The 288,358-nt window shown below is 39.9% G+C and overlaps 1 protein-coding gene across 1 annotated transcript; it reads left to right on the top strand.

Annotated features, from left to right (window-relative positions):
• The first annotated feature begins 64,726 nt into the window (after positions 1-64,726).
• FAM171A1 (family with sequence similarity 171 member A1) lies at positions 64,727-260,452 on the top strand. Its single transcript, XM_020987503.2, is given in 10 exon segments — positions 64,727-64,826; positions 169,779-170,006; positions 180,386-180,478; positions 198,910-199,068; positions 204,968-205,144; positions 252,629-252,745; positions 256,532-256,646; positions 257,470-258,325; positions 258,327-258,920; positions 258,922-260,452. Coding segments are annotated over 10 exon segments (2,694 nt in total). The 5' UTR covers positions 64,727-64,729; the 3' UTR covers positions 259,180-260,452.
• Positions 260,453-288,358: the final 27,906 nt, after the last annotated feature.

Here is a 288,358-nt window from a genome sequence, read left to right as displayed (position 1 = left end):
TCTCCCCCTACAGTTACTCCTCAAATCTACAATCTGATGACTTTCTCCATTCAACTCAAAGGAAATTAATCCTTTCTCTCCCACTACCCCGTGACCTGGGCATTAAGCAATTTGTTCTTTCCCTAGCTCTCTCTCTCTCTCATGTTGAGAAATCCTTGGCCACATGAGGTCCTTCCCCCCAACCCTAAGGAATCCTACAGAGGTACTTGGATATACTCGGCAAATCTGCCGTGCACATAGGATGTCCTACAAGCTGGAAGGCTTAAGGCAAGGCAAATGGTCTCTGAATACTTGGAATCTAGGAATCTTGGGGCAGGGAAAGGGAGGGAAATCTGACAGCAAAGCCAACTTTAGATCCAGTATTTAGAATAATTCCAGCTGTATGAATGGAATGCCAGTGGCAAGAGTCCTGGATCTAAGATCAGAGGACCTGGGTTCAAATCCTGACTCTGTTGCTATTTGTGTGGTCATGGGCAAGTCAGTATTTTACCTCTCTGGGTCTCAATTCCTACACCTATGAAATGAAAGGGGTAGACTAAATAATATTTAAGATTCCTTCCAATTCTAAATCTACAATAATTTGTTTAAATATTTTTCTATTACATGTAAGATCTGACATAGTTTTTCTGTAAGAGACGGAATGGTGTAGTCTGAAAAACCTTAGATTAGTGATTAGAACCCATATTCAACATCCAACAGAATCATTGAATTTCAGAATTGGAAGCGAACTTAGTACCATAAAGTCCCACCCACAACTGAATAAGAATATCTCATAATGTACCAAGCATATGGTCATCTAGCCTCTGTTCCAAAGAGGGGCACTCTACTACTTGCCAAGAAAACCCATTCCGGTTTTTGGTTATTTCTCATTGTCCCCTCAAATCAACCCTCCATCTGCCTCTTTGTAATTTCTCTGCATGGCTCCAGATTCTGCTCTCTGGCTCTAAGCAGAACATGTTTAATCTCTCTCTCATGCGACAGTGTCTCAAATACTTGAAGACAGTGTGGCACAATGGAAAGTGTCATTTTAGGTCACGTAGTGAGTCCATAGGACAGCTAGGACTTACTTAGCCACACCGGAAGCCTTTCTAGCTGGGGAACCTCTGACAGAGCTTGTGTTCCACTAGCATTGCTCTCAAGAAGCCCAGGTCACTCAAGCCATTGGAGGAGGTCTTTAATGAAGCCGCAAGAGTCTTAAAGAAGAAGCATCAAGAATCAATTCAATTCCATCAGCATTTATTAAGTGCTTACTATATGCTAGGCACTGTAATAAGTGCTGGGGATAGATAATACGAAAAACAGTCACTGCCCTCAAGGAGCTTACAATCTAATGGGGAAACACAATTCATAAAAGGAAGATGGAAAGTGTTGGAGGAGGGTGACTCACACAGGGGCATGATGTTCTGTGGAGTCAAAACCAAGCAAAGTTGCTGGTGGAAAATGAAAGTTAGCATGCCTTTCAGATAGTGTAGTCCAAAGGTCATCATTCTAGGCATTAGCTCATTTTGATGGCATGACCAGGGATGGCACTAGGAAAAACTGTCAGGATGTAGAGGTTTGTCTTGGGTGTTTTCTCAATCCTTAAGTCACTCTATGAATGCTCCTGAATGGGTATTTATCCTCCCACAAGCATTGTCCCTTTATCCCATCCCCCATGGTCTATCCTGTTGTCTTCCATTCTTGCCCTCAGTGAGCATTCAGCTATTCTCTGCTAAGACATAAATGGATGGTTTAGGGTGTGACCCCTCCCCACGATGTAACTATGGAGCACTTCCTAGAATTACAGGGTCATAGGCTTACAGCAGCAAGATACAGACCTCAGAAATCATCTAATCCAATATTTTTTCAGTGAGCACCCTGAGTCACAGAAAGGTTAAGTTTCTTAAGCCATATGCAGAGATCTGTGAACATGTTTATGTAGGGAAACTTGTGACTGAATATGTTAACATGAAAATCAGGTATGTGCACACAAAGCCAGTCCTAAACTATTACTGAACACAAAAACATTTTATTTTCATCAAACTTTCCTCTCTCCTGAATCGGTTACCTTTAAAAATGACTGGCAAGGCTTAAGAAGCATGAAAAAGGGAAATAAAGAAAAAGAGCAAGAGAACAAAGATGTTCACTGTAATATGACTAACACGTGGAAATCCTGTCCTTGTGTGAAGATCTCCAATAAGGAGAAAGTCATGACTTCTTAAGGTATACTACTCCTGCTTAGTGCTTGTAAATGTTTAACAACTGACTCTGTAGGGGGAAAATGTACGCAGGATACACTTTTAGGTTAAATCTGAATAATTAACTTTTTCTCCACCTCTTCCTTAAGTCTGGACAATCAGCAAACAGCCAAGCCCTGGTTTGTAGCTTTTGCTGATTTCTAAGGTGTAAATGCTGACACTAACCCTGGAAAGACTTGGATGGTCTGATGCTGAGTGAAGTGAGCAGAACCAGGAGAACGTTGTACACAGCAACAGATTGTGCGATGACTAATATTGATAGACTTAACCCTTCTCAGCAATACAAGGATCTAAGACAGCTCCAAAGGCCTCATGATGGAAAATGCTCTCCACATCCAAAGAAAGAACTATGGAGTTTGAATGCAGATCGAAGCATACTATTTGCTACTTTTTTTCTTCTGTTGTGTTCTGTTTCTTCTTTCTGGTGGTTCCTCCTATTGGTTCTAATTTTTACTGACAACATCACTAATGTGAAAATATGTTTAATGGGAATGTAAATGTATAACCTATATCAGATTGTGTGCTTGCCTTGGGGAGGAAGGTGGGGAGGGAGGGGGAGAAAAATTAAAAACTCAAAAGCTTATGGAAGTGATTGCTGATAATTCAAAATAAATTAATTTTTTTAAAAAGTAACACTTGACTTTCAGTCCACTTTTGTGTGGCATTATTTGTTAAGAGGTTTTTCTTAGAATCAAATCAAAATTGACCTCTTTGAGCCTCTACCCATTGTTCCTGACTCTGGCCTGTGAAACCAAAGAAAACAAAATAATTCCTTTTCATGAGATAACCCTTCAACTGCCTGAAGACAACAGTCATATTCCACCCTCTTCTTCCAAGGCTTCTCTTCAAGCTAACCATCCCCAGTTCCTTCCACCCCTTGCAATTATTCTCTGAATTCAAACAACTAATTATTTTGACAACAAGCAATTGCCATCCAATTGTGGGAAGGGTCATTAACTCCCACATCACTGCTTTGCCATTGCCACACAATGGAAGCTCATCCCATAACAGCTCATTAAGACACAGATTAGGGTAGACTGTGAATCAAATCTTGTTCCTGAAACATAATTATGTGCATAAAAAGTATGCCATAAATCGTAGTTAGCCAATGAAGAGGGCATGCATCTTTCCTCTTAACTGCACCAGACTTATCAAACAGTCCTGCTATGTTACACACCACATAAGTGCTTTGCTCCACAGGTATGTGGGAGCCAGCCCAAAATGGCTTGAGAAAGCCAAGTGTTAAATTTTCAGTGTGAACATTTTACCCCTCAGAAATAGCAAATGCTACAAATCAGAGCTTGATTTCATTGTTTTGTTGACTGTCTAGACCAAGGGTGGGGAATTTGTGGCCTTGAGGCCACATGTGGCCTTCTAGGTCCTTGGGTGTGGCCTTTTGACTGAGATCAAGTTTTACAGGACAAATCCTTTTTATTAAGAGGATTTGTTCTGTGAAGTTTGGATTTAGTCAATAGGCTGAACTTGAGGATCTAGAGGGCCCCATGTGGCCTCGAGGCCACAGGTTCAGACTTCAGAAAGTGATGGAGAAAATGTTAATAAATGCAGCTTAAATTTTTTTTCTGGATTTTTTCTGGTTATTAAACATTTACCAATATACCACTGGCTATTCCCCAACTCAAGGCTAAGAATTAATTAGAAACAGAAAGGTGGTGAGGGTCCCTTTATTACTTTACCATTTACAGTATAATTTAAAAGTAAGTTCTATATACAGCCATTCTTAAGTTCTTAAGCCAACCAGTAAGACACAAGTCTTCCCCACATCCCCAACTTCATGGTTTTTGTTTCAAACCAATATATGACCTTCCTTTCCTTCTCTGAGATACCCAAACAGCCAGCTTTAGCTATTTTATACAATTCTTTCATTTAACAAACATTTAATAAACCCCTAGTATTTGCAGAGAGCCGTTCTAGGCAGAAAATTCAACCAAAACTGAAGGAAGAAAGTAGCTACTAGCTGGGAAAACTGGCCCCAGTCTCAATGGTTTTTGGTAAATGCATTTTATTACTCTCAATAGGATATTTAGAAAGCGGCATTGCTCTGAGGAAGGTTTGGTCCAAACCACTCACTTCTGGAGGTTTCTTTAAGACAGTTTATTTTTGTTGTATTTATTCTTCAGTCTCCAAACTCAGCCAAATAGCCTGGAAAATCAAAAGAATATCTGGTTTATTTTTCATTAATTAAAGAGAACAATAAAGGAGAAATTCAATTTTCTTGGCCTCCAATCTGAATATACTGAAGGGGACCAAAAGTGAAATTAATTATAAATGGGGCAGTTAGGGGAGAGGGGGAGGCCAAGAATCAGCCAATCCAAAGCAAATGGAAAGTTATTTTTGACTTACATGTTACTAAATGCTTCAATCTGAAAACTCCCATCCAAGATTACAACTGGATATCAGTAAAAAAAAAAAAGTGGGGGGATGGAAGAGGGAAAAAATAGAACATTCATAGTAATAATCTAGGGTGCAATAGAGAAGTTCTCTGCACTGATCATCTTCAATTATCTAGTTTCATTCTACCTCAGTTAAAGCTCTGTCTTCTACAAGAGACCTTTTTTGAAACTCCTAGCTGTTAGTTGCTTCCTTCCCTCCTCCCCCGTAAAAGTTACCTTGATTTTATTTTGCATAGATCTTGCATATACTTTTGTTTATACATATTGTCTCTCCCAGTAGAATGTAAACTCCATCAGGGCAAGGGCTGTTCCATCATTGTATTATTCTTATCGTCCTTAGCATCTAGCACAGGGTCTGGTGCTCTGCTAGGTGCTTGATAAATGCTTTTTGATTGATTAATTAATTTAACTGGCAAATAAAATAAAGTAAAAGACAGGATAATCTGGAAAAAACAACTTGATTCACTCACGAAATAGAATTTTGAAATTCTCAGAGTGGTGATAAACACTATCTGAGAATGAGTTGGGGCCCCTCTGGGTCTCACCAGTTTGTTGTTTGAACTTGGACCGAAAATAAAGCATTCTGGGACCCAGTTTTCCATGGGGAGACTGGAATCAAAATGACCTACTTCGTGGAGAAGGAAAAAATGATAATTAAAGAGACATGGGAAAACACCTGGAGATTTTCAAATAAAACATGCCTCTCAAACACCTTTGAAGAAAGTCAGTGGAGAAAACTCTGATTTACATAAGGTGCAGCATTTTAGAAGGTTTTGGAATATAAAGCTTAGAAAGATAGGCATAGCCCTGCCGAGAAGTGGGCAAATGGTCAGGCTTCTCCCCACATCCTCCAGGAAACCATGATTGTTACTAAGTTTTGGAGAGAGGTTGAAAAATCGTGGACTGCGAAAGTGAAATAGAACAAAGTATAGCAGCTCCACCTACTGACCACTGTGTGATTTTTTTTTTTTTACTTCAAGATAATTCATTCAACAGTCTTCTGAAACTTATAGATTCATAGCCTTAAAACTGGAAGGAATCCTTAGAGGTCATCTAACTTCCTCATTTTATGGATGAGGAAACTGAGGAAGAAGGTGGTTGTACTTTGCCCAGTGTCACATAGGCAGTGAGTGGCAGAGATGGGAATGGATCCCTTTGTCTTCAAATCCAATGCCTTTCCATTGCATGTAGCTGTCCAACCCCATCCTGGGCCATCTCTAATTGTCCTGATCTACATCTTGCCACTGGATCCAGATGGCTCTGGAGGGAAAGTGAGACTGGTGACCTTGCACAGCCCTCCCAAGTAATAAGTGGCAAGGTCATCATGTGATTACAGGACCCCTTATTCCAGATCCAACATTCTTATATATAGAATTATGACTAAAAGAACCTTTAGGGGTCTATTAGTCTGTGTGTTTTAAAAGGGTTTTGACATTAATCATAAAATAAAAACAATACACCTTAGGAGAAACTGCAAAATTAACTGATTTTCTTCTTTTTAAAACTGGTAAAAGGAAAATATTTTATACTTTGCCTCTCCTGTGAAAATCAAATGTTAATATCCAAATTACTTAAGCCACACATCCTTTACAAATAACCTAGTCATTTTAATATTGTGCGCAAGCCAATTCTTAAATTGCCATGTTTCGCTATGTGTGCAAATGTTGGAGTTTAACAAGTTAAAGCTGAAACATGCTACTTTAGGAAAAGAAAGGGAAAAAAAATAGACAGGCTGAAAGAAAAAAGGCTTATTTGGTGTCAAAGAATTGTGGACTCTTAAATGTTTAGATTTGGAAGTAACTTTCTAGTCTCTAAGTGTCTATGATTACAAATTTGTGGAATAAATATCCCAACCTCCTGATCAGTGCAGGAATCTCCTTAGCAATTTTTTACTGAAAGGCATTATTTGTCCAGTCTCTCTTTGAATAGTTCCAATGATGGTAACCTTACCCATTTTTAATGCGGCCGTTTTATTTCTGGCCAACTTTAATTTTGAAAAGTTCTTACTTGGAAAAAAAAGAAATTTACAGGATAACTTTATTATATATTTTGAAGGAATAGCAAGTTGAACATAATAGATTTGTGGTTTCACTTTTTGTTATACTATCTTACGTAAATGTGTGTTTTATTCCATAAATTAAAAATTAAATAAATAAATAATGTTCTTGCTTGAATTAAGGCAATATCAGCCTCCTATAACATCCACCTCATTGTCCTCCAAGTGCTACCCTCTGGAGTCCTTCAAATGGATGGAGATAATTTTCACACATCATGTGCCTCTTCCCTTTTCTAGGCTAAGCATCCCCAATTCTGTAAATAATTCTACATTGATATCGTCTCTAGCAACTTTTACCATTCTGGATATCTCCTCTTTACAGAATCATGGACTTTATAGGCAGAGAAAAGCTCAGAGGCCATTTAGTCCAAGGACAACTTGCCCAGATTCTGCTTGAAGACCACCATGGAAGACGCCACCACTTCTCAGAGAAGCACCTTCCATTATCAGGCAGCTCTAAGTGTTAGGAAGTTTTTCCTAGATTGAGTCTACATTTGCATCTCTGGAACTTCCACTTCTGCTTAGCACAGGGCCTGGCACCTATTAGGCACTTAATAAATGCTAGTTGACTGATAAACTGACCACAGCTCCCATTGTTCCTGATTTTGTCCTCAGGGGCCAAATGGAATAAGTCTAATTGCTCATCCACCTTCATCAGCCCTTCAAAACACAGTTAGCACATGTCCCTTGTGGCTTCTTTTCTCCAGGTTAAAACCCAAAGTTCCTTCAACTGATCCTCATATTATATGGACTCAAAGCCTTTCACCATGCTAGTTACTCTTTCCTAAATAGTCTCCATTTTATCAGTTTCTTTCTTGAACCATTACAATTCCCAGATCTTTTTCAGACAAGCTGTACCCTTGTGTCAAATTTGTGTTGTTTTCCCGTCATGTCCAATTCTCCGTGATCCCATTTGGGTTTTCTTAGCAAGGATACTAGAACGGTTTGCCATTTCCTTCTCCAGCTCTTTTCACCGATGAGGAACTGAGACAAACAGGGTTAAGTGACACAAAGCTAGTAAGTGTCTAAAGGCAGATTTGAACTCACGAAGATGACTCCAAGCCCAGGGCCCTATCCATTTGCCACCCTGTTCTGCCAAATGCTTTCATATAAATATGAAAAGTCCAGGCACAATCAGGTAGTTCTCAATTCCTTACCTCACTGACATCCCTCAGACAATCTAGGGATCTCCCTATCTGACTGCAGCAAGGATGCTGTTGTTAACTTCCTTTGCAAGCCCATGGTTACAAGGTACAAAGAATGAACAGGCTAAATTGTGGATCAAAGAAAACAAATCAAGTTCACAACAGAACTCATGAAAAAATAATGGCACCTCCCTATGAACCTTCCTGGCTAGGTCTATCTAGCTTCAGTCACTTACAGCAATCATCTCAAATTCAAATAAAAATGGGCCACTAAACTATGCATAAAGGTCCGTGCCAGCCACCTTTTGACCTAGAAAACCACTTGTTAACATTATCTATGCTCTATTTTATTTTATTATTGTATTTTTATTAAAAACACAATTTTGCTAAAATTACATTTTAATACAGTTCTGGCTACACTGGTGTTATGGCAGCAATGTGGCCCATGAGTCTTTTGTTTAACATTTCTTGCCTACATTCATGCCCTAGGTATTAATTAGCATCTCTTTGAATATTTCCATTACTACGAAAACTAAGGATGGCCTCTACTAGGTTGGCTCTCCCATATATATATACATATACATATACATATATATATACATAATATACATATATATATACATGTACATTATATATATATATATGGCTCCTACTAAGGATTTACACAGCACTGGTTTGACACTCATAGTTATAACTCCTCTGGATGTCTACACGGAGTAATATCTTTGCTCATCCCTCAATTCTCTGCAGCTTCCAGAAAGCGAGGGTTGTCATTCTGGGTCTCATCTCAGATTCTATCTGAGTTCCTCTGACTTCCTGTGCAATGTCACTCTGCCTGCAATCCTCCAAAATATGGAATCAAGCCTTTGGGTGATTGTTGCCGCCATTTATCCTGCAGTTCTACATAATGTACAGCAGATGGCACCCAACACTCTCTTTTGCAATTCTCAACCGCCAGCCTCCTAAGTTATCAGGGGCCATTCGGGTGGCTGTGGACGAATCTGAGGTCCCTTGTCATAGCTAGAGAGACCTGATACAAAATCAACAAACATTTCTTGAGCTTTCACTATGTGCAAAGTAGAGAGACATAGAACGCATACAGAGACAAAGAGACTCGAGCTGACCTTTTCATGGGGATGCAACTTTTAAACAGATAAGTGAAATATGAAGTGTTTTTGAGAGGGAGAGAACACTAATGAAGGTGATTAGCAAAAGCTTGCTTTATAGAGGAGGTGGTCCCTGAGCTATGCTTTTTGTTGTTAAATTTTGAATCCCGAGTTGTCACCCTCCCACCCAACCCCAGATTGGAGAAATCCAACATGTATACATATACACATACATATACACACACACACACATGTATACGTATACGCATACATATATGTATACATATACACATATGCATACACATACATGTGTGCGCATGTATTGTGTGTACATATATGTATACATGTATGGAATCATGCAATACATACTTCCATGTATCGATTCTTTCTCTGGAGGTGGATAGCATTTTCATTTATAAGTCCTTTATAGTTGATTTCAACAATCACATTACTCAGAATAACTTAGTCATTCACAGTTACTCTTTGTACAATACTGTTATCACCATATACAACATTCTCTTGGTTCTGCTCATTTCACTCTCCATCATTTCATGCAAGTCTTTCTAAAACTTTCTAAACTAAACTAAAACTTTCTAAAACTTGCATTTCATGCAAGTTTTTTCTAAAATCAACCTGCTAGTCATTTCTTATAGCTCAGTAGTATTAAATCACAACCTGAGCTGTACTTTAAAGGAAATGAAGTCTACCAAGATATAGTAAGCTCTTACTATGTGCCAGGTATTGTGCTAAGCATTGAAAATACAGAGAAAGGAAAAAACTTGGTCCTTGCCCTCAGGGAGCTTACATTCTAATGGAGGAGACAACATATAAACAATTAGCTAGTTACAAAATATATACAGAATAGACAGTATTTATAGGGGGGATGATATTAGCAACTATGGGGACCCAGAAAGGCCTGGAGAAGGTAGCATTTCAGTCATGGAAACTGAGAGGTCAAGTTGACTGGGTGAAGTATTCCAGGCATTAGGAACAGCTAGTGGAAAAGCAGACAAATGGGACATGGAATGTTCAAAGAAAGTAGGCCAGTGTTGCTGGAACATGGAACACATAGAGAAGACTAAAGTTTAAGAAGACTGGAAAGGTAGAAAAGTGTTAGTAATAACAACAGCTAGCACTTCTATAGCACTTAAAGGTTTGAAAAGTACTTTACATATATGATCTCATTTTACATTCACAATAACCAATTCACGCTATTATTATCTCTATTTTACCAGCTGGGAAACTGAGGCAAAGAGCAGTTAAGTGACTTGACCAGAATCACACAGCTAGTAAATGTGCAAGGCTGGAGTCTTCCTGACTCCAGGCTCAGTACTGTATCCACTGCACCACCTAGCTGCCCTGATGAAGTCTAGAGGATTTGGATAAAGGTATAGTCTTGTATCCTCATCAAATTTGCAGATGATGGAAAGCTAAGAGGTTTAACTAACAAAATTGCCTGATGGGCCAGGACACTGGGCTGGATCCAACAAGATGAAATTCAAGAAGGATAAACGTAAAGTCTTACCCTTGCTTCAAAAATTCAACATCATAAGTACAAGATGACAAAGGTGTACTTAGAAAGAGAAGTAGGTCTGGAAAAGGTCTACGGGTTTTAGTGGACTGCAAACTCATGACAAGTGAACAGTGTAATGTTGTTGCCAAAACGAGCTAATGGTGACTTTGGCCATGTTGAGAAGCATAGCTTCCAGAAAAAAGGAAGTGAGAGTCCTGCAGGACTCTGCTCTGGTCAGACCACATCTGGAGTATTGTGTCCTCTTCTGGGCTCTGCAATTTAGGAAGAAAACAGATAAAATGGCACGCATCCAGATAGGAGGGCAACTAGAATGATGAAGGGCTGAGAGGCCCTTGTTGAAGGAACTGGGAATGTTTAGCCTAGAGAACAGAATACTCAGTTTGAGGGAAGGGGAGGAAATGGTAACTTATGTTGTTTGTATCTCAATGAATATTGTATGGCTGAGGAATTAGACTTAGTCTGTTTGGCCTCAGAATGCTGACTAGAAGCAATGGGTAGATACTGCAAAGGCTTGATCTAAGAGAAAACTTCCTTAAAAATAGGGCAATCCAAAAGCCGAATGGATTAGCTTAGGTCACAGGGGTGGGGAACCTGCAGCCTCAAAGATATATGTGGCCCTCTAGGTCCTCAAGTGCAGCCCTTTGACTGAATCCAAACTTCACAGAGCAAAAGGATTTGGATTCAGTCCAAAGGCCACACTTGAGGACCTAGAGAGCTACATGTGGCCTCGAGGCCGTAGGTTCCCCACTCCTGGCTTAGGAGGTAATGGAATTTTCCCTCATCAGCCATCTTCAAAGAAGAGCTGGATGACTTTTTGATTGGGTGTCTTTTCATGGGAATATTTTTTGGAGGTCTGAACTGCAGTGGATGAACACTGAGATCCCTTCCAACCTGGAAATTCTGTGAGTCTATAATTATTCATTCGAGCCCCAGGAATGTCTCTGGGGCCAACTGGGTGAGGTTATACAAATTATACAGAGCATTGGAAGATAGGGGTGGTGGGGCAGGGAGCCCAGCACTTCTCCGGGATTGACTTGCACCAGGGAGAGCAAACTTTGTAGTTACTACACATTGTTTTTGGCTTTAAGGTAAACTATTTGCTCTAGATCATGTGACTATGCTCTAACAGCTCAATATTTTGTAACAAAATTATTCAGTGTGACAATAACTTTGTCTAGAAAAAGTCCAAGCTTTAATTTGGAAATCACCAAACTTCCTGTGATGTTGGTATTATTTGGAGGGACAAGTTAAGGCTTGATGACATCAGAAGAAATATTTAAGAGTTCTTCTGTTCTACAAAGACTTAAACTCACTTTGAAGATAGGCTGTGCTGTCTTTCTCAAACCTTTTAAGCAGAAAAACAGCAAAGAGTCAGCAGAAAGTTCCTTTAAAATGAAATGGGAAGGGGCAGCTAGGTAGTGAAGTGGATAGAGCACCAGCCCTGGAGTCAGGAGGAGCTGAGTTCAAATCCGGCCTCACACACTTGACACGTACTAGCTGTGTGACCCTGAGCAAGTCACTTAACCTCATTGCCTAGTCAAAAAAAAATGAAATCAGAAGATTATTCTAATAGCAGCAAAGGTTGGGACTTCTAAAATCGTGTAGCTAGGTAGCACACTGGCCTTAGAGTCAGAATAGATGTGGTTTCAAATCCTGCCTCAAACACATTTTAGCTGGGAAAAACATTTAGGTTTTGTCTCAATTTTCTTATCTATAAAACAGAGAAAATAGCGCCTATTTTCCAAGGTTTTTGTGAGGACCAAATGACATTACATCATAAAGCACTTTGCAAACCTTGTAATGACAATACAAATGTTGGGTATTATTATACAGGCTCCCAAAAGTAGACACAGGAAGCCAGCTTCTCTCTCCTCATATAAATAAAAAAGAAAAAGAAGAAAAAAGAAAAAAGAAACAGCATAAATATGAAGAGCTAATGACAGGACCAGCAAACTACCAGCTGAATCCAGTTTAAGGAGTTAGGTCTTTCTGTTCCAGACAAACACAATATGTATGATAACATCCCAATTATAAATTGAGGTTGATGGTGTCCTGGCAACCGTTTATAAGTATAAAAGAAAGGGGAGTGCCAGGGGAACTCCAGGGAGAAACTTGGCCAAATAGGCAAGTGAGAACAGTTCCAGCCTGGATACATTTAGGCATTCTCTGACATGACATATATTAATTGGGCTGATAGGATGATGAAAGGCTGACAGACCACTGACTCTGAAACATGAAAAAAATAGATGAAAGTAAAGACATTGAATCTATCACTATGTCTTAAAGGAGTTTGGTTTATTGTAATGAAAGAAAGAAAAAAAGAAAGAGAGGGAAAGAGAGAGAAGGAAGGAAGGAAAGAAGGAAGAAAGGAAAGGAAGGAAGGAAGACAAAAGGATTGAACAAAAATTTAGTAGCAAATATGTCAAGAAGGGATCAGAAACAATTCTAAAGAGGTTTAAGTGGGGGGAAAGAACGAAAACCAATGAAAATGCAATATTTTCTGTTGTAGAATACAAACATCTTGAGGGTAGGAATTTTGATTTTTGTCTTTTGAATCTCAGATACCTGCTATATGATAAGCACCTAATAAATGCTGAATTGTATTGAATGCTTATATAATATCCAAGACCATAGATCTAGAGGGAAATGGACTTCCACCATCTAAGAGCCCAGCTCCTACTCACATGTGCTGTTGGGGGGCTCAAATGAAATAACCTACCAAAAGCACTCTGCAACCTTAAAGTGCTTTATAAAAGTTTATTATTATTATTATTATTATTATTTACTATTGCTATTACGATTGTTGTTGATATTGTTGTTACATGTGAGGAAACTAAAACCCAGAGAGGCTGTGACTTTTCCAAGGACACTCAGGTAGTGACAAGATTCAAACCCAGGCCCTCACAACCTAGTCCAGAGTACCTCCCAAGCTAGCCTCCCAACTGAACAACAATTCAGTGAAATAAAGAAAAAAAGAACACAGAGGAAGAGTCAGATCCCTCAATGACCAAGGACACAGCCATCCTTTTACAAAGTTAAAATGTCATTTAAGAAAACAACAAATTTTAAATGGTAGAGATTTTTCCCCCTTATCATTCAATCCTAATCATTCTCCCTTTGCCCACTGGAAAAATAAGCCACTTAAGGGTAGAGACTGTCTTGCTTGCTTATATTTGTATACCCAATCCAAGTCAAGTCAATAAGCATTCATTAAGCACTTACCATATGGAAGGCATGACGCTAAGCTCTGGGGATACAAAGAAATATTAAAAAACAAAACAAAATGAAAATTTCTGCTTCAAGGAGCTCACAGTCTAATAGGAGAGACAACCTGCTAACAACTATGTACAAATAAGATAAAGATGGTGTGAACTAGAGGTAATTTCAGGACGGATAGAACTGAAATTAAGGATGAAGACTTCTTACAGAAGGTAGGACTTTAGCTGAAACTTGAAAGAAGCTTAGAGTCAAAGATGAGAAGGTAGAAAGTTCCAGGCACACATAGTGACAGGGGATAGGACAAGGGACAGCCAGTGAAAGGGGCCATCACCAACCATCTTGACACTGTTTTACCACTGGACTTTGAAGACTGGAGGAGAGAGAGAGGCTGATGACTTTGCTCAGCTCTGCCTCACTTAAATCCAACTCACAAGTCAAGGCACCATCTTTTTGATGTCCTCAGCCCTCTTCTAGAATGAGGGGCAAATAGCAACCGGTGAAAATACATACAGGCCTAGAACAGTGCCTGGCACATAATTAGCACTTAACATATTCATACTCTATCTACCCTAATTCATACAATCACAGAATTTGCATTGGAAGGGACCTCAGCAGTCATCTTGTCCTACCCAATTTATATCTGATTATTTTTCATCCTTCCCACTCCATCCCTACCACCATGTCCCCTCTCTCTTCAATTTTTATAATATCATTTACTGAAAACTGCTATTTCCACAGAGAGTCTGGACAAGACTGCTAGCCCTCTTTAGCACTGATAAAAGCCCCTCGTGGCATAAGTAGATGGATGGTTCTCCAACCAGCTTCCCTGCATATCACGTGCCATAATACTGGTGGGTTTTGGCCAACAGTTTTTTCCCTAATTACCAGTCATAATCTGCACCAAAAAAGCATTTATTAAGTATCTAATTCTGTTGGGCACAAAGAAATGATCAAAGGGAGCTATATATTAAAATCAAAGACAGAGACACTTATTTTAAGAATAATGTTACTAACAATATGCCATTGAAAGCAGATCTGGAACACATGTTTAATGGATATAACTGCATGTCAAAGAGGAAATTAAACTAACCAAAACCAAATCCAGTTGAGACTCTAGCTATGTAAAGTGTGTCATCTTCAAATAAATAAGCAAAATGGAGTATATTTGGGAAATGAAATGAGAAAGTAGAGATTTAGATGGTTAGAACTGATTTTCTAAGCTTTCTGGGATAGATCATTCATTAAAACATATATAATTGACACATTATTCTTTCTAATAAGCCATCAGAAATAAGTCTGCTGCAGCCTCAATTAACTGTGGATTCAGAGGAGATGGGTTCAAATGCTGGTTCTACTACATCCTAGTTGTGTGACCACAGGCAAATCACTTAACCTTTGGGGGTCTCAGTTTCCTCATCTGTAAAATAAGGATCAGGGGTGATCTCTAAGGCTGATTCCAATTCTAAATCTATGATTACAGATGATTCTCTGATTCTTGTTTTTTAAAGCAGAGAGAGGTTAACCAGGAATGAGAAACCATGTCACCTAAAAGAATTAGGAGTGTTTATTCTGGAAAATAACAGTGATAGTGTTTAGATACTCTTTATGCTTTGTGAAGTGCTTGAGATATTTCATCTAATCTAAACCTTGCAATAACTCTGCAAGGCAAGTGCAAAGTGGGAGTATGAACTCAGGTCTTTCTGACTCTAAATCCCAACACACTGTCCACTGGGCCACATAGCAACCCCTGGGAGGAAAGAGGCTTTGGGAGAGAAGGATATTGAGAGTGGTAGGGAAAGCAGCATGGCAACTCTTTCAAGTATTCAAAGGACTCAGATTCGGAAAAGGGATTAGATCGATTCTGCTTGGCCAAAGAAAGCAGAACTAGAGGCAATGGATAGAGGGGCTGAAAGGCAAACTTTGTCTCTAGGTAAAAGGAAATTCTTTCCTTTAATTAGAGCTATGCAAATGTGGAATGCACTACCTTGGAAAGAAGTGACTTCTCTGCCACTGAAACGAGTGTGGTACACTGGAAAGAACACTGTGTTTGGAATCAGAGACTGTGGATTCAAATCCTGCCTCAGTTCCTTACTAGATGTGTAACCTCACAATGGATAGAGTGTTAGGCCTGAAGTCAGGAAGACTCTCTTCATGAGTTCAAATCCAGCCTCAGACATTTACTAGCCATGTGACCTTGGGCAAGTCACTTACCTTTGTTTGCTTCTGTTTCCTCATCTACAAAATAAGCTGGAGAAGGAAAAGACAAAGCACTCCAGTGTCTCTGCCAAGAAAACCCCAAATGGAGCCATGAAGAGTGGGACATAATTGAAAAACAACATGAGATCTCAAGCAAATCTCTTCACACCTCCATGGGCTTCACTTCCCTGTCTACTGTAAGAGGGGTTGGGCTAGCTGACTTCTGAGGGCTCTCCTGGCTCTAAATCTGACTCAAGCAGAATCCATGAGATGACCTAACAGGAAGAAGTAGGAGAGATTCTTAGTCCAAATCAATGGCCTCTGGGGATCTTCCAGCTCAAAGATTCTGTGAACAAACATAGTTATGTGGTACGAGTAGACCAAGAACATTAATAAATTTTTAAAAAATGGATCAGTGAACAGTAACCTATTTACAAGTCTAGCCTAAGTGCCTCCTCAATGGAGGACAGGGATAAAGTCCTAACTGGGTTAGTGGCTGTGGGGATTTTATTTCTGTACTGATCAAGACAAAGGGAGACAGTTGAGGCTTCTACAAGTAGAGTTGGTACCAATTTGGGGAAAATCTCTGATCTCTGATCCTGAATTTTATCCTGAATCTCCCTCTATGTAGGAGACCCTGAGCAAAATGTCTTGTGGCCATCTCAAGCTCCGATGACCCAAAACTAGTGAGAGGAACTCCAGGCATAGAGTCAGGAGATGGATCCCTGGCTCTAATTCTGGTGCTGACATTAACTCCCTGTGTAATTGTAAATAAGTCACTTATGCTCAATGCAATGATTGAGACATGATTCCAGAGGATGAATAATGAGGCATACTACCCTTCTCCTGACTGAGGTGATGAACTAGCTATGCAGAACAAAGGTACACTTTTTCTGAGATGGCCCATACGGGAATGTTGCTGTGCACATATCTTACAAAGATTTTCTTTTTCTTTCTTTTTCAGCAGAGAAGAGGGAAGGCGAAAGGGAGAGAAAATAAATGTTTGTTATTTTTAATACAATTTAATTTTTAAAAATAAGTCCCAACTTCTCTGTATCTCAGTTAGTTCAGCCATAAAATGGACATACCTCACAGCGTTTTTGGCGAGATGATATGAGTTAATGTCTATGAATCCCCCAACCAAACAGCATTTGGTGAGAATGCCCTCAGCCCTATAACAGTAATAATTGGAATATTGTGCTTTTAAGGTTTACAAAATGTTCTCGTTCTCTCTCTCTCTCTCTCTCTCTCTCTCTCTCTCTCTCTCTCTCTCTCTCTCTCTCTCTCTTTCTCTGTAAAATCTTTTGTCCTTAAAATAACCCTGTGAAGTAAATGCTATTATTAACCCTCATTTTACAGGTTAGGATTCTAAGGCTCATGGATGTTAAGTGACTTACTTAGGGTCACTTAGCTATTAAGGAATTAAGGCAGGACTCCAACCCAAGTCTTTCTGACCCTTCACTCTGTCTATTCCTACACACTCCCTAGCCAGTGTACTACAAAGCATGGTGGGGAGCAGAGGTCCAGGGCCTGGCTGTAGTTTAACTAGGGATCCAAAACTAATATACATGAAATAGAAGGCAAACAAAGAGTTCAGTGTCTACAAGGAGCTAAATCATGTCGTAGGTAAAGGCCAAGGGCTGCCCCAGCCCAGGGTAGAGAAGATCAATGCAGGCTTGAAAAGTAAATAATGCTATAGTGATGTAAGTCGTTGCTACTTTGTTTTTGGAACTCAGCTGGATTTGCTATGAATTCATCATAAAACTAGGGGATTAATCATGTTGTTTTTATATTATTTCCATCACCTCATCTTACCCTACGGGCCAAAGTTATTGACTGCTACCTGAAGAATGCCTTTGTCTCATCCTTGCATAACAAAAAAGAAATAACATGGTTACCTTCTCCTACCCCCTGTCCTCCTGCCTGCCCTATCCACTTTCACAAATGTATCCTAAGTGTTCAGTATGCGGAATGCACTGTGCTAGAAGATCAAAGAAGGAGAGGGAAAAGGGGTAAAGGGGAGGGATGTTATGGTTGTTCTACTCTTTGTGACCCCATTTGGGGTTTTCTTAGCAAGGCTACTGGATTGGTTTGCCATTTCCTTTTCCAACTCATTTTACAGATAGGGAAACTGAGGCAAATAGAGTTAAGTGACTTACCCAGAGTCGCCCAGCTAGTAATTGTCTGAGGCTGGATTTGAACTCAGGTCTTCCCGACTCCAGGCCCACTACTCCATCCACTGCTCCACCTAGCTGGAGGAGGGATTGCAAAGATGAAAACAGTTCCTTCAAAGAGATTACAGTCTAAAATGCGGGATGTGACAATCACAGAGATTAATAATGCCAACTCACATTAACAAAGCATGTCCCCCAAAAAACCTGTGGAGATAGAATGACATGAGCAACAAAGGAAGAAAGGGAAATAGGATGGTTTGGGTGGAGCACAGAATCCATGAAACAGAATAACGTGAAACAAATCTGAAGAAGAAGACCAGAGTCATACTGAGGACATCTTTAAGGGCCAAACTGAGGAGCCTGTAATTTAGCAAGGAGTGTATTATAGTGCACTGCTAGGATTGGAGTGAGGAGAACATGGGGTTGAATCCATCCTCTGACACTTCTTAAAATATGTGACCCTTAACGTCTCTGAGCTTCAATTTCCTCATCTGTAAAATAGGAAGAATAAAAACACCTCCTTCACAATCAAATAAGATAATGTATATAAAGCTCTTTGCAAAACTTAAAGCGCTATAGAAATGTCCACCGTTATTTAGCCTAGAGGCCACCCATGCCCAGCACAATGACCAATTATGATTCCAGAAACTCATAATGAGGCATCCTATGCTCCTCCTGACAGAGAGGGGAACTAAACATGCAGAAAGAGAGTTATTAGAGGGTCAAAAGCAGGGAAAATCAATGGTTTGACCTGTTCTTTAGGCAGCTGCATGGAAGATGGATTTGAAAAGGGAGAGTCTGGAAGCAGGGAGACCACGTAGAAGATCATTACTGTAATCTTGATGAGAATGAAGGCCTGCCCTAGGATGCTGGCCATGTGAATGGAAAGAAGGAAATGTGGAGGGTGGGGAGGTTGACAGGGCCTGATCATTGTTAGGGCAAGGGAGCTCCAGCAGTGGAGGATAATAAATAGTAAACTGGCTAACTACAGAATCAAGCCTGAGAAAGGGAATTTGGAAGCAGGCAGACTTGCTAGGGGCAGGTAAGACTTGCCCAGGGTCACACAGCTAGTACAAGTGTCTGAAACTAGATTTGAACTCAGGACCATGAGTCTTCCTGACTCCAGGCTCAGCACTCTATGTACTACACCACCTAGCTGCCCCTGTTATGTTAGCTATCATTATCATAAATACTATGTGACTGGTATTCTCTACTTCAAGGATCCTGTGATGATGGGAAAGAGTCTCTTAAAAACCACGGAAGAAAGAATATTGGGAAAGGACATATCTATGTTAGTAAATACCTCGTGACTGGGTATCCAGGAGCCTAAGTGAACTGTTAGTCACATCCAGCTCCTTTCCCTCATCCTCAAAATAGTAGGAGATGAGGTTGAGTCAGCAAATAACCAGCACACGGAAAGTACCTTGGCCTCCTCATCGGGCCTCGTATCTGAGGTCCTATTGCTGGAGAAAGAGGACTCAGATGATCCTGGGTAGATTCCTAGTGACAAGAGACCTGGTGGGTGGACAATTGGTGGCTCAGGCCTTACTGTTTTTCTGATAAAGAGCAGAAAGAATAATGCCTCTACGCTTGCTGTAAGGTCCAATGTCAATCCCCTGATGTTCAAGCATCTCCTGCCCCCCCTAAATAGTAGCGCCTACTCTCCAGTTGACCCTGTCCATGTCTTCTTTGTATATAATGGTTTTCATGTTGTGTACCCCATTAGAGTGCCAGCTTTTTGAGGATGGGGGCTACTTTTGCTTTTCCTTATTTCCCCGGCATTTAGCACATAGTTTGCATTTAATGAGTGTTTGTTGACGACAGCTGACTATTCAGCAGGATGGAGGGCCACTAAAGGGTCCTGTAGGGCTGTTGCCATAAGTGACAGAATAGCTGTTGACTCCAGGGCAGTAGGTTCCTGGAGATGGGGGTGAGGAAGGATGGGGTCCACCCTGGAACAGGGCTGAGACATCCACTCTCTGGTTGAAGATGAGAGAGGCAATAATGTCAAATGGCTACAAAAAGTTCAAGGAGTATGAAGACTGGGGGTAGGCCATTAGCTTTGGCATAAGAGGCTATTGCTAAGAGGGGGGAGGGGGGGTAGATGAAGGGAGGAGGGAGGGAAAAAGAGAGAGGAAGAGAGAGACACAGAGGCAGAGACAGATAGAGAGAGAGACAGAGAGGGGGAAAGAGAGTCAGACAGAGAGAAAGAGACAGAGAGAGAGGGAGACACAAAGGGGGGGAGGGAAGGAAGGATGGAGAGGGAGAGGCAGAGAAAGAGAGACAGAGAGGAGGAGGAGGAAGAGAGGAGAGGGAGAAAAGAGAGGAAAGAGAGGAGAGGTAGAAGAAAGGAGGGAGAGGAGAGAGGGGAAGATTAGAACATGAAGAAATGATCAACAGAGAAAAGTACTGAAAGGGATGGGAGGAGATGAACTCCAGGGTGCTAAGGTGGGGGGAGGGGGTGTTGTTAGCCTCCACCTTTTATCATTTTCTTCTACTAGTTTATTCATTTTCCCCTTTTGTGACACCTAGATATTAAGGAGTCCTTGATGCCTGTAATTTTCTAGGCCTCAGAATGCTAAAAATAATAACCAAGGAATTAAACATCAGAAACCTACAAGGTCTAAATTCCTTAGTTTGGCATTTTAAGGCCCTACAAAAATCATTTCTTCTAACCTGATCTCACACTACTTCTACTTCACTCACTCTTTGCTTCAGTCAAATTTGCATGTTTCCTGTTCCCCAAAAACTCCACATTCTCCCCCCTCTGTGCCTTTGTCTGTGCTTGTATTCATGCCTGGAATGCCCATCCTCCCAGCATCCCCATCTCTACCTGTGGCAATGCTATCCATCTACCACTGAGGGACACCCTTCCCCAATCCTTGGCCCTGGCCATCCCAAAACCCACCTTGGGTGCCCAGGAAGAGGAGCTCACTCTTGTTACCTTCCCCTCTCCCCGTTTCTCCAGCAGAACCATCCTGGGGTGTTCTGCAGCAAGAAAACCTGCCACCATCACCCTGTTGGTGCTTGCTTACTCAGATATCTTGAATGATAAGAGAGTCAATAATTGGACTCCTATTGACAAGGACACTAAGCTTTATCATCTGCCCTGCCAGTGCCTCTGAAATTCCTCCAGGCCTCACCAGCCTCTATGTCCTCCAGACCTCCAACACTGTTATCTGACCTACAAGTGTGACCTAGAGAAGCTAGGTGGTACAGTGGATAAAGCACTGGGCCTGCAGTTATGAAGACTTGAGTTCAAATCCAACCTCAGCCTCTTACTAGCTATGCGACCCTGGGCAAGTCACTTAATCCTGTTTTGCCTCAGTTTCTTCATCTGTAAAATGAAGTGGCAAACCACTCTACTATCTTTCCCAAGAAAACCCCAAATGGGGTCATGAAGAATTAGACATGACTGAAAAATGACTGAACAACAACAGTGTGACCTTAGGACCCCTGGGCTCTGGCATCTATCCTGCTACTGAACCCTTAGGATTTCTAGGGCTTTCCATCCACCCTGAAGGTGAACTGTTATTTCATGAGCTTTCTCCCTCAATTAAAGTGTGAACTCCTTGAGAACAGAGACTATATCTTACCTAAGTCTGTATTTCCTGCCAGTTCTTTGCAGATAGTAAAAGACTCATTCAAGTTCATTGAATCATAAATGGAGAGAAAAAAAGAAAAGAAAAGAAAAAGTGCACAGCAAAGAATAAAAGAAAGACTGGAAGGAAGCACAGAAAAGCTGGGCTGCTTTGAAAACAACATATAGGATTTATTACATAAGTTCTCATGAAATGGAAATTTGTTGTTTATATTGAGTCTTCTTCTATGTTCTGTGTCCATGGAAATGTTCTTTTTTTTCCTTTTTTTGTTTGGTATGTAAGTTTAAAATGAATTTTTAAAAAAATTATAAATGGATGCATGACAGTCACTAATCCTGGAATAATAAAATGAATAATACCTAGTTTAAAAAATCCCTAACAAACTGAAAACAAGTAAATGAAGAAAAAAAAAAGCTCTTGCTCAAAGCTTATGCCCACTCTGAGATAATTGTTATTGATTTTATTCCCTTCCCTGGGAGTTCAAATAGAGACATTTGTTGAATTCTGCTATGGGCAAAAGTGGAATAACGAAGACACAGTCACTTGTGGGAAAACTTTATCTTAAATAATCCTTGCAAGTACAGAATCTTCATGCTATTCATCCTAAAACAGAGAGGAGAATTCAGTTGCCAGATGTCATACAAAGAGCCTCAGATTAATAAGGACAAAAAAAGATGAAGCAACAGTCATCCTAGTCCAGTTCCCCATTCCCCAGTGGAGGCCCTTGGGAACTTTACTTCCTCCCTATCTTCTTTAAAGATGTCCCCCTGTTCATTCAGAAGACACTGGAGTGAGAGAGTGAAAAATGACATTCTAGTCCTATCCCATATATCTCAGGAAATGAGGGTGCAGGATCATCAGGGGCAGGGCCAGTCAACAATTGCTAAGCATCCCTGTATCTTGTCTTACCAACTTCGCTGAGCTTGATTTGGTGGCTTTCTAATGATAATCTTCCTACCTCCCTATTGCCTTATTAGCTCTCTGGCTCTCTGATTCTGACCTGACCAGGTCTTTACCATTTCCATGGACTGTTATCTACAGTTTCTGGACCAAATAACCATTTACTGAGACTTAGAGAGATCTATGGCCTCTTCTGCTTTCACATCATTATGCCCTCCACCAGCACTGCCTAGACGCATTTTCTCATCCCATATGACTCTTGGACATACCTTTTTTTTTTTTTAAGGCAATTGGGACTAAGTAACTTGCCCAGGATAACTCAGGGCCTCCTGACTCCAGGGCTGGTGGTCTATCCACTGCACCACCTAGCTGCCTTGACTTGGGCATATCCTTTTGTAAATATGCCATGGAAGAGCTATTCCATGCACATGGAAGAGTGTGAAAGAGGCCTTCCTCTAGCTTTCTTCATATAGTGGGCATATGATTTAGCAATCAGACTGTCTATCCATTGTCTCATGTTCTTGCTACATGATTACTCCCATTTCTGGTCATACATGTCCTCAGTGAAACACTTTATGTCATTTCTCACAATTATGTCACCGTTGAGAGCATGCTTCAGCCTACTTATATCCACCTAGTATGCGTGTTTTTCCATTCCCTTTTGGTTACTTGGAATTTTGCTCAGTTCAATTCAATTAACATTTATTAAATACCTACTATGTGCCAGGTACTGTGCTAAGCTCTGGAAATGTAAATAAGAAAATGATAGTCCCTGCCCTCAAGGAGCTTACAGTCTAACAGGATAAGATAACACACAAAAAGAAGCTGAAAGGTGGGGGGTGAGGAGGAACACCAGGGAGTACTGGTCTGGGGGCATGGTGTTCCATGATGGTACAGTCCAAACCAAACAGAGCTACTGATGGAAAACAGAGAGTTACCTATTCCTTTCAAGACCATCATTTTAGAATTACCAGGAAATTACTGGTGTTAAGAACATGAGCTTTTGTGGTATCAAGCTGTTTGGAATCATGGGAAGCACCATTCAGTTTCCTAAAGGCAACCTATCCCAATATCATGTTCCTCCTCAACTATATGGGTCCAGCTTATTGTCCATATGCAAAATCTGTCCATGATATACTGATGGGCTAGCTTAAGAGGCTACCCCTAGTCAGGTGCATGCAAGAACCTGGGCCATATACATATTTCTTTCACTTTGAATGTAGAGCAGCTAAATACCAAGATTTATAGTGAGGAAGACCTGAATTTTAATCCTACATAAGTCATTAACTAACTAGTCGATCTTGGGCATTTAACTTTCCTCAGTCTCAGTTTCTTCATCTATAAAATGGGAATAATAATGATATCCATCTCTCAAGGTTGTTATGAGAATCAAATAAGACAGTACATGTAAAGCATTTTGCAAGTCTTAAAGCTCTATATCAAGTTAGCTTTTATTATTATTATTATTTTCCTAGTGTAGATGGTTTGAAAGTTCTCTGTTCAGTTGCTATACATTTCACCAAGGAGCTTTCATGATGTTTCAGAGCTTGATGCAATGAATACAATGTCATCCATGAAAGCAAGCAATTGGAGAACTCTTGTCATGAGCTACGAATCTTTTAGTTTGGCTCTGTGAAGGATATCTTCCAGGACGCTAAGGTCTGCCATTAAGAGCAGCTGCCTCCCCAGTGATGAGCCATCCCCTCTGGACCCTTCCTCCTTGCTGCACTCCACCCCCCACCCCTCCCAAGTCACCTTGCTCCCCTACTGAACAGCTAGCTGCAGCACCACAAATCTGCAAAAATGCAAATCTATCACAACCATCCAATTGCAGGTTATGGCATTAGTTGTGAAATTTGATGGTCAACACAATGGAGCAGATGCAGAAAAGGATATCACACCACACAACAAGCAAAGCTTTCTTGATGGATTTCTAGTGGGGAAAGCAATATTCAGTCATAATTTCAACTGCTCAGAAAGTATTGACTTTGGTAATAATAATGATGGTGCCATTCTACTTGGCACTAGCTCTCCAAACAGATCTCTCAGCGTGACTCTCATTCTCCCTTCTGCCCCGCCATTAATATTTCATCCATCGAGCTCTTTATCCCATGTGTTACTGTAGTTCTTTTCTTCCCAGAAGACTTTTAATGAGCACGTAACTGCCTGCATAACCACTCCCTAATTTCCAGTTCCCTCCATTACTCCCCTCTTCAATGATAAACACCCCCTATACACACACACACACACACACACACACACACACACACACACAGAACTTCTGAAATTTTTGCTTTTTGCTTTTGCCCACTTTTTGAAAATAATCAAAGCCTTAAGATAATCTCAAAGAACCAATTTCAAAGTAAATTCCAAAGTCATCACCCTCACATTGTATTACACAGTTTAAACCAAGCATAGATTGAGCCAAACATCAGGCAGAATGGTATCAGTTCTTGGGATTGCCCAAAACATGTCTCCACCAAAGAGGCCAGATGTCAAGACTGATTAGTGGTTCCTAGCCTGCAATTTGTCATGCTGCAGCTGATCAAGGGTGCCACACACCACAAACTGGTAAAACATACTGCAATCCCCAAGGCAAACATATCTGGGCAAACCTAAATACCTTGAGGAAATTCAAGGATGATAAGGAACAGGAAGGTAGTAGTAATTGTGATTCAAGCTCTTTGAATTCCTCATGAACTTTTAAAAATATGTTCCAGGAAATATGCCCAAAATGATCCTAAAATGACACACTAATAAAACAAAACATGCCGGTACTGTGTAGAGACATGGCGTTAGATGTTGGTTCAGCAGCTGGTAGAAGAACAGCATGTGGTATATGGATATATAAACCAAGTTCTAAACCTTGCATAAGCCCTCTTTGGGCTAAATGATGATGATGATGATGATAAAATAATAAATAAATTACTAGCATATCTGATATAGTACATTAAGGTTTATAAGGTGCTTTACTTACGTTATCTCATTTTGTTATGTATTTTGTTACTAGTTACTTGTCTTTCATGGGTTGCTACGGTGACTCATTGGACAGCACATTGTCCTTTCTGCACCTATCTAGACTGGTCCTGGGAAAGCAGACACAGTTTATCACTGGAATTATGTATGAAGCCTTTCTACCACGACTGAACCTCCCAGAGCTTAAACTGTACCATCATAACATTTAAAAACCCAGAGTTTGTCAATGTACCATGCTCCTGCCAAGCTAAGTTTGGAGGACTTCTTCACTAGCAGGTTGACCACAGATGGGGAATTTTTTTTATTTTTTGGCTACAATTACTCACTGAAGCATCTGCTAAGGAGAGGAAGAAGCACCCACACTGAGGGAAATCGTGGTTCTTTAAAGTATCTAACCATTTTTTTACTTGATAATTTGTTGGGATCTGTGACATCATCATCATTATCACCAAACCATAATCATTATTAAAATTAAAGTTGAGCTTCAAACCCTAACACTGGTCCAGGGACCACCAGTGGCAGCCAAGATTTGGTATGCAAGGCACTACCTTTAAAGAGCTGTATCATTATCTAATATGGACACACACACACATCCAAGCACACATGTACATATACACATGAGATCTTTAAAAATAGGCTCCTTAAATCCCATAGCACATTGAGGTGCACCTTTCTTCCAAAATGGCACCATTTGGAAGACGTTTAGGTTTAACCATGGCCCATATAGGCAAAATGAAACAAAACAAAACACAGGACAAACCTACAGGAGATACAGCAGCCAGTCTATGAAAAATGTAAATACTCCATCTCACCACTTCAGGCTCCTTGTTTTTCCAAAGAACATATATTGGTAAAGAAATTGAATAGGAAATCGTAACCCAGGCCCCGCCCCAACAAAGGCTCACACAGCTTGGGCCCCATCCTGGGGTTTAACCCCCAAGGAGTCATTTCTTCCCTCTAGGCCCTGGCCCCGAACTGAAGTTTAGTATACTTGATGTCCAGGTTTTCTCACTTTTTATTGAAGGTAACAATTCTTTATCAAGTAGGACAGCATTTATTTTACCCCACAAAAAAGTATAAGATTCAGAGAGCTCACAAGAGCCCATTATCAGACATAGAAAATATGTAAGTACATGAATAATTCTTAAAAGCCAATAAACAGATACAGAAAACATGGAAAGCATTCAAATAGCTCATAAGCTGCCCATGGGAAGGTAATTATATCTGGGATTTGTGGAATAAGTCATGTCCTTCCCATCAGCCCTACATTGTCCAAATAACTCACTATAGAAGCTTAGGAGGGCAAGGTCCTGGTAGGTTCTTTGCCTTCCTAAGTCAAAGGTCCCCTTCCCTTCCCCTTCAGCCACCAGGGATGATCCATTTCTTTTCCTCCAAAAGCAGCACTGTTCAGGCAGTCTCCCTTCTCTCTCTAGAACAGGGTGTGACTCCCTTTGGCAGCCTAATGAATCTTATTGGCCTCTTAGAAAAAAATGTCCATAAAATATATATTAGTAGGATTATAAAGGAAAACAATTGAAATACAATTATCAAAATGGTTTTTTTTTAAAAATCCATGAGGCTCTGAAGTCAGGAGAATCTGAGTTTAAATCCAGCCTCAGACACTTACTAGCTATGTATAGACCCTGGGCAAGTCACTTAACCTCAACTGCCTCCCCCAAAAATCCATGAAATTCCTAACATCTAGCCACAGACACCTTTGGGAGTACTTGGGCCATAGGTTAAGAATTCTGGTTCCACTCCTCCCTTTAGACTGGTGCTGCCCAGAAAATCTCCCTTGTCTGGGCAAACAAAGAAAGGAAGGAAGGAAGGAAGGAAGGAAGGAAGGAAGGAAGGAAGGAAGGATTTAATAAGCACTTACTATATGCCAGGCACTACACTAAGGACTTTACAAACGGTATCTCATTTGATCTTCATAACCACCCTGGGAGGTAGTTGCTGTGATGATCCCCAATTTACAGTTGAGGAAACAGAGGCAGATGTGACTTACCTAGGGTCGCACAGCTAGTAAATATCTGAAACAGGATTTGAACTCAAGTCTTCCTGACTTTAGGCCCAGTCCTCCATCCACATCTTGACCTATACTAGAGACTGGAATTCAGGAACATTGTCCATAAACTTCCCACTCTGGCCATGTAAGAATCACATGGCTGTTGCTTTCCAAGATGATTGGACCAGTTTACAGATCCACCAACAGTGCATTAAAGTATCTGTTTTCCCACATCCTCTCTAGCATTTAAAATTTTCCTTTTCTGTCATCTTAGCCAATTTGATAGGTGTAACGTGGTACCCCAGAGTTTTTTTAAGTTGCATTTCTTTATTAGCAAGTTAGAGAATTTTTTTCATGATTCTTGTTGTCTTTGATTTCTTCTTCTGAAAAATGTCTGTTCATGTCCTTTGATGATTTTATCAATTAAAAATGACTTTTTATTCTATTATTTCATTTTTCTATCCTATTCTATTTATAAATTTGACTCAATTCTCTATATATTTGAGAAATGAGACCTTTATCAGAATAACTTACTGCAAAGATTTTTTTTTCCAGTTTCCTGCTTTTCTTCTAATTTTGGCCACATTGGTTTTGTTTGTGTAAAAGCTTTTTTAATTTGATGTAATCAAAATTATCCATTTTACCTCCTGTGACCATCTCTGTCTCTCGTTTGGTTGTGAACTCTTCCCTTATCTATAAATCTGACAGGCAATTTCTTCCACACTCCTCTGATTTGTTTTTGATGTCACCCTTCATGTCTAAAGCATGTACCCATTTGAAGCTTACCATAGTATTGTCAATTGTCTTCTTAAAAAGGTGCCAATTCACACATTCATACTTTATAAGAGGAGAGCTACGCACATGTTGGTCTGAGGGAATCTCTCTTACAAATAAATATTATAGAATCATAACAACTAACACTTAGGGGAGGAGAATATTTATATAGCATCTACTCACAACCCTGAGAGACAAGTACTATTATTATCCCCATTTTACAGTTGTGGAAACTGAGGCAGACAGAGGCTAAGTGACTCACCAAGGGGTCACACAGTTAGGAAGCCAAATCTGAACTCAGATCTTCCTGATTCCAGGCCAAGCACTCTATCATATTACCAGCCACCGCTACTTATATAGCACTTGCAATGTTGTAGAATTATAAAGAATCAGTGTTGTCCTAAAAATCAGATGTGAGAAAACACCTTCCTAGAATTCCTTTGTAGAGGTGGGAGGGAGGGAGAACGGGGAGTGGCACGTGGGTGCAGAGTATTACATATATCAATTTTATTCAATGTATTGATTAGTTTTTCTGATTTTTTAAAAAATTTCTTTTCTTCTTATTTCTTTTATGAGGGATTGCTCTCAGAGGGGTGATGGGGGAAGAATACAGGGAAATCTAAATAACGCAAAAAACAAAAGACATGAGGCAATAATATCTACTTTTTATAAATAGCATTTTCAATTTTGCAAAGTGCTGTATACACATGATCTCCCTAGCGCTTCCCAACAGCTCTGTGAGGTCAGTAAGTGCTTCCTTTCTATAGCAGGAGGAGACAGAGGCTCAGAGGGGCTGACTTGCCCAAGGTCACTCAGCTAGTATGCCTCTGAAGAAGAACTAGAACCCAGGTCTTCCTGGTTCTTATGCCAGCTCTCTTTCTCTCTCCCATATACCATATCACCTCTGCCTTAGATTCCATTCTCTTCTCCCCAGTTTTTTCTCTTTCCATGATGAAATGACTATCAAAACCTTAAGAAATTGACTAACAATGTTGCTTTAAAAATAACATTCTACCTTTGACAAAAGGCTTTGTTAGGAAAGCTGATTCAATCAGGCTAAAAGTATATAAGGGGCAGTTAGGTAATGCAGTGGATAGAGCATTAGTTTGGGTACCTAGAAGATTCATCTTCATACGTTCAAATCCAGCCTCAGACATTTACCAGCTGTGTGACCCTGGCCAAGTCACTTAATCCTGTTTGCCTCAGTTTCCTCAACTGTAATATAAGCTCTGGAGAAGGAAATGGTAAATCACTCCCAGTATCTTTACCAAGAAAACCCCAAATGGAGTCACAAAGAGTGGCAACAAGGAGGATTCAGATCCAACACTGGGTTTGTTGATGCCTAGGGCATTGATTTAAAGGGTAACTGGAATAAGGGACCATACATTACCTGGGATGAAAGTTGGCTTCATCTCAAGAACTATATTATTAGGTACTGTGTATATACATACACACACACACACACAGAGGAGCCTTGAGGCTGCGATTGTTAATGTTTTTATTATTTTTTTCCTAGCAATTAAAAAAAACGCAATTTCAAAAACCCAATTAGAAAGTCTCATTAGGCAAGAAACATGCCTACAGATTGTCTGCGTTCTTGTAGTGGCCACACAGTAGGAAGCCTCAATAAGAAGAGTCCACTACGGGTCTCTTTCATTTACAAATTTGCTAATGTGTTAATCTGGTTTAAAATTGTGACAGCTTGATCAAATTAATTTCATTAGCATCTTCTCTCTTCTCACTTTTTCTGCCACTGTGGGTATAGCCCATCAGAAATCACAGCATATCAGCATTGCAACCCTGAAATCCTCTTTCTTGAAAAACCCTTTCATGTTTGTTAAAAGGGTCCCCTTAGGAGACTGTTTGTCTGCTAGGCAAAAATGCAGTTTCCTCTTCTTCATCTATACTTCTGACTTTCCCAGAATGAGAAACCTAGGGGTCAGCATTCAAAGCCATGGAAATTAGCCATGACCCTCTCCTGTTGCTAGGAAGGAAGGGATTGGGTTCACTGAGTACAGCGAGGTAGAGGAAGTAGCCTGACTTTCCCCCATGAATTCAGTTCAAAAGAGGCAGAGAACACCAGCTCAGTGTGTGAAATCTTAGCACTGGGAGATCAGGGAACTGGCAAGCAAAGGAGATTGACATCTGGGTTCAGATGGTATGGAGCTCTCTGCCGACAATTAACTGAGTTATTGGGAAGTGAGCATCTGAGGAAGAGGATGGTATCTGAGAGTGGCTTTGGGGTGACGAGTCATGGTTTAAAATGAAGGAATGATTGATTCATGGCCAGGGACAGAGTATCCCTAATGAGAGCTGGTAAAAAATACATTTGCCCCAAGTCTTTCATACCTAATCAAATGGGCTTTAAATTGAAAAAGAAGAAGGAGAGAGAAAACTATCTCCATATATTTACTAAGCTAAGTACCTTAAGATGAGGTTCTTAACCTCAGGTCCATAAGCTTGGCATGGCAATACGTGTGTGTGTGTGTGTGTGTGTGTGTGTGTGTGTGTGTGTGTGTGTGTATAGAGAGAGAGACACAGACACACACACATATACATATATGTATATGTGTATGTATGTATATATATATATACACACACACACATACACACACTATATATATACACACACATACACACACAAATACACACAAACATATGCTATATACACATGTCTATATTTATACTTAAATTGGTATATTCATGCATGTGTGTATATAATATATAAATATGTGTATACATACTTTTATTTCAATATAATTTGTTTCCTTTATAATCTTATGTGATTTGTTTTATGCATTTAAAGACATTACTCTGAGAAGGGACATACAGGTTTCACCAGGCTGCCCCAGGGGTCCATGTCCTAAAAAGTGTTAAGAATTCCTACTCTGGAGAGTAACTACAACTAGGAAGAATGACAATAGTGGTAATAGCTAGCATGTATAGAACACTTTACAAACATGACTACATTTTATCACCACAACCCAAAAATTCACAGGAGACAATATCCATAAAATGGAGTCCTGTGTTAAAAAACTCATGGTCTCAGATGTTGCAACCTGGAAAATCTGCTTTATGTCACATCAATATAGTTTTCTTCTTCCAGTTTGACCTAGAAGCACTCTCAGGATGATCTGGCTTAGCTGGGTCTCATAGATTTACTGGGAGCCAGAAGGAAGCCTAAAGGGTATCTGATCCAATGCCCCCATTTTATAGATGAGGGAACTAAAGCCCTGAGAAGTTCAATAAACATTTTGCAGATCATAGATTTGGGTCTATGGACCAGTAATGGAAGTCATATCAGTTCATTTCAACTAAGCAAACATGTATTAAGCATCAACTGTATAAAACAATGTGCTCGTGCTAAAGATACAAAGATGCTAAAACAGCATTGTATCTGTATTCAAGGGAACTTACAGTCTCACAGAAAGGAAATTTCTCTCTCTCTATCTCTCTCTCTCTCACACACACACACACACACACACACACACACACACACACACACACAAATAATTATAATACAACAAAGAACATGATAGCATGAAAGACAGCCAAACAAAGTGTTGTTAGAGATATGAGATGGGAGCATAAAGACCATGGCCCAGAGAAAGAGCAATAAAATTGAGATACCCTTTGCATGGAGTGAGGAGGGGGGGGAAGGGGAGGAGAAACTAGGTAATGCAGAGGGTTAGAGCACCAGGCCTGAAGTCAGGAAGACTCATCTTCCTGAGTTCAAATCAGGCCTCAGACACTTACTAGCTGTGTGACCCTGGGCAAGTTACTTAATCTTGTTTGCCTCAGTTTCTTCATCTGTAAAATGAACTGGAGAAGGAAGGGGCAAATCACTCCAGTATCTTTGCCCAAAAATCCTAAATGGGGTCAGGAAGAGTCAGACATGACTGAAAAACGATTGAACAACAACGACTCTTTGGAAGTGGTCACAGGTTGGATTTCCCCACCTTCCCCCCCCCCAAAAAAAAAACCCACTGGAGACAAAAAAAAAATAGCAACTAATACACTGATGATGGCCAAGTAAGCTTCCAGGGTTTCATAAGGGAACTTCCTCTCCCTTTGGGGAGATTAATCTCTTGGCTTTAATTGTCCTGTACCTTAGCAGCTGGGTATCCTTCCCTGAAGCACGAGTTCAATGACCCTCCTTCCAGTCTCTCTCCTCTGCTTTGTGGAGCAAAGTGTGTGATGGAATGGAATGAGCCCTGGAATTGGAATGAGGGGACCTATCTCTAGATTCCTGCTCCTCAAATCCCAAAGCACCCTATGTGTCCTATGTCTCAGGACTCTAGTGGGGTTTGGAGTGTAAAAACAAGCATGGGTTTACCTCTTATCTATAAATCAGATCCCAAAGGGGCAAGTATGGGGCATTTCTCCACTTTGCTTCTTAGCCTGATATTAAATTAGTTTATTTTCTTTTTTCATCTTTTTAATTAGCCACAATGAAAGGTGAACCTTTGCTTTTCCAGTGGTAAGTCAGATATAGGATTAGGATAAATTATTCCTCCCTCAAGGACTAGTCTCTAGGTTCTAGATTCTTTTCCTTTCCTTCTTTTTGTCCTGTTTTAACAGCGAACTAGCTGTTTCATGGAATTTCAAGAGAAAGAATACTGTCCTCTAGAATCCAACAAGGAAAGAGAAAGAAAAGAAAGGCTGCCATTGTGCCATTTTTGTGTTAAGATACACACGAAATCAGCTTGGTTTGGAGTCAGGAAGACCTGAGTTCAAATCCTGCTTCAGATACTTGTACCCAGTGACCTTGGACAAATCACCTAATCTCTATAAGCCTCATTTTCCTCATCTATAAAAAGATGCAGTTGGGTCTGATGGCTTCTGAGCTTTCTCCCAGATCTATGATCCTATGACAATGAGAGGTCCCTACATCTTGATTAAGCTTCCTCAGTAGCCAGAAATGCATGGGAAAAATCTGCTACCAATCTTGGCACCATGTGGTAAAAACAAACAAAGATTGTATTGTTGGTATTTTTAAATTTACTTTCTTCTGTGCTCCCCACTGCCCACAACCAAAGCCATCCCAGAGTACCACAAATCAAGGTAATATCTGTGTTCCAAAGTCAGAGGTATGGGGAAGATGATTAGGGTGTAGGCAGCATCATTTGGAAGTGAAGTCGATCTGGAATGACTTGTTCTTGACAAAGTCATAATGGTTCATTATAAACACTTCTCATTCTTTTCATTGGGCAGTGAGATGGTACATGACTGGAGCTAGAAAGATCCGAGTTCAAATCTGGTCTCAGACACTTACTAGCTGTGTGACCATGGGCAAGTCACTTAACCCCTGCCTAACTCCGTTTCCTCATCTATAAAATGGGAATAGTAATAATACGTACCTCCCAGAGTTGCTGTGAAGATCAAAAGAGATTATAATTGTAAAGTGTTTGGCACAGTGCCTATTTACACATAGTAAATGCTATATAAATGTTAGCTATTACTGTTATTATCAATGTTCACAAATCATTTTTTAAAGATCCATTCTAGAAAGTCTCTAAGAGCAGAAATCCAGTTAACTGGCCTATAGTTTTCAGGTTCTGTTCCCTTCCTTTTTTAAAAACTCAGGGCATTTGTCCTTCTCCAATCTCATAGTACTTCTCCCATTCTTCATGATCTTTCTAGTTAATATCACTGACTCAGTCAATCAGTCAACAAAAATTCATTAAGCACTTTGCATTTTTTTGCTTTTACTGTAGGTAAATGCATAAAAGCTATATCAAGAAATACAGTGGTCACTGGCCTTACTTTGTTCCAAGATAGTTTTTTTATTTCCCTCTCTTCAGGATCACTGTGTTCCAGCCCAAGTTTCTATGCTCCAATCCATCCAACTGGGACCATCTTTGAAGTACAAGGTGCTTTTCCAGTCTCAATGCCCAAGTGTAAACATTCACATTGAGGGTGATGATGACAACAAAGATTTCCCCTCTCCTCTTTTCACCCCACTGATCACAGGAATGAACATTGTCGACTAAGGAGTTTTTCCAGAGTTTCCTTGCAATAGCCTGGAACCCAGAGCCTCTTGTCTGGCTTTGCTCAAGAGGGAACTCCTTAAACATGATGCTGCAATTCTCTTTCACAGGAAACAGATGGGATGCTCAGTGGGGGAGTAACTGAGCAGATGTAGGAAGCTATCTTCAGGTTGTGAAGGAGAAACTCAAGGCAGCCTGGTGCTCTAGTCTAGGGAAACATAAAGCTACCTGTTTTCCTTACTTCCTCTTCTTCCCCCACTTCCCAACTCCCAGCAAAAAGAAATTATTTTCTCAGTGTAGCAAGAGTTCCCCACAATTCTGGAATCCCTCATTATCCCAGGCTCATTGTTGAATGTCTTGATTAAATATAATCATGCAAATACAACTCAAGCCCCCATCTAGTGTATTATCTGCCAACAGACCAGACAGAGACCATAAATAAACTAGAAACACATTTAATTGGATCAGAATACTCAAATAAATAATGGGGAAAATAAAGCACTACAACCATCCTCAAATATTTTCCCCATACACAAATGGGAGGATGAACTCTTATGGACTCCCACGCTGCTTGGAGCAAGGTAATATATCCTACAAGCCCTGAGTGCTAGCTGCCAGGGGCGTAACAGGCATAGAAAGGTATTTATTTTTCCTAACCCAGATGGCAATTATGGCCAAGTGACTTTATATTGTTAGGGGTTGGGAGAGTGGGGGAGTGGATTGAAGAAGAGAGAGGGCAAATGACACTTCGAAGGGTTTACATCATTGCTGGAAAACTATGCATGACTCCATCTTGGGGCAACCTGCTCTATCTCGGTGGTCCTTGGCTCTGTCTTTTACAGTTCCCTTGGTGTGGTCCTAGAACTCACTTTAGGGCTGCCATGCTTCTTCACCTCCATAACCGTGATTCAGTGAAGGGCCTCCCCATTCCCTTCCAAAAAGCCTCTCTGCTACTTTCTGTACCAAACCACTGCTGCCATCTGCTATCTGATGCTGTGGTTTTCTTATGGGATTGGCAGAAGAGGGAAGAGTGCCATCATTCTTATGTGAGACTGGCCAACATATTTCTATAATTTGTTAGAAAGACCTCACCTTATCTGGCTGACATACAAAAGGGTTGCTCAGATATCAATCCTAGACTTTTTCTTTTCCTCTTCTTCAACTTACTATCTCACCCCCAATCCCCTGACAATATAAAGTCCCTTAGTTATCATTCTCAGTTGGACTGTTGTTTCAGTCAAGTCTGACTCTTCATTTCCCCATTTAGGGTTTTCTTGGCAAAGATACTAGAGTGATTTGCCATTTCCTTCTCCAGCTCTTTTGACAGATGAGGAAACTGAGGCAAACAGGGTTAAGTGACTTGCCCAGGGTCACACAGCTAGTAACTGTCTGAGACCAGATTTGAACTCATGAAGATAAGTCTTCTTGCCTCCAGGCCTAGCACTCTATCCACTGTACCACCTCAGTGCCTCTTACCTAGGTTAGGGCAAATAAAACTTTTCTATGCCTGTCATGTCCCTGGCATCTAGCACTCAGTTAAATTTGACATGCCTCAAGGAGATCCTTAACAACAATATAGGGGGAACAATGGAGATGGTGACCTTTGCCCTGCATCTCTGCCATTATGGAAAAGGTCCCTACCTTCTTTATCTTAATATTTCAACAATCATGCTGTCTTCTCACCAAATATATATGAGAAAATATCATTCCCTCTCTCTTCATACTACACTGTTCCTCATAAGTTTTCTGAGTATCTGTCTCTTGGGAGCATAACAGATCTTGTTTAAATTTCATGAAATTTTCTATTTTTGTCCTAAGTCTTAGAATGATTACTTCTTCAAAAGCCAAATCACATTTAACATCTTCGATGTTGGAATTTATTTTCCTTTTGACTCCTCCTACTTTATTAATAACAATGATAGGTCTTTTTGACTACCAGATTCAAGTCATATGGAGAATCTGGCCCATGTACTGTTCTTCCTCACCTTCCTCATCACCACTGTTATCATTACCATCACCACTACCACCCTCCCTTACTTTAAATTTTCACAACCAGTACACAACTACTATATGATGATCATCTCCACTAAATATGATTTAGCACACACTTAACTGCATATTTTATTAGGATGTATACAATTTAATCAACCTTCCATGAATCTTGCCATTTCACATATAACATAAACAATAGTGACTAGAAATGCTGACTCACACAGATGCATCTTTCCTTTATTTCTGCCCCTTCCACTACAGATGAACTGTAACCAGCATTGAGGATTTTTTGTGACTTTGCCCTTCTTGAATAGCAACGTGCTTTTTGGCCATTATTAGAGTCGAAGCGGCATCCCCTGTTTTCCTTGTGCCTTCTGCTCTGTGCTGATTAGCCCTTCCTTCCTTTGTAATAAGAACTTTATAGACAGGAAGATGGTGGCTTCCTGTTCCTGTTGAACTGTTTATTATATTTAATTAACTCCTCAGAGTGGTGATTTCTCTGTTTTTATTAGCTAAAGCAATATATGGTCAAACTCAGCTGTGGTCTTCCTTTAGCAGCAGCGAAGTTTGGAAAGCCTTGCCAGATCTATGCTGAGGTTTGTGATATAGGCTTCTGTCCAAGAAAAAAAAAATGAAGGGAGACCACCGACATATTTCCCACAAACCACCACAGGTGTTTGTGGCTTATGAATGATCAAATATTGAAAAGAGAGTCATTCAAATCCCCATGATAGAAGTAGAAATCAAGGTAGGTAGGCTTCTGCCAGTTTCTTTGCTGTCTTTAAAGATTTGGTACATAAAAAGAAGACGGCTGTGTTTGCTCTGGAGGCAACAAGTGCAACGTAAAAGTGCTCTGGATTTGGAGTCAGAAGACCTGGTTCAAATCCCAACTATGCCTCTTGCTACATGTCTGATCGTAGGTAAATCATTGCCCCTCTCTGCGCTCCAGTTTCCATCTTGGCAAAATGAAAGGCTTGGATTAGATGCTCTCCAAGACCTCTTCTAGATGTAACTCTATGTTCCTGTAAATGGTTAAAAAAAATTAACTACGATGTCATAGCTGCTAATACTAAGCCCAGAAAGGGCATGATCTTCGTATTTGGGGAACATCTACTCCATGTTGCTGTAGTACAATTTTATGAGAAGATAAGTAGGCAGCTCCCAATGGCCCACTTCCATCTCCTTGTGTCTCTCGAGTGCTCCTCCACACGCAGAATATGCCCAAAGTGCTCTCACTGAATCTCATCCAATCTAGCAAATACTTAAGTGCCTACTACATGCATGGTGCTATGTTGGGTTTTGTCGATAGAAAGACAAAATGAAAAGCATATCCTGCCCTCAAGAAGGCATTCTCCTGACTGTTGGCCTGTTTTGCAATAGGCAAAATAAAATATTATTAGGAAATGAGATCCACTCCCAAGGTGTGCTGGTAAACGTTTAATAGCTGGCTCTACAGAAAAAATAAATGTATTCATGAAAGACTTTTAAGTTTAACCTGCAATATTAACATTTTCTCCGTTTCTTAAGTCTGGACAACCAATCAGGCCCCGATTTGTAGCATTTGTGGATTTTTGAGCTATAAATGCTCACAATGAAAATTTAACAATCAGCTCTCCTGAGCCAGTATGGGCTGACTCTGGCATATCCCTAGGACCACTCTCCTTCATTCTGTACCTTGACGATTTACATGAGCATCCCCAGCCATCCTTCTCCCTCAGACGCTGGAGACCATTCTTAAACATCTGAGTGACTTCTCTGGGGCTAGGGGGTTCTGCCTGGAAAGAATAAAACCTGTATGACCTTTTTTTCATTTGAAGGATAGAAAAGATGGGAAAGAGAAGTACTTCCACCCCACTCCCATCCTACTGAGCTTCCCCAGACTTTGGGACTGTCTCCTAACCTAGATTTGACTCTCTCCTCTTTCTTCAAAGTGTCCATGAACTGGAACAGCTAGGTGGCACAGTGGATAGAGCACCGGCCCTGAAGTCAGGAGGACCTGAGTTCAAATTCAGCCTCAGACCAAACACTTGACAAATAAATAAATGAATGAATGAATGAATGAATGGATAAGTGAATAAATAAATAAATAAATGAATAAATAAACGAAATGAAATAAGTAAATAAATAAATAAAGTAAACAAAGTGTCCATGAACCAGAAAATTCCTTAAGTCCAACCTGATACAACTTGCCTCAGGTCATATCTCAACTTAGCAATTTCACAACTCCATGTATGACTTCTATGCATCTGAGTGGGATCTCTCATTTCTATCTCAACTCCTTTTCTCCTGATTTTTTTTTTCTAATTTCAGTGATGATTTTTGTTATTTTTATAACTGGGTTAGTTTATTCCAATGAATGCCATGTTTAAGCATTTCTTTTCATTACGGCCTCTCCATTATGTGGCGGAGATATTAGAAATGCTATGTGAAGTCTAGGGTTAAGACCTAAGGGTCAAGATGTTTTTGTTTTCCTGATTAATTATCCCTCTCAATTTAGTCCAATAATAGTTTGGCTCTCACTTTAAGAACAAGCTACCAAATCTCTCTGTAAACAAAGCCTTGCAAAACACAGGTTTCTTTTTTCTTTTCAAAGAAAACATAATTTTTGTATCTCAAGATCCAAATCCCTTGATTCTTTTGGCATGAACAAGTATTTGCATATCAGTTCACATATTAACAAGTATTTGCATATCAGTTCACATATTAACAAGTATTTGCATATCAGTTCACATGTTAACAAGTATTTGCATATCAGTTCACATGTTAACAATCATTTGCATATAAGTTCACATATTAACAAGTATTTGCATATAAGTTCACATATTAACAAGTATTTATATATGTTTACATATTAACAAGTATTTACATATATTTTCATCTCCATGAAAGCCTCCTCTGAGTATCATGAAAAGAGTAAAAAGTTGATTGTATACATACATATGGATTTGTTTTATGAATCCAGGAATCCAGGCTTTTCTCAACAGCTTATCATTCTAGAGTTATGAAGCAATTTGCACCAATCGATAAATTGACTAGTACTAGAATACCATCTGTATGTGCAAGAAACATAATGGCACTGCCTTCAAGGAGTTTAAAAACTCGGCTTACAGCATTTAGAGTTAAAAGTCGTATTTGAAATCATCTAGTCCATATACACATGAGGAAATGAAAGCCTAGAGAAAATGTCACTTGCCCAAGGTTGTACAAGTAGCTGGGATTTGAACTCAGGCCTTCTGAGTCCAGAGCCAATGTTCTTGCTATTATAATAGACTATCGCTATATATACATATGTATGTATGTATGTATGTATGTATGTATGTATGTATGTATGTATGTATGCATGTATGAATACACACATGTTTGTATATGTGCACACATATATGCACATTAATACACAATATATGTATGCGCACACACACACACACACAAACACTGAGGAGCACATACAGCAATGGTGTATGTCATATCTACTTAACACATATTTATTGAATTGTTGAATGGGAAGAAACCATTGTAAAATGAATTGTGGTCAAGGAAAGAGGCTTTGGGGAGGAGATGGGATTTGAGCTGGGCCTTGAAGTACAGCTAACATTTAGAGAATAAGGGAAGAGAGAAAGAAGGCATTCTTGGCAGGATATCAGTACTACCAAAGATGTAAAGGCAGTAGGATACAGAGGAGACAGTGGGTAGACCAGTCTGTTTAAAGAATGGTATTCCTGAGTAAGGATACTGCACATCTGGGTCGTCTGATGTAAACAAAGAAAACAGGAATTTTTTATCGTTGGTCAACGTGTATGTTAAATAAAGGAATTTGGACCAAATGCTTTGAAGACCTGGCCCTTTGATTCTTGTCCTAAATTCATTTGTATATCAAGCAAAATGGATCATGGAATTGAGGTAGGTATTATACCACTCATCTTTTTTTTTTTGAGCAGAGCTCTAAAAATAGATTTTGGATACAAAATGTGGTTAGGGAATCACAATTTAAATAGGAGTTGCAAGGACCTTCTAACTTTAAGTCAAATAGTTATTTGGGACTAAGGGATCTCAATCAGCATCAGAAATAGGGTCATTAAAAAGAATAGATTTAATGTTAGCCTGGGCATTCTATTGGCCTTTCCTGTTGATTTCCTAGATTAGATATCTTAAGTTTTCAACTATGCACTAAAGTATGATCAGCTTGCCTTTGTAAGGCACCTTTGAAGATGAAAGCAACAACCCAGAAGATGGTAGCAGAGAGTAGCTCAATGACCACAAAACCAACAGAGATTCCCAGCAGAGGCAGCAAAGTCATCAGCAGAGGTGAGGAATCAGCATATGATATTACCAGAGAACAGTGACATCTTTGTGTTGCTGGAGGCTTGGGCTGTCTAAGTCACATGTACAAGCAAATTAATGGAAGATTTTAACTCAAAACAAAAAATCTCCAGAGGAAAAATGAAAGAAAGTCTTACCTCAATGGAAAACTATGTTAAAGAACTAATCATCAGAAGGAGGAAAATAAAAATTAAAAAAAAAAGACTTAGCGGAAGAAAAGAACAACAGATGGTGAAAACAAATTTGAAAAATAAATTTAGTTCAGAATGTTACTGAAGTAAAAAAAAAATAGAAGGTAAAATGGGAAAAATTCATCTACCTCAAAGATAGATTCTCAAAATAGTTACTTCCCTCAAAGACAAAAGAAAAATATAGAAACAATAAACAGTGCCAGAGACTCTTGAAAAGATAAAGGACCTAGATACTTTATTTCAAGAAATAATTGAGACAGGAGCCAAGATGGCACGGGGAGTTGCTGGAGCTCTCCCAAATTCTCCTTTAAACAACTTTAAAATTATGCCTCAAAATTAATCCTGGAGTGGCAGAACCAACAAAAGGTCGAGGTGAAACAATTTTCCAGGGCAAGACAATTTAGAAGGTTGGTGAGGAAGATCTGTCTCACAGTAGTAAGACTGGAACACAGCGCAGTACAGGACCCAACTCAGCAAACCAGCAGCAGGTCTTGAGGGCATTTGTGCATCAGAGTTTGTGGCTCCAGGAGTTCTCAGCTCTCCCATGGTAAAGGGGCTGGACTACTGGTCAGAGGGAGATTAAAGGGGACTCTTTGTTGGCAGTGGGTGCAAGACTCTGTTGCATTGCCCGCATACTGCGAGGAGGAGCACTAGCACCTGTAGCCACAGGCTCTATAGCACAGGCCAGGAGAGCAGTGATCACATCTCTCCTTGGATTATACCACCTTGGAACAATTTAAAAATTTATAGGCCCACAGGAGTGGCTCTGAAAAACAACAGCACAAAATACCTGAATGTGGCACAGTGCACTCCAGCCCCTGGAGCAGAGCCCAACTTGAATGTAAAGTTAAAAGTCAAGAAAAGGGCTGGAAAACTGAGTAAACCACAACAACAAAAAGAACCTGACCATAGAAAGTAATGGAGACAAGGAAGGTCAAGACAGAAACCCAGAAGGAGAAAATAAAAATCAAAGCAGCTACATGCAAAGCCTCAGAGAAAAAAATGTAAATTGGTCACAATCACACACACACAAAAAAAAATCCTGAAAGAGCTCAAAAAATATTTTAAAAATCAAATAACAGAGGTAAAGGAAAAAAAGGGAAAAGAAATGACAGTGATGCAAAAAAAATTATAAAAAAATAGTCAATAGCTTGGTAAAAAAAAAAAAGCTACAAGAATCCAGTAAAGAGAAAAATTCCTTAAAAAATAAATTTGGCCAAATGGAAAAGAGGATACAAAAGCTCACTGAAGAAATTGATTCTTTAAAAATTAGAACTGAGCAAGTGGAAGCTAATGACTCCATGAGCCATTAAGAAACAATAAAACAAAGTTAAAAGAATGAAAAAATAGAAGAAAATATTAAATATCTTATTGGAAAAACAACTTACCTAGAAAATAGATTAAGGAGAGATAATTTAAGAATTATTGGACTTTCTGAAAGCCATGATAAAAAAATTTTTTTAATGACCCTAGACTTCATCTTTCAAGAAATCACCTAATGTCCTAGAAACGGAAGGTAAAATAGAAGTTGAAAGAATCTACAAATCACCTTCTGAAAGAGATCCCAAAATGAAAATTTACAGAAATAGTACAGACAAATTCTAGAGCTCTTAGGTCAAGGAGAAGATATTGCAAGCAGCCAGAAAGAAACATTCCAAATATTATGGAACCACGGTCAATTTAACACAAGATTTAGCAGCTTCTACGTTAAAGGATAGAAGGGCTGGGAATGTGATATTCTGGAGGACAAAGGAACTAAAGTTACAACTAAGAATCACCTACCCATAAAAACTGAGTATAATCCTTCAAGGGAAAAAGTGGATATTTAATGAAATAGAGACTTTCTAGCATGCCTGATGTAAAGACCAGAGCTGAAAAGAAACTTTTACTTTCAAATATAAGACTCAAGAGAAGCATAAGAAGTAAACATGAAAGAGAAATCATAAGGGATTTAAAAAGGTCAAACTGTTTACATTCCTATATGGGAAGATGATACTTGTAACTCCTAAAATCTTTATCATTATTAGGGCAGTCATAAAGAGTATACATAGACAGAGGGCATGGGTATAAGTTGACTATGGTGGGATGATTTTAAAAAAATAAAATGAAGGGGTGAGAAAGAGGGATACACTGGGAGAAGGGAGAGGTAGAATGGAGTAAAGTATCTCATATAAAAGAAGCACAAAAGGAAGAGCTTTTACAGTGGACAATAAGATGGGTGGGGTGAGCAATGCTTGAACCTTACTCTTATTGGAATCGGCTCAAAGAGGGAATAACATACATACTCAATTGGGCATAGAAATCTATCTTGCCCTATACTGAAGGAGGAGGGGAAGGGTATGAGAGAAGGGGGATGGTGCTGAGAAAATAAAGAGTGGATGGTGGGGGGTAGTAGACAGAAACAAAACACTTTTGAGGAGGGATAGGGTGGAGAGAGAGAGGGAGAGAGAGAGAGAGAGAGAGAGAGAGAGAGAGAGAGAGAGAGAGAGAGAGAGAGAGAGAGAGAGAGAGAGAGAGAAGGATAAACAAGGGGGAAATAGGATGGAGGAAAATACACAGTTAGTAATCATAACTGTAAATGTGAATTGGATGAACTAACCCATAAAATGGAAGCAGATAGGAGGGTGTTGTTTATAAGAAATATCAGCATATAAGAAACATGTTGTTTATAAGAAATACACTTGAAACAGAGAGACATACAGAGTAAATGTAAGAGGCTAGAGCAGAATCTATTATGCTTCAGCTAAAGTAAAAAAAAAAGCAGGGGTAGTAATTATGACTTCACACAAAGCAAAAGCAAAAATAGGTCTAATTAAAAGACATAAGCAGAGAAACTACATTTCACTAAAAGGTACCATGAACAATGAAGTAATATCCATACTAAACATATATGCACCAAATTGTATAGCATCCAGATTCTGAAAGGAAAAGTTAAATGAATTTCATATCAATACCTCTATAGACGCATAAAAAGCTTCTTTTTTTTTAAATAGAACACTCATTCCTATTGAACAACATTAGAAAGTCTAGGAATAAAAGGAACTTTTCTTAAAATGATAAATAACATTTATCTAAAACCATCAGCAAGCATTATCTGTAATGGGAATAAGCCTGAAGCCTTCCTAATAAGATCAGAGTGAAGCAAGGATGCCCATTATCACCACTATCATTCAATATTACACTAGAAATACTAGCCATAGCAATGAGAGAAGAAAAGAAGCTGAAGGAATTAGAATAGGCAATGAGAAACAAAACTATCACTCTTTACAGATGATATAATAGTATACTTGGAGAATCCTAGAAAATCGACTAAAAAACTAGTTGAAACAATTAACAACTTAAGCAAAGTTGCAGGATGTAAAATGAGCCTGCGTAATTCATCAGCATTTTTACATATTACCAACAAAGTCCAGCAGCAAGAAATAGAAAGAGAAATTCCTTTTAAAATAACTGTAGACAATATAAAATACATGGGAGTCTATCTGCCAAAACAAACCCACAAAGTATATGAAGACAATTACAAAACACTTTTCACACAAATAAAGTCACATCTAAACAATTGGAAAAATATTCATCATTCATGGGTAGGCCAAGCCAATAATAAAAATGACAATTCTACCTAAATTAATTTACTTATTCAATGCCATGCTAATCAAACTACCAAAAATTATTTTATATAGCTAGAAAAAATATAGTAACAAAAATTACCTGGAAGAACAAAAGGTCAAGAGTATCAAGGGAATCGATGAAGAAAAAATGTGAATCAAAAAGTCCCAACAGTAACAGATTTTAAACTATATATATTACAAAGCAGTCATCATGAAAACAAATCTGGTGCTGGCTAAGAAATAGGGTGGTAGACCAGTGGAATAGATTAAGCACACAATACACAGAAATAAGTGACCATAGTAATCTAGAGTTTGATAAACCCAAAGATTCAAACTTTTGGGACAGGAACTCTCTGTATGACAAAAATTGCTAGGAAAATTGAAAGCAGTTTGGCAGAAACTAGGTATAGACCAAGATCTCACATTGTATATCAAGATAAGGTCAAAATGGGTACATGATTTACATATAAAGGATGATAGTATAAACAAATTAGGGGTATATGGAATGCTTTACCTGTCATATTCAGGGAGAAGGGAAGAATTTATGGCCAAAGAGATAAAGAGTATTATCAGATGTAAAATGGATAATTTTAATTTTAAAAGGTTTTGCAGAAACAAAACCAATGTAGTCAAAATTAGAAGGAAAGATGAAAACTGGGAGAATTTTTAACAGCAAGTTTCTCTGATGAAGGCCTCATTTCTCAAATATATGGAGAACTGAGTCAAATTTATAAAAATACAATTCATTCCCCAATTGACAAATGGTCAAAGGATATGAACAGACAGTTTTCAGTTGAAGAAATCAAAGCTATTTGTAGTCATATGAAAAAATGCTCTAAATCACTATTGATTAGAGAAATGCAAATTTAGACAACTTAGACAAAGTTAGACAACTAACTTTGTTAGACAGCAAAGTTTAGACAACATAGATTGGCTAACATGACAGAAAATAAAAATGATAAATGTTAGAGGGGATGTGGAAAAAAGGGACAGTAACTGCACGGTTGGTGGAGTTGTGGACTGATCTAACCATTCTGGAGAGCAATTTGGAACTATGCCAAAAGAGCTATAAAACTGTGCACACGCCTTGACCTAGCAATACCATCACTAAATCTGTATTTGAAAAAGATCAAAGAAAAGGGAAAAGGATGACCTGAACAAAAATATTTATAGTAGCTCTTTTTGTAGTGGCAAAGATTTGGAAATCAAAAGGACGCTTATCAACTGAGAAATGGTTGGACAAGTGGTGATCTATGATTGTGATTAAATACTACTGTGCTATAAGAAATAACAAGCAGGATACTTTCAGAAAAACCTGCAAAGACTAACAAGAACTGATGCAAAGTGAAGTGAGCAGAACCAGGAGAACATTGTACATAATAACAGCAATATTGTATAATGATCAGCTTCAAATGACTTAGCTATTCTCAGCAGTAAAATGATCCAAGATAATGATTATGATTATGATTATGATCTTATGATAAAAAAAAATGCTATCCACCTCCAGAGAAAGAACTGATAGATTCTGAATACAGGTCAAAGTATACTTTTTTTTACTTTATTTTTCTTGGAGGGGGGTTGTCTATGTTTTCTTTTGCAACGTGGTTAATATGGAAATATGTTTTACATGACTGCATATATATAATCTATATCTAATTGCTTGCCTTCTCAGGGAGGAGGTAAGGGAGAGAAGGAGAGAAAGAGAGAATTTGAAACTCAAATTTTATTTAAAAAAATAAAAGTTAAAAATTGTTTTACACGTAATTTGAAAAAAATTCAAATTTTCAACAAAAGAAGAAATAATTGAAAAAACCAGACATGAATAAATGGACGGATAGTTAGACAGGTGGACAGAAAAGCATTTATTAAACACTATATGTCAAGGTAGGCAGCTAAGTGGCATAGTGGATAGAGTGCTAGCCTTGGAGTCCAGAGGACCTGAGTTGAAATCTTGGTACTCGATACTTAATACATGATCCTGAAGTTGATACTGACTAGCTATGTGGCCCTGGAGAAGTCACTTAACCCTTTTTGCCTTGGTTTCTCATCCGTAAAATGAGCTGGAGAAGAAAATGGCAAGCTACTCAAGTATCTTTTCCAAGAAAACCCCAAATGGGGTCACGAAAAGTGGGACACGACTGAAAATGACTGAACATGCACACAGATATGTTAAGGCATTGTTCTAAGTGCTGAGAATAAAAATGCAAAAGGTAATAGTTCCTCCTTTCAAGGGGCTTACATGCTAATATGAAGACACATGAAGAATAAGGAGCTTCCTGGAAACACAGAATCTATGGACTCACAAGCAAAAAACATGAAAAACTGAATTCCCCAAAGCATATTATCACCAAACTTGAAAACCAGAGAGAAAAAGGAAGTTGGATGAAAAAACATTTATAAGCTTGAAGCAATCAAATCAAACAATACGGGCTGACTTAGGAGCACCCAGTGTTTCAACAATCCGAACATAGAAAGAATAGCGCGGGTTATGTGCCTACGAGGATTTCCTTTTTCCTTTTATTCTCTTTCAGGATAATGAAGAAAATCGCCTTCTCAGGCAAGTAAAGACAGCTGCATTATGCAAATGTACTCTCTGTGTCTTGAACAAATATATAGAAGAATTTACTGTATGCAGATGTAAAGAGTCAACTAATTGCTGGTATCAGGAGTATCTCCATCTCCCCCTTAGTCTTCCCCATGTCACTGCCAAGGGAACTGTCAAATGTTGGACAAGCTTCAGGAGCAAGGGAAATTTCCTAAGTTGGGACTTGGCTTCCATTCTCCTTTGAAATCCTGTTTTAAATGGTGGGTGATTCAATTTAGTTGTCAGTGTCAGTGAGACCCATCAGATCATTACTCTCTGAGAGAGAGACCAAGTTTAGTCTCAGGGACTTCTCCTTGAAAAGAAATGAAGTCAGGAAAATCTGCATTCAAATCCAGCCCCAAACACTTGCTATCTGTGTAAACCTGGGCAAGTCACTTAACTTTTGTATGCTTCAGTTTTCTCATTGTAAAATGGGACACCTACCTCCCAGGATTATGTGAGGATTGGCACATAATACGTGCTATTTAAATGATAGTTATCATCATCATCATCTATGTTGCTTATTGCCCCTGGCAACAACAGAATCTTATTCGTGTCTCTCAAAAGGCCCCAAAAGTCTCTGCAGTTAGCAAAATAATAGAGAGCAGGTTTATTGATGACTTGTTGGGGAGAGAGTGAGAGAGAGAGAGAGACAGAGAGAGACAGAGAGAGAGAGAGAGAGAGAGAGAGAGAGAGAGAGAGAGAGAGAGAGAGAGAGAGAGAGAGAGAGAAAGAGAGAGAGAGAGAGTTAGTCATACCCAAGCCCATTTTGCAAAGACCCACTCCCTGCCAGTGAGCTCATTTTTCCTTCACGCTGAAGTAGTCACCATCTCCATAAACTCCCACTAGCACATTTAGAAAGGTCACACTCAACGCAGGTGAAATTGAGGGTCCACATGCAGTTCTAGGGTCTTGGCTTCCTTTTCCCTTCCTTCCTTAGCTTTCAGTTGCTCCACGCAGACCTGGTGTTTAGCTGAAGCTCCGTTGTTCTTCTCCCCCCCCCCCAGCTCTCAGCTTGGCACCAGTGGTGTATGCAACCCTCTACCTCCAGTCTGTGCCCTGTCTCTGCTCCTAGCCTGGTTTTGGAACTTCTTGGCATTTGCTCATTGGTTGTTTCCTCTGGCTCTGCCAGATCCACACTTCTGTCTATGGCAGGGTCTTCCTTGTGCTGGCTCCCTGCTCGGAACTTTTCACAGGCATGAAACTCTTCAAGCCTGTGCGAGAAGCAGGGCTAGCCTAATGTCCTCTGGAAATGTTCGGATCCTTTCAGCACGAATACTCACTCTTAGTTGCAGTTGCAATATTACTATGCTTCACTGAAGCTGAAATATTACTATACTTCAAAAACATTATAGCTTTTTAAAGACTGACCTGGGTAGTAAACCAGCATCTACATCATCATTTCTATGGGCAAATGGATTCCTTGTTCAAAATAATCCACTTGCAAAAATTTGCAGATCACAAGTTGATCATAAGTTGTTGGAGACATATTTGGGCATATGCCACTATTTTTTCTATTCTCTTTTTATTAGAAAGTGTCCAGTTTTACAAATTAATTTTACTTCAACACAACATTTATTACAATATGATTATAATGTGCTGCCAAATGGGGATACAAACTCCCAGTGAAACAGTTCTTGTCCTCAATGAGTTTACATTCTATGTAAGAATTCAACATGACCCAAAGGCAAGCAAATATAAAGTAAAAAATTTAATAATAATTCAAATAAGAAATAATTCCAATTTAATAATAATTCAAATAATTCAAATTTAATAAGTTGGTGGTTGAGGGAAGGCTTTTTGTAGGAGGTGATATCTGAATTGTGCTTTGTAAGAAGCCAGGGATTCTATAAGGGAGAAAAAAGTGAAAAGGGAGTAAATTCTAGAGGTGAGAGATGAAAGACGTGTATGAGAAATAGAGAGAAGACCAATTTGACTGGGAGAAATTATGTGCAAAAGGGAATAAGATCAAAAGTTCATAGCAGCATAGATTTAGAGCTTGGCAGGTTCTTAGAGATTATTTAGTCTAATCATCTCACTTTGCAGATGAGGAAACTGAGGACCAGATAGATGTAGTGTCACATAGTAAATGGCAATTCCAGGATTTGAACCCAGGTCCTCTGAATCCAAATTTAGCAGTCCTTCTATTGTGAAAGTAGGGGGGTAGTAAAATTTTAGAAGACTTTAATGCCAGTCTAAGGACTTTATGCATAATGAGCAACCAGCCAATGAATGCCAAGTTCTTATAAGCAATATGCTAATATGAGCATGCACAGCGGTGAGCAAAATCTTTTCAACTGGCTTTTAAGCCAGAACTGAGAATGCATGTAAGTGACCCCAGCTATGTTCCTGCAGGGTTGCATTTAAGTGAGGAGAGAAGGAATGTTGCAAGCCTCTGGATGAGGTGAGGAAGCCACTGTGCCTCCCCCACATCACCTGAATGGGAGGTCAGTGTTACATAGGTTTTATTTCCGATGCAATAGGGGCCCATTGAAAATGTTTATTTAGAGGGAGCTACATGGCATGGTCAGATCTATATTCCAGGAATATTAATTTGGCAGTTACATGGAGGATAGATTGGAGAAGGAAGAAACGAGATAAGGAGAATGATTAGTAGTCTTTGTTATAGCCAAGGAAAAAGGTGATGAAGGTTTGATCTTGAGTGGAGGCTATATGAGAAGAGAGAAGTGGATTGATGCAAGAGAAGTTGTGGAAATTAGGTTGATAAAACTTGGCAATGATTGGAAATCAATAAGGGGAGAGGACAGGGAGGGAAGAGTCAAGGATGACTCTGAGTTTGAGAACTTAGATTACTGGAAGGATGATGGGTAGCATCAAAAGAATTGGAGAAGTTTGAAAAAGGATGGATTTAGACAGGATAAAATGAAATTCAGTGAGTCTGAAATGCCCTTGGGACACCCAGGTAGGGATACGCTGCACACGGTCAGTAATATGGAAATGGAGTTAAGGAGAGAAACTAGGACGTGATATATAGATTTAGCAGTCACTTATATGAAAAAGATCATTGAACCATGGCAGCTTGTGAAGTCAGCAAAGGAAAAAGTATAAAGAAAGAAAAGAACAGAGCTTAGCATAGAGCTTAAGGGAGGTAGACATCCTTAGAAGACATGAGCAAGATGCAAAGGAGCTTGGGGATGAGCGGTTGGATGGGTAGAGGAAGAAACAAGAGAAAGCAATACTTGTAAAGTGTTCAAAGGAAAGGAAGCCAAGGATAAAGAGGTAATGAAATGGAAGCAAGTAGTAGAGCTAACATTTATCTAGTACTTGCTACATGCCAGACACTGTTCCAGACACTTTATAATTATAATAGCATTTGATACGCAAAAAACCCTGTGAGGCAGGTGCCACCTTTTGGGGAGTTTGATTGTGAAACAGAGAAGAATCAACAGACAATAGTTTTAGGTGATGGCAGGGCAACAGGAGGTTCTTAAAGGATCTGGAGACTGGGGCGTGACTATAGGTGTCAGAGAAGGAGTCAGTGGATGGGAATAAATAGAATATAAGACAGAAGATTTTATTAAAGGGGCAAACTTCTGAAGGAGATAGGAAGAATGAGAGAAAGACCCAACTGGGGAGATGAATCTTTGCAAGGAGAGAGAGAGAGAGAGAGAGAGAGAGAGAGAGAGAGAGAGAGAGAGGAGAGAGAGAGAGAGAAAGTGGGAACATGGTAGGCAGTTAATATCCCCTCAACAGAAAGTGCTTCAGGGGAAGGTTTGAGGGGTTTTTTTTTGGTTTGGTGGTTTTTTTCCCTCTGTTATTTGAACATCTGGAGATTTTGGAAGTTTCCATAAAAGGTATCACTAAAACTTTCTTTTTCCTGCTAGTTTTCAAAGCTCAGCAATGATTTAAACATTCATTCCTCTTTTCCCCAAAGAAGTTTTAGTCTCTTCAGAAGAAAAATGTTCACTTTTCTTTCCTGAAAACCCTCAGGTCTATACAAGGCAAGTGTATCCAAGTATACTATTTTCTGACCAAAGAAATATTTTTTCCATTTCATTTGGATTGTCTCCATGGCCTGTACTGAAATGGAACATGAGCAGAAGTTTGGAGGCGGGATGGGTTTGAAGGGAATATAATGAGTTCCATTATGGAAATATTGAGCCTGAGATGCCTCTTGACCTAGCTGACTTAGAGAATGAGTTTTGCTGGAAGGAGAGATAAGAAATAGATGGGATAATTTTGCAGCATGGAATATTACCACTTTACCAAGTTGTACTCAGATGTATCATCCTGATGGAGAAGTTAATTGGGTACTTGAGTATACATATTAACCCTCCCTCAAACACCCCAACCATTCAGTTCTTCAACCTACTTTCTTCTCATAACCTACACTTCCACCCCACCTCAGCCACACCCAAGGATGGTCATCCCTTTGATCTGGCCATCATCCACAAATATACCACTTCCAAGTTCAAGAATTTTTAAAACCCCTTATCTGAACTTACTAGCTTTCCACCTCTCTTTCTGCCTTCCCTTACCTAAACCTACTCCTCATGCATACCATGACATCCAGCCCCTCAACCCCTCGGTTTTCTCCTAGGCCATCACCCCTGCACTAACCACTCTCTTTTCCTTTTCTTATACTTAACCTTGGTGAACCAATTCAACTCTACACTGTCCTCTTCTGAGTCCCTGGCCTCCTCATATCATCAATTACAACCCCCAGACTGAGATCACTCATACCATTCACTGCCTTCTGTCTTTGTTCCAACACATGCACTGCTAAATGAAGGTGAAGAAAATCATGCAACCATTCTGATTGGGTCTATCACTAATTTTCCTCTATTAATGATTTCCTATTTATCCTGTATACAGTTTGTTAATACATATTTATTTGCTCATTGTCTCACCCACTAGATTGTGAATTCCTTAAGGGCAGTGACCGCCTTTTGCCTCTTTTTGTATCCTCAGCACTTAGCACAGTGCCTGGCACATAGTAGATGCTTAAATGATTACTGCTTAAATGCTTACTTAATAAATACAACAAGCATGCTGCATATGCTGTTAAATGTGGCATCTTTGTTGACTGGTTTTCCTTAAGTGTTTTTCTTTGTTACAAGGCTGGATTCAATCATAGAGGGGCATAGGGGAAAAAATGGTGTAAAGAAAAAAAAAGGAATCAATTAAGCAAAAAATAAATAAATAAAAGGAGGGGGTAATATAGAAAAAGCACTCCTCTGCAGCTAGAAACAGCCCAAGGCAACTCTAAGTCATGATGCTAACACTTTTACTGCTATTTCCTTTCCTTATCCTCAATCTTCTCTTAGCCTTGAGTCTTTTTAAAAATGCTCTGGTCTCCCCATACTTGTTGCTCTGTCTTAGCTCTCAAGGAGAATTGAAATCATCACAAAAGCCATTCCCAGTATCCACAAAGAGTCTTCATTGTTGTTGTTGTTGTTGTTGTTATCTTGTTCAGTTGTTCAGTTGTGTTTGACTCTTTGTGACTCCATGGACCATAATACGCCAGGCCTTTCCATCCTCCACCATCTCTCAAAATCTGTCCACGCTCCCATTTGTTGCTTTCATGACACTATCTGTCCATCTCTTCTCTGCTGTCCCCTTCTTTTTTGCCTTCAATCTTTCCCAATATCAGGATCTTTTCCAGTGAGTCCTGTCTTCTCACTAAGTGGCCAAAGTATTTAAGCTTCAGCTTCAGTATTTGTCCACAACGAGTCTTTGCTTATATAGTAAGTAGAAAGCTACAGTTCTGTTCCCTTAATGTCTTTCTATCATTCATATGGTGATAGTCCAGTGGATAAACCAAGGGTTCTCTGACACAGAAGCTATCTCTTCACTCTGATAGAGTAGGCTGTCTCAAAATGAAATTTATCTAAAAGGTATTGCCAGGCTAAACTCAGATTAAATGCAATGATCAATCATGGTCCCAGGGGACAGATGATGAAACTCCTTTCTCAGTAGAGAATAGGGAAACTTACAGGTATGGAATGTAGCATACATTGTCAGACACAGAGTCTGTGTTAGTAGGTTTTACTTAACTTTTTAATTATTATTCTTATAAGGGAGGGTTCTATGGAGCAAATAAGTATATCAGGAAATGACCGTGATTAAAATAAAAATAACTCATCAACAAAACTTTGAAAATAAAATGTATTGGAGGCCATTTCATGGCACATAATTGGGAATGGACCTGTGGTCTGGTTCCTTCTGGTGGAATAAATGTACTGGCTCCTTGATAAAAAGGACATGCTGGGGCTGTATTCCAACAAAGAAATTTACTCTAAAGAGATTATTTCTCTTCCCTTATTGCATAGTCCACAAAGTGATGGGCATTTCTTGTTCAGTAGCTAATAATTTTTTATACAGCCCAACCCCATAGGGACCAAAGGAACAGCCAAGATCTTCTGCTCATACATGCCCTTGCTTAAGCAAAGGTCTAGACCAGCGTTCTTAACTTGGTGTCCATGAACTCTATTTTAAAATATTTTGATAACTGTATTTGACAGGTGAACTTGATTTTCAATATTTTCATAGCTTTTAATGCAATTTTATCCCTTTATAACCCTACGTATTTTATTTTGTGTATTTAAAAACATTGAGAGAAGGGGATCTATAACATTAAAAATATTAAGGAATCCTAATCTAGGTCATCTTTCCTCCAAGAAGAGACCCATCCTCAGTCATGTTCCACGGGATAGCCTCTCTGCCACCAAAATGAATGAATGGATGAATGAAAAAACATTTATTAAGTGCTTGCTGGGTGCTAAGCACAAGGATACAAATTCAAAAGCAAAGCCTTCTCTGTTTCCCAAGGAACTTCTATTCTGATGAAGGAGATAATGCATGCAAGCAAATGGTGGTCAAGGAGGGGCTCTGTAGTTTGGAAAGTTAAGGGCATGATGAGAAGGGCCATAAGAGAGTAAAATGAAAGGCATTTCCAGGCTGTCTGATTCTGCTGGGCTCACTGGACTGAGTTCATTCTCCTTAATTGCAATCAATTAATAAAGAGGTATTTACTGAGCATCTATTATGTCACTAGACTGGGCACTGCAGGAGATACAAAGTATTGTAAAATATCTCCTAACACTGTTTGAAACATTATCATTATACATGCATTCATTTGGCTTAAAAGCATAGTCTATAAAAAATTATGTGATCCATGTCAGAGAAACATATTAAACCATCAGTCATTTAGACCATAATGTGCGTTCAGATATCTTCCCTCCTTGTCTTGACCTAGCTTAGACTAGGACACCTAGAAAATAAATATCGGTGAGAGAAGAGAGGAGAGAAAGTATGGAACATAAATTTTCTACAAAGTGGTATTCAGATGCCTCATCTTGATGCAGAATTGACCCTGAATTCTAAAAGGCTATGCTGGTGGAGGGCAAGCTCCGGTATTTTCCAACAGTCTGGAAAGAGCTGGAATATAGGTCTAAGAACAGATTACATGTTGGTTATCTCACCTAAGAACTCATTTCAGTCATTTTAGTCATGTCCAACTCTTCATGACCCCATTTGGGGTTTTCTTGGCAAAGAGACTGGAGTGGTTTGCCATTTCCTTCTCCGGCTCATTTTACAGATGAGAAACCTGAAGCAGAAAACCTCATCAACACACAAGCAAGCATTTATGTAACCACTACTATGTGCTGAGTACTGTACAAAGACAGAAAGAAACAGGCCCTGCCCTCAAGAAGCTTACAATCTACTAGAGGGAAATAACATGCACACAAATGAATGAATATAAAATATACAGAAAAGAAATGGAAAGTTAGCACTGGCCCTGGAGTCAGGAGTTCAAATCCGGCCTCAGACACATGATACTCACTAGCTGTGTGACCCTGGGTAAGTCATTTAACCTAGACTGCCTGGCAAAAAAAAAAAAAGAAAAGAAAAGAAAAAGAAAGAAATAGAAAGGTATGTGGGAGTTGGAGGGAGGACAGACTGCTAACAACTGGAATAATCAGGCAGGGCCTTTTGTAAGAGGTTATACTTGAGTTTAGCCTGGAAGGAAGCAGCTACAGATTCCAAGAAATGGGAGTGAGCAAAGAGTATTACAGGCTTGGGAGATAGCTTGTGCAAAAAGCATGAAGGTGAGCAGGAATTTCATGCTTAGGTAACAATCAGATCGGTCAGCTTGGCTAGGATGAAAAATGCAAGTGAGTACTGGGTTGGGGGAAGGGGGAAGGTAACCAGAGAAGTAATGAGCTATCATTCTGAAAGGATAGTTTAGTGCCAGACTACGAAGGGCTTTATTATTTGATCCTAGAGGTGGTAGGATATCTTAAGGGTGGTCCCTTTTTAGCCATACCACTCACCAAGGCCATCAACTTTATGATATGTGTGGGCTGAAGAAACACATATGCCAACTAAATCACAGTTTCTTCAAGTATTTTAAAAGGCTCTATTTTGTCCAGTGGGCAATATAAGGCTCCTGATATGACTGGTGCCAGGGGAGGGGAGAGAATGTGGAATGGGAGATGATCACAAGTTGGGGGAGAAGGCCCTTAAAGGGGAAATGTAAAAATGGTGAAGACTTAGTTTGCCAACTTCAGAGTTTTGCCCAAGGTGGGTAGTAGGTAGGCTTTTGGTTATCAGTGAGCGTCAGAATTACAACTATTAGCAGGAATCTTTTACATGGGAGGGTGGGGGACACAGTGGTGCAAAGGAAAGCCTGAGAGCAGGGTTACGACAGCCATACAGAACACAGCCAGACTCCAGGTACAGTTGCACTAAGAAAGGGGGCGGCCTGTCCTCTTGAACACCTTGTCTAAGTACAGATTGAAGAAGAAGGTGGGCCTAGAAGGGGGGCCCTAGGGGATGGCACCATGGCACTCAGTGAAGAACCATAAGACAAGATACAGGAATGAAGATTGCTATGGAAAGAAAACCCTCCCCCTTCCACGTTGGCAGCCTGAGGTAAAATTCTTTCTTCCTTGGGCTGGTTACAGTTCTTATGAGCACTGCATACAAACCTCAAACTTTGGCTTTTAATTTTAAGAAAACTTTTCCAATTCTATTAGAAAATACCTACATGTAACCAGTTGTGTACGTGGTTTGTCCTTCCTTTTGAAGAGGACCATGACATTAGGGAGATGATGACACAATTTGCAATTGACTTTGATTTGAGTGAAGGAAGACTATGCAAAGTCACCAGGCTCGGTTTTTCCTCCAGAGCCATCTGGATCTCTATACCTGAAATGCCTACCTCCTTAGCCCTGCTTCGTAGAATCACCTTCTTCCTTCAAGGTACAGTTCAAGCGCTTCCATCTACATAAAGCCTTTCCTGACACCACCCCGCAGCAGCTGCTGGTCACGCTCCCAAAATAGTTTGTATTTATTCGTATTTATTGTCTTCATATTTATTCTGTATGTATTTATTTCTGTATTTCTTCATATTTCTTCTGTATTGTTTCATTGTGTTTGCATGGTATCTGATGCATAGTAGGTGCTTAATAGATACTTATTGATCCAGTGACTTTAAGATGCTAAGCTAAGCTCTTACATTCTTCCAATGGTGATGATTTTATCTAAACTTCAGCAAAGTCTCCTGAACAAACAAATCCAGAAATACCCATGACACATTTCCTTAACTGTAAAAGTCCTTTTTTAAACAAAGTACATGTTTACTACTAGGCACTTAAACGGGCAAGCAGGGTCTCCAGAGGTTACTCCAAGACAATTAAAATTCCACCATGTTGGCATCAGCCTCAGGAAAGATTTTAATAGAGGAAATAATCTTTGGCTGATAAATTATGACCTGGAGCCTCTGAAATCAAGGTCTCTGGAAAACTGCAGGCAGGAAAGTTCTTGTATGGCATCCCCCCTCTTGGCAAGGCCCTCTGAAATTAAAATCAAATGCTGCCTCATCAGGCAAGTTCCAAGCCATTTCATAAAAGTACAGTCATAACTCAACTTCAGTCAAACAATGTAAGTTTTAATGGGGCCCCGGGAAGAGCTCTAGAAAGAATGAGAAATTCCCCCTCCCCTTGTTCCTCAGAACACCCCCTCTCAAGCACAGATTATTATTTTTTTTCCTCCTTTAGTTACTGAGTAGGAGTTGAATATCTGAGCATGAGGACAGGTACAGGATAATTTTGTGTTCCAGAAAAGGAATAAAAGCAATGATGTAACCTATGTATAGTTCTGAGTACATGATATGCAACTGTATTTATTTCTGTGATTTCATTCCTTAGTAATGGGGGTGTGGGGGAGTGAGGAGAAAATCCATACAGTGAGGAAATACGGGACAATGGAAAGAATGCTGGATTTAGATCCCAAGACCTGGCCTCAAATCTCAGCTGTACTTCTTATTATCTGTGTGACTTTGGGTATCTCACGAAGTCTCAGTTTCCTCTTCTGTAAAAATGAGGTTGGACCAGATGACCTCTAAAGCTCTAAAATCTATGAATGCTATGATAAATAAAATAAAGACAGGCTTCTTTTTCTTTTTTTTTACTATGTATATGCAAATGTCCATTTTACTTGGTGTTTTAGTTCAGAATAAAAATTTGGTATGGAAATATGCTTTACATGATTGCACATATATAAGCTACATCAAAATGTTTACCATTTTAGGGAGGAGGGAGGAAAGAGAAAAATTTGGAACTCAAAAAAAATTTTAAATGAATATTAAAAATTGTCTTTTGTGTAATTGGAAGAAATAAGATATTTAAAATAAAAAGAACATCGTTTGGAGACAGCATGGCACAATGAAGAGATTAAAAAATTAAATAATAAACATACAAAATAAACAGAAATAATTTGGAGGCAGCATGATATAATAAAGAGATAAAAAAATTAAAACAATAAAAATTAAAAATAAACAGATATAGTTCAGAGGGAACCTGGTACACTAAAGAGTGTCTGACCTCACTACTAACTTATTGTGGATCTAGATAATAAGTCATTTCTCTCTCTCTCTCTCTCTCTCTCTTCTCTCTCTCTCTCTCTCTCTCTGTCAGGGTTTCCAGTTGCAAAATGGGACCATATTTTTTGACACTAAGTCTCATCGCTGCCATGGAGAGAGGGGAGTGATTGACCTTAAAACTGCTCAGAGATCCACAAAAGCAGGTCGCCGCATAAATAGATACACAGTAATGGGCATCTCTGTAAACTCTCCGTTTGAGGGTATGTGACTGGGGACAGGACCCGTGACCAAAACATACCCAGGTTACTGAATGCTCTTCACCTAGGAAGGCTGTTCTCAGCCTTCAAGGCTATAAATTCTCAGCAGATATCACCTGCCTGTCTTTCATAGGCAAGTGTCCCTACTTGTAGTATAGGCTAAATTGTAGTGTAATGTAATGTAGTGTAGTGTAGATTAAATTATAGTGTAATTAGATATATAGTATATCATATATATAATCTAATTATAGCATAGATTTTTTAAAAAGCCTTACCACAATGTCTTTGAAAACCTTAGTTAGAAATAACTTGGATTGTTTTAATGAAGATTAAATGTTTGGGTAGCTGAAAGTGGCCAGGAGGAAAGAGGCTTTGGTTGTATCAGTCATGTCTAACTCTCTGTGACCAGCACCTGGGCCGTGAGGGTTTGCAGAGCCCTTTTCAGGGCTCCTCATCCACCTTTGGTGTCCACCTTCACCCAACTCTCACCTGTGGCTCCAAGAAGCTGTAGCATGTGAAGAGGCCACACTATGGTAACCTCTTGGCAGATGGGCTGAACTCCGCTGAGGGTAACCAATGGGCCTGAAACCTGTTTGTAAGTTAGGATATCTAGTCCAAGCTTGTGGTGACTTCTCGCAGTAGATTAGGCAGATGAGAACAATTTGTTCCAAAGGCCATGAAGGTGGCTGAAGCGGACAATGTGGAGCGCTTAGAGCTTACTCGGACACAGAAGACTCCAGGGTCATCCACTGCATCCCAGACCATCACTGGTCATCTTGACTTTTGTCTTGCCCCTGGACTTTGAAGACTCAGGAAGAGAGAATGAGACTAATGGCGTCGTGCAGCTCTGCCTCACTCATAACCAATTCATGCACAAAGCAAGACATCACCCCATAATGTCACTGGTCGTCCACAAAAACGAAAGGCAAACAATAGCAAGACAATGGAATGTTCAATGGTATGCTGGAAATCAGTATTTTCCCCACTGGTAGAATGTGGAGTAAATCATGAGAACAAGACCCGGAAGGGACCTGAGGGATCCTCTAATCCATCCTGCCCCTATGTACAAACAGATGAGGAAACTAAAACACAGAGAAGTGGATGCTCTGAGGAGGCTGACCGTGTAGTCATAGGTCGCAATTAACAGAGGTAGGTTTTGAATCCAATTCCCTGATTCCAAAAACAGTGTTCTTTCCAAGATAAAACACTGCCTGAAAAAAATAATTAATGCCATGAGCATCAAGATATCGCTATCCTAGGTCTAGCTCTTCCACTAGTTAGTTGCCTGGCCTGGGATGATTCACAAACATTTGTGCATTTTCAGTTCCCTCATAAGCAACCCAGTGAGTTTTACTGTCTAAACCAGGGGTGGGAAACCTGTGGCATCTAAGTCCTTGGGCATGGCCTTTTAACTGAGTCCAAATTTTACAGAACAAATCCTTTTATTAAGGGGATTTATTCTATGGAGTTTGGATGCAAAGGGCCTCATCTGAAGACCTGGAGGGCCATATGTGGCCTCAAGGCCACAGATTCCCTACCCCTGGGCTAAACTCTAGGATGTTTTATTAAAGGGATGGTTAGTGAATGACTAGAATGGGAAGCAACAGTCATAAGTAGTCAGCATAACTTCATCGAGCACAGGTCATGTCAGATTAATTCTATTTCATTTTTGTTTTGTTTTGTTCTGTTTTTTTAGAATATGGATAAGCCAATTGATCAAAATGTCTTACCTGGTACATTTTTTTAAAGGGAAGGGACTTTTCTGTCTATAATAATGTGGAATGAGAAAAACTTGAGTAGTAACTAATGTTGATTCTGGAGAAGAGATGAGGAAAAAGTTCCTTTCTTTTTCGGAGAGAGGCTGGAGATCACTGGATGCAGAGTGTTGTATATACACTATCAGATACATTAATCGTGTTGGTTGGTTTCGCTTAATCATTTTTCTTTGTTACAAAGAGGGGCTGATTCGGATGGGGGAGGTATATCTGGAAAAGACTGTGATGTAAAAACAAGAGACATCAATAACATTCTTAAAATGTTTCTTAAGATTTTAACTACCAGTGATATTTTCTAATGTGTTATTTGCCATCTTTCCTGTTAGCTCGCTTATTGAAACTTGCGGATGCCAGTTTTTAGTTTATGGTATATTTCATGGTTGGACCCATCTCATTCAAGGCAGCCCACTGTAGTGTGTGAGGGTGGGAGGAATCCTATATGTGAACTCAGGGAATCTAGCTTTAGATTCCAGTTCTAACATTTACTAGCTGTGTGACAATAGGCAAGTCTCTGAGCCTCAGTCTCCTTCCTCACGTGGAAAAAGTGATTAATATTTACACTACCTATATCACAAGTTTGTTGTGAAGAAAGCACAATCAGTACTTATATTTGTTTTCTATCCTTTACAGATGTGAGATTCTTTGCCAGCTTACAAAAATAAAAATGTATTAATTGGTTTGTTCATAAAATTATGTTAGGCATATATTAAATTGCAGCAAGGGCCAATTTTTTTTAAAGCACCACTTTCATAAATTGTCTATGTCCTTTTTGAAGTGTGTGTTGGGGAGCAGGGTAGGGCTTTAATAATAGACTAAGAAATTTTTGAAATTTACTCTGTTGGCAATAGGGAGCCACTGAGGAGTTTTGAGTAAGAGTAATGTGACCAGTACATGATAATGAAGATTTAGACTGACAGAGCTGAGAATGATTGATTGGACCTGGCAGAGACTGGGTGGCAAAACCAGTTGGGAGATTGTTGCAACAGATCCAGATGGATCCTAGTGAAATCCTGTGTTAGGGCGATGGCAGTGGGGATGGAGAAGAAAGGATAAATTCTAAAGAGAGATTACAGAGGTAAGAACTAATTAGAGATTAAACAACCTAATCTTAAAGAATAAGTGGCTTAAAGAACAAATCATAGAAACAATCAATAATTTCATTAAAGAGAATGACAATGAGACATATCAAAACCTATGGGATACACCAAAAGCAGCAATCAGAGGAAAATCTCTAAATGCTTACATCAATGAAATAGAGAAAAGAGCGGACTAATGAACTGGGCATGCAATTTAAAAAACTAGAAAAAGAACAAACTAAAAATCCCCAATTAAACACTACATCCTTCCTCTCTTAGCCAAAGAGTACATTTCCAGACATCTGTGGCCTAGAGTTCTCAATGAGAGCCATTTCAGGATATCCACATACAAAGGAAGGAGAAAATCTCAAGAAGGGAGAGAGATAGATTGTAAAATGCTACAAAGAGATCTTTTCTCTAGTGGAGAGAGAGTTTTAGGTTAGTCACTAGTGAGTGAGTAGGGAATTGGAAAGAGTTATTAGACTTTTCCTTGAATGACGGATGCTAGAAAAATCAAATAATCAATTGTGTTGTAAAATGGACTATAAATCAAAAGTTATATTTTTAGCATGTAGCAGGACCTTAAATGTTTAAGTGAATGAAATAAACCTTTGATTTTCAGTAAATACACATGTACTTGAGGTAATAAAACATCAATCTTGAATATTAGTGCCTAAATCTATGCTCTTTGTAAGGATGGGCAGGCAAGGATGGTGAAGAAGTTAGTGCAAAGTAACCTGTTCTGCAGCATGGATGAGAGTAGGTGAGATCATTACATTCTACGAATTTTATCTACATCAATTTGTTTATCAATTACCTTTGGAAACAGTTGCTTAAATGCTCAAAAATCCATTTATTGCATAGTCATTCTGTCTGCATTTTTCCATTTCTTCTTTCAGGTCTAAATCTAAGATCCTAAGTAATAAGTATTTCATACAATTAAACCAATTTATAGATGAGGAAATTGAAGCTTGGAGGGGTTATGTGACTTGCTTGCATAATAAGCTGCAAGTTGTGTATGTTGGGGGAGGGGATTTTAACCTGGATCTCTCCTAGCTCCAGATTTGGCCCTCTTTTCATCATATTCTTGCCCCCAAGTTTTCCTTCTTCATTCCTGTCTGAGGAGTGTAAAATGAAAGGAGGCCATCTTGAAAATATCTCACTCCTTTTGGGTCTTTTTCACTTCAACATTTCTACTGGATCTTAAAAAATGAGAGAGATGCTCAAGGGTTTAATCTTCTCTCAAGAATAGAATTTCACTAGCTGTATGACCCTGGCCAAGTCACTTAACCCCATTGCCTAGCCAAAAAAAAAGAAAAAAGAAAGAAAGAAAGAAAGAAAGAAAGAAAGAAAGAAAGAAAGAAAGAAAGAAAGAAAGAAAGAAAGAAAGAAAGAAAGAAAAGAAAAACAATAACAAAAAAAACCCTGAAACTAAAGAATAGAATTTCACTTCAACCAGAGCTGTCAACATTCATGTCTCTCATGAAGATTTCCAGAAACCAAGAAGCATACAAGGTAGTGATGACCATATATGGGAATTTGGGGGATTTGTCCTATAAAAATTCTGTGTCAGTTGACTATGACAGTCTAGTGGATACAGTGCTAGACTATGGAGTGCCAGGACTTGGTTTCAAACCCTACCTCTATATTTAACTCCGATGAGCCTTAGCTTCCTCATCTGTAAAATAGGGTTAGCAGGACCTGTAGCACCTGCCTCATAGGCTTTGTGTGAAGGATCAAATGAGACAATGTACATAAATAATGCCTTTTCAAATGCTAAGTGCCAGTTATTACATTGTTCTTTCCTCAAGTCTCACTTTGATAATGACATAAGCAGTAGTTAAGTACACTGTGCTTAAGTTAGGTAGGTAAGGGATCAAGGAAATATCCACTTCTTGCTTTTATTTCACCATCTAGATAATACCGCCCCTACCGCCATTGATACAGGTGCACAATTTGCAATCCTTATATCTCTGGTGCAAAGAGTAACTAGTGTTAGGGCATCGTGGGTCTCTCTGCTGCCTAGTTTTATTGCATTGTGGCTGCCTTTATAATTTCTCTATTGTAAGTCAGCTGGAGAGGGTCATACTCCATCCTGTGCCTGGTAGGGGACTACCGTGAGTGCTGGTCCTTAGTTAATAAAATGATGATAATAATTGGCCCCTTCCGGCTCTTGACGTTCTTGGAACAAGGTTGGCTATTTGTAGGGCTGTGTGGGGCATCTTCCCTAGTTTGTAATAAATTGTTACTACTTTAAATGCTGTGTATTGTCCCAAAAGCTTAGAAATGTGAAGTCAGAGGAACTGGTTTCATACCCTACCTCCTCCAGTTATTATTTGTATAACCTTGGGTAAGTCATTAACCTTCCTGGGCCTCAGTTTCCTTATTCGTAAAACCAAATGGGTGGAGTAGATAACCTTCAAGTTCCATTCCCAAATCTCAATCTGTGAGTTTATATCTAGAAACTGTTAGTTCCGGAAATGCCTTTTAACAACTCCATCAAGAAACATTCACTGATGCGTTTAATGGCAGGTGGGAAAAGGACTAGAATTAGAATTCCATTGCCTGCTTTAATTTAACTTCAAGTCTCTAATCTCGCCGGGAGACTGTATAAAGGTGCCTAAGGAAACGCAAAACAATACCTAGGTCTCCCCTCCAGCGCTTAGTATCTAGATTAGGGATCTTTAACTGTGTGTGTGTGTGTGTGTGTGTGTGTGTGTGTGTGTGTGTGTGTGTGTGTGTGTGTCCATCTGTCCGTCCTCCACTCCTATGGAAATCCGGTGAATCCTGTGGACTTCTCAGAATAATGGTTTCAAATGCATAAAATGAAAACAAAACACCACAAGGGAAACTAGTTATATTGAATATTACAAAAAAAAAAAAAGGATCCCAGGTTATAGCCTCCTGATGAGGAGGCAGCAAACTGGATAATAGACTGGATAAGGACTTAGAATCAGGAAGACCGGGGATTCAAATCCAACCTCCAACCTTTTCTAGCTGCTTGACTCTGGACAAGTCGTTTAACCTATCTGTGTCTCATCTGACTTAAATGAGGGAGGATGGACTTTATCACCTCCAAGACCCCTTTCAGGTCTCAGTCTTTGATGCCCGTCTTTCTAAGCATACCGGCTAGATCAGAGAGCAAGGGGGGAATGCCAAATGTGTCCTCGCCACCTGTGGCCCAGGGGTCGAAGTCTGGGGCAGATGGGGCGGGGGCAGGGGCTCTGGTCGTCCCGGATCCCCCCTCCACGCCGCTGGCCGGCAGGTGGCATCACGAGTCCGGCTCGTGGGCCGCGCCAGGGACTGGGGGCGAGCCAGCCCGCGTGCGCGCCTGTGTGCACAGGCTAGGGGGAGACGATGGGGCCAGGAAGGGGTTAAATAGTTGGTGGAGCCTCCGCCGCCGCCGCCGCCGCCGCCGCAGCGACTCTTCAGAGAAACCCAGCAGTGTGTGGAGGCGAGGGGGCGAGCTAGCGAGCGGGCGGGCGAACCCGTGGGATGCGGAGCCCGGGGGCCCGCGGCGGCGGCGGGAGGAGGAGGAGGAGGGCGCACAATACCGCCGCGGGGAGCCGGGGCAGCAGCAGCAGCAGCAGCAATCGCCGAGGCAGCGGCCGCAGCATCCCGGGCCGGAGCCGCCTGATGCGGGCGGCGGGAGGAGCCGCAGCCGCAGCCGGAGCCGCAGCCCGAGCCCGAGCCGCCTCCACCCCCGCCGCCGCCTTTCCCCGGCCCCGTGCCTGCGGCTGCGGCGGGCGGCAATGAGCAGGTCCGCGGCGCTGCTGCTGCTGCTCTGCCTGCTGGGCTGCAACGTGTGGAAAGCGGTGACCAAGACCTTGCGGGAGCCACGGGCTCAAGGTCGGTGCGGGGCCGGGGGCCGGGGCCCGGGGCCGGGGGGGGGCGCTTTGTGCTGGCGGAGAGACTGCGGAGGCGAGGCGGCTGCGGCCCAGAAGGGGGAGGTTCTGGGGGCTTCATTGTGTTCGCTGCGGCGAGGGCCGGGGTGCCCCTGGGGCAGATGCTCCCGGCGGGGGAGGGGAGGGGAGGAGAGCTGGGGGCGTGGGGGGGGCGACCAGCTGCTGCTGTTGGCTGAATGGAGGGCTAGTTGCATGGATGCACGCACACAGAACACACACAAGCACACCCATCCATCCCTTCCTTTGGCTTATTGAGAGGAGAAGGAATATCTCACCTCCTTCTCCGGCCTCTCTCCCACCCCCCTCCGTGGTAGGCTTCGTTCCAGAAAGGTGGCCGGGGTGCTGGTGGGGGGCGGGGTGTAGCAGGACGCCGGCCTTGGGCTCTTTTGTTGGGTGCAGGCGACTGGAAGACTGTTGGGATTGGAAGGATCGGTGCCTTCCTGCCCCAATTCCTCCAGGGCTTCCCCTTTTCTATTTCCTGGGGAGTGCCAGGGCGCACCCTTCGGCCCCAGCTCCTACGAGGATCAGCTCTGTTCCAGTCCCACACACCCCCCTCCCTCCCACCCCCGGTTGCTGCTGCTGCTGTTGCTGTAGGTTCCCCTGCTCTGTTGCAAAGAATAGAGCGATCTGGCAGCTCTGGAAAGTTTCTAGGGCTTTTCCTTCCCCTGCTCCTTATCTGGCATCTTTTCTGGACCCTTCGCGACTCCCTGGGAGATGCAGGAATCAATACCCTTCCCCCTCCTCATCCCTCCCCTCCTCAGGGGTTTTGAGGGGAAAAAAAGGAAAGACTTAACCAACTTTTAAAAATTTGTCCCCTTTAAATTCTCTGCTTGCCTGCTTCTGGGTTCAAGTGGTAGCCTCAGACAAATGACAAGCCCATGTACTGTTTTTAAGGGTGGATTTATTTTGGGGGAATCTGGATGCCTTTTTTTGCATGCCCTCTTTTGGAGGAGAGTAACCCAGCTCTCCTGGGGCTGCCCTTTGAAAAGAAAATGTGGTTGGTGGCTCGGGCTGGAGTGTCTGACTCTTTCCCCAGCCCTCAGGACTGCTCGGCCTTGGCCCCCAGATCTCACTTTTAGAGCAACAGAGAGGAGTTAGTGTGCAGCAGAAACTCCTGGTGTCCTTTCAGCCTAGAGTAGCACCTATACTGGACAGGCAGACCAGCCACCCCTCATTGTGAGGTGAGAGATGCCCCCTCCGAGATTATCCAGCTGGGAGATTGCGTTTTCTCTGTCTTCCGTGTGTGACAGGTCTTGGGGGCAGGGGAACGAGGGGGGCAAGGAGGGAAGAGAGAGAGAGAGAGAGAGAGAGAGAGAGAGCGAGAGAGCGCGCCCTGCTTTATTCAGTATTGCCTAGACTTAACGTCCGGGAGCTTGTCTCTCCGATTTGTCACAGTGAGGCCCTGGGTACAGTCTGCTGGTGTTATGTTGTTACCTAAAGTGTGCAATAGAGGCTGGCAGTCTGAGCATGCTCTGTGCTACTTGGAGCAGTCTCTTGCTTTGATTCTTATCCACAGGTTATCAATTAGGCTTCCAGTATAAATAGGTTAGGAATGTATGGGTGCAAGTAATTTGTTGGCAGATCAGAGGATCATTTAGAGCCGAAAGGGGCGTCAGAGGTTATCTAGTTGGCCCTGTTCAGCTTACAGCTGAGAAAATTGAGTCCAAGAAACACTAACTGACTGGGCCAAGGTTACCCCGATAATCACAGAGCACTTTGGCTTCAGGTCCTCCAAGCTCAGTGACCCTTCACCTACACTTGTAATGACAGAACATGATTTGATCTATCAAGGATTCTGCTAACTGTAGCTGTCTTTCATTGTGACTTCATTATATTTTTTTAAGGACTTTAGATGTATTTGTACTAATTGGTCTTTTAAATTACCCAAGGTCCTCCATCTTAAAGGACAAAGGAAATGTTCTCTTTGACATCTGAAACAAGTGGGTGTAGAGAAAAAAGTAGGTATACAATTTGTAACAGCTGATTAAAGAATGGCTGTTTTCTGTCTTTTTTTTTTAATGAAGAATCCATTGTGAATTTCACACTGAATGGGCTCTGCCCCACTCAAACTGAGACCTGTTAAAGACCTAGCTTGAAAAAGCCAGCGTCCCTCACTGCATCCTGGGCCATCTTCATTTGTTCTGATCTGTATCTGGCCACTGAACCCAGAAAGTGAGGCTGATGACTTTGCACAGCCCTCCTTAACTTAAATGCAGTTCACTTGCCTATCATGGCATCACCTCCCTGATGTCATGGTCCTCTTCAAGAACAAAGGACAAACAGCAAGTCTAAAGCACATTTCAAAATTCTGCTTCCTAGTAATCAAATTCCATATGTAACCAAGTGCTTGAAGGTGACGTAATGATGTAAAGTTCCTGAGATGGTCTTTATATAATAACTTTGTAAATCTTCTGATGTGATATATGAGTAGGGTGCATGTCACAGATATCTTGGAATCCCAATGACTGAAATGGGTCATGTGTGAGATAGGAGCTAGTAACTTGGCATGGTTTTATTTCTCTGTTTCCCTACCCTTCCTTATTTGGGATAAATTCTTAAAGAGGTGGTTGAACACCACAATTACACGAGGAGCTACTGTCAAGAACAACGTGTTGACAGACGTTAAGCCATGGTGTCATTTTTTAAGGAATAGGAAATTTCCAGGTTCACATCTTTTAGCTTATCCTTAACCTACCAACCAAGAAATGCTGTGATGGTAGTGGTCATATGGAAGACTGGATTTGGAGTCAGGAAGACTAGGGTTCAAATCCTAGCTCTTCCCATGACTACCTGCCTCATCTTGGCTGCCACTCGACCTTTGTTCCATAGTTCTTCATCAGAAAAGGAGGGAATTAGATCAGAGAAATTCCAGCGCTAAATCAGTGATCTTTGAAAATTGTTTTTGAACTTATTTTTTAAAAAAAGAAACAAAATTTCTTTTTAAAAAGGAAAATGGAACCTAGGTCTTTTTGTAACCTAGTTAGAGACAGAGAGATAGATTGATGAATGGATGAGTACGTGGGTGGATGGATGTCTGGGTTCTTAAGGTATAATACTACTTTATAATAGTGGGTCAGCATACAGTACACTGATTCTGATTTGACAAAACTGCCCCTCAGCCTCAAGAAATTTTTTGGCAGAAGCCATTTTAGACAATTATTTATCTGTTTTCACGGTGATAATTCAGTTTGTTAATCTCAGGGATGATATTGCTGCGGGTTTTCTCTGTTCAGAAATGGAGTCCAACTTTGTTCTGCTTTGTGTTGCATCATAGATTTAGAGCTGGGAAGGAACCTTAGTAGTGATTTAGTCTGACCTCATTTCACAAATCCGGGAACTGAGGGTCAGAGAAATAAAGTGACTTGCCACAGTTAGTAAGTAGCAGAGCAGGGATTCAAAGCCAGGTGCTCTGGCTCCATACTCAGCACTCTTTCCACTTCATTACACTCCCTGTAAGTTACTGTGAAGCTGGGGCGTGCCTTACCTTTTGTTTTAGAAGTTTGATCAGGTGCTTTGTGAGAAGCACTCAAGAGATTTACTTGGGACCACTCAACTTTCAAATTCTGTAAGCTTAGCTTCTGTAACTTTTTAAAAAGAGGAGTCAGTACTCATTGGCCTCTGAGGTCCCTGCCAGCCCTGTGTCTAAGACCCTGTGAAACTTTAATAAAACAGTACCTCATTCGTTCTTCATTCTCGAGGAGAACAAAAATGACATCAGGATGGTTGGGGTTAAGGTACAGTGTGTTGGACTGTGACTATGGGCTGGGAAGGCTTTACCATAGGTCAGACACAAATAGTCCGTATGAACATTTGGGGTAGATTCTCTACATTTGTGCATCTCACTTTAGAACTACAATTCTGCTTTGCTCCTAAGGCATAGCTTCTTCTTTGTTTCGGACGTACCATGCTGGGCAGTTCTGTGCGAGTGTCTTCCGCGTCTCACAATTGATACCAAAGTTCTCCAGAGACACCTTGAGAGTATCCTTGTATCGCTTCTTCTGACCTCCATGTGAGTGCTTGCCTTGTGTGAGTTCTCAGTAAAATAGTCTTTTAGGCAAATACAAGTTTAGCATTCAAACTAGGTGGCCCACTCATCAGAGTTACCACTCCTGTTCCATCTACAGCTTTTATCTAGAACTTGGCACTTAGGCTTTCTGTGCTGCAGCATGCTGGGCATGTGTGAATGGATTTGGGTGTGGAATGGAATACCTTTGTGTATTTGTTCCTGCAAATAGTCATATCCTCTGAAGGCCACAGAAGTAGACACCTACAGAAGAGAGACTGATAGACTGTGTAAATAGATGCCGTGTGATTTTGAAGCCAATTTGTTCATTTGTCAACAGAAGGGTCAGAACTGGGTCTTAAGAACTAGCACCAAGACCTGTGTGATCTGTGACTTACTGTTGGTTATCTGATGGTGATGTAATTGTAGATAGAGTATACTGACTGCTTTGTCATCTCAGTAAAGTGAGAGGATTAGACAAATCTTGGCATTTGGGGCTGCATTTTGGGTGTTTTTCAAGAAGATCATTTTTTCTTAAGCTCGGTTTGGGCTGTCCCAGTGAGCATTGTGGAATCACTTTATAAACAACTTGCCAAGTAGCATAGCATGCTGTGAGAATTACCCAGCCCGCTTTATTTATGTTGAAGCTGTGTTAGAAATAACTAGCTAAATAAAACACTTGGTGTCACACTGTAGGAAGGTGCAAGATTTGGAATTATAGAGGTCTGCTGGAATTCCTTGCCAGCCAGGTGAAAGAATTCCTCCCAGAGATAGTCAAAGTGTCTGTAAATTTGAGAGCAAAGTCTACTGCATGGTTTTAGGTATTAATTTTGTGTACTGTTTCCTATTTTTAAATTTTGGTTTTATGTAATTTTATGTAATCAAATTAAACTAAAATCATTACTAAATGGAAGGTCGTGTCTTCTAAGGAATAATCTCTAAAAACACAGATGTTCAGAGGCATCATTTATGACCTTGAACTTGTCTTGTGATAACTCCCTGCTTCTAAGTTTTTGTTACCATTAGTGAATAAGTGTTCTTTCCCCAGATGGTGGTAGTTATCAATCAAAGGGCAGAAGTGGATGACAGTGATAAGCTTTGGGTTGCCAGAGTACGGGGAGACACACACACACACACACACACACACACACACACACACACTTTCCAAGGAAAATTGGTTCATTAGCATAATCCAGAGTTTAAACTGGAATCTAGACTTGACACCAATCCAGAGGTTCAGAGATCTAGAAGGGACCTTCTGGGATAGGATCATAGATTCAGAACTGGAAGGGACTTTAGAAGGCCATCTAATCAGAACTGTTCATTTCACACCTGAGGAAACTGAGGCCCAGAGAAGTCAATCCCTTTATTGGTTTATCCTCCATATTGTGGTCCTTAACTGTAGCAGTTTCCTTAGATTCTGTTTCAGGCCCTGTATTCTTCTCCCTCTGCAATCGTGATTGGTATCCTCATCATCTTCCATGGGTTTAACTCTCATCTCTGCGCAGATGACTCTCAGATCTATTCGTCAGCTCCAGTTTCTCCCCTCAGCTTGAATCCCTACATCACTAATTGCCTACTGGATCTTTCAGAATGGATTTCCCAGAGACATCTTAAACTCATATGTCCAAAACCAAAGCCATTATCTTTCCCCCTTAACTTGGCTTTCTTCCAGACTTACCACCACCATCCTTCCAGTCTTTGAGCGTTTTCCTTGTTTCCACATTTTCCTACAAGCATCAAATATTGTCATTTTTACCTTTGTAGCTTCTCACATCTGATCCCTTACCCTGTTTGCACAGTTACCTTCAGTGAAGCCCTCATCAAGTCTCCACTAGATTATTAAGGTAGTGTGCTAAGTGATTTTTTTGCCTCATCTTTCCCTATTCCAGTCCTTCCTATACTTTGTTGTTGTTCAGTTGTGTCTTACTCTTCATGACCCTATGGACCCTACTGTCCGTGGGTTTTTCTTGACAAAGATATACTGCTGCCTTATTTTCCTTAAGCTCAGATCTGACCATGTAACGCCCCGTCCCTCAACTCAGTCAAATCAAGTGGCTTCCTCTTGCGTCTATGAAAACTTTTTTCTTTAGCTTTTAAAGAGTTAGACAATCTGGCTCCAGCCCATATTTCCAGCCTCATCGGACATTACTCTTCCTCTTGCACTCTGTTATCCATCTACTGGCCTTCTCTTTGTTCCTCCTGTTACACTCCCATCTCCTGTCTCTAGGCCTTGGCACTGGCCATCCTGTATGCCTGAATGCCCTTATCCCTTATATCCACCTCATTGAGAAGAAAACCCCTTTTTTCACTTAAGATACAGCTTAATAAACCCCATCTTCTGCATGAAATGTTTCTCAGCTCCAAAGCGACTTTGTATAATTTGTGTTCATTCACTTTGTATTTATACTGCATATTTGTGTATTTATTTATATATTGTGCTTATCATGCAAATATGTACATGTTTATAATTTGTATATGTATATAAAATAAAAGCTTAAAAACACATATGTTCCATTTTAGAAATGGAGTCTCCTCCACATTTCTCTGAAATAGCTGACTCATCTTTTGCCTTTAAAATTGTTCTGTCTTCTTCTCTGCTAGTCTTTGTTTCTTCTGCCTACTTCTCTTCCTTCTACTTACTGAGAGTGTTGCCCAAGATTCAGGCCTCTTGTTCATTTTCTTGACTTGTAATGCCTCTTAGAACTCAAAAGTTTCTCTCAGTTCCATCTTTTCTCTGGGTGAATGCCATTTCTATATAGTATCATGGCATTTCTGGTTTGGAAGAGGCTTTTAAGATCATGGAGACCCAGAAAAGGAGGGAGGCAGTGACTCATCCAAGGTCAATAAGTTAGCAACTGACCCCAAACTAGAGTTTAGATTTCTTGATACCAACCAAAATCAGTATTCTTTTTCTGTTATCTGAGTTTTCAGCCAGAGCTAACATATAGGTGAGTCTTGCCATCCAGGCCAGAATTCTTTTCATATTTATCTGAGTTTCCAGGCGTGATCTGTTTGCTGAACTCTGGTATCTTCTCTCTGTATATCAGTGGAATATTTCACAAAGGTCCCCAGGGATCACCTCAAACTTAATCTGTACAGAACTGAACTCTGCCATCTCTAATCACTGTACCCCATCTGATGAGGTCCTATTCTTGACTTCCCTCTTTTTTGTCAGGGATTTTTTCACTCTACCAGGCTTGCAAGACTCACATCTGAGTCATCTGCACTGGGAGGCAGGAGGCTTGGTTTTCATCTTACCTCTGCCATGAGCTAGATTTGAGACCTTGAGCAATCAGTAAGTAACTTGACAAGCATTTATTAAATGCCTACTATGTACTTGGCACTGGGGATAAAAGTGAAACAACTTCTGCCATCCAGAAGATTCCATCCTATAGAGCAAATTTCTAAGTTTCCTCATTTGTAAAATGAAGGGGGTAGGCTAGAAAAAATTTGGGGTCTCTCCAAACTCCAAATGACATGATTCTGTGTTCCTGCTATTATAGTTCAGTCATTCCAGTCTTGTCTGACTCTCTGGGACCCCATTTGGGGTTTTCTTGGCAAAGATACTGGAATGGTTTGCCATTTCCTTTTCCAGCTCATTTAACAGATGAGAAGACTGAGGCAAACAGTGACTTGCCCAAGGTCACACAGCTAAAGTGTCTGAGGCCAGATTTGAACTCATGAAAATGTCTTCCCGACTCTAGGCTTGGCCCTTTATCCACTGTGCCACCGTGATCTTGAAATATTCTTATTTTTGTCTAGCCTAGTCAAAGATCTTCCTTGACTTTCCCTTCCCTTCCCAAATATATATGTGTGTTTATGTATATATGAGTGTGTATAAGTATGTATGTATATGGGGGGGCAGTGTATACAACCTCTCCCCCTTCTCCCCCCCACCATGCACACCCTTTATCGGTGAGAGAAATATCTACATCTTCAGACCTTTTAAACTTTCCTAACTAGATATTCTTTGGGCATTTCAAACTCAGCATGTCCAAAGCAGAACTCCTTTCTCCTCCCAAATCCACTCCTCTTCTGAACTTTCTTTCCTTTGGACGGTCCCACCATTTTTCTAGTCGCTTATGTTTGCAACCTCAGGGTCATTCCAGACTCCTCTCTTCCTCCCTCCATGTATCAGATCAGTGGATGTCTCCTGCCACAGCGTTCCCTCATCTCTCTCCATCTGTCCACTTACATGGACATCACCCTAGTTCAGGCCCCCATCTCTTTTTGCCTGGACTTCTTCAATAGCCTCATAAAAGATGTTGCAGTGGATGGAGCACGGGACCTGGAGTTGGCAAGACCTGACATCACCTCCTGCCACGTTATATTCGCTAGCTACCTGTCCCTGGACAATTCACTTAACTTCTGTTGCCTCAATTCTTCATCTGTAAAATGTAACTAATAGTAGCACCTAACCCTCAGGTTTGTTGTGAAGATAAAATGGGATATTTGTGAAGCATCATGCAAACCTTAAATGCTATGTAAATATTATTATTAATTATTCTATTTGGGACATCTAGTTGGCACAGTGGCTAGAGTACTGGACCTGAAGTCAGAAAGACTTATCTTCCTAAGTTCATATCTGGCCTCTGTGACCCTGGGCAAGTCGTATAAGCCTGTGTGCCTCAATTTCCTCATCTGTAAAATGGGCTGGAGAAGGAAATGGCAAGCTAATCCAGTATCTTTGCCAAGAAAACCCCCAGTGGAGTCCCAAAGAGTCAGACACGACTGAAATGACTGAGCAGATAGCCGTTTAAAGTGGATTTGGGTAGCTTGAGTTAGTTTCTACCTCTATCATTCTCAGTCAGAAAACCAGCTTCTTTTCAAACCTCATTAGCATTTGGCAAATGTGCTTATTTTCATTGTGGAAAAACTTGCTAGAACCCAGTAAAGGGAAGGAAAAATCAGATGTGGTCTTATTTCAAAGATATAGAATGTCATAAAAATAGAGATTAAAAAGTCATAATTGGAAATAATTTGTTGGGATCCCCTTGTCTCTCCATGGGAGGATTTTGTACTAAACAAAGTTGCTTTTGTTCTTATCTAATAGGATATGTGTATTTGATCTTTATATTCAAAAACTCATCTTTTGTTTTTCTCTTCTCCCTTTTTCTCTTTGTCTGCCTCACCTCTCTGTCTCTCTCTGTCTCTCTCTCTCTCTCTGTCTCTCTCTCTCTCTCTCTCTCTCTCTCTCTCTCTCTCTCTCTCTCTCTCTCTCTCTCAACCTAGGCTGCTTTACTCCTCCTTAGGCTGCCAAGTGTCTGGCATAACCTACTGCAGCTTAGAGCCCCAGAGCCCAAGAGATTTCTCGTTCTCAGCCTCCCTGGTAGCTGGGATTACAGGTGTGGACCACCCCACCCTGCTGCCATCTTTTGTTTCTTAACAGTAGCCAAGAATTGTGGTTGTGTGTTTAGGGCAGTGATCAAGAAAATGTGTATGTTTAAAAAATATGAGGTCATACTTTTAAAAAAAAGATTATGAAAACAGAGAAAATGTTTTCCAATAAAATGACAAATCATCAATCTGTGCTTTTATTCTCTGAAATATAAATAGGAACTATTGCTTTAAAACAATATTGACATTAAAACAAAGCAAGCTCCCCAAAACTTTGTTGTCAAAACAAGTTGCTGGTGTTTTCAGAAAAGATGTTTCATTTGTTAGTAACTTACTAAACTCTTTCCCCATATTATTTAGGAGTTAGGCTAGAAACAGTTCTCATAAAGCATTGTCCTTTTACAGAAACAGACATCTCCCAGGCATCTCCCAGAAGTGCTGGCTTTAGAAAGATAATCATTTTACTTGTAGAATGGGAAGGAATTTGGTCCATCTGTGGAAAGGATAGATATAACAGGATGATATAGTCTAGATACTGGGGAGCTTCATTTGGTGACTCAACTGTTCTCTGAAGGTTTGTCACTATCCAAGAAGACCCATCTTGCCCTGGTGTGCTTTCCCTAGGAACACCTTGTCAGATTTTTGACCTATCTCAAGAAACATCATGTAACATAAACCATATTAGTGGCTATGTTATTTTAACTGTATTAACCCAGCTGTAATTATAAGTAACTTCAAGTAATAGTAGATCTCGATCTAGTATTTACATGGCCACATTCATCATTAATTGCCAGATTTATGTTATCTGGAGCCTGCCATGAAGTATAGGAAAGAAAAAGCATATTGAGGCAGCTAGGTGGTATGGTGGCCTCAGATACCCACCAGCCATGTGCCCCCAGGAAAATAACTTAACCTTTATCAGCCTCGTTTTCCGTGATTACAAAGCATTAAGTCTTTTAAAAATGTTATCTAAATTTTAGTCTTCTTGAGAGGTTTTACTCAGAGTCCAATGATTCTGCCATTTATTTATGATAGTTTCAGGACTTCAAGCATTGTCTTCTGAGACCATGTTATGGTTTTTTTTAATAGCCTTAATGGTAGCAAGCTGTTCTTCCTTGAGGGAGGGTTTGATGTTAGCAATCGCTAAAAGTAATTCAGAATCTCTCTTAGTAAATAAGATAGTGATCAAGAAGAATGATTTTATTTTGGGTCAACCCCCCCCCCTAAGTTTATGCCAGTGTGTTGTCCCAAAAAGGCAGTTGGTATTTGTTTAGTCATTTCAGTCATGTCTGACTCTTTGTGACCCCATTTGGGGTTTTCTTGGCAAAGATGCCAGAGTGGTTCACCATTTCCTTCTCCAGCTCATTTGACAGATGAGGAAACTGAGGCAAACAGGGTGAAGTGACTTACCCAGGGTCACATAGCTAGTAAATATCTGAGGCTGGATTTGAACTCAGGTTTTCCTGACTCTGGGGCAGCTAGGTGGTGCGGTGTATAGAGCACTGAACAGCATCAGTTTCCTGATTCCAGGCCTGCTGCTCTATCCACTTTGCCACCCAGCTGGTATTTGGTTCCTCATTCTTTAGTTTTCATTACATAGAAATTCTGCAGTTCTTTAGAATGGCTACCTAATAACAAAGGACTATTTGATCTTATGGGATGAGTTCTCAGCAAGCCATGTGTATGATGTCAAAGAAACAAATTGGTATTGTCTCCACTTGAGATTGTCATTTGTGCTTTTGAGGGCTGTAGGACTTCACAGTTTTTCATAATGGACTTTGACATGCAGTTTTGATGAAAACGGGAAACATAAGTTTTCTTCATCATTTACAGTTTTCCTCGGAAAGAAGTCATTTTGGCCAACTTCCCTCCAAAAACCTAAATGATTGAAGACTTCACTGTTTTCATTCATTGCTCAAAGTTTATGATCTGGACTTCACAAAGATGCAATTGTTGCTTGAATTTCCTTTCAGGATTAGCTTTATTTTCTTCACCTAAATTTAATTCTTGTCATTATTATGATAGACAATTTTCTCTTGGTGTAAGGCAAATCATTGCATCAAGCTTTGTTGGTCCTTTGCTGTGGATGGTTAGAGTTTGTACATCATCATTATGGACTTCTCTTTAAATCTTTTGTGCTGGTTGGAAATTCTATATGGATAATACACAAGGTGACCTTGGGCAAGTCACTTCAAAACTCTATTGATCCTTAATGGTAGCCATGGGGGAAATGAGCAGGGGAGGGAAGAAAAAAAAGGAAAAAAAGAAATGCACATTATTAGTTTATTCTGTATTTAAAAGAAATAGCAGGTTGTATGTAATAGATTTGCAGTTTCATGTGCAATCATCTTTTTTTATTATACTGTTATGGAGATGCTTTTTTCCATAAATTTATTTTATTCCATAAATTAAAAATGAAATGAAAATAATAATTCTTTGACCCTTAGATTCCTCATTTCTGAGATGGAGATAATACCTGTATTATGTACCAACTCTTACAGTGTGTTGTGAGGATCAGATTAGATAATTTTGTAAATCACAGCTCTTTTGTTTTATATTGAAGCAAAACAATGGGTGTTCCATATTACAGCAGCTACCAGTACAAGTCTGATTGGCTTATCTTTATTATTTTTTCTTCATCGTTCATTCTTGCCTTTCATTTTTATACCACTCTTGTCCCTTCAGACCTTTTTTCTTTACCCAGTCCCCTCCCCAATTGAACTTTCACTTGTAACAAAGAAAAACATTTAAGCAAAACCCATAGTGTTTCTGACCACTGATATACCCCATACATATACTCCTACATCTGTAGAAGCCCCCTGCTCTCCTGAGATAATATAAGTGTATTTTACCATCATTTCTCTAGGACTGAGATTGGTCATTATAATGAGGCAGAATTTGACTACTTTCTAGGGGTGTATTTATTTATATTATCCTAGGACTTGTGTATCTTGTTCTTACTGGCCCTGTAGTCAGTGTGTTCAAATCCTCCTTGATACTAACTGTAACCTTCTTCGGCCTCAAGGGGGTGGGGTGGTGGACTCGATGCCCTCTGAGAGGCCTTCTCCCTCCAAATCTGTTCTCCTGGTTCTGCTTATTTCAGCCTGCATCTGTTCATGTTCCTTTGAATTTCTCATGTTTTTTATTTCTTACTAAACACTAACATTTCATTACTTTTGTATGCTTTAGCCATTCTTCAGCCAGTGATTGTCTACTTTTGTCCGGTTTTTGCTAGAAGCACAACCCCCCCCCCCGCTGTGAATATTTTTGCTTGTAGTATGAGATCTTTCTCTCCTTGATCTCCTTAGGTAGATGCCCAGTAAGGGTAAAAGGGTGTGATCCGTTTAGTAACTTTTTTTTCCAGATAGTTCCAAATTGTTTTCTGAAATCACTGGATCAGTTTGCTACTCTACCCACAGAGAACGAGTGGTCTGTCTTCCCATAGCCCCGCTGACATTGCCGATTTCTATCTTTTTTCTTCTTTGCCTCTTTGAGGGGTGTGTGAGGAAACGTCAGAGGCTAATCTTCAAAGTACCAGGCAGGCTGAAAATGTTGTAACTTGTCCCTGTTCCCGTCAATCCTTATTTGCTTCCAAGGGCCGCAGGAGAAAAAAGCTTGTCTCACTGCTTTTTAGTCAAAGCCCTCCTCCAATTATTACTGCTCCAATTTCTACTTCAAGATACTGCAATTTTTAATTATAATAATGAGGCAGAGACTATGGCCCAGAGCAGAGGAAGATGGACGTAGTCCAGGGCAAGAACCTTCTTTGGAGGTCTTAGGTAGTCATCTGTCTCTGATACTCAGGCCAAGATAGAGATCAAAATTGCTCTTCTGTATTTTTTTCAATGTATCACTTAACTGTACACAAAAATGTAAAGCAGAGATTATCTCAGGCTTTAAGCAGAATAAACCTAGAGCGGAAAATTAATTATAATTTCACCTAATAATAGCTCATAGCTAGCATTTATATAGCACTTAAGAGTTTGCAAAGTGACGTCTCATTTGATGTAGGCAGAAAGCTTCAGAAGATGAGATAGTCATGCAATTTCTAAATGGCTTTCTTTATGAATAACAATGATATATAAATAGAGCTTTAAGGTTTGTAAGGCAGTTTATCTACTTATCTTATTTAAGCCTATTATTAACCCTTGGAGTTACAGTAATTAGCATTATCCCCATTTTATAGATGAGGAAGTTGAGGCTGTGTGAGTTTAAGTGACTTGCCAAAGGTCACACAGTTAGTAAATGCCAGAGGCAGGATTGAAGCCAGGGTCTCTAAAGATGTCAAGCCTAGCATCATTTCACTAGCTAGCACTACCTCCTGTTTCTACCTAGTGGAGGGAAAGGAAAGAGAAGGGAAGAGCATCTAGAAGTCATCTTGAAAATGTTATAAGGAATTTGCTTTTTTCCCCCTTTTTTTCAATTTTTAAAAAAATAGAGGTGGGAGGATCTATGTACATGGAATGGTGCATTCACTTTTAGATGAGGTCATTGTATTATTCATTTTAATTGTTTTACTTTGTTACCAGAGACCTCTCAGTAATATGTAAATGTTGGTTAAGTAAAAACAAATTCATCCATAATTTTTAAATGGTTATTTTTAAAAAAAGAAAACAAATAGGACCAGAATGCTTTCTCTAAATTGATTCATGATTTCAAAAAGTAAGATAGTTTTCCTGCAAACAGTAAAGTGAATTGTAAAAAAGACTTCAGACAGCTAGCTTTTTTTTTTTTGAAGACTGAGCTAGCTCGGATGCTTGGATTTGTCCCAGGACACTAGGGGGTAGCAGGTTCACTCAGGTCTGTCCAGAATTGAAACATTGGTCCAAATGAGTGTTGGGAATTCTCTGTGGCTTTTTTTGTTGATTCCTCTTATCTTTGCCCATCTGATAGAGCGATAATGGTTGAGTTGGCTGTGTGAAAATTCTCATACCTGTGGTTGCACAGAATTGGCTTCTTGGAGTCAATTATTAATTATTAACGCATCAGGCTCTAGTCACTAGCTTCTTTGGGTGCTTAGAGCTGAAAAGAACCTAACCTTCTTTACCGCTTTCCTATCATTTGATAATAATTTATGAAGGGAATGTTGTTTCCAAAGTAGTAAGTAGTATATATATATTTTTTAAATTGCCTCCCCTCCAGTTCTGGTTGTGCTTCCTTATACCGGCTACACAGCTCAGGACTGATATTTTGTTGTTTTAACGCAGTATAAAGCTTAGCCACATAAAGAAGGAATTAAGTGGTCCTAAATATATGGAAGGGTACAGTAATCCAGGTAATAGAGATTTCTGGAAAATTTGGTGTAAGTTGTATTTTTGTGGATCAATTTAATGGCACAAAGTTTTAGTCCAAGTTTTTAGTATGCCTGTGCTAGATATACTTGTGATGTGTTATTATATAATTGTGATTATGATTTATATTAATTTGATATATTATAAGTAAAAAACAAAATATATATTTACATACATCATAGGCCTTTGACCATGTGTATACCACATTCCTTATCCATAGTACATAACATGTATGTATTTGCGTATACATAAACACATGTATTTGTGTATGTGCACAGATACACATACATAAAATACACACTTAAAAGGTTGTGTATATATTCGCACATACACATGCATATATAGAGATACACACGTGTATATATACAAATACACACACTTAGCTTAGAGTACACTCTCTCTCTCTCTCTCTCTCTCTCTCTCTCTCTCTCTCTCTCTCTCTCTCTCTCTCTCAGACGGCTGGCCTTAGATTCTGAAAAACCTGGATTTAATTCCTACCTCTGTTGACCTGCTTTTCTGGGTTTAGACTGAATTAATGCTGACCTGGGGACAAAGGTAGGGTGGGTCTGGGTGTTTGCCTTTTCCGTGTGTCCAGGTCCATACCTCAGGAAGGGCTCTGTGCCTGTTGATCATTTTAAAGTCTTAGCTGGAGGCCAGTGACATCTGGTTTCACAGTCTAGATTACCACTCTTCAGTCCTAGTTTTGAGTAAACCTGTTCTTGTCGGCGTGGTTCAGTCTCCCCACTGACTGCAGTTTTCGCTGGGTGTCCCCTTTGCCTGAATCACTCTCCCTACTCACCTCCTGGCTTTCCTGACCTCCTTAAGGACTCAGATCCTTTCCCCAGGCTGCCAGCCCCTTCACCTCCACCTCCAGCCTACCCCAGTACCTTCTGTCTGAGATCACTTCCCACTTATCCTGAGTTTCTCTTGTAGGCACGTACTTACTTTACATGTGGCCCCACCGTTGGAATCTAAGCTCTTTGAGGGCAAGGGCTATGTTTTTGCTTTTCTTTGTATCCTCATTGCTTTTCACGGTGCCTGGCACATAGTAAACACTTAATAAATACTTATTGATGAAGATAATGATGATTCTATCTGATAACTTGCAGTAACCCCAAGACCATGCTTGGAGGACATTTTCACTGAGATTGGTTGTAATTTCCTCAGGCTTAACTTGCTTAATACCCAAGTCATCTCCTCTCCCTCCCTTCACTAAAAGACTCAGATTGCTGACCAAGTGATTTCTGTTAATGGTATCACTGACTATTCTGCTAGTGCTAGAAGGACCAGAATTTAACTATATCCTGAATATGAATTGAATATCAATTGATGCAGTGCATTTTTTAATCCCTTAGGCAAAGAAAATAGAGATAGTAGGATGAAAATTTTATCTCAAACTAAAATGATACTATCTGCTTGTAATTATTTGTATTTAAAGTGCCTCTGCACAGGTAGGAGAAGTTATAGTACAGTATAGCAAAAATGATTTTTAAAATGGTGCTCCTGGTCCTTCTAATGTTAGTCAACCAAGTTCAAAACCTCCGCATGATCTTTGATTCATTCTTTTCTCCCCACCTTCATATTTAATTAAACAAATGTTGAATAAATGGCTGCTGTGTCAGAATACTGTTCTAGGCACTGGCAGACACAGATGGTTTATAGCTATAGCCAATTAGTCATTAAGACCTTCATGATTTCAGCCGTATGAGGTGTTTCATCTGTCCCTTTGCTGCCACCACCCAGTTGAGGCCTTTATTTTTTGTCTAGTTTCTCTAATATCTTAGTAACTGGTCTCTTGCCTCCCATCTTTTCCTCTCCATCCATGCTGCAACAAACCTGCCAACAAATCTTAAAAGGTTTCACTTTGATCATGTTGTTCTACTTCTCATAAAGCCTTTGGTCATCCCCCATTGGCTTCAGGAAAACGTCCAAATTCTTTAACTTGGTGCTCAAGGCCCTTTACAGCCTGCCCTTACCTGCCACTATTCCCCTACAAGAAACTCCCCCCTCCCCCGCCCCCACCTGACTCCAGCTGACCAAAACCAAAAAAAAAAAAAAGAAAACACAAACACAAAAATGGTATTCTTCCCACTGCTTTCGATTCAATAAACATTTATTAAGAGCCTGCCATACCTTGGCACTGTGCTAAGTGCTGGGGATACAAAAAGAGGCCAAAGACAGTCGCTGCCCTCAAGGAGCTCACAGTCTTAATGGGGGAGATGACATGCCAACGACTATATGCTAACAGTGCATTGTATACAAACATCTAGTACACCCTCATCATTTAGATATATACATAGAAGTGTAAGAGCCTGAGACCATCTCTTAGTCATACTGTATTCTTTTAAAAGGCTTACTGGAGTCCAGTCCAACCCAGCCTTAGGCTCCAGAACTAATGATGTGGAGGTCTTGGCAAGAGTTCAGAGAAGACCCACAAAGATGATTAAAGGGCTTGAAAATAGGAGCCAGGAGGAAAATTAAAGGGAGCTCAAGAGTCTAGAAAAGAAAAGAATAAGGAGAATTTTCATCTCATATCCACAGTAATCTGTTCTTTGTACCATTCTCTAAAGAAATGAAATTTCAATTCGTAATATGAAAATTTTTGATGGACAGTTACAGAATATCTGTAGCTTCAAAAGTTTATTTTTTTTCTGAAATTTTGCCTGAACAGTTACATTATCTACAGTGAAAAATGGAATTGGAACAATTATGTAAGTATAATGCGTATCATAAGATTGCTTTTTAAATTGACCAAAAAGACAAAAGATAGAAAAAGTCCAAGTTGGAAGGGCTACGAAAAGATATAGAAAATAGTAGTTGATTTAATTGTGATTTAGTTCATTCTGCACAATAATTTTGGAATTATGTTTTAAAACAGTAATGGAACTAAAATATCTATAGCCTTTGGTCCAAAGATCTCAACACTATGCATATACCTCAAGAAAGTCAAGGACAGAAAGATGGCTCATTTTTCTACTGCTTCCTCCTCTTCCCTTCCCTCTACCCTTTCGCCCCACCTCCCAACATATATCACGTATATACACATACATTTAAGGTTACAAAGTGCTTTGCATATATAATCTCATTTGGTCCTTATGATAACCCTGTGAGGTAGGTACCATTATTATCCCCATTAAACTGAGACCAGGGGAATATCTGAAACAGAATTTGAAGCCAAGGTCTTCCTGACTTTGTCCAGCATTCTATCCAGTGTGCCATCTCACCACCTGAATATAGCAAAATAATCCAAGCAGCATGTTTTGTAGTCGCAAGGAACTAGAAACAACGTGGATGCTCATAGATTGGGGAATAGCTTTAAAAAAAAAAAACATGGTACATGAATGTTATCAGAAGTGTGCTGGCAACAACAGCAAAAAAAAAAGTATGTACAACACACTTAGAAGTTTCACTTGCATTGTTAACATTTTCTCTGCCACTTTCTTAAGTCTAGATAATCAGAATAATTAATCAAATCCTAATTTGTGGCATTTGCTCATTTCCAGATTATAGACGATCATAATGAAAATTTAACAATAGGCTCTTGCTAGCCTGTAGGTGCTGGCTTCAGCAGACTCCTGAGTATAATGCAGTATTACTCTTCCTTAAGAAGTGATAGCAAGATTACAGAGAATTAGGGGAAGACTCAAATGGACTGATGCAGAATGAAGTGAGTTGGACCAGAAAAACAGTACAGCCTGGTCCCATTAGTGTGAATAATGAATCCCAGAAAACGGCTGCATTATTCTAATTAGACCATAATTTACATAATTATAATTTAAACTAATTTGAATTCAGTTATATGTCACCATTAAAGGGGATTCATTGTCTGCACTAATTGGGACCTAGTTGTGTATACACAAGAGCTACAACAATGCAAAAGAAAATAACAAAAGCAACAACAAAAAAACCTGAAAACCGCATAATTATAATAACCAAACATGACTCTGGAGAAGAATCGAGAAACTGTGTGTTCTTGGAAAAGGAAAGGGGGGAACGTAGTGTGGCATGTGGCATATGAATTCGTTACTGGTGCTTTCCTTAGCTACTTTTTCCTTTCCTTTTTTAATCTTTGTTACTATGGGTGGCTTGCAGGGCAGGGATGCATATATCTGGAAATGAATATGATGTAAACACAAAAGAGCATCAATAGAAATAAGAATTTTTTAAAATAAAAAAGAGAACCCAAAATGAGGCATTATTATCTTTTTAGAGATAGTTCAGATAATTTTCCACTTATATAATTGAAAGCTTTTTAAAAAATTAGGGCTGTGTTCAATTATATTTTGACCTGTTGTATAAACTATTGTAGATATGCCTTTTCTAATTTACCATTTTAATGAAGATCTTTTAAAAAGAACTTCTTATTGAATATCTCCAGTGTTAAATGTTGACCTTCACCCCTTTTTAAAGAAATCTTAAATGTATGTAGTGTTAGGGAGAATAAGTGTTGATGGACTCTTTGGACTTAAGCCAGATTTTTCTAATATGTAAGCTATTTCTTTCCAAGGCTTCATTAACCCTTCATGTATACCATTGAGAATGCTGAGATAAGTACCTGAAGCAGTGTAATTTATGAAATGGAAAGGGTTCATGACACTTGAGAATTGCTTATTTATGGCAGTCAAAAAATCAGAATCTGTATGAGAATTTTAAATTTTTAAATTTTTTAAATTAAAAAAATAAAAAAATTTAAGACCATGATTTCAGAGGTTGAGTGATTGAATGCTACCCACTTTTTGACAGGGTGATGCAGAACTCAAGATCAAGAAGACATGCATTTTTGGACACAGTGAATTAGACTTACTTCACTGTGCATGTTTGTGATAAGAGATTTTCTTTCAAATGGGAGGGATAGGGAGAGAAAATAAATACTTGTTAATTAAAGAAAATTTAAAGAGAAAATAAAAGATTTTTTTGAGCTCTAAAAGAAATTCTGAAACATTGTTAAGGAATTGGGGTCTTACCTCTTTATTCCCTCCACATATTTTGCGGGTGATTAATTGATTCAGTACTTGAAAAGACCCAAGATCTCTGGTGAATGTGTTGTCTCTCCTGATGGGAACCACAGCCCCTCCATGCCAAGCTCTGTGAAGGGAAAGATACATTCCTTAGGTAAAATTTATGTCTCTCCTAGAGATGGTTATTGAATTGGAAGTTGAACCTTTTTTTTACACTCTCCCCCACTTCCACACACGTTCACATGTATTTGAATATATAGATATATGCTGTATGGGGGGGGGTGTAGATAGATTGGTAGTCTAGACTTCTGATTTTACCTATCCATATGGCCCTGGATAACTTACTTGAAACTCAATTTCCTCGGGGCAGCTAGGTGGCGCAGTGGATAGAGTACCAGCCCTGGATTCAGGAGGACCTGAGTTCAAATGTGGCCTCAGACACATAACACTTACTAGCTGTGTGACCCTGGGCAAGTCACTTAACCCCATTACCTAGCCAAAAACAAAACAAAACAAAAAACAAACTCAATTTCCTCATCTATAAAATGGAGACAATAATAACACCTACCTAATACAGTTGTTATGAGATCAAATGAGATTGTGTGTGTATGTACATATGTGTATATATGTATATACACACATATAAAGAGATGTGTCTATATATGTGTGTTTAAACACTACCTAAATCTGAGCAGTTATTATTATTGGTCTGGGGAGCTCTTGGTGTAGAATCTTTCTGCATCAAATACAAAACATAAGTTATTTTCTTTGAGAGGTCAACTGGGGCATTAAGAAGTTCAATGACTCGCGAATCCATGGTCACACTGAACAGATAATTCCAAGGCTAGCTGCCTGTCCATAGTACCATATGGAGCTGTCTGTGGATCCAAGAGACAGGGATTTTTGTTCTGCATAGTAGAATTTGTACATATATAAATTTGTACATAATAAAATTATCACTTCTGCCTTAAGGTGTTAGTCCTATGGCCTTTGTTTAGAATATGTAAGATTCTAATTAGAAGCATTTAAAATCACTCCCTTGAATGTCCTTTCTGCTGCCTGTCTCTTTCTTGTTTTTTATATCTGAATGGATTTTAAAATTTCTTTAGTAAGAATCTTCTCTTACCTGACTGCTCTCAAGGTCCATGTATATCAGTTTTGTCTAATTTTAACAAGAGAATGTTGGATATACAAGCAGTATTTTGTTTCATTTTTCCAAATCCTGGGAATTATGTGCCATAGGGAATATTGGTTCATTAAGAATCTTATTTCATGACCCATTAGAAAATCATTTTCCTGTCTAAAGGAAACTAGAGCAGTTAGATGAATGCATTTATATAGTCCTAAGTATCTCTTTCCCTTTGTGTTTGTATATATGTGTGTGTGTGTGTGCGTGTGTGTGTATGTATGTATGTATGTATGTATGTGTCCTAAGTTCTGATTTCGTGTGTCCCTATGACTATGGACAACTTTCTTGAAGCTCAGTTTTTAAGCGTCTGATGTAAGGAGCTTTGCTTTGTTCTGTATCCCTGGTCACTATTTAAAATATTCCCATCTCGTCAGAAGGGGGCAGGTCATTGGTTGATGATAGCCATGTTTCCGGAGGTGTTTTCTTGGTCTTCGCATGGCTGACAGATCTCTCTTCTCTCTTTGTTACCATCTGCTATAATTCTTTTATGCCTGTGTGGTAAGGCATATGGGGAAAGGGTTAGAATAGTTAGAATATTCAACTGGTGGGGGGTGGAGAACACAGTGTTTTAGCAGTCTGGTCCAGTTTGCCTCCCATCTGGTAGAACACGGAAAGCCCTTTCCGAATGTGGCTTTGATGTGCCATGCTTCACAAGAAGAGGCCTTTCCATCATTCTGTGGTTTAAATGTTACTGTTATCAGGCTAGTAAAATCCTGCCCCGAAGATTTGCCCCCAGGTTACAGTCTCAGTTGGCACTCCACTCACATTTGAAAAAATCATCAGGTGTTTGGGTTTAAAATATCGGGGGTATGGGACATATCGGTGCTGGAGAAATTACAAACACCATTCTTCTTCCCTCCCCACCCCCAACAGTATCCTTTCCAGGCTATCCACCCTTTTTGACAAAAAGCAAGCTGTTAAAGTACCGTCTAAACAAATATACATTAGTGCCATCTTTGAAAATCCACTCTAATGCTCTTAGAGGGTATTTGGATTTTCAAATCAATAGAAAGCTCTTATTATACATTTTCCACTTTTTTTGGTAGCAGAAGTTCCTTTCACTGTTCCTCACCCTTTTCACTTTAAAAATTTCTATGCTAAATGGATACATAGACTATGATACTATTTTTCCATGACTGGATTGAAATCAAGTTTACTCCAAATGAAATATGAAACTGATGTGAATTCTAAATCAATACACATTTAAGGGCTTCCTGAGTGTTAAGTGATTTTGAAATAGAAGCTTGCTTGCCTCTTAGATACCAGAAAAAATTACTTTCTGTATTCATTAGTGAATATTTTTTAATTTAGGTAATAATGCCAGCTCATTCATACAGCACTTTTAGGTTAACAGGCTTTAGTCACAACTCTTCTGTGAGGAAAGGCTGGCAAGCATTAGCTAATTTTTTTTTTTCCAGGTGAGGTTCTGAGGTTGAATGTTGAGATGAATTGTTTGGGGTCCCACAGGTAGTGCGTGTCCGAGGTTGGATGGGAACCCAGGTCTGGGGATTCCAACTGAGAACCTTTTCCTCCCCAGTCTGTCTTGGAGAGATTTATGCTGCTGAAGCTTTCTGGTGGCTTAATTTGTGTATTTAAGTCCTTAGGGAAGAGATTTGATTGCAGTGGCTTTTCAAAGCAGATTACTTCTAACTTTACCTTTTTTATTTTCCCTTTTTCCTTTTCCTCATACCAAGAGAAAGGAAAGGGAAAAAACGGGGCTAAATTTCCCTTTTCGTTTTATTTCCATTAGTAAGATTGATGTGCTTATATGAAATAAAACCTTTTGAGGATTCATTTCTGTAAATGTAGGATCATAAATTCAAAGTTGGAAGGCAATTAGAAGGCCATCTGGTCCAAAGCCCCATTTTATAGAAGATGAAACTGAGGTCCCATTTGGTTAAGTGATTCACCCAGGGTCACTGAAGTGGTAGAATTCCTGTACAGGCAGGATTTGAATCAAGGTCCTCTGAGTTCTTTTCAGTAGGATAGTCATATTCATAGTCACCTATGTGGCAGCTGATGAGGCATCTTAGTGGATAGAGCACTGGACTTGGAGACAGGAAGACCTGAGTTCAAATCCAGCTTCAGGCATGTATTAGCATTGTTACCCTGGGTAAGTCTCTTAAACTCTGTCTGCCTCAGTTTCCTTATCTGTAAAATGAGGATAGTAACAGCACAAGCTTCCCGGGATTGTTTAAGAGACAGAAGGGAGGCATGAGATAATATAGTTATAATAAAGCACTCTCCACACCTCCAAACCGTGTATAAATGCTAGTTCCTAATTATTTGGTACTATGACTTTGGGTCTGTGCAAGTATTTATTGACTGTTACTGTCCTTGACATTGGGCAATCTATTGTTCTAGTAGGAAATATTTTAAAATTTCTGTTTACATGAGAATCATGCTTTAGAGCTGAGGGGACTGGGCTCTAATGGTCTTTCCAGTTCTAACTCTTATCATCCTATTGTCAAAAACACAGTGTTTGTGATTATTGTAATTCAGAGAAGAACATCTAATCCTTGGGGTTGGGTTGTTAAGTTCCTGACCACTTGGGTAACTGAATTTAGAGGAACCATAAGTTGCTGGATATTGACTACAAAATATAGAATGCCATATGTAGTCTCCCTGCAGAGTATAAGCTAGGACCAGTGGGTGGGGTTACAAGCAGGGAGATTGTATCTGAATTTAAACAACTTCTAACCAATCAAGCTGCCGCAGAAGAGTGGGGACAGCTCCTTTTCTCTCTGGACCAGTGAGCAAGCAAAGACTGGGGTGGGTGACCCTTTGTAAGGGATACTGTGAAACAGGATTCATGCCTCAGGGAAGAAGTTAGGTTTGCTGACCTCTGAAATTCCTTCCAACTGAGATCCTCCAATTCTGGTCGTTCCATCATGCTAGTTAGGAACTGTCAGAGGCAGCAAATGAACCCATGTCTTTTAGCATCCAAATGCAATATTCTTTCTACCACAAAGCCCAACATGGGAACCTAACCAACATCTCCCCCAAACTGAGTATTTGGCAGTAGCATTTATGAAATCTCACCATTAGGGCCAAAGTGGAATATCTTAGTTCGTAAAGTGAACCCCCATCCCTATGGAGACTTAAGTGATCTCCCCATCTGCCAGTTCTTCTTCCCCTTCACCCCCCCCCAAATGCCTTGTGGCAGTTTTGTAGACCTTAAAGTTCTATATAAACATTAGCTATTGTCGTCATCATCATCATCATCATCATCATCATCATCATCACTTTGGTACATACTGTCTCCCCAGATAGAATGTAAGTTTCTTGAGGGCATGGACTATTTCATTTTGTCTTTGTGTCAATAGCACCTAGCACGGGCACAGTGTAAGCACTTAATAAATGCTTGTCCATTAAATGATGGAAAGAAGGGAGTGAAGAGAAGTTGTCTACAGCCAAGCACCTAGAGAGAAATCCATCTATACCAGTGGAATTTCCTATTAGAGCAAGGACCGCCTACGATGGGAGGAGGTGGGTGCATAATGTGTTGTCCATATGGAAATATCTGAGAGTTGTTCTCTCACAGTGGGGTTGCTGTGGAGGTATCCATTAATGGTGACTAGAGTGGGGTACCCCTACTGAGTTTAAATACTTATAGAAAAAAAAATCAGCTTCTTTTTAAATGGAATTTGGAGAGGAAAACGGAATCATGCTAGGGCAGTATCCTCCTGTCTAGTACAAAACATCATTGATTTTTACTGATGTTGGACAGTTTTGTCGCATTTTCCCCAACCTCATTTCCTATTTTCCTTGTTATATTCTGTGTTTTATTGGCCAGGGAAATAACTCAGCCATAAGTTAGCTAAGAATGCTGAATACAGTAATAAGGCTCTTGAAAAAAGTCCAGAGCAAAATCACCAGTGGTGTTTCTAAGTTTCATAATAAATCTCTTTCTCACACTGACAGGTAGGATGGGCAGGAGGGGGCTTTCATTCCTAACCTGTGACCTGAGTTCCTGTGTCTGATTTGTCATCCTGTTCCAACTAATTTCAAAGCCTATTTTGCTTTATTATCCTTCTTGCTTGGTTAATTTTCAACCACCTACTCCCTAACGTCAAAGAAACCTTGTTATATCCAACATAGCTTTCTCTCTTCTTCTGTTTCTTTCCCCCTCTTCAGCTAATAGCTTGCATACCTTGTTTTAAAGTGTGATTTGTTGTCTTTTATTTTTCTTTACTACCCTTATCTGTGAAACAAGTAGGCCAAGTGAGCTTAACTCCCCACCATGGAAAAGGAGACAGGAAATTCAACCTCCGTAAAGATTTTTTTTCAGGGGGAGAAGGGAGGAGGGAAGGGACTGGGAAAAAAGTTAGAAATACTCCCTAATTCCTAGAGCTTACTTATATATTTATCAATTTATTTGGGGATATAAGTGAATGTGCTATTTTAGAAACTGAAAGGGGAGATGGGCAAAGAGGAAGATGCTTTATGTTAGAATACTTAGTCAAAGAAGCCATTCAAAAAAAAGAAAACCATGCAGAATGGATCCTCACGAAATCGTCATTCAAGAAGATACGTGTCAGTTCCATGAATGATTCCTTGAAAATAAGGAAATGACTGGAGGCCGCTTGATTCTATGGAACACTTTCCAGAACTGAAAAGGTGACATTGTAGGAAAGAACCCTTGATGAAGGAAGAGAATGTAAACATCCCAAGGGCAGGCTTCACTTTGGTCTTTGTGTGAATGGTGAATGGTGTAGTTCTTTGTTCGTAGTCCTTCATTGATGCTTTGTTCAATTTAAAATGACATCATTCATCCCTCGGAACAGAAAAGATATTCCAGAGCTAGTTTGAGATTCTTGAGGAGCGAGTCTATACCATACTTATACTGTGAATACTCTTCTCTGCCCCTCCTCCATCCCCCCACCCCCATTTTTCATATTTATCTAATATAGGCCCTTGAATTCTAGGCCATTTATAGCTTTTGCTCTTAACATCTTCTAGATGACTCTAAGTCCCTGTCCTTCTGTGCAATAGGTTAAGAGTCTTCTCACTTTTTTTAGTAGCCGGGATTTGCTAATGAATCATTAAATTTCTGGACGTGAGGGCAAGGAGGATATTTATTACCTAGTTCTTTCCAGAGCCAAATATGATAATTTGCTGGCCTCCTCCCACCCAATTAGTAAGGGTAATTGAGAGCACTTCAGAGTGGCATGAAGCCCAACTACCTTTTAAAGCTAAAACATATATGAATACAGAGGGAAATAATTAATTTTGTCAGCGAGGGGACCTTATTGTTAATTTGGAGTATCAGGAATTCATGGGAGTCCTCTAGAGTATAACCTCACAGACGCTTTCCATTGATAGCCTCCTGAAGGTTCATGCAGTGTCATTTAATTCAGGAAGCATTCATTGAGCACCTACTGGGTGCCAGATATTGCGAATACAGTGACAAAACCCGGTGTCCCTGCCTTCAAAGAGCTGATAGTCTTTCTTTTCTAAGATTGACTCACTTATCTCTTATCTACATACACATCACTCAGCTACCAAAAATAAAGACCATAGTGTCTTATGATCCCATATTTAATTTTCAAGCCTGGAAGGAGAGGACATACAGGGAGAATCCAGGAAGTGGATAGATAACTATCAATATGGGGGCAACTAGGTGGCGAAGTGGATAGAGCACTGGCCCTGAAGTCAGGAGGACCTGAGTTCAAATCCGACCTCAGACCAAATACTTGACACTTACTAGCTATGTGACCCTAGGCCAGTCACTTAACCCCAATTGCCTAACAAAAAAACAAACAAACAAACAAAAAGCAAATGCAGTGATACTATCAATATGGGCCTTTTACCTAGTCTCCAGCTTACTGCTGCCACCACCAGTTTCATGATCCTCTTTAATATGTGGGGGGGGCATCTGTGATCCTACCCTTCCCCCTTCCCTTACTCCATGCCCCAGAAGACTCCCAGTAACATTTCATTTTAAAAAAATAATCTTGAGAATGTGGTCAATCCTTAATCAAAGTCTACCTTTTAGAGAGAAATAGTTTTTAATAGCAACTAAGTGCTAGGTAACACAAACATACACACACAGCCATCAGAGTTTCATTGGAATAGGGGGAATGGTAGCTCAGCAGAGAGCTTAGCATCATTTCCTTGAGGACAACACTGATTCAGCACTATTTATTGGGCACATAATATGTGAAATGGCACCCATCCCCCAAAGTAATGATTTGTGGGACACGGATGGGGCAAGCGAGCATCTAACCAGTCACATTTGTTTCTGATCTAATGGAAATTCTTTTCCAGGGTAACAGGACCTCTCTAGTTCTGGTTGACATGTCTTGGTTCTTATCATAGAGCATGACTGTTACTAGCCCTGAAGTGTTACAGTGATTTGTTTTACTATTCTTTTGGTAAAAATTCATGCCAGACAGTATTCTGAACAAATCACTGTAATGGTGATTGTTGGTTTGATATTGTGAAAGGAGATGTTCGTGCTTCAAGGGGCCCATTTCATCACCTTCGAACACATTCTGGAGCTTGGCAGCCCTGTCAGTGACTGACTGACTCCTCCTCTTCCTGTTTAGGTTTTCTTTGTGAGTAGATGGCAGAACGGGAGTGACCTTTGATTGAGACTTCTCCAGTGAACATCTTAGCTCTCACGTAGGTTCCCTAAAGAACCCTCCACTTGTCACTGAACAAAGAAGAATATTCTTTTCTTTCTCATTCACATTTCTTCAAAGATTAGCTTCAGAATCTTTTGTATGTTGCCCTTGACTCTTTCAGCCCCCTGTTTCTTCCTTTCTTCCCACTCCCCTTGACATATGAGCGTCAAGACAGACTAGGGGAGGGTTTGAAGTTTAGCTGGGGAGTGGGGTGTGCTTTTAGGAAGCCTCCGCTTCTGGGTTGAGAGGAGATTCAGGGCTTAGCCTGGTGAACCAGGGGGAATGGATGCTGGGAAGGAGCCTCAGCTCTTGGCTTATTCAATCCAAATCCTTGCTTAAGATCAAATTATTTTACTTACATTCTTTATCCATTTCTTATTCTCTCCACACTAGCCCTTTTACTTATAGAGGAGCAGGGAGAGAGGATTGATTTCTTAGTTCCAAGGTTGGGTGAAAAAAATATTCATAGAATCATTTCTTTTGACTCACTTTTTTCAAAGTTATGAAGCAAAGTAAGTATTAAATATGAGTTTAAACCCTTTTTACATTTTGTAAGTTTGCCCAGCTGTCTCCAAGAAGAATGTTTCACCTTTTTTTGTCATGAATTCAGAGATCTAAGTCATAGAGTCATTTGAAGACAAGGATGGAATTCTACATTGAAAGAGACACATTATGCTTATGCTCACTTTCCATCCCTGTGAATCTCAGAGCACTTTATAATAAAATATGGCTTTCTATAATTCTGTTACTTCGTTCTCATCCAGCGAACAAATCAACCCCATCCCAATTCATTTTGTGGGCTCTGCCACCACTAGACCATTTATAAGTTGATAGTATCAGCCTCTTTGTTTGTGCCAAAGCAAATCTTAGAGGCTGGAGGTTGGGTGAGGTGGGAGTGTAGGGGGGGTGGTACAGTGGGAGTGCTCCAGAGTTCAGAAGATGAAGGAAGCCATTATTACTCAAAGCTTTTGTCTAAGCAGCCTTCCCTTCTCCCAACTTTCCTCAGCTCCTGGTCTGCCAAAGTGATACAAAGATATACCTTCTTCAAATGATCCCAGAGGCAAAGTGTGACCATGTCATCTTATAGGTGGGGATGTTTGGGAAGCATGGTCAGAATAGCTGGCATAGGTGGTGGCTTATAGTCTATTGGGGAGATAAGACTAGGCAGCTGTGTGAGAAATGATGATTAATAACCAGTATCTTGGGGAGATTCAGAGCTTTTCCTTTTTCCCAAAGTCCTGATTTTTAAGGAGTTCAGTCGTTTGAAGGACATTACTGATAATGAGATTGCACTAACTCTCCTCATATTGGTCAGACTCCACCCAACTTTATAAGGAATTTAATCTAAGGTGGGGAAGCCATTGTGTTCCACTCAAGCTCAGGTGACAGTGGTCTGCTACAGAAACATTAAGGGTGACATGATGGTGGGTAACATCAGCCCTTCATTGGAAGAGGATATAAACTGTGAGCCTACTGCCATGATTGCCTTTGGTCTAAGAGAGATGGCCAAATGACCATCCTTTTATTAATAACCTGCTGGCCTTTTTAGTAAAATGATTATTACCCAGAAAGTACCTCTTGAACCTTTGTAATCATCACAGCTAGGTGGCTCAGTGGATAGAGAGCTGGGTCTGGAATCAGGAAGACCTAAGTTCCAATGTGACCTTAGACACTTACTAGCTGTGTGACCTTGGGAAGTCGCTTCACCCAGTTTCTTCATCTGTAAAATGAGCTGGAGAAGGAAATGGCAACCCACTCTTGTATCTTTGCCAAGAAAACCCCAAATGGGGTCATGGAGAGTTGGACACAACTGAAAGGACTGAATAATAACGAGACTAGCATACAAATTCCCAACCCCAAATGGCATAGGTAACGATATTTGAATAAGGTGTTAGGAAAGCTCATAGAAGTAGCAGATTACTTTTGTTCAGGTCAGTCGATTGAGGTTGCCAGGAAGAGCAGTGGATAGAGTGCTGGCAGATTCAGTCTTGGAACTTACTAGCTGTGGGACCTTGGACAGGTCCCTTGACTTCTACTTGACTCAGTTTCCTCATTTGTAAAAGGAGGATAACAATAACACCAACATCCCAGGGTTGTTTTGAGGATCAAATGGGATAGTATTCATCAAGTACTTGGCAAACCTTGAACACTACGTAAATGCTAGTTATTCTTTTTATTCAATCCAGGAAAAGCTTATTGAGTGCTTGCTTACTTTATTCCTTGTATTGTGCTAGGCTCTGTGAGGGACGATGGAGCATGATGGAGCAGATATGATCATTTCTTCTCCCTGCATGGAGTTTATAGTCTTGTGAGACATGATTTAATGCCTGAAAAATTGGAGAGCAGAACAGAAGAAAAACAAATGGTAGGCATGTAGGGTCTCAGAGCCTTACCTTTCCTGTGGTGGGTGCTGTACATTGGACTGGAAGCTCTGACTCTAAAGTCTTCCTTTAGATTATAAGCTCCTTGAGGGCAGAGACTGTCTTTTACCTCTTTGTATCCCCAGCACTTAGCACAGTGCCTGGCTTGCTTATTAAATGTTTGTTGATTGATTGATTGATTCAAGTGACTTAGCCTAGAAGCATGACAGTAATAAAGGCTATTCTATTCCTCAGAAAAGCAAACATTTGAGATTTCTTCTTTGGAGATAGCCAGAGCTGGAGGTCCTTTGCATCAGAAATTCAGACTCCCTGCCAGTCTGTCCCTGTTGCTTGAGTATAACTGCATGCTGGCCTGGTTAACTTCTTTGCAGGAGGCTACTTTTCTTCTTTGGTGGTTGTGATCAGATGCCATGGGGTCTCTCTGGAGGAATGAGGGTTTGGGCTGCTGCTGTTGTCCTAGCAGCTGTTCACTAGCTAGGTGGGGTTTGTGCTGTTCTTGGGAGAGGGTCATTTTTCCATCTTTATGTTAAGCACAGCCAAGATACATCTTTCATGTGTACCCTAGAAGATGTACAGAAAGGTGTCCCATATACTCGTAATTAGACAAATAGAATCACAGACCTGGAATACACAAAAATTAGTTAGACTTATTTGTGCACACAAGCCTATATAGCAGGGGTGTGGAAATCATCCATCCATTGGCAGTGCTGCATTTGGAAGTGGCTTTGGTGGTGTGGATGCCCTGTGGAAACTGTGTTAAGTCTGAGCACACCCTTCCCATACCACCATGGTCCCTGAGAAGTGTGGATTCAGACTTAAGGTTGTTTCTGCAGTGTCTGCCCAACTTTACTTCCAAATGTCCTTTGGCTGATGGATGCATCTCTGTTATTTCTGAGCTAGGTCAAGACCCAGCTCCTCAGTTATCTGGCTGCTGGTGAATCCTGGTGTGGACTCTGGCTTGTGGCCTTCTGATGGCTCTCTCTACTGACCTTTAGAAGGTCACTGGGTGGGGCAACTAGGTGGCGCAGTGGAAAGAGTACCAGCCTTGAAGTCAGAAGGACCTGAATTCAAATCCAGCCTCAGAGCAAACACTTGACACTTACTAGCTGTGTGACCCTGGGCAAGTCACTTAACCCCAATTGCCTACAAAAGAAAAAACACACCAAAAAAAAAAAACCCAAAAAGAAAAGAGGGTCACTGGGTAATCTTGAAGCATATCTTCAATCTCCTCCTCCTGAAAGCAGGAAAGAAAGCAGAAAACAGAGCCATTTATTCTTGGCTTCATGCCAACTCTGGGAGAGAGAGGGCCTGATGCTCCTTCCCCACACAGAAGTCCACAGCAGCTCATCCTTCTTGATCTAAGACCAGCCAGGCTGGAAAGAGCCAGACCTAGAGATTCACTTTGTCTGTCTAGGGACTTTTGAATGTGCCACAGTTCAGGACCCACAGCCAATCAAAAAGTGGACTGGAACCAGTTGTACAATGCCTGCACATGCTCAAAAGTTCTTGAGGGGATGGTATCAGCTGAGTACGCTGTGCACAATCACTATTCTCTCCCCCCCCCTTTACATGCGATGGCCCAAAGTAAGAGAATAGCCATTGTCAACAGCTGGAGGAAAAAAAAAGCATATTCTCTCACTGGGATTTTTTTTTGTGGTAAAGCCTCCCTTTTTTAGACTTGGCTAATTTGAATTTTGTTGTAGTTTTATATAAGGTTTAAATGAAAGTAGGACTCTTCTACTTAGCAAGAAGATAATTAGCTAAGGGAATTAATCACAAAAATAAGCTTGGAAGAGAAAGAATAAACTGAAGCACTGGGAAGTTCTCCATTGATGTTCTGATGAGCCAGTGATTGATAATTATAAATGATTTTGTCTAGTCATTAAAGCCAGTCCCTCAGTGACTCTCATAAGTGATATCTTAGTGGCTAGCATAGTACCTGACACATAGTAGGCACTGTATAAATGTGTATTCCCCTCAAGTACACATAAATAACTCCTGAAGATTCTTTGGTACTTGAGTAGATCTAGCCCAATGCCTGGCAGCACATAGTAGTTCCTTAATGGTAATCTGTGCTTTCGTCTTTTACGAGTGCTCACTTCACTAACAGAGAGATCCCAGTGTCTCTCCCTTTCTGATTCTTTTTTCTTCCTCTTTATCCAAATCCTCCACAGAGGATTCACCTACTATGTTGGAGACCTTCTTGTTGAAAAAAAAAAAGGGGAGGGGAGCAGCTAGGTGGTGCAGTGGATAGAGCTCTGGCCTTGGAGTCAGGAGGGCCAGAGTTCAAATCCAGCCTCAGACACTTACTAGCTGTGTGAGCCTGGGCAAGTCACTTAACCCTAATTGCCTCATCAAAAAAGCCGAAAAAAAGGTAAAAAAAGGTAAAAAAAAAAGTTTGTAGATGTAAAACTGGAAGGACCAAGGGGACCATCTAATCTGACTCTCTTATTTTGAAACTGAGGTCTAGAAGTGATTTGCCCAAGGTCATGCAGGTTGTAAATGGCAGAGCTGGGATTCCAACTCCTGTCTCGTGATTCTAGGTTCGTTGGAAAGGTTCATCTTTGTTTCCATAGGACTATGCTGTGTTACTGACTCAAGGTATTCAGTGTAACAGAACAAATGAAACACAATAGAACCTCATGAAAGGAGGGGTGGTGTGTGCCCGTGGCTCTCTTTTTTTCTCATCTTTCGTTCTTGTTACGTGACCTCCCTACCTTCTTTACTGGTCCTGTGTATCATTGGATCATGGGCCTAGAAACAGAAGTTATCTGAGGCCAACAGAGAGGTTCAGGGGTTTTCTCAAGATGGCAGGGCCAGGATTCAAATCCAGGTCTTCTCAACTTTAAGTCCAGTATTCTTTCCACAGAGATTGGTAATGTGTTTTATACCGCTACTCACACACATATCATTGATAATAATTTCTATTGTCCCTTGCATGTTTTCTAATTTGGATTCTTTTGAGACTTCAGTGTCCTATGAATTTCAATCACATGGCACCACTGGGAAAATGCTGGTTTAGAAAGATACGATATTGCTATAGGGGGTAGCTTGAGATCACTGAAAGCATGGTATAATTTCTCAGAATCTAGCCAGCTCTCTCACCATCAGGTCTGGGGCACATCACCATGCAACTGTACTATTTGTCCAACACAAACACACACACACACACACACACACACACACACACATATGAACTGATGGATCAAGTGGTCATGGGCCAGCAGTCTAGCCACTTGTAATGATCTGGGCACTTTTCATTTTTTATCCATTTTCTTCTCTGCAGGTTGAATTGTTCAACCAGTCTCTGTCCCATTGTTGAACATTACCATGAGGAGACTTTGTAACTTCTAGGGTTGAGCAGCAATTAAGATAACGTAACCTGTGAATAGGAGCATTTGATGAACCCTGTCATGAATAGGAAATAGTGTTTTGGGGATTTTGTATAGAATGCTTTCCATAACCTTGACAACCACCTTGAGTGAATATGTGCCAATATGGTGATTTTTAATAATAGTTATTTCCTTAGATGAATCTCTCTTACAGAATCTAGCATAATTTTATTGTATTTGGGACAGTGGGGAAATGTCTTCTCCAGGGAGAACCTTGTAGGCCGCATTTTTCCTCTACTAAATCAACTGCTTTTTTAAAAAATTAATAAGGAAAGCATGGTCTTATATTTTCTATAACACCTAGCCACTAATATAAATGGTCCCTTCAAAGTACTCATTCTGGATACCTTAGATCCAGGGCATTCTTATCCTTAGACACAGGACACTCTCATAAAGACTTTGAAGAGAGGAGAAAGAAGGTGTATGGGTTGGTAGTTTCTTATGGCTCCCAGGTCACCTTTTTATCCATGATGACTTTACTTTTGGGGGGAAAGAAGAAATTAGCCCTTTTGAAATTATCTGGAGATCCTTGAGTGATGTTATAAAATGGCATCCTGAAATCAATGAACTTTTTTCATCTAAATCTGTGCAGGTCTAGCCATCTTTTCTGACTCCATCTTCTTACAGGAAGCTGTGTTTTCACATAATGAAAGTGGCAGAGTCGTAATTGAGATGGTAGAGTCTGCATGTAGTGGTTTTACTATTAGTCCCAACTGGAATAAACCACTGAAAAGGCTAGAGGCTCCATTCCATTTCATATCTGTTTGTCCCTCTGATTGTACATGTAGATTTTCCCAAATAATCTGGTTTAATTGGATTTCATGTAGAGAGCTCTGCTGACTTATCTTCTCCTGCACTGTTTTGTGGTATTTTGTGAATCGATACTGATCCTTGTCCACACCCATCTTCCTTTATACTGTTTTATCCGTGAACTGATGCTCTAAAAGGCCTTGTTTTCATCTGCCGTGTGTCTCTGCTTGGCAAGGGGATTGTGTATTTACCAAGGTAGTTTCTGGGTTCTTTCTGCCTCTCTGTTTTGAATACTGTTTTGCCTCGGTTATAGCAGCTGTTACAGCATCAGCTGTCAGTGGTCCTATTTTTGCCTACTTTTCATTTTTTTATATTAGCAACCTGTTTAAGCAATTTGGATTGGAGCTGCTATAATCACATACAATGTTTTCTTCTATTTTTTTATCCTTTCTTCTGAGGGAATGTTTACTTTGACCATTGTACTAACCACTTGCTGTTCTGTCTGCACTGAGAAAGCAATGACTGTGGTATTTCTATGTATTTATATTGCATAGTTCCTTATACATAGTAGGCACTTAATAAATGCTTGTTGAATTAAAATGATTTTGATTGAATTGAGAACTGTAGCCTCCCTGGGACATCTGGGTATTGAGGGACTATAGGAACCTATGAAGAACTGTTAAAAATAATGCAAACACAACTGAATATTAGTTGGCAGATAACTATTAAAATCATTGCAAAGCTTTTGAGATTTTAAGACACTCAGCTTCCAAATGAGGATGTTGTTTAATTTTGGTGTCTCTTTTATTCTGCAGTCCAGTCAGTGTGCTTGGACCTGTTAGTTCGGCTGATGACAAAGGAAGTTAAGCTTGTGAGGTCTGTCCAACCCCTTCGGGGATAAATTAGCTTTGCAAAGAGACTGCCTCCCTGTTTACTACCTGGGAAATGTATATTGTTGGCCAAAGAGAGCAAGGGAAAGTGCCGCTGGTTCGTTCCCAGGCAGCCACCACCTGGCAGAACAGCTTTGTAGCATCAGCTCAGTAGCATCACTTCTGACCAGGAAAGGGACCATGTTTATTTTAATGGTGAGCCGACTTTTTCCTGGCCTCTGCAGTGTTGCTGTGTGCTGCCTGTTCACCTGCCATGTCTCTAATGGTTTTACTTTATTTTGTATTGCTGTCACCTTTGTAATGCTCCATATAAAATGGTAACTGGCCTATAGACCATACCCCCCCCCGAGAGCGCTTCTGAGGGCACGTGCAGTGAGTCCCTTTGATTTTCGTGAAGTTTCTGACTTACTCAGGCTTCGAGGGTGACAAAGATTCTCTCATATTTAATCAAGGTAAATGCTTTAAGCTTAAGAAATCAGGAGCTACAGTCTAGGCAGAAGAGGAAAAGTATCTTAATTTGTATTAACCTTAAGCATTATTTCCCTCTTCTCATGTTCTTTTTAAAAAACATAGGAATAATAATTTTAGATGACTTTTATATAGTGATTGGAGGTTTGTAAAGCATTTAACATATGTTATCTCACTTGATTCTCATTACAACCTTGTGAGTAAGGTGCCTTTATTACCCGTTTTACAAATGAAGAAACTGAGGCAGATAGTTGAAATGACTTGCCCAAGATCCCTCATCTAGTAGCTTTGGGAGACGAGATTTGAATCCCTCTTTCTTTCCTAATTCCATGTCTAACACTTTTGCCACTGGACGATTGGCCTATTAAAGCCAGATAATAAATGTTTTTCCAGTTTTACCTGGCTTTCAGTAGAGGCAGAAATACAGTCCAGTTGATGAAGCACCCGGCTTTTGTTGGAAAAATCACTAAAACACAGGAGGAGACACTTTAATGTATATTGTGGTCTAAATATAAGCATTCATTGATGTAATATTTCATATATTAAAGCAAACCGAAGCAGTTTGAGCTTTTTTTAAGCCTGAAAATCAGTGCTGAGGAGAAAAAAAAATCTCTGTAGAAGTGTTGCCAACCAATAGTAATGCATGTTTATATAGTGACATAAAGTTTACAAAATGCAACAATACTTAGAGGCAGCCAGGGCAGATGTTGATATCTTCATTTTACAGATGAGGAAATTGAAGAGGCTCAGAGATTAAGCAACCTGACATTGTCACACAGCCAGTAAATCTTGGGGGCAGTCTTCCTTCAAACCTAGATCTCCCAACTCCATATTGAAGGTACTTTGCATAACATGTGGCACTGTGTAATAGCAGGAAAAAATCCAGAAAGTAGATCAAGGAAAATCTATTTACAAGTGCTAGTGAGTTATCTTAGAACATTTGAAATTATGCCTTAGTGCAGCTTCTTGCATTTAAATTTTTTCCTTAAATTTATTGATATCTTTTGTTTTGACACAATAAACACTTCCCAACAAACACACAAACAGACCATCTTCCAAAGTACATCCCTTAAATTCCCAGCTGAAAGGATGGGACAGACATTGACCCTTGTGTTTGAGCAGAGTTTTGATTCCTCTCAAAGTTAACTTTAAGTTGTTAGTCACTGTGTAGATTGCTTTATTTGTCTCTGCTTCCTTACACCTGTATCACTTCCTACAAGTCTTTACATATTTCTCTGAATTGTTCACAGCTGTCATTCCTCGTAGATCATGAATGTAGATCTGAAAGAGACTTCTTAGAGTATATATAGTCTACTGTTTCTTCTATAGGTGAGAAAACTGGGGCCCAGGAAGATTTGGTGATTTACTCAAAGTCCTATTCAAAGAGTTAATGGCCGAACCTAGGTTCAGATGTAGGCTTTTCTGATTCTGAATCCATTGAGCACTCTTTCCCCTATATCAGTCAACAAGCATTTATTAAGCACTTACTGTGTGCCAGGCACTGTCATCGTGCTAAGTGTTGGTGATACAAAGAAAGGCAAAAACTGTCTCTCTTCCCAAAGTACCTTACATTCTAATGGGAGAGATGATGTATAAATAATGAGGTACAGACAAGTTATATGCAGGGAAGATGGAAAGTATAATCTTAGAAGAGATGGTACGAGTGTTTGAGGGGATCAAAATGGGATTTGACCTGAGTGGGGCACAACCTTCCAGGAATGGGAACAGCACAGAGATGGGAATTCCTTGTATCCCAGGATCTGTAATACAAGTAGGGAAGTGTAGCTGTATTGTAGAATATGTGAAGGGTAGCAAGCTGGAAGAAGACTGAAAAGGACAGAAAGGGCTAAGGTATGAAGAAATCTATGTGCTAAACAGAAGTTTTTATTTGATCCAAAGGTAATAGGGAAGAAATGGAACTTATTGGAGGTGACATGGTCACACCTACATTTAGAAGGAGCGCTTTGGCAGCTGAGTGGAGGACAGACTGGAGGGAGGAGAGACTTAAGGTGGGCAGATCAACCAAAAGGCTAGCACAAGAGCCCAGGCAAGAAGCAATGAGATTTTGAAGATAGAAAGAACAAAATTTGACAATTGATTGGATGTGGAAGAGTGGGTGGGAGGAGTTACGAATGACACAGAGATTGTGGGACTGAGTGCATTGGAGGATGGTGGTACCGGTAGAAGTATTCAGAAGAGGAGGTTTGGGATGGAAAATGAGGAATTCTACATCGGACGTGTTGAGTTGCAAATGTCAATAAGACATCCTGTTGGAGATGTCTGCAAGATAGTTGGTGATATAGGGCTGGAGCTCCAGAGAGAGACTAGGGCTTCATATATAGCTCTGGGAATCATTTGTCTAGAGGTGATCATTGAATTTATGGGAGCTGATGAGATCACCAAGTGAGACAGTACAGACTGAAAAGAGAGGGCCTAGGGTGAGCTTTGGGGTCATCTACAGCTAGTGGATGTGACATGGATGAAGAACCAGCAGAGAAGACTGAAAAGGAGAAAGAGGAGAGAGCGCTGACAGGAAAGCCTGAAAAGGAAGGAATCTCCAGGAGGAGAATGTGAGTAGCACTCCAAAGTGTTGCGGGAAGGTCAAGAAGGATGACCACTTAAACGTGACGATACCCAAAGAGTAATTTTGTTTACGTTCAGATGCAGTAATTTGTTCAGCTACTCCCCAGTCATTTGGGCACAAGTGTTTTGTATGCAGCTCTTTCTTATTAACCCAGTGCTTTTATGAACGTTTTTGTGCATCTTGGTCTTTTGTGACTAGTAATAAAATCCTTGAGGTTAGGCTCAGCAGTGGAGTCTTTGGGGTAGAAGGACATGTATACTTTATTAGCTTTTCTTTCTAAAATTCTAAACTATTTTCAGAGTAGTTTCAGAAAATTAATGTCCCTGCCTTTTCATAGGTCCTGTGGCCATTTAGTCTGTATTTCTTTTTTTTTTTCCAGAAACTTTGTGCTCTTTGACCGCTGGTTTATTGGGGTATGGGGCACATAGACTTAAGTCAATTCCTTATGGATTTTATTTTTCATACTTTTTTAAAAAAATTAAGTTATCTATTTTTAACATTCATTTTTAAGAAATTTTAAGCTCCAAATTCTCTCCATCCCTCCTGTCCCTCCCATGCCCATTGAAAAGGCAAGAAATGTAACATTAATTATACATGTGACATCATGCAGAACATATTCCATATTAGCTATGTTGCAAAAAAAAAACAGCAAGAAAAAATAAAGCAAAAAAATTATGCTTCAGTTTGTACTCAGACTCCATCAGTTCTCTCTCTGGAGGTGGGTAGAATTTTTCATCATAAGTCCTTCAGAATTACCTTGTATCATTGCATTGATCAGAATAGCCAAGTCACTCACAGTTGATCATCATACAAAATTGCTGTTAATGTGTACAGTGTTACCCTTGTTCTGCACACCTCACTCTGCATCAAATTCCCAGGTTTCTCTGAAAACATCTTTCTTGTCATTTCTTACAGTACTCCATCACAATCATATACCACAACTTGTTCAGCCATTCCTCAATTGATGGGCATCCCCTCAATTTCCAACTCTTTGCCACCACAAAAGGAGCTGCTATAAATATTTTTGTACATGTGGGTCCTTTTCCTTTTTCTTTGATCTTTTTAGGATATAGGCCTACTAGTGGTATTGCTGAGTCAAAGAATATACATAGTTTTATCACCCTTTGGGCATAATTCCAAATTCTTCTCCAGAATGGGTGGACCAGTTCACAACTCCACCAGCAATGCATTAGTGTCTCAATTTTCCCACATCCCCTCCAACATTTGTCATTTTCCTTTTCTGTGATATTAGCCAATCTAATAGGTGTGAGGTAGTACATCAGTTACTTACATTTGCATTTCTCTAATCAATAGTGATTTAGAGCCTTCTTTCATATGACCATACATAGCTTTGATTTTTTCTTCTGAAAATTGCCTGTTCATATCCTTTCATCCTTTATCAATTTGGGGAATGACTTGTATTTTTATAAATTTAACTCAGTTCCCTTATATTTGAGAAATGAGGCCTTTATCAAAGAAATTTGCTGTAAATTTTTACCCCTAGCTTCCTGCTTTCCTTCTAATCTTAGATGCATTGCTTTTATTTGTGCAAAGCCTTTTTAATTTAATGTAATCAAAATTATCCATTTTACTTCCTCTGATCCTCCCTTTCTTTTGTTTAGCCATAAATTCTTCCCTTATACACAGATATGACAGGTAGAAATTTCCAATATCCTCTAATTTGCTTATGATATCACTCTTTATGTCTAAATCACGTACCCATTTTGACCTTATCTTGGTATGTGGTATGAGATCTTGGTCTAGGCCTAGTTTCTGCCAAACTGCTTTCTAGTATTCCCAAGCAATTTTTGTCAAATATTGAGTTCTTGTCTCAAAAGCTTGGATCTTTGGATTTATCAAAAACTAGATTACTGTGGTCATTTACTACTGTATATTGCGTACCTAATCTATTCCATAGATCTACCACTCTTATTTCTTAGCCAGTACCAGATTGTTTTCATGATTACTGCTTTCTGATATACATACTTTGAAATCTGGTGCTAGTAGGCCTCCTTCATTCATATTTTTTATGGATTCCTTTTATATTCTTGACCTTTTGTTCTTCCAGATGAATTTTGTTCCTTATTGGTTTGAAAAGGTTTTTATTATTTTGTTCATATAGTTCCTGGGTTTGTCTTGGCAGGTAGACTTCCAAGTATTTTATATTATCTGCAGTTATTTTAAATGAAATTTCTGTCTCTTTCTGCTGGATCTTATTGGTAATATGTAGAGATGTTAATGATTTATGTGGATTTATTTTATATTCTGCAACTTTGCTTAAGTTAATTATTTCAACTATTTTTTAATTGATTCTCTTAAGTATAGCATCATATCATCTGCAAAGAGTGATAGTTTTCTTCATTGTCTAGTCTAATTCCTTCTGTTTCTTTTTCTTGTCTTGTTGCTATAGTTGGCATTTTTAATACAATATTGAATAATAGTGGTGATAATGCATTCTAGCTTTACCCCTGATTTTATTGTGAAGGCTTCTAGCTTATCCCCATTATAGATAATGCTGGCTGATGGTTTTAGATAGATACTACTTACCATTTTAAGGAGAGCTCCTTTTATTCCTATGTTTTCTAGTTTTTTAATAGGAATACGTATTGCATTTTGTCAAAAAAAATTTTTCTCCATCTATGGAGGTAGTCATACGATTTTTGTTTTTGTTATTAACGTGGTCAGTTATGCTGATAGTTTTCATAATTTTGAACCATCTCTGACATAAATCTCACCTGGTTATAGGATATGATCTTCATGATATATTGCTGTATTCTCCTTTGTAATATTTTATTTAAAATTTTTTCATCAATATTAGGAAAATTGGTTTATAATTTTCTTTCTCTGTTTTTGCTCTTCCCAGTTTAGGTATCAGCACCATAGTTGTGTCATAAAAGAAATTTGGTAGGATTCCATTTTTGCCAATTTTTCCAGATAGTTTATATATCTTGAGATATTTATATATATTTAAACATTTTGTAGAATTCGCTTGTGAATCCATCTGGTTCTGGTGATTTTCTTTTTCTTAAGGAGCTCATTTATGGATTGTTCAATTTCTTTTTTCAAAGATTTTAGTATCATATTTCCTCTTCTGTTAATCTGGGCAATTCATATTTTTGTACGTATTCATTCATTTCACTTAGATTGCCAGACTTATTAGCATGTAATTGGACAAAATAGCTTCTAATAATTGCTTTAATTTCATATTCATTGGTAGTGCATTTGCCCTTTTCATATTTGATACTGGTTATTTGGTTTTCTTTTTTTAATCAAATTAAGCAATTGTTTGTCTTTTTTTTCCCCATAAAACCAACTCATAGTTTTATTCATTTATCGATTGATTGATTCAGTAGTTCTTTTGCTTTCAGTTTTTATTAATCTCTCCTTTAATTTTCAGGATTTTCATTTTGATGTTTAATTAGGGATTTTTAATTTATTCTTTTTCTAGTTTTTTTAATTGCATGCACAATTCATTGATCTGATCTTTGTTTTATTTAGGTAAAAATGTAGAGATATAAATAAGTACTGCTTTGGTTGCATTCCATGAATTCTGGTATGTTGTCTCATTGTTGTCATGCTCTTTAATGAAATGAGTGATTGTTTCTGTCATTTGTTCTTTGACCCTTTCGTTAGGATTAGATTATTTAGCTTTCAATTAATTTTTAAGCTATCTCTCCGTGGCCCTTTATTGAATGTAATTTTTATTGCATTATGTTTTGAAAATGATGCTTTTAATATTTCTGCTTGTCTTTATTTCTTTGTGAGGTTTTTATGCCCTAATTCATGGTCATTTTTTGTGAAGGTGCCATGTACAGCTGAGAAAAAAGTATATTTCTTTCTTTTCCCATTCAGTTTTCTCCAGGGGGTTATCATATTTGATTTCTCTAAAGTTCTATTCATCTCCTTAACTTCTTTCTTATTAGTTTTATGGTTAGATTTATCTAATTCTGAGAGGAGTTTATCAAAGATTAGATGCTGGATACCTTTTATAGGTCTTATTTATACTATCTGTTCTACTGATCTATTCTTTTATTTTTCAAGTTAAGTACTAATGTTGATAGGACTGTTTTGTATTAAAACTTGAAATCTGTTAATACCAAACATCATGTTCCTACTTTTTTTTTTTGCACTTCATCTCTTGATATTCTTGACAATTTATGTCTTCAAATGAATTTTGTTGTTTTTATTAATTCAGTAAGGTATGCCTTTGGTAATTTATTTGGATTAGCATGCAGTCTATGGATAATTTTGAGTAATATCATTTTTTTACTGTATTTATACAACCCAGCTATGAGCATTGTCCATCTCTCTAATTACTTAGGACTTTTATTTCTATAACAAATTTTATAATCCTGTTTGTCTTGGTACATTAATTTCAAGATACTAATATATTTATCATATTTACCATATATTTAAGATACTAATATATTTACCATAAATGAAATTCGATTCCTTTCTCTTCCTCCTCGGTTTTCTGTGTAATACACTGAAAGCTTGATAATTGTATGGCTTCATTTTGTATTTTGTTACTTTAGTGACTCTATTAATTGCTTTGATGAATTTTTGTAGTTTGGTATCTTTGGACTTGGTGTAAGAATGTGGCCTATGTAACATTTTACTAAATGAAATTTAGTTTGTATGATTAATATACTTAATAGCTAACTATGTCTTTTTTTTCCATTTGCTCTTTTTGTCATCTAAACAAATAGCTCTCTGTGCTATTCTAGTAATTTGCATATTGTACTGAAATTGTAAATGGAAAACGAAGTCGACTTGTTCTTGTTGATTTTAAAAACATCGTTTGAATTCTAAGAAATAAAAATACAACGTACATCCTTAAGCTTCATCTTGCTTTAGTCAGTATCGAAATGCTTTATCTAAAATGTATTTTTTATAGATCAACCCCTTTCCCCATTGAACGTTTATGATTTTAGAAATGCTTTCTTTTCTTTTCGGAGTTAGCCAACCCCTCCCCCTTCACAGCCACTGCCACTACCCTCTTTGAAGTCCTCATATCTCACTGCAGTGATTCCCTTCCTCCTTCCCTCCCTCTCTTGTCTTCTTCCCTCCACCCTTCGCCCTTCAGTTTGACATGCTGGGGCCAGATTTATCTACCCCAAGCACAGTCCTGATCTGATCATGTTGGCCTCCTAACCTGGGTCATGTTCTAATCCCTGATATCCTTCCAAGCACTGATCAGGTACTGCCCCCTACCAAGACCTTTCCTGATTTTTCTTCGTTGTTAGTATTCTCTGCCTCTTGAAGTTCCTTCACATTACTTTGTTATGGGGTTCTCTTTGTATCACCAGAGTCTTGATCTGTGTCTAATAAACAGTTGTTTGAGGGAACGAAAAGTCACCTGCCTTCTCAAGGCCTTCGGTAAAAGGATTATGCTGTGGGTCAAAAGGAGGAACCCCCTCCCCATACTGATAAAGATCAGCGATCTAACAAAGAGTGTCAGTGCATCTCACTTATTTCCATTTTTCATACTCTATTTAAATAGTTTGCACAATTTAAATAACTAACTGACCATAGTGTGCTGGAGGGGAAGTAGAGGAGGGGAGCGGAGGGGAGCAATAGGAACAGTATCTGGGATGGACCAAAGGGGCTTAGAGAAGTTAAGTAATTTTTCTAGGGTCACACAGCTAATAGATATCTGTGGCAGAATTTGAACTTGGGTCTTTTTGACTCCCCCTGTCTTACCTAGCCACACTAGGAAATGAGTTAAGTCAGTGTACACCAACCAAGGCCACCATACTCTTCTGTTTAAATTTCGTTTTGGGGCAGGTTCATCCATATAGCAAAGTGCTTTTGCTCAGAGGGTCTGTCTTTTCCAGTGTCCCTCTATACCCATCCTAAGCAGAGTTCATGAACAGGATGCTGAAGTGCTAGATTGCAAGCTGACATCTGTGAACCCTGTAATCTGTGAAATGCTACATGAAGATGTGGTAGTGTTTTTTACCCTCAGTGCTGCTCCATTGGCCTGTAGGCAGGAGGAGAGGGCAATGAGGTGATGACGGGAGGCCTGGTGTACTAGAAGGGAAAAGGACAATACAAAATGGACCTTTTTAATAAAATATAGCTCATTAATTAATCAACTATTTTTTTAACGTACAAACCATGTGTTAGGTGTGTTTGGGCGTCTGAAAAATGTGTAAGACACAGTCTGGATAAAGAAAAGATTGTTAAAACTGTATATTGGTCTGTATAAGCTCAGAGAATGATTCCCTTCACATCCACGTATTAGCTTTCCTACTCCCTCCTCTTTTCTCTCTCCTTGCTGGGCTCCTTTCTTCCCCTTCGGCATGCTAAATGGAAGCTTTGTCTTTGTCTTCTCTCTGTACATTCACTCTCTTGGTGATCTGTCATCTACTCCTATAACCTTAGTTCTCACCTCGATGCAGATCTTTCTCCAGCTCTGTTCTCTGAATGCTCCAATGTTGCATTTCCAGATGCCTGCTGGACATCTCCACCTAGCTGTTTTATACTCAGCCTGTCTGAAACTACACTCATCATCTTTTCATCTAAACCTACGTTCTCAGCTTTTTCTATTTCCATTTGATGATGTCACTGTTCTTAGAGTCACCCAGGCATGAAACTTCACCTTTAACCCTTCTCTTTCCTTCATCCTGGTCCGCATTCAGTCAGTTGATGTCCTGCCATCATCATAGCTATTTTATTGACCCTCTTCTTTTCACTTCTCCTGCCTCCAACCTAGTTTAAGCCTCTGTTACTTCTTCCCTTAAGAAATGTCTCCTAATGGTGCTTCTTGCTTCCAGTTTCTTCCTGTCCGAATTCATCTTTCACCCTAACATCAAGTGATTTCCCTAATGTAATATTCCAATCATGTCACCACCCTTCCAAAACAATCTTCATTGGCTACCCACTGCGTAATAGATAACAATCTAAACTCTCTTTCTGGGCACTCATAAACCTCTGTGGTCAGCCCTAACATTTGCAGCCTTTTGTATGAATAGAGCTCCATAGTCAACCCCGTTCTTTTCAGCCTGATCTTGACCTATCCTCCACACCATATTTTAGCCAGTCTTCACTCTTTGTGATTCTCTGATGTAAGCTCTTGATCTGTGTCAATTTTTTTTTTGTTCCCATCATTCCTCAGACTTTCAGTGGAATATCCTGTTCTCTTCACCCCCACAGTGCAACTTCTTGAAATTCTTTCTCTTCTCCAAAGCTAGCCTTGATGCCACCTCCTCCATGAGTCCTTCCCTTTATTTTTTTCTCAGTCATCTAGAAGTGCTTTCCCTCATTGATCTGCTTGTACTTTCTTTAGACCTTCCTTATGCTTTGATCATATTCGAAGAATTTTTTAATTATAATATATTAGTAGAAGGACTATGGCATACTGAATAGAATGCTGAGCTTGGGGTTGTAAAGACCCAAGTGGTCCTACCTCTTCTGCTTTGATAGACTAGTGACCCCTGCATAAATCACTTAAATAGGCAATTCCTTAAGACTTGTTTCCCAAGTCTCTGTTTTGGTGAAGGGAATCACTATACTGGAAGTTTCCTACCCTGCCAAAATCATACATATTTGTGCCTACTAGGTGTCATAGGTCAAATTTATAATATTTATATTTGTATATTTATAATATTATATGTATTCATACATGTATATATACATATAATAATATTTATATTTGTATATTTATAATATTATATGTATTCATACATGTATATATACATATATACATATATATACATACATATATACATATATATACATACATATATACATACATATATATATGTGTGTGTGTGTGTGTGTATATATATATATATATATTGTCTTACCTCCCCTACTAGATGACAGATTCTTTGACAGCTACTTTCTTGTCTCCCCAGTGGTCAGCATAGAATCCTTTGTACATGCCCTTTTTCAAGGGTCTGTGACTTGATTGGCTTCAGTTGCATTCCCTGCCCTGCTGAAGATAGCACTCCTTCTGGACTTAGTAGGTAGCCTTGACGGTTACTATGGCCAAAAAAATTGCATTACCCTGGAGACATCCTTGTGATCATACATAGTAGTAGTTTATTAAATATGAATCAAATGGGAAGGAATTAACAAGCCACAATGCTCTACCCATGGTGCAGCATCTTCCCACTGCAACTTCGGGAAAGCTTTTGTGAAGAGAGATGGGAAGATTAGCAGGAATTCAAGTACATGGAACAGATGTAGTCCAGATGGATTCTCTAGAGTCCAGTACAGATCCATGAAATAATTAAGACCTTGTATTTTGACTCATAATGATAGCTTGTTTATTTAATTTGGGAATGGGGTGGGGAGATAAGATAAGTTCAGTGATTCACAGGGACATTTACTCTTGTATGGCATCTTACAGCAGGATCCCCAAACTCTTTAAAAATATGTAGGCTCAAAGAAGCCATTTTTTTACAACCCCTTATAGAAGATTAACCTCTAAAGAGTAAGGAATGCAGTCACCTCTTAACTGGAACCCAGACATGGTCCAGAAGTAGTATAGCACTCAACAACAGTTTGAGCTTACTGAAATAATGTAGGACACCTAAACTGATAAGACATTCTTTTTCATGTCCTGGTAAGAAGGAAAAAAGACCCTGGACTGATGCTTAGGGTCATGTCATCTGAGAAGTGATGTTTGGCACAATGGTCTTAGAGTAGCAACATTTGAAAATTCCAGTATTATTTATGTACTAATCCTTAAGTCCTTTTGAACCTTGACTCCATTGTTAAAGGACAAAATTAGTTCTATAATCAGCTAAAATACAGTTAAGAGCTTTGGTGTCTGTTCTGCTCAGTATTATAGAAAGAATCCTTAAAAATTCTATCTGCAGTGGACCTCAAAGAGCATCTAGACCAGGGGTTCTTAACCTTGGGTCCATGGACCCCAAAGATTTCAGGGTGGACTTGGATAGGGGGAAAATTACATCTATTTTCATTGACCTCTAACTGTAATTGAGCATTTCCTTCAATTATTTAAAAACAGGATTCTGAGAAGGGACTCACTGGCTTCACAAGGTTTCCAGAGGAAAGATTAAGAAACCCTGATCTAGATCCACCTTCTTAGTTTACAGGTATGGAGAGTGAGGCTCAGAAAGATTAAATGATTTGTCCAAGGTCAGTGGCAGAGCCTGGATACACAGCAGAGTGGTTTTTCTCCCTTTATTCTTCCTCGATGTGTTAGTTTATGACCTTTGAGAGAAATAGAGGGAGGTGGGGACTAAAGGAATGAAAGATAACTTCCAAGATCATAGATTTCTAGCTAGAAAAGTCATCATAAAGACCAGCTCATCCAGTGCCCTCATTCTGCAAAAGAAGAAACAGTCCTGGAGAACAGAAGTGGTTTCTTGAGGTTCCTTCCAGTTCTAGATAAATGATCCAAAGATAGATTACAGGCAGTAAGTCACAGAAATGGGAAAAGGAGCCACATCTAAATCCAAATTTAGGGCTCTTTCCACTATACCGTATTATAACTCCCATTCCCTTTAGAGTCAATTTTAATTTGGGAGGAGGGTTCTTATTATTCCATTTGTGCATTTTCCCAGGTCTCATTTTTCCTCTTCTTCTCCCACATGCCTTTTGAGGAATATACATCCTATATAATTAATCAGCAAGTATTTAAGTGCCAGCCACATGCCAGGCACTGTCCTAGGTGCTAGGGTTACAAACATGTAAATGGAACGATCTTTTCCCTTCAAGGAGCTTACATTCTATTGGAGAGACAAGTGTACATATATAATTAGATACAGAATTTATGCAAAATAGTTAATGCTGGGTTAAGGCATTAGCAGCTGGAGGGAATCAGAAAGTGGAAAATTGTATGTAAGAAACAATAAGAAGGGCAATTTAGCTGGACCATAAAGTGGAGGAAGAGGCAGGATGTATAGAGGCTAGACAGATAAGTTAAGGATAGGCTTTGAGGAGCTTTGAAATTAAGGACACCTGAATTTGGCAGTTTAATATTGGTATTCCACTTGTGAGACCTGTGATTTGATCAGGAATGGTTCTCCATTAGTTGGCACAGATAACTCTATAAGTTGCTGTGACTGAAATCCATCACTCTATAGCCAATATGGTATTAAGGCTCTTCCACCTTAGCCAGATTTTGAGGGTAAGCCTGTTGAGGACAGGCATCTTTTTCTTGTATTCACAGTGTTGAACACAGTGTCTGGTACATAGCAAATGCTTCATACATTTTTGTTGATTAACTGAAAGGATGGTTTTCCAGTGATAGATATACAGTTCATTTCAGCTTAATGAGACCCTTGCCAGCCCTAGCATTGAACAACCCAGGCTTCTTTACACTCTACAAGGAGGCATCATTTTAGGCCTTCAAAGGAGATTTCTGTAGGTAATCATAGAAAAATAGGCACTGTTGGGGAAGGGGTGGAATTAAATGGTCAGTTGCTTCTCAGATTTAGTACTGATTTGCTGCTCTGGTAAAATGGCTTAACAATTTGATGTTATTGGCAGAAATAAAATATAAGAATTATCTATAGATGTCAGTAATAATAATTGGGCATGATATGGTTAACTGAAAGGTCACCTTTTCTGCCAGTTCTCTTATCGCTCTATCTGTTCTACAGCCTCCAGACAAATGACAACGAGAAAAAGGTGGTGAGCTTTGTGTATCTGAGAGGGAGTGGGCTGTGGGGATGGTGTTATAAATTCTCATAATTAGGACAGTAAAATCTCCTTCAAGGTTCATGAAAATTCATCCAAATCTGCCTTACCTATTGAACCTTGTCTTTTTTTTTAAAAAATGGATTTATTGAGCACGTCCATTCATCCAACAAAATGCTTTGTGCATAATTGGTGCTTAATAAATGTTTGAATTGAATAATGCTAACTAGTGCAGTCAGATTTGTGGAAGAGAATGTTAGCCTATTTTAAAGAACAGACTCCTCTAGAGGTAGCCAGCTGTATGTGAAAATGAAAGCACTGATTTGAAGCTGCCCTTATCTCTTGATTAAGGGGGGGATCTGGAAGGCTCCCCACTTGGAAATTCTGTTGTTTGACATGATTTTGTATGTTTTACATATTCTCAAAATTAATAAAGGCATTTGTTTAAAATTCTGTAGTTTAGGTACATATGTCCTGTCACCTAATTTTAGCCTTAGTATTCATCTGCGAAATGGAGAGAATTGTACCTGCAACACCTACGTCACAGTGTGTGGCTCAAATGAGACTTTTATGCGTGTGTGTGTGTGTGTGTGAGAAAAAGGAATTTCCAAACTTTGAAGTTCTTAACCTGGTTTCCATTAGTTAGTTTATTTTCATTATTACTATTATTAATTCATTTTTATTATTTATTATTGTTTATTTTTTTAAATTTAGTTAAATTTGTTTTGATAACTCAGTATAATTGATTTGCTTTGTAATTCTAGGTATTTTATTGTATGTATTTAATAAGATTATTCTGAGAAGGATTCACTAGACTGTCAGAGGGGTCTACAACATACAAAAAAGTTAAGAACTCCCTCTTTAAAGGGGTAAGGACTGGACCTGTGATTTCCTTAGTAAAAGAAACTCTTAGGGAAGGAAACTCTCTCCACCAGTGCAGATACTGAGATCTTATCAGCTGCTTCAGGTTTTAGAAAATCACCTAGAGCATAGACAGGTGATTAGTCGTGTCCAGGGTCACACAACCAGTTAGTCAGACACAACTCTATAGTATAAAGGCTAGCTCTTGATCCAGTATGCCATGCAAATGTTCAAGTGGTAAACAAATGTCTGTTCCAGCACCTGGCACATAGTAGGTGCTTGATGAATGTTGATTGGATTATTAATAACTTACATTGCCCTCTTCCCACCAGCCAAGGCTTCATAGTAATATCTTGTAGATGATCTGTTTCCCACAGTCAGAGTAGGAGCAGATAGATAGTGGACCCTGAGTGTTTTATGACTCCTTTGAAAATTTGTGACATAAAACATCTGTTGTTAGAACTCAACCCAGTGTATACTTGACCATTGGTATCAAGGCCAAGGCATTGTGGTTCAGGAGAAGGAGCAGTGGATTTGAAGTTAGGAAATTGGGTTCAGATTCTAACTCAGTTCCTTATTAGCTATGCTGTTGGTGGGTATCATTTAATAACTCTTAGGCTTTGTTTTCTCATCTGTAAAATAGGAGTTATTCTTGCTTTACATTCTTCACAGGATTATTGTGAGGAACATGCTGTATTAACCTTGCTATCCTCTACAAATTTGAGATATTGTTATTCTGATGCTGGCAATACTTAGGGAACCATAGATTGATCAATCCACCAAATTTTATACCCACCCACCATATATGTGTGTGTGTGTCTGTGTATACACATACATACACACATGTATGTATATATATGTGTGTGTGTACACACACATACACATATGTATGTATATATGTGTGTGTATATACATACACAAGGTGATATATGTATGCATGTGTGTATATATCAGTAATTATTGTATGAAAAAGTCAATTACATGGATTCATGTTATTTGACGGGTTATGTTTGGTAAAGCTGACTTAATAATGTCTCTGTGGAATAAATCCATTCTATGTACTGTTGTTCCTTCTTGTAATATAATAGCCGAGTCACATGACTGTCTAAAATGTTATGCTTAATATTAAATTTAATGTGTTAGCAGGTGTAATCCCTTTTCCTTATTATTCTACAGTGAGATTCCTTGCCTTATTTTGTCAGACTATGTAATTAATAGCTGCCTGACATATCATTTAAAATCCTAATAAAAAATTTAGCATATTAGAAGAACATTTGGCTGCAGGTGGAAGAATTAGAATCAGAGGGGGAAAAACAGAAAAGAGGTTTTGGTTTTCAAATCATATGTTGTTGAACAAGATTACTAAAGTCCCTAATGTTCATAATGATGTACAGAACTGAGTCTTACTTGTCTTTCTATCCCACACATTAACTTGAACTTTTTTTAGGGGAAGGGGACTGGATCTGTGATTTCATTGGTAGAGGAAATTGTCTATACCAGTGCAGAACATGACTGAGACTATAATTTACAGTCTTACAGAGATACCAGGAAATGTTAAGTGACTTGATCAAGGTCATACAGTTGCTATATTTCAAAGATGGGACTTAAGCCCAGGTCTTTCTTGACTTTGAGGTTGGCTCTCTCAGAGTTCTTAACTTAGACTCCAAGAACTTAGGTTTTCTTTTGATTTTAAGTATATTTTGATAACTACATTTTAGTGCAGTTGATTCCTGTTGTACTCTTATTTGTTTTATTTTATACATTTAAAACATTCTGAAAAGGGGCCCGTGTGCTTCAGCAGACTGCCAAAGGAGCCCATCACACACAAAGGTTAAGAACCATACTTCCTCTTGTCTTGGACCTGGTAGGCTCTTAATGTTTGAATTGACTTGAATTGCCACTGCATCTGCTGTACTCCCCAGAGAAGAGCAATCAGACGAGTGAAGGGAGTGAAAGGAAGAATGTCTGTGGGGCAGATTCAGAGATGTGGAATGTGTTATATGGAAACTTACTCCAAGTCCATAAAATCATGATGAGTATAGCTAGAGCAAACCTGGATAGTTAACCAGATCTTGAAAGAGTAAAATGAAGGAGTACTGATTGAAGCTTAATAAATAAAAGTGTAGGACAAATAGAAGGAACTACAGAAGTTCTTTTTCAGTGCTAGTCCTGCTTTAAAGGAAAAAAATTGGGGGGTTCTAAGCTTGAAAAACACCAAGTGATGTGAATGTTTCTAGATATAAAAAAGAACAGAAAAAACAAGCTTTCCTATGAAAACATGAATCTCATCATTTACTATTTTTTTTGAGGTACCATACTCTTTTGGTGACTTAACTTTCAAAGCTGTCTGGCTTTTCTGTGTTTGCCTCTGAACCATCTGTCTGTGTATTTTCTTTAAATGCTTTATTGATGCTATTTTCTTTCTTCCCTTTAAAAATAAAAGGAGAGTGATTGGGGAGGAAGGTTATCACTATTCTCTCTTGTAATAGGTTAGCATAGTCAAGCAAGACAAATTCACGATAGCCATGTCTGAAAATGTATATTTCATTCTCAACCTGTAGTCTGTCACTTCTCTCTCAAGAGATGGTTAGATTGCTTTATCATCCGCGTTCTGAAGGCATGGTTGATCATCGCATCAAGAAGAGTTCTTCAGTATTTCAAAATTGTTATTTTTTTAACGTTATAGATATTTCATAAATTGTTTACGTTTTGCTCGCCTTACTCTGTCTCAGTTCCTCCAGGTCTTTCCAGATTTCCTCATTCCCTGTGGTGCAGTCTTATAATTGGTACTTTGACATAGCCATGGATAGAGAGAATTAACCTTGAAGCCAGGAAGACCTGGGTTCAGTGCCTTCTCTGAGACATATTGGCTTTGTGATCCTGGGCATGTTGTCATGCCCTCTTAGTTTCTCAGGCAACTCTCTAAGATTGTACATTATAGACAAAATGGCATCCTGCATTGGTAGAAGGGATTTACTTCTTAGCGCTTTAAACAGCTCCATAACACTGTCGGTTGTAGAGAAGGTGCTGATCTCCTTTGCTAGCAGCATTTTCTCACCTGGGAGTTTCCTATATTAATGAAATTAGAGGTCCAGATCTTAGCCCTACGTTTGCATACCATAATTTGTTCCCCAGCTGATGAGCACCTCTTTAATTTGAAGTTCTTTGCTACATGAAAAGTATTGCTATGGATACTTTAGTATTCATAACCTAGGATGACCATGCCCTTTGACAATATATTCCTTTGTTAAACTATTAAAAATGCAACTTGGACTGAACAAACAATGGGTCGGATTCTGCATAGAAGTTCTTATGTTATTCTAATTGGTGCTCAGAATAAGTACTGAAAGAGCATCAAAGAAAGACTGAATGATGTTAAGTGTGCTCCGGTTATTAAGGCAGAAATATTTGGTACTGGTCATCTCAGCAATATAGATACTAGACTTCCGAGACTGGATTTGAACTTGGGTCCTCCTCACTCTAAGGCTGGTGTGCTCTCTGTCTCTCTGTATTTGTCTCTATCTTTCTGTCTCTGTCTCTCTCTTTCTCTTAGACACATATGATCTTATATTCCTCCCCCCCTCCCCAGTGCATTCTAAAACCTGACACCAGAATATTTTGTAATGTATCTTAGCTCTGTTCATGTTAGTCCCCTGCCCAGGATCCTTTGACAGCTCCCCACTTCCTTCATGATGAAGTCTAACTTATTAATCTTGTGTTCGTGGTCTTCCCTACGCTGATCTCAACTTACCTTACCAGCTTTATCTCTTTGTATTTATCTGCATGGTCCCCAAAGCTCTAAGCCAGCTGGACTATTCCCTATTCCCCGGCCGCCCTCTGTAATTTCCCACACTTTTCAAAATTGCTCACTCTGCTTGGAATTCCCTCCCTAAGATATGGTCCCTCAAAAACTGTATTCTTAAGATTTCATCCCGTCATCCAACTTCACCTCCCCCAGCCTTCTCTGTGCTTCCAAAGGATTTGTCTCTAGCACTTCTTATGTTCTGCTTTGTATTAGGTGATTCTGGATATATCTTATCTCCCCAATTAGATCTTAAGCTCCTTGGGGTTAGGGATTAGATGTTCCTCAGCTTGGCTCATGATGGTGTTTGTTGAATGGAATCATAACTCAGGATTTCGGGGTGTTGGGGTGGGTGTTGGAGACCTCTCATTTTTCTAATGGCTTACAATTTTTCATTAACTTTTCATTGATAGAGTAGAAGGACCTCGGGCATGGGGCGGAACTGATATGAAAAGAGTTGGTACAGATGTTTTTACTCAGAAAGTGATTGGAAGTGTAAAAGCCTATCTTTAACCGCAGTTTGGTCTGCCTGCAGCTTGTTTATTCCATCTGTTACTGAGCTGTGGCTCCGGTCCTGACAGACGCAGTCTTGACAGGCGGCTGCTGCTTTTGTTTTTGGTTTATTTCTTTTTCCCACAGAATCCACTTTTTGGGTTCACAATTGTAGCTGACGCAGGCCTAGGCACCAGTAGTGGAGGGAAATTTTCTTAGTTTGTTAATAGGAAACCTCTTAGATGGTGGGTGTACGTGACCTTGAGCCATTCCCACTATTTAAAACTAAGCAATAAACTTCAACTGGCTATGTATAAATAGGCAACTTGTGCATGTCCCTAGTGCTTTCCAGAGGGTCAGACCAAGGTCGAGAGGTGCCATTCTCAGAGAGCTTTGAGGCATACTCAGAGGCAGTTGATGGCCAATAGATTAAAGTTAAAGTTAATGGGTTAGAATGTCAGCAACAGGCATGTTACCAAGAACAGGTATGTCTGATTGGACCCTGATTTGTTTTTCCAAAAGAGAAGAAATAAAATGAGCCTTTTAGAGAAATGTTTTTTGAAGTACAGTAGGAGAACCTGGATTGCATTGAATTAAAAACCAGATGGACCGTTGTAACCCATGCATCTATTTTATACACAAAAGGCTCCTTATCTGTAGCCTGGTGTTTTCTACTTCCTTTCTGTTTTTTTTTTCCCCAGGATGGTTGAGAAGTATGGAAATTCACTGTGAAAACTCCTAATAAGCCTTAGTTATTCTTTCTTGGTATAGGTAATCCCCATTATCCATAGTGGGACCAATTTATTGGAGTATGTGCCACTTTTCTTGCTGATGACTTTGGTGCTAGGATCGCAAGTAATGGGGACTGGAAGTAACAGAATGGCATTGGCGTGATTGATTCACCATATTTCAATCAGCGTGGCCCTGGCTGATCGGTCATATTCTACATGTACTTTTTCTTTCAAGTAAAACTAAAAGAGGCAATGATTTACTCTTGTTAATCAAATACATTGCTGTTAAAGAGCATGTGATGGTTTTAGGATTTTGCACTGGGGGGATTGGAATGTCTAAGGACTTCATTGTTCTGTAGTCTTTATCACCTTATGCTCACCAAAAAATACGTTTTCCATATCTTAAGTACAGTTGTGTTGTATGCCACATTTATTATATAGTCAGCTAGCATTTATTAAGCACCTACTATGTGCCAGGCACTGTGCTAAGCACTGGGGACACACAGAAAGGCAAAATATTTGATAGTATGTTCTCTCTAGGTTTGGGGGATGCTATTCTCTCCTGGATTTTCTCCTACGTATCTGACCCCTCCTTTTCTGTTTCCTTTGCTGGATTCTCCTCTAGCTCTTACTCTGTAACTGTAGGTGTCCTTTAGGGTTCTGTCCTGGGCCCCCCTTCCCTTCTCTTTCTCTACTTCACTTGGTGATCTCATCAGCTGCCATGGATTTAACTACTTTCTTTATGCTGATGATTCCCAAGTCTACCTATCCTGCACCAACCTCTCTACTGACCTTCAATCTTGCCTGTCCAACTGCCTTTCAAGCATTTTAGACTAGATGTCCAGTAGACATGTTTTTAATCAAATATTTTATTTTTTCCAATTATATGTAAAAACAAATTTTAACATTTGTTTTTTACAATTTTGAGTTCCAAATTCCCTCCCTCTCTTCCCTTTCCCAATTCCATCAGTTCTTTCTCTGGAAGTGGATAGCACTTTTCATAATGAGTCGTTTGAAATTGTCTTGCATCATTGCATTGCTGAGAGTAGCTAAGTCATTCACAGTTGATCATCATACAGCATTGTTCTTACTGTGTATACCAATCTGGTTCTTCTCACTTCACTTTTTTTCAGTTTGTGAAAGTCTTTCCAGGTTTTTTGAAAGCATTTTGCTCATCGTTTCTTATAGCACAATAGTATTCCATCACAATCATATGCCACATTTTGTTCAGCCATTCCTCAATTGACAGGCATCCCCTCAATTTCCAATTCTTTGTTACAACAAAAAGAACTACGATGAATATTTTTGTACATGTGAGTCCTTTTCCTTTTTTAAAATTTCTTTGGGATACAGACCTAGTAACTGTGTTGCTTGGTTAAAGGGTTTTATAGCCTTTTGGGCATAGTTCCAAATTGCTCTCCAGAATGGTTGGATCAATTCACAACTCTACCACCAGTGCCTTAGTGTCTCGATTTTCCCATATCCCTTCCAACATTTGTCATTTTCTTTTTCTGTCATATTAGCCAATCTGATAGGTTGTGGGGTGGTATCTCTGCATTGTTTTAATTTTTACTTCTCTAATCAGTAATGACTTTGATCATTTTTTCATATGACTGTAGTTTTGATTTCTTCATCTGAATGCTGCCTATTCATATGGCTTGCATTCTTATAAATTTGACTCATTTTTTATATATTTGATATAGATATATATATATATTTTATATATTTGAGATAGATACTTGCTATAAAAGTATTTTCACAGTTGTGATTACTATGCATCCTATTTTTTTCCTCTATTTATCCTTCTCTCTCACTCCTTTTACCGTGTCTCTCCTCAAAAGTGTTTTGCTTCTGACCATCTCCTCCAATCCATCCTCCCTTCTATCAGCATATCAACACCCTTCTCTTATCCCCTTCCTGTCCCACTTTCCTGTAGGGTAAGATAGATTTCTATAACTGATTATGTAGTTATTCCTTCTTTGAGTCAATTCCAATGAGAGTAAGGTTTGCATGTTCCCCCCCACACACACACACATTCCCCATCTTCCCTTCCACTAAAAGCTCTTTTGCATCTCTTTTATGTAAGATAATTTACCCAATTCTCCTTTCTCTGTTCTCCCAGTGCATTCCTCTTTCTTACCCCTGCATTTTATTTTTTTAAGATGTTATCGCATCATAGTCAACTCACACCCATGCCCTCTGTTTATGTATACTCCTTCAAACTTCTGTAATAATAAAGTTCTTGGGAGTTACAAGTATCATCTTCCCATGTAAGAATGTAAACAGTTTAACCTTATTAAATCCCTTAGGATTTCTCTTTCCTGTTTACCTTTTTATACTTCTCATGAGTCTTGTGCGTGAATGTCATATTTTCTATTCAGCTCTGATCTTTTCATCAGGAATGCTTGACAGTCCTCTATTTCATTAAATGTCCATTTTCCCCTTGAAGAATTATACTCAGTTTTACTGGGTAGGTGATTCTGGGTTGTAATCTTAGCTTCTTTTACCTCTGAAACATCATATTCCAAGCCCTCTGGTCCTTTAATATAGAAACTGCTAAAAATTGTGTGATCCTGATTGTGGCCTCTACAACATTTGAATTGTTTCTTTCTGGCTTTTTGCAATATTTTCTTCTTGACTTGGGAGTTCTAGAATTTGGCTATTATATTCCTGAGAGTTTTCATTTTGGGATCTCTTTTAAGAGGTGATCAGTGCATTCTTTCAATTTCTGTTTTATCCTCTGGTTCTAGGATATTAGGGAAGTTTTCTTTGATAATTTATTGAAAGGTGATGTCTAGACTTTTTTTTTTTAGGCAGTTGGAGTTAAGTGACTTGCCCAGGGTCACACAGCTAGTAAGTGTCAAGTGTTTAGTCTGAGGCCAGATTTGAACTCAGGTCCTCCTTACTTCAGGGCCGGTACTCTATCCACTATGCCACCTAGCTGCCCCTGTCTAGACTTCTTTTATCATGGCTTTTAGGTAGTCTAATAATTCTTAAATGATCTCTCCTCAATCTGTTTACCAGGTCAGTTTTTTATCCAGTGAGATATTTTATATTTTCTTCTATTTTTTCCATTGTTTTAATTTAGTTTGATTGTTTCTTGATGTCTCATGGAGTCTTAGCTTCCACTTGCCCAATTCTAATTTTTAGTGAGCTTCAGTGAGCTTTTGTACCTTTCCCATTTGGCCAGTTCTGCTTTTTAAGGAATTCTTTTCTTCAGTGAATTTTTGTGCATCTTTTTCCATTTGGCCTATTCTGTTTCTTAAGATGTTATTTTCTTCCATTGGGGGTGTGTATGTGTGTGTGTGTGTGTGTGTGTGTGTGTGTGTGTGTGTGTGTGTGTATGTATGTATGTATGTATGTGTCCTTTACCAAGCAGTCAACTCTTTTTTCATGTTTTCTTTCATTACTGTCATTTTTCCCCAAGTTTTCCTCTACCTCTCTTATTTGATTTTTATAATCAGTTTTGAGCTCTTCCAGGAATTCTTTTTGTGCCTGGGACCAATTCACATTTTTCTTTAAGTCTTTGGATGTAGCAATTTTGACTTTGTTGTCATCATTTGAGCTTGTGTCTTGGTCTTCCCTGTCACCATAGTAACTTGCTATGGTCAGGTTCTTTGTTGTTGTTGTTTGCCCATTTTCCTAGCCTCTTTCTTGACTTTTAACTCTATGCTAAAGTTGGGCTCTTCCCCCCCTGGTGGATGGGGCATTGTCCCAAGCATTAGATTTTTTATGCTGCTGTTTTCAGAGATAGTTCTAGGGATTTGTAAATTTTCACTTCTTCTAAGGAGAGGTGTGGTTACTGCTCTCCTGGCCTGTGCTCTGGTCTGTGAGGGACCACAGGCATTCTTTTCTGCTGTAGGACTATGCTCCCTTGCAACCACATGCTCTAGTATGCTATTGCTCCTTCTTGCCCTGGGACTGCAACCCAGAATAGCATATGGACAGTTCAACAGAGTCCTGCTCCCAGTGCCAGCAGAGGGTCCCCTGTACTCTTCTGACCATTTATCTGACTCCTTTACTGTCTGTGGGTTGAGAACTCTGGAAGTTGCAGCTGCTGATTCAGTCACACCCAAGGCCTGCTGCTGGCTTGCTGGGGCACCCTGTGCTAAGATTGCACTCTCCTCTCACATCCATGAGACATACCTTTCCTGCTGACCTAAATTGTCTTGGGCTGGAAAATTGTCTCACCCCTTCTTCTTGTGGGTTCTGTCACTCCAAAATTTGTTTTGAGGCATTATTTTAAAGTTGTTTGGAGAGGAATTTGGAAGAACTCAGGTGAGTCTCTGCCTTTATGCCTCCATATTGGTTCTGCCTCTATTGTCTAGTTTAGTAGACATCTAAAGCTCTCTATGTCCAAAATAGAGCTAATTATCCCCCCCCCCATATCTAGCTTCCCTGTAGCTATAGAGGGTAACATCCTCCCAGTCCCTCAGGCTCACAACCTAGGAGTCATCCTGGACTCCTCACTCCCTCTCACCTCTAATATCCAAACCTTTGCCAAGGCCTGTCCATTTCACCTTTGCAGCATCTCTTGAATACACCCTCTTCTCTCCTCTGATGCTGCCACCACCCTAGAGCATGTCCTCATCACCTCATACCTGGACTATTGGAATACCTGCTGTGGGTTCTGCCTGCCTCAAATCTCTCCCACTCCATTCCATCCTTCATTCTATCCCCAAAGTGATTATCCTTAAGCAAAGGTCATCCCCTACTCATTAAACTCCAGTGGCTTCCTATTGCCTCCAGGATCAAGTACAAAATGCTCTGTTTGGCATTCAAAGTCCTTCATAACTTAGCCTCTTCCTTCCTTTCCAGTATTCTTACACTTTACTTCCTGACACGTACGCTTCTCTTCTGGCTTTTCCACAAACAAGACACTCCATCTCTTAGATGGAGGTTCCAGGCAATTCCTCTCACTGACCCCCATGCCTGGACCACTCTCTTTTCCACTATCCTACTGACCTCCCTGGTTTCCTTCAAGTCCTGAATAAAATCTCATCTTCTACAGGAAGCTTTCTCAACCTTTCTTTAATTCCAGTACCTTCCTCTGTTGATTCTTTCCTATTTGTCCTGTATGTAGCTTGAGATAGATAGATAGATGGATGGATGGATGGATGGATGGATGGATGGATGGATGGATGGATGGATGGATGGATGGATGGATGGTTGGATGGATGGACGGATGGACGGATGGATGGATAGATAGATGGATAGATGGATGACTGATATATAGATATAGATATATAGATATATTTGTATCTTGTCTCCCTCGTTAGATTTTAAGTTCCTTGAGGGCAGGGACTATCTTTTGCCTCTTTTTGCATCCTTCATACTTAGCATAATGCCCTGCACATAGTAGGTGCTTAATAAATGTTTATTGGTTATAAAAGAGCTTCTGCTCTTAAGGAGCTCACAATTTAATTGGGGGGGGAGGTTGTACCTTATGGTATATATGCTTAGAGTTTCTGTAAGGTGTAGTCATAAGACATTCATAAGAATTATTATAATCATTCGGTCAACAACCACTTATTAAGTACCTACTGTATGCATATTTATATATCCTAGATATACATGTAATAAATATGAAGAGAAAAATACAAATACAAACACAAAGTGGTTAAATAAAGCGCTGTTAGGGAGGGAAGGCACTAGCATTTGGGGGTTCAGCAAAGGTTTTTATGTTGAAGGTCCTTCTTGAGCTGAATCTTGATCTGAGAAGCACCATGATGTAGAGGAGAGAGGGTCCAGTCTTGTTTGTCAAGAAAACCTGAAATCGGGTTGTCCCTCCAAGCCTTCCTAGCTGTTTGACTCTGGACAAGTACCTTTACCCTTCCATGCCACAGACAAGCCTAGGAGGCTGTAGGTTAAGGAAGAGCAGTTGGTAGGTGCCAACCAAGAGAGTTTGTACTTTGAGAGTGCCCTCTCCAGAGGAAATTGCAGGTCTAGACCAAAGTAAATAAACAGAAGTTGAAAATTTACCATCAGATGTTTGTTTAGTAGCAATTGACAGCATTGGTTTTGGAGCAACACAAGTAAATCAAGTAGAATATTTTCCTAGCCATAGTAATTTAAAATTAATCAGGTGAATTTACCCAGATGTATGTCTGAAAAACGTGGTTGAATGAAACATTTTCAGTGTCATCTTTTTCATAATCTAGAGCATGTGATCCAATATAGAGAAAACTTGGGGAGAGACATGGAAGGTAAAAGTTCACCATCTCTTTTTAAAGCACTTAAAAATAAATGAGTTGTTTGAGCCTTGGAAAGCATTTCAATAAACAAACCCTGGTAATGAACCAAATTCGAATCCCTCGGCAGCTGATTTTCATCCAGCTGTATTCAGTTATTGAACATCTGTCAAAGAAAGTAATGCATAATTTGTCCATTTCGAACAGTGGCAGAAAGCTGCTTTTAACCCTCAGTGGTATTTTCTACAGCCTCCTAATCTCTACTAAGTTGTTAAGATGCAATAAACCAAGCTTTTATCAGTCCTGGAGTGGCTGCTGGAAGCATAAAGAGACTCGAGTTGACAGTCATATGAAGGGAATTATAACTACCCAGAGTTTTATCTCACAGTAAAATGTGCAGCATCCTACTCAGTCACGTGTTGGTGTGTTAACATAGAGTCTATAGCAGTATGGACAGCGTGTTTCCTGGCTACATGAAAAATGACATAAGATGAAAATCAATGTTCTCTATTATGTATGTGTTGCTGAACAGCTAGGATAGCTGGATTAAATAACATTCTAAATACTCCATCCTTTGAATGCTTTTATGTAAAACATACATATGTATTATTATGACATGAGGCAGAGTTACCATGATCTTACTTTGTAGCCTGGGACAAACCATTTTATTTTTGAAGCTACAACTTTTTTTCTCTTTTTCTTAATATCTTTAACATCTTTGATAAAGGCTTGCTCATCTGTGCTAGGGTTGAGATGTTTCACTTTTTGCAGTTTTTGGTGCTTACTATTCATAGAAAAAGCCTGTCTCCGTTAGGGTGTTTCCAAATGGCAAAATTATGAATTGAGTATGTAAATCAGTTTGCAGTTTTAGAAGGGAGGAGAGCATGGCAGAGTCTTTGTACCTTCCCCCAAACCATGCCCCTAACTTGTTTCAAATTCAGATCCTGGGAGGAGGTTATTGAGTCATTTTTCTTAAACCCTGGGTATGGATAAGAGCAGGATACAAGAGGAAGAAAAGAGGCCATTTTCCAAAAACTTATGGGACCGAGCAAGCAGAAATTCTCAGTGACTTGTACCCTCTGTTCTGCCTGTAGCTTGTGACATTTTCTTTTCCTTCCTTCCTCCCTCCCTTCCCCCTCCTCCCTTCCCCCTCCTCCTTTCCTTTCTTTCTTTCTTTCTTTCTTTCTTTCTTTCTTTCTTTCTTTCTTTCTTTCTTTCTTTCTTCCTTTGTTTTCTTTCCTTCCTTCCTTCCTTTCTTTCTTTTTCTCTCTCTCTCTCCTTCCTTCCTTCTTTTCCTTCATCCTTTCTTTTTTATTTACATTTGTTTTCTAAACAAAAAAAAAATTCCTGAATGGAAATAGTAACAAGCATTTGAATAATTCATTATTTAAGCCTCTGCCTTCAGTGTCTCCTGTGTTTGAAGCATTGTACCAGGTGTAAATTTAGTTGATTAGAATCTCTCAACAGCAGCAAGAACTCAGAGCTTTGAAAGAAACTCTTTCATACCCCTCGTGTCTTTTGGAGCCATACCCAACAGATCAAATAAAAATATATCAGCATGATTTTAACAGCAATCCTGGCTTTAATTGCCAAGATCAGCACAGAATCTGCCCACATTGCGTCACTCTTCATCTGTTTTCCAAATACAGTATACAGTCATCCTTCAAGTTTGGCCAGCTTTGAAGTTGGCTGAGTTTCCTACTGTATGTTTCAGCCTGCTGTCTGATGGCCTTAAGTAAGTCAGATGTTACTGTGATAGCAGGGCCTCTGGAATGACTATACATGTTTACAGGAATGATTAGTCTTTAGAATTGTATGAAAGTAACGTCTCTTCTGTGTGATCATGTGATTGGTGTAGAGTGGTCTCTCCATTTTTAAGAAATTTTTTTCATATTTCTGTTTATGCAAAATAGTAGGTCTTGGTTTGCATGGAACTACAGGTAGAGAGGAGACCTCTGCAAAAATCATTTTCCCATATGTTCTTTCCTTTCTTAGTTACTGGGAAACTGATGATGGGGGAGGAGAGATCCAGGGCATTTATTTCTATGTGTTTTGTTTGTGAAAGAAGACAGTCAAGCATCTTCTGTGCTCAGTCCTCCCACAAACACACACACACACACACACACACACACACACACACACACACACACACTAATTGGGACAAGAATTAATATATTAGTATTTCCCTTTTCTACTGAATAGGAAATTTATCTGAAGATTAATTTCTGGAAGAAAAAAAACCTATAAAGTAAATCAATATACATCATTTACAAGCTTACCTATCAAAATAGTATAGATCATAGACTCCCAGAGCATGTCAGGACCTTAACAAGTAATGAGTTCAACCCCTTCTTTTCATAGATTAGGTAAAGCAACTTGCCTAGGGTTGTGCACACCCAGGATTTAACCTCATATCTTCTCACTCCAAATCCATTGCTCTTTCCAGAGCTCTCTGGGCTTCCTGGCACCATTTTTACTACTAGCTTGAGCTGTATTACTGCCTCTGTCTTATGGGTATTGCTTCCATGTCAGACCTCCACCTGTGCTTCCTTCCTCAAACACTCTGGAAAACAGGAACCAGGTCAGGGATGGAGAAAGTTGAAACCAGTGACTTGTGGTCACCCTGCACTTCCTTCCCCCTTTGTTTTCCCAGGGAGAACCCCAGGGAGGCCACAGAATTTTTGTTTTCAACTTCTCTGGCCTGGAATCCCTGCTTCCTCATCAGGAGTTATTTTGGTTTGGGATCCACTGCCTTATTTCATTCTTTGTGAGAGAGAAAGACAACACTTCTGTCACAGTATGGGCTTATGAGTATGAAGAACCAAGTAGCCAGTTTTATTTCTTTAATATTTCACGTTGCTCACTTCCAAAGGGATTTGAGGCGGCTTGTAAAATTAAACCTGGTATAAAAAGGGACATTTTAAGGACACATAAATAGCCATATAAAAATGCAGAGAAAGAGGTTGAATGTGTCAAGCATTTAGGAAACACCTACTGTGTACCAGGCACTTGGAATCAAAAGACAAAAAGAAAACCTCAGAGAGCTTGCGTTTTTATCAGAGGAGAACTACGGACTTGTGTTATATGTCTATGTATCTATGGATGTGTGCGCATATAGGTATGTGTATATATGTATATACAGACATATAAAGTACATTGAAAATAATTTTAGGAGGGAGAGACATGAGCAGCCAGGAGCATCAGAAGAAAAACAGAGCATCCTCCTGTTGGAGATGTTTAAATGGGGCTTTGAAGGAAACTAGGGTTTCTAAGGGTTGAAAGTAAGGAGGGAATTCATTCCAGCCTTTGTAAAGGAATGGAATTGGAAGGTGGATTACTTTGTATAAACAGCAGCAAAAAGGCAGTTGGGCAGGACCACGGGCAAGCAAGTGTATGTGGTGAGGTAAGTTGTGAAGGTCATGAAATGCCAGTCAGGACAGTTTGTATTTGATCCTGAAGGTAATAGGGAGCCACTGGAGTTTTTTGAGCAGGGGAATAAAATGATGATGGTTTCCATTCCGCTGGCAGCTGTGTAGAGGACACGAGGTAAGCTCATTATTAGGACTGAGCATTGAATTTCATTCAGTTTCCTGGCAGCTAAGGCAAGAAGCTACATCATTTTTATTGCCTGATACAAGAAGGCACATACATTCCTATGCAAGAGGCTAGTTAATTCTCTGGCCCTTTTCTCTTCACCCTGGATCCTTCTTACTGTCAAGAATGCCATCTTCCTTCCAGTCTCCCAGATTCTCAACCTTGGTGTCTGGACTCTTTACTCTCATTTACCCCACCCATCCCATCCCATCAGTTGCCAAATCTTATCATTTCTATTTTGACATTGTCTCACCCAAATATCTCCCTCTTTCTGTCACCCTGCTTTAGCTCCTCTTTACCTCTTGCTTTGACTTTTCAAGAGCTTTCTTGTGGTTCTGCCTGCCAAAAGTCTCTGCCCACTCCAGTCTGTCCTCCACTCAATCTGATCATGTTGCTTTCCCTGTTCAATAAACTTGACTGGCTTCCTGTGACCTCTCTTTACAGCTGTTCACAACCTAGCCCCTTCCTCACTTTCCAGTCTTCTCCTACTTTACTCCCCACCTAGCACTCTATGGCCCAGCAATATGGACCACCTTGCTGTTTCCCATACATGAGGCTCTAACTCCTATTTTTTTTTCTTTGCACTGACTTTGCGCTGTGCCTTGAATATTCTGTCTTCTCACTACTGCTTCATGACATCTTTTCAAGATACCACTCAAAGGACACCTTGATTTTCCCAACCACTTTAGATTTTACTTCAAAGTTTTCTTCCATCTATTCTCCTTATGTCTTATGTACCTAGGTCTTTACATGTTATCTCTGCAATTAGAACGTAAGATTCTTAAGAGGGCGAGGCTTGTTTTTGCTTTTCTTTATATCCCGGGTATTTAGTACATGTTAATAAGTGCTTTTTAATTGATCGCTATTATTTCAACTAGTTTTGATTACAGTTTCCTGGTCCTTTTTGTCTCTTATCCCTTCTCTTCCCTCCCTCCCATGGAGTAGCCATATGTTCTAGCCAGGCAGCTGGCACCCACCCCAGAAAGGGTCACAGTGAGGACATCAGTCTTAGTAAGGGAATCTCCCTAAGTATTTTTATCATCCTTCATCCTGAGAGAAACACAGAGCAGTAGTTAGGCTATGGGAGAGGAGGAACCTCTGGTTTCCCTCTTATTTTAGGGACTTTGTCTTTGCGTACCTCTCTTGTGTTATTCATTATAGCCAAGAATGCCATCTTGAGGTTTTTAATCTGAAACCCCACCCTTCCAGAGACTTCACATGATTCGGGAGCTCCCCTTTTCAAATCTTTGTCTCTTACTTAGACCTGGGGAAAAGACAGTGTTCCAGGTCCCTTTCTATATGGCTGAGGTCAGGGATTGTTGGGAACTGTTTCTGACAATTAGAGGTGCTTGGCCAGGCACCTCCTAAGAAGTGTATCCGAATGTAGGTATCCTCTCTCTTTAAGATTACCTGAAAAACTGAGGAATCCAAGGGAGTGGCTTGCCATGGTTGCAGTATTAGGCAAATACACCTTTGGATTAATCAGCTAGACAAGTGACTTTTTTTTTTAAACTTGGCAAATGGAAACTTTTTTGTTCAACATTAAATTGAAATGTGTTTGCCAGGTTTAATAGTGAGAGCTGTCAGTGGAAGTGCTGGATCTTCGTTATGTTTTTTTCTCAAAGTTTTTCCCCTCATCTCAGATTTTAAATTCTTCAGCTGCAGAAAGTCCTTCAGATTCAAGGTATGACTAAATACCGGGCAGATCCTCCTTCAGCATCCTTGGGTTTGGTCAGAGGTGGAGGGGATGGCATCTTGCCTGTATGTGATCAAAGGAGGACATGGTGCATAGGAAGTATCTGCCCAGGAAACAGAAGAGGCTTCAGAAAGGATGATTGATGAGGTTACGGGCTTGAGATTTCAGAGAGACCTGTCTGGTTCCCCTTCTTGAAGGAGGAAGTCAGGAGGGAGTATTACTTTTATAGTACATGGACTTGGAAATGGGAATCTGATTCCCTTGGGGAAATTTTATCGCTAGGAGATGGGGGGGGAGAGGTTTTTAAAAGAAATTGAAAGTGCTTTTTCCCCTCCTTTTCTTTGGTTACACAGTCACACAGATTGTGAAATGGTTTCCACAGCTAAAATGTCAGCTTCTCAGATTAAATCTGTCACTAGAAACAGTTGAGAAGAATGTCTGTAAGGAATCCACCAACGATGTTCACCAGTCCACTTTGGGAACGCTGCAAGCATCAGCACATAGCGGTTTGACTCTTATGTTGGTTTTGCTCTGTGCTGAATTAATGTAGTTCCTACTATAGTAAAACAAGCATTTGCTGAGCTATGGGAAACTTTGAAACTAATATAGAGGCAGCTAAGTGTAGAGAGTGCTGCACCTGGGGTCAGGAAAACCCGAGTTCAAATCCTGCCTCAGGCACTTTATTGGCTGTGTGGTGCTGGGCAAGTCACTTAACCTCTGTCTGCCTCAGTTTCCTCATCTGTAAAATGAGGATGATGATAACAGCACCTTCTTCCCAAGATTGTCATTTAGATAAAATGAGATGTTCTTTGTAAAACACTTTATAAACTTTAAAACGTTATATAAATGGTAGCTACATTATTCATTTATAGGTGGGCCTCTGGTTTATAAATATGCAGTTTGTGCATGGAAACTATAGTAGAATATAAATTCTTTGAGGGCAAGAACCTGTCTCCTCCCCAGCCACAAGACCCCCAGCACCTCAATGAATGAATGGAGTGAAATTGCCTTGCCTCTTGACAAGAACGGATAAAATATCCTTCTCTCCTGCCTCATAGAGTACTGGGACCTCCTTCCCTTCCTGTTGCCATTGGCACCTTGGAAGCCTCATTCTTTTTCTTGTGACCTGGTGGAACTGGAGCAAAGGAAGAAACCCTCTCCCTCGCATCCTCACCCCTACCCCCAGAGGCGCGTGTGCGCACACACACACACACACACACATACCCTCTCTCTCTCTCTCTCTGTCTCTCTCTCTCTCTCTCTCTCTCTCTCTCTCTCTCTCTCTCTCTCTCTCTCTTCAGGCTGGCAGGCATCTGAAATTGGGATGCAGAGCCCAAATTTTCCCATGGAAACAGTATTGTTAGGGGATGGCCAGGTTCTTTAATTCTCTAAATATAATAATTCAGCTATGTTTGAATTAAATGACTTTTTGTGGGCAATTCTGGGTCCCTAACCACCATTTACAGCATTGTTTCTGTGGGAAAATCCTACCCAGCTGCCAAACTGGTTCTAAACAAACTTTTGGAGCGTAAACCTGAAGTTGGAAGCCACCTATATTTGCTGACCATCTTCAGGGGCTCCATGTTGCCCTCAGTTCAAGGAACTCTTATTAAGCACCTGCTGTGTTTAGGGCACTGTGCTGGGCACTGGTGATAACAGAAACGAAAATAAAAGTCCCTGCTTTCAAAGAGTTTCCATTCTGCTTCCTGCTAATAAAGATCACTCTTTTGTCTGGTACTTAAGGTGTTCCGTAATAGGGTACCACTCAGTTGTCCATCCCATCCACCCAGTCTGTGCTCCCCTCAAACTGGACAACTCTCGTGGTTCCCTGGAAATTCTTCCACTTTTGAGGCTCTTTGCCTTTACCCATGTTGTACCAGAACCTGGGAATATCTTTATTCCCCCTTGCTCTCTTCCAGTCCCCTGTCCCTCCTCTTTTCCTGTCAAATGCTTACCCATCTTGTCTTGAAAAAGAGCAATGCATTTGACCCAGCAATAGCACTTCTAGGGCTGTATCCCAAAGGGATCATAAAAACGGGAAAAGGACCCACATGTACAAAAATACTTATAGCAGCTCTTTTTGGAAATTGAGAGGGTGCCCATCAATTGGGGAATGGCTTAACAAATTGTGGTATATGAATGTAATGGCTGTAAGAAATGATGCTGGCAGACTTCAGAAAAACTTGGAAAGACTTACATGAACTGGTGCAGAGTGAAATGAGCAGAACCAGCAGAACTTTGTACACAGTAACAGCCGCATTATGGGATAACTGTCTTTGATAGACTTGGCTCTTCACAGCAGTGCAAGAATTTAAGACAACTCCAAAAGATTTGTGATGGAAATTGCTATCCACACCCAGAGAAAGAAATATGGAGTCTGAATGCAGATGGAAGCATACTATTCACTCTCCTTTTCTTTTGTTGTTTTGTTTTATTGCTTCATTCTCATGGTTCATCCCATTGGTTCTAATTGTTCTTTACATCATGACTAATGGGAAAATATGCTTAACATGAACATATATGTAGAGCCTATATCAGATTGTACATTGTCTGGGCAGGGGAGAAAATTTAAAACTCAAAATCTTGAGGAAGTGAATGTTGAAAACTAAAAATAAATAAATTAATTGAAAAAAAAAAGAAAGAATGCAATGCAAATGCCACCCCTTTTGGGAAGCCTTGTCTAATGCAAGAGACTGTTGGCCTTAAAGGCAGGAAGACGTGGGTTCAAATCTTACCTTTGACACAAACTGACTGTGTGATCCTGGGAAATTCACTTAACCTTTCTGTGCCCCAGACAACTCTCTAAGGCTAGATATAAGTTGCAGAACAACTGAATTTTGTTGTTGTTTTTCAGTTGTTTCAATTGTGTCTGACTCTCTATGACTCCATTTGGAGTTTTGTTGGCAAAGATACTAGAGCACTTTGCCATTTCCTTCTCCGGCTCATTTTACAGATGAGGTAACTGAGGTACACAGGGTGAAGTGACTTGCCCAGGGTCACACAGCTAGTGTGTGTTTGAGGCCACATTTGAACTCAGGAAGATGAGTCTTCCTGGCACTCTGTCCACTAAACCAACTACCTGCCGATAAGTACTGAATTGGTAAGAGAAAATTTCCTCTGCCGTTAAAATCACAGGTCTAGCCCCGTCCTCATCCCATTTCCCCTGGCAGAGTAGGTGCTTGATAGATTGAGCTTGCAATAAGATCTTTTGTGGAACAGTAGAGTTGATATAAAATTAGTCTGATATTGGGTACTATGGCAGATTCCCTGTTGCTGGTGATTTTTTAGCAGAGAGAGGCTGGATGTTTATAACCTGGGGAGTTTGCAGAGAGGATTCCTGTTGAGATAAGAGTCTAGACTAGATTGCCTGTTCCCTTATATGGTACTCGTGTTCATAGAGCATAATTATAAAGCAAGTTAACTCAGACCTTCACATTTATATTTGAAAACCAATCTGTGAAAAAGACATAGAGGTACACCCAGGGTAGAAAGAGCTTTGGGCTTGGACACAGAATTGTTGTTGTTCAGTCATTTCAGTTGTGTCTGACTCTTCATGACCCTGTTTGGGGTTTCCTTGGCAAAGATGCTGCCGTGGTTTGTCATTTCCTTCTCCGGCTCATTTTACAGATGAGGAAACTGAAGCAAACAGGGTTAAATGCCCAGGGTCATACAGCTAGTATCCGTCTGAGGCCAGATTCAAAGTCAGATCTTCCTGACTCCAGGCCTGGTGCTCTATCCACCTGGGTGCCCCTAGAGTCAGGATACCTGGCCTTTGAATCTTCCTGCTGTTATTCGGTAGGGCATCTGGGTGATATAATAGATAGAGCAATGGATGCTGAGTCAGGAAGACTTAAGTTCAAATCCAGGCCTCGGGTACTAAAAGTCTAGGCAAGTCACTTCACTGTGGTCTGCCGTAATTTTCTCCTCTATAAAATGGGGGTGACAATAGTAGTACCTACCTCAAAATAGGATATTTGTACTTAACAGATCTTAAAGCACTTTATAAAGGTTAACTATTATCTGTGTGACTGTAAATCACTATATCTCACTGAACCTGTTAACACATCTGTAAAATGAGGTTAATAATACTTATCCTCACAGAGTTGTTGTAGGAACAGTTGCAAAGCCTTTAGAATGGCAGGTTATTATGTCTTTTGCAAGCTTCTGAAGCTTGCAAAGAACGGTCAAAAATAGTTGAAAGAGAAGTTTTTTGTGTTTTTATTTGTGTGGGGGGGGTTGCCTTCATCTTCTTTCTATTCCAGTGAATTCCACTGAAATTTAAAATATTCTGAAAAAAAAATTGTGATGACAGGTTGACATATGCTGGCTCGCCTACCTCTCTTGGTGAATTTCCCCACATACAAGAATATAGAAAGGCAGGTTAGTCTTATAGTTTCTGCAAACAAATTGCTCACAACTCTAGTTTGGTGTGAGACAAGTGATTTGTTTTTTCAGAAATGTAGAAAATTATAATTACATATCTACATATGCATGTTTACATACACACATACATAGATATGGGGCTGTGGTTATTGGGGGCGAGGGAAGACAGGAATGATGCAGGCATGCCTTGAGGAGACAGACTAGTTAAGATATGGGGTGGTGGCAGTCAGCCTGCAGTGGATAATGTGCTTATAGATTGAGACCACAAGGTGACCCTTGGTAGATTCAGGCCTAGGCTCCATGGCAGCCTGGGAAATCTCAGGAGTGGACCCCAAAATCAAGATAGGGGTCGAGCCAGCTCAGACCACTTAGGGTCAACCTGAGGACACCTGAAAAATGTTAGTGCGCCTGCTTAATGAACTTCATTACTATTATCTGACACACCCCGCATAAAATTAGAGCCTCATTAACAAGTCATGGGACATATGACCAAGGGAGGGGGAACATACTTGAGCATATCAAGGGGAAACATGTAAGGAAAGCTGTAACCTGGGAAGGGTTGGACCATTCCCAGCCTGGGAGGTTTCGTGCCAAATTCAACTGCATAAAAGCACACTTTCCCTTGCACTCAGGGCCCACCCCTCCTGAAGAGGGGTGGAGCCCGCTTCTGGCCAGAAATGTCTAAATCCTGTGGACTTTCTTTATAATAAATTTTCTTGATACTAAAAAAAAAAAAAATCTCAGGAATGGTAGACATTTGAGAAGTTCTGAGAAACTCAGAAAAATGTTGAATATCATCCTGCTGCCCCATCTGAAATTCACCCTTCCTCACACTCTGCACCAGATCCTGGGTCTTTCCTCTCTTTCCCCTATCATTCCCAAAACAATTAATCAGTCCTGTGTTCTTGGCCATGCAAAATACTTTGCCTATTTGTTCATTCAACAAGCATTTATTAGGTGCTTGCTTTGCAGAAGCCTCTTGATGCTAGGTAAGACATAAAGACAAAGTGGAAGACAAACTTTGTATTCAAGGAACCTATATTCGACTTATCCAGTAAATATGTTTTTGCCAAACCAGACATTTTGGGGCTTGACATAGAATCATAGGCTTGGAACCAGGAGGGACTTTTAGGGGCCTCTAGTCCAGCCTCCTTGTTTTACCATGAGGAAATAGTCACAGAAAGATAGTTTACAGAAAGAATCAGAATTCAAGCTTGGAACCTCTGATTCCAGAGCCATTGCAACTCTGACATAGACTGACAGAGCTGAGAACTGATGTAACCCTGAGGGTATGGGAGCCCCCCTAAAATAAAGTAAGGAGGAGATGACATCTGGGAACAAAAATGAGGAGATTAAGCTTATTTTTGTGCCAAGAAATTTCCATAAATCAGAAGTATTTTTGCTAAAAAAAAAAATTTCAAGTCTAATGGCAGAGAAAGACATGTAGACAGAATCAAAAATGTATAATGGAACCCTTATTCATGGCAAAGTAGTGTCAGAGTTCCACAGAAGAACTCATGGTAATAAATGTGGTGATTTAGATATGTTCATGCTTCTGGTTGTAATTTTTGCCGAGAGAGGCTTCCAGGTGACACAGTGCTCTGAACAAGCTGAGTGATTCAAATATTAGAAATTTCAGTCATTTCAGTAGGACAGTACAGGAAAACTTTTCTGGATAGGTGAGCCTTGCAGAACTTCTCAAATTTATATGACTCTTGGGTCAATCTGTGCTCTGCATAGGATTGGCCCTGTCCTGAGTCACTGTCTTCTAAGTCTTTTATTTTTAAAATGTATTGATACATATTATTATGACAAAAACAGTAGTTTCTAATGAAGCCCCAAATAAATACCTAAACATTCCCAGCAATAATTAAGCAAAACCTTGAAAGTAAATGTCAGTTTCCTCTACTTTCATGGTTTTCCTATTGTTAACAGAAAAAAGGATGTGGCTTTCTTCTCCTCCTCATCTTCCTCTTCCTACATTTATTTACAAATATGTATTGTTAATTTCTCATGTGTAAATGATGTGCTTCCATGATGGTGGAAGACCAGCGAGCAGATTCAAGAGCCCCAATAGAGATTTAGACGATGTTTGCAACAATCAAGAATTATGATAGCCAATTGTATACATTAAAGATTGTTTGTGGTGGGAATTTTTTCAGAGGTGAACTGTTACAGCCATTTGCAAAATCATTGCACAAAACAGACTTTGTAGAGTCAGCTGACCTTTTCCCCAAAAGAGTAATTTTCTGATTTAAAAAGTAAGTATTAGCAGATGTGTTGCATATTTACAAGATAGAAGATTGTCTCTTTAGAAGCTTCTCTGTAGCTTTCTTTCTTGACTTCTACAATGAGGTAATAATTTTGTTTTCTGGCAAACACTCGCTAGCAGTCCCAAATAAATTCCTGTGTGCTTAGAGTATAAAGAGAACTGTATTGGGAAATAAGGTCTAAATGAGCTTCTCTTGAGATACATGCAGAGTTTCAACCCATATCAGGGGACTTAGAGTTTTCTGTACAGTAGTAAAAAAAATATATATTAAAACCCCTAGGACTGAGGATTCAAAGTCAAAGAATAATTCCTGCCCTCAGAGAGCTTACATTCTGTTGGGGAAAACAACATGTAGACTTAAAAATATGTATACTGGGATGCAAGAAACATGTTCATTTAATATTTTCATATCATTACACACCTTTTTTATGTTGCTGTAGAAAGCATTGGCTGTTTTCCATCGTAGTTTGCTTGGTTATTGTGTGTTAACTTTTTGTGTTGTCTAGATTGTAAACTTCTTGGGGGCACGTGCTAGCCTTCTAATTTTTTTAAATAGCTGCATTTTTTATAACATTCAGTGAGCACCAACAAAGATAAGCATTCCAATAAATTTCAAAAGGATTGTCAGTAGGATTCGAGACTCCAAACGAAACTATTTAGATTCATTTCAAAAGTATATACTATTTTCACAATGTAATAACAAAAGATCCTTTGCCTCTGTGTCCCTTTTTGGCCTGTTTTCTGTGTCTCCCCAAACTTTGTTCCTGTTGTTATTGTTTTACGGTTGTACTGGGTATATTGTTGTGGTGGTTGGGTATAATGGGTGTATTGATGTCATGGTTTTCTTCATTGCACCATTTTGTTTCTTGTCTATTTTGTTTGTTTTCCTTATTTTTTGGTTTCTTTTGAGACTGAGTGTTCCCAATCCTACAGAGGCTGGAAGGAATGACCGCTCAAGAACCTGATTACGTGACCAATTGGTCCAAGAGTTTTGACTTGCTCCATTTTCAACCTAGGTTTGTTATCCCCTCTTAGGTAGCCTGATGTGAGACCCTTGCTCCTGGAAACTCATGGGATTGATGTCAGATTTGTGTCGATTCTCCCTGAGCTCACAAGATCCGGCCTTGGCCTCCCTAGTAGCAGGGATGCCAACGTTTTTTTTCTTTTCCACTCCATCTAATATGATACATTTTTGTTTGGCTGGTTCCCAGTCATCTAGGTTATTTCCAGGTTTCACAATTAAGAATAAAGCTGCTATTCAATTTAATTCAACTTGCACATTTATTTAGTTTTTATGAGGTGTCAGACACTATGTCTGGGCACTGGAGAGTCAAAGACAAAAATGAAATGATCTTGACCTTAAAAAAGCTTACAGCGTACTAAAGGAAAACAACATATACACACAGACAAATGTATACAAAATATATATGGAATGAATTTCAGTGGGGAAAAATGCTAACAACAGGGGCATTCCGAAAAAGCTTCCCACTGTGAATACTTTGTACAGATTCATATTTTTTCTTTCTTTTTAATAACAACCTTAGGTTGTAATAACAACCTCAGTTTCTAACCCTAATATTGGGATTGCTGGCTTAAAGAGTAAGGATAGTTTTCCAACTCTTATTACTTTAGGTTTTCTTCGTCTCCCCACGCCATGCCTCCCATCCAGGGCTGGTCATGTCAGCAATGAGTAAGTACTAGCTGGTTGACTTGATTGAGGGATTGAAAAGAAAAGCATCTATATAGCAGAAGTCTAAATTAACATCTTCTCTGAAGTCTTTACCCTTTCACCCAGAAATTCTATTCCTCTCCAACCCATTTCTTCTTTTAGGATAAAAAGATACTGCTGTAATAATACTGGCTTACATTTATATAGCGCTTGACAGTTTACAAACACTCTTGCATCAGCTGTCCTATTAGGTCTTCACAGGAAGTCTGTGAAGTTGGTAGTGGGAATATTGTTATACACATTTTATGGAGTCAAGGCAACAAGCATTTATGAATCACCTACTGTATGCCAGGCACTGTGCTAAGTTCCTGTTGTAAAGGAGCTCACAAACCACCAAGGGAGACAAAATACAAACAGCTATGTCCAAACAAGCGAGAGACAGGAGGAATTGGTGATAACCAGCAGGACGATTCTAGAATTACAGGGGATGGGGGAATGCTTCTTGTAGAAGAAGGTGGGATTTTAGCTGATATTTGAAGGAAGCCATAACCAGGAGGCAGAGATGAGAAGGGGGCCAGATAATAAGAATGAACAGAGTTGGGAGATAGAGTTTCCTGAAAGAGAAACAATGGCGGAACCTGGAGGCAAACCCAGCCTTCAGACACCAGTCCAACATTCTTTTTTGTTGCTTCATGTTTTCTCCAAGGCTAAAACATCATGTGGCTGGTTGACCGAGGCTATTAAGCACTCTGCCAGAATGAGGCTGAGGTCATGGACTTGGTCCACATGCGGGACAGTTCTGTTTGCTGTTCCCTGGCTGCCAAAACCACTTTTCCCAGGCCAGTCATTTGTCATGAAGAGAAGAAAGCGAGAGTACAGGCTGTGTGGGGTATCATGGTAAAACTATCACTGCTGCCCATGGTGGGTCAGTCATATCAAAGGCCTTTGAGAATATGATCTTCATAAAGCACAGGTCTGACCATGTCATCCCTCTTACCCAGCAAACTCCAGTGACTCCCCATCACCTTTAGTATCAAATATAAAAGCCCTTCATCATCTAACCCCACCCTACCTTCTACTCCTCCTATACCTTTCTCACCCAGATGTACTCTGGGATCTAGTGACGCTGGATTCCTTGCTGTTCCTTGAATGAGACATTTTAGGTCCTATTTCTGGGCATTTTTCCAGACTGTCTCCCATGCCTAGACTTCTCTCCCTCATCTCTGCTTTCTGGTTTCCCTGGCTTCCTTCAAGTTTCTGTTGCAATTCTACCTTTCACAGGAAAGTTTTCTTAGTCCCACTTAAATCTAGCACCTTCTTCTGTTGATATCTTCAGTTAATCCTGTATATAGTTTGGTTATACATGGTTGTTTGCATTTCTCAACTCCATTAGCCCACGAGCTCCTTGAGAGTAGAGACTGTCTTTTGCCTTTCTTTGTTTTTCCAGCTCTTAGAACAGTATCTGGCACATAGTAGGAGCTTAATAAAATGTTTATTGACTGACTGAAAACATCTAAGGAAAATTCCTTATTTTGACATTCAAGAACAGCTACAGTTTTAGAAATCTTTATGTAAGAAAGTAAAGTCAATATCAAAGGTCTCATAGAGCATTGATGGCATGTGCTATGAATATGACTTATTCAAAAGGAAAGTGGTCAGCATTGTGGAATAAAAAGACGCATTTGTGAAGTGACCTGTGAAGAGTCAGAACGTTTGAGTAAGGATTATTGAAGGGATCAGAAATCATATTGTTGTGAGACTATGTTATGAAAATCACCAGACCGGAAGAAACAAAGGAGTTACAGAAACAACAAAATTTTGGTATGTAGATATAATAGAGGAGTGAAGGGGGAATGTAACATTGACTAGAGCTCTGTCTCTACTTAAAGGCAGTTAGGTGGCCCAGTGAATTGAGCTCTGGACCTGTAGTCAGGAAAATTTAAGTTAAAATACTGCCACAGATAGTTCCTAGTGTGTGACCCTGGCCAAGTCACTTAACATTTGTTTGCCTTAGTATCTTCATCCATAAAATGGGGATGATAATAGCACTTACCTCTCAGAGTTGTTGTGAGATTAAAATGAAATAATATTGTAAAGCACTTCTAAACCTTTAAAGTGCCATGTAAATCCTGGTGATGTGTTGTTATTATTGTTACTTTTATTATTAGCAATGATAAAAATATTTAATAAATTCTTGGCTTGCCTTAATGACAGTTTGATTCTTGAGAAGGCAGAGGGAACATTGAAGAAAATTGACGTTCTGGACCTGATTCCGACTAATAAGATAGAACTGGCCCTTCAAGTAGGAATGATGAGAAGCTTTGGAGCAGGTGGACTGTGCATTGTAGAATTTGTGATAGAGAAGGAAAGTAATGGTCTGCATAGTCTACCATGTACTAGATTAGGTGAGATCTGAAGTCAGATTTCAAAAAGTCTGAAGAAAAGGTGAATAGGACCCAACCCAAGAGGGATGGAACGCTCTCAAAGGGCCTCTAATGACAGAAACAAGCTCTTCTAATGGGAAGATTAAGCAGGAGCCATCCTAAAAGACGAGTATGTCATTGGCCCAGAAAGCTCATCAGTTAATTGACTGAATATGTATGTGGGAGACACTTTGTTGTAAAAGTGGTTTTTAAGGCCTCCTTTTGTTTTATTGAGTCACTTTTACATAATCAAGGAGCAATAAGCACAACAAGATTTTATATACTCTACATCTTTCAGTCACTTAGAGGGACTAGATGTGGTCTGTGGTTCACGATAGCTTGAGAAAGCTTATTCATTGCCTGCTAATGCCCAAATTGAGGATGCCTTCAGGTCCTGTATAGGTGACCTATGTAAAGCTTTTGCATAGATAGGAGAGTTGTCATATAGCGCAGTCATATAGCCTTCTCAAGAATTTAATGTTTATTCATCCTTTTTATCTTCTATTTTATTTTATTTTGGATATTAATAACCTTTGATGTTTTTTCCCCACACTTTTGCCATCTTCTTTTGCTTTGGAGATGGGCTAAATGATGAGTATAAATCAGTGGATTCAGAGATGATTCGACAGTCAGCAACCAACAAAAGGTTGTTAATAAGCCAGTATCAACTTAGAAAAATACATGAGGCAGTGTGGGGTAGGAAAGAACATTGAATCTGGTGTGTTTAACATGGAATCAGGGGACATGAGTTCTAATTCTGACTGCCATTTATTATGCAAGTGTCCTGAATCTCTCCAAACTTGTTTTCTTGTCTTAAAAATGAAAGAACAAGAGCAGATAACCTCTAAGGTCCCTTCAAGCTCCACCTCTGTAAACCTATCCAGTTCCCCCAAGTGACTGGCCCTTGGCGTTGTGCAGTTTAACATGAAAAGATGGCATGCATATCTGATTTTCAGGACACACTAAGCTTGGAAGGGTGTCTGACATGTAGGTTAAGAGACTTGCAATCCAAAAAGATCTCAACCAACTAGGATGATGGACTTCATCTAATAAGGAGAAATTTAATAGGGACTAATATAAATTTCGTGCTTGCGTATTTAAAGAATTCAAGTACGAGATAGGGGAAATATCAATAGACAACAGTTTCTATGAAAAATATGAGAGGGTTTTAGTGGATGCCAAAATCCACAGGAGTCAGTAGTGGGACGAGGCACCCAACTAAGGTAATGCAATCTTAGACTGCATTAATCACATGTTCCCAGCTAGAGAAGTGATTATCTTGCTGTACTCTGCCATATACAGAACACATCTGGGATCATGTTTTCAGTTCTTAGGGACCACATTTTAGGAAGAACCTTGATGATCTGGAGAGTGCCCATGAGAAGTCTGCTATGATGGTGAAGACACTAGAAAGTATGTCATAAGTTTCTTCTGTTAAAGAAACTAGGGAGATTTATCCTGGAAAAGAGAAGATGACATTATGGCCATCTTTAGGTGTTTGAATGTTTGTAGTCTAGAAGAGAGATCAGAATTGTTCTGCCTTACTCCAAACATCAGAACTAGGAGCCATGAGTGGAATTTAGAGAGAAGCCTTTGGCTCAGTGGAAATGTAGCCAGGTGACTTATGTCACCCACTCTTATTTATAGGGAATGTCTCAACTGGCTACTTGATTCACTCCTATATTTAATTTTATCATTCTGACATCTGAAGTAACCTAGAAGTATGTTGCATATTTCCTTATTAATTGCTAAAATGTCAACAAATCAGCCAGGCTTAGAGCCTCCACCATATTTCATCAAATGTCATTTATTTAGTAGACTTGAGAAAGCTCCTTCCCTTAGTCATAGTTTTTCATATTGCTGTCTGTATTAAAGCCACTTATTTCCCAGTGTTAAATATTAAATTTGCTAAAAATGAAAATTTTAAAAATAATTTTTTTTAATTTTAAAAATTTAAAAATTTAAAAATAAAATCAATAATGAAACATAGATAATTTTTAAAACAGTTTAGCTATGAGGAAGGATACTGGTCACCTCTAATCATCACAAACTTCAGATGACTTCTTCTTACTACCATTCATTTCACTTAAGGTAACAAGCAAAGACTTTTCTCTAAAGGCTTCATCCTCTTTACAAAGAAAAGGCTACAAAAGATAATCTCCATCTTCTTTCTCTGTCTCCTGCAGCTAATTCTAACCATTAGAGCAGGTGCAGTTTCACCTGGCCCTGCCACTAACCTTGTGACTTTGGAGAGCTGCCTTGACTCCTCATGTCATCATTTTCCCCATTTCTAAAATGAAGGGCAACTGTAGGTAAATGCTAGGGTTTCCTCTTCTAGCTGCAACCACATGTTTTTTCGAAGACTGCACTGGGGTGGAGGCAGAAAGAAGAGGGATATACAATCAATCAATCAACATTTCTAAGTGCCTGTTGTGTTCCAGGCACTGTGCTGAACGCTGGTACAGTACAGGTGTTCAAAGACCAAATATTCTATGCTTAGAAATATAAAAAGGCATCAAGAGATGTCTCTTTCCCTCTGGGACCTTAGAGACAGAAAGAACTTTTCAATCAGTTCCTTCCCCACGGCATGAAAGCCCCGGGAACCGTATCTACTCTTTGCTTCAGTGAAGCCATATGATGATTTTACCTAGAAGCCCTGGAAGGATGAGGCTGTTGCTTCATTTTAAGCTCTTTGCTGTGTCCATATTTTTGCTTAGTTTTGTTCCTCAAGTCTTCAGTCGATTGGCCTTCCCCATTTGGGACCTGGCCAGTGTTTCTGCCACTGGAATAAGTGATTTACCATTAAAAGGCAGCCAAATGGTGCCTGAGACACACATCTGTGATTTATTTTACACCTGTTACTAAACAGCTGCCTATGTGAGAGCTAAAGGTAACAACATTGCTGCATAAATTAAAAACAAACTATAGCTAACTTCCCCATGCTTCAGCTCAGAAAAGGGCAATATTAAGATTTTTTTAAATGTGCATGTTTGCAGTAGAGTTAATAATTAGGTTGGCAGTGAGAGATGAATGTGGAACTTATGTTTTCAAAGTGAGAGAGAAGAAAATAAATTTCAAAATTATGCCATCAACACAGTCACCCAAAGGTTAAAAAAGCGAAAAAAAAGATTTTTTAATTGCAAATCTGTTTGGCTTCAACCCTAATGTTCCATAAACTTGAACTGTGTAGATAAGATTTATTATGGCAAAAAAAAAAAAAACCACAAGAAACAAGATTGCTTAGGATGTTTTCACCCTTTTTGATATTGTAGGAAATGTAATTCCTATGGTAGGAAATACTTTCTAATGTCCTCAAGAAAACCCTCATGACTACGCTTTGTAGAAATTCATGTTAATCAGAGGATTAGAATATTTTGGAACTGGAGCATCTAGTGATGGTCATTTTTTCTTGGCCTTGTAGAGGAACCTTAGTCATCACTCCTTTCTAGTTTTTCAAAAAAATAATTCAATCAGATAGAACAACCAGATATGATGTTTTCAAAAACATTGATTTGGAAACTCAAAAAGTATACTATGGGGCAGCTGGGCACAGGGGATAGAGAGGTCAGGCCTTGGAGTCGGCTCCTGCATCTGATTCATATTAGCTGTGTGACCACTGGCAAGTTACCAGACCTCTCAGTGCCCCAGGCAAATATATAAAAGATTATGTCGTAGATGAATTTGCCAGTCTGCCTCAAATGAAGATTGTTTCTACATTGGAAGTACTGAAATCACAGATCTGGGCTATACATGTTTGTAACCACATCATCATTTTCATGATTCTTTTGCCACTGAAGTGGCCAAATATTTTCTTCTTCAGAAGCTAACCGCTGATGACCCAGACACCTTCCCCTTTTCTGAATTTCCCTGTTACTGTCAAAAAACCACCGTCTTCCTGGGCACCCATGCTTGTGCCAACTAGTGTCATTCTTGGCTCCTTACTCACACTTCTCATATATAATCTGTTGCAAGTCTTGATTACTACCTCTGTAGCATCTCTCATATAGGTGCCCTTCTCTTCACCTGCATGGCTGCTACTCCGATGTAGACTTGCATCATCTTACACTTGGACTGCTGAAATAGCCTTCCAGCTGGTCTCCCTACCTCAAGTCTTTACCCATTTCCCTCCATCTCACATTCGGCCAAAGTGACCTTCCTCAAGCTCAGATCTGACCATGACATCCCCCTCTCCAAAAACTAAACAAAACAAAACAAAAACACCAGAATTCCAATGGCTTCCTTGTTACCTCCAGGATAAGATATAAAATCCTCTGTTTAACTTCTAAAGCCCCACACAAACTAGCTCCTTCCTACAGTTTCAGGCTTCTTATACTCTATTCCCCTCCAACATCTCTGGCCTTCTTGGGTTCTCAGCAAGGCACTCCCTATTCTAACCTCATGCCTTTCCACTGGCTGTCACCCATTCCAAGAATGGTCCCCATTTCATCTCTGCCTGTTAGCTTCCCATTTTCCTTCAGCATTCAGCTCAAATCCTACCTTCTGTGAGAGATCTCTCCCAGTCCACCCCCCCCATTAGTGCCTTCTGTCTGAGACTGCTGTCTATTTACAATGCCTATGTGGAACAAAATCTAGTCTTTCTTTGGGGATCCATCATCAGTGAACCCTACCCATTAGGTCATGCAAGGAAGTAGTAGTGACACCATCAGAGGAGCATCTCCCAGAAACTCTTGTACAACCACACTGATTATCCATCTTGTGCTTGAAGACCGAATCCACAACCTTCCAAGGTAGCCCATTCCAACCTGAGGTAGCTTTTTTTGTTTAGAAAGGTTGCCTTTGCAAGTCTAAATCTGTCTCTCTTCAGTTCCACCTGTCCCTTCTAGTTCATACTTGTATTTATGAAAGTACTTGCAGAAAAATTATGTGCATAAGACAACGCAATTTGTGAGGCACTCAAGGAACAGTGTTCAGGATATCTCACGGGGAGAGCTACCAGGAAAAAGGAAGAGTTTTACTACAGATTCCCAAACTTATTTGGTCTACTGTTCCCTTTTAAAAAAAAATTACTCTGTACCCTCCTGGGAATCTACTTCTTTTAACTCTTTAACAGTATTTTTTAAAATTTTTATCATTTAAAAAATATAAAATATTTTTAATGATGTATCTCAAATGTAATAATTTATTGTAAATTTGTGGGGTTTTTCCTACATTAAAATTTTGATGACACAGTATTGCATCATGTAACCATGTAGTCTCATATTGTAAACAAGTCATTTCATGCACATATTGCTGCCTAGGCATGCTGGACTTCCTGGCAATAAAGACAGGCTTGCCTGCCAACACTTGTTTGTTAAGACCTGTCAGCGGACTTGACCACTAATTGGTTATAACGTGCATTTTGTGTGTTTATTTGAAAAATAATGTAATCATTATGACTTTAACTCTGTCATACAACAAATGAAACAAGTACAAGCGTTTTTTCAAAATTTTCTATCTTCTCTTCTTTCCTTAGGCTTCCACTGCCCCCTTATTTTTATTCAACACCCCCAATTGCACCCGAGGCTGCTGCCACCCCACTGGATCTTTATAGCATACCCCAGGGAGTGGTATTGCCCATTTTAGGAACCTATGGTTTAAGCCATACTATTCTATTTCCCTGGAACCTCCCAGAAAAGGTGATAGAGGAAAGATCAGCAGCTACCAACCCATATACCTACGTTTTCATGTCTAGAAAATCTTTATCAGAATGGTGTCTGCATACCTGCAAGGTATACTTAATGAAAACATGACAAAGGAACAGGCAGATTTGAAGGCTTTTTTTTTTATAGTCACATAAATTATTTTTATAGTCATATAAATAACCAAGGTAAAATAAAGAGTTTTAAGCTTTAACAACTTAAAACAGCACTAAGACATTTAGAACACCTTTTATAAGATCTCTACTTTGTTTTTTTTCAATTTCCCAAAGGCTTGTGACTTGATTTAGCAAAATATAGCTTTTGAGTCTCATATTAAACAAGAGATGTCCCAATTCTTATATTCAGATCATTTAATCCTAAATGACATCTAGTCCTAAATGACATTAGTAGTAATAATAGCTAGCATTTATATAGCATCTGTTATATGCCAGGCACTATACTAAGTGCTTTACAACTGCTATCTCATTTGATCCTCACAACAACCCTAGGAGGTAGGTATTATTTTTACTCCTTTTTTAAAGTTGAGGAAACTGAGGCACTCACAGGCCAAAGTGACTTGTCAAGGGTTGCAGAGTTAGTAAGTGTCTGAGCCCAGATTCAACCCAGATCTTACTGACTCCAAGCCTGGTACTGTGTCCTCTGAGCCACCTAGGTGTCTGTCTCATAAGAGTTCTCTACCTTTGAACTTTGTTGAACCATCGCCCTAATGTCAGTATCAAAGGAAGGATGAAAAGCAAGGAAAACTTATGGTCACTGAAATTGCTTAACGTTATGATGGATCATTGGCCTGCGTGGTGTCCAAAAAGAAGAGTGATTTTATGTTGATAGTGAGGGTCTACAGACTCTGTTATATCTAAGGCTTTTAAACATCACCATTGTATGTTCCCCCCTTCCCCCAGGCCAAAATGAAGTCTTTAAAGCACTTGGCATAGTGCCTGGCACATAGAAGGCACTTAATAAATGCTCATCATCCCTTCTACCCTGCTCCTTTCCCAGGGCCCATGAGGAGCCCCTATGATAGAGTTAGAGGTTCAGTCTAGGCTGTCTCAAACTTTGCCATAATCTCACCTATCCTGGAAGATTGATGAATCAGCCAATGGGGAAGTCTCATGTGTAGCCAAAGAGCACAAGATGCCAGAGGGAAGAGAAGACGCAGACACAACAGAAATCCTCCTGCACCTCTACCCCCAAGACACTGTGCTGAGAGGCACACACAAACACCCGCTTCAGAGAAGGCTCTGAATAATACAGCTACTTCCTTCCCCAACCCTGCAAGCTTATTTGGTTAGATCTGAGCAGCTTTACACCAGTACGAATCTACTGGGAAGTTCCACTATTGTGGCTCCTCCAATAACTCTTAACTCTCCTTTATCTATCTATCTATCTACCCACTACATGCCTTCCCCAGAAGGCCCTAATGGCACTGCAATGCAGCTTACTTAGCTCATCGCTCTTCTTGGTCAGGCTGCTGACCCTAGTCCACTGCTTCAGGCACTGCTACTGCTCTCAGCCATGAGCCTGACAAATACTCCCTTTTGTGCATGCTATTGTGTTGATTGAATTGAACCTTGGAACATTACAGGGACTCCTCAGTCATTAAAAAACGATCAGCCTAGCCATTCTTACTGGAAAAACACATTGCCCTGGTTTTAACATTCACTTGGGCAGATTGCCTGTTGAATTAGTCCATCGCTATATGTATCTTGCATGTTTTGCATGTTATTGAGAGGCAGTGTGATATAGTGAATAAAGACTCAAAGGCAGGAAAACCTAGGTCCTGGATCCATTTTTGATACATATTAGCTCTATGACCAAGAGCAAATCACTGACCCTTTCAGTGCTCTAAGGCAGAATAGAATAATAGAGTAATAGAAATAGATCCCCAGCAGGCTGCATGTGGATTTAGAAAACCACAGATTCACATCATCTATGTGTTATTGTATGTTTATTTATTTTGTTAAACATTTCCCCACTTGCATTTTAATCTGGTTTTGGCTGCACTTGGGAGTTTTGCTACAGCTTGGGGCCCTCAGACCACAAGTTTGGTGTTTCTGCTCCAAGCAGTTTTGTGTGACCATGAGTTGAAGGGAAGGTGCCAGCCGCCTTGGTAGGGGGAGTTTCCTCACCCAAAAGTTCCCTATGTGAATGAAATGGCAGGTCTTATCCCTGTATACAGCAAATGTTCCACTAACTGGTCCCAGAAAGGAATAGAAGAAGATTGATTTAGGACTTATCTGAGAAATTGTATGGTGCTCTCCATGGTCCCAAACTGGTGGCTTCCATAAAAAGCTATCTGTTGAACACAGGTGATGCTGTATGACTAGGAATCATGGCATGCTACCATGTCAGAAGAATCAAAACTGTAGGCAACTGAGAGGAGACATAAGGAAGAGCAAGCACAGAGCCTGCTGCCAGGGCCCTTCCTTGGAAGCTCAATGGGTTGGCTAAGTCAGCAGTGGGTACTGGAGTCCACCTGGCACCATGTAGAGCTTCAGTACCTGCGGGGAATGAACAAGCAAGCAGCTTTGGTTTGGGGGAATAGTCAATTCCATGGAGCTCCCTGCAGTTCTGCCCCCATGCTTAATCAGACATCCTCAGCTTTGAACTCGTATTAATACTTCCCTCACCACTTTCTCAACCACAGCTCCCACCTCAGTCACCCTGGTGACAGACCAGCCTGCAGATTATGTCTGATCTCCTTCCTTGAGTCTTGCTTTTCTCTGCTCCAGCAGGGATTACCCTGTCCCCCTGCATAAGGATTTCCCTAATTATGGGCATGTTCTGGTTCTGCCTAGGGCAGATCCCAATGTTAAGCATCTGAATTCTGAATACAGATGGCTTACAGCTGCACTGTCAGGGAAGGGTACCTGCTGTCTTGTCATTCTCTGGGCTAGGAGCTCCAGAGACTATGGGGCTGTGGCAGCAGTTGGTTCAAACAGCTGAACAGCTAGACAAGGCAGCAAAGGGGCACTGGGGAGGGAGGCCACTGGCAGCTGGGAAAAGCAGGAAAGCTCTTGTGTGAAGGTGCTGGAGCTGAGACTTGAAGGAAGTAAGGACTCTATGAGACAGAGATAAGTAGGGAGTGCAGCCCAGGCCTGGGGGATAACCAGTCAAAGTCAAAGTGGCTGGAGATGGAATTTGGTTTGTGAATAACAGGGAGGAGACCAATTTGGCTGGACTGGAGAGTAAGGAAAGGAAAGGAATATGTAACAGGGCTGGAAAGTGAGGTTGGGGCAAGCTTGTGAGGGATTTTAAAAGCCAAACGCAGTTGTTTCTATTTGATTCTAGAATCAGAAGGGAGCTTTTCAAGTTTATTAAGTAGAGGAGTGACATGCTGAAGGAAAATCACAATGGCAGCCATGTGGGGGAGACATTGGAGAGGAGAGAGACATTAGAAGTAGCTTCTGCAGCATCTCACCTAGCAGGGAAGGCTGCCTCCTACCTAAGAAATCATGGGGCTTAGGAAGAGCTTTCTCCAGGAGCTGCAGGAGCCTTTTTTATTTTACCCTGTCCAGCCCACACACTTGAACCTGAACCAAAGAGCAGATTTTCCAGCTTCAGTAGAGAAAAGTGACTATGATCGAGTATGCCAGCTGCTTCCAGAAGCCGAGTCAGGACTTGGCATAATGTACCCCAGCTCTGGTAGATTGGTTTCTGGAGGGCTTGGTAGCATCGGCTAAGGATAAATTAGCCTAGTGGGACTTAAAGAAGATCACTGGATACATTGCTTAGCCCAGCTGTAGGCTGCTTCCAGCCCCGTTTTCTAGTTGTATTGTATATTGCTTCCTCCCTGCTAATAGAACTATTGAATTTGTTCAGTATAGTTGATGCTGAGAAGATTGTCTGCACCCAGACTGGTCATCCAGTCATTCTGGTTTGGTGAGCTCCTAATCTAGTCAGCTCAGTCTACTTGTTGACCAAGCCAGAGACGGCAGTTCAGTGAGAATTCGTGCAAATGAACCAGAAGAAAGGATCTTTAATGCCTCCACCACCATATCTTGCTGGTGGACAATGTCTTGGTACTTCTTTTTAAAAGATAATCACGAGGAGTTGAGGCTGTGCCCCATCCATGGAGTCCTAATTGTCATCACCATCTAGAGCAGGTATATCCTGTCCTTGGAAGCTCAGTGCAATGGACTCATTAGCAAGGGTAGTGATCATTACGAGATTGAACTTCCAGGATCCAGTCTGAATGTGGGGTAAATGGAGCATGAGTTCCTAACCCTGGCATGGCTTTTATAAGTAGACTCCTATTTTGTGTATGTCCTTACAACTAAGAAGACTCAGTTTCAGACTAGCAAGATTTGATCCAGTGTTGTTAAGAGGGTACTCATGCCCATAGTAAATGAAGAGAAGTGATCAAAAAAGTACATAGCTTTTGTGAATGAGTTCAAGTTTCTTTGCCCAGATGCTTTTCACCCCTGGGACTAAAATATTACAGAGTCAGAATTCGAGAGTTAGAAGAGACCCCAGTGGCCACCTATTCTAACCCATACATGAAAGGAAGCACCAGTATAACATTGCCAATAAGTGCCCATCCGGCCTCTGCCTAAAGATCTTTGAGGCAGAGGAACCTGACACCTCCCAAGGTAGTTCATTCAATTTTTGACAGTTCTTAATTGTTAGGAAGTTTTTCCTGACATCAAGACTAAATTTACCTTTGCAACTTTCATTCAGTATTCCTGTATCTACCTTCTGGAGTCAAAGAGGGCAACTCTAATGCCTCCTGCACTTGATAGACCTTCAGATGCTCGAACACAGTTACCAAGTCCCCCAGAGTCCTCTTTTCTCCAGGCTAAAGATGTATGTATGTTTCCTTCAGCCAACCATTCGTTGTCTGATATGGACTGAAGGCTTTTCACCGTTATCACTCCCTTCTTCTGGTCACTCCTCTGTTGATAAATTTCCTCCCTAATCCACAGAACTCAGAACCGAACTCAGTACTTCAGATGTGGCCCAATGAGAACAGTAGACTAGAATGTCCCCATTCCTAGAAGCTATGCTTCCTCTAATAAAGCCTAAGAAGGCTGTCATCTTTTTTTTGGCTGCCCCATTACTCACTTCTGACTCATTTCTGATCCTTTTCATCTGCTGACTCACCATGCCTACCCCATCCCACACTTGTAAAGTTGACTTGGAGGCCTAGGTGTAATTAGCACTTTACATTTATCCCTATCAGACTTCATCTTGCTAGATTTATTCCCATGCTCAAGCTTGTCAGGATCCTTTTGAATTTTGACTTTATCATTCAGTATGATAGCTAACCCTCCTAGCTTTGGGTCATCTGCAAATTATTACCTCAAGTGAGATTACTAAAATCTTGCTAGCAATTATGGCACTCTAGGTGAAAGTTGGAGATTGACAAATGTCCTGATTTTTTAAAGAGTGGGAAAGCACATGAATTCTCAAAACTGGTCAGCCTGATGTAAATCACCAGCAAAGTTCCAAGACCCAATAATAAAATAGATGGTTTGTGACTATTTAGAAAAGGAAGCAATGATTGATGGTAGCTATCACAAGTTCACCAAAAATAAGTCATATCAGGCTAACCTCATTTCCTTTTGCGACAGTCAGTAGGCCTAAGAGGGAAATGCTGTAGACAGAGCATATCTGGATTTCAGCAAGGCATTTCACGAAGGCCTGCAGCTTAGCTTTTAGGATAAGATAGAGAAATGTGGGCTGACTGAGAGTTTAGTTAAGTGGGTCCCAAATTGATTAATTTATAGGGAGGTCCTGATGGAAGGCTGTAGGTTCAGGTCTTTGGTCCTGTTCTGTTTAAGATGTTTTATCAGTAACTTGGATGAAGACATTGATAATAGGCTTATCATGTTTACAGATAACATTGAGCTGGGAAGAATGACTAATTCTTTAACTAATTCCTTTGGTGAAAGGCTCAGATCCACAAAGGTTTCTGTAGATAGGAACAGTGGACTGAATCTAATAAGATTATTTTTGCCTCTATTAAATTTCAAGTCTTATACATAGGTTATAAAAAAATCAATTGTACAAATACCACAGCAGGGAGAAGGTGTGTTTTAATAATGGCTTATACATAATATGAAAAACACCTGGGAGTTTTTGATGACTGTCAGCTCAGTATGAGCCAACTATATGGTTGACATGGTTGCCAGAAAAGATAATGTAATAATATCAGGCTGTGATCCTAAGGTTCTAGGGTCCAGAACAAAGCAATACAGTCCTACTATCCTCAGCAGTATGATCACATTCAGTGCCAGGGACTGTATTTTAAGGATGCTGACAAGCTGGAGCCCTTCCAATGGAAAGGAATGCTTGAAAGAAAGGGGGATGGTAAGCCTGATAAAAAGAAAACATAGTGAGAGATCTGATACTTTTCTCAGACTGGTGAATAGCCGTCATAGAAGATTCAGTTTATCCTCTATGGATCCCAGAGGCAGAAATCAGACAAGTGGATAACGTGCTGGGCCTGGAGCCAGGAAGACCTGAGTTCAAATGTGGCCTCAAACACTTACTAGTTGTGTGACTCTGGACAAATCACTTAACTTCCGTCAGCCTCAGCTTCCTCAGCTATGAAATAGGGATAAAAATAGCACCCACCTCTCAGGGTTCTTGTGAGGATTAAGTGAGATGATAGCTATAAAGCTAGCATATAAGCACATAGTGCTTAGCGCACATAGTAGGTGCTTAAGAAATGATTATTTTAAAAATTCAGCAGATGTTTATTAAACATCTACTACTGTGCACTAGTGTGTTGGGCTCTGGAAATAAAGAGAAAAACATTATGGTCTGATAGCCCTTGCCCTAGAGGAAACGATATTTTATTGGGGGATACAGTATTTACCCAAGATGATTAGAATACAAAATATGTACAGAGTAATTTTAAGAGAGAGAAAACACTAACACAATTACAGGGAGGTGTATCAGGAAAAGCTTCCTATAGGAAGAGGTGCCTGAATTGTTCTTTGAAGGATTCTTTGAGGTAGAGGTGAGAAGGGAGTAGATTCCAGATATGGAGGATGCTCCATTCAAAGACAAGAGAGGTGGGAGATGAAGAAATTAGAGGGAGATCTAGCTTATCAGATTGTAAGAATCTGCAAATAATTTAAAGCTGTGTGAATTGGGAATAGATTGTCTTGTGAGGCATTTTTCATGCAAAGGCTTGCCACTTGCCAAGGTTGTCATAGAGGAATATTACGTAGGAGGCTGAGCTGTGTGATTTCTGAGGTTCCTTCCAAGTCGTAAGATTCTGATTCCAGCTCATGGCCTAATAATGGTGGGTTGATAGCATCACTTTAATAAACAAAAGATTTTGTAAACAGTAGGCATTTTTCATGCTCACAAATTGATTTTCCTTATTCCAGACTGAAACCTTAAGAGAGGAGTCTGTCACATCTTATGACAAAGTGTAGATTATGACTCAGTTCCCAGAGATTGGGAAAGAAAAGCACAGAGTGACATTCTCACTTATCAGGGGCTCCCACAGCAACATAATCATTTACACTTAAAAAAAAATCAGTAAGAATATCAAAGATTTAAAGGGATGTCTATCAATCAAAAATTATAGCAAAAAAATCAAGAAGAATACATAGGTTGTCCCCAAGATTTAATTTGGTTTTAAACTATTAAAATTATACTAAGGATTTGGGGACATTTTATATTTAAAAGCAAGGGAGAAAAACTCTTGAGGCATCTATATCAGAGTATAGCAGTTGCAAGGGTATTAAAGATGGAAGGTGTGTTGTGGTGGAAAACTGCAGGGATTCAGTGGGGAACAAAGATTATGCCAGAATCTGACATGTTTGTTGCTGCCAGCATCAAGGGGACAGTGCACACTCCAGCACACTAACTGTATTCTTGGTCTTTGCAGAAGAAAAAAAAAACACTCCACCAAACAGGACTGAGAAATTAAGCACTTGGAAGGATTGCCAAGCATTTAATGCCACTGGAAATTGGCTAAAAGTCATGGAATATTGGAAGAGGTGCAGTCAGCTGCAGATGGTTATTGAACCACATCTCTGTCTCTTCATTTCTGGGTTTTATTTTTAAGTGCGATTTATCTATAGTGAGTGTGAGGACATGATATTCATTCCATTTTTTTCAGAAATCATAAAAATTGGATATTACAAGTGCTGTCTGAGGTTGTGGAGCAGGAAAAAAAAAGAAAAAATCAGGTAACCTAAGATGTGTCCTAATTATGCCAAATTGCAAGGAAAAACCAAATCATTGTCTTTTGTTAAGATAAGAAAGAGGGAATTAGAAGCTGTTTCTTGACATCGATGCATGTCTGCTTATGGTGCTATGTATGAAGATGCTTGCAAATACTCTGACATTTGAAATCTTAGCATCCAGTAAAACAGAAATGAAATATTGCATAGCAAGGATCTTTGCTCTGTCAGTAAAATGGTTTAAATAAGCCCTTATTTGATAAATATTTTTGGAAAGTCAAGGAATTTTTGCCATTTGGTTTAAGGCAGGGGTGGGGAACCTAAGGCCTGAAGGCCATATGTGGCCTTCTTTGATTTGCTCTGTATAATCTGGGTTCAACCAAAAGGCCGAACTTAAGGACCATCTTAGAAGGCCACATATGGCCTTCAGGCCTCAGGTTCTCCACCCTGGTTTAAGGGATACAGAGCCTTTGTAGCTCTGTGCTCTTGGGGTTAAATTTAGCTAATCACAGTGCTTGGTGATAAGTATTATGACTTCCTTTTCAGTGCTTTTCCTGATGCTAAAGAGAAGTACCAGGCAGCTTGGAATAAACTTTTTTCCTTAATCTGTTTAGCCAAAATGATCTCACTCTAACAGTGGCTCTTATTACCCACTGTGCAATTATTGGGTTGTTATTGTTATTGTTTGTTGTTGAGGTTTTTTCCAAGCACAATGGGTTGCTCTGGAAACTGACAGCTCTGAAAGTTTGAAAAAAAAAAGTTTCTTTAAATCCCAGAACAAAGTTCAATAACATCTGAAAACTTGGAGAACAGAAAGGGAACAAAAATTAGGGAAAGTAAACCAAAAGTTTCATGGGGAAAATAATACCAGGCCTTTTAGCTTAATTTTTCCCCATCTAAGATAGAGGTTATGGTATTTTGAAGTGGATTTGACAGCAAATGAAAATGGTGTGCTCGAGGGGCAGGTGAAAGTTGCTGTTGTAGAAGTCTGATGCTAGAAATGGCTCCAGATCCCTCTAGAAGAGAAACACAAAACAAGAGATGGACTTCGTACAAATGCTCTCTGCTAAAGGGAAAGAGGGGCTGCTTTGGAAATTTGGATATAGAATATAAATTAAGCGAACATTCAGTTACTATGAAATGCATTTTGTTCACTGCAGGACACCAACAGAAAGAACGATTTGAGATATTGTTTGAGAATGAGAAACAGAAAATAAAAAATAAAGTAGACCTGATGTTATCTTTCTGCCATTTAAATAAATTTTGCCAAATACTGCGTGATAGGGAGGACATTTTTGATCTAATATGTAACCTGCATGCCAGTTTCATTTCTCCTTGTCGCTATCTTGTATACCCATTACTGCTTGGCAGTGCTGCATCCACCCAAGCTAGCAATTTGAAACAACCTTGTTCCATTTTAAATCTGAATTTGTGGGAGATGGAAAGGAAATGACTAAAAGATAATGTCTAGCTTTCTGCCCACAAAACAGATGCTCCCTGCACTACTGAAAGTAGTAGCATAGCCAAGCCTGTCCAAGTTTGCACAAGAGAAAAGGGCCATGGGTTAAGAATTCCTGTGTCCTTTTCATGTCTCCATGGCTGCATGATTGGTTTAATGTGCCTTTGGGAAGGGTTTATGTCCCCAGTTCTTAGACTTATCCATATTAAAGTTATTGGATCATAAATCTACAACTGGAAAGGACCTCAAGAAACCATCTAGTCTATCAAGGGATTATGTGGTTTTGCCCAAATACACAAATGACAAAGATGATGATCTCCATCAGTTATGGAACTGGGGAGAATGAGAGATCTCCATTTTTCCAGAGAAGTTCCTGATTCTAGGAGAGAAAATATGATCTTCCTCTACTCATCTCTTTCTCTCTCTTTTCTCTCTCTTCTTTCCTTCCCTCCCCCCTTCCTTCCTTCCTTCCTTCTTTCCTTTCTATCTGCCTTCATCCCTCCCTTCCTAAAATTGTAATGCTGCTGCTAATGACCCCTCTCCTTACTGAACATCATTTTGTGAGTTCATAGCCAGATGCTGACATTCAGAGGTCTTTTATGTGAATATTCAGGCTTCTTTGCACATCCTTGCCTGAGTCATAAGAAGCTACCAAGTATTGATTGTGTGTTAAGTACTGTGTCTTTTTCAGTTCTAGCTTTGCTTCCAGGTAGTAGTGTGAGATTTAGTAAGTCACTTAACCTTTCTACCCCTCAACTTCATTATCTATAAAGTGAGGGTTTTGAAGAATGACCTCAGAGGTCATTCATCTAATGCCTACCTGATATGCATATCCACAAGGAGTTGTCCAGCTTAAATACTTTCAGTGACAAGGAATTCACTGCCTCATGAAGCATCCCATTCTATTTTTGGACAGTTGAAAAAAATAATGAATAAAAAAGCATTCATTAAGTGCTTCCTATGTGCCAAGTGCCAGGAATACAAATACAAAAGTAAAAAGTCCATGACCTCAAGGAGCTTCTAATTCTCATAGACAGAGACAAAAGGGGGGTTCAGTGATCAGGGAGGAATGTTTTGGTTTGGAAATTACAGGGGTGGCAAGTGAAGCCATAAAGGAGTAAATCAACACACTTCCCAGGAACAATGACAGAGTTGATTTTATTTTGGTTCCAGAAGTAGAGAGGGAAGAGGAGGATGAGGATATGACAGAGGATAGGTTGTGACATGGCAGCTGGAGAGATGTCTGAGAAGTGAAGTGAGCCCAGGCCAAGATGTGGTAGGTGTCACCAGGTGGGAAGTTCTGGGCATGAAAGGGGTAAGGTCTCTAGGACTTAGTTTCTGGGCTTTGTGGCTTGGCAGCTAGTAGAAGTGAAGTGAATCCTGGCTAGAGCCAGGGTCTAGGTGTAATGAGATACTGAGGAAGCCCCCAGTCAAGACAGTGGGACCGCAGGGTGGGAGTTGTCATTGTTAGAAAGTCTCTCCCAATATTGAACTCCCTCACATCTGTCTCCCAATTATTTCTACCCTTCAGATAGTACAAAGAGGATGTTGTTCATTCTATCTTCTCTGAGATTCTGCAGAGATCCTTAAGAACAACTCAGCAGTTGTATTTATTTGTGCTTTCAGCCCCCTGAAATAGAATTTACAAGGCTGAGTGACTTGAACTTCCTTAGGATAATTTCTTGTTTTTCTTCTTAACCCTTTTTCGTAGCATCCTCAGTAGGAAAATCATTGTCCTTTGATAGAGAAAAAGGACAGAAAGCAAGAGTTGAGTAATTTCACCCTAGCATTAGCAGCTCTCCATCCTCTCCAAACAGTAGGTTAACTGTCCCATCCTTCTTAAACTTAGCCTTCCTGACAGTACCTTAGAGAATTCTGGTTTTGTTTTGATATTTTACTCACTTATAAGCCTTTGCTTCCATCATTTCTACATGTCTTTTAAAAAACCTGAGCTCACCATAGAGCTCCTTTTGTGGCCACTTTCTAAATTATCTGCTATTTCCCCCCTCTTTACTATCATTTGCAATTACATGATCAAAATTTCATTCCCAAGGGCTTCTTAAGTGGACTTCTTTTTAGATTCTTAGGCTACAGAATCATAGTTTTATTTCCCCAGAGCTTCTGGAAATCTGTTTTCTTGAAGTCTGAGGGAGAATATCAGACTATCCCCAGAGTTCCTTCCTTTGCTGTCATGAACTCGCTAATAATATAGCACCTTTCTTCCAAGGTTCATGGCATTTTGTCATTTTTGGTCAGAATCATGTCTAAGAAAGCATCTGCCCTTGTCATTACCTTTTTACGTACTGAAAGATCACATTGGTTAGCAAAGCAAAGTTAGAAAGTGTTGGATATTCAGTTTTTAGGAAAAGTCTGCCTCCAGCAAATGTTTGCTTAGAAAAGTTCACATCTAACCACAATATTATATCTTACTTTTTGTGCCATTTTTGTGATATATGCCCGAAACTAATCATTTCTTTTCTCCATTTGACCAGGTGTACTATAATATATGGTGCAGCGGATAGAGTGCTAGGCCTGGAAGAGTCAGTAACACTCATGTTCCTGAGATCAAATATGGCCTGAGATACTTACTAGCTGTGTGACCTTGGGCAAGTCACTTAACTCCATTCTGCTCTATTTCTTCACCCGTAAAATGAACTGGAGAAGAAAATGACAGACCACTCCAGTGTCTTTACCAAGAAAACTTCAGATGGGGTCACGAAGAGTCAGAAATGACTGAAAAGTGGCAGAACAACAACTATAATATGCTTCTACAAAGATATCCCTCCTTTTATACTCAAATGGTTTCCTTCCTTCTTCCCCTCTCAGATTTGTGGATTTTCACAAATCTGTCTCTTTTTAGTAGATGGTGCTGTTACTCAGTATCTTCTAGTTACTCTGTTTCTTTTGAACAAGGCTATCATGTTTCAAGCATGAGTCTGGTCCCACAAAGTATCAACGATGCCCATGAGGTTCTGTCTGCCTCCTTATGTAGAGATCTCAGGTTCACTCTGCTATTCGTAAGCCATGCATTGGTATAAACTTTGAGGCCACATGTGTACATGCACCTCTTTGTACTGTTCCTTCCAAAGTCGTTCATGGATATTAAGGGGTTCGTTGAAAAATTCCTCAGGCAGAGCAGTCAAGAATCAATATTCAAAAAGGAACAGCTGCTCAGGGAAAGACTAGAAGCGTTGGAGTGGGTGCTTAAAGCTGAATTCAGTTGCTTGGGAAATGGGTGTGATAAACTGAGAAATTAGCAGCACGAAGCAGTATCCAGATCAAAGCTAGAGTCAGTACCAGCATCAAATCATTTCTCAAGAAGCAAAGTAAAAAGATATGGTCAGAACAACAGACCAGAGGCTGAGTTTTATGAGGATTTTTTATAGTTTGCCATTATCTGTTTCCTGCAGGCTGATCATAACTTCCAGTCTCTCCTAAAGCAGCTGCAACTAGATGGTATTACGTTCTAATGGCCTGAAGACATTCTTTCCTGGTTACCTTCTCCTATGAATTATTGGATATCTTTATTGCTATCCTTTATGACATTCTTTTGCACTCAAACCTTTATTTATTCATTATTTACTATCATGTCAAATCTTATTTTTTTAGCAGCATCTTCCTTGACTGGTCCTATTCTGCCTATCAGAGCTTGTTTTCTGGGGCAGCTAGGTGGCACAGTGAATAGAGCTCTGGCCTTGGAGTCAGAAGGACCTGAGTTCACTTACTAGCAGTGTGACCCTGGGCAAGTCACTTAATCCGATGGCCTCAGCAAAAAAGTAAAAACAAACAAACTTGCTTTCTGTAACTGCACTGCATACATCCTCTGCTCTCGTAGTTTGTTCTCTTTTACTGTCTCTTACAGATATCATTTTTCCCTCCCACTCTTTTGCCTTTGTTAATAGTTTTATTTTTCTAGAATGTCTTCTCTCATTTTCTTTTGTTAGGTTTTCATCCATATGGTTGTTTTTGTTCAGTCATGTCTGACTCTTTGTGACCCTGTGAATCATGGCACACCAGTACTGTCCATGGGGTTTTCTTGGGAAAGATGCTGGAGTGGTTTGCCATTTCCTTTTCCAGTGGATTAGGGCAAACAGAGGTTAAATGGCTTGCCCAGGGTCACATAGCTAGTAAGTGACTCAGGCTGGTTTTGAATTCATGTCTTCCTGATTCCAGGCCCAGTGTCCTATCCACTGAGCCATCTAGTGTCTCATCCAAATGGCCAGCTAACAATAGGGATTCCTCAGGCTCTGTCCTGGGTCCTCTTCTTTTCCCTCTATATTATTTTATTTGATAATCTCATCAGCTCCTATTGATTCACTTATACTGTCTATGCTAACGATTCTCATTTATTTATCTACCCCCAGCCGGTCTCTTGACCTCCAGCCTCACATCTCCAACTGCCTGTTGGATATTTCACAGTGGATGTCCCATAGACATCTTGAACTCAACATTTCCAAAACTGAACTCATTATCTCTTCTCTTTTTTTTTTTTACCCCTCTTCCAAACTTTGCTGTTACTGTCAAGGATACCTCTGACCTCCTAATAATCCAGTCTTGAGCCCTGTTCCTCACTCTCTCTCTCCTAGATCTAATGTCTAATCTAATCTCTAATCTCCTATTGATTCTACCTTTGAAAAACTTCTCCTCTACTCTCCGTTCTCCCCTGTGACTTGCCCCCAGGCTGATGCAGGTCCTTATCCTCACACTTGGACACCTAGTTGTCTACTTTCCCTGCCTTAAGTTTTTCCCCACTACAATACATCCTCTATTCATCTGTCAAATTAATCTTCCTAAAGTATAGGTCTGACCATGTCAGCCTCTCTACCCCCATCCTCTGCCTTCAGTAAACTCTGACTCTTTATCATTTCCAAGATCAAATATGAAATCCTTTGTTTGGCTTTCAAAGCCATTCATAACCTGGCCCCTTCTAGCCTTTCCAATCTTTTTACACCTTACCTCCATGTACTGCAATCCAGTGACATTGATCTCCTTGTTTTTTATTTGTTTCAGCTTGGGGACCACATTTTAAGAGCATTGATAAGCTTAAAAAGAACATCCAGAAGAAGGTAGCCAGGATTTTGAAGGTCCTGGAAATATAGCAGAGAGTTCTTTGACAAAACTGAGGAAGAAAAATCTGAGGAGAGATGGGACTCTTTTTTTCAAATATTAAAAAGCATCTGTGTCTTATGTAAGAAGGATAATCAGTAAACATCAGGATACAGATAGGAAAAAAGAGAGACGATCACTGCCCTCGAGGAGCTTACAATCTAAAGGAGGACCATACACAAAAGGAAGCTAAAAGAGGAGGGAGGGAAAATGAGACCTTTTTTTTTTTTAACCTGACCTCTGAGGCAAAAACTAGTCACTATGTTTAGGTGCTACAGAGAGGCAAATGTAGGCTTAATATAAGTTTAAAACTTCCTAACAGTTAGCACTATCCCAAAGTGAGGTCCTGGGCCTCTGAAGGTATGGGATTTCCCAGTGCTAGAAGTCTTTCTTCTTTTCTTTTTTTGGAGGCAATCAGGGTTAAGTGACTTGGCCAAGGTCACACAGCTCATATGTCTGAGGCTGGATTTGAACTCAGCTCCCTCTGACTTCAGGACTGGTGCTCTAACCACCGTGCCACCCAGCTGCCCCTAGCACTAGAAATTTTAAAGCAAAGTCTGGATGCTTATTTGTATAGTGTGTTATAAGGAGTTGTTTTGTGGTCGTTGTTGAAGTGTGGGTTGGACTGGACATCCCCGACAGCCTTTGTAAGTGATTCTATGATTCTGTGACCTTGGATAAGTTACTTTGTCTTCGTGCGCCTCAGTTTCTTCTTATGTAAAATGATCTTTTTCTAACTTAATATTCTGTGATTCTATGAAACATGAGATTGTCTTTTCAGGCTATACGACTGTAGATCTACAGAGCCTCAGAGAGGTCAAGAATACACAAATTGCAAACCAGAAATTTGCCTTGGTGCCTGTAAATAAGGATATCTTGATATGTTTAGGACTTGGGCAGATTTCTTTTGAATATAGATTTGCTTACGTGGGTAAGAATAGGATTTTTCTCCTAGAGCTCTACTAACAACTTTTAAAGGTCCACTTCTTAGGATTCACTTAATATCTGAGAAGACATTCAAGTACTAAGTCTAGAACATTGAACACAATAGAACTCATTCTTTCCATTGCTAATTCATGAACCCTGTAGCTCTTTCCTAATCCCAGCCTTTTTAGCTTGTTCCTCAGCAAGTGATGTGATAGCAGAAAGCTTGTAATAGTAAGTATTAGTAAATGTTACATTACCATAAACCTTCATAAATCACCAGGGAACCCTTGTAAAAAGCCACCCACCCACTTGCCCCATAAAAGTCACAATCTCTGCTGTGTCTATAGTTATAAAAGCTGAGTTAATTTACATATCTTCCAGGAGAAGGGGTGATTGCCTTAAAATATATAGATGTCCATGTAATGTATCTTCAAGTCTGTAATACGGTGGCATTGACACTGTTGGAATAAATTAACAGAGCTTATTTTGTTAATGTCAGATCCTGGTTTTTGTTGCACTTTATTTCCTTCATCATTTGTTTTTCTAGTTGTCACGGAGTTCTAATTTTCAGCATTGTTTTGTTTTCTGTTTTAAATTACCATGTTTTGATATATATATATATATATGACTAACTAAGATCAGGAAAAGAAGGGTGAAGAATCTCTCTAGGCCTTCATTGTGGTTCTCTTATTAGAAAGGGATGGATATTATAAGACACGACATAATCAAATTAAAGGTGTCAGATATTCATTGAGATTCATCATTTTATTTCCAGTGGATCCATAGTCCTTTTGAGGTGGGTATTTCTATGTTGAGACAATGCAGTACAGTGGAAAAAATACTCGATTTGGTGCCAGAATACATGGGTTTTAATCCCACCTCCACTGTCTACTTTCTGAGTGACCTTGGGCAAGTTACTTGATTTTTCCCTTCCTCAGTTTCCTCACCTGCAAAAAGACAGGGCTGGATTAGATGATGTATAAATTCCTTTCTAAAGTTTACGACCCTTTCTTTAGTCCCTTAATTGTTATGGATGGCAATTCCACCAAGCTTTTCCCACCAACCCACCATATTGAACATGGTAGGGGCCTTTCTTTAGGTTTTATATACTTGTGGCTGCCAGTATAGGCTTCAAGCTATTTGTCATCTCTCATTCTCCCCTATTTCCCTGCTGGATTGACGCACTTCCATTTCTAATCATACATTTTCTAGGTGTGATAGATCTCTTATTCCACTTCCACAGAAGCCATCCTTGAGAATAGGTTGCAGTGTCTTTTCACCCACCATGCTTCTTGTTTCCTCTAGGTTGCCTATAACTGTGACTTCCCATAGATCAGGATTTCTAACCATATACCATCTCCAAGAAAACAGTTGAGTTAAAGAGATGGGTTTGTGTTGTGTACCGGTTTGGAATCATTCAAAGTATGATGCTATTTTTTTTTTAACGTGTAATCCAACCTGCTTTCTTCCCCTTCTTCAATTTTCGGCCCAGGTCGTCGTCCAACTTGAGAGTCGGTTCATGATTTATGAATGAATGTACTTATTTGATGGGCTGAGCTTCTAGCTGCCTGTTATAGCCTACATAATAAGCATTTTTCATACGTTTCATTTTTCCAGTATGGAGTGTTAAGCTGCTCTCTTTTGAGTAATCATGGATCTCATTAATGAGGCCCTTTGATATTCTGAGGCTTAGTTATCAACATAATATATTCTACAAAGAAGAATGACCAAATAATCTTACTATTTATAGGAAATCCCTCTTCCATTTTGACCCTGCACTGGGCATTCTAGATGAGAGTGGTTAGTACCTTGGGTGAGCATACATTTTCTGTTTTATGCTTCCTTGAGGCATAAAGTATTCAGATTGTCATTGAAGAGGTTTCTCTGTGGTTATGTTTATCAGGAAATCAGATATGAGTTTAACTTAGGCATGAAAGACTCCTTATTAGAGGAGAACCTTTAAAACTACATTTTGCTCTACTCAATCAAATGTTTTCTTGTAACCAGTATCTGGTAAATGGTGCTGTACAGTATTCACTGTACTTTTTAGTTCATTTTTTGACTCTAAAGATGTGATTTGCTATAAAAATTCATTTACAACAGTCTTCTAAGATGTGATATTTAGAACAGGAAGGCAGAATTTAGAGGTTATCTAGTCCAACCTGGTCCAGATGAGAAAACTGAGGTCCGAGAGATGAAAGGAAGGGGAAGGGAAAATTAAATAAGCATTTATTAAGCACCTAATATGTGCCAGCCACTGTGCTCAGCCCTTTGCAAATATTATCTTATGTTGAACCTGGGAGGTGGGTGCTGTTGTCATCCTCATATTATGGTTGAGGAAAGAGACAGACAAGTGATTTCAGTAGTCACACAGCTGGTAAGAGTCTTGAGATGAGATTTGAATTCAGGTCTTCCTGACTCCAGGGTCAGCGATCTATCTACTGCTCTACCTAACTGCTTCTAGGTGTGAAAGTAAAGTATGACTTGCCTAATTAAGGCCACAGACGGTAACATGGCAGTGCCAGGATTCAGACCTAGGGCCTCTGTGGGAGACCACATGGTTCGAGAGTCCTGAACTTGGAGTCACACAACCACAGTTCAGATCCCAGTTCTGTCACTTAATTCCTGTGTGACCTTGGGTAATTCACTGACAATCTTTCAGTCTCAACTTCTTTATCTATAAAATGAGGTTAGACTAAAAGAAGAGGCAGGTAGGTGGTATAGTGGATAGAGCCCTGGACCTGGAGTCAGGAAGACATCTTCCTGAGTTCAAATTTGGCCTCAGACACTTACCTGGGCAAGTTACTTAACCCTGTTGGCCTCAGTTTCTTCATCTTTAAAATGAGCTGGAGAAGGAAATGGCAAGCTACTCTGATGTCTTTGCCAAGAAAACCCTAAATGGGATCATGAAGAGTTAGACACGACTGAAAAATGGGTAAACAACAAAAAGATTAAGTGATCTCCAAGGTTCATTCTGGCTCTCAGTCTGTAGTCCTATGACTCTACGTCCTGTGCTTTTCTTAACATTATTGCTCTGTCTCCAGTCTTAGGACTCTAAATCTCATGATTTCCTACTCTACTTCTGCCTCTTACTGTTGTTCTGCCTCATATTTTCAAGAGTGCCTTCAATAGAGTACTAGCCTTGGAGTCAGGAAGATGAATTCTATCTAATCCTGCCTCAGACATTTACTAAATGTGACTCTGGGCAAGATCTTTAATGTCTTTCAGCCTCAGTTTACCTCATCTGTAAAATGAGCATAATAATAATTCCACCTACCTTACAAGGTTGCTAAGAGGAGCCAGTCAGATGAAATTATATATGTAAATTGTGTTATAACATTACAGCACTATATAAAGATTCATTATTATGTGTAGATCATTTCATAAGATTTCAGAAAAATGAGAAAGTAAGCATATGAGTCAATTAATGGTTGCTATCCTGTTGATCTTTGCTTTTGTGTACCCCTAAAGTCTTTGGTTCTCCCATTCCATTCCTTTAGTATCTTCCCTTTTCTGAAGTACTTCATGTAACCAGAAGCCTCTGTGCTCTCAGGATTGTTTCACTATCAGCACAGATGGTCCCCCTGTATGGTTGGTCTGCTCTAGTTGTCCTTCCCAACTTCATTTTCTTAAATGTCATTTGTGCTTCCTCATTTGACTCAGTGAGAGCAGAGTTGGAGTAACCAAATGAGGTGTTCTCATCGTCACTGATGATGGAAGGAGATTATGGTGGAAGCAGTGACAAATCTCTTCTATTATACTCCTGTTTTTTGCCCTCAAATCTGTTTCATCTGGGAATGTCCTTGAGATGTGACCTAGCTTGTGCTCAAGCCAAGCTTTTGATTGACTTGGTTTGTAAAAGCCCTCCAGTGCTTTGAGCTATTTTGAGAGGCAGAACTACTCGTCCTCTGCCATATTTGCTTGTCCATGGTGTTTTGTAAATGAGTCATGGACTCAAGAGAAATGGCCCTACTCTACCCCCTTTTAAACCTGGACCTACTCAGAAGTCCCCTGGAGCTCGACCTCTACGTCTCGAAGACATCAAATAGGCTTTTAGCTTAGGGAAACTGGAGATTGGAACCACGTGCTGCCTGTAAGGGGCGGAAGGGAGTGAATGGCATCAGGTGGACCCTATAAGGGCTGATGGCGGCTCGGCCATCAAGGGGTACTGATGTAAAGGAAACAAAAAAGAGGTGATTTTAGGCCCCTGTAAAGTTACACCTGCTGGGGGGGTTGTTGCTTCATTACAATTTTGTACTTCCACATTCCTTGAACTTCTTAGGCTATTCTGTTTGACCTGTTCTTCGTACTCATTCATTGTCTAACTTATCATAGGTTCTATATTTAGAGCTAGAGGTCATCACATCCAGCTTCTTGTTTTACAAATGAGTAAACTGAGTAAGCTGAAAGAGGTTAAGTGACGCCCAGAATCACATAGGTAGTGTCCTGAGGCAAGATTTGAAGACGTGTCTTCCTGACTCCAAATTTAATCTGCTGTGCCATGCACCTAGGTATAATAATTTTCTTTATAGGTATTTGAACATCATCTACCACTAGCAGTGTACTGTAAGTGGAAAAAGAATAGTTCTTAGAGTCAGAACCAGGGCTAGAGTCTCAGTACTTATATTTATTTGCTCTGCGATAGTGGGCAAATTACTTAAAGTCTCTGAGACATAATTTCCTCATCTGCAAAATAAAAATAATCACTTAAGAAATGCTTTTGTTTCTTGCCTTAATTCAGGGTTGCTATGAGGTAAGAAAAACACTTTAGTAACTTTAAAGTGTTATATAAATGTGAGCCCATTTTTAGTTTTTGGGAGACTGTTGGGTTTCATGTCTCAAGGTGTTTGGTACAGCATACAGCCTGTGAGGAATTTCAAAGAATGGGAGTAAAAGCTCTTGTTAAGGAAATATATGATTGGAAGAGAACTAGCATGGGTTGGTCGTGTGATGAGGGTAAGGGATGAAGAAATGGACAACTGGAGTCTTCCTTTGGTATCCTTGAGATGTCTGGAGATAGTGAAGAAGGTGTCTAGTACTTGGATACTCAAGTCCCTACTCTTTTTTTTTAATTTGTATTTCTCTTAGTGATTTGGAGCAATCTTTCATATGGATGTTATTGCTGTATCGTCTGACTAGTGGTTTGCTACTTCTCCAACTCATTTTACAGATGAGGAAACTGAGACACACAGGATGAAGTGACTTACCCAGGATCACACAGCTGCTAAGTGTCTGAGACCAGATTTGAACTCAGGAAAATGAATTTTCCTTATTCCAAGCCTAGTGCTCTATCCACTGCGCCACCTGGCTGCCATATGGTTGTGAGTGATTTTCAGCTCTTATACTGAGAACCCTTTATTCATTAGAGGCAGCTAGTTGGCATAGTGAATAAAGTGCTGGGCCCAGAGTCAGGAAGACCTGAGTTCAAATTCTGCCTCAGAGACTTCCTAGCTTGGTGACCCTGGGTTTACTTAACCTCTGGCTGCCTCAGTTTCCTGAAGCATAAAATGGGATAATAATGCCACTTGTCTCCCACGGTTATTGTGAGGATCAAATGAGATAATATTTTTAAAGCACTTAGCATGGTATCTGGGACATAGGAGGCACTTAATAAATGCTTGTTTCTTCCTTTTCTTTTTTCATATCTTTTGACCAGTTATCCATTGGAAAAAGGTTCTTGGTCATATCTTGAATACCAGACTCTTATGTTTGGTGCTAAGATTTTTTCCCCTAATTGACATCTTCTCTTCTTATCCTAGTGCACTGATTTTTGTTCATGTAAAAGATTTTTAATTTCATGTAATCTGAGCTACTTATTTTATCTTTTGTGATCAACCCTTTCTCTTGTTTATGTGACTTCCCGATATTGTTTTCCCCCATTAGTAACTGATATGGTTCTCTTGTAATTTTCTCTTGCCCAACTTTTAATATTCAGGCTATACATCCATTTTGAAATTATTGCGGTATATGGCAAAAATCTATTCTTGTTGTCTAAGTTGTCCTTTTCAAATAAAGAATTCATCTCCAAGTAATTTATGTTTTCCTGTTTATTGAACACTGAGTAATTGAGCTCAAATGTTTCTGATTCTTTTTTTTTTTTACCTAGTCTATTCCATTGAACTGCTTTTCTGTTTTTTAGCCAGCGCCAAGTAGTTTTACTTTACGGTATAATCTGAAGTCTAAAAGTGATATTTCCCCTTCATTTCTATACTTTTTCATTCTTTCCTCTTGAGATTTTAGACCCTTTATTCCTCCAAATGAGTTTTGTTTTCATTTTGTATAGCTTTATAAAGCCAGACCTTGATAATTTGGGGTTGCACTGTTTATAAATTTATTTAGGTAATAATGGCATACTTATTTTATTTGAAGGTCCCAGTCATGAACACAGAATATTCCCCATAAGTCCTTTATTTCTTTGAGGAATCTCTGCCCTTGAAAACATGTTTTAACTGTTTTTCACTATTGTCTTGGAGGTTATTAAAACAAGAATCCTGGCCACCTGACATCCCACTTTAGCAAGGCTATCAAAGAAAGTAGCTTAGAATCTTAATAACCTACTCTGGACCCTTCTGTAGCAGAATGTGTTTTGGCTAATGCTCCTGGCCAGGTTTTCCCTGTTGGCAATATATTGGAGGCCCTGAAGTATCAGCTGGGAAGTACACCAGATGGTGTGTGGTATACAGACTCTTAAAGTGATCACTTTTTCCCCTCTGGCTTTTGGTGGGAGTGGAAAGGGTGATATTAGTAAAGAAGATGACTTCTGACAATAATAGAGACCTTGGGAAGGCCATGTTGACTTTGTGGGAAGAAAATTGGCAGAGAGGAGAAATTGGCAGAGGAAGGGGAAGCTGCAGAAGGAAAAGATTTGCTAGCTTACATTTCCTAGACTGGTTGCAAAAGCTTCTTCCTGATGTTGTTTTCAACATCGTGTATTAAGTCATTATCACCATAGAGGTTTCCTCAAGAGTAACACATATGTTTTCTCTTCCAGAAGTGACGTTGAAGGTCCACATCAGTGACGCCAGCACCCATCAGCCGGTCAACGAAGCCTTCATTGAGATATTTACCAACCAGGTCTCTATTGCTTCTGGAACATCAGGGGCAGATGGCACAGCTTTCATCAAGTTTCAGTATCAGTTGGGCAGTCAGCTGATCGTCACAGCCAGCAAGTCTGCGTACGTACCAAATTCTGCACCATGGAAACCCCTACGGTTACCTGGTAAGTTAGGTTTTACTTTGTTCTATCTGATTTCTGATGTATTGCATTTGAATCCAAAGAGAAATTGACCTCTGCTTAACCAATATTTATCAATTTATATTTGCTGTAGCTTAGTCCTCTCTTCTCCATTAAAGCCATCCTTTAATTTAGGTTTCATCATTGTGTGGAGGTGACAGTGGCTTCTGTTGGTCTCACCAATAGAATCCCAAGCTTTGGAAGGTCCTAACAAGCTGGAAGTGGTTCAAGAAGAGGTGACTAAGTCTATGTCCATTGTCTGAGAACCTTTCCAGCCTGGCAGGGGAGGGGAACCTGAAGCCTTGAGGGCCACAGGTGGCCTCGAGACAGTAAGTTCCCCACCCCTGGTTTAGAGGCTCATCACCAGTTTGACCACAGGCTAATTAATTTTTTGGCAATTCTCAAAGACCTCCTACTAAATTAGCAGAAGGGGGTACAATCTGTACTGGTAGAGGAGAAATACAAATACTAATGAAATTACAGCTCTTTGCCTTCACTGCTTTATATTTGTAGATAATCGTGTGCCCTTGGAAGGAGAAAATTATAGACTAATAACCCAACTGGCCATGTATCAGTCATCATTGAACTCAAGACTGTGCATTTGGGCTACATTTCTTCGTCAAAAGTGTTTTGCATAGCTTAACACACTGTATAAATGTTAACTTCTTATTCGTGTCAACTTTTGCACTTAGAAAACTTTCTTCTTTCAGTAAGTGTTTACTTTTATTTTAATTGTTATTTCATCATACAGAAAGGAGATAAAGTAAAGTTCTCATTTTGTTGGGAAGTGAAGTGCTTTAGAATGACTACTCCATGCCCTTCCTCTCATAATTTTTCCTCCATTTGAGGTTTTTGCTCTTTCAGTGTTGTAGAAGTCAGTAGTTTCTAAAAGCTCTAATTCTCCTTCTCCTGAGGTAGAATCTGTTTGTGGAGAGATAACATTCTAAGTGGACCAAACCCCAGCAGATTATACTCATTTTAAGCTCCCATCTGCCACTGCACAACCTCTCTCTTTCCCTATCAGAATGTTATTCAATAGAACCTTCTTCCTTCATTGAATCTAGAATTCCCCCCTTTCTTTCCTTTCCTTTACCTCCTTACCTATTCTCTCCAGGCCCCTCTTCTTCCTGAGACACTATAGAAATTATTTTCCATTCACTATTTACCATTGACTTGTTTAGGGTGCATCATACTTATCTTCTTATTCCCTTCTTCCTTCTTATTCCTTCCATATGTTCTACAATACAGTCACACTGGCTTCCTTGCTATTATTTGCACAAAATAATCCATCTCTCAACTCCATGAATTTTCTTTTTTTCTTTTTAAATATTTATTTTTTCCCAGTTACATGTAAAAACTGTTTTTAACATTTTTAAAAATTTTGAGTTCCTATGCCCAAAGGGCTGTAAAACTGTGCATGCCCTTTGACGCAGCAGTACCACTTCTGGGGCTGTATCCCAAAGAGATCATACAAATGGGAAAAGGACCCACATGTAGAAAAATATTCATAGCAGCTCTTGGCAAGGAATTGGAAACTGAGAGGATGCCCATCAATTCGGAAATGGCTGAACAAATAGTGGTATATGGATGTAATGGAATATTATTTTGCTGTAAGAAGTGATGAGCAGGTGGATTTCAGAAAAACCTGGAAAGACTTATATGAACTGATGCTGAGTGGAGTGAACAGAACCAGAACATTGTACACAGCAACAGCAACATTGTGTGATGATTAACTGTGATAGACTTAGCTCTTCTTAGCAATACAGTGATCCAAGACAATTCCAAAAGACTTGGGATGGAAAATGCTAACCACATCTAGAGAAAGAACTGATGAAGTCTGAATACAGATGGAAGCATACTGTTTTCACTGCTTTTGTTTTTTGTTTTCCTTCTCATGGTTTTCCCTTTTATGCATATTCTTCTTTCAGAACATGACTAATATGGAAATATGTTTAAGGTGATTGTACAAGTATAACTTATATCAGATTGCTTGCTTCCTTGGGAAAGGGGGAGAGGAAGGAGGCTGGGAGAAAATTTTGGAACTTAACATTTTATAAAAATAAATGTTGAAAATAATCCCTTGACCCTCAAAAATGTCCATCCTCAAAAACGGGTATGATGTGGTACCTCAGAGTTGTTTTGATTTGCATTTCTCTAATCAATAGTGATTTAGAGCATTTTTCCATATGACTATAAATAGCTTTAATTTTGTCACCTGAGAACTGCTTGTTCATATCCTTTGACCATTTATCAATTGGGGAATGACTTGTATTGTCATAAATTTGACTCAGTTCTCTGTATATTTTCGAAATGAGGCCCTTATTAGAGGCACTGGTTGTAAAATTTCTTTCCCAGTTTTCTGCTTCCCTCCTAATCTTGGTTGCACTGGCTTTGTTTGTAAAAAAACTTTTTAATATAATATAATCAAAATTTGGATAGCGTTTTTCATCATAAGTCCTTTGGAATTATCTTGTATCTTTGTATTGCTGAGAGGAGCTAAGTCATTCAGAGTTGATCCTCACTGAATATTGCTAATACTGTGTACAGTATTCTCCTGGTTCTGCTGATTGCGCTTTGCATCAGTTCATGTAAGTCTTTCTAGGTTTTTTGAGAGCATTCTACTTGTCATTTCTTATACTAGAATAGTATTCCATCACAATCACATACTATAGTTTGTTCAGCCATTCCCTAATTGATGGACATCTCTTCAATTTCCAATTCTTTGCTACAACTAAAAGAACTGCTATAAGTATTTGTGTCCATATAAGTCCTTTTCTTTTTTTGTTTTTTATCTTTTTGGGATACAGATCTAGTAGTGGTATTGTTGGATCAAAAGGAATGTATGATTTTGTAGCTCTTTGGGCATAGTTCCAAATTGCTTTCCAGAATGGTTGAATCAGTTCACAACTTCACCAACATTGCATCAGTGTCTCAATTTTCCCACGTCCCCAACATTTGTCATTTTCCTTTTCTGTCATATTAGCCAATCTGATAGATGTGAGGTGGTACCTCAGAGTAATTTTAACTTGCATTTCTCTAATCAATAGAGATTTGGAGCACTTTTCATATGACTATGGATAACTTTGATTACTTCCTCTAAAAATTACCTCTTCGTGTCATGTGACCAGTTATCATTTGGGGAATGGCTCTTATTTTTATAAATTTGACTCACTTTTCTATATATTTGAGAAAAGAGGCCTTTATCAGAGAAATTTCCTGTAAAAATTCCCTCCATCCTATTTTCCCCCTTGTTTATACTACTCTGTCTTTCTCTCTCCTTTGACCCTCTCCATGCTCAAAAATGTTTTGCTTCTGACTACCCCTTCCCCCAATCTGTCCTTCCTTCTATCAGCCTTCCTGCCTTTTCTTATTCCCTTCCCTTCCTCTTTTTCTGTTTAGTAAGATAGATTTCTGTATCCAATTGAGTGTGTATGTGATTACCTATTTGAGCCAATTCCAATGAAAGTAAGGTTCAAGTGCTGTGCCCCACCTCCCCCATCTTTCCCTCCACTGTAGAAGCTCTTACACCTCTTATGTGAGATACTTTAACCCATTCTGCCTCTCCTTTCCCCCTTCTCCCAGTGCATCCATCCTTCTTACTCACCCCTTAATTTTATATCTTAGATATCATCCCATTATATTCAGCTCATACCCAGGCCCTCTGTCTATGTATACTTCCTCTAACTGTCCTAATAATAAAATTCTTAGGAGTTACAAGTATCATCTTCCCATGTTGGAATGTAAACAGTTTAGCCTTTTTAAATTTCTTGTGATTTCTCTGTCATGTGTACCTTTTGATGCTTCTCTTGAGACTTATATTTGAAAGTCAGATTTTCTATTCAGCTCTGGTCTTTTCATCAGGAATGCTTGAAATTCGTCTATTTCATTGAATGTCTAGTTTTCTCCCTGAAGGATTATATGCAGTTTGCTGGGTAGGTGACTCTTAGTTGTAATCCTAGCTCCTTTGCCCTCCAGAATATTATATTCCAAGCCCTCCAATTCTTTCATGTAGAAACTACTAAATCTTTTGTTAGCCTGATTGTAGCTCTACAGTATTTGAATTTTTTTTTTCTGGCTGCTTGCAGTATTTTCTCCTTGATCTAGAAGCTTTGCTTTAGCATTCCTGGGAGTTTTCATTTGGGGATCTCTTTTAGGAGGTGATTGGTGGATTCCTTCAATTTCTATTTTACCCTCTGGCTCTAGAATATCAGGGCAGTTTTCCTTGATACTTTCTTGAACTGTGATGTCTAGGCTCCTTTTTTTTTAAATCATGGCTTTCAGGTAGTCCAGTAATTCTTAAATGATCTCTCCTTGATCTATTTTCCAGGTCATTTGTTTTTTCAAAGAGATACTTCACATTTTCTTCTAGTTTTTCATTTTTTCAATTTTGTTTTATTGTACCTTAGTCTCTTATGGAGTCATTCACTTTCCTTTGCCCAGTTCTCATTTTTAAGCAATTATTTTCTTCAGTGAGCTTTTGTACCTCCTTTTCCATTTTGCCAGTTCTGCTTTTTAAGGAGTTCTTCTCTTCAGGGAATTTTTGTATGTCTTTTTCTGTTTGGCCTATTCTGTTTTTAAGGTGTTATTTTCTTCAGCACCTCCTTTACCAAGCTGTTGACTCTTTTTTCATGATTTTCTTGTATCACTGTCATTTCTTTTCCCAATTTTTCCTCTACCTCTCTTGTTTGATTTTTTGAATGTTTTTTGAGCTCCTCCAGGAATTTGTTTTGGGCCTGAGACCAATTCACATTTTTCTATGAGGCTTTAGAAGTAGCAGTTTTGACTTTGTTGTCATCTTCTGAGGTTGTATTTTGATTTTCCCTGTCACCATAGTAATTTTCTGTGGTCAGGTTCTTTTTTTGTTATTTACTCATTTTCCCTGCCTATTCCCGACTTTTAACTCTGTGTTAAAGTAGGGCTTTGCTCCCGGGGTGAAAGAGGCACTGTCCTAAGCCAAGGCCTTTCTTGCTATTGTTCTCAGATCTGCTTCTGGGCGTCTGCAAGTTTTCAGTTCTTCCAAGGTGTTATGGCCTAAGGAGCTTCTGTGAGTGACCACGAACACTCTTTTCCACCCTGTAACTATGACCAGGGTCCCTGCTCCATTGTGGCCCCAAGCTCTGGTGGATTAGTGCTCCTCCTTGCCCTGGGATTGCAACGTAGCTGCAAGTATGGGCAATGCAGCAGAGCCCCGCACCCAGTTCCAGCAAAAGGACCCCTATAATCTCCTAACCATCATCTCTCCATATTTAAGTTCTGTCTTTGCCCTTGTCTCCCTGTGTACTTTTAGAAAATCTGTCAGCAGTCCCTTTTTTGCTCTTTTGTGTTTTATTGTCATTTGTTTCTTGTAGCTGATATTTTTAACCCCATAAGTATCTTTCTTTTTCTAGGCTTAATTTTCCTTTTTTGTATGGGATAATTAATTCCATTACTTTTGCCTTTGTTGCTATATTTGTTTACTTTTTTTGTGTTTCTGTTGTCTCGGTTGCTTTCAAAGCATACAATCTATCATGTCTCTCTTTTTGTAGAAATGCTTCAAATGCTTCTCCCTTACTGAATGTTCATTTTTTTTCATTGATTCCATCCTGTCTTCTATCATCCATCTCTCTCACTTATTGGCAGTGATACTGGAGTAGTTTGCCATTTCCTTCTCCAGCTCATTTTACAGATGAGGAAACTGAGGCAAGCAGGATTTAGTGAATTGCCCAGAATTACATAGCTAGCAAGTAACTGAGGCTGGATTTCAACTCGGGTCTTCCTGACTCCAAGCCTGGTACTCTATCCACTGAGTCACCTAGTTGCCCTCCCTACTGCCTATAAACATGCTCTCCTCTTCCTAAAACATGTGTCGCCCTCTTCCTAAAAAAAAAAAAAGCTCCACTTGATGCATTCATTCCCAGTAACTGTCTTTTTGTCACTACACTCCTTGAGAAGACTGTCTTTAATGAAAGTCTCCAATTCTTTTCCTCTGGCTGTTGTCCTATATCTCTCCTCCCTATCATGACTAACCTCCTTGAGAAGGCTGTCTCCAATTGGTGCCTCCATGTCCTTGCCTCTCTCTGTCTTTTAAACTCTCTACAGTCTGACTTCTAACCTCATCATTCCACTGAAGCTGTTGTCTCCAAAGTTACCAGTGATCTCTTAATAGTCAGATCCAATGATCTTTTCCCAGTCCCCGTCCTTGTTGGTCTCTCTACACTCTTTGACCCTGTTAATTACTGCTCAATACTCTCTTCTCTCTAGGTTCTGTGACAGTGCTCTACCCGGTGTCCTCCTGCCTTTCTCACCACTCTTCCTCAGTTTCCTTTGTTAGCTACTAATAGTAGGTGGCCCCCAAAGCTCTCTCTGCACCTTCTTCTACTTCTATGTGATTTTGCTTGGTGATCTCATTGGCTTCCATGGATTGAATCCCCATCTCTATGCTGCTGATTCTTAGATCTGCTCACCCCGCCCTTTACTTTTCTCTAATCTCCAGACTCATCTCTCCCGCTGCTTATTGGACATCTGAAACTGAATGTCCTTGCAGACGTCTTAAACTCAACATATCCGAAAGTGCACTCGTCTTTCTCCAAAAACCTTCTCCCCGCCCCCACCTCTGAATTTCCTTATTACTGTTGAGATCGCCACTCTCCTCCCAGTCACTCAGGCTCTCAACCTAAGTTTCATCCCTCTACACCTCATTCTCTTTTGCCCTGTCATATCCAGTCTTCTGGGAGGTCTGGTCAGTTTTACCTTGGAAACTTCTGTTTAAATGCTACCATCTCCCCTCTGACACTGCCCCCACCTGGTGCGGGGCCTTATCACCTCACATCTGTACTGATTTTAGCCTGTTGATCAGTCTCCCTGCCTTATACCTCTCCCCATCACAGTCCATCCTCTTTTCAGCTGTCAAATTAATCTTCCTCAAGTGCAGGTTTGATTATGTCATACACATCTTCATTCAGTAAGCCCCTGTGAATCCCCATCACCTCCAGGATTAAATATAAAACCAGAGAGAGTTTTAAATCCAAAACCCTCATAACCTCACCCTCTCTAGCCTTTCCAGTGTTCTTATCCCCACATACTTTGGGGTCCAGTGACACTGGCCTGCTTGTGGCTGCTCACACAAGATGCTCCATCTCTTGACTCTGCATTTTTACCGGCTTTCCCCCATGCCTGGAATTCTCTCCCTCCTCCTCACCAGCTCCTGGCTTCCGTTGTTTCCTACAGGTCCTAGTGAAAATCCCACCTTAATGCTGGTGTCTTCACTCTAGTGATCATCTCTAATTTACTTTTTATGTTCTTCAGTTGTTCCAGTCATTTCTGACTCTTGGTGACCCCATTTGGGGTTTTCTTGCTAAAAGTACTGGAATGGTTTGCCATTTCCTTCTCTAGCTCATTTTGCAGATGAGGCAACTGAGGCAAACAGGGTGAAATGACTTGCCCAAGGTCACACAGCCACTAAATTTCTGAGGTTGGATGGGAGCTTGGGTTTTCCTGACTCCTGGCCCAGTGCTCTATCTGCTCTCTCCAGGTTCCGCACTGTCCAGGCTATACCACACTGAAGTGTTGTCTTCCTCATTAATGTAAATTCTTGAAGGGCGGGGACTATTTCACATTTGTCTTACTATCCAAAATTCTTAGCACAGTACTTGGCCCAACATAAGTGCTCACTAAATGTTTGTTGATTGTTTTATGGGGAACAAGGACAAAGGATCTTCCTGGAATGACGGTTAAATGGTCCATGAGTGTTGTCAGTAGCAAGATAAGAATTACTTTGTATTTTGTGTTGTTGTTCAGCTGTGGCTGACTCACCCCATTTGGTGTTTTCTTGGCAAAGATACTGGAGTGGTTTGCTACTTCCTTCTCCAGCTCATTTTGCAGATGAGGAAACTGAGGCACACTGGGTTTAGTGACTTGCCCAAGGTCACACAGCTAGTATCTGAGGCCGGATTTGAACTTAGATCTTCTTGACTCCAAGCCTGGTGCTCTATGCACTGAGCCACCTAGCTGCCCACCTTGTATGTAACTAAACTTTATTTATTTTGTATTTATCCTGTATCTTATCTGTTCTAAATATATACTTATATATGTTGTTTCCCATAAAACCAGTCCTGGAGAGTAGAGATGGTTTTATTTTTTGTCTCTGTATGACTAACCGCTAGTAGGGTGCTTGGTGAAGAGTTTTTGATTAATTTATTCATTGATGAATTCCAATAGAATAAAAATCCTTAAGGCTGATGACTGTTACATTTTTGTCTCTGTGTCCACCCTAGTGCTCACCATGTGGTAGGCACTTCATAAATGCTTTTTGATTGAATCCATGATGAAGGCCAAGGAGCATGGATGAAGTTTGAGAACTCTGGAGGAGTATAGGTAGGGACTGTGGGCCGTGTGGAGGAGCTGTGATACACTACGGGTCTCCTCTCCTTGGTTCTTTCCTACTTTCTTTCCTTTCCCTTGGCCAGGGTAGAATGAGAAACAAAGGCAAGAGTGAGGGCAGGGGGACAGGCTTTCCCTTCCTTTATTCCTACCACCAGCTCATCCTACCACTATAGCTTCTGTAGCCCAGAGCAGAGTAGGACTAGGGTATAGGGAAGGGTGATGGCAGCAGGCAATATGGTGGCCAGGGCAGCAGCCAGGGTCTGAAGGATCCAAGAAAAAGGATGAAAGGAAGAGAGAAGCTTGCAGTTGGAGGGATAGAGGGAGTTCCCAGGGTGCTTGTATATAAGGGACATCTGTTATTTGGAAACTGCCAGATGCTTCGAGACCTTTAGCCCCGGCCCCCCAGAGACCTAGAAGAATTTGGTTTTATCCTCAGTCACCAAATTGGATTTTGTGTTGAGAGAACAAAATCTCAGCCCTTCATTCTTTCATGCCAAGGGAAGTTCAGAGGTGATTCGGGCACCCAGCTCAGCTTGTCATGAGAGGACAGTAGCATGGGCTGTTTGAATTGCATTCCCTTTGGATGCAGTCCTCACAAATGCCAGAAGAAAAAGGAAACTATTTTCCTAATCTCCTTTCTCCTGAGTGAATCAGACAATAGTCACATTACATTTTTTTCCAGCTTGCTCCTTCACAATAGTCAACCCTTTGTTTGGAATATTAACAAGAAGGGCTGGTGCTGAAATGGTTTGATTGAAATTCAGTCAGTGGCTTAGCACATTGCCCAGCACACAGTAAGCATTTCATAAATGCTCGTTGACTTTCCTGTTACACAAATTCACTAGAGCTGTGGAATTAACAGAAGCTTTCGTGTTTCAGAGTTCCATGTGTCCTTCCAAAAAGGGCATGTTTTCTATATTTATAATTTAAAAAGAGCTCTTTTTTCAGCATGTACACAAAACAAGGCATTCTTAGCAGGTTTTTTGAAGCTGGATTCCTCTCCTCACCCTTTACTTAGCAAGCAAGCATCAGGGTATAGAGTTTTTTCCCTCCTGGGGGTGGAAGAAGTAAGGGGAGACATCGTAAAGAGCTTTATCTTCACCAGAGATGGGAGCAGACTTAGCTAGATCATGTTTTAGGCTGACTGTCCCAGATAGTGTGATTTGAACTTTGAAAATTGTGGTCTGGAATCTATCTTCAAAGGCAGACTTCCTTCTTTTTTGTTTAAATTTTTTGAAATTAATTCTGAGGAACATGAGTTTTTCCACTCATAGTTGATTTCAATCAGAAATATCGCCCACCTTTTCAAGGGTCCTTTATCCATTTATGAGTCCGTATTATTTTTGCCTGTTTTAATTGGTAGTCTCTGAGTTGGATAAGTCAAAGATAAATTGAAAACTTTGGGGTTTTTTTTATTTCTATTTTGACAATCAGCATTCCTAAAACCGAAGGGAACAGTAGAGAACAAGTATAACCTTCCTTCCTTAATGGATCTGGGAACTCTGAGTCTGAGGGAGAGGAAGTCACTTGAGCCAAGGGCACGCACTTACTTAGTAGCAGAGATGGAGCTTGAACCTAGATCTGCTGAAGCTTCCTGGGTTAGCTTTCTTTCCACAGCACTGAGCTATATCTACATTCTGTGCTGTGTTATAGTAATCTGATGGCTTGTTTGGTCATTGCATAGACACACCATTAGAGTCAGAAAGACCAGTGTTTCGGGACTTTCCCTGACACATGGCAGCTGTGTGACCCTAGGCAAGTCACTTAACCTATTAGTGACTTGGAAGTTCCGTAAAACTGTTAGCTACAAACACTATTTCAATAAGTGTTTATTAACTGAACTGTGAGCTCCTTGCATGTATAGATTATTTCATTGTATATCTTTGTATTCCCAGTTCCTAGCACATAGTAGGCACTTAATAATGGTTAATTAACTGATTTATCTATGCTTTAATTTAGATGCTGAAATTCACAACCAACCGTTTTTTTTTTTCCTTCTACAGTGTTTTCTTCTCTAAGCCTTGGCCTGCTCCCTGAGCGATCAGCTACTCTAATGGTATATGAAGATGTCGTCCAGATAGTCTCAGGATTTCAAGGTACATTTAGTATTTTAAAGTGGACAAAGGCAACTTGCAAATTCACTTACCTCAGCCTTGCCAGCGGCCAAGTCATAAAGCGTCTGCTAGCAGGAAACATCACTAGCCAGAAAGGATGTGTTAGATCATTGGTAGATCATTAGTTGGCCTTGAATGGATTTCTTTTGGGCCCAGCTGGTTTTTCTGGGGCCTGGGGACCTCTGCTGACTGGCCTGCCTGCTTAAAGTATATCTCAATGTGAAAGTCCTCTCATTTAGGCTTAGAGCTCTTATTAGTGCTTATGTTTATTGCTTATGTCATTCACTATCCTTCTTTCTGCTAATTATGTCCAGTTTGTCATGTTTTTGTTGTTGTTCAGTCATTTCAGTTATGACCGACTCTTTGTGACCCTCTTTGGGGTTTTCTTGGCAAAGACACTGGAGTGGTTCACCACACGCACATATACACATTGACAATCTCTTGTTTTGTTTGTAGGTGTTTGCATGTTTTCCCCCATTAGACTGTGAGCTCCTTGAGGGCGAGGATGTTTTTATTGACTTTCTTTGTATCCCTAGTACTTAGCTACTGCCTGGCACGTTGTAGGTACTTTATAAATGCTGGTTGACTGACTAGCAGCACTCTTCTTTCAGTCTTCAGTAAATAACCATTTCCAATAGTTTCAGAGCCCTTTTGACTAAACAATAGTGCCTGCTGCAGATATTTAGGTTATATCTTTTTTAGTTGTCCATAGTTTTTTAGTTTTCTAGTTTTCCATACATATATAGAAACTAAACTACAGAGCTTAATTGTCTTCTCCTTGGTTGTGACAGGAAATCCTCACCAAAGGTGGGAGGAATGAGCATATTTCTGAGTAAAGGACACGTCTGGCCTGAATAGAGAGTTTTACTTCATATGTTCCTCATAAACTGGGAATCATACTTTCTGACTCCTAATTTTCAGTCAAAAGGCAGTCTGTTTTGTATCACATTACTAATGTTGTTATTATTATTTTGGACATGATTTCTATTGTTTTATACAGAAAACATCTGGATGTGGGGCTGTACCCCTTACAGATATGATGGTGATTTCTGCCCCCAATCTTTGTTATCACAGAATGGGGGGATCTCAGAACTGGAAGGGACTTCAGAGGCTCCTGAGTCTAGCCCCTACTTAGCCCTTTATAACAAGTGATAAAAGGTCGTCAAAGCTTGGCTTGAAGACCTCTGAGGAAAGAGCATCTGCTAACCTCTAAGGCAGCCCATGCCACTTTGGCAGAAATTTAGTAATTCAAAACTGTTTCCTAAATTTGTCTTTTCACAACTTCCACCTCATTGTTCTTGGTTCTGTTCACTAAGACAGGAATTCTTACCCTAGGATACTTTAAAACACGGATGGATGGATGGATGGATGGATGGATGGATGGATGGATGGATGGATGGATGGGTGGATGGATGGATGGGTGGATGGGTGGGTGGATGGATGGGTGGGTGGGTGGGTGGGTGGATGGGTGGATGGATGGATGGATGGATGGATGGATGGACGGATGGATGGACAGACTGACAGACAGATATATATAGATAGATAGATAGATAGATAGCTGCCTTCCAGTGTAATTGATCTCCTTTATAATCCTTTGTATTTTATATCATGTTTTTAAAAACATTATTCTGAGAAGGGTTGACCAGCTGCCATAGGGTTCCATGACCCAAAAAAGATTAAGGAGTCCTGCTCTAGAATGGAGCAGAAAAGTTTGTTCCTGGTTCCATGTAATAGCCCTCCAAATACCACCTGATAGTAATCCTGAGAATGAACTGAGAGGAAATGATTGAGGGGAGAAGCTTCTGGAGAAGGGAGGAGGCCTGGGATCATCATCACAGGTACAAGGGTTAGAGCCTCGGCAGTGAGCAGCTCTACTTTTTCTCAGGAGCAAACGAGAAGAAAAGGATAAAAAAAAGGGTAAAGATATGTGGGTATTCTGAGGTATGGCATGAATGAGAAAAGGGAATATGGTAGGATAGTGAGTAAGGACCTCTACTACTGAGAGGGAGGGTTTGGGGCCTTGAGGAAAGGAGAATTTTGGAACTGACTTTATCCACCATGCCTCAGTGCCCCACCTCTGCCATTTTTTATTCATCACCTGAAGAGGTAGTTAATCTAGGCAGCTGGTGGCTCAGTGGATAGAGTGCTAGACCTGGAATCAAGAAGACCTGAGTCCAAATCCAGCCTCATACACTCACTAGCTGTATGACCCTGGACAAGTCACTTAACTCTCTTTGACTCATCTGTAAAATGGGGATAATAAAGCACCTGCTTCCCTGGGTGGTTGTGAAAGATAAAAGATAATATTTGTAAATCACTTTGCAACTCTTAAAGTGTTACGTGAATACCAGCTATTATTATTTTTGCTGTTATTTGGACCTGTTAACAAGAACTCATCTAGCACATCTAGATGCTCTCTTATTATGTCCCTGTTTATCTTGGGCATCGACTCTCAGTGAGCCATTTTTGTCCTTTCCTATCTAGCAGAAAGATAATTATTATTATTATTATTATAATAACATAGTAATAATTACTAACATTTATATAGCACTTATATGTGCCAGGCACTATGCTGTGTGCTTTACAATTATTATCTCATTCAATCCCCACAACCACCCTGGGAAGGTTTTTGCTATTATTATCCCCATTTTACAGATGAGGAAACTGAGGCAAAGAGGGTTAAGTGACTTGCCCAGGGTCACACAGCTAGGAAGTGCCTGAGGCCAGATTTGAACTCAGGTATTCCTGACTCCAGGCTCTCTATCCACTGCGCCTCCTAGACGTTTTCCTTGGCACAGAAACTGAAAGCGAAGAAACAGTTGGGCAGCATTGCCTTTTCTCTGTCATTGGTTATCATGATCCCATGCACGTCAGACAACAGCCCTGACCCTTCTTTGCCACTCCTCTTTTCTCTAGTATAGTTAAAAACAACAATGATAATGTTTTCATGGTCCTTGGATTTCCTAACTCTCCTTGGTTCGTTACTACCCCATACGGTCCTCACAGGACAATGCCAGGCTTTGGTGTCCATTCACCATCACCTGTCTTTGCTTTCATCTTGTATACAACTCCTTTCTAGTCTCAGTTGGGGAGTGAGTTGCCTGTTCATGTTCATGTCTCTCTCTTTCTAGACAATTCTTTTCCTCCTCATCACAACTGAATTGTTTCCCCTGGGAGCTTCCTGCCCCTCACGGCTCGCTTTTTAGGCCGTAGAATCCTACCTGTTTTTCTCTGAATATTTTAGAATCTGAGCTTCCTAAATCTAGTCTGTAAGTCAGACCATGCCTAGCTTTTTCTCTCCTCAGATTATAAGATGATGCAGTCAACCTGCAGAGTTCCCATCTTTTTTCACCTCAGGAGCCAGTTCATCTACCTTTCAAAGCATAAGCAAATCAGGAAATTGTTAACTGATGTATTTTCGGCAGAGAGAGGGCTCCGGCAGATGTCCAGCTAATTGAAGGCCCCTTCCCCTGCCCACCCCTTCATTGCTATCTCATGCCTTCAGGCCTCTAATGACAACATCGCCTTCCTCTTTGTCTGCATTTATCTTCACCCTAACGCTCTCCACCATACTTCCCCGCTCTGGTTCCTAGATTTCCTCACAGGAATGGCTTCTTAATATACAGTGCAACCCTGCCCCCTCTTTTAATTAGCCTGTCTCTTTTGAGGAAGGCATACCTTTTCAGAGCTGGACTCATTCCAGTCAGGAAGCTCATCCTACTGTATCCGAGGCTTGACGATGCCTGTAAGATCCAGGCTGCTTCCTTACTTTGGGATGTGCCGCACACATCTCTTTTTACTGGGGCGTTTGCATTTATGTACTGCTCTCTGAAGCCACTGGTTGTGTGGCAAACATCTCTCGTAGATGTTGTCTTTCAGGAATCTCTGGGGAGCGCCAGTGTTATTACCACCAGTTAGCTATGCATCATGGTGTCTAGCTTGGTAGATTTTGTCAGTCATTATCTCCCTCCCTTTTATTTTTCAATTACAAACTTAATCAGAAGGGCTTTAAAGTCTCTGTGCAAATACCTTTTGCACACTCTTGTTAGGTGCATTCCATATCTAGTCATGAGCTTATCATACTTGTCTTTTAAGTCATAGTTCACAAATCTGAAACAAAATAGTCCTTGCCTTGAAGTAGTGTATATTCTACCTGGGGAAAGCAATTTGTACACAGATAAGTAAATCTCTCTCACACACACACAGAGGAGGTGGGGGACAAGGTATACGTATACATATGTAAGGTGTACATATACATACATAAGGTGTACGTGTATGAATACATGTGTATGTTTTATGTAAGTATATAGTACAAACATACATTTATGCATGCATGTGTTTTCCTTCATTTTTGAAGAGGACCAATGACATCATAGGGTGATGTCTTGACTTGTAGTGAATTGGATTTAAGTGAGGCAGAGTTACACAAAGTCATCAGTGTACATGCACGAATACATATATATACTTGGTGTACACACATATGTGTGTGCAGGCTTGTATACATTTATACACACATATATACACATGTATATGTGCCTGTGCACATGTATGTGAATACACACATATAATTTTTTGTTGTGTGCAGTAGGAAACTCCAGGTGGGGGTGGAGAATGGGTTTGGATGGAGAATCAAGAAAGGCATTGTGGAGGAGGCAGCTCTTCAGCTGAGTCTTCAAAGGGCAACCAGGGATTCTAAGCATGGAGGCGAGGAAGAAGAGCATCCCAGGCATGGAGAAATGGGAAGGTCCTGTATGGGGGACAGAGAGTAAGCCTATTTGGCTAAATCCCGGAGCACATGAGAAAAAGTAATGGGAAATCACCCTGGAAAGGGAGGCTGGAGCCAGATTTTGGAAGACTTGAAATGTCCAATAGAGGAGTTTGTACTTTATGCTCAAGGCTGTAGGGAATCCTTGCCCTTTAGAAGGGCAATGGCGTCAGACTCACGTACTGGTAATGCCCTTGTGAACAAGGTGTCTGGAGGATGGGTCATAGAGAGGAGAGGTTGTAGGCAGGGATCCGAGTCCTGGCAGAAGGCGATGCCGACTTGAACTTGGGTGATGACCCTGGAAAGTTAGAGAAGGGAATGAATGCAAGTGATGTTGAAAGGCAGAATAGCCATGACTTCCATGGGAGACATTGGGGATGTTTCACCTGCAGAAGAGAAGACTGGAGGAATCGGAGTGTGATGTCCATGACCAAGCATTTGAGGGGCTGTCATGGAAGAGGGATTAGATTTCTAGAACTCTTTGGCCCTAGAGGCCAGAACTCAAAGCACCAATAGGTAGACAAGGTGGAAGGAGGCAAATGAAATCATATTTGCAAAGACTGTTAGTGGTAAAGCATTCTAATGCAGAGGGAAATATGCCAGATTTGGAGTCGGGGGGGGGGTGGTTGGATTTCAATCCTTGTTCTGCTATCTGCTGAGCTGTGCAAGTTGTATGTCCTCTCTGGACATCAGTTTCCTCATCTGTAATATGAGAGCATTAAACTAGATAACCTCTGAACTTCCTTCCAGCTCCAAACCAGTGATCCTTTGGTCTTGAACACTAAGGTATTGTTTCAGCTAGTTGACCTAAGGAATCCTTTGTGGAGAAGGAGGGTCTTGACCTGGAACTCAAAAGGGTGGCTGAGATTTGGATAAGCAGAGAGAGGGATGGCATTTTAGGTAAAGGAAGCAATGTGGGGGATGGTAGAGAAGTCAGGAATGTACATCAGGCGTGTCAAACTCCAGAAGCTCGAAACAGATCAAAATACAATTGAGAAGTGTTTAACAAATTAAATAAAAATGTAATACAACATAGATAATGTTAATTGGGGTTTTCTAAGTCAAAATGTGATCCATAGAGATCTCTTTCTGTTTGAGTTGGGCGTGATACGCGTGACATGTTCTGACTGGAACAGATAGTTCCAATAGGAGGATAATTGGCAATGTTTGGGAAGGCAGGTTGGGGTTAGATTATAGAGAATCTTGAATACTAGCCCAATACCAGCCCAAGGATTCTGGGCGCTGTCCTGTCAGAGCTGGGGAGCCACTGATGGTTTATGAGCAGTAGAGTGGCATTATGGAGTCAGAATTTTAGGAAGATTAATTTTGCGTGCAGAATGGATTGAAGGGACAGGGAGATCAATCATTTGGGAGACTGAGAGCCGGAACGTGGAAGTAGGGATGTAATGGAACAGGCAGAGATGCAAAATATATCACAGCGGAAGAGCCTCCAAGACTTGATGATGGCTCAGATATAGGGAAACAGAAAGGAGTAAAAGATGACTCAGGTTTCCAGCCTGGCTGACTGGGAGAATGATGCTGCTATAATGACAGAAATAGCAGAGTCAAGACGGCGAGCCAGTTTTCAGAGAGAAGAAGAGTTCACTTTTCGGCATATTGGGTTTCAGATGACGATAGAACATCCAAATGGAAATGTCTAGCCAGCAGTAAGTAGATGATAGGCTAATGCAGCTCAGAAAATGATTGGGCCTGGAGATGCAGAATTGGGAGAGTCTTTCACTGAGAGATGAGCATTGAAACCCCAAGAATTGCCTAGCTCCCTGAGCTAGGGAACTGCCAAGGAGCCAGAGCTGAGTCATTAAAATCTATTTGTCTTAGAACTTCTTAGAGTAGTAAGTACATACAGGTCCTGCCTGCTCAGCTGATTTTAAAACATTTTTAAACTATTATTGGACTTCTTTCTTTGTACTATCACCAAGAATTGGTGACTGGCTGGAAATGAAACAGCAGTTCACCGTAGGATTTGGAAATGGCATGAACCTTGGGGAGTCTCTAATGTAGCTCTTTGCTTTTCCCAAGTAGAAAACTGAAGCCCACAAAGGTGAAGAGACTTAGAAGTCATACAGGTGTGTGCAAACCTGTCTTCCCATTCTCTAGTAGTGGCTTTACTTCCAGAATCAAAAATAATTCTGTATGACTGCCAGAAAGAGACTTTTAGTCAGTTACATTAATAAATAATGCTAAACCACTTTGAATTTTATCAAACTCTTTAAAATTTTTTCATTGTATTTTGTTGATTTTTTTGGTTTTTTATATCCCCTAGTTTTTCCTCTATATCCCTTTTCCTTTCCTCTCCCAAAGACCTATTCCTGATAGCAAAGAATATTTTTTAAAAAGGAAGAAGAGAAAAATTTCATCAAAACCGATCAGGACAAGGAAACATCTGATTTTATTATATTGCAGTGTTTCAAACCTGGGGACTTTTTTTTTTAACCGTAAAAATAATTCAGTAACTTCCACCTCAGCAAATAAAACTCAAAGGGCTCAGATTAATTTCCCTAAAATATAAAGGATTATGGCCATCCTTTTCTCATGGGTGCATGTTGTGATATTCAGGGTGAGCTGAAAGTCTGGGTGTGTTCACCCATAGGCCATCTGTTCAGACAGCAAATGGAGCTTGCAAATTATGTGGGTCAGGACAACGCATCCTGTGTATTCACAGTTTGGTACCACCAGCTTTGCATTCCTGGGGACGTGGGGGGAAGGCTTTGCAGCCTGCCAGACCACCGGACAGAGCCCTCTTAGACATCCGTTTAGTGGGTCAGAACAGGTCTGTCTTGTGTGTCTAACAGTGCCCATGCCCAGGGGCTGGTTTGACCCAAGTAAATTGTAACTGCAAATAGGCCAGCTCCCCAAAGTATGGGATCATAGAATTATAGGTGACACCTGAGAGGTCATCACCCCCAACCCTCTTATTTTACAGATAACCATTAATTAAGATGCAAATTTAAGTGACCTGCCTGGGGTCACATAGCTAGTAAGTGTCTAGGGCAGGATTTGAACTCTGATCTTCCTGATTCTAAGTGCAGAATTCTATCCATCACCCCATTTCACATCTAGTGAATAGACCTATAATGTCTTCAGAACATGCAGAAGTCCATTGTTTTTGCTGTTTCCCTCTACCCTCAACTTTGCAGACTGATTGCTAAAATCTCCCAGATTGTCACCAGCTTCTCTGTTTGATAAAGCTCATTTCTTTGAGCCACAGGTACTGCCTCTCCTCAACCGCAAAACAGGGTAAAATAAATTGAATTTCATAATAAAATTGTTCAGGTATCACTTAATGGGAAAACCAACAAGCAGGAAATTGGCTCCAATTTTTCTGTGTTCTTGACAAAAAAGAAGCGTGAAATCTTACATTTAAAGAAATCTTAAATATAAGAAAAGCTCCATGTCTCTGACTGCCTGTAGAATTTTCATTCATTTTTTGTGAGAGACATTGCACTATAGCTGTGGATTTAAAAAAAAATAATTCCTGACACTGCATGAATTGCTTTTCTTTGTATCCCCAGAATTTAGCACATGGTGCCTGGCACATAGGAAGTGCCTGATTCATGCTTACACATTGATTGTTGCCTGTCTTATGGTTAAGCCTTATCTGTATCACATAGTCTCAGTTTGCCAACTGTCCCAGCATCCGATGCAGCAGATGAGTATCAAGAGACTGGGGCCTGGCCTTTGCTCTGCACTAACTAGCAAATCCCTTCATCTCTCTGACCCTTCTTGATTTCACTTACAAAATGAGACACTAGATTAGAGATTACATAATCTCTTGGATTCTTAAAGATTTAAAAAAAGAACACTTTGAAAAATTCAGCAGTTCTCTTTTCCAGCCCATCCCACTAATTCACCCCTCCTTTCCCCAGTCGTTATACTGTCTGTTCATTTCTTAATCATTCCCCTATCCCAGACTTTTCTTCTCCTCATTCCTGTCTTCTTTCACCTTGCTAGCCAGCTCATCCATCTCTCTCCTGAGGTTGCTGATTCAGCATGACTGGAGCTGCTGAGAAAGTGGGACTGTGTAATATGGACCAAGTTTCAACCGTAAAGCAGCCTATTCAGTGTCCTGAGTGTAAAAAAAAAAAAACCCAGGAATATCTGGCCCTCTTCAAGTGTTATAAATGGATCTGGTCCAGACAAGATTGTAATGCTCCCTATGGATGCAGAATGGAGAGTATCCAAAGGTAGTCTTGGCAGTGACACAATCAAATTACTTAGCCCTGGTCAACCCTGGTAATCACAGGAGCTGGACACCACTTCATTGTTTACTCACCAGGCTTGACTTGCTGTACCCCAGAGCTAAGTAGCCACCTTCTGCCTGAGGCCGTTTCTGATCCCACCTAGGATTTAAGGCGTATGCTTCCCTCCTCCAGAAATGACTTGTATGGGTTTTATAGAGAATTTTAGAGAGGTAGCTTGGCAGAGGAGACAAAGAGCTGGCCCTGAATCCAGGAACACTGGCTTCAAGTCCCGTCTCTGACACCTATTGGAAAAGGTACTTCCCAAAGTTCTCCAGAGGAGTCAGACTTGACAGCCAGCCAGCAAAAACCTCTGAGTAGGGCTGGAACCAGTTAAAATGCAAATGGAAAATGTTTGACAAAACAAATAGAAATACAACACAACATAGATAATGTCAGTTTGTGGTTTTCTAAGTCAATAGGCAGCATAAAAACCCATCTACTGGAGGGTACATAAGAACTCCCGCCTACAGTAGAGTGACTTAGAAAACCATGCAGGTGTGTGTATGTATGTGTGTGTTATTAATACACCAGCACAGTAGAGTCCAATAGGAACTACATTTTGATCTGGTTCAGGCTGGCCTCTGGAGTGTTGTGGACTACGTGTGGCCTGCCCAGCAGTTGGACACCTGTACTGTAGACCAGGTTCTGTAAACTATGATCTGAGTCAGTTTTTATATGGGAAGCTAAGAATGGTCTTTATGTTTTTAAATACAATTAAATTAAAATTAATTAATTGACATTAAATTTAATGTATATTGAATATAAATTACATTAAAAATGCAAAAACCATTTTTAGCTCTGTGGCATACTACAACAAGTCAGTGGGCAAGGTTTGGCCCTTTGCCCACTGTTTGCCAATCCCTACAGGCTGCTTCTCAATAACTATAAATTGCATAAAAAGTAACAACCAGGGGCAGCTAGGTGGCCCAGTGGATAGAGCACCAGCCCTGGAGTCAGGAGGACCTGAGTTCAAATCCAGCCTCAGACACTTGATACTTACTAGCTGTGTGACCCTGGGCAATCACTTAACCCTGATTTCTCACCAAAAAAAAAAAAAAGTGACAGCCTGCCTTTTCGAGAAGGACTTCCCTATTCCAGTGGAATCACAGATCTACTTCCCTGACCCCTATCTATAAATATAAGGGTGTCCCAAAAGTCTCAGTGACATTTTTAATAGCCTAAAAATGGCACTGAGACTTTTGGAATACACAATGTATATACATAGCATTTTTCTATATATTAGATATATGTGTTACCTTCCCCAACTGTGCCCTGGGTTGGCACAGTCCCCACAGCACTGGACCTGGAATCAGAAAGACCTGAGTTCAAATTTGGCCTTAGACATTTGCTGGCTGTGTGACTCTGGGATCACTTGACCTCTTTCTGCCTCAGTTTCCTCAGCTGTAAAATGGGCATGATAACCATACCTGCTTGCAAGCATTGTAAGGATCAAGTGAGATAATAATTGTAATGTGCTTAGCACAAGTGCCTGGCAAATAATAGGTGCTTAATAAATGCACATTTCCTTTCTTCCTAATAGAGTGTAAGCTACTGGGCGTATACGGACTGTTCCATTTTGTCTTTGTATCTCCAGGTCCTAACATAGTACCTGATGTGTGGTAGGCAATTGGTGAATGCTTCTCCATGATTGATTGACTACAAGACTGGAAGATTGACAAGGGGAAAAAATGGACGCACACATTAGCACCCCTTGCATATACATTGTGGTCAATGTTTGGAAATTTGTTATGAACAATGAGCAACCCACGTGATGGGCTTTGCTACTTGCCCATAAGATCCTGGAGTCAATCATGTTATAGATTAGAAAAGGACCTCAGAGGCCATCTAACTAAATCCACACCGCCACCCCCACCCCCCTATCTTACAGGTGAGGAAGCTTAGCCCAGGAGGGGTGAAGTGGTCAAAGTCACACAGACAACAAACATTTGAACCTGTCTTCTGACTCCTGGGCCAGCCTTTTTTCCACTGTATTCAGTTCAATTCAATAAACATTTATTAAGTAGCTACTCTGTGCCAGGTACTGTGCGAAGCACTGGGGATAGCCTAAAAGAGGCAAGAGACAGTTCCTGCCCTCAGGGAGTTTACAATCTAAAGGATTGTAAACATGGCCTTTAGTTGTTTGTGGTAAAGCTATTTGTGGAGAGCTGGGAAATTCTATGATTATTGAGTGGATCTTTGTCGCTGTGAATTCCACTCACTGTGAATCAGGTGCTTACAAACACTACTACTGTCCCTCCTCCCATCCCCATCGTGTGTTCAGCTATGGTGAGTTCACATCACAGTTCTGCTCCTCACTACCTGTGTGACCTTGGAAAAGTCCCTTCTACTCTGTGCCTCATGTTTTCCACCAATAAAATGAAAGGATTGGATAGTTTTTCTCTAAAGACCCTTCCAGCTGCAAGCCTTCTGAAACAGCTGCACTTCAGAGGTTTGTGTCCTTGACGGGTTTGATCCCACGTGGCTACGAACATGTGAATGATACGTACACATACAGTGTTGGATGGGTCTTTCTGAAGATCCAGAAGCGTGGCTCTATTGAAATGCACAAGGGAATAAGCCATCCTTGTAATTTGGTATAATTCATTTATTTAGGCTATAACGTCACTGTTTCCCACTTATAACTGGAAACTAGCTGAAAGCAATTTCTTCTTTTTTATAATATCTCATTTGTATGCTAACTTTAAAAAAACATACAGTTTCTGTAATTAGTTGCCCTGCCTCCTGATTTTAATTATTTTCAGCTTCAATTCTCATTCCCCCCACCCCCAAAGTAGGGGTATAATATTTATAATACTCCATTATCAGCCTCTTTTAAAAGTAGAATTCATTTTAATGGAAAGGTAAATGACCATAAAGCTCCACTTGGGTCTTCTGCAGTTTCTCTTTATTGAAATTACTGTGCTCTATAAAATTTCATAATGAAAAAACAAGATCCTTGGAGTGAATTTCTCATTGTTGTATTTATTATCATTATTATTATTTAAAAGCATATTGTGCCGCATCTCGTGAGACTTCCGTTGTTTTAAGGACAGAGAAAAGAACTAAAATCCTGCTTATTCAGCCACATAAATAAAGATGTTTTTAACCAATAGCCAGGCTTTCTGTTTAGACAAGAACCCACACTATGTGGCTGCTCTTTCGTGTAACCCATCAAACCTAGTCCCAGGAAAGGGTTCTTTGGGGATCAGAGGGGGCCTGCGATGCCAGCTCACTTCTAAGAGTTGAGGCATGTTGTGTGCAGATTCACTGATGACGCCTCATTGTTTGGTTCAATATAATGTCTGTGGTTATAGATTTAAAAGAATGAAGACCATTGAGGAGGGCTGGGGAGTCTCTTGTTCTTTCCAGGCAAATGTTTAATGCTTCACTTGAAATTTTATCTTTTGAAATCTTTACGACTAGATTAAACAATAAGTAAACTCTGCTAGGCTAATGGGAATTATCATTTCTTGGGCAGAAAAAAAGACTGCATTCTGACTTTCTTATGTGTGAGTATTTGTCCCCCTGCCCATCACACTTGCACACAGACACAGAATACATTTTAAAATGTATTTGAGTCTGATGCAGTGGAGTAAGCCTGACCTGAGAGTCAAAAGACCTATGGTCTAGGTCCAGCCCTGTAACTAATTGTATATTTGACAGGTCAGTTAATTTCTTAGTTTACTCATCTGCAAGTGGATGGGGTTATGTAGGATGAGCTGAAAGCACCATGTTCGTTGTTGAGTTATTTCAGTCACGTTTGACTCATGACCCCATTTGAGGTTTTCTTGGCAGAGAGAGCCATGGTTTTGACATTTCCTTCTCCAGCTCATTTTACACATGAGGAACTGAGGCAAATAGGGTTAAGAGACTTGCCCAGGTTCACAGAGGCTGAGGCTGGATTTGAACTCATGGAGATGAATCTTCCTGATTCCAAGTCTAGTGCTCTATCTACTGTACCATCTACCTGCCAAAAATCACCACTGGATCATAGATCTAAAACCTTGTTGATCGTGAGTTGTATGATAGGGGGTCTTATAGGAGGCACCCAGTAAGTGGAATGTAACCCAGAGCTCAAGCTTCATTTGCGTAAGACTCTCGTTATTGGGAGAAAGAATGACTATTTGATGCTCTAAGCTTGTATGAGGATCAGAGTTATTGAAAGAGAGTTCTTTGGCTTTTAGCTTTGAGAGAGGACATATGTGGCTTCCAGCTCTCTTCAAGGAGAGAGGTCTCTAGAGAGAGGGGACTTTGAGTAAAAGCCAGCATGTCTAGGGACTAGCACCTCAAGCACATTCCAGTTTTCTAGGGGGCTACCCTAAAGCCTTCAGAGAATTTCCCTTTGAGTAAGATGGGTTGACTCTCTCACTGGCTTCTTTTTCTCATCTACTACTCCTAGTGGGTTAGCTCATTCTCTTTGTGTGTCATTTGATATAGTTTAATCTGTGGAACTTTGCTGATTTCTGTTTGTGATCAACTTGAATAAATGTGTCTATTCACTATTCACAGTGCATGATTTGCTGTTCACCATATGGCCTTTGTTTATCGGTGGGAAAGGTATCAGACTTCAGACATAGGTTAGACCAGCTCCTTCATCCTTAAGAGACAAGCCCTTAAGTCTTGAACTTAAAAATCATTTCCTTTATGCTAGCAACATTTAGAGAGGGGAAAGATGGGCTTGATTCTAATCCAGGATCCTTTCTCTGAAGAGAGCAAGGTACCTGCATACCTGGCCCCTTCTGATCCCCTCTAGGCAGAAATGAAGGTCTTCCCTCAGAGAGGGCTGAGCAGGATGCCAAAGATATCTACTTGTGTTTCATTGGGAGCCTCATTTTGATGAACCTGTGTGGATATACAGATAACCTGCCTGGAAACACACACACTCTACAAGCACATTGATCACTGAGTCTTAGAGATAGAAAGTGCTTTAAAGATGCTCTAATTCAGCCTCTTTAATTTACAGCTGAGAAAGCTAATTTCATATTTGTTGAGTGTCTTTGTTACCATCTATGTGGCCTTGGGCAAGTCTCTAAACCCTACTCGGCCTCACTTTACTTATTTGTAAAATAAGTAGGTTGGACTAGATGACCTCTCGATTTTCCTCTAACTCTAAATCTGATGGTGGTATTACTGTTGTCATCCTTCTGAAAAGAATGTGAGCTGATCTTTCCAAAGGTATGACAAGTGGACTTGCCCCCTCTTCTCATGCTCAGTGCTAGGCAACCATAGGGATTTTCCCCCTTAGCAGTCTTTGGTTTTTCTCTCTAAAGAGCTGTTGATTGTTTTCAAACAACTGACTGGGGTCAGGAGGGGATGGGTGGAAGGGTAGAAGAAGAGAGGGAGATATGAGTCCATTTTTGTGAACTGTTAGTACAATAAATATCTTATTTCATGAAAATTGAAGATTTTGTGCCACTCAAGTTTGTTTGTACATTTCCCTCTTTGATAGGAAAGAAATCAATTTGATCTCTGTTTTGGAAGGAAAAAAAATCTTCACTATTTAACTCCAAGATCAAAGTTTTTTCAGAAGGTTTAGTTGGATATTAATGTGTTTTGAATTGTTTGGTTCTGAGGACATGCTCTGACTCATCTCCTAAACTTTTGATGAGCCTAAAGGGACCTCAGCATTTTAACCATCTGATCACATTATGACAAAGTTAAATAGAAAAAATAAACTTGAGTAATTCTCTAAACTATTTGTGGCTCCCACTTTGTTCTGTCCGATCTAGCCAGTGGGGTTAAGGCAGGACCATTATTAATGGAGCAGTAGGGTACCAGTGCCCACTGTGGTTGTGAGACACAGGGCACAATGGCAGAAAGAACACTAGACTTAGAATCAAGAGAGAAACAGATGTGAATCCCACCCTTCTGACCATGAGCGCTTAAACCTCATTTTCCTCATCTGCAAAATAGGTACAATGCCTCACTAAGTTATTTTGAAGATCAAATGAGACAATGTATATAAAACATTTTGCAAATCTTAAAAAGAGCTATATAATTGTCCATTATTACAATACTTCTCCATATCTTTATCTCCCAAATCAGATTCCTTTTGGAAAATTTAGAAATTTGAATGATGAAATAAATGTAAGAGCATGACCATTTGTCACTATAAAGTTCCATTAAGCTGGCAGTTTAGGATAAGTTATGAACCTCATTTTTCCCCCCAGGTATTGGTATTGTTGTCAGTTTCCTTAAGTCACTGTTTTTATCTCTGTTCAGTAGTGCTCGACCAAAAGTGTATGTAGGAGAGAGACAGAGACAGACAGACAAAGAGAGAGAGAGAGAGAGAGAGAGAGAGAGAGAGAGAGAGAGAGAGAGAGAGAAAGAAAGAAACACAGAGATACCATTTCTGAATGGTGCTCCTCTGAATCAGCCCATGCATCTTATATATGGATTTTCCTAATGGAGTATAAGGGCCCTGGGATAAGTTGTATAAATAATGCTGACATGGACAGATGTTTAACCCCACTACACACTGGTTTTATTTAGCCTTCTACTTTGGCCTGAAAGAGGACAAGATAAGTCTGTCATGTTGCATTTTTTAAAAAAAAGCCTTCAGTTTTATTTCCCAAATGTTAGCAGTGTTCTTTATTCCCTGGCATATATTGTATACAGCCCTTGCCCGCAGGGTTTATGGAGTGGGCAACACAGGCAGTACTGTTTGCACTGAAATACATTGGAGGAAAGTGATTCAAATCTCAACAGATTCAGTGTCATTGAAAAGACTCATAGAAGAAATAAGTGCTTGAGTAGGTTTTTGGGGAGGGAAAAAAGAGGTCAATGGTCGATTGCCAAATAAAGAAAGGACTCAGTCTCAGAAGAGAGTTGGACAAAAGAACCAAAGGAAGCAGGCAGCAAGTGTAGGCAGAGAGCTAGAAAGGGTGTGGGGGAAGCCAGCAGCTCATTGGAAGGGCACAGAGCCTTGGTGGTGACTGCAAGAAGCTTGAACTTTATACAGACTAAACAAAACGGATTTGAAGGGGGATGCAAAATCTGATTTTTGTCCTTAGGATTTTGTAAAATGCCTAGGAGAATCAAAAGGCAAAATGGAGTGGAGTCAAGGATGACCAAAGTTGTCCAGAAGTTTGTAGTGGGATTTCATGACTACATCAGGTGGGAGTTGGCCTACATGGTGGTTAAGGCTCCCTTCAGAACTAAGATGCTGAGATGTTGTAATTCCTTAGTTCTGAGTTAATGTAGTCCAGATGGCTAGTATTCAGAGAAATGTTAGTTTTGGGGACAGAGGATAGAGAAAATTCTTTAATATTTTGAAACAGGACTAACATGATAACCTAGTTAATCTTGATTAAGTTTAGTCACATTTGAGAACACAGACTTGATTTTACACTAGCCTGTGTGCCAGAGATCAGAATGCCAGATTTGTTCCATTCTGGAATTGCCTGGTGGGATTCAACACTTTCACTGGTCATATGGTTAAGGAACCCTGCCCCCAGCCTAGAAGTTTTAGGTTTGGTTTAACCTCTAGACCTCAATTCCCACAGCTATAAAATGAGACAAGTAGATGGATCTCTAAGCCTTCTTAGGGTTTTTGATGTTCCATGATTCTTTCAGAGCTCCAGCTGGTTCCTACTCATCTTAGGTTCATTCTCCTACCTGTCTCCTGAAGTCATGAGGATCTTAGAGAGCTGGGAAGGACCTTGGGGTCATCTAATCCACCTCTGTCATTGTGCAGATGAAGAAACTGAGGGCTAGAGCAGTGGAGGTCCCAGAGGTACCAAGGACAGCTGACTTCCAAACAAGCCTGCCTTTTTTTTTTTGTGTGCAAGGCAGTTGAGGTTAAGTGACTTCTGGCCTCAGACACAGATTTGAACTCAGGTCCTCCTGACTCCAGGGAAGCACACTTTCTACTCTCCTCTGATCCTTTCTTAACACTGAGTGCCCAGCTGGGATCATATGCTTTAGAGCTAGAAGAGAACTCAGAGCCCATCTACTCCAAGCCCCTCTTTTCACAGATGAGGAAACTGTTATCTGGGGAGATGGAAGTGACTTTTTTAATGTCACACAGGTTGGAAGCATCAGAAGTAGAATTTGAATCCCAAGCCAATGCTCTTTCCCCTGGACCATTTTTCATCAGAAATTATCTTTGGAGGGTGCTGAAGCCTCAGAGGGCAGCTAAGTGGTGCCATAGTGGATAGAGTACTGGGCTTGGAATCAGGAAGACTTATCTTCCTGAGTTCAAAACTGGCCTCAGACATTTACTAGCTGTGTGACCCTGGGCAAGTCACTTAACCCTATTTGCCTCAGTTTCCTTGTCTGTCAAATGAGATGGAGAAGAAATGGCACACCACTCCAGTATCTCTGCCAAGAAGACCTCAAATGGGATCATGGAGAGTCACACATGACTGAAACAACTCAACTACAACAACAGCAAAGCATCCGAATATCTGGGGCAAAAGGAAATAGCCCCCATCTAATAACACCTACAAACCTGAGGGGAAAAAAGGAGTGCATATCTGAAACCTTGATGCCGTTCAGAGACGGCTGGACTTATCTGAGTGTTAACTCTGATGGTGTAACTTTAGAATCTGATTCTAATAATTTTGAATCATGTTAGTGGCAAATCACTTAAGCATTCTTGTTTTTAGTTACTGTCATCATAGCATCAGGTAAAAACAAGTTCAGGTCTGACAATCAGAACACCACCTGGAGCAAGGATGAGACTACAGATGGTCATCCAAAGTGATTGCTCACCCCAGAGAGCTTTAGAGAAGCCCATCCTTCTCCTTTAGGGAAAACTCCCATGAGAAAGGATGCATAGTCTCTGAAATCTCATCATAAACTTTGTAATATAATCTATCCCAATTAGAAAGGGCTTGCTGGCCAGATAGATATGATGGCAAGCAGCCACTCTTTCCTAATAATCAGCTACAATAAGTGTCTAGAGTTCCTTTCATGGCAACACCTCCATTTTCTCTGTTTTTCCAACTTGGTCTGCATATGGGTTCAGAGTAAAATCAGGAGACTGGTTTAGGATGTGTTCCTTCCAGTATTAAATCTTGCACAGAATTGTTTTTTAATAGATCAGCCACCCATTCCATGCATTTGGATACATTTTTAATTTTATTCACATCTAACATCAAATGTTATGCAAGGAGAAAATTCACAAATAAATCCTGGAAAGCGTTTTAAAAAAAGAAGCAGCAGCAAATAACATCCTGTGAGAAAACAACCGTGACAATGGGCTATTATTTCTAGCTACATAATACTATGTTGTCACATCTTTGTGTCCAATGATGGGGAAGAGGAATTGGGGGGGGGGGGAAGGGAGGTACTGAAACCTTCCAAAAGGCACTGACTTGCTAGTTTCCATTTTCTAAAAATGGAAGCTGCTCCTTTAATAAGTCACTGGTTCATTTTTGCAGGTGCTCGGCCACAGCCTCGGGTTCATTTCCAGAGACGAGCCTTGAAGCTGCCGGAGAACACCAGTTACAGTGACCTGACTCCTTTTCTCACAGCTTCCAGCGTCCCAGCAGAAGTGGACAGTTTCCCATATTTACGAGGATTAGATGGGAATGGAACAGGTAATTTGAATCTCTTCTCTTTTTAATCATGATTTTATGTGTTGGTCTTGGATATGTTGGGTCATCATAAACAGGAAAAGCTGTAGATTAAGGAGGGAAAAAATCTCTGCAAGTAAGTAGATATTTAAAATGAAAGAAAACAAATTGGGACTTTCAGTCTGGTCTGTTGTAGGCTTAATTTCAATGTCTCTTTATTGTTTTTCTTTAAAAAGACTTTTTTTATTGGATGTTTCTTTATCCATCATTCTGTGCTGATTAATACCAAGAAATGAAGGAGGAGATTCCACACTATTTGGGGAGAAACCTAAACGAATTCAAGGCAACCCACAGAAATTATTTTTTATATTTTAAAATATTGGAGAAACTAACAGTTTTAAAATGCAAAAATGAAAATACAAATTCAAGTTTCTTTACTTCTTCATTTTCTTTCTCCTGTTGAAACCTTTATTCCCACTTGCTGGAGTTTTGTGTTGTAAAGGGGCTACCCGACGTGATTCAAGTATAGTGAAATCCATCCCCACCCACTCAGAAATCCTTGTACTGGGAGTGGAAGGGGGTGTGTTTGGTCTATTTCAGAGGAAAGCAGCCTAAGACTCTGGTGCCCCACAGACGTGGGGCATTGGGTGGTGGGGATCTGTCACCCTCCCTCTCTCTCATTCTCTTTTCTTTCCTTCCCCTACTGCCTTTGCTTTAAACAGAGGGGTCTCTAATTGGTCAGTCATTATCTACCACTTAATTTCAAAGCCCTGTGCTATATGCTCTCTGGTTGAAGTCCAAGGAACTGGACTGAAGCCCTGGTTGCAGTTGGCATTCTGACTTACTTCTCTTGAACCAGTATTTTTTAAGCAGCTTCTGTGTGCCAGGTACAGTGTTAACTGCTTGGGATCAGAAATAAAAAAGATATGGTTCCTGTTCTGGAGTCCTTGTGTTCTGTCTGGGGAGATAAGAAGTAAATGCATATGTATGTGGTGGGTGGATGTATATGTGTATACACACATATATGTATATATATACATATATGTGTGTATACATGTATGTATTATATGTGTGTGTTAAGTATGCAGGATATATGAATGTAGTATTGGACATGGGGCGGGGGCAGGGGAGAATTGAGAGTGACTCAAAGATTAAAAACGCAAATGACTAGGTTGGTGGTAATACAAGTAGGGAAGTTAACAGTAAGTAAGTGGGAGGAAAGGTAATGAGTTAGGTTTTGAACAAACCCTGCTTCCCAAGTTGGAACCACTAAGACCATAGGAATTTGTAGGCATTTCCATCTCATCAGGAAAAGACTGGAGACTCTGGCCTTGGACCTTGTGTTGGGATCTTGTTGTCACAGCTTGGCCCTTCCAAATGCACTAAAAGTTGCTTATTCTTGGCCTGGTGAATCAAGAACCCAGAACATCAGAAACCCTGATTTCCAGAAATCAGGAGCCTTGGGTTCTCTTTCTTGTCTTTCCCTCATTGCCAGGACTGGCAATAATAAAAACACTCATTAGACTAGTTAAAATGTAAAAGAGGGATGTTGAGCCGCATCCAGCCGGGTGGCTGTGTGTGATTTTCTTTGGGTGACATCTTGTTTACCTTCAGGAGAACTAAGTTCAGTTTAGTGAATGGTTGCCGCTGCATGTTAAATGAAAGCGGAAGGGGCCCAAATGAGTTTCCTAACCGTAAGAGATCTTACCAGTTACATATTGCTTAAAGGAAACTTTTTGCTAGAACCCAAAGTGATATGATTTTGTCGCTCAGGCTTTTTCTAAGTGCTGCCCCTCTTTAAAAAACGTTTCTTCCCTTTTTAATTTTTCATATTGTTAATGCCTTTATTACATAGTGCTTTGCTGTCAGACTTGTGATCGGTCTTGAATAAGCATGCCACAACAGATGTTGCATTTTCTTGAAAGAGGGGTTTAGAAGGTGAGACTCTTTAATAACTTCATTATAACACAACTACAATGAAGTCTGGGAATCATCAGAATTCATCCTTTAAAAAAACAGTATCATATTATAAAACCTTGAACTTGGAGAGCTTCCCACATTACTTAAAGCACATTAATTAGGATTTTTGTATAGACTCCATTTCCAGTAGCTATTAAATAAATTATGAAATCTGAGCCAGTTGGGGAAGAAGGAAAAAATAAAGAAGGGGAGCTATTGATTATTTTTTTTTAGATTGCTTTATTTCAGTCTTCTTTTATTTGAGAGATGAAAAAGAGAAGGTCTTTTGAAGGTTATATTTAACCTTTGTTTCCTGCTAGAATAACTGACATGCTTACTTAAGGAGAGTAGGGCTTTATTTTAAACCTCTCTCTGAGAAAGGCCCAACTCTGAGTAATGTGCATATATACATAATACAGGGTTTGATTCTTTGCTTTGTATTTCTATAGGATTGGAGGGTGGGAGGAGGCAGGACCTTCTGGACAAATGCATTAGCCCTCTTAGCCAGCACTTTAGGTAGTCATCAAACTCTGCCTTCACTTTGTTTATAGCTTCTCTTTTATCCCAAAGTTGTGACTTTAGGACTTATTAAATTAACTCTAAAGAATCTCATTCAGTTTGTATCTAGGAGAACAATGCAGTTTTCTCTTGACAAGATTATTAGCCACACTTAAAATGCCACAAAGAAGCAGAGAAGGGCAATTTCAAAATAACACCCTTGCTAAATAGTGCTGTTTGCCTCAGTTTCCTCATCTGTCAAATGAGCTGGAGAAGGAAATGGCAAACCACTCCAATACCTTTGCCAAGAAAGCCCCAGATAGGGTCACGAAGAGTCAGATGTGTCCGAACAACAATCACAGTCACTTCAGACTCCAGATCCATTGTTCTTTCTACTACACCATGTTTATATATGTGATTAGACTAGTGCACATTGAACTGTCTTAAAGGAAGGCACATGTGGGTTAGAGGAGTTATCCCGCCTATGGGAACTCTCAAAGGAACCCTAAGGTACACTAAGGAACTCTCTAAATTAGGAGTTCTTAACTGGGATCCTCAAACATCCGTGGAGAAATTTGGAGCAATAAAAAAAATGACCTCTTTATTTTTACTAACCTCTATCTGAAATTCAGCATTTCCTTCATTTATAATTGTAGGAAGCAAACATACTGGGAAGGGATCCACAGGCTTCACTGCAGGTGCTGCCAGAGGGGTCCAAGACACACACACACACACACACACACGGTTCAGAACTCTGCTGTAAGACTGTGCAGAGAAGGTGCCAGCCTGCACCACTTAGAGGGACTTCCCATGTCTGCAAGCTCTCTATTCCACCCTCATCCCAATCCCTTCTTTTCTCTCCATGGTTTGTTTGTTTTCCTTGTTAGAATGCAAGTTCTTTGAGGGCAAGGACGGTTGCATTTCTGTCTGTGCATCCTCAGTTCAGTACAGTGTTTGGCACATAGTAGGTGTTTCATAAATGCTTGTTGATTGATTGAATGTCATCTAATCTAACTCCCTGGAAGGAAATGAGGCCCAGGGAAGTTAAATGATTTGCCCAGGGCTACGTGGATAAAAAATACTAGAGGCATGATTCAAACCCAAGTCCTTGGACTCCAAATTCAATGCTCTTTGTACTGTGTTATGCACGTTTTGACACATGCTAAGGAGCCAGTGGCAATGTAGAGACAGGGTGAATGAGGGGCAAGGAAGAGGTGACTATTGGAGAGAGGTCTTGGAGGAGCCAAGATGGAAGAGTGGGAGGAAGGATCAAAATAGGACTGGCCTTAGTGAGTGGTAGGCATAGCCAGTTTTCCTGTGCTGCTCTGAATTATTCATACTCATCATTTCTTATGGCACAGTAATTACCATTATATTCGTGTACCACAGCTTATTTAGCTATTCCCCAACTAATGGGCATCTACTTTGTTTCCATTTCATGGCTATCACAAAAAGTGCTGCTATGAATACTGAGAAAGAGAGAGAGAGAAGAGAGGGGAGAAGGGAGAGAGGGAGGGAGAAAGAGAGAGAGAGAAGGAAGGGGGGAGAGAGAGGAGGGAGAGGAAAGGAAGGGAGGAGGGAAAGAGAAGGAGGGAGAGGGGAGGAGGAGAAGGGAGGGAGTGGGGGAGAGAGAAAAGGGAGGAGGAAATGAGAGGGAGGGAAAGAGAGAGAGGGAGAGAAGGTAGGGAGAGGAAGGGAGGAAGACAGAGAAGGAGAGAGAGGGGAGGAAGGCAGTAGGGAGAGGGAGAGAATGGGGGGGAGAGAAGGAGGGAGAGGGAGTGGGGGGTGAGAAAAGGAAAGAGGGAGGGAGGGAGGGGAGACAGACAAGAGAGGAGGGAGTTGGGGGACCATTCTGTCTTTGACCTCCTTGGAGTCTGATCCTCAAAGGGAGATCTTTGGGTCAAAGGGTATTAGAGACTACAGCAAATTGCTTTCCATAGTGGTTGAACTGACAGTGAACTCATTCTATAACATTTAAATCCAATTCTAGCTACATTTGTAATGAGCAAACAGTGTTGTGCTTGCAGGAAAGACTAGTGATCATATATGTCAGTGGAAATCTTTTCACTCTGTTTTCTCTGATGTGTCCATAAGTCTGGAAGAAAAGATGAGCAATATGAAATAATATTATCCTCATGTTACATTTCACAGGAGAATGGAATCTAAAGTGGCTTGCTTAATTCTTTTTTCCTCCCTCAGAGGCAGTCGGGGTTAAGTGACTTGCCCAGGGTCACACAGCTAGTTAAGTGTCAAGTGTCTGAGGTCACATTTGAACTCAGGTACTCCTGACTCCAGGGCCAGTGCTCTACTCACCACGCTACCTAGTTGTCCTTATAACTTGAAAGTGTGTTAATAACCTATCTTGCAGCTTCTAATTTGGGTGTAGATTAGAAAACCATTAAAGTGTTGGCTTTTATAAATGTGTTCTAATGTAGAACAGTGGGTACATTCAGTGCCTTTGAAACATGAAAAATAGTAACAGAGACTAAGAGATGTTACAAATGTTTCATTTCCATAGTTTCACTACTCTGAGTAGAAATGCCAAGATTTTGAAGTAACTCTTGTATAATTTAAATAGTTCCAGTAAACTTAATTTTAATTTTAAAATCCTATTTTTTTGCTCATGGAGTTCAATTATAGGACTTGATCTGTGCAGGAATTTATTGACAGAGATTTTAGTGCTTGTCCGAGGGTAATTGCAACTCAGTGCAGTCTCTTCATCCTGTCTTGTAGAGTAATAATGATGATGATGAATGATGACACATGCACAGTAGAGACTTGGAGTGAGAAAACCAGAGTTCAAATCCATCCTCAGACACTTACTAGCTGTATGACTCTGGGCAAGTCACTTAACCTCTGTCTGCCTCAGTTTCCTCATCTTCACAATGGAGATGATTATAGCACCTCCTCCCAGTGCTGTTGTAAGGTAAAACCATAAAGTGTTCTATTAATGCTAGGTGGCTACTATTTATATAGTTCGGAAGTGTTCCCCTCACAACAACCCTGGAAGATAAATAATACAAATGTTATTCCATTTTCACAAATGAACGATAACAATGGTTTATCTTTATGTAATCCTTTAAGCATTGCAAAGCATTATAAAACACAACCTTATTTGATCTTCATGACTGCCGTATGAAGTAGGTGCTATTCTTACCCTCATTTTACAGATAAAATGGAGGTCACCTGGTGTGGTTAAGTGACTTGTCCAGGGTCACAAAACTATTAAGTTGTCTGAAGGGGTATTTGAACCTATGTCTCTTATTTCAAGTTTGTTGCTGTAACACTGTGGTGCCCTATTTCCAAGGTTTGGACTAGATGAACTCCGATGTCTTTTCCAATTCTCAGACATTCTGAGTATTACACTCCCCTAATGGCCCTGCCGCCACATTACGCCATGCCTCCCACCCCCATAGCTGGAGTTTACATGTACTTATATACAAAAATGACGGCTTTTATTTTTTAGGGAATAGCACCAAGTATGACCTGACCCCCGTCGCTGCAGTCAGCGTTCACCTGCTCAGCAGCGATGGAACCCCAGTCGTGGTGGATGGGCCTATTTATGTCACGGTTCCTCTGTCCCCACAGAGCAACCTGAGGCACAATGCACATGTTACTGCATGGCGATTTGACCAAAAACTTGGTGAGTAATGATTCATGTACTGACCTTCTAGTGACCGACCTCATTTGGATGTGTTTTCCTTTCACAAAAGCCTGAAAACATCCAGTTTCCAAAGCAGATGTCAATTGTTATTCCATTCTTATTCTAGTGTATATGTGTACATACACATACACACACACAACACACACACACACACACACACACACAACACACTAATTCCCTTAAATGGGACCCTGGTCTAAAAATTGGATATCATGTACTCTTTATCCCTTTTTTTTTTTAAATCCTTAATGAGAGTCAATCTGATACATTAATCATTTGGTTTGGAGTTTCTGTTTTCTATAGTGTGTTCTAAATATTTATTTTTTTTCAATCAATAAAAATTTAATTTTTATCCTTCCCTCCAAGTGAAAAAAGAAAAACAAACCTCTTTTAACACAAGCATAGACAAGCCATGCAAATCCCTGTATTGTCCATGTTTATAGATGTGTATTTTATTCTGCATCCTGAGTCAGTCATTTTTGTCAAAAAGTGGGTTTTCACTGAAAAGAGAAACAAGTTGTTTATAATGCTAATTGTGTTGGAGGATTTCCACTTTGCTTTATTTTTTTACTCCATTAGATTTGCTAAATATGCATTCACCTTTCTCTCTCTGCTACCTGTTCCTGCACCATTTACTTTCCTGCCCATCATCTGGTCCCAAACTATATTCATTCATTTGTTTCAAATTAGTCATTGGTTAAAATCTTTCCAAATGGAAATGACCTTAAGAAAGAAAAACTTGCCCTTGAGACATTCTGTATTTTCCCTGAATTTACCTCCATGGAAAGTAGAATCCTAAATGTTCCCGCCTAGCCACCTTGTTTTGAACTTCACATGGGTATTTTTTATTTGGTTCTCTTTCAAGATAAGCTTATTTGTAGTTCAAAATCTATAACTTAAGAAGATTTTTAGGACATATTTGATAAAGAAGATTTTGGTTATCTTAACTTTAATAGGCTAATCTGATTTAAAGGTACATCCTGGGAATTTTCCCTATCCATGTTGGTTTCTAGGCCTCCTTTAGCTGGTAAGTGTGTTGTGTTCTGTACCATAGGCAAGATTAAACTCCTATTTTTAAGACAACATAGATCTGTAACTAAAACTAGGATATCCCACAGGGCTAAAAAAGTATTGCTTTTGACCAACATTGAGCACATTGGGTGATCATCCACTAGTCTAGAATACCATGATCCAGTTTTAAAATCAAAAGTTCACCATTTTATTTTACTGTACTCCTCAGCAACAAACCAACAGCATTCCCTGTGATTGTATCACATTTATTTGTGCAAGACTGATCTTTATCACATGTGCTAAGGCATGTTTGATGAAATATTACGCTACTGTAAACACTGTGAAGCCATGTGGTTAATTCATTGTTTTTAAAAATTACATTTTCTCAGCTTTATAATAAAATACAAATGATGTTCATCCAAATATCAATAACTAAACTAGTTCTAACCCTTTCTGATACTATTGGTTATAGAAACACTTTTGTACTGATCAGAATTGTGTATACCTTGTACTAAATTCTGCTTTCTTTTGCTTTACATTCACTTTTCTTCATACCTACCTGTTGCTCATTTATCATCCTTATAGGACTATAATCTTTCATTGCATCAGTCTACAACAGTCTGCTTAGCCTTTCTTCTATTAGGCATTGAGATTATCTTTGCTTTTTGCTATTATACATAACACAACTACAAAATGTGTGATTAAGTCTCTTTTTCCATTGTATTAATTCATTTGCAAATTGCCCCAACGTTATGATTTCACAACTACAAAATGTGTGATTAAGTCTCTTTTTCCATTGTATTAATTCATTTGCAAATTGCCCCAACGTTATGATTTACTGGGTGGTTGTACCATTTTTATTACTCTTACTGTCTGTATACCAAATTTTGTTCTCCAAAAAAAGCTGTGCTTATTTGTATTGCCAACAAGAGAGTAGCAACTGGCTCCCTGTGACCCTGCCAACATTGGATTTCATATTTATTTATTCTTGCTAATTTAATGAGTGTGATGTGGCATCTCACGGTTTGTTTTCTTTTGCATTTTTTCAATTATTTGTGAGGTTAACCATTTCCCCAAATGTTTATTTACAGTGTTTCCCCTATTATAATCTTTTTTTCATATATTTTGACCACTTATAAAGACGGATGTTTTAAATGTTGATATGTGAGCCTATGACATGACTTTTTTAGTGTGTTCCTGGGGATATAAATTACAGTGAATCTCCAAATAAAAGCTTTATAAGACTTTATCTGGAAGCCTAAGAAGGGTACAGGAAGACTTAAAGGTAGCCCCAAATGAGGAGAAAGTAAGTGAACTTGGATGTTACTTATTCATTGCCATAATTTAATAGAACGTTCTTGGATAATTTTTCGGTCTCCTTGGGGAATTTGGGAATTCTGGTCCCACCTTCTTTATCCCTATGCATAATATCACAGTCTACCTTTGCCTTTCTTGGCCTTTATTTTGGATGAATGGGTTGAAATTTGATAATTAGACTAGAAGGTAGGCAGTGTTCTATGTCTTACACTCCTGTGATCATTTTACATTGTTATGTTATGTTGTTACATTGTTATGTGTCATTCCATAGGTGAAGTATATTGTATGACTAAAGAGGCAGGAAAATATAAGGCAAAGAATGTTGAATCTAGATTCAGATCCTGACTGCTGCTCACTAACAGTGTGAGATTGAAACATAATCTCTCCAGACGTTTAGGGTTCTGCAAAATGTGAGAGTTCATCTAGATGAAATCTGAGGTCATTTTTAGCCCTGCATGAAAGAGATGATATGTATCATGATAGTTTAAAGCATGTTTACAGAAATATTCATCATGTTTATTGGTCACACACACTTTTTAAAAATGGCCTTTGATACATCAGTCTCCAAGCTGTTAGAGGTGATTCCCCTGTGATTGGCTCAATTCTCAGTTTCCTCCATGTGAATAACTTCCATGTAGTTGAACCTTCTGCTGGGAATTTCCATTGTATGTTTGCTTTATTCTAGTTTAATTAAGGTCTTTTAATGTGGTGCTTTGCCATGAAAAGTCAGACTGCCAAGTTCCTGTCTTTCTTACTGACTCTTAACAGATGATTATGTGAATGTAAAGCAAAGCAAAACTTTAGGGTAGCTCTTTTAAATGAAGAGAACTTTATGTGCCCTGACTTAACAGAAATTCAAGAGAGGTTAGTATAGGTGTTAACAGGCACTGGTGGTGGTTTATTGGGTTTTGTTTTGTTTTTTTCCCAATGATCTCCACATATAATCCACATTATTGCCAATTTCAGGGCCAAAGTGACAGAACCCCGTTAAGTCAGACTTAATAAAAATTAATAAAATAAATTTTATAAAAATTTAAAAAAATTTTGCTCAGGCAGAGCATCAGAAAAAAATCTTGAAAAACTGAAGTCAATTTATGAGTGAACCATTTCTGATTATTTCGTTGTAGTGAAGCCAACTTATTAATTTTAAGTGTACAACTTAAAAAGTAATAGCCCCCTTAATTAAAAATGAAAAGTCTATAACAGTCATTTGTTAATCCCCCAGAATCCTACGTCTGATTGCTTTAGTATAGGGAGCGAATGATGCTCTGAGCTGTTTGAATGTGATGTGACTTTGCTTGGGTGAATTGAAATGACTTGTTTTGAAGAACTGATGCCAAGAGATAATATATGTTCTGTGCTTCTTCGCTCATCCGTGCCTTCCTTACCTAGAAAGAATTTCTAGGAAATTTTCCTAGTCTCTTGTGAAAGTTGTAGAAAGGCAAATTAGGCTTGTTGTAAGGCAGACCTTCCTTACACTTAGAACTATCCAAATGGGAACGGACTGTGTGAGAAGGTCATGATTTCCCCGTTCTAGAAGTCTCTGATTGGGTGACCACTCATTTCATGTGCTTTAGAAGGGATGGCCTCCTACGGCCCTTCTAACATGAAGATTCTATTTGTGTGAAAATCAGCACAATGTTTGCCTGTCTTTAGTTTCATGGTATTTATCCCAATCACCTCAATTACTCAAAGATCATCAGCAGTTTTTTGTTTTGGTATTGGGGTGTTTTTTTTTTTTATTATTTTTGCTAGCCTAGGATGTAATCCTCCAGGGCCAGGTGATTTGGATTTGTTAAGAACAACTAGGTGTTTTCTTACAGACTCCTCACTTATCTGGGTTTCAGCATTGGTTTTTAATCTCCCATCTATGTTCTGGTCTTACCCAGTCTAAAGATAAGTTTCCTTAATTGATTTAAAAAAAGCAAAATAGGAAATGAATAGTGAATATTTTTTTTTTCTGCAGCCCTATACTTATCCTCCATTCCATTCTAAATGCAATTCTCTCATCTTGGTTCTTCCTTTTGCCTTCTCATAGCTATTTTTAATGTCCTTATTGTCCAATATATTTATTACAAACCTCAGCTCAGTCTGCTGTTTTGCTTTCCTGGCATGTATTGCCACACACTACCATTCTCTCTTTCTGAGCCCTGGTTTGCTGCTGTTCCTTCCATCTTTTTTGCGCACATCTTTCTCTTTCCTGAGCTGGTTGATGACCTCCCATTGTGGCCACATTGGTCTCTTTAGACACCACCTTTTCTCCATTAGTGAAATAATTTGTGCTTACATCATCAGAATTATGTTCTTTCTCATATTCTTTACCATCCCACCTGAGGCGGTTTCTCTTTTGGAAACTTTTTAGAGACCTTCAGGCTATTGGGCTTAAATCTGTCCATTCTCTGAATTTTGGGGGGGTTTGTTTTTATTTATTTATTTTTGGCCAGGCAACTGGGTTTAAGTGACTTGCCCAGGGTCACACAGCTAGTGAGTATCATGTTATCATGTGTCTGAGGTCACATTTGAACTCAGGTCCTCCTGACTCCAGGGCCAGTACTCTATTCACTGCGCCATCTAGTTGCCCCTTTTCTCTGAGTTTTTGAAATCTACTCTTTTTAAGTCATGAATATACATAGGATGTTGTACCTTTCCATGACTGTTTCCACTTCTACCCTCTAGGTAAGGGGAGAAGAATGAGGGTAGGTGGTAAAGTGAATAGAGGGCCCCAACATGGAGTCAGAAAGGTCTGAGTTCAGATGTAATGTCAGACTCATTAGCTGTGTGACCCTGGGTGAGTCACTTATTGTCTGTTTGCTCTGTTGCCTCAACAATGGGAATAATAATAGCACCTACCTCCCAGGGCTGTTGTAAGGATCAAATGATAATAGTTGTAAAGCACTTGACACCTGGTAGGAGCTGTATAAATGTCAGCTATTCATAATTTTTTATCATCTCGTATTATTATTATTATTGCAATAACCTGTTAGTGGGTCTGCCGGCCTCAAGTCTGTCCCCATTCCAGCCCAGCCTCCATTTGACCACCGAAGTGATTTTTGTAAAGTTCAAGTCTTCTCAAGAGCTTAACTCTTCCCTTATAACTTGCCCAGGTTACTTATAGTGTTGCTCTTTGGGCCAAGCAAAACCAGCCCAATCTTATGGTAGCCTTTCAACTGCTTGAAGAGTATTCTCCTGTTCCCACTCATTCTTCTCTTCTCCAGGCTAAACATCCCTTCATTCTGTCAATTTATCCACCTAATAGCATATTCTTCATGTCTCCCATCATCCTACATAGGCTCCAGCTTGTCTTTGTTTTCCTTCACTTATGATCTAAACCAAGTATTCCAGAAGTAGCTTGGCCAGGGAAGAACAGACCTATCACTTCCTTTGTTATGGTCTCTGGCTCTAAATATACCCTGGAATAACATTACCTTTTATGAATCCCACATCAAAATGTTGGCTCATATTGAAGAGATAATCTACTAAAACCCCAAAATTTTTTCACACCAACTACTAGTCTATCTGTACCTCTCCTATCTTGTATTTGTAAAAATTGAATTTTTGAGCCTTACTCTAAAACTTTGTTTTTCCCTATTACATTTTTAACCTATTAGATTCAGCTCATTCTTTTTTATCCTGTTTAGAATCTATTATTGAACATGGTGGCTACCTTTGTATCTGCTGTTTAATAAACATTCCATCCATGTCATCATCCCAAGTCATTGATAAAAATATTAAATGACAGATCCTTGTGGCTTTCTACTAATCACCTCTTACCAAGTTAACATGGTACCATTAGTGACTTTTAAAAAAAAGTTTGGTTATTTAACCAGCTCTGAATTCATATAACAGTAATATCATCCGGCATATATTACTCTGTATTTTTTCAGTGAGTATAACACTGAGAAACTTGACTGCAATCTAGATATATTACATATTACGCCTCCTCTGGATCACTCTCCCAACTTGTAACTTTAATCACAGGTTGGCTCTCCAGAGGGTCGTTGCTACCTCAAGTTCTAGACGTCATTCTGTGAGACTGCAGTTTTCATACTGTATAGCTTACAAGCCCCTAACAAGATGTTTCCCGTTAATAATCAGCTAGTAGACACAGCCCCTAGGAAAGGCTTTTTACTACAATGACATAGTTAAAAAAAAAAAACATTGCTGCAGAAAATTCACTTCCCCAGTCCTGTGGTATACTCTGTCACAAACACATAGGAAGAGTAGGCACAGAATATAGTGGTAGTGATGAAACACTCATGTTGAGGATGTGTGTAGCCAAGACAATTCCCAACTCTAGAACTACTGGCTTTTAGTGTTTTTTCTCTGTGTGTAGACCTCACAAAGGTCCCTGCTGGGCACACACTGCCTGTGTTGGACAAGATGCTCAGCTGTGCTTATACCTCACTGAGCGTCCCTTCTGGATAGGTCACGTCCACTGGACTACTTGGATTTTCTCCTCATTAAGCAGCCGTAGTCTCCACTGCCTCAAGCTTGATGTTAAGTTACCGTCCTCGGCTAGGCTCTTACATAAAGAGCAGAGACCCTTAGCCTAAGCCTGGAAGAAGTCTCTCTAATTCTGTTCTCTCAGATCCTTAAATATAAGACTTGCCATCTTCCAGACAGAAAAGCAGAGGTTTTAGCTTTTCCTTTTGTCAACTCAGCCTAGTTTAGGGCTGATACCCTTTTTGAGAGACTTCACCCTAACTGTAGTGACCATCCAGTATATTTCCCAGATCTTTATTTCTGCTGCTAGGCCATAGCCAGGAATGAATGACCATCTGCCCAAAAATCATCCAAACAGCTTTGGGACTCAGGGTTCCCCACTTTTTTTTTTTTAACTTGAGGATTCTTCTGTTGGTCTGTGCATTAAGTGGCTGTGGACAAGGTACAGAGGAAGTCTATATCATATTCTTTGTCTCTGCTGGCCTTTAATATTCAAATAAGCTACTCAAAGCGTCATATCCTAAAACGTATGAAATGGTCCATTCACATCTGAAAAGGGGCTTATCCTTTACAAAATGCCGATGAAGTTTAAGTGGGATGTGCCCTGTCCTGTTGTCTTTATAATTTGCCTATTAAGAACCACAAATTTGCTGAAATCTGAAAGGGACATCCCTTTTGTGTCCATCTACAGCATTCTTTTGATTGACCAATCTATAGATCCTATCAAAACTGAAAATAAGGTTAGTCTGCAATGAACTACTTTTGATAAGTATCCTGACTTATAGTGATTTCTGCTTCCCTTTCTAAGTATTTATAAACTATCCCCTTACACATGTTTTAGAATTTTTCCAGGAATAGAAGTTAAGCTCTCAAGTATATAGTTTTGAGACTGATGCTTTCCCATTTTTGGAAAATTGGGGTAGCCTATGCCCATCTCCGCATCTATAGCACCTCTGTACTCTAAGATCTTTCAAAGATCATCAACAGTGGTTCAGCAAACATGTCGGCTAGCTGTTTTGGTATCCTAGGATGATCAGCCAGTTCTGGTGGCATGACCTCCGTGGGAGAAATTTGATGCTACATGACTGTGTCCTTACTTATTGGAGTTTAAAAGTCTGTGCTCACAGCCTTTATTTTATCCTGCCCAGTTCATTTTCTTTAGAAGAAAAAAAAAGCGAAAAAAGAATTTAGTGGTTTACTCTTCTTACTGCCCTTCATTATCATCACCCCATCCACTTCAACCTCCTTTGAAACTCCTCGTGCTTTCCACAGATCTAAATAAACCCTTTTTTTTGTTAGCATTCTCACCAACAGTGTACTTAAAAACAAGAAAAAATAACTTTATATACTGGTGAAATCAGTGTTAAAATTCTCACCGCCTACAATACAAAATGCTTTAATATTGTTCATCCCATATTTGTGGATAAAAAAATTGACATGCTAAAAAATTAAGTGGTGCTTATTTTAAAAAAAAGAATGCTGACACAAAATCTTAGTCCTTTTCTCTGTTTTCGGGTTCTACTCTTTCTTGTAGAATTTAGATTATTTGGGGGCTTTTTTAACCTCTTCTTTATCTAGCATCATTGGAGAATATAGTATTCTACATGAGTTTTCTAGATAACTAAAAGCTACCCTTTAAGGGGTTAACATTTTTTGTTAGCTTTTTTTAATATAATATTTCTAAAACTCATTGAAGAATGCTTTAGCTTCTTAAAGAGGGGGTGTAAAATACATTTGAAAGTTAATATAATTTTGAAAGTTATTTTAAAAGTCTGAAAGGGAGTCACCCTTGCGAATCAGTCTCCAGTATTACCATCACTTGCAGAATTAATAGGCTCAAAGTCAGTGTTGGCAGGGTCCTCTTAGAGTAAAAAGCCTGAAATTTACAGTTTGGGAACTTAGTGATGTTGACATCTGCTCCAAGATCGTGGTTTGCTTCCTTGGCAATGCGTCAGGTGATGATGAGTGAAGTGTTAGCTGGGATAGTTTTAAAAAATTCTTTCATTGCCTTTTAGTCCCCTTTATGCTTTGGGGGTTTCTGTTATTGTTACTGTTGATACATTGTAGGGACTTCGTAAAGTTCACAGTGTCATTATAATTGAAGAACTTAGGTAGCAGTCCCATTCTGATTATTTCAAAGCACTTTTCCTAATATTTGGTATCATCATGAAATAAGTACTGGTTTTTTTGTTAGATTAAGAGATTCAGGGATACGAGTGAAGCAATCTACCACAAGCCCCAGCAGATTCCCAGTAGGGCACTACCACCAAGTGATTTCTAAGAGGCATCATGGTGCAATGAATAAAATGTACTTGGAAGTGAAATCAAGGGACTTGAATTCAAGTGTTGCCTTGCTAGCCATGATCATAGACAAGCTTCCCTGCCTCCTAGACATGTAAAATAACTGTAATATTTTCACTACCCACCTCATAATGTTGTTGTGAGGGATGTGCTTGGGAAACCTAAAAGTACTACAGAGCTGGGTTGTTATTTATATTTCAGCTACATGGTATGTTTAAAAGAAGCTTATAATTTAATTGTGTTGGATATTCCCATCCTTTCTTGGCTTTTTTGGAATCCCAGGGATTACCAGATCCTCAAATATGTGAGTCCACAAGACCACAATGCTTTTTCCTACTAAATAGAGGTATGGGCAAGACTGTCTTCTTAACCCATAAATAAGAGTTCTTAACCATCCATCCCAAGCGCTGCGTGGTGTGTCCCAGCTCCGAGCTGTCCTCAGTGTTGGTAAACAGCTTGAAGATCTTGAAACAAAAAGCTTTTGCAAACCAAGAGACATTCTTTGTGGGCCCGCAATGTGAGGAAAAAACCCTGGTCCTTTCAGCATACTTACGTATCAGTACCACAGCCCAGTCAGCAGCTGTAACTTTGAACATAAAAAGGCTGCTATTTATTTATCATTCTCAATTATCTGCACCAATGGAGGAGAACAGTGGTTTGGATAATCCAAAACACTGGAAAATTCAAAACAATTCATTTGGCTTTTGAATGCATTTTTGAACTTACATTTGATGTATCTGGCATGTTTGTCATCCATGTTGCTTCAAAACCCAGCTGAGAAAGAGCTGAAAAAAATACCTCAGTTTTCATCCTAGCCCCTTTTCCAGTAGCTTGACTCTGGTTTCTGTGTCTCTCTAAACTTACTGACCGTCTTACTCACTACTCAGAAGTGAGGTAAATTAAAATGTTTTTTCTTGTTTTAAGTGTCTTTCTCAATGACTAACCCAGTTTGCCACCTTGAATCACCTTTGACCTTCTACTGTTCCTACCTGAGTATAGACCTAATGCTATGTAAATCAGGGGAGGAGATGAGGAGGATGTGAACAGAATTAAAAGCAAAGGAGAAACTAGAAAATGGAAAGAGGATCATTATAAGAGCAAGAGTGTCCTGGGGTATGGTCTAGGAAGGCAGGATCTAAATTAGGGAGACCTGGGTTAAGTCTTACCTCTGACTCTTAAGGATGTGTGACACTAGGTGGCATAATGCACAGTCAGGCAGGCCTGGAGTCAGGAAGATCCAAGTTCAAATTTGACCTCAGAGAATTACTAGCTAGGTAATACTGGGCAAATCACTTAACCTCTGTCTGCCTCAGTTTCCTCAACTGTAAAATAAGGACCATAATAGTACCTACCTCCCAAGGTAGTTGTAAGGATCAAATGAGATGATTTTTGTAACGCACTTAGCACAGTATCTGGCACTTAATAAATGCCTATTCCTTCCACCCCCCAACACCGTCACCCCCTTTACCTTTTGGTAAACAAGCAACATTCTACAGACTCATAAGTTTCTAAGCATGTGCTGATTTCCATTGGGAATTACCTACACCCATGAAAGCAAGCATAGGTCAAAAGGCTTGAAGAGCCAAGATCAAGTTTGCCAGCAAGTGCTGTCCCAGGTGGCTAGAGAATTGGGCTCACTACCAGCTAGGACAATGACCTTATCCCTCACCATAGCCACCTCTCCAGTGGGGCAGTGTTAAGGCAGTTGGAGTCATTGTTCTCTGAGGTCCTGCCCAACTCAGATTATTTTATATCAAGTGAACCAGCAGCCACACATAATGTTTTGTTTGGATAAAAAAAAAATATGAAAATTTAGACATTTGTGAACACATTATTTCATTAGAGACTCCATTTCTGTCCTATCCAGCAAGCCTGTATCTATGGCCCTCTCTGAAACCTTTTCTGCATTAGAATACAAGTTCCTTCAGATCAGGGATTGCTTCCCTTTTGTGTTTGTATCACCAGCCCTTAGCACAATGCCTGGCACATAGTAGGTACTGAGAAAATGCTCCATAATTTAATCACAATTTCATTCAGAACACATATCTTCAAAGGTGGTAGAAAACTTCCTGCTTGCCTCCCTTAATATTATGTAGCATCATAAAGTGCTAAATAAATCAGAGTTATTGTCATCATTATTATTAATTATTGTTATAGCTGGAATTTATATGACACTTTAAGGCTTACAAAGCACTTTATGTACATTGCCTTATCTAAGCTTCAAAACAGCTCCGTGAGGTGAGCGTTATTATTATCCCTGTTATACACATGAGTGAACTGAGGCAGACCTAGACTAAATGGCTTGCCTTAGGATCACCCAGCTGATAAGGGTCTGAGGGCAGCTTTGAATTCAGGTCTTCCCAACTACAGGTTCAATATTCTGTGCATAGCACCACCTAGCTGCCATCTAGAGCACTGCACTGAGATTCAGGATCTGCCACTAACTTCTCCTTGACCTTGGACAAGGGACTTGATCACTGAATCTCTTGTCTCTTCATTTGTAAAATGAGGGGTTTAGACTTAGCTGCTTTCACAGGGTGCCTCCAACTGTGACATTTTTTCTTATGATTCCATAATTCTAAGTTCCTAGTCCTCACGCCATATTTGTTCTCTAACAAAATTAGCATTTTTGTGCCCCTGCTTTTCCTATAATGTGTTTGTGTTAGAAACTTGATTAGAGGTTTTCTTCCCAGCTTGGGGCGGAGCGCTGAAGCTTAGGGTTTACAGCCCAAGCATCCCTTCCCCCACTGCCGAAAATATGCCCAATCAAAGAATATTGGAGTCGCTCGGCTGACTGCCAGCAGCAGGGCTAGCTCCCCTCCCAGTTCCTGGATGGAGTTGAGAATACATTCCATTGTGAAACAGCCAAGTCAATTCCCCTTTGTTAATTGGGAGCAAACAAGCATAGAGATTTTTAACCCTGCAGACAAACTGACAGCATCTGTGTTGCAAAGCCAAGAAATCTAGATGAATAGAAAAGCAGTAGGCAAACCTGAGAAACAGGATGGAAGACAGGTGCTGTTTCAGTCTAAAACCAGGATTCCCACATAGACCCCTCTTTATAAGGGCCAAGGACCAGAGTATCCATGATCCACAGGCAAGGAGAACCAAGCACTGGGAGCTTGCAGGGGTATTTCTTGGCTGGGTCACAGTTGGGGTTAGAACAAAAGGCCCAGTTCTCATAAAAAGCCCTTTCCCTTTTTGTTAGAAGAATACAACACTCTTGGTCCACATGGGACCATGACAGGCAGAGTCACAGTTAATGCCTGTAACTGTACCTATAATTTCAGTGATATAGGGCTCTTGCTGTGTCAGTGCAGATCAACAAGTCTTAAAGTTGGCTAGGGGCACTGAGAGACTTGAAGCCAGGCTGTTACATCTGTTGTATTATATGTAATTTAAATTTATTAAAATTGTACATAATTTTAATAATGTTATAATATATCATATCTATATCCATTACAGACAAGGATCGATTGGATATCATTTTACTTGACCGTGTTACTCATTTAGCTGGGAAAGTAATTATGCACTGTGAATCTGTAGACTCTCTGTGGATCTAACATCATCATCATTCTCATGACCATTAATATGGGCTTTAGTTTGCACCAGAAGCAACAGTGACTAAGTGGATAGAGTCCTGGGACTGGAGTCAGAAAGACCTGGTTCAAATCAGGCCTCAGACACTTATTAGCTCTATGATCCTGGTCAAGTCATTTAACTTCTGTTTGCCTCAACTTTCCTTAACCACAAAATGTGGCTAATAATAGCAACTACCTCCCAGGGTTGTTATGAGAATCAAATGAGATCATTTGTAAAATGGTTAACACAGTACCTGGCACGTAGTAGGTTCTATACAAATGCTTTTTTTTTTCCAGGCAGTTGGGGTTAAGTGACTTGCCCTGGGTCACAGAGCTTATAAGTGTCAAGTGTTTGATCTGAGGTCGCATTTGAACTCAGGTCCTCCTGACTTCAGGGCTGGTGCTCTATCCACTGCACCACCTAGCTGCCCCCCTACAAATGCTTTTTCCCTCCCCTGCTTCTCCCATATGGTCCTTTCAGGTTTGCAAAGTGTTTTATATATGTTGTCTCATTTGATCCCAAGTGCTATAGATACTGTTATTCCCATTTTACAGAAGAAACTGAGGTTCAAGATGTTAAGAATTGCCCAAGGTCATACAGCCAGTAAACATCTAAGACCTACTTATGTTGTCTTCCTAACTCCAAGCCAAGCATTCCATCCACTGCACAACCTCTTTGCCTCTGGAGCAAACTGAGATCCACAGGGATAAAGTGTCTCTCCCAAAGCCACACAGCTAATGGCATCTGTCACTATTGTCATTTATTTGTTTCCACAAACAAGGTGATGTAACCTACCCTACAGATAACCTTTCTTTCTCCCTGCATGCAGTTCCCGTTGCAGATTTCACAGATTAAATCTACCTTGAAAAACAAAGTTGGATTTTGCCCATTGCTACAAATGACCTTAAGAATCAACAGATTGGTATTGTGTATGTGCCAGGAAGTAGAATTCATCATTTTTTTAAAAAGTGAGAATCATTGTTGGGGATCAGAATGGAATTTTCACCACCAAATAAACGCCTTGCAGTGGGGTTTTGAGCAAAACATGGGTCACATGCTAGAGTCAATATATCTCACGCTTTATTAGAGTTTATCAGGAGTAGTTTCTCTTTGGATGCTATGGAGGCTTTCTTGAGTGTGTGTGTGTGTGTGTGTGTGTGTGTTCGGGGGTTGTATCTGATGGAACAAGGCAAATTCAGTGAAAAAATTGAATGCACAGTTCGACATCAGTCATGTGAGAAGACACAGTCAGTTACACTCTGAGAAACAAATCTTTATGTTTATTGGGTCTCACAAAACTCAAGTGATTGTGCTCATCCCTGGGTTGATGAGTGCATTGTAGCCAAGGAACCCCAGGCAGTGAGTGAGGATTATGTCAGCTTGCTTTAGGAGAGGATCGAATGTACACTCTCTTTAACCTGTTAGGAGATGATTGAGCAGGACAGGGAACAAGCACATGGTTATTCTTGCATGTTTAATAGCTTTTCAGACAGCATGCTGCCTTGTTGGGAATGGTCACTTGCTAGCAGAGCAACTAGGTCAGTGGGTTTGAAGTCAGAATGCCTGACTGGATAGACCTAATTAAAAGAGATAAGGAGGGAAACTACGTCTTGCTGAAAGGTACCACAGACAATGAAGTAATATCAATACTAAACATATATGCACCAAGTGATATAGCACCCAGATTCTTAAAGGAGAACTTAAGTGAGTTACAGGTTCATGACCAAACGAGATAGAGACCATTGTGAAATGCAAAATAGATAATTTTGATTATGTTAAATTAAAAAGCTTTTGAACAAACAAAACCAATACAACCAAGATTAGAAGAAAAGTGAAAGCTGAGAAACAGTCTTTACAGCAACTGTCTCTGATAAAGATCTCATTTCTCAAATGGACAGAGAATTGAGTCAAATTTATAAGAATACAAGCCATTCTCCAACTGATAAATGGTCAAAGGATATGAACAAGCAGTTTTCAGATGAAGAAATCAAAGTTATCTATAGGCATATGAAGAAGTGCTCTAAATCACTTTCATTTAGAGAAATACAAATTAAAACTAATCTGAGGTACAGCCTCATAGCTGTCAGATTGGCTAATATGACAAAAAAGGAAAATGATAAATGTTGGAGAGGATGTGGGAAAATTAGGACATTAATGCCCTGTTGGTGGAGTTGTGAACTGATCCAACCATTCTAGAGAGCAATTTGGAACTGTACTGAAAGGGCAACCAAACTGTACATACTCTTTGATCCAGAAATACCACTATTAGGTCTGTATCCCAAAGAGATCATAAAAAAAAAAAAGAAAAGGACCTACAAGTGCAAAAATATTTATAGCAGCCCTTTTCATGGTGGCAAAATATTGGAAATTTTGGGGATGCCCATCAGTTAGGGTATGGCTGAACAAGCTATGGTATGTGAATATAATGGAATACTATTATACAGTAAGAAATGATGAACAGGCAGGTTTCAGAAAAATTTGGAAAGACTTATACAAACTGGATACAAAGTGAAATGAGCAGAATGAGAAAAACATTGCACACATATCAGCAACGTTGTGTGATGACCAACTATGAATGACCCAGCTCTTCTCAGTAAGACAAGTATAAAAGACTTATGAAGGATCCATATCCAGATAAAGAACTGATGGTCTCTGAACATAGATCAAAGCATACTTTTTTCACTTACTTTATTCTTTTTCATGTTTTTTTTCCTTTTGATCTGTCTCTTCTTTAACAACTATGACTAATATGGAAATAAGTTTTACATGATAGCATGTATGTACATGATATACATGTATAGCCTATATCAAATTGCCTACCATTTTAGGAAGAGACTAAGGGGGGGGGGAAACATTTATAAAAATGAATGCTAAAAATTGTCTTGACATGTAATTAGGGGAAAAAATAAAATGCCATTACAAAAGGAAAAAGAAAAAAATGCTCAATTTGGAAATTTGAAAAAAGAAGAATGGCTGACTGGAAATTACACAGAAAGCCAGCTCAGTGAAGTTCATGGACACCCTTGTTTGGAGATTACTGTTTTAACAACCTGGATTCCTCTAATCACCTGATTTGTGTCATCTTGCTCTAATCTTCCAAATGTCATTAATGTCTGTCCACGGTTAGAATGAAGCTGCATTGAGGGATTCAGTTTTAATTGCTCCCACCTCCTTCCCCCCAACAACAAACAAAAAAAGCTGTCTTTTTGAGGGTGTGTTTCTATAGAAATAGCAGTTACTCCAAACCTGCTTTTTTATCACGTATGGAGCATCCATTTCAGGCATTCAGGAGTACACTGTCATAATTGCACGAGAGTAGATTTGTCCCTGCTTCAACTGGAGAACAGTTCTGTTGCTGCTGCCCACATTTAATTAGCCCTTTAGGTAAGTTATGGCTAGAAGAGCCTTGCCTATGGAAGATGATTAAAAATGTAGAACACAGCTTTTTTTAAAAAAAAATTTTAATGAGGGTGGGTGGAAAATGAGGTAGTTTTTCCTTCATGGTGCACAGAAATAGAGATTACAGCTTTAAGAAAATGCAGCTGGGAACGGCTTGTCTTTTTCTATATATACCATAAACTATGGGTGTAGATTCAATGTGACATATTTGGATACAAAAGGTGGGGTATCTAAATTAGAGGTGTGAGATGTATTGCGTTTTGTGTCGCAGTGGTGAGTGGGAAAGGAGGGGGTCCTTTGCTAGGGTAATTGAGAAAACGGTATTTGCATCTATGATGTCAGTTAAATGTGTTGGGTTTTTTTTTCCTTGAAGTAGATTGCATTTCCTTTGTCATTGGAAGCAGTACAAAGGGAAATAAGCAGAAAGAGAGTCAGTTTCCTAATTTAGTATAATTCTGATTTATCTATAGAAAAATTATCCTAAGGAGAGTTTTGGTTGCTTTTCCCCCAGCACATTGAAACATTGCTTAGAAACAAAGAAATTTTTTTCCTGTGAACATCAGCTGTTCCTTCCCAGATATTAAAATTGCCCATAAAATGGTCATTGGTTTCTATCACATGACTATAAACCTCCCCCTGCAAAAGAAATGGGGGGGGGCAATTTACCTGTGAAGACAGAGAGAAAAAAGGGATAACAGAAATAACAAAGGAACTCCAAAACTCTATGCTTGAATTCCAGTAAGAAATGTAATCAGTCCAGCAAGAGAGTACAACCTGCCAAAGAGTTCTGATTCCACCTTGTCAAACATGATCCATTATTCAAAGCTACAAATTGCCATATTTTTTTTGCCACCACAGGTAAAGTAAAACAGTAGCTGAGATTCAGCTAGCTGCATTTGTCCAAATGGCACAAGGCCAGGTAACAAAATGCACTCAGAGTGGGAAGGATAAAGAATGCCCAGTGATCTCAGAACACGGACATTTATTTTTCGGTGTTGCCTAGCAACTTAAAAACAATCTTGTAATATTAATCTATTCCTAAGAATTGTTCAATCCTGGAATGTTTGAAGCCAAAAAAGAGAGAGAGAATTTTCCTGAAAATAATGACATTATATCAACAATTATAGTTTGTTCAGGTGGGCATTTTTATTTTAAAACCTTATTTTTCTTTTCCCAAAATATTACGTTCTGGGACTAAAACTTCCCAGGCTGGTTGGTTGACAAGCTCCCTGAAAGCTGTTTTACTCACTTTTTTGTGTTCCTAGAACTTGCAAATTGGTATGTTTGGAATATTCCAAAAGAACCTATCTTACCTCACAGTGAACTCTCAACGACCCAGTTGTGGATTGTCCATTTGGTGGATGATCTGTGGCGAATACTTAATCCCAGCCTCTCCTTGGGCAAGTCAGTTTCCTTCTCTGGGTCTGTTTCCTTTTCTATAAAATGGAGAAATCAGGCTGTATTATCTCTAAAATCCCTTCTAGCACTCACAACTTTTATTTCTTCCTTCAAGGTCCTCTTGCCCTGATGGCACCGCATACATCACAACAATTTTAATGCCAACCTAAGCATATAAAAGTTAGGAACATAAATCTGCTTTTTAAAATAGTTTATGCATTCAGAATATGAAGAGGTTGTGTGCTTGCCGTTTTTAACTATGTTTTCATTGCTTTTTTCCATTTAAGCTGAATAATAAAAAGTGATAATATTTTAATGTAATTGGGTTTATGTTTGTTGTTGTTTAGTCGTTTTCATTTGTGTCTGACTCTTTGTGACCCCATTTGGGGTTTTCTTGGCAACGATACTGGAGTGGTTTGCCATTTCCTTCTCCATCTCATTTTACAGATGAGGAAACTGAGGCTAATAGGGTTGTGGCTTGTCCAGGGTCACACAGCTTAGTAAGTATCTGAGGCCAGATTTGAATTCAGGAAGAATCTCTTCATGACTTCAGGCCTAGCACTCTATCCACTGTGCCAACTAGCTGCCTTCTATTTCAAACCACTTGCTTTTTTAAATATACAGATATATAGATATAATAAATTCTGTGCATTATTTTCAAAATCATTCTCCTTTTCTATGCTTCCTCTGGAACTTCCTCCTGTTCTCTTACATGCATTTTGAGAAGTATTGCAATGGCTCTTTTTGGGCATCATTTTTACTAATCCCTTCTCCTCCTCTGACCCTCTCCCCAAATAACCTAAAGAAAGAAAAAACCCTATAACAAATAAACATGATCAATTACAATGAATCCACAGAGTGGCCATATCCAAAACCATTTGTCTCTTCCCGTGTTTTTTGTCTATAACCTTCTTGTCGGGAGGTGGCCTTTATGTCTCATCAAGAGTCCTCCAGAGACTTGGTCGGTCATTGCTCTGAAGGCTGTTTTTCTGTAGTGTTGTCCCAGAGTAGATTGTCCTGCTGGTTCTGCTCACTTCACTCTGTGTCCGTTCATAATGCCCAGGCTTCTCAAGTTCATTTCTTGGCTCCCTTGCTGAGCTGGAGTAGCTCCTTGACAGGTGTGGTGTCTCGGTTTCTCAGCTGTGACAGTTCACTACACTCCTGGGCTGGGTAAGGCAACTCACTCAGCTGCTGTCTGCGTTAAAAGAGAATCTTGGTTGGTCAATTAGAGGCAGACTCAGGAAATAAGACAAAAGGAGTCTATTGGCACCCCAAGGTAGTGGGCATTTGGAATGGAGCTGGCCCCAGAATTCCAACTGTGAGTTAGCACATGTAGCATGTCTAAATATTCATTTGGCAAATACTTTTGAATGCCTACTATGTACAAGTCACAATATAAGCATTGGGAGACCATAGATGCAGAGAAAGTATGGTCTAATCAATAAGCATTTATTAAATGCTTACTATGTGCCAAAGTACCTGGAGGGGAATAAAGTATAAGAAGACTGGAAAAGTAAGAGGAGGTTAGATTATGAAGGGCTTTAATGCCCAACAGAGTATTTTGTATTGATCCCAGAGATAATTTGGACAGGGGAGAGGAGTGGAAGCGTGACATGATCTGACCTGCACTTTAGGAAAAATCACTTTAGTGATTGAATGGAGAAAGGATTGGAGTAGAGAGAGACTTTAGGCAGGCAGATTCATTGGCAAACTCTTGGAAAGAATGCCGGAATTTGAATCAGAGGATTTGGGTTTGAATTCCAGCTCTGCTGCTGTGCAGGATCACTTAATATCTCTGGACCTGTCTGCCCATCTAAGAAACAAAGGGGTTGGAGTGGATAACTTCTTGGTTCGCTTTCAACTCCCCATCAGTCTTCCTATGAGCCTATAAAACACTCTGTGTGGCTATCAGGCACTTAGGGAGGAAGAGAAGGAGCCAAAGATGATTTTAAATAGCATGTTCTCATACCAATTTTTATACCAACTTAAGTAAAATAAAGATATAAATCTACTTTTTAAAAATTATACACTTTGAGATCTTTTTTGTTTTAATATGTGGGGAAGCCTGGAGCTGAAATTCAGTCCTTAAAAATCATTTTGTCTGTCAGTCTTCAAATATCATCTTCTCTGCCTGGCTCTAGTGGGCTTTTTTTTTCAAGGTCTAGTACTAAAGCCTGCTTGCAATGCAGACTTCCTAGATTTAGAGCCACAGAGGACCTCATAGGCCCTCAGCAACAGATATGCATAGGCATATCTATAGTGAGAGAGATAGACACATACACAAATACATACACACAGAGAGAGAATTTTTAATAATTCAGCTCAGCAAGGATTTATCAAGTACCCACTATAAACAAGATACTATACCACAGAGGTTAGAGGAGATTCACAGGTAAGTAAAATATGGTCCCTGCCCTCAAAGAGCTGGCAGTCTACCAAAAACAATATCACAGAAATCAAACATTAAGCACTCACTTTGTGCAGATACTACCCTAGGAGATATGACAGGGTGGGGGTTATGTTATAGGCATATGTGTATAGTACAGGTAGATAATGCCTGAGAAAAGTGAAAATTCACCTTTGTAAACTTGACTTTCTTATTTTATAATTATTAAACTAATAATGATGAAATACTCTCAACAGCTTCATAGGGTCGTAGATTTAAAGCTGGCATGGACCTTAGAGTCCATTTAAATTCAACCCCCTCATTTTAAAATGAGGAATGAAGGCCTGGAGAGGCAGAAGGTCTGGTCCAAAAGCACACAGGCAGTAAGCTACATAGTCAGAATTTGAACACAGATCCTCTTAGTCCAAGTCCAACACTCTTTCCACTGTGCCATATTGGTTTTCTTCATGAATAACTAAAATGTGATAGGTCACTGGCTTCCCATATTTTACCCAGATTCTCTCTGATCTCTTACTAAACCCTGCATATAGGTGTATATAACTTCGGTAAGTTTTGTGAAAGGTATATCCCTTGATAAAGCTTTCCAAAGAAATCAGCAGATAGGTGAAAACTAATTTTAGGAATTGATTATTTTTAAAACCATCCCAAATATATCCAGAGAAGTTACAAATGCACTATGACAATTAAACAAAGGACTTGTTGCCCATTTCCTGCCCCCCCCCTCCATGTTTTAATGCAGCTCTGATCTTGTGCAATGAATCTAATGTAGTTGGTTATAACAAGTTGTCCTTAATTTGATTTCTGCTGAAATCAACCAGGAAGCAAGCGGGCTTGCCCAAAGCTATCAGAACTCAGCTCAGAACATTTGCTCCTCCCTTTGATTACTTTCAGCAAGAATGATTGGATAATTAACCATCAGGAAAATCCCTTGCCTTATAATTAACAGGAGATGTTTACCACTCAAAGGTTTCATGGAAAAATAATTGCTGAGGAGGAAACCCAACTATTAGAAGAAGCAAAGCCCCAGTTTGGCAGGAAGACTAGGATAGTACAACAAAGTAGAAGGTTCTCCTCTTTAAGAGGCATGATGAGACATCTTTGGTTGTCGCTATAGAATCTAGTGTGTGTTTGAGTGAGTTCATTTTTTTAAAGAGTGATCCTTAGCCAACTTTGCTGGGGCAAACAGGAAGATTATAACTGCTAGCCTTCATTATTTTTGGTTGATCGAGGATTAAATTTGAGGTTATTGTTTAAGAGAATACAGATGTTGACCTGGAAAAGCATCCCAGAGGACCAGATGCATCACGATATTGTAATGGATTTGGAGTTAGGTAACCCCTGAATAAATCTCTCCATCTCCCTGAGCCTCAGTCTCCTAATTTATAAAATGGGAATATAACAACACCCATACTGCACACCTTATGGTATCCTTATCAGAAAAGGATATTTTACATTCTGAAGTGTTATGTAAATCTGAGATATGGATGGGGGTTGTCACATGGGGCTAAGTTGTATACAGGCATTTTACTGTGCTTCACAGATACTGTATTTTTTACAAATTGAAAGTTTACAGCAAACCTCTCCCCCGCTTCGAACAGGTCTGTTGGCGCCATTTTTCCAACAGCACATGTTCACATCATATCTCTGTGTCACATTTTGGCAATTCTTGCAGTATTTCAGACTTTTTCATTATTATTATATCTGTTATGGTGATCTGTGATCAGTGATCTTTGATGTTACCATAGTACTTGTTTTGAGGCACCAGAAACCACACCCGTATGAGACAATGAGCTAAATCGATAAACGTTGTGTGTGTTCTCTGACTTGCCTTTGCCCTGTGTCTCTCTCTCTGCTTGAGCCTCCCTATCCCCTGAGACACAACAATATTGAAATTAGGCCAATTAATAACCCTGCAATGGCCTCTAAGTGTTCATGTGAAAGGAAGAGTCAGTTGATTTGGCAAACTTCTTGTTGTTTTATTTTAAGAAATTGCCACAGCCACCCCAGCCTTCAGCAGCCACCACCCTGATCAGTCAGCAGCAGCCAGCAGCAAGGCAAGACCCTCCACCAGCAAAAAGATTATGACTCACTTGAAAGCTCAGATAATGGTTAGCAGTTTTTACCAGTAAAGTATTTTTAATTAAGGTATGCGCGTTTTAGACATAATCCTGTTGCACACTTCATAGACTACACTATAGTGTAAACATAACTTCTATATGCACTAGGAAATTTGTGTGACTTGCTTTATTGCGATATTCGCTTTATTGTGGTGGTCTAGAACCAAACCCACAATATCTCTGAGGTGTCTCTGCAGTCTTAATCTTACAGAGACAGTTCTGAGATGCAAGGCTAAAGTCTGAAGCTTCCTACCAAGTCTGAGAGTTGCCTTTTCGTGGTTTCTAAGGACATTGTCTGAAAACAGTGAACCCACATTTTAAAAACTTTAGATGGGATTTGGTGATCTACCCAGTTGATAGCATTAAATAAATGGAGCCAAGGCTCAGCATAGAGTAAGTCAAAGGACTTTATCATTTATGTTGTAGAGTTGGGGGATGGTTTCTCCCCCAACCTCTGAATCTCCCCCTCATCATTCCTAAATATCTGTCATGTGATCTAGCCGATTATGAGGGAACAAGAACGACACCTTCTGGGGGCAGTGAGGTGGCTCAGTAGATGGAGCAACAGTTCTGGAGTCAGGAGGACCTGAGTTCAAATCTGATCTCATACTAGACACATTTGATGCTTACTAGCTATGTGACCCTAGGCAAGTCACTTAACCCCAATTGCCTCGCAAAAAAAACAAAAACAAAAAAACCTGACATCTTCTTACACCCATTCTTCTATAGCAGCTTAGCCAGGACCTGTGACCCATCAGAAAACTAAATGTAGTCCTAGCATGTGTCCACTTTTCAAAATCTGCAGTATAATGCAATATAGGTGTCCCTCCCTTTCTGCAGTAGAATCATTTTGATACTTTAATGAACCAATGACCTCTGCAATATGGATACGCTTCCAGCAGCATTTATCCCCCACCTCTCCCCCACCCTCCACCCCACCCCTCTCCGGCCATCTGCACCTTCTCATTCTTATGCACATCATTCAATAAATAATCAAAAGGAGTTCACTCAGTCTATAAGGAGCCTCTCTTCCATTTGGTCTCTGCCATGGATAATCCTACATGAAAGTAACAAATGTCAAATATATTGTGTTATACTTTGTTTTATATTATTATTAGTCATGAAATAATCTAATTTTCTTCATGGAACCTTGTAGGATTTTGACATGTGAATGGGAAACTCCTTGCTAGAGGAGAGCTTTTAAGATGGCATCTTGCTCCAATCAGATGCTAATTTATAGTCAACAGGAAGCACAGTGATGAGATCATCAGTACTTTTGTAAATTGTGTGGTTATAAATCAGTTCAGTTCAACAAACATTTACTAAGCACCTACTATGTGCCACGAACAATGCCAAAGATGTATATATTATAGAATATGATTGGAGAAAGCATAGCTCTTTTTTCTTATGCCATCTTCAAGAATGCTTTTCACCATCACATATCTTGTAAAGATCCAATAGTGATAGTAAAGTAGGTTATGAGGGCAGCTAGGTGGCACAGTGGATGGAGCTCCAGCGTTGGAGTCAAGAGTTCAAATGTGGCCTCAGACACTTGACACTTACTAGCTGTATGACCCCGGGCAAGTCACTGAAACCCTAATTGCCTCACCAAAAAAGCAAAGAATATAAAAATAAAATAGGTCATGATTTATGTTTTCTTTATTGCTATTTTTTTTTGGTAGTTGTAATGTCTGTGGGGTTTTTTTCCTAAACATTTGGTATCCCCCCTTTCATACTTAAATATCGTGAGAATCCATTCCTCAAAGGCTCAGAATTGGTTGCTTTCATCATAGGCCTCTTCTGTGCGTACTTGATCTTGTCCAGCCACTTTTCCTGTCTTTGTTTTCTGTAGTTCTATGTCTATTTTCTCAGTCACTGCATCAGGGACTATGACATTAGAGTACTCTTGTGGTAGCTCCTTGGTTATTGAAGGAAAAAAATAGTTTGTTATAGTCATGTTCACAGATTTTTTCCATTTTTCATCTGTTATTGTCTTCCTTCAAATTTCATGCTTAAATGCTCTCAGGATTTGGTTTAATTCTATGTCTTGCCAAGTTTTCTGTCAGCTTTTTTTCCCTCTGCTTCTTGTTTTATGAGATAATTCTTCTAACAATTTTTCTGACCTCTTCCTCTATGAGAAATGTATTAAAGAAAAATCCTTCAAAACCATAGGCTGCTTTTGTTTTATATCAAATTATTTAACATCTATAGTACCTTACCCAGTCCATGGTAAAGCGAATGAATTTTCCATTCTGAATAATAGAGTTTAAAACAGCCAGTGGTAGGACTGTTAATGCGAGATAATTAGGTCACATAAAATTATTATAAATGGTATACTACTTCAAGGTATAGTCAGTATAAATAACAGAATAAGTAGATGATTTTAAAATATCACCATGTCACTCATCGATTATAACATTAATAAAAGGAATCCTAAATAAAATACATTTCAGTACTCCAAGGAGCTGTTGATGTGTGTACTTCCTCCACTGACGTCTGATATAGACTGCAACCTCTCTCCCACTTAGTAAATGGATCTTGAAAGCTGCTGTGACTGAAAAATCCATCACTCTGTGGCCAACTTGGATGTGATCCTCTCTCACTTTAGGTTGGCTGGTTCTTAGACAACAGGCATGTGGTCCATTACCCAGCCTTTCAGCTTGGTGGGATCTACCAGAACTTGTATTCTGCTGGCATAGACTTAAGAACAAAGCTAAACAGTGTTGTTGGTATTACATAAATTGTTTCTGCTTTAGTTCATTCTGCACCCATTCTCATCATCCTGCAAGAGGATGCCTCCTGCCCCTGAGGCCCCTCCCTCCCTCTGATTAGAGGGTAGACATTGTAGATCTCCTCCCAAGTCTTCCTCTTAAGGGATATGCCCAGGACAGCTATCTCATCATTTCCCACCAACTATACTCCTCTGGATTTCATTATGCCCCACCCCCCAGGTACCCTCTCTTCCTGCTTGTTCTTCTCCCACTCACTGTTACTTTTTTGCTTCTCTGTGGGTGTGTGTGTGTGTGTGTGTGTGTGTGTGTGTGTGTGTGTGTGTGTGTGTGTGGTCCCCCCCATTAGATTGTAAGCTCCTTGAGGGCAGGGACTATTTTTTTGCCCTTTTTTGTATCCCCAGCATTTAGCACAGTGCCTGATACTTAGTAGGCACTTAATAAATGTTTATTGACTGATTTGACAGTCATCAGCAGGCTTTCTGACAATTACTATGAATTTCCAAAACTAATTTGGGTCTCATTTTATATAGATACTACTTTTGCTTCCTTTTTGCCTTCCCTGGAGCACCAACTAAGAATATTTAAGAAAGACTTGGGGGGGGGGGAATTATCTGGTACTTAACTACAACTACTGATTTGAAATTATTAAAGTTTCATTAATTTTTTGTTTAATTGGCATTTTCCTGTGGCACTGATTCATTTCTGGGCTAGCTATTGATAGAGAAGGTATTGGTGATATCTCCAGAGTATGAATTAAGCCTAATATGAGATTTATTTGTAGTCCCACCTATTCAATTTCAGTGATACTATTTAGTTCTATTAATTTATACAAATTAACCAATTAAAAAATGAAGACTCAGTTGAAGGTTTGCAGTAGCACTGTAAACACAAAAGCACTGTTATGATGGCTAGAAAGCTTTTATTTCAAATCTAGCCCTGGGTTACATAATGTAGCTGAATCTATGAATGAACAAAATCATGAACAAGTATATTTGAGACCTACTACTTTTTAGATAATCTTGATTATTTAAATAATTTAAAATGCATAGTTAATAGTAAGTTTCATTTTCTCCTTGAAGTATATCATTTGAAAGCATAATATTTGCTCATTCTTTGGGACCCTCTTGCATTTTTCCTATCCTAAAAATACTAAAAATCCAAATTTGGAAAGAAAAAAAAAGCTTCTTGCTGTCCCTTTCCCACCTCCACCTCCACCTCCAAATGCTTATTTGAGCCAATTTGTTAGTCCTTGATTTTAGGCTTAAGGTTGGTTTGGAAGTGTAGCATTTCTTTTCTTATTAGGAAAAAAAAAAGCAATATAAAAGGAATTGTGGATTTCATTTCTTCTAATATTCTCCCAAGCCATTAGCCAGCATTTATAACTTCGCTCTTCTGCTTTGGATTGGTTTTTTCCAGTCTGAGGTAGAAAGCTCAATTTTGGGGAACAGAGACGCAGCTGGAACGGTTGAAGATAATTTTTAGGGCCAAAGATCAAGACCACTAAGAGGTCTCCAGACTTTCAAGTACCAACAAAGAAGAGTCTTCAGATCCTTGCCTCCTGCTAATCCTCTGTGTATGCATCAGTCATCACTACCTCTGAAATTTTGCAGCTGTATGATTTATTTTGCTCATTTATTCTAGGAAACCGTAAGGCATCATTGCGTTCTTACTCAGTAGAAATATTTAGGCTGGCTTTAGTGTACTCTGATTTACTGTACCTTGACTTCCCAGCTACCCATGGGATACTTTTGGAACATCCCTTTTTCCATAAGGCTGCAGGCCAACTCTTCTTGCCAATAAAATGTATTTTTGGAAAACTGAGTTGCCTTTCAAAGGGAATAAATCTACTTTTAAGGAAATTTTTGTAGTCTTCAGAAAGAGAGGGGTTCTCCTCCATCAACCCCAATTAATGTAATTTAAAAGATGCTCTGTATCCTGGTACTGTTATCAGGTGAGAATGCCTCACTTACAGAGTTACAGTCAGTCAAAGGTGGAAACTAGGTGCAAAAAATTCCTAGACACCTCTATTGAATCAGCCAGTCAATCAAAGGTAGAAACTAGGTACAAATTGAGTGAAAACAGATGATTCAATATAGGAAATGTCTTGTGATTTTTTTTAAAGAATTAGTCATGCCTTCTGAAATTTGCCTTAAACAAGTTAGCTCCAAACAACAATCCAGTTTGGAATCCAGTGTTCCAGTAGCAGGTCAGCCTAGTAGTAGAGAACCAGTTGAGCCTCTGAGAAGGAATCATTTGATGGTGTAGTAAGAAAATGTTTTTCCTCCCCTTGTGACCCTAGGGAGTCAGAAGATTTAGATTTCCTAAAGGGAACAGTAGCAATGTCCTCAGAACGTCAGTGGCTGATGGTAGCATCTGCACCAAGAGTAGAGGACAGAGAAGACCTGCCAAGGACAACCAAGCTCAGAACTTTGCAATGGCATCAACCCTCTGACTCCAGTGAGGGCTGCATCCACCAAAGGAGAATTGCAGAGGAATGCCACAAAGGGAGAAAAGGACTTCTGGAGACCAGAAGTTAATTTACCCCTTTGGCACATGTCCTCTGTAAGCATAGGCCCACTTTCCCCTGGACTGTGCATGTACTTGTGGGAGAGTGTGATCCAGACTTTTTTTAGGGGGAAGGGGATGTGTTTTTATACCAGTAGTTCTTACTTAATACTAAAAACTTTCTAAATGCTGACTAAATCCGACTAGCTGATTGATTGATAATCAGTGGAGGATACACTAGCCAGGGCCCCTGAGCAACAGTTCCAGAAACGACCTCAAACTCTAAGAGTTAACCCTACGGCCCTGAGGAGAGAAGGGATCAGCCACACCGTAAGGATCTAAGCTGCCAATTCAAGTGGAAATTTGGAGAGCTAGCCCAAAGGAATATAGTGCTACATTGTGTTAAAGTAAGATTTACAATGAACATATCATGGAATTTGAAACTTAAAATAAACAAATGTCATAGTTTTGTCCTATTATCTTCTATAACATAGCACTTGATTATATATACTCCCACTTACATTGTTCTCAAATTGTTTCAGGTATAGAAACTTGTCTCCCCCAGTCCTTGAGGACAGAAAATCTTATGTAATTTCTTAAGACCCTACCACACCATCACAGTGTCTGGCCCCTACTAGTCTAGGGTGGTAAGGGTGGTAGCTGTGCAGGTAAAGAGAATGGAGATGTATTAAAGAGATGTTATGAAGGTCAAAATGTTAAGACTTGGCAACATAACAGATATTGGGGTGAGTGGGAGCACAGAATCATGAATGATACTGAGGTTGTAAGTCTGAGTTACGAAGAAAAGAGTGGTACCTTGACTAATGAAAAGAAATGCTAGAGAAGGTGGCCTAGCCATACCAGATCTTAAACTGTATTATAAAGCAGCAATCATCAAAACTATTTGGTACTGGCTAAGAAATAGAGTGGTGGATCAGTGGAATAGGTTAGGTATACAGGACATAGTAGTCAGTGACTATCTATAGTAATGTACTGTTTGATAAACCCAAAGATCCCAGCTTTTGGGATAAGAATTCACTATTTGACAAAAACTGCTGGGAAAACTGGAAAAGAGTGTGGCAGAAACTAGGCATTGTCCAAAATCTTACACCATATACCAAAATAAAGTCAAAATGGGTTCACGATTTAGATATAAAGGCTGATACTATAAGCAAACTGGGAGAGCAAGGCATAGTTTACGCATCAGATTTATGGAGAACAGAAGAATTTATGACCAAACAAGAGATAGAGAACATTATGAAATGCAAAATGGATAATTTTGATTACATTAAATTGAAAAGTTTTTGCACAAACAAAGCCAGTGCAACCAAGATTAAGAGGGAAGCCAAAAACTGGGAAAGGATTTTTACAACCAGTGTCTCTGATAAAGGCCTCATTTCTAAAATACATAGAGAACTAAGTCAAATTTATAAGAATACAAGTCATTCCCCAACTGATAAATAGTCAAAGGATATGAACAGGCAGTTTTCAGATGAAGAGATTAAAGCCATCTATAGTCATATGAAAAATCACTGTTAATTAGAGAAATACAAATCAAAGCAACTCTGAGGTACCACATCACACCTGTCAGATTAGCTAACATGTCAAAACAGGAAAATGATAAATGTTGGAGAAAATGTGGGAAAATTGGAACACTAATGCATTGTTGGTGGAGTTGTGAACTGATCCAACCGTTTTGCAGAGCAATTTGGAACTATGCCCAAAGGGCTATAAAAATGTGCATACCCTTTGACCAAGCAATAGTACTTCTAGGGCTATATCCCAAAGAGATCATACAAATGAGGAAAGGAGCCACATGTACAGAAATATTTATAGCAGCTCTTTCTGTGGTGGCAAAGAATTAGAAAATGAGGGGGTGCCCATCAATTGGGGAATGACTGAACAAGTTGTGGTATATGGATGTAACGGAATACTGTTGTGCTATAAGAAATGACAAGCAAACAGACTTCAGAAAAACCTAGAAAGACGTGTATGGACTGATGCTGAGTGAAGTGAGCAGAACCAGGAGAACATTGTACACAGTAACAGCCACATTGTGCAATGACTGACTTTGATAGACTTAGCCCTTCTCAGCAATGCAAGAATCTAAAACATCTCCAAAAGTCTCATGATGGAAAATGCTATCCACATCCAGAGAAAGAACTATGGAGTTTGAATGCAGATCAAGCATACAATTTGCTCCTTCTTTTTCTTCTGTTTGTTTTGTTTCTTCTTTCTTGTGGTTCCTCCTATTCTAATTTTTCTTTACAATATGACTAGTATGAAAATATGTTTAATAGGAATGTATGTGTAGAGCCTATATCAGATTGCATGCCATCTTGGGGAGAGGTGGGGAGAGAGGGGGAGAAAATTTAAAACTCAGAAGCTTATGGAAGTGATTGTTGAAAACTAAACATAAATTAATTTTTTAACAAAATTTTTTTTAAAAAGAAGAAAAAAATAGTGGTACCCTTAACATTATGGAGTTGAGAAGAGAGTATAAATGCTGTCACTTCTTTTGCTAAATACCACACTGCATATATTATTGGAAGTATAAAGTTCAGAATGTTGATGTTAGATTCACCTTAGGATTCATAGACTCCTGGCAGTAACTCTGTAGCCCCTCCCCCCCAGGGTCTGCTGCCCGTGGTTGACAGATTGAATGAGAACTATTGCTCCAAAGGTTGGGATATTCTGTGTCATTTTAAAAAGTAGTCTTGCTGGGGCAGCTAGGTGGCAAAGTGGATAGAGCTCTGGCCTTGGAGTCAGGAGGACTTCAAATCCGGCCTCAGACACTTGACACTTACTAGCTTTGTGACCCTGGACAAGTCACCAAAAAAAAGAAAAGAAAAGAAATGTTTAAAAATGTAATCTAGCTACACCTCACCTCCCCAGAGAAGTTTAGCTCCCTATATGTTGTTGTTCAGTCATTTTCAGTTGTGTCCAACTCTTTGCAACCCCATTTAGGGTTTTCTGGCAAAGGTACTGGAATGGTTTGCCATTTCCTTCTCCAGCTCATTTTACAGATAAAGAAACTAAGTTAAGTGACTTGCCCAGGGTTACACAGCTAGTAAGTGTCTGAGGCCAGATTTGAACTTAGGAAGATGAGTCTTTCTGATTCCAGGCCTGGCACTCTATCCACTGAGCCCCCTAGCTGCCCTATATAGGGCATCCCAAAATACTTGGTGTGATTTTAAGCTTTAATAGCTGATATATATATACACTAGAAAAAGAAGACAACTGTTACTAACTTAGAGCTGCTCCCTTATTTGTCAAATATGTAAGGCTTTTTTTGGTGGTCAAACATAAATTGTTGCCCTATACATGTCAATAATGAGAAATTTAGGTTTATAAGCTGTGAGTGTGTGAGTCCTCTGGTTATTGTTTCCTCCTCCAGGATAAATAGCACTAATAATATCAAACTTCTTTTCTTGTTACCAAACTTTCAGCTGAGGTATCCCAGCTGCTAAAATATACCCTGGCAAGAGGGATTGTTGCCAGGCAATGGAAAGCTAATGAATCTTTTTAGGTTGGGCTCAAAATAAACATTCTGTTTCTTATTTTTTCTGCCTTCAGTAAGTTTTCATTGCTATCTTTTTTAACATCTCCAAATATCCATTTCCCTAAATGCTTGCTCATTTTTCTTATCTGTGTTTTTAAAATAAAAGTTAATTACAGCAGAGATCTCTTTGGTCCTCTTAACCAAGATAGAAGGTCATATCTTCTAGTTATTGCCTAGGATACCCTATCAGATTTTAAAAAGTAAATATAAAACCATTTTGTTTTCTTGTGTAATAATGATTATTCCAGTGCAAAGCCTTCAAATGAAAAATCTCATATTGCTTCATGCACACTGAATCCTCCTAGGTGAGTCAGCTGGACACTGGTTTGGGGAGATACATTAACTCAGGTTCAGGTGACATTTTAACAAGTTATTTCTGCTTGAATGAACTTTTATGCCTTTCCATGTTATAATGTTCAAGTTATAGAGTTGTGATGACTTCGTCAGAAATTAATGAAAGGAATGCTGGGTATAAGTTCTCATCTCCATTATGACATTAATGGACTAGACTACTTTTGGTCAAGCCACCCAGTCAATCAGTCTAAATATTTAAGTGTCTACTGTAAGCCCAGCACTGTGCTAAGTGCTAGAGAGATAGACAACTTCTCTGAGCCTCCCGTCTTCATCGGTAAAATTAGGGGGTAGGAGTACACTGAATGGCTTCATTAGATCCCCCCCCAGCTCTAATATTCTCTGATTTGGTTCATGAAGAAGTGTGCTATAAAGCAGCCCCTGGGGCTGTCCTGTGCTTGGGTCTCTTCATGCCCTAAAATATAAGCTGAATTCCTATCCATCGCATCTTCTGAGCATGGTAGGGTGCTAGAGTCGGCTCCTAGCTGCCACCAATTTGCCTTTTTTTTGTGAAGAAAATTTTAGCAAAATCATATATCAGATGAAGTTTGGATTTTGCATGTTCCATCCCTAGTTACAATTGTGACTCTGATTTAATGAAGGGGGACCTAATTTAAGTTCCTTGAAAGCAGAGACAGTGCTTGGCACACAGTCAGTAATTAAAAAATGCTTGGAGAGTAACTGATTGTTTCCAAGACCAACTCACCAAAACACATGAAAACCCACAATGAGCATGGAGGCTAATGAGTAGTATATTGTTAGTAAAGCACTTGTTAACGTAGTGATTGGCACATAGTAGGTGCTCTATAGATCCTAGCTATTTATCATCATCATCATTGCCATTTTGATGATGATGATACAGCCCCACGCTGATTTTTTAGTTAATTGGGTCTGCTTTTCACAGAGTCTCTGTTTCCCTCTGCTCAAACATACACAAACATGCCTTCTCCATAACTAACGGGCATGGCCCAGAAGCAAGTCTTCTCATGAATTAAATACAGTCTGATCTCATTTATCTACCAGAATACAGATGAAGCCTAGCAAGGAAATTCAATGAAAAAGACTTCTGAGCAGCCCATATATGACTGATATCACCAAAGTACTCTGTTTGTAGGTGGCCCTTTCAGATTTTCATTCAGAATCAACTTACTCTTCTTTTAGGTATCTTTCAAATAAACATAGTTATTTGGTTTCTTAGCCCAAGGCAGAATAGAAGCAGTAAATTAGGAAGGAGGAGGAGGGAAGGATGCTAGTGAGGTATACTGTCAGCAAAGAGAGACCCACTGCCAGCAGGGGAAGAGAGAAAATGCAGACATAAAAGCTCCCAAAGCATAACATCTGGGACCATTAGGAGCAAAGGTAAATAACACAGCTTGGTATTCCCTCTAATTATCACAGTAATATAGTAGAAGACGAAAATTGATGTTCTTGTTGATGAGTCTGAGTCAACCCAAGTGTTAAATTGTATTCAGGCAGGAAAAGTCATTTTGCATGCATCTCCAACTGCCTGTTAGATATCTTGAACTGGATGTCCCAGAGACATCTTAAATTCCGTGTCCAAAACTGAACTCATTATCTTCTCCCCTCACTACCACCCCATCAGACCCTTCACTCTTCGTAACATCCCTGTTACTATGGAGAGTACCACCATCTTCCCAGTCAACTCGGCTCCAAACATTGATGTCGTGACTGACTCCTCACTGTCGTTGACCAAGCAGCTGTCTAGTCTTAACCTTCTTGAAACATCTCATACCTGTCCTCTTCTCATCTCTGACATAGCCCCCACCCTGATACAGGCTCTCATTACCTCACACCCAGACTACTGTAGTACTCTACTGGTTGGTCTTTCTGCCTCAAGTCTCTCCCCACCCCAGTCCATTCCCCATTCAGCTATCAAATCAGTCTTCCAAAAGCTCAAGTCTGACCATGTCAGGTCTTGCCCCAACCTCTTCCCATTGAGCCAACCCCAGTGGCTCTCTGTTGCTCTAGGATCAAATACAAAGTCCATGATTTGGCTTTTAAAGTCCTCGGTAACCCGGTCCCTTTCTACTTCTTACACCTTATACTCTGCCAGGCTCTCCACAGTCCCGTGGCACTGACCTCCTTGGTGTTCCTGGCACAAGACACTTGATCTTCTGACCCCTAGCGTTTTCGGTGGCTGGTCCCTCTCTCATTCCTCCTCTCTGCCTCCTCAGCTTCCTTCAGGTCTCAGCCAAAATACCATCTTCCACAAAAAAGAAAACCCTTCCCAGTTCCTCTTCATGCTCGTGCCTTCCCTCTGTTGAAGATCTCCAACTGATCCTCTCTGTAATTTCTTTGAATGTGGCTATTTGCATTTCATCTCCCCTATACTATAACTTCCTTGAAAGTAGGGAAAGTCTTATGCCTTTCTTTGTATCCGCAGTTATCTAGAAAACTCATCCATGGGAGATGACTTAGCTTGATGTGGTCGAAAGAACACTGGATTCAGTCATAGGGTCTTACTTTTAGAGCTGTAACAGACCTCAAGGGCTATCTAGTTCTGTCTCCCCATTTTATAGATGAGGAAACTGAGGTCTGGAAAGGCTAAGTAACTTACCCAAGGTCAAACAGGTATTAATTACCACAGATAGGCTTTAAACCCAGGACCTCTGGCTCCTCTCTCTATTGTATGAGTCAGAAGACATGGCTTCAATCCCAGCTCTGCTGATTTCTCCCTATGTGATCTTGGTTGAGTAATTTGAACTCTATTAGGATATAGTTTCTTCATCTGTAATATTTGGGGGTTGGGCTGGATAACCGTTAAGCCTTTTCTAGGTCCAAATTCTGAGATCCTATAAACTCATTTCCAATCATGGCAAATAAGTGAAGTATTGCTGTGTTCTTTTTAAAGAAATAAAAAGTGCTTTAGCATCATGCAAAGTGGGCTGGACTTTGATTCAGGTTTGTATTCTACCTCTGACACTTACTAGCAGTGTAAAGTTGAGCAGATTATCTTGCCCTGTCTGAGTCTCATTTCTGTAACCTTTATCACAGGGTTGTTTTTAAGGTCCAAGTAGAGATACAGAATGTAAAACACATTATAAGCTTTATAGAAGCACTTAATAGTGCTTTATATGGAATAATCATCATCAATGAAATTCCAAAAGCTAGGTCCCTAACATAACATCAATTTCCAAAGTCCTTTCTCAACACAAGAAACTACACATCACCCACCCCTGTTCCTCAGCTTCCCAGAGTTAACAGATGGCCCACCTACTCAGTGAATCTTGGAAGCTGAGCCAGAGTAAACTGAGTGTCCACCTCCACCAGCCCCTCCCTATAGATAGCTAGTTCCTGCTTCTATAGACTTCCCAGGGTGAGTGAGTCACTGTAAGCAAGTGGTGGGAAGAGTAATTTGTTGGAATGAACAAGGAAAAAGACTCATGGGAAGGAGATGGACTCAAGGAAGGAACAGAAAATATCAGTGAGTCTCTCATGGTATTAACTCTGTGTGTCACTAGGGGGACTGCACAATCCTGGGGCTACCTTGAAACATTGGGCTAGTCCGACCTCTGGTTTCCCTTCCAACAACAAGATTCTGAGAGCTTTGTGACCTTGGACAAGTCACATCCCTTCGCTAGGCTTTGTTTTTTCCCTATCTATGAAATGATCAGTTGACCTCTGTGGTCCCTTTTAACTTGAAAGCCCATTAGTTTTGGTGATAAGCCTGTGGTTACTAAAGTTCAGTAAATACCTAAGTGTCTGGAGGTTATCTCCATGGGCAGACAGGTGAGAGCTGAATGGTAACAAGCAAACAGGAAGCTAGCTTTCAGTTGGTGCACTCTTGTTTGCCAGGGCCAAGAGAAGCGATCTGAGTCACTGCTTGTTCAGCCCCATCCCCGCGAGCGTGGTGAGAGGGTGGCCTCTGTTAGCTTCTTGATCTCAGCATCAGGCAGTGCCTTAATTGTTAAGCAAAGGAGGCTTTACAGGGATTCTAGTTGTTCCACTATAGTGGAGGAGCAGCTGGACTCAAGGTCCCCCTGGTGAATAAATGGAATGATCTCTCTTGCTGCACACTCTCGCTCTGGGTCGTGCAAAATTCTTCATCCTGGAATGTTATGATTTCAGTAATGAGAAGCATATGCTTTTAATATACAATTCATTAATTCTTTTGTTCCCCATAGAGTTGTTTTTTTCTACAAGAGCTCAGAAGTTTGGGAATATCTCTGCCAGTAACCAGAGGATTCTTGTGTCACAGAGCTGTGTCCAGCTTTCTTCTTTGAGTGCAAGTGCATTTCACAGATGACTTGTGCCAGAATAAATGATTGTATCCACCAACTGGCTTTCTTCTCTCAAGCCCTAAAGGGTGTGTGCCTTAATTACACTTCCATTAGGACATGCTCTTGTTGCAAAGCTGCCTTCCTTATGACCAAAGGCTGTCTGATCTGATTAGCTCTATGGTTCCACCTTTGCCTTTCTTACATTCATTCATTGTATCCCTAAGACAGAATGCCTCACTATAGGGACCCACCCCCCTTTCTGACATCCTGACCTATGATTTCATTGCTATAGGGACACTGCATTGACCCAGATTACCAACTTCTTTGTAAATTACGTTTTAGAGGGTTGCTTAGGCCATTAGTAGGTTAAGTGACTTGTGTATGGTCATAAAGAATCTCTCTCTCTCTCTGTGTCTCTCTCTGTCTCTCTCTCTCTCTCTCTCTCTCTCTCTCTCTCTCTCTCTCTCTGTGTGGTGTGTGTGTGTGTGTGTGTGTGTGTATACAATATCTCAGAGGTAAGAGTTTGATTTTAAGACTGGACCTTAAAAAAAAAAAGACTGGATCTAGGGCCCATATGGGGATGGGGAAGTAGAATACAAAAGAAATATGATTTATGGTCCTTCCTCTAGAAGAGGTTCTTAACCTTTTTTTGTGTCATAGACCCCTCTGAGAATCTGGTGGAGCCTGTGATTTTAAATATGTGAAATAAAACACAAAGGATTACAAAGGAAACAAATTATATTGAAATACAGTTATCAGAAATACTTTTTTAAAAATGAAGTTCACAGACCCCAGGTTAAGAAACCTGATTCTAGAAGCTTACAATCTAGATGGGGAAATAAAATAGGTGTGTGTGTGTGTATGTGTGTGTGTGTGTGTGTGTACATATATATATATATATATATGAAATAGTTACATAACAATATCATAACTTCAAAGATTCATGAATTCACGATGTGTTTACTTCTTTCCCTGTCCCTTGATACACATCTTTATGAGCTACTGTGGCAAAATAAATAAATCCAATCCTGCTTGCCAGTCTTCTGGTGATGAACCCCTCCAAGCTTAGTTAGATTGGTCCTTGGGTAAATAGACAAGTACTTGAAGACTTTCCAGCTTGGTGAGACCTCCCAGAAGTTACATTGTACTGGAGAAGGCTTTGAGAACCCAGGGTCATTTCCACACTGATGGGGCATTAGAACAGGCCTTATATAAAACAGCATACCTTGGTTTATAAGACTGTACTAGATTCCCACAATAAATTATATGAATTCAGAGAAAGAGCATGATCAGTGCAGGCTGAAGTCCACTGGAGAGGACCTCATGAAGGAAGACTTTGAAGGGTAAGTAGGATTTGGAAAGGGATTAGGACAACTGGTCAAGAAAACATTCCAACTTGGGAGTGTGAGCAAAGGTACAGAACTGTGCTGTGCCTCACTGAACCTTAAAGTTGGAAGGCACCTAAGAAGCTGTCTATCCCAATGCGTATCTCAGCATCATGAATTTAGAACTAGAAGAAACCTTGGAGACCATCAAATCCAACCTTATTTTACAGATGACAAAGCTGAGGCACATTGGGAATCTATGGGATTTGCCCAGAGTCACAGAGCTGTTTAGGTATCTGAGGCAGGATTTGAACTTGGGTCATCCTGATTCCAAGTCCATCACTCTACTCATTGGGCCAGCTGCCCATCTAACAAGGAATCCCTTCTATAATAGCCCTAACCAGTAGTTAGCTAGCCTTTCCCTAAATATCTACTTATGGGTATCTCCCCAATGTAGTCTAGTCCATTTGGGGGTATCTGATTTTGAGGAAGTTTTCCTTACATTAAACCTAAATGTAGTTTCCACCCATTTTTTCCCCATTTCCATACATTGTCTTACAGTAATATTCTAAACCCTAGTATCATATATTGTAATTATATGCTGATAAAACTCAGATTTTTCCTTGAAAACAGGGTACAGAAAACAGGTATCAGAAGTCTTAACCAAAGGAGCTAACAAAATATACAAAAGATATTATTACTAATAATAATATTGATAATAAAAGATAATTGACTGCTTCAATTAGTCAACAAGCATTTATTAAACATCTACTATGTGCCAAGCACAACTTTAACTCAAAAACAAATATAGTGATCAGCCAGAATAACATTTATGCATAGGGAATTTGATTCCAGTATGGAATCTTAAGAATACATTTATAAGGAATGTTGGATCAACAGTTGGTAATAAAAGAAATTTCCTTCCATTGATGAAGTGGATTCTTTCATCTAAAAACTGAACATGAATATGACGTCTCCTCCCCCATCCCCCCGCCAAGGTACTTCTTTCATTCCCAATTTTCACTATATAGTGGAAGAATCAAAAGTGTTCAATTAACCTAATACCTTCCATGTAAAAGTTATAATAATTTTAAGTTAGGAATATGATACTTTTGCTAATTTGAGTATATTACATATTGGTCTGCATACTAGGTAAGCCCTTAGTCACATTAAGTAGATGGTATTCAGTACAATAAAACAACAATAAATTGTGTTTGTTCTTATAGGTGATAAAATTGGGACTCAGAAGGCATGTGATCTCAAGATACAATATTTTTCCCAAGAAGTTTTCATTATGTTCTAGTTGGGAGGACTTACATGCCACAATTTATTATAAGAATCGTTTTAGTTTCAACTAAAATAAATTCTGCCACTATTTCTCAGACACAAGTAGAAATGCTAAAGCAATCACAAAATGCACCAAAGGCTGTATTTCTCTATGTATCGTTTTTTATGTATTTTTATTATAAAGTTAAAACAGGAAGTAGAGAATGTATAACACTTATCATCCTCGGATCCCTGTGAACTGTAGAAAAAAATATAAACCTAAGAAAAAGTGAATAGGAAAGGGTTTTTTGGGGTTTTTTTAAGATGTCATATTTTAGGAAAGAAGTGGATAAACTGGAGAGCATTGAGGAGAGGATGAATCAGAGAGTGCAGTACCTCAACGTCATGTCATTTGAGAATTGGTTGAAGGAAAAAGGGATAATTATCCTGAAAAAGAAAAGGATAAGATGGGGAATGAGGAGAGGGGAAGATAGCTGACTTGAGTTATATGGATATTTGTTCTGTGATTGAGGGATTAGACTTGTTCTGCTTGACCCAAAAGTACAAAATTAGGCACAGTGAATGGCACTTATAAATAAATAAATTTAAATAGTATTTAAATAGCTCCTCGTGGAGCTATTCAGAAATGAAATGGTTTATCTCTTTGCTCACCCCTCCCCAAAGGAGATTTCCAAGGAAAGGCCAGAGAGAGCCCCTTGTTGGGGATGTGAGAGAGAGGATTTTCAGTCAGTATAAAGATTATACCAAATGGGCTCTGATATCTCTTCCTAACATAAGGTCCTGGAACTCAGGTCTGTTTACTCTCCACTGCAGTTAAGTTAACCTTCAGTTTTCATGCTTGGGAGACTACAGTATGCCATGATTTGCAATGAAATAACAGCACTGGGAAAATATTGGTGTTAAAAAATGGTGGCCATTTATTTCAGGAGGGAGTTTGGGGCCATTAAGAGCACTGTCTGATTTCCTTAAAGGCAGCGTAGGCCATTCTTCCCCCTTATTCAGTTCTAGGCCCCGCTTATTGACCATTCATATTGTCTCTCCCTTATGCATGCAGTTGATGGATCAGCCATATAACTTGTCCATCCATAACTTGTCTTAGTGAGTGTTCTTCCACTTGCTTTTTCCTGTGTGGATAGTTAAAACAGCCAAATCAGTCAATGAGTTAATAGCTTTTCTTCAGTACTCATTATGTAGTTGACACTATGCTAACCTCTGGGGATACAGATACAAAAGGGAGAGTCTCAACACCCTAGAAAGGAGATTGTTTATATTCTAATAGGAAACGATAACGTATATATTAAAAAATATATATATAGTGGCCAGGGAAGGCTCTTTTGGTTGGAGAAGTTACAAGGATGATGAGTGGAGGTAATCAATTAACACACTTTCTGGAAGCTGTTTCCACGGCAAAAGGAAGAAAGGAGAAAGGAGGGGTATGCCTACAGTGACAGGGAGAGAAGATGGCAGCGGAGCTTGGCCAGGATGTTTGGGGTTCTCATTTAGGAGGCTTGTCAGTCTGCTGAAAATTAACGCAGTCCCCACAATGTTATCTGTGAACAAGAGCATCCCCATCATCTGTAGGGCATCTCTCTTCTGCCTGGGCTCCCCACAGTACATTCTCCCCCCGAACAAATTGTAAATGTTTTTGGGGAGCCTATATAGCTCTGTTTTATGCCTTATTTTGGCATGAACAGTCAGAAGAGAGTTGAACAAAATTCTCTCTGCTCTTGCCTCTTTCAAGGAATATCGTACAATTTTGACATACTCATGAGAGACAGCCTTCTTGGAGAAGAGCCTTGAAGGTGGCATTTTGCTGTAATAAATCCAATTTTTTAATAGTCAACAAACAATACTAAGTTTAGTTGGATGTATTCCTACTATGCTCATTTTACCTCTGTATTCCAAGGGATCCTGATGAATTCTTTTCTTGTGGTGCCCTGATTTGGGGAGGAGTTGTGGGAATGGGCATAATTAAAAACCTGTGGTAAATATATCTTCATCATCTCTTTCATACCGTAAGACTCCTTGGGACGTAAAAAAGTGCATCTTTGTAATCCCAAATCCCTTAACAGATCTTTTTTAACTTCACACCTGATGACTAGAGTGATTAGATGCTTTTTCAGAATTTAGAAGATAGTTGGGATCCTTTGACCAATCATCTGGAGGACTTTCTGCCATTTTGAAAATGTACTTTCCTGTGAGAGCTCTTGGAACTACTATCTTGTTATTCCATTGCTGGGAATAAACCTGTTCTCCTGACTGATCGCTCTGAGGCAGACACCTGTGAGTCAGTCAAGGCCTCGGGTTGTCTGTTGAGGCAGGAGATGGTTTTCATTTCTTAGGCTCAGCTTTGCTTTGCTGATTTGCCTGAATGTTTTCCTTAATTTGACTCTATAAAGAATGTGTAAATCAGAACTTCTGGGGGAAAAATGTTCTTGCAAGATGCCATTAACATACGTTCCTTCTTGGGATTTTCTATGTATGACACAAAGATGTTTGTTATGAAGCTGAGACATATGTCCCAGTGAAATCTCTACTTATATGCAGCAGCTGAAAGCAACTAGATGGTACAGTGGGTTCCCAGAATCTGGAAGACCTGAGTTCAAATCCAACCTCACACACTTCCTAGCTGTGCAACTTTGGGCAAGTCGCAGCTTTCTGCCTGTTTTCTCATCTGTAAAATGGAAATGATAAAAAGTAGCACCTACTTTGTAGGGTTGTTCTGAAGATCAAATGAGACAATATGTAAAGTTCTCAGCACAGTGTCTGACATGTAGTAGAGCAGTGCTTACTGAATATTTGCTGGTTGATTAATTGATGGTATCTGTTCTGGGGAAAGAGAATCATGGGAATCATAAGATTTTAGAGTTGGGAGGAAAGGAACCTTCTATTCCTAGAATCATCAGACCAGGCATAGATTCATAGAATCATAGATTTGGACATAGAAAGGACCTTGAAAGTCAAATAATCCAGTTTATAGATGAGAAAATTGAGACCCACAGAGGTGAAAGTGCCTTGTACAAGGTTACTCCAGGTGCTAAGTTGTTGAGCCAGGATTCAGCCCAGAATGTTGGACTCCAAATACAGTGCTCTGTCCATGAACAACTCTTCCCCTCCTAACTCTCTCATTTTACAGATGAAGAAATTGTGGTCCAGAAGGACCATGGTTACCCAAGTCAGTTAATGACAGGGCCAGGACTCAGGTCTTCAATCCAATATATTGTCCCCTAGACTAAGGGTTCTTGGCTTGGAGTCCATGAACTTTTTTTTTAGCATTTTGATAACTGGAGTCCAATACAATTGACTTTATTTATAATCCTATTTATTTTATTTTATGGATTTTAAAACATTCTGTGAAGAGGTCCACAGGCTTCACCAGATCACTAAAGGAGTCCAAGACACAGCAAAGGAGAAACCCCTGCCCTGGAATGATGTTCAAAGGATCTTCTTCAATCGTTCCTTCTCTAATAAAGGATTTCCTTGGAGAGACGTACCTTTTAATAGCCCTGGTCTGTGACTGCAGGGGGTGATGTGGCACCCCACCTTGGGCTCTCCTGCCTCCAGCCCACTTTGGCACCACTGCCAGGTTATCCTTCCTCCTACACCATGATCATGTCGCTCGTCAGATTCTCCAATTTCACTATGCTTCAGAGCCAAGGTACTTCATTCTGGCTGACATCTTCCTGGTAACCAAGGAATCAGCCAAACATGAGTCTCAGGGTGAATCTGTGGGATCACCCTCTACTGGAGAAGAGGTGGGAACAAGGCTGAATAAGGAGGATGTATTCCCCATCATTGCAAATTAATGTAGGTTGTCTTCTGGTCAATCTCCTTCCCATAGTCTGTGATTTATTATTGTTTTCATATCAACATTAAAATATTCTCATCAATAAACATTAGTTTAGTGTCTACTACATGCCAGACATTGAGCTGAGAATATAAATAAGAAAAAGAAAGTCCCTGCCCTCCAGGAGCTTACAATCTAATGAGGGAAGACAGTACCCAAAAGCAAGGTGAAAAAGTAGATGGAGGGTCCCAAAGGATACATGAAGTCAAAACTAAGCAAAGAAGCCAGTGGTAAGTGAAATTTAATTCTAGTGGCTTTCTAACTAAATTTGTGCCACACTACTGGAGTTCTGTGAATATTCCTGTATTGTATCACAGACTGCTGAATTAACAGGTGACCTCCAAGATTGTATAGCACATCTCTTACCCAATGAATAACTCCCCTCGTTTCCTGTGAAGAGGCTGGGAGAGGGAGAGCATGTCATCTCCCCCATTAGACCGTAAGTTCATTGAAGGCAGAAACAGTTAGGTTTTTGTCTTTAACTCCCCAGCACCTATAATGCCTGGCATACAGTAGGCATTTAATAATAAAAGGCACTTTTTTTTTTTAGTGAGGCAGTTGGGGTTAACTGACTTGCCCAGCTAGGAAGTATTATGTGTCTGAGGCCAGATTTGAACTCAGGTCCTCCTGACTCCAGGGCCGGTGCTCTATCCACTGCACCACCTAGCTGCCCCAAAAGGCACTTTTAAGATACATATAATTTAATATGTTTTATTTTATTGTATGTTATATGTATTTATAGCTCTATAATATATATGAATATATTTAATATATATAATAAAAATTAAAAAGGTACTTAATAAATACTTGTTGACAGATTGATGGCTCGATCAGTTCCTTCTGGCTCTAAATTCTGTGATCAGTTGAGCTATAAAAATTGGGCTAATAAAAGCCTTACATCATTTGTTTTTCTCCATTTTCCTCCAACATTAATAGTAAGGGCCAGAACATATAGCAGTTTAAGGTTTGCAAAAGGTTTTAGGTACATTCTCACTTTAACCTCAAATGAAGTCTATGAGGTAAGTACTCTAGTGTTTGTCATTCCCATTTTATAGATTAGGAAATTGAGGCCCAGAGAGATTAAATAATTTGCCTGCTATGGGCATGCCAGTTAGTCATTATGAGAGGTGAAATTTGAACCCAGGTCTCCCTGACTTCAAGTCCACCAGTCTGTCCACAACAGGGCCACTCTAGAATTGCAGGACCTTCAGGGCTAGGCCTGTTTTACTTGAGCCTTTATGTTCCCAGCATCTAGTTACAATCATGCAGAAAGTAGGCACTTAAACAATGTTTGTTCAGTTGGATGTTTTATGGAGAAGAAAACTCATTCTGGAGACGATTTAGGCAAGTAATCCAGAGTCCAGCAAGTATTAAGACTAGGAGGTTTTTCCTAATCACCTGGAGCCCTTTTATACCTGACCTAGTGTCTGCTTTACTTGAGGAGCAGTGAATGAAGAATCTCATTTTGGGGAAACTGCAAACCTACACATTCAAAAGTACTTCCAGACAGAGCGATCCAAATGGGAATGGAGAATTTCTATGGTAGTAAAATGGGCCTGGGGGAATGTTGTGTGCTTAGATGCTTGAGGAGCATTGTGGTCCCAGAGGAAGGAAAAATGGAAGAAATGTGTTGCATTACAAGAGACAAGTTTCCCTTTAGGAAACTTCCTTACCTACTATAGCAACTGCTTGGGTTTCTACCTGCTTTGAAAGTATTTGCTATTTCTATTTACTTTTAATAGCACTGAAGAACCAGAATGATGCTCTTAAGATTTTATTTTCCTAGAAGTCACTGGGTTAGTGTTCTTCAGTAAATGAATCCAAGATGGGAGCCTGTCCTGTGCTGCTCATTTTAGCAGCCAGTGGGTTGTATTCTCCTCCTCTCCCTCCTTTCCTCCTTCCTTCTCTCTCTCTCTCCCTCTCCTTCCTCTCCCCTTCCTCCTGCTCCTCTCCCTCTCCCTCTCTCTCATTTTTGCCTTGTCTGTTTTTTTAATTGAAACTGCTCTAAATCTAAGCACAAGAGATCAGCAGTTTGGGAAATTGAACAGGAGGGGCAACAGGAAACGCAGAGGAAGCCCTTGCAAATTTTGGAGGCATCCCTCTCCTTCCCCTTTTGTTCAACAGCTGGTTAGGACTTGGAGGTGCTTTGCAGTAATTGGCAGCGGTGATAGGAGGCACCTTTTCTACAGGCTGCATTTGAATGTTGCCATGGCAACAGGACAGGACACATAAGCATCCCAAGAGCTACAGGAAAAAACCAGTAGGAGCAGCCACAGAGAAGCTAAAGAGAAGGGTCTGGAAGCGTGAAGGTTGAAAGTTTGAGACCCAGGATCCACGACACATGGCACACTGCTCCCAGGGTTATGCATAAAACTGTTTTAGGCAGCACTCAACCCAGGAAATTTATGAAGTTCTATTTCTTTTTTAAAAAAAAAAGGGTTTGATTGGCGCCTTTTGTATTTGTATCAGTCATTTCCCTTTGACGAACACAGACAGAAAAGCAATGAGAGCTGTCACTTATGTAACACTGTCATGGTTTGCTAAGCACTTGACAAACTGTATCTCCTTTGATACTCACAACAGCCCTGTAAGGTCGGTCCTATTATTAGCTCCATTTTACAGATGAGGAAAGATTAAGTGATTTGCCTAGGGTCACAATGCTAATTAAATATCTTAAGGCAGGATTTGAATCTAGGCCTTCCCAACTCCAGGGCAAGCACTCTGTCCACTAGCTGCCTTTACCACCCCTGTGAAAAACAATTGAACGAGAATATTCACGAGATATGTCACCAGATATGACAGTGTATATAGTATTCTTTCTTGGTCGCCCACCGGCAGCAGCCTCTGCCTTGAAGGAGAAAGTGTGTTTCAGAGGTTCATAGATTTAGAGATTAAAGAGGGTTTTGACCCTATCATTTGGCCTTATCATTTCGTAGCTGAGGAAACTGAAGTCCAGAGAGGCTTATTTGCTCAAGGTCATAAATCTTTTCTCCAGAACCTTCACGGGTTCTTCAGTGACTCAGACTTAGATGTGATTATAATAATCTTTTCATTTCTTTCCATTGTTATAGTGATTAAATAATAATAATAATAATAATAACAATAACTAGCATTTATTAGGATTTCAGGGTTTGCAAATTACTGTACAAATATTATCTCAGAACAACCCTGGGAGGCTGACACAATTGTTATCTGTATTTTACATATGAGGAAACGGGGACATACAGAAGTTAAGTTATTTACCCAGGGTCAGACAGCTAGTGAATATCTGAGGCTGAATTTGAGCTCAGGTCTTCTGATCTCCAGGCCCAGCACTCCATCCACTGTTTATTTCACTCTGCATTCCATTCATGCAAATGTTTCCATGTTTTTGAATTCTTCACGTTTGTCATTTCTTACTACGCAGTAGTATTTGATTATACTAATATACCATAGTTGTCTCTGCCATTTTGGTTTCCAGTTCTTTGCCACCTCTATCTTTGACTTCTTTGGGTTATATGCCTAGTAGTGGGATCACTGGAACCAAGGGCGTGGGCAGTTGAATGAGACTAAAAATTCAGCTCGGGCTCTAGGAGGGTTGGTGGCAGAATGCTCAAGGTCAGGGACACCTCTTTATGGTCCAGTTAACTTGAGGATTTCAAGTGGCGCAGAAGTGACAGGGGTGCCATGCTGGTGGGCTCAGTCTGCCCTGCTGGTCTTCTTTCCAGAGCCTGAGGACAGTGGCATCTGAGGGAAAGCAGGGTACTAGCTTCCATTCTGACTTCACATTGATAAACAGCCTTCAGCAAATCAGCCTCCTTCAGCAGGTGCATCCCCGCACAACCAGAGAGCACTTTGAAAACTGGGCTTTACAGAAATGCTTCTTACAGTGAGAGCCCACAAAGAATGCAGAGCATGAACGATAGGATGGAGATGGGCAAAATTCCTTATGGCGCCGTAAGGTTGGTAAAGCACTGGACAGACTGGGTCTCATTTGGATCCTCCCGACAGTCCTGTGAGGTAGATAGACAAGTATTCTTGTCCTCATTTTACAGGAGGAAGGCTCTGGGAAGCTAGGCCATTAGAGCCAGAAGGGACCTTGAAGGCATCTTCAAGTCCAGTGCCTTTATTTTACCAATCCATGATTGCCCATTATCATACAGTTGGCATCAGAGGCAGGATTTCAACCCAGGTCTCTCCTGACTCCAAATCGAGTGCCTTTTCCACTATACCACACTGCCTAGCTTGGAACTTGGAAAGTAAAGTGACAAATACAATTTAACTTAATTGATCTACTTCTAATACCTGCTGTGTTCCCAGGCACCATGTTAAGCTCTAGGGTTACAAACAAAACAACACCTATCTTCAAGGTGTTTATATTCTGTTGAGGGTAGGAATGAAACAACACGTGCATTTTCCTTCTGCTGTTCATTTTATAGATGAGAAAACTGAAGCAAACAAGGTTAAATGACTTGCCCAGGGTCACACAGCTAGTAAGTATTTGAGGACAGATTTGAATTCAGGTAGATGAGTCTTCCTGATTCCAAGCCCAATGGTCTACACACTATGACGCCACCTAGCTGCCCTAACAACAACAAATATCTGTTCTGTGCCCAGGCACCACATTTTGTTTTTGAGTTGTTTTTTTTTTTAACTATTGTTTTTTTTTTTTAATTTTTGGCTAGGCAGTCGGGGTTAAGTGACTTGCCCAGAGTCACACAGCTAGTAAATGTTGTGTATTATGTGTCTGAGACCAGATTTGAACTCAGGTCCTCCTGACTCCAAGGCCACAGCTCTATTTTTTTTTTTTAATTTATTTGGCTAGGCAGTGGGGTTAAGTGACTTTCCCAGAGTCACACAGCTAGTAAGTGTTATGTGTCTAAGGCCAGATTTGAACTCAGGTCCTCCTGAATCCAGGGCCGGTGCTCTATCCACTGTGCTACCTACCTGCCCCTCAGGCACCATGTTAAGCTGTAGAGTTGCAAACAGAACAGTACCTGCTCTCAGGGTGCTTGTTTTCTACTGGGGGTGGAGACCTAGGAGTAAAACATGTACAGTTTCCTCTACCACCTACATACTCAAATGAAACCATGTATATGAAGTGCCCTGTAACGCTTAAAACATCAGAAAAATATCTGTTATTGTCATATCCCATTTAAGAGGCTGGGATCTCTTCCTTAGAAAGAAAGAACCAAAGATATCCAGAAGCTGAAACTGGAAGGATCCATGGAAATTGCCCCTGGTTGTCCAGAACCATCATTTCACCTCTTTAATTATAAAATATGATAGATAAAATTCTGTATGGGTGGCTTTTATCCACTGAAGTCCTACTGTGGTACCACCTCATAGCATGAAGGTGTTTCCCCCATTCTTGAAATGTGGGCACAAGCTTCAACAGATCCCACCAATCTTCAAATCTCGATACAGAATGTCCATTGTCTGGGGAAGAAGGTGACTCATCACTGACTTGGCCACACACTGTTGAATTTCTTAGCCATAGCGTCTCTCAAAAGATGGTCTACTAAGTTGAAAAAGGGCTATGATTTGCATCAAGAAATCACAGAACCCTGAGGTACTAATAGGGCTTTTAAAATGTTTTCTCTTTTAAGCAAACAGGATTTGATTTCATACATTTGACATTCTGCTCTGAATCCCACAGGAACGTGGCTGAAAAGTGGCTTAGGCCTCGTACAGCAGGAAGGGAATCAGCTGACGTGGACCTACATTGCCCCACAGCTGGGGTACTGGGTGGCAGCCATGTCTCCCCCCAACCCAGGTAAAGCAGAACAAAACCCTGTGAATGTTTGTCAAGACTGCATGCTCGGGTCTTTGTGTGTGTAGACTGTGAGCAGGCAGTCATAGATAACTAAGGAAATCTTGCTGAATGAATGAATGAAAGAAAAAACATTTTGGGGGTGTTTCCTGTGTTCTAAGAGCCGGGCATACAAATAGAAAAAGCAAGATAATCCTTGCATTCAGAAAGTTCATGCAGAAAAGAAAATTCAGCTCCAGGAGAGATAGAAAGGCTCAGAAGTCTTAAGAAATCAGCTGTAGGGTGGATGGCAAGGTCCAGAAATCCTTAGATTAGAGTGAATCCAACAGGTCAAATGGCAGGGCAAAGAGTCCAGAGGGTGTAGAGGGAACCTTGGCATTGAGTGGGAGGGCAGGTGGTAAGTACTAGTGATCTTCCATTCTCTGTCCCACTGGAAGGGAGGTGGGAGTAATCTCCCATGTCAATCATGACTTTGAAGATTTTTTTTTAAATTTAATAAGTTGAATTCTGAAAATAGTACTTAAAATCTATGGGAAAATCCCATTTTGCATCATTATTATGATGTCACTGGAATAAAAAATACGCATAAAATGTTATTTCCTCTCTTACACTATGACAACTCCCATAAGACATTCTTAGACAAAAGCCAGAAGAGGCACAAAAGGCCACACTGACCAGCTCCCCCATGCCCCCCCACTCACCCTGTGCTTGATAAAATCAGCCAAGTCATGCTGCTTATCTGAACACATGCTCACCAATTATTTCCCTCTTTTTTTTTTAGTTCCTACATAGTTTATTTATTCTCTGATGAAAAATGATCTTTCTGGATAAACATCATCCATAGTACCTTTTATTCGTTCTTTTTGCCAGCACCGACATTTACTTCTGCAGTACCCCTGACTTTTCTTCATTCTGTTCTTGCATTCCTTTTGCTGTTTTCTTGATGTCTTTTTCTTCACATACAGTCCATGCCTTGCATGTCTGTGCTTTGGTTCATTTTTCTTTGCATAGTCAAGGGAATCATAAATCATGCCAAAGCCTGTTGTTTTGCCACCACCAAAATGGGTTCTGAGTCCAAAGACAAAAATGATGTCTGGAGTTGTCTTGTATATCTTGGCCAGTTTTTCTCAAATTTCAGTCTTGGGCACTGTGGCCTTTCCAGGATGAAGGACATCTGTAACCATCTGTTTACGCTGAAGAAGTCTGTTTGTCATGAACTTCCTGGTTCTGATAGTTACAGTGTCATTCATGGTGGTGGCTGGCTCCTCGAGCTTCAGGAGAGGGAAAGGGCGGCAAGAGGCAACAGCCAATCTGTATCCCTCTTTTTTGAAAATGCTGACTTCTACAATGTCAGTATGCTTACTAGCTTGTTCTCCTCCTCCAGTTAATATTAGCCTTTAGCACTTAAAGCAACTTCACATTTAAAAAATAAAAAAATGTTTTCCCCTTGGATCAATGTGTTACTTACAATTTGGGGTTTGTTCTCTTACTTTTTTTTAAATTTACTTAATATGAGAAATAAGTAGCAAGATCATATAGTCATGGATTTAGCAGTAGGGGCCACCGAGGCATGTGAAGGAGGGACTGTGCTTGTTCTATCTGACCCCAGAAGGCAGAATCAGGAGAAATGGGAAGAAGGTACAAGTTGCTGAGTGTAAGCTTGATGTCAGGGAAAGCTTCCTAAAAATTCGAGTGGAACTGGCTGCCAACGAGGTAGTAGTTCCCCTCCTTGGAGGTCTTCAAGCAGAGATTTGTAGACCACTTACTTTTCACTAGATGGGGATTGATTACATGTATGGGCTGGACAGATGATTGCTGAAGGCCCTTCCAGATCACAAATTCTGTGATAGTCAAAGCTCTCCATGTTATAGATGGAGAAACTGAGGCCTAGAGAAGTTGAGTCATATGCGCAAGGTCACACAGATGACCTTGGATCATAGATGTGGCAAAACTGGGATATGAGCCTAAGTCATTTGACTTTAAAGCCAGTATTTTCCCACTGTACCATTCTGCTCCCTGCTTTCTCCATGTTTGTAGTGTTTGGCTATGTCTGTATTTACGTGATACAGTATATACCTTTTATATGCATACCTTTATACACATACATGTATGTATATACATACATACCTTGATATACTATTTACATGATATGATATATAAGAATGCCTTCCTTCCTGTGTCCTATTGTGATGTATATTGGTATATCTTGGTGCATATAAATGATTAACAGTGTACAGTTATTTGGACTGGTCTGGGTTCTTTACATTAATCATTTTGATCATAAGATCATTTGTCGGAGGGCTTAAGTTAGAGCTTTCATCTGCTCAAATAGCAAGGCTTAAATATATATACCACAACAAAACTTAGAACCAAAACCATAACCACTTAAGCCTCCAGGATCCAGATGGCCGCCATGCTAACCTTGGCTACAGCTACACTTTTCTTGTTCATTAAAGAGCTGTCTTTATCCTTGTATTGAAAATATACATCATCAGATAACTTGAGGCAGCTGGTGGCACAGTTGAATGGAGCACTCAGATATGGAGTCAGGAAGGCCTGAGTTCAAATCCTGCCTCAGACATTTACTAACTGTGTGACCCTGGGCAAGTCACTTAACCTTCATCTACTTCAGTTTCTTCAACTGCAAAATGGGGGTAATAATAGCACCTACCTCACAGGATTGTTTGAGGATGATAAAATGAGATTAATATTTGTAAAGTGCTTTATGAACCTTAAAGCACTTATAAATGCTACGTATAGGGGGAGCTAGGTGGCGCAGTGGATAGAGCACCGGCCTTGAAGTCAGGAGGAACTGAGTTCAAATCCAACCTCAGACCAAACACTTGACACTTACTAGCTGTGTGACCCTGGACAAGTCACTTAACCCCAGTTGCCTAAAAAAAAGGTAAAATAAATTCTGTGTGTGTGTGTATGTGTGTGTGTGTGTATACATATATATATATATATATATATATATATATAATATATATATATATATATGTATACACACACACACACACACACATATTTTTTCCAGATAAGAAACAGTAATCTGTACCTTCAATATGCCTTTTGAGATTTGGCATATAACAGTGCAATAAATGTTTTTTTTAAATCCTAATGTCAGTTTTTTCACACATTTAGACTAGGTGATTTATTTTCAGGAGAGAAAGGGATGGATGTTATCCCAGAGGTCAAATGAGATAATGCACATTTGACATTTTTCGAACCTTAAAGCCCTCTATAGGCATTAGCTGCTATTGTTGTTATTATAATTATGTATTACTATTATTGTAATAACGTTCATAAAGCACAGGGCACTGCAGGTCATAGATGCTTCATAAATGTTTGGTGAATTGACTTTAATTGCTATAAAGGAAGGTGAGAGGCAAACCTAAGTAATCTTGTAACTTCTCCCCATTGATAAAAGCTCCTCATTCTTGAGCCTTCTCTCTTAATTTTTCAATATTCTGCTCACATATGTTCAGTTTTTTTCACTGAAAACCAAACCATGGCCCTGGAGATGGTTGCTCTAGCATTTAAATAATCATCTCTCCAAAGAACTTGTAGCAACGGGGGTAGGCAGGCAGGAATAGGGTGTTGAAGGGAGGAAGAAGGAGCTACAGATTCCCCAGTGAGAGTCAGGGGTTCTGCCGGCTCCTCTAAAGAACCCTTTCACCTGGCTCCTGGCACAGGAGAAGCGGGAGCTGAGCAGATCTTCTCTAATTGTCTTCCTTTCTGTTAGACGGTTCTCACCTATTTCTAAAATGCTGTTTTCTGACCTTCCAGGTCCTGTTGTAACACAAGACATAACTACGTATCACACGGTATTTCTTTTGGCCATTTTAGGAGGAATGGCCTTCATACTTTTGATTTTGCTGTGTCTTCTTTTGTATTATTGCAGGTAAAGTTCTATCACTTTGGCCTTTTCAATTGAATGTTTCTTGTGTAAGAATGTTTTATTTTACTAGATAATAAAAGTGTAATTTCCGCCCCCCCATAGGATAAAATGGAGGGGACAGGTCAGATTAGAGAGGAAGTCAAATGGGAAAGGATTCTAAAAACTGACCGTTACAAGAAGAATCACAAAAGAAAAGAATAGCAAGAAACAGGGCAGGACACACCATGTGGAGCCCTGCAAAGAACAAATGTTAAAATAAGAGCTGGGTTTAGTGGAGTAGGGAAGGGGAGGAGGGCAGGCATCATTAGACAGTTTTGATACAGACCAGTGGATTGGAAAGGATATTAAAACACCTCTGATCCAAAAAATGATCAGCTATATGTCTTAAGGACAAATCAGGTTTCAAATGACTGTTTCAGTGTTTTGTGTATATGTGTATAGAATATATAGAATATAATATATGTATATATTATATATGTATGTTATATATAAAACACCAAATATAATATATGTATTATGTATTTATCATAATATATATACCCCAAAAAGCCTTATCCTCAATTACATAGTAATCTTTTTTTTATAGTGACTAGATGCTGTTTTTATTTATGAATGCCTGATGACAACCTCTTCATGGTATATACTCCGAACTAAATTAAATTGTCCAGGGGGAGGGGAATAGGAAAGAGTCCCTAATTCTTGTGTATATGGTTTGCTAATTTTGTTCCTTTTTATAGAGAGAATTAAGATTTCCATCACAGTTTGAAACCGTACTCATGATAGAAACCATATAATTTTTGGTTTGGGATTTCATTTCTTATTACAGGAGGAAATGTTTAAAACCTCGTCAGCACCATAGAAAACTTCAGCTCTCTACAGCCCTAGACAGTTCCAAAAAAGATCAGTCAACGTCCATGTCACACATAAATTTACTGTTTTCCCGACGAGAATCGGAATTTCCTGGCACCTTGTCAGTTGCCAGCCACGGGCGCCCAGATCCATCAGGCACAAAGGAAATGATTGGTGGTGTTCATACAGAGATGCTGTCTTCCAGTGGTGAAGTAGATTTGCACACCCCAATGCTCAAACTTTCATACAGCACCTCACAAGAATTTAGCTCCCGAGAGGAACTCCTTTCCCACAAAGAAGAGGATAAAAGCCGAATATCCTTTGATAATCTGACACCAAGTGGGACCTTAGGAAAGGACTACCATAAATCTGTGGAGGTTTTTCCTTTAAAATCAAGAAAATCTGTAGAGAGAGAAGGCTATGAATCCCCGCTGAAGGATGATTACAGGAGGAGTTATAATGCTATGTTGTCCCAGCCTTTATTTGAAAAGCAAGACAGAGAAATCCAAGCCTCTATTAATCACATTTCTGCAGGAAGCAAGCTCACTGTTCAGGAACAAATGTACCCTACATCGTCATCACCTGAAAAAGAGCAACTGCTAGACCGCCGGCCAACGGAATGTATGATGTCCCGCTCCGTGGATCATCTCGAAAGGCCGACCTCTTTTCCTCGGCCAGGCCAGCTGATCTGCTGCAGCTCCGTTGACCAGGTCAATGATAGCGTTTATAGGAAAGTCTTGCCTGCTTTGGTCATCCCCGCTCATTATATGAAATTGCCAGGGGACCATTCCTATGTGAGCCAGCCACTGGTTGTCCCAGCGGACCAGCAACTTTGATATAGAAAGACTTCAGGCAGAGTTTTCCAACCCTCATGCCCAACTCTTCCCACATCCCTCCACCCAGATGCAATCCCAGCAGCTATCTTCACAAGCAATATCGCAGCAGCACTTACAAGATGCAGGCTCCCGTGAGTGGAGCCCACAGAATGCTTCCATGTCAGAATCTCTGTCCATCCCTGCATCCCTTAACGATGCAGCTTTGGCTCAAATGAATAGCGAGGTACAGCTTCTAACTGAAAAGGCTCTCATGGAACTGGGGGGAGGGAAGCCACTTCCCCATCCTCGAGCATGGTTTGTGTCTCTGGATGGAAGATCTAATGCTCACGTTAGACATTCATACATTGATCTCCAAAGAGCTGGAAGGAACGGGAGTAATGATGCCAGTTTAGATTCTGGTGTTGATATGAATGAACCAAAATCTGCCCGAAAGGGGAGAGGAGACCATTTATCCCTTCAGCAGGGGCACCCGCCTGTGCAGGAGCATCAGCATAGAGAGCAGAGTGTCCCAGATAGCACGGCCTACACACAGCTAGTGTACCTGGATGATATGGACCAAAGCGGCAGCGAGTGCGGAACCACGGTGTGTACCCCCCGAGGACAGCGCCCTGCGTTGCCTGTTGGATGGGGCTGGTCGGAGGAGTGGTACCCAGCTGCCCAGCCTACAGGAGGAAACGATAAAGCGAACTGTGGAAGCCCCACCTGAGCCATTAGCCAGTCCCGAACGTGGAAGATCTGCCCATGAGGAAGACGAAGATGATGAAGATGATGAAGACGACCAAGGAGAAGACAAGAAGAGCCCATGGCAAAAGCGAGAAGAAAGGCCACTGATGGCTTTTAACATAAAGTGAGCTGTTGCAGATCCACCTTTCTGTGGAGTATAAAGTTGCCAAATATTCTTTCTATGGAAGCGCTTACTTGTTTGTGGAAAAGACAAAAAAAAAAACCACACAATGGCAAGTGTGGACAGCGGACTTGGGTTGCATTACTGTTTGCTGTGTAAATGTTAGAAAGGAATTAAAGTTATTACTCAGAAAAAAAAACTGATTTTAATGGATGTCTCCAGTGAGATGGCTGAAAGTAGGTTTTGAATGTTATCCCACATACTTGATACTTATGTTCATCACCAAGGACGTGGAGGGGAAAACAAACATTAGGTATAATGACCTCACTTCTCTCTCAGAATATGGGAATAGTTGGGATTTTTTTTTTTGCATTTCTTGAATCAATTTTATTATGATAATTCTACTGTAAAGCATTTATTAAAAATTCTTTTTTGGCACTTAGTGTCCGAGGTATGCGTTATCTCCAAGGAAGGCTATGCGTTGCTGCTCTTTAGTAAAATTTTGCTTAGGTTATGCTTTGGGGTTTGTTTTTTTAAGTTTATTTGTTTTGTTGTTTTGGTTTTTTTACACAACTTGGTTGTAAACATTTTATGGCTTTGTTTTAACAGATTTCATTTTTAAGTGATTGATTTTAATGTCTCCCTTCAGGAACTCTTGTGAGTTGCATCTCTAAATATTAAAGCCTTTTTATGAAACCAAACTGAATTTGGTGTCAGCTAAGAGTCCTTCAATTCTGGTCCCATGAATTCCAAGTGCCTTTTTTACAGTGACAATAGACGGCCCCTTTTTTTGCTCACTTCTTTAATTGTACTGGCTGGATTTTTATAAATTGATGAAATTATATGCTCTTTCTTTTTTCTTTAAACTGCATGCTGCCAAGTGCCCATTTGTGCTGAGTATCTCTCATTTCAGGACAGTGTATTCTCTAGTTATCATGTGTAATGTGGATTCTGTTTAGCTAAGATAGACTATAGGACATTTTAAAGACACCTTTTCCTACCTTTCCTGTTGGCTGGGTGGCCAAGATTATGGTTTCATTGACTTTGTATAGATGGTTGCTTAACTCTGGAATCTGTGGGCTGAGCTTGCTTAACATAGAGTATGGACTGAGCAAGTGGACTGAATGTGTTTAAAAAGTATATATTAAAAAAAAAAACCGTATGTACTTACTCTCCAAAAGTGCCAGAATGTCTCTTCTGTGCATTCTCTTTAAAGAGCTGCTTGGTTATCCAAAAATTATCATTCAGAAATAAACTCTGGAAAAAAAAACACAAACGAACCAACCTATGTTGTGGTTATTTTAATTCACTGGGAGCCTTAAGGTTTTCCAAACTGTATGATTTTCATATTTTTGCGGTAGGAATTAGGCATACTATTTTTCACCCCCAGAAAATATGTTTATTGGCTCACAGAATGATAGTTTTTAGAATTGAGTGAACTTTCGAGTACGCCTAGTCGAACTCCACTTTCATTTTATGTAGGAAGGTAATGAAACCTAGAGAGGGGAACTTTCCTGAGGTTACCCAGCCTGGATAGTAACTGGGATCATGGGATCAAAAAGGTTCGTGACTGGAAGAGAATGTAGAGACAATTAAACCAACTTCCCCATTTTACAACTTTCGCCTAGTCCAGTCGAAAGAGGCAAATAGGCTTGGGATCATAAATTTAGATCTGGGAGGCCCTTTAGAGGACATCTGATCTAGTTCAACCCTTTCCTTTTACAATCAAGGAAGCTTAAAGAATAGAACCCAAATTTCCTGATTTCCAGTATAGTACTTTTTGTACTACGCCACATTGCCTTTTGTTCCTTTTGAGTCATTTTCAGTTGTGTCCAGCTCTTCGTGACCCCATTTGGGGTTTTCTTGGCAAAGAGACTAGAGTGGTTTACCATTTCCTTGTCCAGCTCATTTGACAGATGAGGAAACTGAGGCAAACAGGGTAAGTGACTTGCTCAGAGTCACACAGCTAATAAGTGTCTCAGACTGTATTTGAACTCACAAAGATGATACTTCCTGACTTCAGGCCCAGCATTCTAGCCACTGCACCACCTAGCCTTTTGTAAAGACAGAATTTAAATATGTATAGACTTCTAGGGATTTTGAACTTTTATTATAGTAAACTTAATATTTCTTTACCTTAAAAGTAAAACTTTCATTTAATTTCTTTGAGAACACAGCTCACATGCAGCTTATTGATTTTCTAATCACCTGATATGTTATATATGCAAGGGTAGCTTTATGTTGATGTATTGCACATAAGGAAAGACACAATATCATTGCCTAAGAATGTGACATTTTGTATTTGTGGCTTGGTGTTGGGCCACATTGTCACTGCTCCAAGGATGATTGCATTGAAATGAGCAGGACAATCCCAGATTTGTGAAGCTGCTTGCTAAATCATTAATGGAGATGTTAGTACGTAGAACAGATTGTTTGGCAAAAATAAGTTCAGCTTGCTATGTTTACTGTAACAGCTACTTTACAAAATCTTTACTGCATAAATCCCATAGTGACAGGCAGAATTATGATCGAGCTAACTGAATTTATTGTTTTCTGTTTTAAATGTCATGATTAATGTTCTACTTTAAAAGGGAAAACTATTGGGATGATCCATCACTGTTGATCAACTAAGTGGATATGAGCCCATGGTGAGCCTAGTAAGTCACATGTTATTCAGAAGTGGATGTTCTCACTTAGAGACAACAGATAAATCTCTTCCGAACCTGACTAGGTCCATAAGCTACCACTATCACTGCCATGAGTTTAGTTTTCCCCCAAAGAATAATAGATTCATCAATTTAGAGCTGTAAGCTTAGAAACCTAGAATCTCTTTGGTCCAACACCTTTGTTAATAGAAGAGATCACTGAGACCTGATGAGGTTAAGGGATTTGCCCAAGGCACAAATGAGATTTGAATGTGATTCCAAGTTCAATAGGGTTTTATTTCCCCATCTTTCTAACTCTTTCCACTACACTATGTTCCATCCTCATCATTTTTTACAGGAGAGGAAACTGGAACCCAGAGGAGAGTTAAGTGATTTGTCCAAAACTACACAGAGAATAAGTGATTGACCCAGAAAGTGGACCTACATCTTTAGACTCTAGAACTAGAGTTCTTTTCTCTAAGTCACAGTGAAGAGTAGATGATGCTTGACATCAGGAGTGCTTAACCTTGGTTGTATCCTGGACCACTTTGACAGTCTGGCAAAACCCACATACTTCTCAGAATCATGTTTCTAAATAAATAAAATAAAACACATGGGATTACAAAGAAAACCAATTACATTGAAATATAATTATCAATTTTTTTTTTAAGTTCATGGATCATAGGTTAAGAACCTCTGGTCTGTGTCAGGTGATTTGAATGGCACTAACATGTTTGCTTGTTCCAAAATATCTCTCTACCACCTGTGACCAGGGGTGAGGAACCTGCAGCCTTGAGGCCACATGTGGCCCCCTAGTTTGGATTCAGTCAAGTGGCCTCACTTGAGGACCTACAGAGCCACTTGTGGCCTCAAGGCCGCAAGTTCTGTACCCCTACCCCTGAATGTTCAGTACCTGAACTTCCTACCATTAATCATACCTTCGGGATAGAGTACCAGACTTGGAATCAAGAACTCCTGAATTCAGGTCCTGCCTAAGACATTTACTAGCTGTGTGACTCTAGGCGCATCACTTAACTTCCTTCAGCCTCAGTTTACTCACCTGTAAAATAGGAATCATAATACGACTTAACTCACAGAGTTGTTCTGAGTATTCCGTTAGTTAATATAAGTAAAATGCTCACACGCACACATGCAGGACACACACACACACACACATATATACCTTAAATTACTACATGAATCCTGTGTATTACTAGTATTGTCAGTATCATCATCATCATTATTATTTGGGCTAAGGTCTCAATGACTCTTAACAGAATGCAAATGTGTTACATGGGAGGGCTAACATTTTACCAAACTGTTAGTGCCTACTGTCACATTAGTTAACAGGCATTGATTAAGTGCTTACTGTGTGCCACAGATGAGTATCAGTCAGCTGGGGAGCTTTGGGAACAGTAAGGGTAGAAGCCAGGAAAGGTCTGAAACAGGGCAGCAGTGAGGGGCTTTGGGTCTGCTGAGAGTGGCCCCTAGACATTGTACGCTGCCTAGCAGCTAGAGCCCAAAGCATGTTTTGCCTCCCTCCGGTTTGGTTTCATCTCTGCAGAGCTGGCCAGCCAGAGCATACAAGCTCTTGTTTTTCTTTCATCAGCCCCAGCATAAGGTTGGAAGGAGAGCCCTGAAGTGAGAAGGTAAAAATCACCTTTTCTGTAGCGTGGCCTCCTTCAGTATCTGGCCAAGATCAGACGATTCAGAAATATAGTATTGTCTGAAGAAATAAACCGAACGCTGAAGTCATCGGGTTTACGCCACCTAGTGGTGGATTTTCATCGGTTCGCAATGGAGATTGTCTGTTCTTTACCCTTAAAGAAAGGAACCAGCTAAGGGGGTCTTATTCTAGCAGGGGAAAATTGTTTATTTTATTGAAGCAACACAATGAATTTTACATGAGCAGACCTGGATGGAGTGGAGCTAGCCAGAGAACAGAGTGAATGCAGTCAATGCCACACGCTTAAATTGCAGCAGAGCATTTCACAAACACTCCTAGGATCATAGATTGACAGCTAGAAAGGCATCAGGGCCAGCCTCCTCGGTTTAAAGATGATGGAACTGAGCTTCAGGTTAAATGACTTGTCCAAGGTCACAAGAAGAAGTGATAAGAGAAGAAGTGATAAGTGATTGAAGGAAGATCTGTACCCATGTTCTATGACACCAAATGAAGTTGCTGTCTAACCCAAAGACCGTAAGAAACCCACCTGGAAGCCAGTAACAGATTAAGCTAGATCTTAATTGGCAAAGAGCTGATTATTCTCAGTTTGATCCCAAGCTCATCTAGTCCAACACCCTTATTTTACAGGTAGGGAAACTGAGGCCCGCGAAAGCTCAGTGACTTGCCCAAGGATGCTCACTGACATAAAAGTCCATCTCGTTACGCTAGCATTCTCCTAGGTTTGCTATATTTGGTTGAAACTGTGTGGCACCATCGTCTCAGAGGAGTCAAATTTAAAAGTAACCCAAAGAGTAATGGATAGGATGCCTTATTGTTACAAGTAGAATAGACCATCCTTACCAAAGATGGCTTGCATGTGATAAAATATACGGGAATGGTTGCTAGGGACAGTTATGACTGAAAAAGAATTAAGTGAGTCACGTAGCAAGAATGGACAAACAATAGAGACAGAAGAATATATTGAAATCCCTCAAATATTAAAAGAACAAAAGGAAGGCCTCTGTACGTAGTGGGTACTAGAGAGTAGAAAAGGGGCAGTGATCTACACAGAGGAGAGAAAAGCATCCCTGCAGGGGCAGCTAGGTGGTGCAGTGGATAGAGCACCGGCCCTGGATTCAGGAGGACCTGAGTTCAAATACGGCCTCAGACACATAACGCTTACTAGCTGTGTGACCCTGGGCAAGTGACTTAACCCATTGCCTAGAAAAAAAAAGAGAAAAAAGAAAAGTATCCCTGTCAGAGAAATCATGGGCCCATTAAAGTATGTGTGACATACTGTGGTAGGCCAGGAAAAAGAGGGCAGTAGGGAGGAGCAAAGATGAGTGAAACATAGCTCTTACCCTCAAATAGCATAACAATTAGAGCTGCGATGTCACTTTTGGAAAATTAAGTATTCTCAGATTACCTCACTGCATTGTATTATCCTCAATTTATATGTTGCTATATTCTCATTTCTATTATTTTCAGTTTGTAAACTGAAGAGGATAAGTACTATTTAAGTAATATAATAAATATATTAATATTATTGAAGTGTTGATTATTAATACTGAATTTTATTATTCAGTTATATAATTAATATTATTTCTTATTAATATTATTTCTTAATAATAAATGTAATTACTTCAGCAAGAGGGAAGAACATAGAATATTGGATAGAGGACCAGCCCCAAAGTCAATAAAAAAGTTTATTAGTCAACAAGCATTTATAAAACATTTACTATGTGTCAGGTACTGGAGTTTCAAGTCTTATTACTTTTGAGATGTATTTATATATATATATATATATATATATATATATATATATATATATATGTATATGTGTGTGTGTATATATATATAGATATATATATATATCTATATATATATATATATATATATCTGTGTGTGTGTGTGTGTTTTAATTTTTTTTTTTGCGAGGCAGTGGGGTTAAATGACTTGCCCAGGGTCTAATAGCTAATAAGTGTCAAGTGTCTGAGGCCAAATTTGAACTCAGCTCTTCCTGAATCCAGGGTCGGTACTCTATCCACTATGCCATCTAGCTGCCCCAGCTTATGCTATATATTGACTGTGGCCATGGGCAAGTCTTTAACTTCAAAATGCCCACAACAACCCTGTAAGTTATAAGGAAGTTGCCAGTCTACATCAGTAGAAGAAACTCTGAACCAAACATCACAACAGTGATTGAAAAGAATAATTAAGTATTTTGTCCTAATGGTTGGGAAGATATACTGAAGTAAGAGTGAGGGTACAACATCATTCAGACACCAGTCCCCACCACATTCTAAGAACTAAATGTTCTAAAAGAATAGCATGAAAGCCTACAAATAGATAAAGCATTCATGAAAACAAGTGCAGGCCTGTGGACCCAGAACAACAACAGCAACAAAAATAGTAGATCTAATGAAAATGAAGCAGCAGGCATAATGAGTTGCTGCACAGGACTCCCCATCTCCCCCTCCACATTTTTTTTTAATTTTTATACGAATCAGTTTTTGAACTAGGCAAATTAATAGCCACCATATTTTCTGTATGCTGATGTTTATGGTCTCTTAGTCTGGTAGGGTGAGTCTCAAAGTTTTTGAAATTTTGCTCTTTTTTAAAGAATTTAACTTTTTCCCACACATACTGCCCTCCCATATCTTATGGCCACTTTTTTTTATATAAAAGCAAATTTAAATAAATTTTGTTTTGAGAGTTTTCATGATCTTTCTTGATCTCTAGACCAATCTTCAAGTGGACTACTTTGAAGAACAGCAGAAAGAGATAGCAAATAACTGAAGAAAAAGAAGGAGGTAGTGAACAACTGGAGAAATAAAATGAAAACCTTTCAGACCAAGTGAAGTTTTGGCAAGTTAGATCCTTGGAAGATTTTTACAAGGCACAGACACACTAAAATACATACCAAATTTTTTTTTCTGATGTACAGAAATTTTAAGTTACACGTTTAAATAACCAAGAATTATGGCCATTTTGCATATGTTAGTATGGGCACATTCAGTCGTTTGGGTAGAGATCATGTAATCATAGAATTTTAGGGAATGTGCAGTCCAATCCAACCCTTTTTACAGATGGGAAGCTGAAGGCATAGAAAGGTTAAGTGCCTTCGCTCTGTTGGTTATCTCCAGTTTATCCAGTATATAGTTGTTTGAATGTTGTCTTCCCCCATTAGACTGAGAACTCTTTGGGAGCAGGAACTATCTTTTGACTTTTTTTTTATAATGACCCCAAACCCTAGCACTCAGCACATAGTAGGTATCTGGCACATAGTAGGACCTTGATAAGTATTTATGACTGATGGCCCTAGATGGTTTTGCAATTAATAAGTGGCAGAACTAGTACTAGATTCTGGGTCTCCCTAGTACCAGCCCGGTCTTCTTTGACCATATTGGATTATACCATGTTGATTGATTGTTATGATCTCCTCATTTCCCACCTCCCCCCAGGGTGCCTTGTACAGTGCTCTCTGTCTACATAGTAGATGCTCCTGATACATCTCTCAGCTTTCTAAAAAATATATATATACAATATATATAGATATATTTTAAGTATCAGTACAAATTATAAAGTTCCATCTTTGAATTCCTCTTTCTTTTCCTCCTTAGTAAATGTTTGTTGGTGTATTGATAGCTTGATTCACAGGATGCCCTAATCCTGCTCCCTTTTTGCAACTTCAAGGTCTCAGTGACTGTTCAGGAAGCCAGATGCATTTCAGCTAGATTTGAGGAAAATGTTAAAATCCTCCATTGTCTTCGTTTACCTTGGTCCTCCTGCTGGTTCATACCAGCCTTGACCACAAAGCCACCTCCCATCCTCTATAGGAGTGGTGTGGTCTAGAGTGGCCCTTCACTGAAGAAGTCTGAAAGTGTCAGCGTGACACAGAGATGAAAGAGCTATTTATTACACTTTCCTTTGTTCTGGATGGCCTCGCCACCCATGTCAGGGCCACGGCCTACAAGGCAAGAGCATTAGGAGAGGTGCCTGATTTCCCCTGGCAATAACCTTCATAATTTATTCATCACAGGCTGCTCAGCTAATTGCCTTGTAAAATGTGGCACCTGCCTCTTAATGCCTTAATTAAGCTGCTTCATAGTATGTTGATGTGCTTGTTGCTTTAGAAATGAGAAGTTGTTCTAAGATAATGGATACCCAAGGAAGGGACCTCAGAAGCTTTCCAGTCCAATGGCATCGTTTTATAGAGAAGGAGACAGAGAGGTTATGTCCCTTGGGCAAGGTTGACTAGGTGGGATTTGTACTCAGGTGCTCTACTCCAAAGCCAGATTTCTTTCCACTCATTTGTACCATCTAGCTACCTGAGCTGTCCATTGATTGTTTATCATAGCCTGAGTGACAGGCATTCGTCATCAACCTTGTTTGTTTTTTCCAAAAAAAAAAAAAACTATGAAAATAGGGCAGCTAGGTCATGCAGTAGACGGAGCACTGGCCCTGAAGTCAGGAGGACCTGAGTTCAAATTTGGCCTCAGACATTTACTAGCTGTGTGACCCTAGGCAAGTCATTTAACCCCCATTACCTTAAAAAAACCTGAAAATGCTCTAGAAAAACTGCCTGAGTGTCAAGAAAATTTCACAAAGCCCTTCTGTGTAGGGGTGTGTGTGTGTAGATGCATGTGTCGTGTATTCACACATAACTTTAGAGGAGCTTTAGAACCCAATGGATGATAATGATCAAGTAAGTACTGTGATAAACCCCATAAGGAATGTAACAAAAGGACAAGTCACTGTTACTCTTGCCTGTTCCAGAATAGGATCATTGACAGCACTGTTGTTGTTCAGTTATTTCATCGTGTCCAACTCTTCGTGACCCATTTGGGGTTTTCTTGGCAAAGATACTGGAGTGGTTCGCCATTTCCTTCTCCAGCTCATTTTACAGATAAGGAAACTGAGGCAAATGGTTAAGTGACTTGCCCAGGGTGACATAGCTAGTAGTCTCTGAGGCTGTGGATTTGAACTCATTAAGATGAATCTTCCTGGCTCCAAGTCCATTACTCTACCCATTGCACCACCTAGCTGCCCTTACTAGAAATAGCCGCTTGATAAATATGTGTTGAACAAAGGTGCTGACAAAAGACTATTTGACGTCTATTCCTTGTTTATTTAGGATGTTTTGCAAGTATACGAAGGCAGGCTTAGTCTGCAAAAGGGGAAGAGCATGACTAGCCATATGTTGGTTTTCCTTGACATTCCCTTTTTATAGTATTCCTTTTTGAGTAAACTTTCAGGAGGTCAAGGGGAACTTGCCTAGGCCTTTTCTTTGCTATTTAAGACCCATATTTAGCAGGAACCTGTGCTAGTCAACATAGCTGATTTCATTTTCTTTCTCAGCTCGAAAATAATCCTATGCTAATGTTTTCATGTAGAAGCATGTCAGAGAATCACCCCAACCCTAACCACGGCTTGCTTTAGGGCTTGTCTTGGATGCTTGCAGAACTCCTATCTACCAGATCACCAAAATGAAATCCACGTCACTGAGAGAATCGGCCTTGGAAACCTGAGCTCTAAAGCCCTTTCACGACTCTGACAACTGATGGATTTCGAGGGCAAGAAGTTCGTTACATCTACAAGTGGAGAAATGGAAAGTTGTTCAGGTGCCACAGTCACTCATGATTATTTTGTAATGAAAATCCTCTGGAACCAAACTACTGGTTATGGTGAATAGCAGATACATATATAATGGGTTTATTTCTCTCTCAATTTATTATAGAAAGCCACGCAGAACATTGCACTGTAACCAACCAGGTTGGGGAGAAAAAAGGAAAAGATAAGGCTGGTTCCAATACATTTCTTTTCTAGGGAAGGAAGAGACCTCAAGTGTGGTCTCCCCCACTGGAATATAAACTCCTTAAAGGCAAGGACTGTTGCTACTTTGTATTCCCTGATGGCATACATAGGACCTGACATATATGTGCTCAATAAATACTTTGATTGATTGATGTAGGGACTTCATTCTGTCAGTTCAGGATTTCTCCCACATGGAAGAGTTGTCAAAAGAAATTGTCAAAGAAATGAACAATAATAATAAATAATGCATGATTATGTGTCATATATAAATATTATAATTTATTTATTTATAATATATGAATATATATAAATAAATAATAACACATTCATATAGTGCTTCATGGTTTACAAAGAGCTTTTCACACAGGTAACAGATTATGAAATAGAAAGTAACAGAAAACATACATATGTGTGGAACATCCTGTTAAAATAGTATCAGGGTTTCAAAGCTCACACTGAGCTTATACTGGTGAGGGAAGCTAAGGACAAATGTAGCCCATGTCAGCTCTGAAGATCTTTATCCCAATGCCATTTCCACCGATGAGTCAGGACCCAGAGCTTAGCCAGCTCCATCTTCCCCAGTGAGTTCTAGGAGTGATCCTAAGGAATCATTTGACTCAAGGCCTCATGGCTATGCTTCCTACTGAGATTATCAGTCAAGAACCATTTAGTCAGCCTCCAATAGTTTTCTAGAAAGGGGTGTTTACTAAAGTGGCACAATAAGTATAGTCAATATAAAACATCCCCCCATAATGATCAGTGACAGGCTCTCTTGCAAGTACGTACAGAGTCCAGGGGAACGTTTTTATCTGTGACTTGGATAAAGGCATAGATGCCATGCTCGTCAAATTTGTAGATGACACAGAAGTAAAAAGGGACCACTGACATACTGGAGGATAGCCCCCAAAGGAATCTTGACAGGCCAGAGCACAGAGTTGAATCAATAAGATGAAATTCAATAAGAACAAATGTAAAGTTTTCTAGTTGATAGCTGCTACCTCCCCCCCACCAAAAAAAAAAATCAACTACAGAAATACAAGATGGAGGAGGTTTGAAAGGCAGCAACTATTCTGAATGGGATCTGGGGGTTTTAATGGACTGCAAGCTCAATGTGAGTTCAGCAATGTGATGTGGTTGCCCCAAAAACACTAATACTTCCTGGACTGGATTAAGAGGGATGTAGCTTTTAGGAATAGGCAGGTGATAATCCTACTGTACTCTGCCTTAGAAAGACCTCCTCTAGAGTATGATCTTTAGTTCTGGGCACCACGGTTTAAGAGAGTAAATCCTGCCTCAGATGCTTCCTAGACATATGACCCTGGGCAAGTCATTTGACCTGAAGTTTCTCATCTGGAAAATCAGAGTAGTGATCACATTGACCTCACAGTTGTTGTGAAGATCAAATGAGCTAATAGCTGTAAAGTACTTTTAAATCCTTAAAATGAAGCATTGGTGCTGGAGGATGTCCAGATGAGGGCAACCAAGATAATGAAGGGACTTGATTTCATGACATATGAGGATCACACACAATTAGAAGAAGAGAAGACTTGGGGAGAACATGGTAACTGTTCCAAGTATTTGGTGTGGCAGAGGTGACTTGGTCTGTTTGGCCTCAGAGGGCAGAACTTATGGAAGTTGCAAAGAATCCAGTGGGGCTTAATGTCAGGAAAAATTTCCCAAGGGAGAAAGTATAAAAATGGAATGGACTCCCTTGAGAGTTGGTGGGCTTCCACTCCCTGGAGACTGTTAAGCAGAAGCTGGACAACCTTGTGTCAGGTAAATTATAGTGGGGGTGTCTTCATGTTTGGATTGGACTAAGTGGCCACTGAACTCCCTTCCAACTCTCAAATTCATACATTTTTTATGTGATCCTTAAGATAGGTTCGTGCTAGTAGTCCTGTCATTTTACAGATCAGAAAACTGAGGCTCAGATGATAGTCAGCCAACCAACAAGAATTTAATAAGGGGCAGCTAGGTGGCGCAGTGGGTAGAGCACTGGCCCTGAAGTCAGGAGGACCTGAGTTCAAATGCGACCTCAGACCTAACACTTGACACTTACTAGCTGTGTGACCTTAGGCAAGTCACTTAACCCCAATTGCCTTAAAAAAAAAGCCAAAAAGAACTTAGTAAAAGCTTAACTATATGTGTTAAGCATTGAAGATACAAATAGAAAGAATGAAACAATTGTTACTCTTCCTCATTGAGTCTACATTCTAACATAGAGTAGTTGAGCTAGTAGAGAGCAGAGGTGAAACTTAAGCCAGATGCTATTATTCTAAATCCATGTTATTTCTACCATAGTCAGTCAACAATGTAATCCATACGCAGGAACTGTTTCATTTTTGTCTTTGCATCCCCAGTACCTAGCACTGTGCCTGGAACCATGAGCTAGAAGTAATATTTCTTGGGGCAGCTAGGTGGCACAGTGAATAGAGCACCAGCCCTGAAGTCAGGAGGACCCAAGCTCAGATCCAGCCTTAGACCAAACACTTGACATTTACTAGCTGTGTGACCCTGGGCAAGTCACTTGACCCCCAGTTGCCAAAAAAAAAAGTAATATTTCTCACCAAAGAGACCCTGCTTTGGATCAAGAATAGGTTCTAAGAAAATAGGTTAGAATAGATTGATGGAAGAAAATAATTTCCTTCTCTTCATTGCCTCTTGCTTCCGTGAAAGTGGAAACCCCTCAGAGACCAGCCAAAGAAACACAATTGGAAAGCTGGTGCAAATCCCAGGCTACAGATCTCTTGCCCTTTCTGAAAGAACACAGCATTCCCGGAGTAGCAAGAAAAGCGACATAGCCCAACATAGAAGTAGCCCAACCCTGAAGTGGAGCCTGGCGCAACAGAAGAGATGCCTGTCTAACATCAGTGAATTTTTATGCAACTTGCTCTGGTGGCATCCAGATTTGCCAGTGCACCTATAATCCCTGCTGCAAAGGAGGCTGAGGCTAGGGGATCTCTTGTACTTCAGATTTCTAAGCTATAGTGGACTCAGCAGATCAGGTGTGTGCACTAACTATGGCATATGTATGGTGAATCCCTGGAAGTGACGAACCACTAGGTTACAAAGGGAGGGTCAGGTCAGCCCAGGTCAAAAACAGAGCAAGTCAGTGTCCCCCATGCTGATTCATGATGGGATCAGAATTGTGAGTAGACTTTACACTTATAGCCTGGATGAGATGCAGACTTAAAAAAAGACCAGGCTTGAAAAAAAATTGGAGAAGAAGGGACATCAAGGCCCACAGTTCTAGAATTGTGAATTACCCTATAAACATCCTACACGTGTTCCTCACCCCTGTGGTACTTTAAATTTGAGCCTACTTTCTCTTGTGGACGCTGTGCATTGGTAGGAGAATGCACTTCAGGTTTATGAGTAAAATGTTATATTGAAATCATTCTTATTTTTGTTTTCTGATTACTAAATGTTTTGATTAAGAGTTATGGAGTCAGCTGGCTGATTTGTTAAATGGGAAGCACACCAGTAGGGGCTCAGGGAACTAACGTATGCAGTTATAGGAAAGAATCCAGCCACCAAAGCTGTCCTTAGAACTCTGCAAGTGTTCGTTGTAACTGTGGCCACTCCCTAGGGGAATCCCCAGCCTGGGAATTTAAGAGAAGTTTTGGTGAGTGAACTAATGGGGGAACAGGGGAGAAGAAAGAGAGTGAGCAAGAGTGCTTGAATGAGGAAGAATTCTATCCAGAGGAAGTATCCTCTATGATCTTCACAAAAATGAAAGAAACTGTTAAAACTTATCTTTGGAAAAGCAATGTGATTGCAGTACTGGTCTATTTCAATAATTCCCAACTTAAGGCCACCAAAGACATTGAAATAATTACTGGTTTCACTGATCCAACTGCTGCTGCTTTTGCTTATGAGTTACATTGGAAGGTTGGTGTAAAAAATATATATATATAGATATATATATATAGATATATATATATACACACACACACACACACACACACACACGGACACACACTATTTTTGTCTTTTGTTTTGTTTTTTTGTTGTTGTTGTTGTTTTAGGCAATGGGGTTAAATGACTTGCCCAGGGTCACACAGCTAGTAAGTGTTATGTGTCTGAGGCCGGATTTGAACTGAGGTCCTCCTGAATCCAGGGCCAGTGCTCTATCCACTGTACCACCTAGCTGCCCCTACACACACACTATTTTTGACCTTGGAGGTAGAGTGTTCAATGTCTGTAATCTCACCATTGAAGATACAATCTTCGAAGTTGAGGTCAAGCTAAGATTACTCAGCTAGGTAGGAAGAAATATGACTACTCTAAGGTCAGTCATGTCATTACAAAGCTTAAGCTTAAGGACAAGAAGGACATCATTGAGAATTAGAGGGTCATCTACCATCTCTGTACTGTACATGGATTCTTACTTCCTGTACCCAGGTAGTATTGAAACTAACTCCCTCTATGAAGATATTACTTTCTAGAACTCTGTCACCCATGTTTGCTTTGAAGGAGTGAATTCTGACCTCTTTTGTGGCGCACTGGACCCCATGGCAAAGCACTAGGGGATACTAAGCTCTCTAAGTCACAGCTCCTGTGACACTTAGTGTATGGCTTCACTTGATTCCAGCAGTCCAGAAAGTGCTATAGGACTTTTTCAGCATCAAAGAATTAAACCAAGAATAGTTTAAGGCCATTGCCATCCATACTGCTGTCTTGTCCAGGGATAAACCCAAGAAGGTTCAAGACTTGCTGGTATTCCTCCTCTTTCTCTAGATGTTGAAACTATGGCAAGGTTGAGTTCTGATCAAATACAATACCACTATCCTTACCAAACAGACATAGACTTTCATCAGTTACTCAAACATCCGAGCTGGTGTTCTGCTGTTTTATGAAAGTGAAAGTAATGGCAGGGACGACTTGGCAATTTTGAGCTTACAGAAATCTCTCTGGCATGTCCCCCAGCTCGCTAGGACCTCTGAAATTGTTGCAAATGGCATCATGAATGTATCCGATATGGGTCAGAACATGACCAGTAATGAAAGCTGCCTGAGCAAAGAAAAACAATGAGTGCAGGGGCCCCAAAGCTGAGAAACAGAGGCTGATGATGAGAATTGGAGAAGCAAGATGTTATCCAAGAATTCATGTGAGGATTATGCTTTTGACAAAGAAGGCATAGTGACAGATGAGAAACTCCAACGCCAAACTGGTGATGAGGACAAACAGAAGTTTTTGACAAATGTAATTAAATAATCTAGTGACTGGATATGAACCAGGCTTGGAAGGATCTTAGCATTAGCAAAAAGAATTGGAGAAGGCCTACAACCCCAACATTACTCAACTATATTAGAGTGCAGGAGGGCAGCTAGGTGTCAAAGTAGATAGAGGGCCTGGAGTCAGGAAGACTCCTCTTTCTGGTTCAAATGTGGTCTCAGACATTTCCTAGCTGGGCGGGTCACTTAACCTTATTTGCCTCAGTTTCCTTATCTGGAAAATGAGCTGGAGAAGGAAATGGCAGGTCACTCCAGTAACTTCACCAAAACAAAAAAATCCCAGGTCATCTGTAGGGTGGATAGGCAAGATGTCCTAAGGTGCAAGTGGAGGGCAGGATAAGGGTGGTTGACAAGCCCCCAGGGTCACATCAGTAGGTCAGATAACAACACTCTAGATCTGGAGGTGGATGAAATATGGCAGATGGCTTATAAAGCCTGGAAGATCTTAGGATTCAGTAGCAGAGCAGATGTCAAGGCCTGGTGGTTCTCCAGCTCACCAGAAGGGATAGTGTTGGTGCCTTCCATCTCATCTAAGCAACGGGAACAGTCAGGTGGCCCAGACTCATTTGGGACAGTTTAGAGCTAGGGGAGTGGGTGAAGGGAAGATGAGAGAACTGCTCACAACTCGTCAAAAATTGAAGACCCCAAAACTGTAGCCATAGCTAGTTTTAAAAACCAGAAGTATAAATTCGGGGCATTCGGAATCCTTGAATACATGCCTGAGGAGATGAGAGATTTGTGTAAACAAGTGAAAATGGAATTCTCGCCTTGAAAAATAAAAATATATTTTAAATTGCTCCCATTAAAAAAAAAGTTTATTTGAGGGTAACTTTTGTGCTGTTTGACCTACGCGTGAAAATGACTAGTTATGACCTTACTGCATTTACCTTGCAGTTAACTATGTTTCACAAGTTGGAGTTACGCCCTTTTCATTGACGAACCAACAATGAAATTTTCACTAAGCCTGAGCCAGCTCAGTGGGCTTAAGGCAATGAGGATGGAGTAAGTGCTTGTACTGATTTTCTGCAAGGTATTTTTTTTTTATCTCTCCATATAGACTTTGGGGCTGACAAAATCTTCAGCGGAAGGAGAGGACAGCCTCTCTAATCACAGAGCCCTAGATGACTAATACTACCTGCTTACAGCCTTGTAACTGGTAGTAATCAGGGGTCATCATGAGAAAACAGGAAATGTAACTTCCCTTCAGGGGAAGAAAGTCATTTCTGGGCTCCCTTGCCCAGGGAGAAGAAGCTTTTTATGTGATTTTTTTCCCCGTAGACACCAAGAATATCAGTTTTGTTCAGGAAAGGATGTTATAGCGAGTAACCAGGAACTAGTACATACTGATCAAAACTGTTCTCTAAAACATTTTAGAAGAATTGTTCTTTGTTTCTTATGTTTCTGAAAAATTCAGGATGGATATCCACTTTAAAGCCTGTATGCACATAAGTAGGTCAGTACGTTAATGAAATAGGCCAAAAAGACTTCTCCATTTGCATAGAGAAGTTCGATTTAAAGCTTGAGTTCTTCAAAAAAGTTAATTTAAAAACACTCAGCTAACAGACCAAACTGAAAGGCAATGCACGTAAGGTTTTATTTTTGTTTTTTTAACTGAATTTGAGACTATCAGTTTTCCTTATAAAAACTCATGAGTTTTATATGTTTCTATGTTTTTTTAAGCACTAAATCAAACTACCCTGCACTCCTGACTCCAGTCCTTGTGACATTTAACAGCTATCACATAAACACAACTATGTGTATGACCAAGTACATGAGTACCACTGAGGAGGCCATTTTGAAAGAAGCATTCTTTCTTGTTGAAGCAGAGATAGTATGGACTCAAAAGGCTCCAAGTCCAATTAGGGGAAGAATAAATGACAAAAATAAAGGATCATAATGAAGTTAAGTTACTCTAGGACAAACCTAGGAAAGCTGGCATTTGGAAGCTAAGAAATCAACAACAATTTCTTATGCACCTACTATGTGCCAGTCACTGTGGTAGACACTGGGGACACAGATACAAAAATCAATCAATCAATCAATATCTACCTTCAAGGATCTGTTGTCTGTCCTTCATTTTCAAAGAGGACCATAATATCAGGGAGGTGATGCCGTGACATGCAAGTAAATTGGATTTAAGTGAGGGAGGGCTGTGCAAAGTCACCCTATGAAAGAGAGAAGGGTACTAGTCACTGTGGGTTCAGGGTAAGTTTAATGGAGAAGATTCTACTTGAGCTGTGTCTTAAAGGAAGAAAGAGATTCTGGAGATAGAGGGGAGGAAGGAGTATTTTCTAGTTTTATGTGATAACCATTACAAAGAAGGCTAGTTTAACTGGACTATAGAGAGTGAGGAGAATAATGTCCAATGAGATTGGAAAAGTAGGTTGAAGCCAGACTGAGAATGGTTTTAAAATACCAAAAAAAATGTTTTACAGGCACTAGAATTAGGGAGCCACTGGAACTGATTGAGTAGGAGAATGACATGGTCAGATCTGTGCTTGAGGAAGATCATTTGGGAAGCTGTAGGGAGTATACATTGGAATGGGGAGATACAAGATAGGCCATTACAATAGGTCAGATAAGAGGTGAGGAGGCCTGCACCTGAGTGGTGGCTATATAAAGAAAGGATCAGGTGGGAGAGGTGTTGGGAAAGAATAAACAGCAAGACTTAGAAACTGATTGGCTATACAGAGTGACCAAGAAGAAGGAATGCAGGATAATGCTAAGGTTACAACCACAGGAAACTGGAAGAATGGTGATGTCTTCAGCAGACATTGGCAAGCTTGGAAGACAGAGGGTCTGAGGAAAGAAAGTGAATTCTATTTTGAACATGTTAAAATTGAAGATGTTTCTCAAACATCCGGTTTGAAATGTCCCAGAGGGAATTGAAACTCAAGGGAGAGACTTAGGGCTGGATATCTAGATCTGGGAGTATGTACATAAAGGTTATAAATTTATGGGAGCTGATGAGATCAAGAGAAAGAGTAAAGAGAGAGAAGGCCCAGAGAAGAGTCGAGGAGAATGACTACAGTTAGGAATCATATGATGAATGATGAGCAGTCAGGTAGGAGGAGAAATAGAAGAGAGTAGTGTCATGAAAACTCAGAAAATATAATAATAATAATAATAACCTAGCATTTATGTAGTGCTTTAAGGTTGGCAAAGTACTTTGCAAAGATCTCATTTGATCCTCCCTGCAAGGAAGGTACTACTACCATTATACTCATTTTACATTTGAGACAAAGCAAAGATAAAATGGACTGCCCAAGATCACATAGCTAGTCAGCCCCTGAGGCCAAATTTGAGCTCAGGTCTTTCTGACTCTAGGAACAACACTGTACCATTTAGTATCCAGGAGAAGGGTGGCCAATAGTTTCAAATGAAGCAGGTCAAGAAGGATGAGGACTGAGAAAGTCCATCTTGGCCATTAAGATCATTGGGACCATTGAAGGAGATGGTTCAGTTTCAAAAGGCATTCTTCAAAGAGTCATGTGGGTTAGCAAAGGATGACATGGAAGAAATTTCTTGCTGGGAAAAGTCATGGCCACAGGAAGCAGGGCCACATGGAGGATGGATGAGTCAGAGTCTATTTTCTGTGCCTCAGCTACTTGACTCCTAAATTCAAGTTTGCCTTTGAATGAATATACTTTAGGGGAGAGAGCTTTAGAAAATACACCTGAAAAATAAAGTAGCAGCCATATCAATACCTTAGTCTTTACAATTCTATGTACAATATTAACTACACAACCAGTTTTTTGAGTCTCCTCAGTTTGTTTTTCCCAGAAACCTCCATTTCCATTTGGTGATAGCTGTTCAACTTGAGCAAACACCAATTAAGTGCCTTCTGTATGCAGAGATCTCACATGGTGGATCCATGTTCTTGGTGTTTAGATCCATATATGTAGTCTAGTCTGTGATTGTATAATGAATATGACTGGGAAGTATGAGGCTAGCATATGGGAGAATTAGAAGAAAAATGCTTTTGTAGTGACTCATTCTCCCTTCTCTGTTCTGTGTTCATGACTCTCACATTGACCTTCTCAAGGAAATGAGTAGGTTTAGTATGATTCCAGAAATGCCAAGCAAGCTCTTTCCTGATAAGATAAATCCTCTTTCCTGATGAGTTGGTTGCCACTATAATGTCCATTATCAACAATAAATTAGCTCCCCATGAGGCTGTCTACAACTCAAGCTTTCTCATCTTTCTAATCACTTGTACTCTGAAGAAAGCAAGGAGGATCCTGATGAGAGACATAGCTTTAGTGATTACCTTTCTGAATAGCCCTAACCACAATTCAAAGACTGAGGAGTTCTTGGCATCACAGAATTAAAGCTGAAAGGGGCTTATTTGGCAGAGGAGGAAACTGAGGCCCAAAGAGATTCAGTGACTTACTCAAGGTCATGCTTTAAACCCAGATCTGCTGATTCCAAATCCAGCCCTCTTTCTGCTGCTTTCTTTTAAAATTTTACTGTGGTGAGAATAAAACTAAATAGGCAACATTTATATAGCACCTTAACGTTTGCAAAACACTTCACACACAGAACATGAAGAATCCTGTTCACATCCCTTTGATTTGCTTTTCATTATAGGTCACATGGCCAACCTAGGATTTTTTTCATGAATAAGTGAATTGATGAATGAATGAAAATAATGAATGATTGCATGAAAACGCATTCATTAAGTACTTACTATACAAATACAAAAGCAGAGCTAATCATAGCATTTGCTTCTTCACAAAGTTTTTCAGCTCTTTTATCAATAAAGCTGCCAAGACCCAGAGTGATTTAGCTGCTTTTATGGCAGCAGAAAAACAGTTGAAAAACACGGTTATTTACATCTCTCAGCCCTCAGGCTGTTTTGTTAGAGGAATGTGGGTTGGCTTTCTTTTTTCCAATCAATTAATAATTATATAAGTTTTCTTATATGTTGTATGTTATATAACATATTACTGTATTATAATATGATATATAAATTATATTATATAATTTTATATATTGTATATTACATTATATAAGTTAATGATCATATAACTTTTCTAAGTAATTACAACTTATGGCTTTGATAGATGAAAATCCACAAAGTACATAGGTTATAACAGTGGTGCTACCCAACCTTCCGTGGTATTAGGCACTGTTCAACAAGGATTAGGTTTCTGTTCCAAAAACCATGAAACTGGGAGGTCTCATGTTATGTTCCTATTACAATATGATCAGCAACTGTTATGAAGCAGCTACTACATGCAGAACACTGTGCTAGGTACTGGGGGGAAAATTTAAGAGAAGTTTAGATAACAAATGGCTCCTGCCCACTAGGAGCTTACAGTCTAGTAATATATCAATGCAGATAGCTATAATACACAATATTACATGAAAAAAGTGTTGGAGAGAAGGTGAATGGCCCTCTTGACACCACTCTTCCTGTAACCCAACCATCATCTTCATCCCCTCTCACCTAGGGACTTTGGACTTCACCCTGGCACCCTGGGCTTTTGCCTTATGTTGTCCAGAATCCCCTTATGTGTTATCTTCTTCCATTAGAAATGGAAGCTCCTTGGGGCAGCTAGGTGGCGCAGTACATAGAGCACCAGCCCTGGAGTCAGGAAGACCTGAGTTCAAATGTGACTCAGACACTTGACCCTTAGTAGCTGTGTGACCCCGAGCAAGTCACTTAACCCCACTGCCTAGCCAAAAAAAAAAAAAAGAAAAGAAAAGAAATAGAAGCTCCTTGAGGTCAGGGCCTGTCTACCTTGTTCGTACTTGTACCCCATGGCACCTGGTAAGTTCCTGATAAGTGCTTTCTCTGTCTATCCATCCAGACATAGGAAATATTGGAAACAATGGAACCAGTCTCTTGCCTCTGTGGAGAGGGTAAGTAGAAGGTAAGTAAGAAGTGAGTAAGAAGAGGTTACTTCAGAAGGCCTCTAACTTGATTAATCTCTATTGATTTGCCTTCAGACCTAAATACGAAATGGAAAGTGCATTGGTTATTTCTTGGTACGTGATTTTCAATGAACTTTGGACGTGGGTGGATGACTGACAAACCTCCATTCTGCTGTTTGTAGATCAATGCCAATAATTCTTAGGTGCATTTGCAGTGGATATGAGTGACTAGAAGCCCTTTCAGATCACTGGCTGGAACTAATCAAGTTATTCCCATAAAGTACCTAGTGCGTCACAGGAATGTTTAGGAACAGCACCATGCAGACCAAGCATGTTGTTACTTATCGCATTTGGAGACAACGTTCATTTACTTTCTTGGCTGTGGTCAAAATACATTCACGTCGTACTGGCATCGCCAGTTGTCACCCTTTCTAAGATTCACACTGGCCGACAAGTCTTAGGGCAGTTTTAGGCTTTAGTAACCTCAGAAATAGAAGAACAACACATTTACAAAAAAAAACCCATCATTTGCAAGTTTAATTATTTAAATTTCCTTTATACTTATATAATTTTGTGAATTTTAAATAGTAAATTTTTAATTTTAACAAGACAGGGTACCCTGTCACTATGCATTGCATGTGTGACAGTTTCAGGATACTATTTTCTCAGACTATTGGATAAATAAAGGCGGTCCTCTTGTTTGGCCATTTCTTGGTGGGGTCAAGTCAAAACAGCCATGTCTGCATTAAAATCTTATTCTCTGGATGATTTTAAAACAAGGATTATAAGGGCAGTCCTTTCAGTTGAATGTTTTCACAAAGTTCAAAAATGTACTAAATATGTCAATATTCTAGGAATTTAATTGATTAACCATTCAAATGTGGGGTTTTTTGGTAAGTTTGTAGCCTTTTATGTATCTGAAGTAAATAAAGCTTAAAAGTACAGTAAGGCTTTTTGAGACACTCTGTATATTCATTCAGCATGTACTTGTCCAAACCTATGAGCAAAGACAGAGAGAGATATGAGAAATGTAAGGCACAATTCCAGCTGTCTGAGACCTTATTCTTTAGCTGAAGAAACCAGCCATACATGTATCCAACAAGTTGCAACCCAGGTCAATAATTAAGTACCATGAAACGTCTTCCTAACAGTGTTTTTAGTCTTGTTTTATATTGGAAGTAGCAATGAAATGTCAAGGCTAGGCTGCATCATAGCAAAGTCTTAGCAGCAGGCAAGGATCTGACTTCTCAGTGGCTGTCAGTGACAGAAGGACCAAATGTGAGCTTTTCTTATCAATAAGACTGAGGAGTCCTGGATTTTTCAAATTTAAAGAGGCTTTGGAGCTCATCCTGTCTAACCTCTGCTTAGCCAGTGAACGAGAAGGTTGGGCATTTATAGAGGCTTTAAGTTTTGAAAGGTCTTTGTAGACATTTTACATGATCTTCATGCAGTCTACAAGATGCTTTTTAGTTTGAACTGTCAGGGGTGGGGAACCTTTAGCCTCAAGGCTACATGTGGACTTCTAGGTTCTTGGGTATGGCCTTTTGACTGAGTCCAAGTTTTACAGCACAAATCCTTTTATTAAGTTCTGTGAAGTTTGGATTCAGTCAAAGGGCTACACTTGAAGACCTAGAAGGCCACATGTGACCTCAAGGTCAAAGGTTCCCCACCCCTAGTCTAGACCCTTCCCATCTATTAAGCCAAAGTAAAACATCTTGTTTACTGAAGCCTCTCTAGAAATTTAAGTACTAACAATGACTTAAATTTATATAGCACTTTAAATTTTGCAAATCATTTTTCTCACAGCAATCCTGTGAAGTAGAGAGTACAAATATTGCCACTCCTGTTTTACAAAGGAAGAAACTGAGGCAATGAAAAGATAAGGGCTGACATATATCTAACGACCAGGGTGGGGTTTGAACATAGGTCTCCTGACTCCAAGTTCACTGCTCTGTCCTATAGGCTAAATTGCCTTCTTCTTAGTGAGTTGGAAGATTGTGGTCTGTGAACAATATTTTTAGTAGCCCAGAGAAAATAACACCTGAAAGGTTCCATTCCAAGATGGTAGCTTTTCCATCAGCCAACTGGAGAACAATTCCTGACAATATAAATTCAAAGACTAACCTGTATATCACAAAGTAGTACCGGACATGGAAAGTGAGCAATGAATACTAGAGTATACTGGTCGTTGTTGGAAATGTGCTGCATCCTTTTGGTTGTTGTCATCTCTCCAAAAAGTCCAAAATGCCATGTCCAATGGCAGGGAGGTTGCTCTGGGTTTCTAAAGCCATGCTAGCAGGTTCTATGAAACTAGAAAGGTTAGGAGTACTACTGTGGTGATAAATTGGTTATCAGAGGCCCAGCCTGTCCATGCACCAAAAACTCATCGCCAATGGACTGGCCATAAATTCATGGATTTTTTGGCCAATGTTATCAAACCCATTTGATTTTCTTAAGAGTTTCATTTATAAATAGATAAGGAAATCTTCTGGTCCACTGGGTTATGAAGGACACAAGTATAGGATGACAGAACTTAGGCTAGACGAGTTCTCACGAAGAAGATCTGGTTGTTTTAGGGGCGGACAAATTCAAGAGTCTGACGTGACAGCTCAGAAAGCTAAGGCAACATTAGACTACTTTAGGAGAGGACAATGGACAAGAGCCAGGCAGGATGGGCAGGTAGAGAGGGGTTGTCATCCACATTGGAGGAAACAACCAAATTATCGAGATCACAGATCCATTTAAGTATTGAGTATTTATTTTTGACAGATGGAGGCAGCCTGACCTAGTAAAGAGATTAGGTTGAAATTCTTACCTCCTCTAACGCTTACAAGCTGTGTGGCCTGGGGGAAGTCCCTTAACCTCTCTGTGCATCACGAAACTCCAGAGGATTTAGGTACTAAGTCATGCAGAGTTATAATCTATGCTAAAGTCAATATTTTACGTATGGATTACATATTTTACATTCTGAGATACATATAATTACAGATCCTTGCAAATTCCTTAGAGTATCTGAACACTACAGGGAAACAGAGAGAGGGTTAAATTTCCAAAGAAAGCTTATCAGGATGGGAAAGTCTTAGCAGTTACTTAACTGGGTTTGAACTTTCTTATTTCTCCTTTTCTCATTTAAACCCTTTTTCCAGATCTGGCCTTCAGATAAGTCCTGGTCAGGCTTGTCTGGACTGTAGCCAGCTCCAAATCTCTAGTTGACTTAGACTAAGTTTGGCATCTCAGTTTTGTGTCTTAGCCCTTCTCCAGTTTCCTTCCCCCAACCTTAGCTCAGACCTAAGGTTCTGGTGCCCCCCCTCAAAAAAATCTCTCTCTCTCTCTCTCTCTCTCTCTCTCTCTCTCTCTCTCTCTCTCTCTCTCTCTCTCTCTCTCTCTTTCTATTTCTCTTTCTCTTCTGTCTCCTTCCCTCCCTCCCTTTCTCTCTCTCTCCCTTCTTCCCTCCCTCCCTGTCTCTCTCTCTGTCACACACACACACACACACACACACACACACACACACACACACACACACACACACACACTTCTACCCCAAGTAACATGCATACCTTCTTCCCTAGATGAGAAAGTCCCTTACTTGCCCAGCCCCCAGAGTTCTTCCCGTGGCCTTCAAACCTACAGCAGATTTCTCATTGCCTCTTAGAGGTCTCTGGGGCTCCAGCCCTGGGAGTTTTCCCCATCTCTCTCTTTCCCCTTCCATTCTCCTTGACCCACTCTCTGCATCTAGCTTACTTTGCCTGAAACAAATTCCATATCCCCGTCTGACTCGGCCCTTTAGATAAAATGTTGGCTATTTAGGAGGATGTTATTGACCCCCTTCTCCCTCTATTCACCCAGCTACCATCTTAGTTCAGACCCTTATCACACCCTTTTTCTAGTAATTTACACCCTTTTTCTAAATTACTGCCACAACCTCCCCATTAGTCTCCCTGCCTTGAGTTTCCAACTACTCCAATCCTTGAGGACAAGGGCTGATTCACTTTTGCCTTTGTATCTCCAGTGTTTAAAAAATGCTAGTTGATTAATTAAGGGGACAAGTCGGGAAAGGAGCCCAGGTTTTTTGATGGCAAATGCAATGCTCTTTTCTTTCTGCCATAGACTTAACCACTCACCTCCCATGGTTCTCAAGGGTAAGTCATTGCTCAAGATTCCTCCCAAGGAGAATAGTTAATGAAAACACAGGTTCTCAATAATTAAAAAAGAAAGGAAAAAAAACACCTTCAACATATAGTAAATGTTCATGGCATATTCATTTGCCACCAATCATGGTTTTCCAAGTCCCCTTTAAAAAACAGCCCAGAGCTACATCCCATTATACCCTTTGAGTGAGCTCATTTGACTGGAGGTAACACTGTATTCACTGATGTTTGCTTTGCTGTTTTCTAATTTCTAGTTTCTCCTTAGCTGCTATCGATTGATGTGAATAGCTAGGAGACATGTTAATTCTCTTTCTTAAAAAAAAAATACATCCAGAGAAAGACCTGGGGAGAAAGAGGGAATGGAAAGTTATACCCAGAATCCTAAAGGGGAATTCTAGGGAGCAAGGGCTCATCAGAATGGGTGGGAATTTTATTCTTTGTACTTGTATCCTCAGCACCTAGAACAGTGCCTACCTAGAACATAATCTTAAAATCATAGATCTAGAACCCAAAAGGACCTGAGGGGTCATTTAGTCTAACCCCCCTCATTTTTCAATTGCAGAAACTAATGCCCAGGGAGATTAGGTGATTTCTGAACTTAATGAATGTTTGATGCTTAAATGCCTCCCACTGTGTTGAGAGAAAGTTAGGGTACATGTGATTGTGCCCACATCATTCTGATTCCTTTTATAGCAGGAATAGCATTTCTACAAAGGAAAGATTACCTCATGAAGTAGGAATGAGGCAAGGAATGTGTGGGTCCCTCCACCCCCCATAAAAAAAATTGAGTCATCTGGTGATTTTCCAAGCCAGCTCTTCATCACCTTCCTTTAGAGATGCTACAGAGACTAAGGGATATAAAACCACCCTGAAAATGCTGCCACCCCTGTGCTGGGTCCAGTGGTCTGCTTCACTGTCTCCTCGTGGGCAGAGGCTGCTTTTGTTGTCCAGACCTCATTCAGGGTTTCAGTGGCATCCAAAAGAAGCCTTTGACAATGGGTGTTCTATAAATAGAACCTTTACGCAGAAACATTACCTCAGGCCTGCTACCTGGTTGGTCATCTTTTACCCTTTCTGTTTGTCCTAGATATGGAAGAATTCCTTGGCACACATGATCCAAAATAGTTGGTGCAGGGGGATGGTTTTGGGAATGTATGACACAAATTAGTGGGATTAGAGTGGGATCTAGTACTTCTCATAGGATTGTGGGGTCACAGATGTAGACCCAGAAGGGTTCTCTGAGGCCAACTAACCCAACTCATTCATTTTGAAGATGAGGAAAGTTTGGTCCACAAAAGTGAAATTATTTGGCCAAAGTCAGACCAGAAGGTGCCTCAGAGAGGCCCAGAGATATTAAGAGACCTGCCCAATGTTACACAGGTTGGAGTGCTCTCCACAGAACATTGGTGTTCTACCCCATGTGAACAGGGGTTTTGTGAAAACATTTTGATAATTACAGTTTTCCTCTCTAAGGTCTTAGGTATTTGGGGGACATATATGATGTATTTAAGTAGAACATTCGGGGAAGGGGTAATGAAAATAAGCTATGTTTTTCCATTTTACTTCAAAGTTTTTCTGACCCTCTCTATCCTTGGGGTATTCCACACACTCAGTTCTCCCACACCAGCATTTGTGAATTCTGCCAATATATCTCAAGCCCCAAAATGTTCATGGTTGAATTCATATGGGTAATACTATAGTATTCATGTAGTAGTTATGTCCAACCCTGCTCTGGAAAGTAGAACACTTTCTCTTTAAGTCATAACCTCACTTTGTTGTGAATAAGAGTTTGGTCCGTTTCATCTTCTCAGCTAATCTGTGAACTCCTGTTGCCCAATTTTAGATCCATTTAGGTCAGAGGTCTGAAGCGGTGAGTGATGAAGTCTCTACAACACTTGATTTATGCTGTTCCAGTTCCTTAGTTCACATTGTCAGACTTATTATTAAAGAACTTTGATTTGAGCTGTATCATAGGCTGAATAAAAATGGATTAAAACAAATCATTGCACTTTGGTTATTTATGATTAAAGCCATAACTGGTCATGGTTGCACATTGGCAAGTGATGGCTATGTGGCAAGAGGTCATGCACAAACACCAGTAGAAATATGCCCAAGGACACTGCGAAGGTTCTAAACCGATGAAGGGGAAGGAAGCCTGCCCCAGATAAAGCCACTACCAGGGGAGGAGGCATGCCCAAGAATGTGATTATTGGGGCCTTCTGAATTTTCAGTCCTGGTGAATGCTCTAATCACCATGCCCCAGTTATAGCACTGATAAAAAATGGTCCTTCTTTCCCCATCTCTATATTTTTCAGAAGCATTAGGAAATAGTCTCCATATAAACAATAAAGAATGGTCCTCATGTAAACACAGAACAATTTCCAGACTGCAATAGGTTTTCTGGTAACCAGTCAGATGCATAAATTGGACCCAAGGAGGCATGACTAATGAGTTGCCCCCAAATGTCCCTCTGCCCCATTAAAAAAATCCTTGAAATTAATAAGATTTTGAGACCTTAGTGATTTGGGAAGAGATAGAGAGATGAGTCACTGACAGCAGCCCAAACATTAACATCCAGAAGAGGGTCCAGGCAAGGTCCAGGCAATCAGGCAAGAGGTAGATTTGGTGAGGAGCTTGTTATGTTCCTCATGAAGATGAGGTGAGAGATTGAACTAGGAAGACTAGGAGCTAGACCCCAATAGTCTGAGTCAGCCCCCAATTGTCAGCATCTCTTTGTGAGGTAATCTTTTTGGAGCAAGAGTCTGCAAACTATGGCAGGTGGGCCCCATTATCCTCCCCCAACCCCACCTGCATGGGTTTCAGGGGGTCTAGGAACTTGGGGGGGGGGGAAACATACATTTTAATTCCACTAACCTTTGGTCCCCTTTGTAATCCTGCATATTTATTTTATGCATTTAAAAACATTATTCTGAGAAGGGCTCCCTAGACTTCATCAGACTGCCAGGCACACCAAAAAGGCCAAACCCCCTGACATAGAGGGAAATGCTACAAATATACAAGAATTAGAGGAGCATCGGTAGGAAATACTCCGTGTGTCCTGCAACCTACGTAGTGGCCTTCCCAGTGGACCCTCCCTATTTCCTGCTAACAATTATGGGTCAGGAGGGATACTTCACTCCACATATTTGCATTTATTCACTTTATGCCATGTATATTTGCATATGTACTTGTTTCCCCCATCAGAATATAAGCTCATTGCAAGGAGTGATTGTTTCATTCTTTGTACTTGTATCCCTAGCACCCTGAAAAATACCTATCACAGAGTAGACATTTGAGAAATACCTGTCGATTCATTCTCGTCTTCATCTAGTCTTCTTTGGGTTTTGAGGGCAAACATTTGAGACTTGACTGACTTGGGCTTGGAGATAGATGCAGTAGGCAGAGGCTAAAGTAGGAAGGCTGTAAGCTGCCAGGGACTTCCTTGCCAATGTCCACTATCTGTGTTATGGACCCTGGAGGTGACCATATACCAGTTCTGTTTGGGGTGCACTGCATTTAGGGTTCCCCAGCCCTGCTCTGTCAGCAACAAGGGGCTGAGCAATAGAACTGAGAGAGGACGGAGAGGATGGAAGGAACCCAGGTCCTTCATGGTGAGACCAACACCAGGGATAAGACCTAAGGGCAAGGCCAGAAGCCGGGTGTCAGACAGAGATGAAGTTAATGGCAAAGCAGGACAAAGTACCACCAGGGTGAAAGTCAATAAACGAGGAATTAACCTGATGGGCCAGAACAGGGGGAAAGCGAGTTTGTGGTCCAGTGGGAGTACCAGGAG

This window comes from Phascolarctos cinereus, unplaced genomic scaffold (genome assembly GCF_003287225.1).
Source record: "Phascolarctos cinereus isolate Bilbo 61053 unplaced genomic scaffold, phaCin_HiC Scaffold_1;HRSCAF=81, whole genome shotgun sequence".
Taxonomy (NCBI): domain Eukaryota; kingdom Metazoa; phylum Chordata; class Mammalia; order Diprotodontia; family Phascolarctidae; genus Phascolarctos; species Phascolarctos cinereus.
Note: the sequence above shows the minus strand (reverse complement) of the source record. Positions and strands in the feature narration are given on the sequence as shown.